This window comes from Cyprinus carpio, chromosome A25 (assembly GCF_018340385.1).
Source record: "Cyprinus carpio isolate SPL01 chromosome A25, ASM1834038v1, whole genome shotgun sequence".
NCBI classification, from domain to species: Eukaryota; Metazoa; Chordata; class Actinopteri; order Cypriniformes; family Cyprinidae; genus Cyprinus; species Cyprinus carpio.
In genome coordinates, this window is record NC_056596.1 from 6,048,361 (window position 1) to 6,282,894 (window position 234,534).

General features: G+C 36.0%; 10 protein-coding genes and 1 pseudogene across 12 annotated transcripts in view; 7 read left to right on the forward strand and 4 right to left on the reverse strand.

The window, feature by feature from the left end:
- LOC109050602 (low-density lipoprotein receptor-related protein 5-like) overlaps positions 1-10,678 on the reverse strand; it is a 59,825-nt gene extending 49,147 nt beyond the window's left edge. Inside the window, exons 1-3 of the mRNA XM_042715154.1 lie at positions 10,425-10,678; positions 1,976-2,176; positions 86-302 (exon numbers count right to left, since the gene is read on the reverse strand). Coding sequence (XP_042571088.1) covers positions 86-302; positions 1,976-2,176; positions 10,425-10,506 — 500 coding nt within the window. The 5' untranslated portion in view covers positions 10,507-10,678. The remainder of the gene's footprint in view (positions 1-85; positions 303-1,975; positions 2,177-10,424) is intronic.
- Positions 10,679-14,813: 4,135 nt separating this feature from the next.
- LOC122135561 (uncharacterized protein C11orf24-like) lies at positions 14,814-21,128 on the reverse strand. Of its 2 annotated transcripts, XM_042715155.1 has the most exons (5): positions 20,876-21,128; positions 20,259-20,299; positions 19,442-19,636; positions 16,546-16,698; positions 14,814-16,296 (listed from the first exon to the last, which is right to left on the reverse strand). In XM_042715155.1, exons 3-5 carry the CDS (start codon positions 19,605-19,607, stop codon positions 15,488-15,490), a joined length of 1,128 nt encoding a protein of 375 aa, XP_042571089.1. In that variant the 5' UTR covers positions 19,608-19,636; positions 20,259-20,299; positions 20,876-21,128; the 3' UTR covers positions 14,814-15,487. The 2 variants fall into 2 exon arrangements, with proteins under 2 accessions (XP_042571089.1, XP_042571090.1); XM_042715156.1 differs by lacking the exons at positions 20,259-20,299; positions 20,876-21,128 and adding an exon at positions 20,126-20,231.
- Positions 21,129-21,465: 337 nt separating this feature from the next.
- On the forward strand, positions 21,466-26,701 carry LOC109050916 (AP-3 complex subunit sigma-2). The gene is made up of 6 exons (XM_042715157.1): positions 21,466-21,640; positions 22,057-22,148; positions 22,297-22,408; positions 22,784-22,855; positions 25,207-25,314; positions 26,220-26,701. Exons 1-6 carry the CDS (start codon positions 21,572-21,574, stop codon positions 26,343-26,345), a joined length of 579 nt encoding a protein of 192 aa, XP_042571091.1. The 5' UTR covers positions 21,466-21,571; the 3' UTR covers positions 26,346-26,701.
- Positions 26,702-28,697: 1,996 nt separating this feature from the next.
- Positions 28,698-35,388, forward strand: LOC109059428 (aminopeptidase N-like). The gene is made up of 20 exons (XM_042715158.1): positions 28,698-29,311; positions 29,396-29,538; positions 30,085-30,221; positions 30,370-30,496; positions 30,642-30,796; positions 30,926-31,039; positions 31,143-31,286; positions 31,376-31,441; positions 31,539-31,604; positions 31,693-31,865; positions 32,348-32,424; positions 32,930-33,063; positions 33,180-33,235; positions 33,319-33,466; positions 33,546-33,634; positions 33,721-33,831; positions 33,922-34,089; positions 34,176-34,316; positions 34,419-34,500; positions 34,608-35,388. The coding sequence occupies exons 1-20, from the start codon at positions 28,731-28,733 to the stop codon at positions 34,755-34,757; spliced, it is 2,862 nt and encodes a 953-aa protein (XP_042571092.1). The 5' UTR covers positions 28,698-28,730; the 3' UTR covers positions 34,758-35,388.
- Positions 35,389-36,067: 679 nt separating this feature from the next.
- LOC109059436 (aminopeptidase N) lies at positions 36,068-42,081 on the forward strand. The gene is made up of 20 exons (XM_042715910.1): positions 36,068-36,680; positions 37,107-37,249; positions 37,480-37,613; positions 37,751-37,877; positions 37,965-38,119; positions 38,223-38,336; positions 38,657-38,800; positions 38,891-38,956; positions 39,041-39,106; positions 39,260-39,432; positions 39,518-39,594; positions 39,716-39,849; positions 39,953-40,008; positions 40,105-40,252; positions 40,469-40,560; positions 40,689-40,793; positions 40,854-41,075; positions 41,160-41,300; positions 41,418-41,499; positions 41,659-42,081. Exons 1-20 carry the CDS (start codon positions 36,151-36,153, stop codon positions 41,809-41,811), a joined length of 2,862 nt encoding a protein of 953 aa, XP_042571844.1. The 5' UTR covers positions 36,068-36,150; the 3' UTR covers positions 41,812-42,081.
- Positions 42,082-47,898: 5,817 nt separating this feature from the next.
- LOC109059435 (class I histocompatibility antigen, B alpha chain-like) lies at positions 47,899-51,651 on the forward strand. 2 transcript variants are annotated; one of them, XR_006153596.1, is made up of 7 exons: positions 47,899-48,345; positions 48,937-49,212; positions 49,314-49,583; positions 49,822-49,938; positions 50,027-50,059; positions 50,196-50,729; positions 50,817-51,651. XR_006153596.1 is itself a non-coding variant. In XM_042715159.1 (6 exons), the coding sequence occupies exons 1-6, from the start codon at positions 48,165-48,167 to the stop codon at positions 50,246-50,248; spliced, it is 930 nt and encodes a 309-aa protein (XP_042571093.1). In that variant the 5' UTR covers positions 47,899-48,164; the 3' UTR covers positions 50,249-51,651. The 2 variants fall into 2 exon arrangements, 1 of the variants encoding a protein (XP_042571093.1); XM_042715159.1 differs by having other exon boundaries at positions 50,196-51,651.
- Positions 51,652-52,963: 1,312 nt separating this feature from the next.
- On the forward strand, positions 52,964-63,855 carry LOC109059427 (zinc-alpha-2-glycoprotein-like). Its single transcript, XM_042715911.1, has 7 exons — positions 52,964-53,369; positions 53,706-53,954; positions 54,642-54,926; positions 56,126-56,336; positions 63,047-63,258; positions 63,492-63,590; positions 63,725-63,855. Exons 1-7 carry the CDS (start codon positions 53,255-53,257, stop codon positions 63,781-63,783), a joined length of 1,230 nt encoding a protein of 409 aa, XP_042571845.1. The 5' UTR covers positions 52,964-53,254; the 3' UTR covers positions 63,784-63,855.
- A 6,851-nt stretch (positions 63,856-70,706) lies between these two features.
- On the forward strand, positions 70,707-72,383 carry LOC122135562 (annotated as a pseudogene).
- Positions 72,384-79,945: 7,562 nt separating this feature from the next.
- On the reverse strand, positions 79,946-81,108 carry LOC109059422. Its single transcript, XM_042715954.1, has 2 exons — positions 80,150-81,108; positions 79,946-80,010 (listed from the first exon to the last, which is right to left on the reverse strand). Exons 1-2 carry the CDS (start codon positions 80,879-80,881, stop codon positions 79,960-79,962), a joined length of 783 nt encoding a protein of 260 aa, XP_042571888.1. The 5' UTR covers positions 80,882-81,108; the 3' UTR covers positions 79,946-79,959.
- A 4,932-nt stretch (positions 81,109-86,040) lies between these two features.
- Positions 86,041-114,221, reverse strand: LOC109059432 (synaptic vesicle glycoprotein 2B-like). Its single transcript, XM_042715160.1, is given in 13 exon segments — positions 86,041-86,321; positions 86,637-86,796; positions 86,935-87,135; positions 87,206-87,339; positions 87,439-87,603; positions 87,847-87,935; positions 88,015-88,128; positions 88,265-88,354; positions 88,833-89,208; positions 89,628-89,808; positions 93,339-94,028; positions 113,066-113,177; positions 114,016-114,221. Coding segments are annotated over 11 exon segments (2,154 nt in total). The 5' UTR covers positions 93,799-94,028; positions 113,066-113,177; positions 114,016-114,221; the 3' UTR covers positions 86,041-86,137.
- Positions 114,222-117,092: 2,871 nt separating this feature from the next.
- Positions 117,093-214,997, forward strand: LOC109084237 (A-kinase anchor protein 13-like). The gene is made up of 39 exons (XM_042715912.1): positions 117,093-117,507; positions 142,919-142,962; positions 149,071-149,224; positions 151,027-151,335; positions 156,634-156,817; positions 159,354-159,540; positions 159,867-162,210; positions 163,188-163,261; positions 177,107-177,194; positions 177,835-177,968; positions 179,725-180,053; positions 182,414-182,461; positions 182,827-182,886; positions 186,610-186,745; positions 189,863-189,959; positions 190,451-190,573; positions 192,090-192,132; positions 193,631-193,745; positions 196,406-196,568; positions 200,010-200,077; positions 200,339-200,393; positions 200,488-200,638; positions 200,869-200,978; positions 201,412-201,558; positions 201,700-201,944; positions 202,077-202,202; positions 202,364-202,481; positions 202,567-202,818; positions 204,254-204,330; positions 204,533-204,714; positions 205,128-205,210; positions 205,531-205,713; positions 207,291-207,437; positions 207,558-207,628; positions 208,578-208,622; positions 209,310-209,360; positions 209,699-210,172; positions 210,936-211,248; positions 212,617-214,997. Exons 2-39 carry the CDS (start codon positions 142,930-142,932, stop codon positions 212,673-212,675), a joined length of 7,578 nt encoding a protein of 2,525 aa, XP_042571846.1. The 5' UTR covers positions 117,093-117,507; positions 142,919-142,929; the 3' UTR covers positions 212,676-214,997.
- Positions 214,998-234,534: the final 19,537 nt, after the last annotated feature.

A 234,534-nucleotide genomic window follows, 5' to 3' on the forward strand; every position in this document is an offset into this window, starting at 1 on the left:
GGAAGGACACATGCAAAGACCACCCACTGAATGGAGGATGGGGACGAGAGAAAGAGGAAATGAGAGCAGAGTTGAAGGGACTCACCTATGAGCAGGGTTTAACGCTATCGCCCTGGGTTGGTCGAGATCTTGCCAGAAGAGCACCTTGCGAGAGGTGCCGTCCAAGTTGGCCACTTCGATGCGGTTCGTCTCAGAGTCGGTCCAGTAGAGTTTGCGCCCGAGCCAGTCGCAGGCTAAGCCATCAGGAGAATCCAGACCTGATACCACCACCATCTGCCCTCTGCCCAGTGTGGCCTGTGTAGCTGAAAAACAAGGCCTCCATTCAGTTCCACAACAGTATTATCAGTTTAAACATTCCTCAAATGTTTCATTCTGCCTCCAGATAATGATATTTTTGCTGTGCTACAGTTGGGTTGCTGCCTGCAAAAATTAATGAATATTAAAATACAGTCCAACATGACTGAGAAATGATGCGAAATGGCATTGATTCTTAGCTGTCTCGTAACCAATCACATGCAAAGTCTGAATATGTAGAAGCGCTGTGGTTATTTGCCGATATTATTTATTTTTTGTTCATTATCCATCAGTGTCTGTCAACATTAAATATTTATCAGGGCCGATTATACCGATTATTTAAGCTCAAGGCTGATATTTAGTGTCTATATGAAAATTAATGTCAAAATTGGCCTCTGACAAAGACTTTTTAAATTTATTTTAACACATCTTTAATTCTGCACTGTTCCATAATAACAACATTAATTTTAATAATAATAACAAACATAAAAAAGTTAATTAAAAACTTGCATCCATTATTAAATATAGCACAAAAACAAATGAAAAATAATGGAAAATCATGTAATCTCTCTCTCTCTCTCTTCTCTCTCTCTCTCTCTCTCTCTATATATATTATTATTAATGGATATATGTGTGTGGGTGTGTGTGTGTGTGTGTTACATTGAGCAATTTATTTGCATTATTGCATTAAAACCACACATTATGTTGTAATAGTGTTTTTTTTTTATTTTTGATGTGTAAAATGTTTGTTTGACTTTTCTACACGGCGATACAAACTAGGGAAGTATAACATTTTCCATAGCATTATTGATTTTACTTTATTAGCATTTTTGAGCAGGGTTGCATTTTGACATACAAAAATTAAATAAACGTTTTTAATACGACGGAAAAGATGATCTCAGTTTAATAAAAACATTGTAAGATCAGGCCCATTAATGTGATTCATGGCAACGTGAGCTTTTTTGAAACAGCTGCTGTTTCGAATCGCGTATTCAGCTTTTGCATGATGTTTTTAAATCCCAACCGGGGCGATAACAAGAGAGCGCGCGGCCGCGGAGATAACTAAATCAGGAATACATTTCAATGCCCTTTTCAGCTCTTCAAAATTGCATAATGGTAATCCTGAATTAAAACACGCTGTTCAGTGAAAGCTATGCAGCAGGCGTTGAATAAAGAGGGTTGATAAAGAGCTTGCAAAAAAAAATCTGGGAGAGAAGTTTAATAGTTTTTTTTGTAATATTATATCACTGCACAGTATTACTGTTTTTCACTGTATGTTTGATCAAATAAATGCATGCTTTGGTGAGCATACTGAAGTCCTTTGGTAACACTTTAGCAATAGGGGCCAAATTCTCACAATTATCTAGTTGCTTATTAGGCCATGCCTATTATTAACATATTGGCTTTTTAAATTAGTACTTATAAAGTACATTATCTGCATGACCATATTCCTACCCTAATCCCTACAATTAACCCAATACCTTTTTATAGTACTTAACTTACACAATATTCTACAACCTTAAAATAAAGTGTGACCAAGACTTAATTTCATTAATAAGCAGCAAATTACAAGTCTGAGGCGAAAGTTGTAGTTAATTGCAAGAACTGGACCTTAAAATAAAGTGTGACCAAGACTTAATTTCCTTGACAGTAATTCCAAACCACAACACAATGATCTTACAGATAGTAGAGAGGTTGTAGTAGGTCTGTTTGATGGCCTCTTCACTGACGTCTGTCCAGAATATCAGGCCCTCTGAGAAGAGAAAGTCCACTGCGGCCGCATCCTCAAGACTGCTGACCACCACGTTGGACTCCGTCCGGCCCGCCTCAGCGTCCACCAGCCGAACATCCCGCCGGTTGGCGAAGAGCAGCAAGGGAGAACCTAGTGGCAAAAATTTGGATGTGACCAAAAATATGGGCAAAATTTCATTTTACTGGGTTAAATCATTATTAAAAATGAGGAACAGACAATAACATTTTCTTTACAAATTATGACTCCGCATTTCTGCTACCAAGGAATCTGCCATTTCAAAAACGTGCTTCGTAATCCACTCCATCTGTCTGCTGCAACCCAGGCTCCCGTCTCTAAATAATCAGTGTTTTTCATGAACTCATCGTGCTAAATGAGAGGCACATGTGACGCTCTCTAGGGAATGAATAGCAGACGAAACAACGGAAATGTCTGCCCTTCATTTTGGCACCCAGACATCTCCACGGGGACCGCCAGTTGGCACCTCACACCCGTCCGCATGTGCCACTCACATCGCAGTCAATAACTTCCTGGGGCTGAGGGGGGAGAGGACATATGATGTCATTAGATGCAGACACAAGGACTATAGTGACAGTGCTGAGGGCTGGGACGTCCTGCTGTGGTTTACCAGCATGCCACTTACTAAAAACCATGTCATCAACGATAAGCAACTGCGGGTTTCTGTTTTTTGGGGTGATGCTATTAATAATAAAATGTAAAACTCCTCATAGGTAAATATTACCTATATAAGGATTACTGTTGCATATTTGGTAGGCAAATTTCAAAGGCCTCTAAATGATCAACATCATCAAAAACTGCAAAACCAGTAGTACACAATTTACTACACACCTTCTGTCATCTGATTGACTGATTTATACTGTTTTTTACATTTTGGTATCATTCAAAAACTATATATATATATATATATTTTTTTTTTTGAAAAGTCATGTTCAATTGTTATTTTCAAATATGGTATCATCAGACTTTATGTTATAGAATGTTTATTTGTCTCTCAATCATCATTGCATTGCATTGCATTATATATTTCACCATATATTTAAAAAAAAAAAAAAAAAAAAAAAAACTACAGAGCTTTGAGCCTAAAACTGAGGATTAAATATCATTTTACGAGGACATATTACTGGGAGATGCAGAGTGACAACTGCTTTTAATGCATTATACTGTTAAAATGTTTTCATGGATTTACAATACAAGCTGTCAATTTTATCTTCCAACTTTTTTGCATATAAATGCAGCAGCTGCATAAAACTGCATATTTTGCTCAGTTTGGGCCTTTGAATAAAACTGAGGTGTTTTTCCTCTATTATGAGATCGATATTCTCCAACATCATACTATATAAGTCATAAAAGCCTGGATGTATCAAAACAAAACTGACTTTTATTTCAAAGAAAGTGGTTAAAATCTCTGAGAAGTAGAAGTTAATAACATCTGAGCCATGCACTGCAAGTCTGCAGTATTTTTTCCTCACCCATTTTATCAGATGTCCTGTTTAAATCGTAAGTCTGATCATTTAGAAAAGTAACAGCACACCTCTCCTAAACAAACCACGCGATTTCAGATATCCTTCATGTCTGTGGCACAAACTTTGCAGAATGAGTTACGCACCACAGTTTAATACCTGTGATTAGAGGTTTGCTTAGAGGCCAACCTAAAGCATGACCAAAAGTAACAGTAAGTCTTGCCTTATTTTGAGATTTCAACGGTCCTAAAGTGGCATTTTCCATCACGTGATCGCAGCTTTCTGGCCAGAATGGTATCCACTAAGCAAGCAGTCTTACAAGACTAAACAGTGCACGATATGTGATTTGGTGTTATCTTAAAGCAAACACCGCAGCAATTTTTGGCTTGAGGGTTATTTTATCAGCAAACACCAGTAAGGAAAACCAGCATGCAAGTGTCCTGTAAAGCTCCTCTGTGGAGAAAAAAAAAAGATGCTAGAGAACCACCAAAGATCTCCTACATTTCATAACATTTAAAGGGATACTCCACCCCAAAATGAAAATTGTGACATTAAACACTTACCCCCATGTCGCTCCAAACCCGTAAAAGATTTGTTCATCTTCAGAACATAATTTAAAATATTTTGGATGAAAACCGGGAGGCCTGTGACTGTCCCATAGACTGCCAAGTAAATAACAGTGTCAAGGTCTATAAAAGGTATGAAAGTCATCGTCAGACAATCAACAGTCTCCTCTGTGTCTCTCCATATGCTGCGTATGCTCTTCTGTATCATCTGTGCCACAAGGATGCGCTGTTTTCTTTCAAATCAAAGCTAAATACATGTAAAAAAAAGCGCATCCTTGTGGCACGGCTGATACAGAAGAGCATACACAGCATACAGTGATATGGAGAGACACAGAGGAGACTGTTGACAAAGGAATTGTTGAATAAAGTCGTTATGTTTGTTTTCTTCGTTTTACAAAAAGTGTTCCCGTCGCTTCATATAACCCAGATTGCAAGTCTGATGGCAGATGGAGTATTCTGACGATGACTTTTTTATACCTTTTATAGACCTTGACACTGTTATTTACTTGGCAGTCTATGGGACAGTCACAGGCCTCCAGGTTTTCATCCAAAATATCTTGAATTGTGTTCCGAAGACGAACTGAGCTTTTACGGGTTTGGAACGATTTTTATCTGCTATTTGGACTCTTTAATTTTAACAATTGATTTGAGTATCCCTTTAACTTAATGAATTACTGGACAGCTGGGATAACATAATGCCTTTCAGCTATAGGCAACTATAAATAAACCATTATCAGATGTGGATTCAGAAGACAATATAGTTTGTTTTATAGCCATATAATTAAAATTCTAAAATTAATTTTATCAAAAAATTATAACATTTTATGAAAATAAAAAAAATTGCCAGCCCCAATTGAAATAGTTTACAAGGTTGAACCTAAATAACAAACTACAGACTCATGTATACACACTTTATTGAGCTAATGGAAGAAATAGAACTGAAGGAAAAGGAGATTTAAGCCAGATGTTCAGTATAGTCATGTCATTTAACCATCAGTAGCTTCCTGCTAAGAACATGCATATGCATATTTTGTAATTGCCACATACAACACTCTGAGAAGTCAGATTTTAGAAATACTTCCCTCTATCCTGGGCCATTTAAAACTATTAAAGACCATCAGTTCCATTACAAATTTACCAAGTCCAAAACAACACCTTTAAGCTTGACTTTCTGTTCTGTTATCACAAACTAAATACCCAACTATGACCACAGGAAGTGTCAATTACGTGGCAAGTGTAAACACAACTTTAGCATGATTTATAGCTGTATACACTTCATACAAACACAGCACTCCGTCTACTAAACACTGACAGAGGCGTGAAGCACACATGCTGTAAGCAACAGCAGACCCCAGACATCAAACAACAATCGGCTGTCCTCATTCCGCCTGGCCCACAGATTGTTTCTTCAATCTTTTTGTCCACCTCTTTCACTCCTTTCTTCCAGCTTTCCAACTACATCAAATAAAGAGGTATACTCAAACCACTGTGAAAATGATATGCAGGTCTATTATTTCTTCTTAACAGCTAGTTTCTTCAAGCATATACATATTACACAGTTTGCTGGGACTATTGGCAATGTACATGTCATTTAAGCGGCATAATTGCATATGCTTCCATCTGCACAGAAAAGCCTTTGGAATGATCCACCAGAGCTTGGGAGGACTCGGACACCTCCTTCCCCGGCGAGCACAGAGCAGTGGGGATTAAAAAGATAACCTCGTCCCAACAGCTGCACTGTTTTATGAGATCACACAGACCTCTGCGGCCCAAATGTGCAAGAAAAAACACCACCACCACCAGCATGATGCATAAGAACCACAACCAGCCCCCCACCACAATCTCCTATCCAAACAGACGAGATTACTCACTACAGGTCATTCCAGTTAGTTAAACCAAACACATTAGCCGATGAATAGCTAGGCTATAGTTCAAGAAAAGATTCTCAGTCTTAGGGGTTTACTTTAGTTGCTATAAATATATAACACATACATTTAAAAGTAAAAGCTTGTCAATGGTTCCTATAGATTCAGCAAAGAAGACTTCTTATGAAGAAATTTTCACTCTCTCTCACTCTATGGTTATTTGGAGACAGATAACATTCTTAATGTTTTTCAAATGTATTGACCTGGGTCTTTGAAAAATAAGTTTTGTGATATCTATAACAGACAAATCATATTAATCTCCAAAGAATGAACAGACATAAATTTATATACAGACAAAAAATTACCTATAGACAGACAGACAGACAGACAGATAGATAGACAGATAAACAGGTAGACAGATTCAGAAATACAGACACACAAACAGGTAGACCTCAGACAGACAGACAGACAGACAGACAGGAAATTATAAACAGACAGACAGGAAATTATAGACAAGACAGACAGACAGACAGACAGACAGACAGACAGACAGATAGATAGACAGACAGATAGATAGATAGATAGATAGATAGATAGATAGATAGATAGATAGGAAATTATAGACAAGACAGACAGACAGATAGATAGATAGGAAATTATAGACAGACAGACAGAAAGATAGACAGATGATAGACAGACAGACAGGTAGATAGACAGACAAACAGGTAGACAGATTCAGAAATACAGACACACAAACAGGTAGACCTCAGACAGACAGACAGACAGACAGGAAATTATAAACAGACAGACAGACAGACAGGAAATTATAGACAAGACAGACAGACAGACAGACAGACAGACAGACAGAGGGACAGATAGATAGATAGATAGATAGATAGATAGATAGATAGATAGATAGATAGATAGATAGATAGATAGATAGATAGATAGATAGATAGATAGATAGATAGATAGATAGATAGGAAATTATAGACAAGACAGACAGACAGATAGATAGATAGGAAATTATAGACAGACAGACAGAAAGATAGACAGATGATAGACAGACAGACAGGCAGATAGATAGATAGGAAATTATAGACAAGACAGACAGACAGATAGACAGATAGATAGATAGGAAATTATAGACAGACAGACAGACAGGCAGATAGATAGATAGGAAATTACAGACAGATAGACAGATAAAGCTGTTTTGAGAAACTTTATTTTTCTAATTCACCCAGGTTTTACTGTATAGAAACATAATTAGAAGCCACTCAAATGAGTTTCTGCAAGTTTACAGCTTCTGTGAACACAAATCTTTCCCACAGAGCACATCTGAGCTCCCTATGAGAAAGAAAAGGGAACACAGATCCAGAACCCCAGCAACTCTGTAATGGTTTTAGAGGCAACATGCCAGAGATCTAGAGGACAAAAGCAAAGCGAGCCTTGTTTCAATGGACATTTAAACACTGTGCCTTACTAGAGGAAACAAAATCAGTCAAAGTCTAGCAATTAATTTCAACCACAGCGTGTAGATCACTAATCTGAGTAATCTCCCTAAACAGACGTCCCTAGGAGAACTCATTTCCAGTCTATAACTGAGCACCCATATGACTTAGGAACTTCCGCTCTTCTCTGACTTTTGTAGTGCCAGGAGGGGGAGTTGAGAGCACCTGGGCCCACCGGGCTCCTCCTTTGTAGAGAAAGAGCACAAAGAAACAGCTGAAGGAGTCTGAGCTTGTCACCAGAATTAACCGTCTTCAGAAGGGAGGAGCACAAAAGAGGCTAGAGGTCTACGAACACGTGAAGACTCCTGGAAAGTGGGGAAAAGAGCTTCAAATGAAAAGCTGCTCAGCTCATTCACTATCTCTGTTTTCTTTCTCTTCCTCTGTCCTCAATCTCCTTTTACCTACCTGATTACAATCAAAACCGGTCGCTCACTTCCTCCAACCCTTATCAGCAAGAGACAATACAGTAAAGTGAGAGACTGCGTTAAAGAAAACATACAAGAATGCAAAGTTTAAAAAAAAAAAAAAAAAACTGAACTCTGTGACACCTTCTTATGATTCTAACAAAATAATTCACACCTAAAGATCGATCTAGCTATCTGGTCTAAATGGCCTACAAACGTTTAAAATAATTTCAAACTGAAACTGTTACATTTCCTCCACTTTCCTCCGAAAAAATCCTTTAATTCAAATGCAAACTTGCTTAATTAGCTTAAGGAATAATTGACATCGGCAGTAGGAGCTTGACAATTGCATCAAAAGTTTTGAGGTTTTTGTTATGCTAAAATTCAACAAGGCCTTTTGTTGTTCACTTATGTTAAATTAGCATTACATGCAACAGATTTTACTCCATCACTTTTGTCTTTTAATACACAAAAACGGGTTTAAACTTATTACATTTGTATTAATACTACTAGAAAAACTCCAGAGACGAGGCTCTGACATTTGCAGTGATGCTTGCTGGCAGACATTTCCAAACGTACATAGTGACATGTCAACAAATGAACCGCTCGCTTATTGACGTGACCTGAATAAATACGTTTTTTCTCTAAAAGCATTTAAAAACAACAAGCCCAAACTCCACCGAAAAACAACATGACAGTCTGTTCTCAAAATTGCAATATAATAGCTTGTAATAATAACGCAACAGCAGCTGCATACAAACAATGGAGCCCTGCAATAATTTAAGTACTTCATAATGCCAAAATCTAAACATTTCAGCCAAGAAGAAGTAGGTTTTGTTCCTCACTCTTAAAAATAAAGGTTTTTCATTTTGTCCTGCACCACCAAGTTCTTTTTATTACAGCTTTTTAGATTTTCAGCTTGGTTTATGAGTTCTCTAAAGCACCCGTATATGAATGGTTTCCTACAGTACAAGATAATTAAATTGTTTGTTGTGGAACTTATTAAAGATTTTCCAACAGAATCAGGCAGTTAAACCTTTTGGATCTAATTGGAACCTTTATTTTATTTTATTTTTTTTACAGGATTGGTTTAGATTCATGTTGTTCTGACAACTCGGTAACACTATATTAAAACTTTTTGAAATGGGTTAGAAGACTAGTCTAAAAGAAACTAATCATCTTAAGGATTATTTATGCAATACAGTTAGTTGGAATGAGTTAGAAGACTAGTCTAATACAAAAAAGGACTATGTAGTTGTTGGTAAATGTTAGGAATAAAGTTATGAATAGAGGCTAAACAGATATGAGTGGAGGCACTTAATATGACCCAATCCATCTGAATTAAACTATTCACACGGTTCAACTTCCTTGCCCCAGAAATAACACCAAACCGCAGTTCAATCTCTCTCTCTAGGCGTGAATACAAAAATCCCAGCAAACCAATAATGAGTACATGGTGCTAAAACTATAAATATTTAAGCACAGGCATGTTTGAACGTCAATTTCTCATCAGCAACTGTCTACAGTGATGCCTCTCTATAACACTATGAAATCTGATATTAATCATTTATCTATCTATCTATCTATAAATAAAATTATACATAAAAACATCTCTCTCTATCCCTCTCAATAAGTAAATATATATATATATATATATCGTTTTTTTAATAAGTTGATATACTACATACAAAATTAAAAACCATTTAGATTTTACTTTTGTAATTTTTATGCATATATGACCTTAAGATATTGCAAGACTATAATTTTAAGAATTAATTTATTAGTAAAAAAAAAAATGAACACAAACTACCCATTTAGACGTTTAATCAATTTCAAACTAAGTACCTGTTAAGCACTAGTAATGTTTGTTTAGGTTATATATGTTATTATGAAGTGGTACCAAGAAAATCTAGCTCTTTATACTGGGAGTCTTTGAACTGGCTTACAGGGTTTTTTTTTTTTTGTTTGTTTGTTTGTTTGTTTTTTTTGCACTCCTAATAAACTTCAGTAATACTATTCGGATGAAGGCCAGGTAAAATAGATCGTCTTTAAAATAGTTTTAAAAGTCAATTTAATAACTTTGCACTCTTTTTCACGCTGTTTGACATCCGACACCACCGAGGCCTCCATAACACACAACCAGAGCAGTTTACAAGACCTGTGATCTTAAAAACTCCGACCAAACATGTCAAATGCTTCCAGCAGGCATCCCAAAAAGTTGGTTTTAGTTTTAAAGCGTCGACTCAACTTCCAGAAGTGCACATTTCGGTTAACAAACCCACCGCAGACTATCATTTAGTTCAAGTCAGCTCGACTTTCCGCAGATTTAACTTTGCTTTCAAAACTACAGTTGCATTTCTAAATATGTAAACGATCAAAATACACGCCCGTGCGAAACAAAACAAAACAAAGCACGTAAAAGTAACGCGAAACCGACCGTGCGCAAGTTTGTCTCGCGCTCTTGCGTTTTACTATGTATCACATTGTTCGCGGTGATGTGAGTTCTACACCTCAGAGCCGCAGGAAAAACTCCACAGAAACTCTGTTACTCACCACGAATCACCGTCAGACTACAACAAAGCAGCAGTTCCAGCAGTAAAATCTCCATCGCAAGCGCTCCTGGCTTTAATTCCATAATCCCAGCTCCATTTCTTCGAGGTATTGGTGTTAGGAGAAAGTTTGTAGTCCGTAGGTCAGTCAGTCGGACTTTTTTTTTCTCGCTCGAGCGACTCTTCTAGCGATAGTAGAAGGAGGCACGAGGAGGGGAATGACTGACAGCGGAAACCGATCGACGTCATCAAGTGGGATTGTGCGGCGCTGTGGCGCGTTCGCTTCTCCAGACCAGTGGAATAGTTTTTTTTTTTTTTTTTTTTTTTTTTAATTAATGCCATAACCAAGAACAATACAATTAAAATTATCCATTGCAAAAATAAATAAATAAATACATACATACAAATAATAAACCAGTGCCAGGGCATAATACAACAATAACAAAATGATATATTAATAATATTAAAAGGTTTTTTTTTTTTTTTTTTTTTTTTTTTGCTACAATGTCATATTTACATACAACGTTATATGCTCTAATTGAGTTTTTACTTGTGCAGTTTTGTAAAGCATTTTAATAAAGTTCCATTGGTTAATGTTAATGTATTAACTAACACGAACAACACATTTATTACAGTATTTATTAATCTTTGTTAATGTTAGTTAATGAAAATACAGTTGATAAGTGTTAGCTCATGTTAATTAACAGTGCATTAACTAATGTTAACAAGCACAACTTTTGATTTTAATAATGCATTTGTAAATGCTGAAATTAACATTAACTAAGATTAATAAATGCTGTAGAAGTATTGTTCATGCTTAACTAAAGTAGTTAACTAATGTTAACTAATGAACCTTATTGTAAAGTGTTACCAGCATTACAATAAAGCTTGAAATCATTTGTGAGAAAAATGCAGTATTAAACAATGCAGTATGAATGTACATTTAAGGCAAAATATTGATAAATATTTTTTTTAATTCAAGAGTGTATTATTATTATTTAATCTATTTGAATTTTCTATAGGAGTTTTTATGTTGTATTTAGTTTTTTTAGGTAATGTTACTGCTTTATTATGGTGTTATGTGTGTTACCATGGTGGTGTATTGTGTTTATGTGTGTATCACTGTACTCTTTCGTTGTGTTATTATTGGCTACAGTTGCTGGAAAGGCCAATCTTGATGGACTTGTAGTCATCATGTGGGCAGCCAGAGTTGATATCAGTCCATCTTACAGTAACAAACAGATTTAATCACTCAAACAGGCTGATTTCTTGACACAAAATCAGTGCATTTTATTTTTTATTATTTAGATTTGATAATAAATATGTACTATATATATATATATATATATATATATATATATATATATATATATATATATATATATACACACACACACACACACACACACACACACACACACACACACACACACACACACACACACACACACACACCATGGCCTGAGTTGGACAATGGTATCTTTTGTACTGGGTCCTGATGAAGGGGGCCCACTATAGGTTCACTATGGTATAGCGTACAAACTCATCAACTCCAATGGAAGGTGAGGGGCATGGCATGACCATTCTAAAAGTTTCATTTCTGTTTTTTGTTTAAAAAAAAATAAGGGGAAAATTCAAAGTTGTGTCATTTCAGTGGAATGAAAGTGATGTTATGTTCTATATGTTATTAATGGACTTCCACTTTTATGTACTCAGAACTTTTGTGGCTTTATATTCTTATCCTTCAGGGGATTTTCAGTAAAGCAACCATCATTGTTTCATAATAATACAAATCCTTCAGAAAAGTAAAAAGAGACCAACATGATTCAATTGTTAATATGCAGTAATAGTACAGAGATTTAAAATTCAGTATTGGGAGAACTTCATGAGACACATTTGAGTTCTTTGGTTAGAGATTGTCAAACAGGAGTTCTGAAATACAAAGAGACAAATGTGAGTTTAGTGTCTTCTAGGGTCTTTTTCTCAGGAAAAACGTTTGAAAAGAAGGAGAAAACAATGACAGATTGTCAAATTTGAGATCTGAAACATGATACATATTCACATTAGTGTCTTCTGGAGACTTTTTCTCTGGGGAGAACAATCTGAGAAACAACTGAGACATTAAAGAAATCTCATTTTGCATTCCTTAGGGAGAGACAGAAGCTTTAAAATGCATAAACCCTGCTTTTTAAGTGAATGACAGATCAATTCTTCTTTGTACTTCAGAAAACATCAGCTTAAACATGTCATGTTTTGCACAGTTTCTCCTGTTTGTTGCTAGCCTGTTATGTTTCTTCGTGCTCGTATGAAAGCTCATGTTATAAAAGAGTAAAATACAATGATGCAAATTTTTTCTCGGGCTCTTTCATGAGTCCTGAGGTGTTGTAAACATCAAGGATCAAACCGAACCCCTGGCGGACTGAAAGCGCTCATTGGGCTGAATGGTAAAGTTCTGCAACCAACTCCAAATCCAAAGTGAAAGCATATGTGCACGGTAGTGCGTGTGAGCAAGCAGGCAGTAATTCCCGGGCCTAGAGAAACATGCTGTAATGAAACCTGCCTTTACAGTCACCTGTGCAATATAGCTCTTGGCGTTCTCTTTGATCCGCCGAGTACTGCGCACAAATAAAAAAATCACTTTCTCCACTGCCCGTTGTTACTTTTGAATATTATACTTTGTATTAATGCATCCAAAACTTAATGCGAGACATATTTTGTGCATAACAGATGCCATCTGGAACAAGTCCTCTTAAAACGGAGGGTTTATAGAGGCATCATGTCAATGTGCTTCACACTAACCCTGTTGCTTGCTACTTCTCACTGGAAATTCATAGTCAGGATTTAGACAGCCTGAAGCCGTGCTGAAATATGGGTCTGCCACTTAGTTACACAACCAAGGAAAACAAGGATATTCTGCTGAAAATTGTAGCAAATAAAAGGCTAATAAAAGCTAGTATCAATATCAAACCATCAAAACAAATGAGAGGCCCACTGTTTTGTTTGAAGAGCGAGGTGAACGTTTTTATTGGAAATTTGTCTGCATTGTTTCTCTTTTGGCATGAAGTAAAAATCTAGGATGTGAAATGCCAAAAGAAAGTGAGAGATTGGGAAATTTTGAGGCCTGAGACAATTCCTTTGGAAATTACAGAAATGCAGTGCTCAACAAGAAATGTGGTAATCATAGGTTATGACATTTTTTTTTTTTAGGCCAGATCAGGTCAGCAACTAGTTCAACTAGCACAAACCATCTGCAGAAGATAACAATGGACTCCATCCTGTGCTTCTCTAATAAACTCCCCATTTCACATGACTCTAGTTGTGTTTCCCTCCAAAACAAAACCGTCCCCTGGTGAGATTGTTGTAAAGGTGTCGGCCCACCTTCTTTCCAACTCATTATTTTCCTCCCTGCCAATTAAACTTCCAGACCTTTAAAATTAGACAATGTGCACCGCACGTTTCCAAGGTGCAATTATTGGTCGACAGATGTGGCTTGTTTATGTGTGGCATCTTGTTTACTCCAAAGGCTGATTGATATGTACTACTCATAAAACACTTTGAAACCATGGGAAACCTGGGGCCCAATGGCTCCAAAAGCAAGGCGATGGGCCCCTTGAACTTACGCATCATTTTTTTTTTTTTTTACATTTTCTGTTCTGATTTGGAATAACCATTGTAAACAAGGTAAAATGTTTTAAAAAGAGCTTAAGAGGACCAGCTGAAAGTATGAATTTAGCCAAAATATTTAATAGCAAATAGAAATTACTCACACGACTCCAAACTGTGACTAAAATGGTCGAAAATACAACAAAAAAAGTGGATGACCATTTAAAATGTATCCAGGGAAGCCTTGTGTGTGTCCATATGTGATTTCAAACATCATCGAGACAACGAACGGACAAAATATAAGCTGTGATGTCTGATTCACGAACAAATGACTCTTTTGTCAGTTATGTCCAATTCAAAATGAGATGTAAATGCGATGTCCTGTATAATCCATACTGTATAATTTGCTTGTTCATGACAACGTATAAAGATACATATTATTGTTTTGATGCAGACCATTAATAATGGTATTCTAAAAAATATTGAAATGTTTTACAAATACATAGGTTATTGTTTATATCTTATAATTGTCATTGCTCCTAAACGTTCTATTTTAGTTTTCTCAGAGCAACGTCACATTCCTTAACATGCTAGTTAAATGCTGACCAACTTATTTTAGGGGGTGAACTATATCTTTATTAAATTAAGGGAAGTGAAACACATGACGAAAATTCAAGTTTTTGTGGAAACCAGATGCACAGATTTGGCGTCAGCCTACTCATGGATCAAAGTTAATGTAACATCAAGTACAGACAGACAGACACTTCACACATAATAAAATAACTCAGAGTGCAAAGTAAGTTTTTTCTTTATTATATATCTTTTTAACAGTGCAGCTATTAAGACTTACAAAATCAATTTGGCACATATCAAATCAAACTATCATACTTCATCCCTTCCTCTAATCTGATCTTTGTTCCAGACACTAAATACACAATGGCTGAGTTATTCCCTTGGCTTTACAATAATGTGCTTCTGTGCCACAATTCCTGGTTTGGCATTTATTTCTCACATACATACAAAAAAAAAAAAAAAAAAAAAAAAAAGGCATTAATACATAATTCTTTGAATGTTCCTGAACCGTTCTGACAAACATAAAAAGGCAATTATTGCAGCCAACTCAGCAGCCGCAGATGAAACACTGGACATGACAGATTAGACAACATTTCCATGTATTGCACTATGAATCCCTTAATAATGACATTCGTTGAATGAAGGTTGAGGGCTAAGTTAATACTAAGGCTTCAGCCCCATATGCCAAGAATTACATGGAAGCTAAATCTGCATAGAAACAAAAGATACACATCAAACCAACTCACTCGAGCACCAGCTGGATTCTCGTATCTAGAAGTCGTAAGGGGCTTTCAAGTGTTTGAGTGCTACCAAGAGGTCTCAAACCAAAGTCAATCTGCTACCACCCGTTGAAAAAGGAAATATACTGAAATGTAAACCGCACAATCCTGGTCAGACCCCTGAATCGGAGTACATTCCATTGATGAGATAGTCGACCTGAGTGTAGTCCTTCCGCTTGTAACTCTCGTACGCTTGTTTGAGAAACAGCGCCACCGTGACCACGAAGAAGAGGAGGCCAAACAGAAGAACGGCCAACAAGGAGCTTGTGTTCAACAGGTGGCTGGTCAAAGGGTCTCCGGCCACCTCAATCATGGCTTGGTCCCTTTTGGGAATGTCCTTGGGCAGTGTAGATGCATCAATGGTTTTTGGTGTGGTTGGTGATGGCTTCTTCTCATCTGATGATGCTGGAGAAGTTTGGATTGGTTTTGCGGAAGGAGTGGATGAAGTTGTTGTAGGCACTGATGGTGAGATGCTGGCAGATGTTTTGGTCCCTGATGGCGATGGTGAAGAAGGCTGTTTTGAGGTTATGGTTTGTGCAACTGTTGTGGAGGTGGTGGTTGTTCTGGTAGTTGTTGGAGAGGGTTTAGGGCTGGTTGTAGTTGGTTTAGGTGTAGTTGTGGTGGTGGATGTCGTGGCTGGTGTTGTCAGAGTGGTTATGTTGATTGTTGGTTTTGGCACTGCAACGGTTGTGGCGATTATTTCTGTTGGAGTTGTCTGAAGGTTGGTGGTCGCTATAGTCATAAAGTTGTTTGTTAAAGTGGCCGGGTTTGTGGTAGTGGAAGTCCTGGAGATCAAGTCGTCAGCATTAAGTGTGACATTAGTTGAAGAACCATCTGGAGAAGACTGGGAAGAGTTGGTATCAGAAGAATGATTGGTCAGCACAGATTCACCAGTCTGATTTTTGCCCAGATGGATAGCGTCTGCAAAAATAAAGTTTGGGTTGGTAAAGGTGACATCTGGCTGATATTCTGGACCATGTTATTGCACTGTCACAATTAATTTCTAGATTTTGATAACCTTGCACGTTCTGTTTTGTATCAGTGTGATAAAACATTCCAAATTAAGTAAAGTTAGTGAACAAAACAAATACAAACATTCTTACAAGAGATGTAAAATTCTATCACTGAAAGCACAAAAAAAAATGCAGGTAAACAAAGGAAAGATATTACCATTTGTGTTCACATCTGGTTCCGCAAACAGGTCGTTGAAATCTGTGACATTTTCACAAGAAAAATTCTGGGTATTATTCGGGCAGCTGATCAGAAAACACAAAGATTGTTTTGAATTAGGAATAGCCTTCGAACAGAATTCACCGGCAGGACCTGTAAAAGGAAGAACAAAGAAATCAACAGGACTTCATTACTTGAAATAAACCTTGTTTACAGTCAATTACGATGGACTTCAAAACTAAATATGACTGCTGAATAGACACAGTTGCTAATGAATCAGTACCATGGCAAAATAAACTTTATTTTAAAAGGATCTTGAATGTGAGTTGCAGACCGAATTGAATGTGCTAAGCTAAAAAGACAACCAGTGTAATCGGATTCACAATTAAATGACTCTTATGAGCCAGTTCTGAATGAATCATTTAAAAAGTAAACAGGTTAAGGGTTTAAATCAGTCTGAATCTGAAGTCACTGAACAAAACAAATATAACAAATATATTCACAAGAGATTCAAAGGTACAAACATATATTACGCCAATATTACGTCAATTTGGACATACAATACAAAAAGATTCGGAGCCATCATCAAAATCTCCAAGCCATAAATCATCAAATAGCAAAAATGGACACTTTGTACAACCATAACCCAAATTCAAACCCATAACCCAAATTCAAAGGCTGTTTTTAGAGTGTCATGGCCAAATATTTTTTACAACTTTTAAATATATAATATTTTTTAAAGCTCTAAAGTATGAAATAAAACGAACAGTGCAACCTGCGACTCATCAACCACAGGTTGTTTACACTGGGACAGAGATGTTCCCCGAATGCTCATTACTGGATGTCAAACTGCGTATCCTGAGCTCTGCAGTCTTCGGGAACGAGCCACGTCTGGGAGGAAAAACAGGCCTTGCCGAACCTCTCTTTGATCCCCTCCCAGCAGCCATGTGTGCATTAGGTACAGCACACCTCAACCTCCACATCCGTCTCCACTTTTTCCCTTATTCCCACTTCCCCTGATTACTTAACCAGGTGGCTGCAGCACAGCAGGACCAATGGGGCTATAAAGAATTTGCTTGCGCTGGCACTGCAGAATTCTCCAAAATGCCCCCATTTCCCTTTTCGGATCTTGCCAATGGACTATCATCCAAAGTTTAAAAGCTCCAGGTGAATCAATAATCAACCTCGGTGAAGTGAAAACTGCCAGTTGAATCATCTCTTGGTCAGCGTCGACACTAAATTGAGAGGCCAGCTGCATCGTGTGAATTTTTTTCCTTTTAAACGCTTCTCCAGCTGTTTGAAGCAGAAAACGCACAAAACCAAAGGCAGAAGGAGAGCACTGTGAAACAGTAGAGGACCTGGCCTGATTTTTGCAGTCGCCACAGGTTGCCCTGTAGTACGTTTGGTCTTTGACGTGTCCAAAACACACCGTTCCCTTCAGTGGAATGTGGAATGCTTATGTATTTATAGCTTGCCATCATTCCAAACATTTCAGACTTCCAGATGGCGGTGGTGATTCTGACCTTGCTTTCGATCTCCGTACAGTTAACGTGATGGAAACTCAATACCGACAATGTATGTGTGTGTTATCAGGCGGGGGCTGGGCCTGTCGCACACACAGCCAGCATTTACAGAGGTGGCGAGATAGTCAAGAGCAACGTGTGTGGTCAAAGCGAGATGGGGGAAAAAGAAAGTGATTTAATTAGAAAAAGAGCATGTCTTGACGAAGACTGTAGAAGGGTATGGCCCGCTGAAGCAGTGCCTGGCGCATAAGCAGAACAGCCAGACCAGGCCTCCCTTTCATCTTAAATGCAAAACACATGGTCTTCTTTGAAAGTGCACGTCCTTCAAGGGAGAAACGTGATGTATAAAAGTCAAAGCACAACATATGGCTTTACTTTTGTAAAAAAATATTATATTCCGCAGGTACCTCGTTTTATCTCTGAAGGTAGCATGCAGATTGCATTTCATTCTCAAGCCCTCAAAGAAACAAAGAAAAAGTTCTGGTTTAACTCTTAGGAATAGTGGAAAGGAATCAAACAAATCTGTTCATTTTCCTTTTCGTCTTATGTATGTGCAGGGATCAACAATAAGGATGGCCCGTGTGAGAGAGTGTCGGGCCGGTTGCCGGAACTGTCACGACAGAACTTAGTTGATCATGCACATGCTGCAAACTTAAAGCATCAAAAATAATGGCTTATTTTGCAAACTTAAAGGGATGGTTATTAAAAAAATATAAAAAAATTGTCACCATTTACCCAGACATGTATAACACTTTTTTTTTTTGTCCATTCAATTAAAGTCAATGGGGTCTAATGTGGTTTAGTTCTTCAAAATATTTTCTTTTGTGTTCCACAGAAGAAATGGTGCATTCAAGTCCTCCTGGGAAGTTCAGATTTATGTGTTTACAAATTGTAATTATGACGTCAGGTGTGTTCAAGTCACTTTGGTCAGAACAAGATGGCGATTTAACTTTTCTACATAAAATTAACATTTACCCATGTAATATTATATATTTATTGCATTATATATTATATGAATATAATTAATGATTTTGAAATAGTTTCTGTGTGTTAAAAATCCTTGACATTAAACAACAAATCTAAATAAAGAAAAATCCAATTAGATAATATAAAAAAAATCATGTTCTTCACACACACACACAAAACATTTTTATATTTTGGCATGGCATACTTCTATCAGAGTAGTAGCCTTAACCTCATGATCCTTTGTAGTTACCTTAATCTCAATATTTTATTAAAATCCAAGAACATTTATTCAGAAACTTTAAATTGATAAAACAAAATACAAATACAAATAATAATAATAATTATTGAAATGCAATTTAAAGAAATCAATCAAAAGCATATCTGAGGTGCACAAGAGACAGACTTACAAAGACTCAGGGAACAATTCTCCGGTTTCTCCACAGTCACATTAGACACTATCCGGAGGCCATTTACCAAATGCATGGGTGTATATGGAAACACAAGGAGCCCCAGAATGGGCAGCAGGACCAGGAAAGGATGGACAGTCATGATCACATGAGTGGCTGAGACCATAACGTGAGAGAGGATCACATCCCCAACATCTGTGAGATACACAAAAGCAACAATTTATAAAGCTGTAACTCAACTCAAATCAAATATATTCATTTTTAAATACGATAGATAGATAGATAGATAGATAGATAGATAGATATCAGGGAAGCTAGGTGAGAATGCCCATAAATATGATTCAATTGCGCCATCTAGTACAAATTCCAAAACACTACAAGGAAAATGTTTAAAATTTCATCTGGTCTACCTGCGGTTTCACAAACCTGTTCAACTTATACTTAACAATAAGTGCTATGAAACATGTAGGAACATGTAGGTATATTATAAAGCTACCTTTTATATTCTTTTTCACATTAGAAGCTCCCATTTTAAAGTAACATACGCCCTAACCTCTTCTAAGTGTTAGAAATGTGCTTTGAACTTGAGCTGAACCTTCAGTTTTAATGGCTTTGTTGGTTATAAGGAAGTTTCAAAAGTGAATAAATAGGTCTTGGGGCGAAGCACATAAATGTCTGCCACACCCCTCAGAACGCCTGATTACAGCCGTCACAGCAAACAGCACTGAAGGGCTCGCTAAACTCGTTCCAGGATGTACAGATCATATGACTTCCATCTAGGCTTGAACCATGGCTTGAACAAAGGAATGAAACTCACGAAGAGATGAAGCAGATTATTCACGGATGGGCCGTCCTGAGCTGGAATTAAAGACAGAGAAGAAATAAAGCTGTTTGTAGCTATAGAAAAAAGCAGGATTAAATAACTTCCATAGAACTATCAGCAAAAAATCATATTGCATTAATGCATCTATTTTTTTTTAAACTATAAAGGGGTATTTAAGACACACATGATTCTAATTGTCATTATTAGTTGTTTATAATTTTAAATTAATTAATATACAAATGAATGCCATTACAAATAAAAAAATACAAACCAAAATTCTTATCGGAGAGTATTATTATGATTAATAAGTTATTAAGGGTCGTTACTATGGTAATGTGGGTCACTTAAGAGGCGTGTGATCACAAACTCCACCAGTGTTTGTCGTTTACAATGGAACACGTTTTTTACTAACTAACAACTGGATCTAATTTTTCTTAGATACACACCCTACAATATAAATAATATAAAATATAAACATTAATTACAAAATGACTTAATTAATCATGCAATTGGATGACCACAAAAATAATTATGATACAAACGGTGTTAACTATTAAAGCAATAAAGCATTGTCAAAGCAAAGATAAAAAAGCTCACGAGGATGCACTTACCAACAAATACAACGCGTTCTTTCACAACAAAAACAGTTTGTATAAATGTAAACAGCAGCGTTTCCAAAACACTTTTCTTTACTGCAGTTTACAAACGTAAGCGAATGAACAGCGTCTCATTCCTCGTGCAGCGCGTGTTTATTATCACTCTCCTGTCAAATGTTTCATATTTTAATTTGGGTTGTTTAAATAAGTAGCAGCTACCTAACAGACACGACACACAAGTGATGCGACGAGAGGAAATGCAGGACTTCCGGGTCACGCAATGGGCCGTGAACGCGTCAGAATAAAAGTCCTCCGCTCACAAATTCGTCATTCAAAATGGGTTATTGAACAGAAAAGGAAATTGATTAATAATGGAGAATTAAATTATATAAAATAATTCCGAGAATTACCACGGTAGTCACAGTTTGCAAAGTATAATGGGATTATATGTAAAATTGTTTTTATATAAATATATAAACAAATATTCGTACACACACACACACACACACACACACACACACACACACACACACACACACACACACACAGTTTCTTCTCTTTAGTCGTTTTTTCCCGTCTGTACATTTATTTCCAGTGACTTTTATCATAGAGAAGTCACGTGACACGGAAGTACTTAGAGTCGTTTTTTATTGACAAGCTGAAGCTTATCTTAAAAACGAGTTAACGCATAAAAATAATCAAACGACAAGGATGATCAAGGCTATTCTCATTTTTAACAACCATGGGAAGCCCAGGCTCATCAGATTCTATCAATATTTTGTAAGATAAGCGCATAAAAGACACTGAAACTGTCTTTTCAATATTGAGACACTACCAGCGGATTAATTGAATTATTTGTTTTTTACTCAATATTGCATTCGCTTCAGATAAATTATTTGTGTATAATATAATGTTTTGTGATATGGAATATTGTTGTTTTCGTCTAAATGTTTTCTCTTCTTACTGGAAACACAGTATTTTGTTTATTGCTTATTATATGTGTATAAACACATCTACATACGCGTAATAATCTGTATCATATTTTCATAATAGTCATTTTAATATAATGTTTAATCCACTGTTTGTGTTTCGTTTGCTCCACTGTATATTTTAATATGAGTTTATGTGAAAATCCAAGGTAAAACTGATTTACATCAACTGATGATGTTTTTTCTTCTTCTTCTTCTTCTTCACAGGCAGAAGACATGCAACAACAGATCATTAGGGAGACCTTTCACCTGGTGTCCAAAAGAGACGACAATGTCTGCAATTTTCTGGAGGGTGGAAGGTGACAGAAGGGTTTCTGCATAATAATGTTACACATAAGGGCTTACTGTTATGATTGTCAAATGCATCTCTATATCAAGGACGGTATAAAGATGGATGCTCAGTATATCTCAGAAGTTGTTTACTCTAGTTTTGCTCTTCACTTTTAGTTTGATCGGAGGCTCTGACTACAAGCTGATCTACAGACACTATGCCACCCTGTACTTTGTGTTTTGTGTGGACTCATCAGAGAGCGAGCTGGGGATTCTAGATCTCATACAGGTGAACTTACTGCAATTCACATGCTGTAGTTCTGGCCTATAGACATAAGGGGGCAGTTAATGTTTCTCCTATTGCATTCAGGCATTAACGATTTTTGAAGATGTACATAAAGACAAGGCAGAGTTTAAAACACTTTTTTTAGTGCAATGGTTGTTTGACATATCAGGATACTTTAGTCCTCACTGGACCATACTAATTCCATATCACCTGTAGTATTGCCGTTTGATACAATGATAATGCCAAAGTACTTTTTTGCATGAGTTAATTTGCTTCTTTTAGTGTGTGTGTGTAACCTGAAACATTACACAAGTCTTTTGAAAATGTCGCTGAAAGAACATGTTGTTGTTCACAACTGTGTGTAATTTTGTCATGCAGGTCTTTGTGGAAACCCTGGACAAATGCTTTGAGAATGTGTGTGAACTGGACTTAATTTTTCACATGGATAAGGTCAGTTTTCAGCAGTTATTACCGTTAACTAAAACTAAAATGAAAACTAAAACCATAAAAAAAAATTACTTGAAATAAAATAAATGTTAACTGAAAAAAAAAAAAAATATATATATATATATTTATATACATATATACAGTATATATATATATATATATATATATATATACGTAACGTAAACTTATTTCAGCAAGGCATAATTTCCAAGTATTTAATTAGAAAAAAAAAAAAATAAATGAAAAAGAACTATATAGTAACAAAACAAAACAAAAAAGGTCAAAAACACAACAAAATGACTAAACCGTTAACTACTTTAAAACAGAAATAAAAATAAAGAACTAATACAAAACACTAATATAAACTAGGGCTGTGCGATTAATCGCATTCGATTGTCATGCACATCTCGTCAGTAAAGCCGCTCCGTGTAGTGAAAGCTGCTCAATCTGAAAGCAGGTGATGGTGATTCACTACTAATCACTGGAGCAGCTTTACTGACGAGATGCGCGCGACAATCGGATGCTATTAATTGCACAGCCCTAATATAAACCATAACAGTATATCGTGATACTAAAATAACACTAGTTCATGATGTTCCTTTCATAATGACGCATATAACTTCTTAGTTACCAAAAAGTGCTCTTTGGTGCTGTTAAATGTTCATCAGGGCATGAATAATTAGGGGTGATCATAATTCAATCCAGCATATAAGGGAAAGTTTATATGTAAGTCAGTATACTCTTTCTGATAATTGCCTGTTGGATTATGGGACCACTGTAAAATAAGTTCATGACAGAAGTGTGCACTACAATGCTTTTGTTAGTTATCTAATCAGTAATAATGTTTTATGAGTGGAAGGAATTACTTGTAAATGGCAATGTATGGCTTTATGGTAACTTCTCGTTTGTTCTTGTTTCTGAGTAAGCCATGTGTAACATGTTTAGTAATGTGCATCAGTAATGTGCATCAGTAGTCTTGTGCTTGTGTGTATTTTGTCTCAGTTTAATGCTTTGATTTATCAGCTGAGCTGTTTGTGTAAAAGTAATGATTTTCCAGTGAATCGCATTTTCCATCCGATTCACAAACAAATGATTCCTATGAAGCAGTTCTTTTAGTACATTAAAGGGATACTCCACACCAAAAATAAAATTTTATCATTAATCACTTACCCCCATGTCGTTTCAAACCCGTAAAGCTTCGTTCGTCTTTGGAACACAATTATGATATTTTGAATGAAAACCGGGAGGCCTGTGACTGTCCCATAGACTGCCAAGTAAATACTGTAACAGTGTCAATGTTCATAAAAGGTATGAAAGTCGTCGTCAGAATACTCCATCTGCCAGCAGGCGTGCAATCTGGGTTATATGAAGCGACAGGAACACTTTTTGTAAGAGAAGAAAACAAAAATAACAACTTTATTCAACAATTCCTTTGTCAACAGTCTCCTCTGTGTCTCTCCATATCACCGTAGGCTGTGTATGCTCTTCTGTATCATCAGCGCCACAAGGATGCACTGTTTCTTCGTGTATTTAGGTTTGATTTGAAATAAAACAGCACATTCTTGTGGCGCGGATGATACAGAAGAGCATACACAGTATACGGTGATATGGAGAGACACAGAGGAAACTGTTGACAAAGGAATTGTTGAATAAAGTCGTTATTTTTGTTTTCTTCACTTACAAAAAAGTGTTCCCGTCGCTTCATATAACCCAGATTGCACATCTGATGGCAGATGGAGTATTCTGACGACGACTTTCATACCTTTTATGGACCTTGACACTGTTATTTACTTTGCAGTCTATGCGACAGTCACAAGCCTCCCGGTTTTCAGCCAAAATATCTTAAATTGTGTTCTGAAGATGAACAAAGATTTTACGGGTTTGGAACGACATGGGGGTAAGTGATTAATGACAAAATTTTAATTTTGGGGTGGAGTATCCCTTTAAATCATACAGTTAAATAAGTAAAACTGGATTCCCGAACAAGTGTCTCTTATGAACTGGTTCTTTTTAATGAATCAAAACATACAGTGTAACCAGAATACTCAGATTCACAAATAAATGACTTTTTTTTGAGAATCAAAGAGATTATGCAAAACAAGTGTGATCCGATTCAGGACCAAATGATTTTCTGAACTGATACTTTTCATTTAAGACAAAGCCAGTGATAAAATGTTTTTAAATATTTACTAATAAAATACCTTAATGAAAACAGAATCAAATCAATATCAGAATCAAATTGGGAAATGTGTTTTGTTACTCATGCCTAGCTGTTTATTCGTAAATCATTATTGTATTAAGTTACTAATGAAAAACAAGGGTTTGAAGGTTGAAGTTTTTGTTGTTTATTCCAGGTTCATTACATTCTCCAGGAAGTTGTCATGGGTGGGATGGTTCTGGAAACTAACATGAATGAAATAGTCGCCCAAGTCGAGCTGCAGAACAGAATGGAGAAATCAGAGGTGTGTTCACATTAACAGAGTAACCGGTAGTCACTCCAGTTTATTCAGACATCTTATACATTCATTGTTGTGGTTCAATCCAAACAGGAAGGGGCATAGTTTTCTGTGATGCATACATGCTAATTTATTATTATTTTTTTTTTTTTAAGGAATCAGGTTATATAGTATTGTACACATTAACAGGGCCTTGGGAATGTTTATAAAAAAACTCGAACAATTTCTCAAAAGACATTTTACATTAGTCTTGTTCAGCATCACTTTCTTTTTCCTGCAAATCGTTTGGATGTAGATGAAAGGCTTAAAATGACATCATATACTGTAATGGTGAAGGGTATCTGGGCCGATATCAGTGATTCACAGTCACTGTGTTCCTGATATTACACACACTCCTGATATAACACTAGACTCACTCTTACATATACATGGAAGGGGTTAAAATAAGGAAATGTTACATAAGATGATACAACACACATTACAGAGAATCAAAGCAACATCCATCCACAACATTTGGTTAAAGACTGTAGAAACGGGATGGTGGTGGTTAATAAACTCTACCATACTTTGTACTTTGACACCAAAATGCAGTGTTTAACTGGTCACAAGTAGGTTTTCTTATATAACTTTCAAAAAAATAAAATAGATGACTTTTCTAAATAATATATAATATTATGTATATTAATAAAAATAATATTTGTTTATTTTATTTGTATCATATCTTGTTTTGGGCTGGGTTTACCCTTACAATTTTCACTGGACTTATTAGATTGGGTTACAGAATATTGTTCATGAGCCAAGTTTGGGCTTTAATTTAATGCTGAATAAATCCAGTATGATAGTTCATGGAAAAAAACTAGAATGTTGAGGGTAATAATAGTGCTCAAATATCTTTTGTGTGTTTTCCGCAGGGAGGTCTGTCTGCAGCACCAGCACGAGCCGTTTCTGCTGTGAAAAATATGAACCTTCCTGAAATACCCCGTAACATTAATATCGGGGACATCAATATAAAAGTGCCCAGCCTCTCCCCGTTTTGAGTTTGCATTACTAATTATTGTGGTTTTTTGTGTTATTGTGTTGTTGACATTTATTGCCATAGATACTGTAGATATTGCCATTTATGGACTTACGACTGACCATCACCTGAGGACTCTTTAAAGTCTGACGCACACTACAGGGTCCAATCATTTGCAATGTACCTTTTTAATTTCAGACTTTGGTTTGTAGACAAACCGTTTCCAATTTCGATTATAATGTTGTTTTGTCTGTGATGTAGCAAAATTCCACAATACTGTACTAACATGTCATTTATGCCAACAGACCAACTACTAATGTTACGCATTAATAATTTATATTAAATGTTACTCTGTCATTAAAAATGTTTTTGTCCAAATTCAAGTCTTACTTTTTTTTAATTACTATTAATTAAAACAGATCTGACCATGAATAAAAGGTTCTTCAAGGTTGTAAGTATGAGCTTGATTCCTGAACTTCACGTTTCCAAAACACAAAACGTGATATTTGATCTTATCATTTACTCCTCAACATTTCATGTTAAATGTTCCACATTTTATTGTCATAAAAAATCTGCAGTGTCACCAGTTCTTAATGAAGAATATAATTTTGTGCTCTTATTGCCTCTAAAAAATTTCAGCAATCACAGGGCAAGGTCTGTTTCATATGACAGTACGTCGGCAAATGTTTGACAAATCTTGGTTGCACTGATGGATTCACCATGAGTTTGCAGTGTTATAAAATAAACTTTATTGCATTTTTAGGAGGTCCTCAAAGGTGTGGTCAACAAAAATGAGTAACACACAACTGAAAAAAATGATAGCATATCTAGAAGTCTCAGATACTATATGTCATCTTTTTAAGATAGCGGTCTTATCAAAGGTCAAGAGCCATCAGATGACATCTGAAGTCATCAACTCCATCTATTGTGACTTCTGAATGTTTAGCAAGACTTCATTTTAATCAATTTATAAAACAAGATGATTTTCATAGAAAGGGGAAATCACTGCTGAGGTAATGGGAGCCTTTTGATTTAATGATGAGATAAATATTGCACAAATAAATAAAATATGAATGTAATATAATAAATGAAATATTTATTGCATTTAGGAAATTAAAATTATAACTTGGCCTGTTAAAAATCATTCATGACATGGCGAATAAAAATTGATAATAATATAAAAGCTTTGAGATTGCTAAGGTGAGTTTTATGGAGTCTGGTGACTTTGTTGAACACCTCATTTATAGTTGATACGGGTTAATATGATGAGGGTGGGATACCGTAAAGACTGATAATCATTACATCTATGCATTTCCAAATGAACGGTCCAACTTGTGTTACTGGCTATATTTTCTGAGTTATTAATCTAAATAATAAATGTCATCCCTGGTACAATGTTCCACCATAAAAAAATGCCAAATCTTTGTATTACTTTCATCTTTTATTTTACAGTTTTTAGAACGTCCAACTTCAAAGTTCTGCTTGACGACCACAGAGAGAGGCATACAAGTTCATTTGTTACTAATCCCGTCCTTTGCTCCTGGTAAACAGCTCAAACAGCACAGTTAAATGGCAGTGACATTTAGTTATCCTTTAACAGTTATGCCACTAATTAAGTGTCTGTACCAGCAGTTACACAAACTGATGCTTCTGAGGACATTGTTCTTCTTTGTAAAGTGCAGGTTTATGTCAGTGCACTTCTCTTTCAGAATGACCTTCCATAGTGTGTGATTCTGTGTGGGACATCTAATTGAAAAATCAAATGAAAAAGAATAGATCCCACGGTTGATCTGCACTAATATTTTGTTTAAATCTACATGATTGACATTTCTTTATTCATGTTTTAATATGCAAAAATGGCTATATATCCAGAAAATTTGTTTGTACAAATGTATTATGCATATGCACTAATCAGCCACAACATTAAAACGAGGTGGGGCCAGCACATCCCATAGATGCTCGATCGGATTGAGCCAAGGCGCAACACCTTGAAAATTTTGTTATTTTATGTTATGCAATCAGAGACACCATAGCCAATAGAGTGTATGTGGAATGCGACAATCTTTAGATAGGTGATGTGTGTCAAAATAACATCCACATGAATGCCAGGACCCAAGGTTTCCCAACAGAACATTGCCCAGATCATAACACTGTCTCTGCCAACCTGCCTTCTTCCCATAATGCCTTAATTGTAATTTCAAAAAAGAATATGTGGCCTTACCACATTCTGATAACCCTGGTATCAATGACCCTCTGAAACCCTGAGGTTCTAGATGCCCTCTTGTACACTGGAGCTGTGCTGTGTTAATGGATGAACCATTCATGTGGGAGGAGAATCTTCCCATGCCTTAAATAAAAAGTTGAGCAGATGTCAGTTTCACTCCTCTCATCCTGTCATTGCTGAAGCATGGGAAAGGGTTTCTACATCAGTAAAACTGTCGGGGTAGTAGGGATTGTGTTAGGCGCTGGAGCTCTAGTCACAATCATTGCTCTCTCTGTGGTCTACTCCCAAGAGAAGTCCAAGAACAACGAGAATGAGGTTAAACCCACAGATGCTGTAACATCAGCTCCAACAACTGCACCATCCAACGAACCATGGGACCAGTGGCGCCTTCCTCAGACTCTCAGTCCACAAACCTACAATGTCACTCTGTGGCCACGGCTCGAGCCAGATCCAACCGGACTCTACATCTTCACAGGGATGTCCAGCGTGGTCTTCAGATGTGTGGAAAAGACAAACCTCATCCTCATTCACTCCAATAAGTTGAACATGACAAAGCAACCCACCTTGATGGCACTTGGAAGCAAGCCAGCTCCTATCATTGAATCAATTGTGATGCACACAAAAACGCAGTATATGGCAATTCATCTGAAAGATGAATTAACTGCTGGGGAAAGCTACGAGCTCTACACAGAATTTGTAGGTGAGCTTGCAGATGACCTGGGAGGCTTCTACCGAAGTGAATATAATGAGAATGGAGTGAAAAAGTAAGAAGTTGATTCATCTTGTCAATTCCTCCTTTTCTACAAAAGGTCTTTCATATATAGTTAAATCTCCTTGTTGTTTTTTAGAGTGGTCGCCACAACCCAGATGCAGGCAACAGATGCCAGGAAGGCTTTTCCTTGCTTTGATGAACCTGCAATGAAAGCGGTATTCCACATCACTCTTTACCATGATCCAGCAACCGTAGCACTCTCCAATGGTGTTGTGATAGGTAAATGAACACTTTATTCTGTACAGGAGCAGTGTTGGGGAAGCTATTTTGAAAGTGTAGCTTGCTAAGTTAATCATAATATATAAAAAAGTTAAACTACAGTGAAGTTACTGCTTTGAAAAAGTAGTTAACAATACTAACAACTACAAACAAAAAGTAGCTACACTGAAGTTACTTAAGGGGACCATATATCTTTATAATTATAAAATATAAGGGTTATACATTCATCATTTAATCAGAGCCATATTTTGCTCATTCAAAAACAATGAGAGATTTTGCATGAACAAACTCTATCTTAGTTAGTGTGACATGAAATTCAATTTGAATGGGTAAATTATATTATATAATAAATTATCTGCAAGTTAAAAAGTTGGATTATTCATTTAGCTTAAAAACAGCAATGTCCTGTTTGGTTGCCCTACACTGCTACTCGTTTGATACTGTAGTTTACTTCTAATGAATAAGTTTGCTTTATTACTTCAAACTGACTTCAAGAAAATTCAATGCTCAGTGGTTCATCATTCAGTGTCTCTTTTTGACTTTCAGATGAGGTTAACATCACAGTGGATAGCACTCTGGTAACCAGAACAACATTTGCGGCCACAAAAGTCATGTCGACATATCTGTTGGCATTTATTGTCAGCGATTTCGGTTTCATTGAACAAAACATTGATAAACTGCAGGTAACTTATCTTTTCAGAGGATCTTCAGACACAATTTCACCAATTTAATAATTAAACCTACTGCCCTAAGCCCTACCTAATTTAGCAAAGATTAGAAAACAACATGTTCGTCTACTAAAACACAACATTCTATAATTGATACAAACAGATTCGAATTTTTGCCCGTCAAGAAGCCATAAATGCAGGACAAGGGGAGTATGCACTCATTGTGACTGGACCGATTCTCAAATTCTTTGAGAGATATTACAATGTCTCCTATCCGCTGCCCAAATCAGGTAAGAACCAATGATATGACCTATATTTTATGAGGCAAATAAATCGTTTTATTATCGAAATGACAATTTAAGTAAGATTAGGTTAATACTTAAAACTTTTAGGCCATTGTTAGAAGTTTAACTCATTCCTCAAAATATTGCACAGATCAAATCGCTCTGCCAGACTTCAACGCTGGTGCAATGGAAAACTGGGGCTTAATCACATACAGAGAGACAGCCCTGCTGTACGACAAAGAAATATCCTCAAATGGAAACAAAGAGAGAATCGTTACTGTTATTGCCCATGAACTTGCCCATCAGGTATAATCAGGAGTCCCTTTTTCCAATCTGAACCCTAAATGGGAAATGCTTTACAGAAGTTACTTTTAACAACTTCTCTACTATAAAGTTTATAACCCCTGCAAATTGCCATCTTCCTCTTTCTTTTTGTGGTTTGGAAACCTTGTGACTCTCAGGTGGTGGAATGACCTATGGCTCAATGAAGGTTTTGCATCTTATGTAGAATATCTTGGAGCAGCTGAAGCTGAGCCGGATTGGAACGTTGTGAGTGTCTGAAGCAAAAGACACAGCGATAAACTGTAAATGCTACAAGCTATCACAAAGAGCAGATGAAATCATAACTGACTCTTCTATGTCTATCCCCCAGAAAGATTTGATCGTTCTTAATGACGTGCACAGAGTTTTCGCCATAGATGCATTGGCCTCATCTCACCCCTTGTCGTCTAAAGAAGAGGAGATCCAAAAACCAGAGCAAATCAGCGAAGTGTTTGATACCATTTCCTACAGTAAGGTAGTGTGGGAACTGTTTGTTACGGTTACTATAAAGTCTTATAATGAAGAACATACAGAACAGACTACATGCAGAGTCTCTTCCTCTAGGGGGCGTCAGTACTTAGGATGTTATCAGATTTTCTAACTGAGGCAGTGTTTACCCAAGGCCTCCAGGTAAAAACCCTTCCTAGTTGTGCTGTACAATAAAAATGTAATATTATTTTGCGATGGAGAATGCTTTTGTACATTCACAACCATTTTTTCTAAACAGACTTACCTGAATTATTTTGAATTCAACAACACAGTTTATACAGACCTTTGGCACCATCTTCAACTGGTATGTTGCAATTAAACAATGCTGTTCAGCCATATCATTATCAAAAAAAATTCCCACAGAAAACATGCTCATATATGAAATGTTATAGGCTGTGGACCGCAACAACAACAGTCTTCCCAAAACTGTGCAAGAGATTATGGACCGCTGGGTTCTTCAAATGGGCTTCCCTGTGGTTACTATTGACACTACAACTGGCCAGATCACACAGGAGCACTTCCTCCTGGACCCTGAAACTAAACCAGACAGGCCATCAGAATTTAAGTATGTCAAAAAGTATTTTGAAAGAATTTACAGTTTACTAGATACTTTAAAGTCTACTTCATATGAAACTGAAGTAGCGAGAGATCTTTTCTTGGCAATATATTCAAACAAACATTAGTGAAAAAAAAAAAAACATAGGATGGTAGGATGGGGACTTGATTCTATCAATCAGTTGTTGATTGGATGGAGCAGATTAGCTGAATGTGAGGTTGCAGTCGATTATAAGAAATAGGAGGGGTTAAAACAGACTAAATTATTGGAGAACTCTGTAGTCTCACCAGAAGACTGAACTGACATTCTGACTAAAAATGACAAGATTTTATTTAATGAAATATATGCACTAATGAATTATAATAATATACTTTATTTTATGACGAATTCTCTTTACATACCAACTTATTAAATATATCCTACTTAAGAATGAATCACAAAGTTCTGCTGAAATGGGGAATTACTATATCACAATATGCTATATTTTTCAGTTATGAGTGGTTTGTTCCAATTTCATGGACAAAGAACGAAACAACACAACCCCTTTATTGGCTGCTAAACAAAAATGGTGAGTTGACAGTGACAATAACGATCACAGTTATATTTACTGTGGAAGAGATGGATCATCCAAAAATGATAATTCTGTCATTACATATCCATGTTATTCCAAATCCTTATGACTTTGTTTCTTATGTTGAACACCAAAGTAGAAGTCTAGCAGAATGCTCAAACTATTCTATTCCATACAATTACAGTGAATGGAGACTTAGGGCTGTTAAGCTCCAAAAAAGCTAAATAAAAGCAGTCTATACTATTTGTATACTATATTACAAATATTCGGAGAGCATATGATAAATAACAACGACATAACTATTTTTTAAATATATGAACATTCTACTAAATTTCTTCATGTTCCACAGAGAAAAGTAAGCCATGATGATGAGTAAATAATGACAGATTTTTCATGTTTTAGTTAACTTTGCATGTGATTATGATCATCCATTGTTAATACAGGACAATACTGTACTTGCTTTAACAAATTCATTTATTTCTGCTCTACATTTCTAATTTAGACCAATCGAATGACATGAAAATAAGTGCTGATGAGTGGGTTCTGGCCAATATCAATGTGACAGGATACTACAGGGTTAACTATGATAATGATAACTGGCAACGCCTACTTAATGTACTCCAGGCTTCAAGACAGGTAAAAAGAATTACATTTATGAAATTAGAAGGTAATACTGTTGAAGATAATAAGAGCAAGATTTGGATTGTTTTTTTGTTCAGCAATGATAATCTTTTTAATTTGATTTCATTTAGAGCATTCCAGTTATTAACCGGGCGCAGTTAATTGATGATGCTTTTAACTTGGCCAAGTAAGATCTGAACTTTTTTCTTTAAAGTTATTAGTGTAATTTCAACCAGTCCAAATGCTAAATAGCATCTTTTCCCTTTACAGAGCAGGAATTATTGAAACGACATTGGCTCTAAGAACCACACTGTTCCTAAACTCTGAAACGGAGTACATGCCGTGGGAGGCTGCTCTCGATAACTTGGACTACTTTTACCTCATGTTTGATCGCACAGAGGTGTACGGCCACATGCAGGTAAGTTTGTCTCTGAATATTTCATAATGTCAACCCAACTCAGCTTAAATTCTAACATCACATTTTTTCATACATGCAGAAATACGTTGGAAGACAGGTGAAAGATTTGTTTGATTACTTCACAAGGCTTACAAATTGGCAGGATGTGCCTCAAGGACATACTGACCAGTAAGTCATATATAGAGTAGCGACAATAAATGCTCAGATTTGCTCTCAAACATCTATTTATTGTATTCATGTCTTTGTATCTGCAGATACAATCAGATAAATGCACTCAGAGTTGCCTGCAGCACTGGCAATGAAGACTGTAAGACTCTAATCACAAATTGGTTCAAACAGTGGATGGACAATCCAAATGTCAACCCGTGAGTTCCACTTAGTAGAAATCTTAGAGAGTATGTGATTATGTTTCCATGAGTTAAAATGTATAACTATGTATAACTGATCTGCTTCAGTATTAAGGCCAACTTGAGGTCCACAGTGTACTGCAGTGCTATTGCAGCAGGTGGTGAGGAGGAGTGGAACTTCGCTTGGGAGCAGTTTCAAAATGCTACTATTGCTTCAGAGAAAGACAAACTGAGAGCTGCAATGGCATGTGCCACTGAGCCCTGGTTACTGAACAGGTGAGCTCACTGCAGGTTAATGCTGACAAATGCATACTGGTCTCATTGTATTTAGCTAATGACAAGTGCTTCGATTTATGTTGTAGGTATCTCAAATACACTTTGGATCCGGAAAAAATTCGGAAACAAGATGCCACCTCTACCATCATCAACATTGCAAGCAATGTGGTCGGCCAACCGTTGGCCTGGGATTTTGTTAGAGCCAACTGGGAGTACATTTTCAAACAGTAAGAATTTTTTTTTTTTTTGTGGGTTATGATTTTATTTGCTTAAAAATACAGATAGCAGGTTTCTATAACTGCACATCCACTTCTTTTATTCTCCATTAGGTATGGAGGTGGATCTTTCTCTTTCTCCAATCTGATCAATGGCGTCACAAAGAGATTCTCAACTCAGTTCGAATTGCAACAGGTATGCGATCTTTCCCAGGATTGCTGAATTTATTTGACTGTCATCTTGTACAGCAGATACTTACATTTAAATGTTTCTTAATCTACTGTCCTGTTTTACAAACACAGCTGATACAGTTCAAAGATGACAACGCTCACATAGGTTTCGGTTCAGGATCCCTTGCCATTCAACAATCCATCGAGAGGACTAATGCCAACATCAAATGGATCGAAAAGAACCAAAAAGCAGTCTTAGATTGGTTCAAAAATCCATCATAACTCTGAAAAATGCACATACTGTAGTTTGTTGTTGTTGAACACTGGGACATTCTTTTGCTTGGCTTAGAAGAGCATTAAAGGAAATTATTATTTATAATGGATGATGTTCTAAATCCCAATATATTCCAGAGCAACTGTCTTCCTATGATGATGTACAGTAAATATCTTTCTTTAAGGCAGCGGTTCTCAGTTCCAGTCCTTGCGCCCCCCAGTGTGACATCATATACCTCTGTAAATAAATTATATTTAAATTCACGTCTCGCACACTTCAATGCACTTTGAATGGAACATATACATTTGCTTTTGAACTGTAATGATGGTGGAATATCCTGTGATGTCCACTTCGCAGGTCACTTACATTCGAATAGAACAAACGTCTTAAGTGATAAGAGACACATACAAAATGTGCAGAGCAGGGGGGAGCGAGGACTGGAATTGAGAACCACTGCTTTAAGGCGTGCTTTATAATTGTCTGTTTTCCCTTTTCTTTTTTTGTAAAAAAAATAAATTGTATAATGATAAAATAACTTTGTAGAATAAAACAGAACAGAATATGCAAATAGTACAGAACTCTTCTGTATTTTTCATTTTGATATTTTGTCTAATGAAAATAAAAACCTCAATCCATGAACTAAATTGTATTTTTCTATGCAGTCTTCAACTTTTGTACATAGTACTTTATATGTTAGTTTAAAAAGAACTCCATATTAGACAAAAAAATTATAATAATAATTAACTCGTAGTTCAGTGAGGAAGTCAGTTAAATCTGTAACAGCTCTAAATGATTGCCAGACGAACTGATAACTTTAAAGTGAATTCAAAGCTGCTTCGTTAATCTTTCAGACTAGCTCATTAAAAGGAACCAGCTCATGAGAGTCATTTGTTAGTGAGTCATAATGTTATGATGTCTGATAATACCTCACACAGTGTTCCAGTGTTTTTTGTCAATATTTATTTATTTATTTTTTATCATTTCAATCTTGGTCTGGAGCCCTGTTTATTAGGTGTAATTTCAGAATATGGCCTAATAAAACTAATAAAAACATCTAATAAAAACATAAACAGTTACACTGACTGAAAACATTTTGGTTTGCATTAGATCATTTCATTGCTGTGATGCTGCTGTGCTTGTTTTTCTGAGCTTTTTCCCACGAGTCTCAGTGTCACATTCTACTAAAGAGTAATGGCTGCATAAACATGTCAGGGAAGACACATGCCATAATGTATTATCTTAATGCACCTCAACTTATCAGGTTACCAGATTCTTTCACTGGCTAGTCTCAGTGTTAATGGATGAGCCATTATACACTTTGGGAGGAGAAAAGGTGGGAAGAATAAATAAAATGCCATTACAGTTTGGTCTGATCTTTGCTGACCTGTGGTGAAAGGGAACATGGTGAGAATCCATTTTAGTGCAATGTGTGTTGGATGCACTTTCCTGGGGATGGCATCACTGGCCACCATTGTTGGGTTGTGGACCGTTCAACTCCTTCCTTCTACGGGAACTCCCGCTGAGCCCTGGAACGAGCATCGTCTACCAGACACTCTGGTTCCAGACTACTACAACATCACGCTCTGGCCTCGACTCCAGCCGAACATTCACGGCCTCTTTGTATTCACTGGTAATTCCAGCTTGGTCTTCAAATGTCTGAGGGAGACCGATCTCATCCTCATTCACGCCAATAAGCTGAACCTGACCTCGACAGATGGATATGTGGCCAAACTCTTCGCGCTTGGTATCTCAGTAGCGCCCTCAATTCAGAAAACCTGGATGCAGGAGACGACACAGTACCTTGTTATACAGTTGAAGGGGAAGCTGAAAGCTGGAGAGCTCTATGAGCTTTACACAGAGTTCGTGGGAGAACTTGCAGATGACCTGGCAGGGTTCTACCGAAGCGAATATGAGGAGAATGGAGAGAAAAAGTAAGTCCAACTATCATTTTTAAGATATGAACACAGATCTTCAATAAAACCAGTCGGGAACTCTTATGGATGAAAAATCGGAGTTATCAAGATCAGCATCAAGGCTATTGCAGTTGGCAGGTTACATGTTTGTCTGATAAGTCTCTTGGCAGCTTTATGCCTGTTTAACCTTTGTACCATCATATAATGGAAGATTACTTGCTGGATCCATAAAGCACTTTTTTATGTGTGTGTTTGGCCATTACATAATATCCACAAGATTTTTCAGGTTTTTCAATCATCATGTTAACATTGTTTGGACAGAGAAAATACATACTGTTCCCAAAACAGCATACTAATAACCCAGTGCTTGTTTTATGGTCTGTACCTACCGTTGGTGTTACGAGCACTATATCTTTGTGATACAACAATAATTACTTCCTCCAGGATAGTAGCCACCAGCCAGATGCATCCCACACATGCTCGCAAGACCTTTCCATGTTTCGATGAACCTGCAATGAGAGCGGTTTTCTACATCACTCTCATCCATGACAGAGGAACCGTGGCCCTGTCGAATGGAATGGAAATCGGTCAGTTCTACCAATAACAGTTTCTTCTCACACATGTTGACTATTTTCAGTAAAGTAATGTGAACTAGAAAATGGATTCCTATAAATCAGGGTCCCTAGAGCATCTGTAAAAAATTTCAGATAAAAAAGACAAGTTGGAAATCATCAGATAGATACTGTAGATAGATAGATAGATAGATAGATAGATAGATAATATAGAATCTAATTTACTGCTTGTTTTCCTCATTCAGAGAAAGCTGACACTGTTCTTGATGGACAACCTGTTACGGTGACAACATTTGAACCCACAAAGAACATGTCCTCCTATCTATTGGCACTGGTTGTCAGTGACTATACAAATGTTACATCAGCAAATGACACCTTGGTACGACCATTATTCGTCTTTCATGAGCTGTACGGCTGTTTTAAAAGATAAAAATCTCACATTTATTGACCACAAAGTGTGCCTTACAGCATATTTACTCATGGTGCATATGACTAAATGATGTTTGCTTTGAACAGATACGAATATGGGCCCGTAAGAAAGCCATCGAGGACGGTCACGGTGATTATGCCCTGAATATAACTGGGCCAATCCTCAAGTTTTTTGAAAACTATTACAGTGTACCATATCCTCTCTCAAAATCAGGTATGTTTACACATCTAAATCATCTCTTTAAGAGTATTGCTTGGGGTAAAAAATAATATGCAAAATTATTAATTCTCTACTTTGAAGACCAGATTGCCCTGCCTGATTTTTACTTTGGGGCGATGGAGAATTGGGGTCTGGTGACGTACAGGGAGACAAACCTTCTATATGATCCAGTCATCTCCTCCAATGCAAACAAAGAGAGAACGGCCACCATTATAGCCCATGAACTGGCACACATGGTAGGCCTACTCGCTTTTACAAAAATATATAACTATAATAGTTTTAAATAACTATAAGATGTGTAAAGTAATACTATTATGACTTGTTTGTGTTCTTGGTCAGTGGTTTGGCAACCTTGTGACTCTAAAATGGTGGAATGAAGTTTGGTTAAATGAAGGTTTCGCGTCTTATGTGTCATATCTTGGTGCAGACTTTGCTGAACCGTCTTGGAACGTGGTGAGTGTTTACAAACTAATGAACTTTTAATGGACTTACTGCACAATGGTTGGTCAACTAAAACAACATTTACCAGTCATGAACTTTTATTTACATGTTTTAAAGTGTACTTCGTGTTATTCCATTAAACTAATTTCATGTTCATATGACAAAGCGGCCAATGGTGAATAAAACAACAAAATTGTACACGTACCCTAAAATATAATAAAAACTTCCAAATTTGAACAACACCACAACAATTTACAGCCGAAAATATACTTCGAAAAAAATTATTTGCACTCTATCATATTTATTGTCTTTCTCCATTATCGCTCTCTCAGAAAGACTTGATCATCCTTAAAGACGTACACCGTGCTTTTGCTGTGGATGCTTTGGCCTCCTCCCATCCCCTGTCTTCGAAAGAGGAAGATATTATTAAACCAGAGCAGATCACTGAGCAGTTTGATACAGTCTCCTACAGCAAGGTGCTGTAGGTTTGATAACCTTCACTTTAAAATACACTGATTATTACTACTACCAAACTAGTATCAAACTCTTTTCTCTGGTACCTGCAGGGGGCGTCGGTTTTGAGAATGCTGTCAGACTTCCTTACCGAGCCTGTGTTCGTGCAAGGACTAAATGTGAGCAAATTACAACACAGTTACTTTACACCATATAAATACATGTTTTGTTTTGTTTTTAATCTGCTATATTTCTCCCTAAAAACTTATCTCACCACGTTCGCCTATCAAAATACAGTCGGTGAGGACCTGTGGAATCACCTTCAAACTGTGAGTTGCATCAGAAATCAAAACCTGTAATCTCATACTAATAATTAACAGGTTAATTATTTGATTAATATTTACCACAAATTACCAAATCAAAAAGTTTGTCAGTACTGCTATCTAGTGGTCGATTAAATCACTCTCATTTACCACCTCTAGGCTGTTGATAAGACTGGAACAGTTCTTCCCTTAAGTGTCAAAGAAATCATGGACCGCTGGGTTCTTCAAATGGGCTTCCCGGTGGTCATAATCAACACCACGACAGGCCAGGTCTCTCAGATGCACTTCCTGCTGGATCCTGAGACTACATTAGAGAGGCTCTCTCCATTCAAGTAGGTCTAAATGCATCCCTGAAGCTACCTGAGCAGACTGTGATCTGTTTTCTTTAGTGTTATGTCTATTTTTCTGATTTTATAGTTATGAATGGATTGTACCCATCAATTGGATGAAGGCAGAGGTGGAACAGCCACGCTTTTGGCTCACAGAAAAAACTGGTATGAACACAAAATAAGTTTTACGATGTCATTTGTTTCTATGACTGAGACAAGCTCATCATTTTGATGCATACATTTTTAAGTAATAAATAGGTTAACGTGATTGTCTTTTCATATGCAGCTTTTCACTCTGATATGAAGGCAACTGGAAACGAATGGGTGCTGGTGAATCTGAACATCACTGGATATTACAGAGTGAACTATGACACTGAGAACTGGGAGCGTCTCCTGAATCAACTGACAGAGAACCATGAGGTAAAGACACAGACGTGTGATTGAAATCACAGACCCAGTTTTAATTAATAAGGAAAAAAAATGACACCACAATTATGGCTTTTTTTGTTTATTTTTTTTAAAGGTCATTCCAGTCATCAACAGAGCTCAGATAGTGGATGATGCATTTAACCTTGCTAGGTAAAAAGACATATAAAATATAATTGTAAAATTTTTATTTGTACAAGCACATTTGAATTAAATCAGTTGCATACTTAATTATAATTCTTTTTCAAGGGCAAAGATAATTCCTGTCACTTTAGCTCTAAAAACTACAAAGTACTTATCTAAAGAAAGAGATTACATGCCATGGCAGTCTGCGCTCAACAACCTGGATTATTTTTACCTCATGTTTACACAAACTGAAGTCTATGAATTTTTACAGGTCTGTTCTAATACTTCTTATATATTAGCATTTGAAGCCTATAATCTTATTTTTCCTTGAATATATATATATATATATATATGTTGATTTCAGAATAGTAGTAATATGAATTTAGCAGCTTTTGTTGTTGTTGTTGTATATATATATATATATATATATGTTGATTTCAGAATAGTAGTAATATGAATTTAGCAGCTTTTGTTGTTGTTGTTGTAGAACTACACCAGGAAGCAGGTGACCCCCCTTTTTGAACATTTTAAGACTATTACTGAAGATTGGTCACATGTGCCCACTGGCCATACAGACCAGTAAGTGATCCATAACTATTTTTGTAATCAATAATGACATCTCAAAATTTTGTTCCAATGGACTTATCTTCTTTATTGGGGTAAGTCATAAATAATTGGCTTGTATTCATATATTTTTCCTTGTGTAGGTACAATCAAGTTAATGCCATTAGATTTGCCTGTAGCACGGGTGTAGATGAGTGTCAAAATCTCACTACAAGCTGGTACAGACAGTGGATGGACCAAACATTTTGGTCTTCTACAAAAAAAACCAAACACATTACTACATAAATCTAATTCGGATCACTTTGCAGGAACAAAAAAATCTATCCACATTATTACATATATCTAATTCGGATCTCTTTTTCCAGAATTCACCCCAATTTAAGGTCTACAGTGTACTGCAGTGCTATTGCCTCAGGTGGCGCTGACGAGTGGGACTTTGGCTGGCTGATGTTTAAGAACGCCATCGGAATAGAAGCTGATAAACTCATGTCAGCCCTGGCTTGTGCAAAAGATACCAAACTTTTAGAAAGGTTTGAAATATATTGTTCTTTGGGAATATATAGCATCTTTTCAAAGGAATAACATTAGATGTTTTTTTATTGTCATAAATATAGGTACCTTGGATACACGCTTGACGCATCAATGATCCGTAAACAGGACGCTTCCTCTGTCATTGTGTATATTGCCAGCAACCCAGATGGACAGACATTGGCTTGGGATTTTGTCAGAAGGAACTGGGTGTATATGTTCACAGAGTGAGCTTTATGAACAGCACAAATGCTCATATACAAGACAACTGCAAATTTTTAATGAATTAAAATAAATGTTGAATGCAGTAATGTGATGAACAGGATTAATTTGTGTCCCTATAGGTACGGTGTGGGGTCTTTTAACTTTGCCAGCCTTATAAGTGGCATAACAAAAACATTTTCAACTGAATCAGAACTTGAGCAGGTGCGTATTTTCTATACGTACACAGTTAATACAGTAACATTGTAAGAATTTAATTAATCACCTGAACTCATGTGAAACTGCTAAACAGGTTGAACAGGTTACTTGTCTAATTAATTTGTTTTGTTTTTTGTCCCCTCGTATCTTTCAACATGTGAAAAGCTTCTGCAGTTTAAGAGTGACAATTCAGAGATTGGCTTTGGATCAGGGACAGCAGCTCTGGAACAGGCCATCGAGAAGACAAAAGCCAATATAAAATGGGTGGCTGAAAACCAGAAAGAAATCACAGACTGGCTGATGGCTGAATCTGCTTAAAAACCACAAAGACAAAACAAATGATGTTAGTCTCCTTTGTGTATATGTGTAATGATAAAGAAAAACATTTTTGCATAGCATAACCAGGTGAGCAGTGTATATAAAGTATAAAAAAAAAACTTTTGAAATATTTGAATGTTTATCAATTTAATTTTGATTGTTAAATTTTGATTTGTTCTGTAATCAGATAAATACTCTGATGAACCACAAAAAAATGGTAAAACTGTTCTCTTGTATCATGATATGAAAATAAACTTCTAATAGAAGAAATCTGAAATATTTCTATCAAAAACTGAAACATATTGTCAAGTTGCTGACATCAGACTGCATACATTTGTATATATACTGTACACTAAAGGTTTTTTTTTCTGCTTAAATGTAGAACGTTATATTCTCTGTAGTATTTGTAGTCTCTGTAGAAAGTTTTACAGTATTGTAAAATAATAGTAGCATATTGTCTGTCGTTACTGTGTTAACAGTTTGTACAGTAGAATAATGACAGAGGCACAGAGCATAAGCAAATTAAAATGAATGGAACATGGAAAACAATGCATGCTGACAATTTAAGAGAAAAAATTCAAGATTCTTTTCTTTCGAAATCGGATACTAGATGAATAATAGAAAGTACAGGTGCTGGTCATATATTTAGAATATCATCAAAAAATGTATTTATTTCACTAATTCCATTGAAAAAGTGAAACTTGTATATTATATTTATTCATTACACACAGACTGATATATTTCAAATGTTTATTTCTTTTAAATTTTGATGTTTATAACTGACAACTAAGGAAAATCCCAAATTCAGTATCTCAGAAAATTAGAATATTGTGAAAAGGTTCAAAATCGAAGACACCTGGGGCCACACTCTAATCAGTTATTTAACTCAAAACACCTGCAAAGCCTTTAAATGGTCTCTCAGTCTAGTTCTGTAGGCTACACAATCATGGGCAAGACTGCTGACTTGACAGTTGTCCAAAAGATTCATGAATAGAATATACAAGTTTCACTTTTTGAATGGAAAAAGTTTGAAAGCATTTGTAGCATTTTAAAGAAAAATTTTAAAAAAACTGGTAGAATTTAAATAATCAAGGCAAAAGATACTAGATGAATAATGTGCAGATAATTTTCAATAATACGAGGGGACTGAAAGAATGCAGGGCAAATGGAGAGAAGCATCGTGTTATTTGCACTTTTAGTTCTAACATCTGCTTAAAATGGTAAGTTTCAAAAAGATCAGATCCCCAAAATTTTTTGAGAATATAATGATTGTTGCATGTTATCTTCTTTCTGATCTTCATGAAACTGAATTTCATGTCAAACTGAGGTCTTGAATTTTTAAAAGATCATTTTGTGTATAATGGCATATGCTTTGTTTGTATTAGTCACATATGCTAAATGTCTGCATGTAGTTTCTTGGAGCGTGATAAAATGAAAATACACCAGTTTGATACAAATTAATTCTATACCATTACTACTATCCTCATAATGGAATAACAGCCATGCAGATTAGTATCTTAAATATATATAACATACTAGTCGTGGCCTAGTGGTTAGAGAGTTTGACTCCTAACCCTAAGGTTGTGGGTTCGAGTCTCGGGCCGGCAATACCACGACTAAGATGCCCTTGAGCAAGGCACTGAACCCCCAACTGCTCCCCGGGCGCCGCAGCATAAATGGCTGCCCACTGCTCTGGGTGTGTGTTCACGGTGTGTGTGTGTGTGTGTGCACTTTGGATGGGTTAAATGCAGAGCACGAATTCTGAGTATGGGTCACCATACTTGGCTGTATGTCACGTCACTTTCGTCACTTTACTTTCACGTCACTAAATAACATTTATGTCCGTGTACAGATGCTGAAGGTGTTTTGTAATCTTCTGAAGACATCCATTCTATTTGCAAAGAGATCAAACCATCACATTTTCTGTTTGATCAAATGGAGATGTCACATACGATGGAATAATAATCTGAGATTTGTTAAAATACATCTGAGCTGTTGCAATATTTTCTGTTTGTAAGCTGAGATTTCCAGTTGAGATTTACTTACATTCTCATGTAGTATAAGATGGGAAAATAACAGTGAATTAACAGCTTACTCTGTTTATCCCTTAAAGTCAAAATGTGTAATGTTTTTACAAGAAATTCAAATGAATTTATTTATAGACAGGAGTGCTGTCAAGAGGGTTCATTTTAGTTTTTTTTTTCAGGTAGCAGTTTATGGTGTATGTGTGGTACTTTTTTGTTACTGTATTGCTGGGTCTGACTTTGTTTTTATGCATTCTGCCATTAATCCTGCTTTCTGTTTTGCATTGGAGTTTTCTTTTTTTGGGGGGTTTTGAGGGATGGGGTATCACCAAAGTCTGTCTGGCTTAACAGTATGTGTGACTGTGTCATATGCTTATTGTATTTTTTATGCTCCTTTAACTTTTTATCAGTTGCTTGTAAAAACACCATTGATAAGAGGGGTACTGAGAGAACAAATAAAGATATTGGTATTTTGTTTAAAGTTTTGTTTAGTTATTATAACTGTTTGCACATTTATCCATCTGAATTGAAAGTATGTGGTGACATACAATAGTTGCCTGATTGAGGATTACAAGTCAACATTAGGAATTACAATTTGTGGTTTACTGATGTTCATGTTAGTGTAGTATAGAACACTTCACAAAACATTAACAAAAAAGTAATAGTTGTACTTCTATAGTTTATAAAAAGAGGGTCTGTATATTTTATAAAAAGCATCATATGGTGGATATTTGGTATTATTATTATGTTTGAAGTGACAGAGACGTTGCTGATGTTGAGTAATCCATGTGGCTATCTGAACTGAATGCATGTAGTGGCATCTAGTGGCCTGATTCAGTAAATCTAAAGAATGTTTGGTTTATTTAGGAAATAAGCATTCAAATGTAAATGTGCACTTATTTGTGTTGTATTGAGCACTTCACTGTTTTTATTTTTATTTTTTCAAAGAAGTGATTCCAGTGACCCCATGGATGCCAGAGGGCCCCATGGAATAAAATTTAGGAGCTAAAGGGGTGTTGACTTTCATTGCATTCACGTATCAGTTCATGTGTTATCTGACAATCCCACCAATGATCTTGGCTCTGCTTCTTCAAAGTTATAATAAGGACACTGTGTTATAGTTTGAACCATTTATATGTTCACCATTAGAAATACATTTTGTATTGCAGCTAGTAGTGACGATTAAAATAATCGAAAAACAATATAAATGAAAATAATAATAATGAAGAATATTATGAAAACCTGAATGTCACAAATATTGCAATAGGCTATTTTAAGGAGTAAATAAAATGTTAGAAATGAAGAGTCTTTTAAAATGAAAAGTAATCTGCAAATTATTTTAAACTGTCACATTGCCTGAATACATTTCTCACTTAAAATCTAGCTTATAGCTGTCTCTACCTGAAATTATGGTGTCAATACTGTGCAATGTACTCTGCAATATCAAGACATCTTTAATTCTACAAAACAATGATTCTGATGTCGGGTGTGACAATTGATGACGAACTTCCATGGGCAGTTTAAAGGTATCTATACAGGGTGTGAAACGTAGTGCAATAACTTCTCCCCAGTGAATATAAAGTGGTTCGGCTACACACAAACGAGTTGGAGAAATGATTCTGAACCATGAATAAATCCAGCGATCCCAAAACTTCCATAATGTATTTGTTTATATTATGTAACAACAATATTATCACATGACAGAGAAATTTAAAAGAAAATGCATTCCAAACTAATTAAAGAACATGTTTTGTTGACATTAAATTTGATGAAATCTGAATATCAGAATATTCAGAAATCAGAATATTGATAAAAATGAACTCTACAATATATTAAAAACGTGACTAACACAAGCAAGAACAAATAGGCAAAAAAATAATAAGAGGAACATTTAAAATGGTAACCATATGTCTATGTTCTCTAAACACTTTAAAAGCACTTTAATTGTGTTCATATTTTAAGCTTTATATTCTGCATCTACATTTTGCTCCTCTCATCCTTTCTTCACTCCACAGATTAAACTTCATGCCTCGACTTCCTTTCTATTCTCTCTTTCCTTTCTTTCATTTCCTGACTGCAGTCTCATTTCTGTTTTCTAAAAAGTGAATTATACATTTTATTATAACCAGTGAATGTCAATTTATTTAATGCATTTCAGTATAATTACTGAAGATTAAAGGTCAACCCACTTTACCTGAATCCCATTGGCTCACTTTATCTAACACATTCAGCCAAAGTGGGCCAGCAATATTTAAAAACCTTACAAGGAAACTAACATTTTAAAAAAAATATATATATATTCTTTGCATCTTATTCCCTGTTAAATGTAGTAACAAACATAGCAGGAACTGACCCAGTAATATTTGTTTCTATTTAATTACAAAACTTATAATACATAATCACCATAAAGTAGTGCTCCTTTAAGGTGTGGCCACACCCACCAATGTCATATTGCATCAACCAAAACTATTTTATCATTTAGAGAAATAAAAAAAAAAAAAAAAAAAAAAAAAAATGTAGGCCAAAACTATTTTATCATTTAGAGAAATAATTAAGAACCATTGTTTTGTTCTGGAAATGTATATTCATTGAGCAAAGTACAATCAAACTTAAGACTCTCTATATTCCTTAGTAAAAGTTTGTCTCAGCAGCTTTGTGAATAACTTTTAAGAGAAATATCTTAGCTAAAAACTTTTACTGCTATTTAGGAGAAGTCTTAGTGGTAAGATAAAATGTTTTGAGAATACGGGCCCAGGTGTGTTAACAAAGAGAGACATGCAAAATATGCAGAGCCGGGGGGCCCGAGGAAGTCCAACACATAACCACATAGCGATCTATTACTAAACCCTGTCACATATCATCTTTTAATAAGTCACACACATAAACGCAGCATAAATACTCTCTTACACCCATCAGAAACAGCGCCCTCCCCACACAATCAAATACTACCCCCACAAAAATTCACCAGCTGATTCTCAAAGCTGGTGTTCCTGTCAAAATTCTGCTGTGATTATAAAACACATTCCCAGATGTATGCCTACTAGGTAATATTATCCTAGGACTTTGGGGTCACAAACAAAATCTCCTGCGTAATGCGCCCGTGTAGTTGGCCTTTTGCTTTCGGGCACTGTTTCAGCTCAGGTATGAGTTCAACCTTAAACCTACTCGATAATCTCATTTCTTATTTGTGCATCCCCTCTTCTCATACAATATCAATTTCCATTTAAACTAAAACAATAAACCCACTAATTTTACATCGCCAGCTAAACTAAAACTACTACTCATTCCCAATTCTTACATCCTCATCCCCTTTCCTCGTGTCTTCGTCAAAGTTCCACTCCAAAAAAAAAAGGACAGGGTATCGATCTGTATTTTGGAAGGTGTTTGATCACTCGAGCAACTTCAAATGCGTCATCAGTCGTGCGCTCAAGTGATCTGCCCTTGTGCTGTCGGTGTTTGGTTAGCAAGAAAATTCATTATATCCTACTCGATAAAGAAGATGCCCTTAATTTGTTATATGTGAGATTTGTATTATAGCATTTAAACGGAAAAGGTAACCCACTAATTTTAAATTATGCTAGCGCCAGGTAGATTCGAAGTGCTTCTCATTTCTTAATTTTTTCATTGGTATTTCAATGAAGACTTCTTACGAATTAGAAACCTGTTGCCAAGGGTCTTGGCCTGTTGCTGTTTTGGAATCTGAAGATCACTAATTCGCCTACGATTACTGTTACCATTATTATTTATCATATTGTTCTAATGAAATGCATGACAACACAAAATAACATTTGCTAGTAATTAATGAATAATTTAAACGTTAAAATTGTTTTTATATATATATATTTCCATGGATCTGGCTGGGTGGGAAAGCTGTCACTGAATTTATAGCTCCACTTGCCTATTACCCAAATTTAATTGATTGCACAGGTATGATTTGCAAGATGTTAAAGATCTCTGTATTCATCTGGAAAGCATCTGCTGTGTGCAAACATCTGATAGTCGTCTTAGATACTAATTCGCATATTACGTCTATTTGACACCCCATAATATACGTGTTTATTACGTCTATTTGACATCTGATAGGAAACGTCCTATAGACAGTGCAGAAGACCAAACACTATAAACAACACGTCTTGCAGATGTAAATGCAGATATCAAATAGACGTCTCCATGATGTACCTGTGCTATCAGGGTTGTATGCACTGACACTAGAACCTCCCACTGATGAATTACTAATTAACAGATGTTTTGTCTGTTGTTTCAGGTTCTCACACTTTGACGGGGCTTGCAACTTACATTAGAGGAGAAAAAGCATTTAGTGCTTCAATTATGTTGGATGACATCACTGTAGGATATTATGATTCAGAAACAAAGATCTATGTTGCAAGAGGAAATACTACAAATGAAGATGATGTCATAGATCCAAATACCGTCAGGACTGTAAGTGAAAATGTGCTTAATCATTTTACAGAAAGATCACATCGCCTGAGACCTGTCAACGACACAGAAAGTAAGTTTAGTTGGCTATAGTGATTTGGCTCAGATATTGCATGAATGGTTTATATCACTGCATGACTGTGTTTGATGTTTATGAATAAAAGATATGTAAATACATGAAGATACATGAAAATTATGTTGAGTAAAAAAGGGTTTGGTTTTGTAACAAATACACTGTTAGTTTACAATAGATGTTAAAAATAATTCAGCTGTGATTCACACTCAAATTAACTATTTATTTATTTATTGCTGTATTAGTTTGCATATGGAGAAAATAAAAAACATACATTTTTGCTCACAGGCCTTCTTCAGTGTGCTTCAATCCAATATCTCCACCCACTATTTAAACAATTAAATATATTTTAAGATTTATACAACATTAACTACCATAATAAAAAAAAAAAAAACAACAAACCACTCTAATAATCCAAAACAAACAAACATGTAAATACATAAACCATGCCAAATCTGTTGTGTGGATTATTCTGCTGTGGTGATTCCTGATGGGAGCTAGCTGAAAGAGAGACAGAGAGAGTTTATTGCAAGACTTTTTAAAGGGCTTATGAGGCCAAATGTGTTGAAATATCACTTTATTTCCTAACAGGTCATGTAGTTTATCAGGTGGTGAGTTTTTGTGAACAGAGTGACAATAAACTTGGAAAAATAACCACCAAAACCGCTTATCAAGGCTCTACAATCGACGAGCTGCATATTTTTGATGGCAAATTCGGATATAAGCTATTTTCAAATTGGACGGAACCAGAAAAAATACGCAATCTTGAACAGTCCAAGTCACGTCTTGAAAAGGTATATTACCCAACCTGTACAAAAATGCTGAAGAATTACCTTAAAAAGAGAGAAACTCAACTAAACAGAAAAGGTATAATGCTATCTACAATCAATAGCCTTTTTTTTTTTTTTAATTTATAAGTTAATATTCCCTTATTACTCAGTTTTCTCTGCCGTTCTTTCCTTTTGCAGTGAAACCTCAAGTCAGACTCATTCAGAAAGCAAACTCAGATTCTGGAGGGTCTCGTTTGAGTTGTTTGGCAACAGGATTTTACCCTCGTCACATCAACCTGACCCTGTTCAGAGATGGGCAGCCTGTATCTGATCATGAGATCACTGGAGGAGAGCTGCTGCCCAATGCTGACGGGACGTACCAGATGAGGAAGAGTCTGGAGATCAGTGCTGCAGATAAACACAAATACACCTGCTCTGTCACACACCTCAGCCTGGACGTCACTTTGGGTAATGAGCTCTTACAGAAAACACAATCTAACAGTCAAAACAAAAACATTTAAAGTCACTCTCTCAGTCTGTGGTTGATGTTTCAGAGTTTGATCACAGGGAATCATTTAAATCAGTGATTAATCCAGTTCTGACAGTTTTGGCTCTGATGTTAGTAATTGGTAATAATTAGCAGCTGCGGTAATTAGATGTGAAGACATAAAAAATGTCATTCATCTTGTAAACTTTTTTTTTTTAGGATTTGATTTAAGTGAACCATTTAAAACAGCGATTCTCTCAGTGCTGATAGTTTTGGCTCTGGTATTGGTGTTTGGGACTGGAGTTGTCTTATATAAATGGAGGAAGGGACAAGCAGGTAGGATAAAAACTTTAATTAATGATAACTACTATTTTTTTTTAGAAAATACTTGGCTTTTATGAATAACATCCTTTTGATTTTGTAGATTCCTCCAGAAGTGGTTATTCTGCTGCTTCTAGTAAGTACATTCTTTAAACCTGTTTTTTTTAATGAATTAAAAAAAGTTAAAAAGCTAAAAAAGCTAAGTTTATGAATTAAATGATTTTATTATCTTTTTGCATATTCAGATCATTCATTAAACATTTTTTTTTCAGAATCTAATGAACATGTCGAAACAACAACAATCAAATTAAATACCATGACTTGATGCTAAATGGATCAACATCTTCAAACAATGAAAAAATGAGTTTCGACCGTTGCTTGGGTTTATTATGAAATAACAACATTAACAATATTATTAGTTTTTATGTATTCCGTTTTAACAATTGTCCTTAAAACACATTGTGATCCGTACACATCACAAATGACGTGTGCAAGATGGTGCCTGAGTGTTTGTCGGCATGCCATTTGTCTCGTCAGTTTTAAATATCCATTCAGTACTCTGCCTTTATGTGCTTTCTCAGCTGTTATTAATGCATTGTGCTGATACTATCATCACCTATAATCACCAAGTGTTGCTACACATCAAAAGTTTGTTAGAGAATCAACCCAGAGACTGTCCCATTGTACAAGATTATTGTTACTCCTCGTTCTCTCTTCCCTCGGCCGAGTTTGTTTGCCGGCTTCCTAGCTGTATTATCCATGAGCGGAAACGATGCAGAAGGAGAGGAAATCGCGGAGGTGTCTGGGTGAGGATTAGGAGAGAAGTTTACATCCCTTTGACTCAACTTTCTATTTGTGCTGTCACACTTTCCAATGGTCACTGTGGTTTATAGGCCTACCTGGCTCGGTGTTCGTGTGATGTGAGATATGCCTGTCATCTGCCCATCATACCGGACCAGCGGCAGTCGGCTGATTTCTGCACTCCTCCTCGATTGCACGTCCGAAGAAGGGATGTGAATCTTCGAAATATTAAATCATTGAAGTATGGCCGTCAATCACAAGCACAAACTTCCGTCTCCCACGTTAAGATGGCCTTCGTTAATCTGTGTCTAATAAGACTTTTATTTTGAATGACTTTTTTACTATCCACAAATTGGATTTCTTATTTTTAACTAAGACCTGGACTGGAGCAGGTGAGTTGTTCGTTTTTGGAAAAGCTGGAAGTGGCTTGGAAAACTTGTAAAAGGTGTGGAGTGGCTATGGTTTTCAGGAACTGGTTTAAATCTCAGATCGTCTGGGATCTGTTGGGAACTTTTCTACTTTTGATTCTCTGTGTTTTCTGATAGATTCTGCTACCACTCCGTTATTTTGTGTTTTGGTCTACAGGCCCCCAAAGCCAGATAAAGGTTTTATAGTTTTCTGAATTATCTCATATTATCACATCATATGATCGTCTGTCAATTTGAGGTGTTTTTAATATTCATGTTTGCTGTCCTGGAAACCCCATGGTTGCTGAGTTTATCCATGTTTTAGATTATTTTGGTTTTATTCAGAATGTTGATAAGGCTACACATGTACTTGGCCACAACCTGGACCTTATCATGTCTTATGGGTTTTCCAATGATAACAAACATTGAAGATGCTTGCTTTTCAGATCTTAAGCACACTGTATTTAATGTCACTCTATGTAGCTTTTTAAGTACTATTAAAAACTACAGTTTTTTTTATTCTCGTTGCATTAACTCTCACACTGCTAATCAGTTTTCAGATATGTATCATAGTAATGAAGTGTCCACAGCAATTTCAGATGCTGCTGAACATTCCTCAAGTCCAGATGATCTAATTTCTCTCTTTAACTCTTCCTGTTCAGATATCCTGGATTCTATAGCTCCCCTGAAATATAAATGTCCAAAATTTAAATCACAACCATGGCTGGATGACTCCACTCGTTCACTTAGAGTTTTCAAAAAGCAGAGTGGCAATGGAAAAAAAGACCATCTTGTTGTCTCTGCTGACATTTTTAAAGAATCCCTGGAGAACTTTCAGAAGGCAGCAAAAATAGCTAGAGCTAAAAACTTTTCTGATATTATCAATAAACATTCTCATACTCCTAAAGTCTTTTTTTAGCACTATAAAATCAATAATTAATCCTTGCCTCTCGTATGAAGTTGAACAATCACCAGGTATTAGAGTTTTTTTTTTTTTTTTTTTTTTTTACTGAAAAGATTGCTGGCATTCGATCTTCATTTGTTCTTCTTTGTTCTAGCTCTTTGGTTGACTGTTCAGTTTCTTCAGCTACCTTGTGCAGCTTTCAGCCGGTGTCTCTCTCGGAGTTAAGGGAATTAGTGATGCAGACAAAATCTTCATATTCAACTTCTGATGCTGTTTTTTCAAGTCGTTTTTGTTACAATAGGTCCTAGTATTCAAGTAATTATTAATTCTTGCTTAGTTTCTGGCACTGTCCCTGCGTTTTTGAAGCATTTAGTTGTCCAGCCATTGCTTAAAAACCCAATGCCGATGTTAATTGCTTGAATAACTATAGTCCCATTTCAAAACTCCCATTTCTTTCAAAAGTTCTGGAAAGAGTTGTCCTGTCACAGTTACTTCATTTTTTAAAATCAACTCATACTTGAACCATTTCAGTCAGGTTTCACTACCCACCACAGTACTGAAACAGCTTTGTTAAAAGTGATGAATGATTTGCTGTCGATTGATTCTGGCGATAATTCAGTTTTGGTTTTATTGGATCTTTGCGCTGCATTTGATATAGTTGATCATAATATCCTTCTGTCACACTTTGAACATTGGGTGGGCATAAAGGCTACAGCACTTAGCTGGTTTGAGTCGTATCTTACAATAAAACTAACAATTTTTTAAAGATTTTATTCTTTGCATTTGATTCCCTGTTAGTAACAAACAAAGCAGGAACTGTCCCAATATCTGTTTCTATTTAGTGAGCAAACTTATAATTTAGAAACAAATCTTATCTCAAAAGGCTTTTCTACCTTTCACTATAAAGCAGTGTTCTTTTAAGGTGCGGCCACACCCACCAGTGTCATATTGCATCAACCAAAACTATTTTATAATTTCGAGAAATAGTGTCTCTTTAATTAAAAACCATTGTTATGTTCTGAAAGTGTATATGCATTGAGCAAAGTACAATCAAACTTAAATGGCCCACTTTACTTGAATTCACCCTACGTGTCTGTGCGTGTCTATACACTGCTACTTTCTTTCAATAAATCTGCTGAGGAAAATGAAACGTGAAACGAAGTGTGAGAGACACCGCCCCTAGCCTGTAGGCTAACATGTTGAAGGCACACGTTTAAAAATGTGCAGGTACATTTTTGCAACACATTTTAAGACTAAAAGCATGCAGTGCAAATGGACAAGATCTCCTGTCCTCGACTTTTTACTTGTACTTTCATTTCCATCTGCGTCTTATGGTAAGTAGTTTATGTTTTTAAATGTTCGAATTTTAAGACCTAATCCTGTCTAATGAATTAAATTCAAGATTAATGAAGATTGTCACATATCATGTCCTCTCTGGCCTCAATAGAGTGTTACTCTTATCACTTTCATGCTAAATGAAAGTGCTAACCCTATGCTATTTCCCATTTCATGCTAAACCTAAAACTAAAGACTGACGTTTTAAATCAAAAATAAATATTGGATATAGTTTAAAAGTTTTATTGTAACCTAGTCGTAGGCTACTGTCTCGCATGGTAGAAATACATATAAAGTATTTGTTCATAATAAAAAAAAAAAAAATTGTGTTTCAGGTTCTCACTCTTTGTCGTTGCTTTCAACTTATATTCAAGAAGAAACACAGTTTCCTAAATTTAGTTGCACAACAACTCTGGATGACATCACAGTTGGATACTATAATTCAGAAATTTATATTCCAAAAGGGAATATGACGAATGAGGATGATGTGATTGATTCAGATTACATAAAGGGTATAAGTGACTACATGTATAACTCATTTTTGAGACGATCTGCACTGCTGAGAGACTTCAGTCAAAATGAGAGTAAGTATGGGTTTCTCAATGATTTTTATATCTATTATTCTATTTAAAAATGCATAAAATGCAATTCATAGATATTCAATTACTTAAATACATCTTTATGATGATCATGCCATTAAAGTCTGATTTTAAATTAATTGAGTTTTTTTGAGGTCAAATTTTGATATCAGAATTAAAAGAAAACCTTTCATAGAAATTTCAGCTTAATATTGTTTCTTTATTAAAAATAACAAAAATACTATTGTGCTTATAATATTTGAAATGCATTTGTCTGCTAAATCAAAAGTCATGTGGTCCAATCACCATGCCGAAAAACACATAAAACAGGAAATGATATCATAGAGATGCCCCCTGCAGACCCTCATGACTGTTTCAAGATCAATAAACTCCTTAAAACAATGAATTATAATAAAATATCAGTTGATTGCATACAGATATATATATATATATATATATATATATATATATATATATATATATATATATATATATATATATATATATATATATATACATACACAGTATAAAGGAATAAAGAAATGTATTTTTATATGTATTATGTACTAATATATTTATTAATTTATTTTTATTACAAAGACTTTTTTTATTAATTTTTTTTTTTTTTTTTTTTTTGATGATGATGATGAAGGGGGCTGATCCATGACAATCTCTGCCTTATTTTCCTCACAGGTCTTAATGTTTACCAGACACTAGTTGTCTGTGAGCTGCTGGAACTAGACAAGGCTGGAAAGATGATTATCAAAGATGCCGCTGGTGGCTACACCACAGATGAGCTGTGTTACTTTAACAACATCTTTACTTACACTGTAAATGTGACTGCAAATATTACACAAGAAGTGCTCAAACCTCATCTGGAAGAATTTAAGCAGGAATTTGCAAAGTTCTTTTACCCAATTTGCATAACAACTCTCAGGAATTACCTCAAAAAGAGAGGAGGTCAAGTGAATAGAAGGAGTAAGTCCTTGAGGACACACCTACATTTGTATTATGAATCTGCCATTCCAGATGTTTAAAAACAATCTTCAGGCTCATAAATAAACTTAAAGGGGTCCTATTATGCTCTTTTACAAGGTTTTGATTTTGTTTTGGGGGTGTACTAGAACAGGCTCTCATACTAGGTTGTTCGAAAAACACATTATTTTTCACATATTTTACATTATTACAACACCTCGCTCCCCAGTCTGGCATGAACGGCTGGAATAGCTTCAGAAACAAATTAAGTCACGACTTCCTAAAAACCAAAAGCGCTTTAATTAATTAGCTTGTCCAGTGTGAATCACTCAGCGCTCGGCGCGTAAACATCAAACACCATACAACATAACACAGCAGCCAGCTTCAATCTAAATATTAAATAAAAATCAAAAATCAAATCAATTTGATTTAAACCCGGATAACTGTAATCACTCTAAACTCGTCTGCCTTGGGAAAACTACTGTTTCTGCGACATAGTGATAACACTCATTGCCTTTGCTAGTGCAGCTCAAGCAGGTCTCGTCCCATTCGTCAATCTTTGTGATATCACAAATCACGGAAATTATGCATTGTAGTCCAAACGAGTCGTTTGTGATTTCCTTTTGAATTGGACTTTGAGCTTTGTAACGTTTTCCTTTTGAATTGGACTTTGAGCTTTGTAACGTTGCAGATCTTTTTTTATGCTCAAACAGCAACATTACAGTTGAAAAAGTGAAAAAAGCATAATAGCACCCCTTTAATTGTGACACATTGTTATATAACTCTGGCTCTGAAACTTTTCCTTGGTGTTACTTGGTGTTTCCTGTTTTCTTTGCCTTTTGTAGTCTGTTTCTAGTTTATTTTTTTTATTTTTTTAGTTTGTTTTTCGATTAATCAGCCCATCTGTTTTCTCTTGTACTTTTTCAGTTACCCTTGTAACTTTTGATCTGGTTCTGTTCTGTGGTCCTGTTTCTGCCCATTCTCTTGGTTTTGGTTTATGTTTCATGTGTTTTGTTCTTCTTGGTTCCCTGTTCCCCACCCTTTTATTTGACCTTTTTAATTGAATGAAAACCTAGTAGCCTACTGAGTCACTACCCTCTGTTTACCTGCCTGTTTCTTGGCTGCCCTGGTGTTACACCCATGCATTTATAGATGTGAAAAGTTCTTTGAAATGACTTTTTTTGTTGTTGTTGTTGTTACAGTAACACCCAATATCAGGCTCATCCAGAAAGCAAACTCAGATTCTGGAGGGTCTCGTGTGAGTTGTTTGGCATCAGGATTTTACCCACGTCACATCAACCTGACCCTGTTCAGAGATGGGCTGCCTGTATCTGATCATGAGATCACTGGAGGAGAGCTGCTGCCCAATGCTGACGGGACGTACCAGATGAGGAAGAGATCGTCTGGAGATCAGTAATGCTGCAGACAAACACATGAACAATATTGTTAAATTATATTCAACACTTTCTAACAATACATCTTCAAACAATGAAAAAATTAGTTTCGACAGTTGCTTGGCTTTATTATGAAATAACAATATGAACAATATTGTTAGTTTTTATGTATGTCGTTTTAACAATAGTCCTTAAAACACATTGTGATCTGCACATATCATGTTCGTTCAACACGATCTGTCCATGTTGGCATCTTTGTGACATGAATTTGTGTCAAAATACCATAGAGTTTGATTGGTCGCACTGCCTTTGACATTGCATTATAGAAAGCTCACATAATTTGAACTCTTAACCTTATCAGTGATTTACTGATGAACTGTGAGCCATTTAACTCTTAGATGTTTTGCTATTGAAGAGCAAATTATCAGTTGTATATTAAAGAACCGGAATAAAATGAAAAGTTAAATAAGTTTAACTTATTTTATATATATAATATTTAACAATGATATCTTTCAAGACATTTTAACATTTAGTTATTTTGGCTACTTTAGTGCATTGAAGATGAGTGTTACAATTTTAGTATTGTACTGTCTCAACTGTACCTGACATTGGTACCATTGGAACAAAAGTACTTCTTGTAATTTAAAGCTAAATGTGGAAAATACTATGTATTGGTATTATTGATAATTATTTATTTAGCAGGCAATTAAAATAAATTTCACAAGAAAAAAATGACAAGATCTTAATTTTTAGTTTTTGTGTGGTACTACTGACTAAAAACTTCCAGCTTTATTTTGTAGTTACAATAAAATTCACATAATGAGCTGTAACTTGTCTTTAAGATTAAACATTAAATTACAAGCATCTGAAGAAAATGTGGAAACATTATGTGAATGTCATGTCACAAAACAACATGATCAGAGAAATATCTTTAACCCTCTGAGGTATAAGGGTATTTTTGGGGCCTGGAGAAGTTTTGTCATGTCCTGACATTTGTGCTTTTTTTAGTTACTTATAAACATCTAAATGGCTAAAGTCTAAAATCACTGTAATCAGCACAAACTGGACTATAATAATATGTGAGCAGCATGTATGTACATGATTGTGTTTTTGAGAAAAAAATGTTTATGAGTGGTTAGTGAAAAACTAAAAATTGTAAATCACTTGAATAAGGCAATAAAACACATACAGAACATCTTGAAAATCATCTCTGAAAATCATCTTGTTTGCTCACTCACAGAAAACAATATATTCATTTAAATTTTCTAAGACACTTTTTGTGTAGAAAGGGTCTATGCGAGAGGGCGTGAACTATCAGCATTATGTTGTGATTTACACCTGAGAAGACAAAGGCCTGCATAATGAGCTGCATAATGAGCCTTTCAGCCAGGTGTGTGACTGAGAGAGAAGAGTTACAAGAAAAGATCTAAGGACAAAATAAATGTATATAATTTTATGTTTGTAGTTTATTTAGAATATATTTAATTATGCCAAAAAATAATTTAATATTCACTTGTGAGTGCAGATAAACAGTTTATCAGGAACAATCAAAGCTGAATTTTTAGCATCATTACTCCAGTCACACGATCCTTCAGAAATCCTTTTAAAAATCTGATTTTCTACAAAAAAAAAAACAAAAAAAAAAAAACATTTATTGTTGTTGTTGTTGTTATTATTATTATTAATGTGGAAAAGAGCTGAGAATATTTTTTTCATGTTTTTTTTTTTTTGGATAAATTGAAAGAACAGCATTGTTTGTTACATTTACATTTATTTGTTACATTTATATTATTTGCATCAAGCTTTTGTATGGTATAGTGCAGGGTTATTCAAATCTTACCCTCAAGGGCCAGTGCACTGCAGAGTTTAGCTCCAACCCTGATCAAACACACCTGAGCATGCTAATCAGTGTCTTCAGGATCATTAGAAAATCACAGGTAGGTGAGTTTGATCAGGGTTGGAGTTAAACTCTGCAGTGCACTGGCCCTGGAGGGTAAGATTTGAATAACCCTGGCATAGTGTATATTGTTATTAAAACTTCATAATGTTTCACTTGATTATACATTTAGCCAGGAATTATAGTTTGGAAAAAGTCTAACTAGTAAAATGTTTACACATTATGTGAAACCTAATACAAGTATATAAATAAAAAGAGACTTACTCATGTTTATGATCTCTGTTGAATAAAGCGCTTCATTCTTTTTTTCTGAGGAAATCTCAAATCCTGAGGTAATCCTCATCACATCTTCTTGGGGTGAATTATGTCTTATTCCTCTCAGCGCGAAGCAAACAGTAAAATAAAAAAAAAAATTAAAAAAACGCGCTGCTTTGTTTTCTGTATGGGCGTTTACAAGCCGCGAGCTTCAAGTGAAACATTATAATCTCAATACCGCGTTCAGCGCGGGGGCGTGGTCGCATTAGATATAATGAAGGGAGACGTGAAAAACGGACATCGCATTGTTTTCATATGTACGGAGCCCCGCATATGACATGCAAGAAAAAATACATAAATTGTGCGCACGATTTACTAATTCGTTCCCTCAATCTACTAAAACGTGCACACGATTACTATTGCGTTCCCTCCATTTACTATTGCGTTCCCTCGATTTGCTAAGTCGTGCGCACAATTTATAAATCGAGTGAACGAAATAGTAAATCAAGGGGATAGTAATCATGTGCACGTTTTAGTACATTGAGGGAACGAATTAGTAAATCGTGCGCACGATTTACCTACTATTTTTTTCCTGCATGCCATGTGCGGGGCTCCTACATATGGATTACTTTATCACAGAATATTTGTTTTCAGCAGCACTTGTTTAGTTTAAAAGTAGACATGTCAGGCTTTCTATAGATATCTCTCTCATGTCTCTGTGTTGAGTGTTCACTGAGTTACAGTTAATTTTAATGAATTTGTAAATGAAGATCAGCGCAGACAAAGGCTGCAGACAACACACCTTGTTTGTTATCTTTATTTTATAAATGCACAAAGTTTTGTTGTTATGTCTGTGTACAAAAAAAGTAGACCCTTTACAGATTCGATTGATGTGTTGCTCTTATCTGTACGATCAAAACTGAAAGTGTAATTTAAGTTCTTTTCGGGCTTATCAGGAGAAAACAAAAATAACGACTTTATTCAATAATTCATTTATCAGTGGTCTCCCCTGTGTCTCTCCATATCACCATATGCTGCGTATGCTCTTCTGTGTCAACTGTGCCACAAAGATGCGCTGTTTCTACGTATTTTGTATTTAGCTTTGATTCTAAATAAAACAGCACATCCTTGTGGCACGGATGATACAGAAGATCATAATCATCATACTCTTATATTAAAAAAAACAGAGGAGACACTAAACAAATAAATAAAATAAAATTTTTCTTCATCACAAAAACAAAAAGTATTCCCGTCGCTTCATATAACACAGATTGCACGTTTGATGGGTAGATGGAGTATTCTGAAGACAACTTTTATACCTTTTATGGACCGGACAGCACTACAAAATGGCTGACACCCCATATAGTGAACTATATGGTGGATATGGAGCAGTTTCGGACACAGCAAAGTGTGGAATGTTGTGGACACTACATGCATTTGACTGTTGCAGCTTTAATTACGTAGAGAAGGGGAAGGGGCTACCAGATTCTGATGCTGAGTGGCAGAATAACCTTATATAATTCATACACTACATGGTTGTGTACATAGCGTGCAAACTATTGTGCGTCATTTGAGACGCAGCTTAAGTCTTACTACCTACACAAGGCTATATTTAATAGTCTTGATTTCTATCCCAACTAGATATTGGTGGGTGAAGTTACTGTAAATAGCTTCTGCCAACAATGGCAGATTTTTATTAGTAAATTTAATGTGTCTAGCTTCCGGTGTAGTCAGCTTCCAGATATTTTTTGCTCGTTTTGCTGATATAGCAAACTGTTGTATCTTAACATATTATTTTAATTTATTATCTTAATTATGAACACACTTGTAAGGCAAACGGTTTTACTGTTTACTGCAGTTTGCTATTATTCACATTATTTGTCTTCAGATAGTTGCCTCATTGGCAAAAAAAATTCCAAACGTTGTACATTAATATTAAATGAAATTAATGACATTAAAATTCAAAGTAATCACTTTGGTTATCTAAAATACATAAATGTAACTATAACGAAGTTACTCATATTTTGTATTTTAAATAGCCTACATAACAACGTTACATGTATTTCGTTACTCCCCAACCCTGTGCAGTCGCCTATAACTAACTATGTTTCAGCTTAATATTTGCCTCTTGTGTAACAACTTCAAGTTGTTCACTCAAGCTAATGTCTGTTTTTAGAAGAAGATTAAAGTCATTATTACACGCTGACACTGTCTGGAATATTTAATTCTGAACTGAAAGTTTAAGTCTGAAACTGGCACTACATTCTCTCCTATCATACCATCTTGTTTCATACAAATGCAACTGGCACCATCTTGTGTATCAGTTACCATGTGTTGCAAAATCATAAATGAGGTCTTCAGTGTTTTCTTACATATAGGTTGTTAGACAGCACAGTTATTATTTAGCTTAGAAATCATCTTGTTGAGGATGTTCGTTTTTTGGGGGATTGTTCAAAAATGAAAGTGATAGTCACAAACTCATGTAGGGTTACTTTTGAAAACAAAGCAAAGTTGTTATTAATTTACACTAATATTAAAGAGTCCATACAGAGTAATAGCTACATATGGAACTTTAGGGCCCAGTTTCACAGACGGGGAAGTCGTGGCCTAATTGTTAGAGAGTTTGACTCCTAACCCTAAGGTTGTAGGTTTGAGGTTTGAGCAAGGCACAGAACCCCTAACTGCTCCTCGGGAGCCGCAGCATAAATGGCTGCCCACTGCTCCGGGTGTGTGTGTGTGTGCACTGCAAGTTTTTTTTTTTCAGTTGAAACAGCTCAGACTTACATTTTAGTCAGGGACTAGGCTTAAGCCTTGTCTGTGAAACCAAGGCTAGATGTTTTTTTTTCTTAACCTCAATTTTTGACATTTAGAGATTTATTGTTTATCTTCACATAATTTTGTTTAGTTTTTGTTTTGCTGACTTACAAATCATTAACTGCAATTTGAAATTATTCTAACCTCTCATAATTTCACTGTTGTTGTTTTCTTTTTTTTCTTTTTTACTTATGGACTTTTAGTTTGCATTCTCTCTCTTCTCTTGTTTTATCCTGTTAATCTTTTCCCTTTGTTACTCATGATTTTCACCCATTTCTTGTTTTGATCTGAAAACTCTGAAGGCTAACCTTAAAATGAGAAGAACTCAAGTCAATAGGAAAGGTAACTCAAAAGCATATTTTTATCCACATTCTTGTTAAATATGGGCAGAAAATATGAGTTGACAGCAGGGGGAAGACCAATGGGGGGACAATTATCTACAGACTAAAGACAGAATGAACAATGGCTTTTGAAGTATCAGAGAGTCAAAAATACAAATAATTAGTGAAAATATATTTAAATATATATAAATGATAATATTTTAATAAAAAAAAAGTGGACTGATGGCCTCAACAGAAGTACATACCATTGATGTACAATTTGAAGCTTACAGAAGGTGTTTTTAAAGGACTGTTTTTTTTTTTTTTTTTTTTTTTTAATCTATCACCCTGTGGTGAAAACGAATAGGCCTACGTTTTTTTTTTTTTTTTTTTTTTGAAAAAAGGGTATATTTTTTTCCCCATCAAACCAGTGGTCATGTCACAAACAGTGCTGCCTGCATATATACAACACAATTTCTTTTTTCTTTTATATATATATTAACTTCTATCCCTATCCTAAACACTAACCTTAAACTTATTATAGCATAATAGCAGGCATGCTCAAATGTATGGATCACAGAAACATTTACACAACAAGTAAATATTGTAAATTAAACACTTTTTAAGCAAATTTTTTATTTTCATAAAAAAATACATTTATAACACTGTACTCTGTGTTATATTACCCTGGCATTACAAAAAAAAAAAAAAAAAAAAAAAAAAAGAGGTTTTAGTCAATACAATGATTTATATTTATAAAGGTATGCATTTAACTCAACAGTGAAACCGTGAGTCAGACTCATCCAGAAAGCAAACTCTGATTCTGGAGGGTCTCGTGTGAGTTGTTTGGCAACAGGATTTTAGAGCCTGTCCTCCAACAAAAAACGACCATATAGGTCGTTTGTGCAAGCGCCTTACCCCCCCCCCTATTTTTACGTTTCAGTAAAGTTAAGCGGCCTCCCCTAGCCAGGCGTAAAAATAATGACAGTATCGCGTTGCATCTGGTGGTCCATGAAATGCGTATAACGTCATTACCAATCAAAATGCAACGTGTGGACTTTTTACACCGTCTCACAGGTATATTCGTACATATTTTACTAGGTGGCTTATCGTTCGAATGACCACACCTAACCCTGTATCCTACACCTAACCCTCACAGAAATCATGCTAAAATTATTATGTATTGAGCATATACATTTTACGTGCACGTCCATTCTCTGGGATTGAACCCATGATAGCATTGATTGCATATCAAGGTTATAACGCAATATTACCACTGAGCTACACGAAACGCAAACTCACAGTGCAAATAAAAGAGTACAAAACATTAATATGAAAACGACCTTTTGCCGATAGGGGCGCAAATTGTAGTATACGCTCTGATGGGTCGTATTTCAGGGATTTGGACAAACGACCTATACGAGCGTATTAGTTGGAGGGCAGGTTGGGATTTTACCCTCGTCACATCAACCTGACTCTGTTCAGAGATGGGCAGCCTGTATCTGATCATGAGATCACTGGAGGAGATCTGCTGCCCAATGCTGACGGGACGTACCAGATGAGGAAGAGTCTGGAGATCAGTGCTGCAGACAAACACAAATACACCTGCTCTGTCACACACCTCAGTCTGGACGACAAACTGGACATTGATTTGGGTAAGTATCATTATAATTTGTTTAGTTTTGGTCCTCAAACTTGCCTGGCTTCATTCTTTTGTGGCTGAGTTTGGAACCATTTTAATGAACAGACAAAATAATAGCCAAAATTGTGTCTAAAATGTAAGTTATTTAGTATTAACTTCTTATTTATTGAACTGTTGTATAAATATAAATCTAGCAGTCAAGTTTCATATCTCATAAACAATGTTTTGAGAATTGTCATACTTCAGAGTATCCAGGGGAAACATTTGTGGTGGTGGTTTTGGCATTGGGATTGGTGTTTTTGACTGTGGTTGCCATTTTTATATCGAGGAGAAGGTATCGTTCAGGTAATACGTGAGATAGACAAAACTAGCCAAAACATGCTAGATTCTTTCAGACTATAAAGATCTATCAATACAACAATACTGTGCAGTTTTTTTTAAAATAATTTCCTTTTCTTATTTTGTGTGTTTTGTTGTAGTTTCCTCTTCAAGTAACTACTCTTCTGCTTCTAGTGGGTATTTTCTGTCCAGGTTGTGATTTAATTAATTTGCACGAAGAATAACAAAATATAAATTAATCTGAATATTTTCTAACACATTCTTTTTTTTACCATCATTTTCAGCAAGTGAAGATGGCATGAATAAAACCTAATTTGGTTTCTTGGTGAAGTAAATTAAGATTTATTTGCACAATAGAAAGTACAGATAATATTATTTATTATATTATTTATCAGCAATATTATTATCTTCAGCAAAAACGTATCAGGGAATTGGTCTTTGTGAACTGCGGGACAACAACAAACCTGGACAAATTATTGCCAAGACTGTTTTTGATGGCTCCACAACAGAAGACAGTGGGATTTTTGGTGGCAAGTAAAGGTCCTTTAAAATACTCAGATGAGAACACAAATCCTTATCTCCAGCTGTTTATGTGGTATCATGAGATGTTATGCTTTCCAAACTGTATAAAAACTCTCAAGACTTTGACAACAAACTGGACTGTCACTTTGGGTAATGAGCTCTTACAATTACAGAAAGGATCTCATAAAGTTTTAATGATCTTAATCAAAATTCTTCCTTTTTTAGAAGATGCACTTTCCCAGTATCACACAGGTGTTCTGCTATCTGGTGCTGCTGTCCTGCTGTTTTTTATGTGTGATTTTGTCAATACGCAAGTAGCCATTTTGCATGACAACCCCCCGTCAAGCAAAAAAAAAAAGAAGTACTAATAAAATAATCTTTCTCCATAAAAACAACAAAACACCGTTCCGGTCTTGGCAACTTGAGAGTTACAGTGTTGCTCACTTCTTGGTTCGCACTCCAAGTGCCAAGACTGCAAGTGTGTTGTTATTTGGACAAAGCATGCAACTTGTCCTCTGCTGGAGAGACAGCATCACATTATGTTAAGGGGCAGTAACATTTCCGTTACACGCTTGAGGCATTTGGGCCAAATCACAACACACTGGATAGCTGGCCAATCAGAGCACATCTCGCTTTTTTTAGAACGATGAGCTTTGTTAAAAGCGATGTGTTTCACAGAAAAGGAGGAAAAACAATACTAATGTAACAATATATATGGAAAATAATGTTATTTTGTTGAACTTTAAACCACATAAACACATTGTGCATTACATCAAATTACACAAAATAAATTTCCTTTTAGCAACGTCATATGACCCTTTAAAGCTCCGGGCAGGTGGAAAACAGTTCCAAAACAGCTATTACACTGGCCAATAGAGCACAGAAGCACCCTTTGTACAAGCTTTCAAAACATGCCGAACGAAATGGTGAGACAATGGTATTGGGGTCCTGCTAGGTGTAATTTTACAATGGATGAAAAGTTCTTGAGCAACAATACTCCTGCATTTATGATGAGGGACTACCGCGAAACAGTGAAAAAAGGTCAAATAAAAACTATTAACTCTTTGACAGTTCATACAATCCTCTTCATGCCATCCAGATTTGTGTCCATTGTCCAGGTTTTCTTTCTTTTTTTGGCTTTTTTTGGCTTTCTTTTTTTTGGCTGTTTGCTAGCCATTGTTTGTTTTTAGTGATAGGAAGTAAGTTCGGATCATTTTACAGACTCGGACCTTTAGTCTTGTTCAGCAAACTGAACAAATCTTTTTCGAGTCATTTCATTAATTTTAGCAAAATGTAATTAAAATGTTACATGTTACATGTTACTTCCTTAATACATCTAGTACTTGCAAAACGTTGTAGATCAACACTACAAACAATACAAAACTATAATGCTATAAGAACACAAAATCAGATGAATTAATTATTTACCTGTGGTCTCTAACCCATGATTAGCTCACCTTAACTTCTTATCTGACAAGTCTTCGGGGATTGAGTCGTTTGTTCATCATGTGTACAGCATCATAAAACTAACCAATGCAGTCCTGGAGCCGGAAAGAGATTTTTTTTTTATACACGTGAAAGAGAGAGAGGACAGAGAGAGGGAGAAAAAAACAACCTTGAAATAAGGGCTAGGGTTTTTTCTTGTAGATCATAATTCATTTTACGGGCTTTTGAATACAAAACAAATTCAATTTTTCATCATTTTAAGGGCTTTTGAATACAAAACAAACTCATTATGAAATGCATAAAAGGCTGGTTTTACTTTCAAAAACCTAGATTTGTGAATATAAAATTTTCCCAGCATAAAGATGCTATTGACCAGAAAATCATTTTTGTTATTGTTTTTCATTATAAGTCCATAGATATGTCTTTCAGGGTGAAAGCTTGTCAAGGTAACGTACCTTTGGGTAAAAGCCAGTCATGAATATCAGACCCATAAAGCATCCACAATACATGCAATGAAAAAACAGATGAATCCGTAGTTTTCAAAGTCATCAACAAAATATACATTTATTAGAATCAAATCCAAAATCTAAGTCTTAAGCTACTCACTAGGATGGATATATCCTTTTTTAAATGAATTTTCTTAATTTTGGGAGATAAGTAAATTTTACCATATTTAGTTCTAAGAACATGAAATGGTATCTTTTTGGATTATTTGTAAGAAATTGAATTTCTGTAGACTACGATATGATAAGAAATGGTGTTAAAACATATTTCTAAGTTGACCTTTAAATTTTAAATTTCAAAGCCTTCAGGTTAAACACAAGGTCATGGGTTTTGAAAAAAGTAAGAGTTTCTTTTAATCAGACAAAATAATAGAGTTAGGGATAGCTTTAATAACAGATTAAATTTAGCCCGATTGCAACTTAAATATTTAGCACAGAAATTCTCATATGAGATCATACCACTATCTTCCATAACAGTGGAACACTGCAAAGTACCTTTTTCAATCCAATCCTTGTCATACAAATTTTTTTTTTTTAACTGTAATGTATCTATTATTCCATAATGGTGTATGGTGTGAGGTGTGCACTGATGGTTATATTAAAATCTTCCAGTTATAATGAGGACCCTGTGTGGTGAAAACTGGGTTAATTTAACTGGGCCGACGTTGTAGCAGTGAAATCACATTCAGTAGATAGAAAACTCTAGTCTGTCCTAATTTCTTGAAGATAACTTCTCTGGGAATATGAAACCAAAAATTTTGTTAATGGTTTAAAAGGGATTTTTGTTTTCAACCAATTCATTTAAGGGTCCCGTTTAATATGAACTCAAAATCAAATAGCTTGTAAACCTCCCTATTTATATTGTTTTCATCATACTCTACTTTTTTTCATATAATGGGTCTCTTTTTCAGCATGGAACCAAAGTTAACCTTTGTTTTTGTAATTTAAAAGCTCTATTTGAAATAGCAGTTGTGTATGCTGGATAGATTTATCTTGAAAGCTTTCCATCTTAAGTCAAAAGATTCTACCTTAATAAAGAATATCTTGCACTAAACCAAGAGTTGAGTTTTAATTTGACATTTATCTATCGTACTTCACACATTCATAAAGTTCGTTTTCAGTGGAATCCTTTGAGATAAGGGATACAGAAATATTTAACTTTAGATTTTATAGGGATGTTTATAAGCCTCAGTTAAATTGACATTGATGGATTGTCATTAATTTCACACTTGTTTAAATTATTTGTTAAACCAGAGGCTTTTGGAAAACGTGTGGTTAGCATTTTGGGCGACTTCTTAATGCGATTCATAAAGAATTGGCAGTATCATCTGCAAAATTGACTGATGATTACTGTCCTAGGCCAAGTCACCCTAATGGGTTATTGGTTGAGTTTTTGGATAAAGATGGAAAAGGCAGTGGCTGTGGTTTACTAAAAAGAAAATGGGGGAGAATAGGACAACCTGCTTCATACCATGACTGATGGAAAATCTGAGTGATGATACCTCCTGAGCAATGAACAGAACTATTAGAATTTTCTTACAGAGGATTGTCAAATATTTAATTTATCTCCAAAACCAAACAATCTTAAACAATCAAAAATAAAGGGATGTTCAGTTGAATCAAATGAGAAAATGTATTTTCGCTGATGGTCGGGTATGCCAATATTTTCTGCTTAATGATGCATTTAAAAGTTAACGAACAAATGAGTGTTTATAAAAGTTTACATTGCTGTTACTGATGAAATATAACAGATAACATTAAATATTTTTTTTTTTTTTACCAGGTTAAATGTTGATTATCAGTAACTCATACCGCTTTTTCTAAAACTCCACTTAACCGACGGTCGTGCTCATCCGCCACGTTTGTAATTTTTTAAAGCTTTTTATTCGTGTTTGTAGTTCTCAACCGAATCATTCATCAAGGCGCAATGGGACTTTTGGCATACACTTTTCAACATACTATGCTTTGGGACACACTTTTTATTTAGGATGGATAGTATAAACAAGCAGGGCTTCGTTTTTCGCGTATCTAGGACTTCATATTAGATACCTGTTGCCAAGGCTGCATTCCAGTTCATTTCATGTTCATTTTTATGTATGCCGTTTTAACAATTGCCCTTAAAACTCAATATGGTCTCAACAAATCATGTTCATTTAACACAATCTTAGTATTTGTGTTATTTGTAAAAGCAAAAAGTGTTCCATCAATACGCGTTCTACCCTACTGATTAAAAACAGCCTGCTTTATATTGTAGTTACATTAAAATTCAATGAACTGTTACTTGTCATGGAGTTTTAAACGAAATTAAATTACAATTTCAGCATCTGAAGAAAACGTGGAAACATTATAACATTTATGTGAATGTCATGCCACAAAACAACATGATTAACATCATTTAACAACGTGATTCCTGAGTTCAAGGGTTTTCTTTTTTCCAAGAGTATTTTTGCCTAGATGTTGTGCACACTCCCATACCCTGGTCAAGACCTAAAAGTTGTGGTACGGTATGGTCTCCTGGAAGTTGGCCACTGTTAGTTTTGTTGCATCCATTTTAGACAAATGCAAAAGTAAAAGAAAAAAACCTGTTTGTGGTGCAAAGGCTAACATACACAAACATCCATTTCCTTTAAAGTTATCTACCTAAATATTAAAAGCTGTAAAGCTCAGTCAAAACACTCATTAACTACACCCACACAGGCCGAACAAGTTTATTTCAAAGCTGATCATTTGCAAGCGAGTGTTGACTGAAAGCATACAGGAGGGCTATACATCAGTAATATGGACAGTATCTTTTTTGTTTTTTTTTTTTCTACCTTTTGCTTCCAGTAGCTGCCTCCAAAAGGTAAGATTTTAAAACGAATTCTACAAAAGCATTTTTTTAAAAACTTTGTTTTTATTTGTTTTACAGTTTTGTAATTTTTGTTAGTGAGTCTTATAATCTGCTTTTAGATATATCTTCTCAAACAAATTCACTACTACTATTTTTACATGTAACTTGCATGCTGAGTTGGTGATTAATATCTAAATAGAACAACAACGTGCTTCCAGCAGCTAAATTATCATCGTAAGCCTGAAAAGAACATACAAACCGAAATGTAAATGAAACGAAACAAAATGATTAGTATAGAAGTTTTTTTCGTTGAAATAATTGTCAACCAAAAATTTCAACTAATTAAAAATGCACGTTATGAAACTTCAAAAAACAACAACATTCTTCTTTTCACGTTGACTAATCTTCGTATTACGCCTTAAAATTCCGTTTTTCACAGAAACTGCTGAGGTTATGAAGAACTTCACGAGTTAGCTTGTTTAGAAAATCTTGAGATAATGAAAGAAATATCTAAAGCTATTTGTCTTGCTGCCCACATTAGAAAGTTTTGTGAGCAATGAGACACACCTCTGTTCGGAAGACACCATCACTGGCAGGAGCCGTGCAGAGACCTTTGGAAGGGCAGGTGCTCACAATATAAATTGAACACAGCTTTTTAATAGCGCTGTGCTCCTTGCTGCTACGGGTAATCAAAACAGATGCTTTTCTGTACTATATAGCAGCAAATGGCTGTGTTTCTTTACGCAGTTCTGAAAAACAAACACAGAACAGAAAAGACCATTTTAAGTTTAAAAGTTACATTTTTTTTCTTTGTACCTTTTAATTACTCTGGAATTAGAAACTGAATTATTATTGTTATTATAATTATTATTGAGTTTACAGGGTATAGTGGTTTTGCTGTTGTAAACGATACTGTTGTTGTTTCTGTCTAATTTAAAATAGAATTCTATTCTAGGCTAATCCTGTTCTGAATTTTTTTCTTTTCTTTTTTTCATTTTTGGAATGATGATAATAAAAAACAAGATTGATAAGTATAATTTGGAGGATGAGAAAATCAGTATAAGCCTGCTTTGTAAGTGTTGGGATAATTATTTTAATGCGCTCTATGTTTTTTAAAATAAATACTGTAATAATGTTCAAAGTATTAATAGTTTTTAGTCAGATAACATAAAAAGACAAGATCCCTCGACGACCTGTCGAACTTTTCTCAATCAAACAGCAAAAACAAATGAGAACAGGCACCTTTGGTTTATATTGTTTGTAGAACAGAGTAGAAATATTTAATAAATATTGAATTTGAATATTTATTCGGGCAGGTATGTTCACATAGAAGTTTCTAGATTTAAATCTAAATTCAAATTCAAAGAGACAGCATCAATAGTCTTTTCATGACTTGGCGTTTTATTCGTATCCAAAACGAGGAGATGATGTGATATCGGGCTCAGGGGTATTTGGAAGTTCTGCGAGGAGAGTTGGCCTGGCTGCCTCAAAAACCGCAACTGACACGAGTGAAGTTGGCGGCTGACAAAAATCTATTTTTGATTATAAGAAACCGCAACTGACACGAAGGAGAGTGGGCTCGTGATGGCAAGCAAAAGACTTTGGGCATCAAGGGGAAAGGGGCAGGTGCTCAAGCACCCACCGCACCCTCCTCTGAAAACGCCCCTTCACACTAGAGAACATTTATGATCATCCTTTATATATTCTTTAGAGATTAGATAAGCATGCTCATCTCTAACGTTATTATAATTATAAAATTCAAACTTTAATTGTAAACACAGTTAAAAATTTTAAGTTTTGTTTTTGTTGTTACAATTACAATCTCCTGTTATTGTATCACAGGCTCTCATTCTTTGTGGGTGCTAGCAACGTACATTAAAGGACAAACGCCATTTCCTGAATTTAGCTATGTAGCGATGCTGGATGATGTCAGAATGTTGTATTATAACGGTGAGACGAAAACTCTCCATCCAAGAGGAAATACAACAGCTGAAGACGATGTGTTTGATTCAGATGTTCTCCTCACAATAAGTGACTACATGCGGTCCTCTTTTATTAACAAATGGGAAGTCGCAACAAAGAATTTAAACAAAACTGATGGTAAGCATTATACAAGACTGTATGCTTTAATAAAAATATTAAATACTATAAATTATTATTATTGTTATTAAAAAAACAAACAAAGATTAAATAACAAAAAAAGATTTGTGCATGTAATGGTGTAAACACTACCTTAAAACTAAATCTCTCTATTAAAGGTGTTCTTGCCCTTCAGAGACTGGTCTTGTGTGAGCTGAGAGACAATGGTGAACCGGGACAAATGATCACACGGGATGCTGTCAGAGGATCCACCACTGATGAGCTGCTATATGTTGACAAGAATTTTACATATCAGGGTACTTTAAATGTCTCGGCCCCAGTGCTAAATATGCATCTTGAATTCAGCATGAGGCGTCATGAAGTTTTATACCAACCATTTTGCATCAAAACACTCAAGGGTTACCTTAAAAAAAGGAGGACCCAAATCTATAGAAAAGGTACGATTAATGACTTCTAGCCAAACTAGTCAAGAACAAGTGTTCTCATTTAAATTGAGCATTTTTTGGACCAATATATGTTGAAATAATAATATCTTTTTCTTACCTTTTTCCACAGTGAACCCCAAAGTCCGGCTCATCCAGAAAGAACTGTCTTCTGGGTTTCATGTGAGTTGTTTGGCAACAGGATTCCCTCGTCACATCAACCTGACCCTGTTCAGAGATGGGCAGCCTGTATCTGATCAAGAGATCACTGGAGGAGATCGCTGCCCCAATGCTGACGGGACGTACCAGATGAGGAAGAGTCTGGAGATCAGTGCTGCAGACAAACACAAATACACCTGCTCTGTCACACACCTCAGTCTGGACAACAAACTGGATATTTATTTAGGTAATGAGCTCTTACAAAAAAATAAAAATAAAAAATAAATAAATTCTAACAATCAAAACAAAAATAAAGTCAGTCTCTCAGTCTGTGGTTTATGTTTCAGAGTTTGATCACGGGGAACCCATTTAAATCAGTGATTGCTTCAGTTCTGACAGTCTTGGCTCTGATGTTGGTAATTGGAGCTGCAGTTGCTATAACTGCATGGAAAGACGACGTGCAGGTATGACACAAAACTGAAAAAGGTCAAAAAAAAGGAAAGGAAAAAAAAGCATGAAGAAGTTACATTTTGAAAACAAATCAAAACCAATAATTCCTTTTGTCTTTCTTTTGTTAGATTCAATTAAAAATGAGTATTCTACTGCTTCTAGTAAGTACTTCTAGTTATTCTGAGCTATTTGTTAATTTACAAAAGAAAGAAAACACAGTACATTCATTAAACAATACATTTCATTTTCAGCGTCTGAAGAAAGCCTGGGCACATATTCAGCACTGATGTGAATCCCAGGACATAAATTTATTTGACCTACACAATTTCTGTGGCCTAATGGTTAGAAATTTAAACCCTAACCCCAAAGGTCACAAGTCCCAGTCCCAGCAGCAGTCATAAGTTTTAGGAGTGAATAAACAGCGCTCTCTCAAAATCCAAAAATCCATCGTGCCCTTGTGCAAGGCACTGAACCCCCAATTGCTCCCCGGGCGTTGGAGCAAAAATGGCTGCCCACTGCTCCGGGTGTGTGTTCACGGTGTGTGTGTGTGTGTGTGCACTTGGATGGGTTAAATGCAGAGCACCTATTCCGAGTATGGGTTACCATACTTGGCAAATGTCACGACTTTCACTTTATAATTCACTGGTTGAGTCCTTAAAGATAACATTTCTAATTCTGTGTCAGCCACTGTCATACAATTGATTGATTGTCACATTGTCATACCTTTCTATTCATTGACTTAAAAGTGGAGGAGGAGATTTAGAGAAATGTAGATATTTACTTATATATCATGCTTAAATATCATACTTTTTTATTGTAATATAAAATGTAAATTTTCTTAAGAAGTAGGATAATCTATTCTTTAGAACTTTATGCTTATATTGTTCGCAGCAACAATTATTTTTGTTTGGTTTTAGGTAGACGAAACTAAAGCATATGTAATCTGTCTGAACAATGTTTGATTGATCTCTGGTGAAAGAGGTCATTTGTATTACCCAGTTTTTCCTTTTTCAGAGTGTTCAAAGTTCTATAGAAAATAAAAACACGTAAGACTGCCAGTGATCTGAGGTTCATTTTTTCCCCCCCGATTTGACTTATTGACTGTTTTTACTTTCAATAGCTGCATCCAGGTAACAACGTTATTTCAAAAGACTTTCAAAAAACATTCAGCAAACTTTAATTTAATACATATTTCTTGTACTTAGAATTTGCACTGTAGCTATCTCCTCAAACCAGTGACTTACTTCTGCTTCTTGTCTTGTACCTAATACTATAGAGCATTAGCAATGAAAGAAGCAAAAAGAAACAAATGTAATGGAAGATCACAGATTACCTACTGTATAAACAGGAGTGATTAATAGCTGAACAGAACAATGTGCTTTCAGTAGGATAATCTATTAGCTTATACAAGTAGAATTGAAATTGCTTAGATTCGATAATAGCAGTATTTTCAAGCTTATACAAGTAGAATTGAAATTGCTTAGATTCGATAATAGCAGTATTTTCAAATCAATATTTCAATTCTAATTTCAGTTTTCAGCAACTAAAGACAAAGTGGATAAAACATAATTAGATTTCTTTTTCTATTACAAGGATTTTCATCAACAAGCTCAGATGAGTCAGATTTAGTGATGGTGTTATATATCAGAAAAGTATGTCTTTTTATTGCAAAGTTTTGCTATTTGACATCTCTTTCTTTGCATTAAAGACAAAAACTTTGATATTTTATGCAATCTGAATGCCAGATTAGGTAGAAATTTTAACTCATTTAAAAATTCTCTCATTTGAAAATAGTGGAAAAGACTGACAATTAATAATTAACTGAAACTACAACATCTTGTTTTGGTATTTTCCAAAGTTTGTAACCTTAAACAGCCTGACATAACTCAGATGTTCACTGATCATATTCCGGGAAATAAAACTTGTAAGACTTGCTTCATACTTTGTTATCTGACTACTGTACACTCAATGCTGCTTTAGATAACATCATTTTCATCATAGACTGAACAGTGGCATTGTGACAGCATTTGAGTTTTGTTAGTCAGACTGGTAATGACGGATCATAAGGGACAAGTGAAGCACAAAATTATGATATTATCACTGGATCAGTCAATATTGGTTGCAGTATCTTTATGCTACATACACTAATTGAATGAACAAAAAACACATTTCTTTTTCGTTCAAAAAAAAAAAAATATATTTTATAAAAATTCAAAAAACTGAATGACATTTACATTAACATCTACGAGGATGAAAAAAGCTGAGAAACTGCAACAAAAAAGTAGTAATATCTCAAAGTATTTATTAAAAAAGGACAATAAATATACAACATACAAACTTTTTCAATAGAAGAATAATTTATTTCATAAATAATTACAAATAATTAAATTCACAATGCAACAAACAAAAAAGTCTAAGTTTATAGAAGAATAATCTGTTTTTGGCATAAAGTGACATCATAATCTCTCCTTGTGTTTTTCACTGAAAACCATGGCTGTAGTATGTAGCATCATGTGTTGTTGAGCAGGGAAACTGTTAAAGGAAAAAAAGATACAGAAATTCAGAACAAGATATATGTAATGCGACAATTGCAACAAATCATCATGTCATTTTGTCAATAACAAACATAACTGAAAGGCTCCTTACCATACAGGACTGTGCATCTCTGAAGTTTGAAGTAGAGGGAAAGTTGTTTTCCATCTGTTGTGTTGAATCACTGAAGGTCGTGAATGCTGGACAATACTGGACATTGTCTTGCACAAGTCCCTGTGGCTCATCCAGACACCAAGTTTCTGAAAGCAGACCATTCTGAAACCTATCTGAAGTATCTTGTGAGTTGCATCTTGGTGTTGTTTCATGGTTGGAGGTCTCCTCAGACTGTTCCAGCCCACAAGCACTCCCAAGAAAGATACGCTAGGATGTAGCTGATATGAGGAGGCGAAGGGTCTCAATCTTGGTCAGGGTTTGTCCAGCAGGAGCCACAGAAGGAGGTTAAAGTAGATGTTTTGAGATGATGGAGAGCCTTGGTGCAGATCCCTCATCCCTGAGCTTCTCTCTTTCACTTCACTGGCCGTCTGACGCAACGTCTCTTTCCATCAGCAGGTATAGCTAATCTGGGTTTTTTAGTTGGTACGCAGTCAATGTCGTTTTTCCCAGTGGCCTCTGGCTGTCTTCCATTTTTGGGCCTCCCAGGCGCGCTCGTGGCTGTCTTCCAGCTTCCCCAGATGCTCTGCACAGGAGGAAAAACATCCTGAATCAATTGTAGGAACTTGGAGAAAGCTGCCTACAGGCACTGGAAGTACCTCAGGATGTGGGTGGGTAGATGAGCGCTCATATTGCCAAACTGGGCATTTGGCTCCCTGAAGCATAGTAAGGAGAAAAGTGTCAACGTGCGAGTGTTTGTGTTAGGTGTGGTGTTGTCAAATTTTGATGAGATGTTCTTTCCTTCTGCAGGTGTTGTCTAGCACCTTGAGTGAGTGGATGCTTAAGAGCTGGAGGCAGCAGCCCCAATCGTATCCTGGATGAAGAGGTTTCGAGTGTTTGCACAAAGTAATTTCCAGAAGCATGCTTATGTAATTTCAAAGCGGGACAGATGAGACATGCACACCAGCGTGCATGGGGAGGTCTGTCATGCGTTGAAAACCACATCACTACACTTCAAGTCACAGGGCGTGAGGTGGTGACTGCAGCGGTAAACATATATATGGAAATAATTTCAGGACAAGTTCAAGACAGATTTAGATTTGAAGTCTGGAGATTTTATATATGGAAATAATTTTGATGTGTTTGCTAGGTGTACTTTTGGGCACTGTGTACTACTGTTTTGAGTTCAGTACTACCTAACACATAAATAAAAAATCAGTCGATTTCCATTTCAGACAGATGAGTCAAAAATGTAATTTTTAGTTATTATTTAGTTTTAATCAACAATGCAAAGCCAGTCAATCAAAACTGGGCCATGCAATTTCATTTTACGCTTGATGTATTTTATTGCTTTTTTTTTTTTTTTTTTTTTTTTTTTTTTCGCGGTTTAAAAGAATTAAAACCTACAATTTTATTGGTTGGAATGTATCTGGTTTAATTCATTTACTTATTGTAGAATTATTTATTTAGCAGTTTTTAGTGATTTTTTTATTGTTAGGTATTATGATACATGCTAATCTTTATCTATTGTACATATTACTGACTCTATGTATGATAGAAATGCTTTGCAGAACTGTATTTAAATGTCTTTATCGAGAGCACTAAAGTTATGACTTTATTCATAAATTCATTAAAAATACATATAAATATACTTTCATTCTCCCTACCAAATAATATTGTATAACTAAAAAAAAAAAAAAATCTTTTTATTTATTAATATTTTTTGATTCTCCCTACCATATAGTATTGTGCATCTGAAGTATGAGGTAGAAGGAAAAATTTTTAGAATCACAAAAAAAAAAAAAAAAAACCATGAATGTTGGACAGTAATTTTTTTTTAAATTAATTTATTAAAAGTACACATATTTATACATACATGAAAATTAATTTATTAAAAATACAAAATGAAAAAAAAAAAAAAAAAAAAAAAATTTCAAAGCTTCTTATTATTAAACTCTTTCTTATTAAATGCTTGCTCTCTCAGAGTAACACCTCTTTTTGTGAAGTGTGTCGCTTGTAATGTGTCAGTTATTCACAGGTTTTTGTTTAGACAACTGTCTTTTAGCATTTTTGGCCTCATGGGAACTCAGGAAGACAGTTATTTTTAATCAACAATTTTTTTGGGTTCAAAACTGTGGTTTGATTCACGTGCTTTTAGATTTGAAGTAAGATAAAATATTGATGATTGTATATCCAGTTGTTGTTTTCTTCTCTGAGGTGTAAGGCCTTGTCTTGTGGATTACGGCTTCAGTGTGAGTAGCTCTGAGGAAATGGCTCCCAGACCACAACGTGTCACTTTTTGCTCCTTCCTGCCCAGTGCTGACCTGAAATAATTAGATTTAGACTGCTCCCAGACAACACATGCATTTCAGACAAGATCAGAAGAAGTGACTTTGCTGATGAAATAAAGAATGAGAAAGTTCTAAACTAAGAATTAATGGGATGTCAAAAGTCATTGACTGACATAAAGGTCATGATTTTTGCATTTAACCCGAACTACTAAAAAATACAGCAAACTCACACAATACAAAACCAAAACAAACAAAAACATAAAAAACCCAAAGTGTGCGGTTAACTAATTAAACATGTCACTGGTCACTGTTAATTCACTGAAATGTGGATTTAAAGTCTCAGACCTCCCTGTAAATGAGTTCACTTCTTCCTTTTCGAAGCGTTCTTAGTTTTTCCGAAAGCATCAATGGTTGATTAGCACATCAATGTGAAGTGTTTTTCTTGTCCTGCTCGGTTAAATGTTGATTTGAGGTAAACAACTAAATTGTCTAAATCCTTTCCTCCCAGTGCTCTGTAAACTGTGTATTGAGCTCCACATTAGCATATCAGTCACAGGGTCAAGGGTATCTAAAGCAGAGTCCTAGTTCTAATTAGCTCAGTATCTAACACCTCGGCACGGTCCTGAAACGCATGCAGCATGCCGACCCCTCACGCATTAGAGGATTATGAAGATAAGGATGCATGAAGTTCAGGCTTTTGAAGGGATCATCCACCCCAGACTTTGAGGTGCGAGATGCTCTTTTTTGTTGACCTGTAGTTCATTAAGAAAGAGCTTATTTGCGCAGGCCTGATTAGTACTTGGATGATGGTAAGGCCTTTGTGCCATGGCACAGCTTGAAAAAACTGTAATCTGTATTCTTTTTTTTTTTAGATAAAAAAAGATAATGTAAATATAATATATTCATAAACTAAAACTAAATAATAATAATGATATATTTTTCTTCTCTTCTCCTTATTATTATTATTATTATTATTATTATTATATAAATATTTATTCAATTATAATATACATATATATTTTTTAAATCGAGTCAAAATCAGGGGCCAAATATATCAATGCAATTTACATTTAATTATGTAAATGAGACATTAAACATGCTGAAATTGAACAAATATTTATTTAGCATTTGCTAAATAGATGAAATTATATATAAATAATTAAAATAGATGAAAGCAAGGCAGAACAACCACATTTGTTAATAAGAATATTCATATATATAATACAAACTCATACTCATATACAAATTATATATATATATATATATATATATTGTATATATACTGTATATGGCCAATGATTTAGCCAATTATTACTGCCTATTTTAGCATGCTTGGAGAGAAAAAAATAAGTAATTCATTATAACTGTTATGTCTCAAATAGTTAGTTCGACCACCAGAGGGCCTCAAGGGGAAAATTAACCACCAGAGGGCCTCAAAAAGATTAAATATTTTACAAATGAATTTTTTTCTTGTAAGTAAAATTATAAAAATGAAAATCAAATGTAAATTAATTGCATGTGAATGAAAGGAATTTTGTGAATGAAAATGGTAAATATTCTTTGCAATGTACACACAGTTTATTCAAGAATACTTGAATCTGTTTTTTTTTTCGCCTTTAGCTTACTCATGTCTCTTATATTGTAATATTGGGAAGACAAAAAATATATTGTTTACAATAAAAAAGTATTTTCCAGTATTTTCTCACAATATATATAGCTGCCTTTATATTTTAGAAGGCACAACCCTCAAAGAAGGCATGATACTATTTTAACTCCATTTTATCTTCTTGCAATTGTTAGTGCTGGTCAATTGTTTTGCTCCATATTAAATTTACTTTATCTACTGGAATCCCGCTGTTCCTGTATGTGAAAACTGATGTAATGTGAGTGTAATTTACATGTAAATCACTGACAGAGACTCAAAGCCTCCACTAATGGTGTAACTGCCTGTCTTTGCAATTTTTGCATATTCCATCTGATCTTATAATTTTTTTTTCTGTCAGGGGTAATGTAATCGGTCAACAGTATGGGTAGAATTGCATTGTATTATCAAAGAATGAATGAAACTGCATCTAGAAGAAATGCAATGAAAGCAGCCAATCTTTTTGAGTGTAACTCACATTGCTGTAACATCAAGTATAAAGTATACAAAAAAAGATAAAGGCAGAACTATAAGAGAATTAAGTTGAGGACAGTGACAGTGTGTCAAGAGTGACATAAAGAGGAAGAGTCGTGCGATAAAATCATTGCCTTGAAGCTGCATGTGGCTGTAAAATATTAATGCCCTCTAACGGAGACAATAGACATTGCCTTACAGCAAAAGCAAATGGATTCATTTAGTGACTCATCTCAGAAAGCCATAATATTATATTGCCATAACTGAGAAACTATTACAGTCTTTATTCATATTTTGAATTAGTTTTTATTTTTATGTTTTCTGTTCTCCATTAAATGTTAGCCAGTGTTTTAGTTGTGTATTTTTGTCATTTTTATAATTTATGTTTTAAATTTAGTTTAGTTTAATACATTAAGTTAGACTAAATGAAAATGAGAAAATATATATATATATATATATATTATAGCTATATATACACAAATATTGAACAAATTTGATAATTGAGCAAATATTAAAATAAACTGCAAAAAATATGATTTTAAACAGTGAAGAACTTTTTATTGTTATTTAATGATAAATAAACAACATCTTAAAGGTAATGCACAAAATCAAAACTTAAGCATTTAGATGTTTTTATTATAAATATCAATAAATTAGTATAACTTTTGTACAAAAACGATAAGATACAAAATATATAATATTAAAATAGAAATCTTAAAAAAAGAAAAAACAATATATTAAAATACATTAAATACTGTACAGTGGTGTCCACTATATATATATATATATATATATATATATATATATATATATATATATAATATATATATATATATATATATATTTATATATATATATAATGTTTTAAATATATGAAAAGTCAGATGGGCGTTTCATCCCCAGAATTCCGGTGCAATTGGACAGTGGACAGCTTTGTTGTAGTTCTAAAAAGAGAGAGGAAAATGTATGTTTATTTTATTTTGAAACCAAAATATTCATCTTTAAAAAAAGCTAACACAATATGCATCATACATATTCAGAATTCTTCATTTAAAATATATATGTGTTAAACAAAGTACACACCTGGTATGTTGGGGCTGTATCTGCATGCAAAGGGCCTTCCAGAAGAGATTCGGAGCTGGAGTTGAAGGAATCATCATAAGCAGGTGTTTCCATGTTCATGCAGACCTGATGAGTGTCCATCTCTGTCTTCCTCAACACATGCTCTGAAGGTCTGAAGGTGCTTTGAGACAGTTCTTGATGTGATGTGCTGAGTCCCCAGTACTCTGGAGTTGAATAGCCCTGACTTTGAGGTGATTCTTGGTATCTAGGAGCTCTCAGGTCCCTCATCTGGCAGAGAGACTCCTCACTGAGGCCTAGTTGAGCAGACAGATAGGAGATGTAGCGGATGGTGAGGCGAAGGGTCTCGATCTTCGTCAAGGTTTGGCCGACAGGAGCTACGGAAGGAGGTAAGTAAGTCCTGAGGTGGTGGAGAGCTTTGGTCAAATCCCTCATTCTGAGCTTCTCCTTCTCGCTGGCGCTCTGTCTTTGCTTGCTCGGGTTTTTGGAGCGCCTTCTTCTAGTCCCAACATGAGAACGTGAGCCGTCCTGATTTAGGGAGCCCGTCATGGGAGTCTTTGCACCTTCGGGAGGTGGAGAAGAATTGTTTTGAAGCTGAGCTGAAGGAGAGAAGTCCATGTAGGAAGTAGGAGAAACTGCTTCAGGAGACGAGATGTTGTAGAATTCAGAGTCTGAACTCGGGCAGCTCCAGGAGTTTTGTGTGAAGTAGCTGAAGAAAGGAGAAGAGACGTCCATTCTGTGTTGTTTGAGAGAGTCAGTGATGCTGGAGGGTTTGCTGGAGGGAGGCTTTATAGTAGGCTCGGGCCTCAGAGGTGTGAAGTGACACCTCTGCAGGCCTCTCCAGCCCACCGCTGTCTGTCCCAGACCAGACTTCAGTGAGAGAGAGAAGTCCAGCCCTGATGTGGGAACCTATACAGATATGAGTCAGCAGGTAATGTGTGATTTTTCACTCCTACCCAACATGAACTTTTTCTCCCCTTCACTACTGTTTTTAACATCAAGCCCTCCAGTGTTATTTGGATTATTTTCAATCCATAAATAGAAACACAATAAACTGATGCTTTCAAAAAAAAAATATGCTAAACTTGGCAAATAAAAAAAAGCAGATTTATTGCTTAATAATCATAATTTATTGTAATGCTGTATATATAATATATAATAATATAATATATAAATATACAGATTTATTGCATATTAATTAGAATTTCTCATGAAGTAAAAAAATAAAGCAGCCAATAAACATGATGGCATATAATACTGTATGTAATACAGAATAATATAAAATTGTAAATATAATATAATATAAAAAATAAGAATAATAAAAAAAGTAGATTTTTTTAAATTATATTATTATATGAAATTGTATTTTATTGAATTCAAACATATTAAGTAAAATAAAAATGTGTTGTATATACATTAAATATTATATATAAATATATAATATTGTGCATTATATAAATATTATATGAGAATAATACAAAAAATATAAATTTGATTTGAAACATTTTATCATTAATCCAAATTTCCAATTAACATAATAAATTACTTAAATTATGTATTATTATTTATTATATTGCAATAATTTTTATTATATTAAATTATATCAAAATAAATGTTTTTTTTTTAATTTTATATAATATTTATAAAACAAATTGATAATAAATATCTAAAAATTATATATATAAAAAATATAAACCAATATTTCTGTCCTACAGTCAACTTTGAAAAACATGTAAACTTCGAATAATTAGTCACATAATTTTATCGAACAAATTATCACCTATTTTTGAAAACTAAAAATGACATAATAAAATACTTTTTTTTAAATGTCAAATAAACATGGCAAAAATGATTCAAAGAAAGTACACAAATGCAAAGTTGGATAGACACTGATAAACAAATAAAGGATAAATCTATACCCTGCTTCTAAGAAACCCAGCTCCAGATGATGAAATGCGGTCAATAGGTCACAGTTGTATGGGGATAGCGACTCAGGTCATTCTCTCACAGCCAAGGTGTTAGGTGACACCTCTAATGGGTCACATTAAAGGCAAAAGCACTGCTCTGTTGTCTGTGTGAACCTTTAATGGAATTTCACACCACACATGTAAGTGAGCTAATGAGGCTAGCTAAACAATATTAAGAGCCAGCCATCACACTAATATACTGTCATTGAAAAGATATTTGAAAAAATCAAGCCTATTGATATGTAAACTGTAAAATTCTTACATTATTCCTTTTTAAAAAAAAAAAAGAAAACCTTTGATTAGCATTAGCATGGCATTGACTAGCATAGTGCATTAGGCTACAAAATCACTAAAATGATTAGAAAATGTCTTTCTTCACTACACTACACTTTTTCAATCCATTTTTAGTCTTTTTGAAGGTGAGTGTGGGAACTTTGAAATGCCACTGTTTAGACTGGCACCTTAACGTGGCACCTTGAGAACTACAAGGTGCTAAACTTGTGAGACCCAGTTCATGAGAGTCTCTGTGACCTCGCCGAGCTCAAGTCAAGGGTTCATCTTCTCAGAATCATTCAAGTGCACTTTTATCCACCATATTCAACAATAACCATCAACACAATTAAAAGATTTTCAGAAGCATCTATTTCAGTAGGGGACCGAAAGATAATATGTGTATACAAATTTTGATATTAAAACATTTCTAATGGTTATTTTACATAGAATGTTTTTATTTTTATGCTTTAGATTTATAATTTTGTTCAATATGTTTATCTAATATTTATAAAAATATCAACAAAGCATCTGGTGTTATGAATGCAATATTTGCCTTTGTGTATTTTTAGTTTAATTTTGTGTGGTTAAATAAGTTATAAACTTAACTGACTTTTCCAGGAAGGCTTTAGACTAAAACAAACAAACAAACAGCATAGAATCATTTCTGAAGGATCATGTGACACTAAAGACTGGAGTAATGGCTGCTGAAAATTTACAGGAATAAATTGCATTTAGAAAACCGTTATTTTAAATTGTAATAATATTTCACAATATTACTGTTTTTACTTTATTTTTGATCCATAGGCTTCATGAGCATAAGAGACTCCTTTAAAAACATTTAAAAAAATATTACTTCAAATTTATATAGTTTGATATTTGTGATATTTGAAGCAGGTTTTTGAAACATCTCTGCTACTATGATTCTTGCACTATGACTTGTCCTTTCAAGGCCTTGGTATGACCTTTGTGATGTGAACTGACTGAACCCTGATCTCACGCTCTGGGAGCTGAGAGGTGCCAGGACTGTGGTGGTCTTTGGCACCTTAGAGTCCCGGTGGGCGAGACTGTTAGCATCTATTAGTTCACAGTCTTATAAGACCAAAGTGTTCACCATCTTAAAAGGATAAAAAAAAAAACTTTATTCTATGAAGGCACATGTATCTATTCAGTCCTAACATTTAAAGCAATAACTTTTATCCAAATTGTCCTCTTAACATTCCCATGGGAACGACGATGTTCTCTCTTTTTTTCCCTCCTCTCGTGGCTTGCAGCCTTTTTTTGCACCCTGAGTGTGAATCATAACAAAATATCTTGAGACAGAGGTGCTGCAAATCAGGAGAAACATGACATTGCATTGTGAGAACGACACCAGTATGTTGTGCCCAGTTTTTTTAAAAAAAGGACAAGAGGTACACTACATACTGTAAGTACAGCATCATCATATAAATCTTATTGTTATTCACACATTTTTGATCCAGAATCTGCATGTAAAATGATCTTTGCACTCATATTCCCACCCACTTCCACAGCTTCAGTGACCGTGAGGAATAGCTTGTCTGCAAACTAAAACCTCTCAACCAAGCGAAAAAAGGGACTCCAGCTCTGTTTCCCGGGTCTTGCTGTTACATCTTTCACACAGTAGCTCAAACCCCAAGACAGAATGAACTGGCAGGCAGAAGAAAGTATTCAGCCAAAAAATAAAAAAAAAATAAAAGCCCAACACAAACTGTGCGAATCACATGAATGTTTATTTTTTTTGTAATTCATAATGTACGGTCACAAAACAAAAACATCAGAATGGAAAACATAAAATGAATTATTTCTGTGACAGCCAGAAAATATTTCCAAATAAATATACGATAAAAATGAAGAAGCAAGTGTTCACAAACAAACTTAGAATCAATTACACAGAGTTTATCATTAATTATGCATAATGAGAAAGTTTTCATTCCATCTCCAACAAATGGATCTGTCCAATATTACAGGAATGCCACAAAAAAAAAGCCAATTGCGAGTTTTTAATCTCACAGTTCTACATTTTTTTCCTCACAGTTGCAAGTTTATCTCCCAATTCCAACTTTTCTTCTTAGAATCTCACATTTCTGAGTTTATATCTCAATCTTGCAATTCCAATTTTATATCTTGCAAGTCAGAATTTTATATCTCAGAATAGTGAGATAAAATTCAGAATTGTGAGATATAAACTCAAGAAAAAGATTTCAAGAAAAAGACAGAATTGTGAGATAATTCACATTTACATTATTTATTTTTTCATTCCATGGCAGAAACTGGCATCCATATTCAGATGTACAGATTTCATTTTGGTGCATGTACTGTTCATAATTTGGTTTTCAAAGCAAAACAGTAATATAGTGTGCATGCACGTCTTTGTTCATTGGTTACACAGGTGACAGCTTCAAATACTTTAAGGGATAGTTCAACAAAAAATCATGTCATTATTTACTCACTTTCATGTCATTCCAAACCTGTATGGCTTTATTGCTTCTGTAAAACACAAAATACTGTTTTTTTGGACATACAATGGAAGTCAAAGGGGTCTAAAAATAATATTGTATAGACATTTTTCTAAATATCATCCTATCTTGTGTTAGGAAAGTCATGCAGGTTTGGAACGACATGAACTGAGATTTCATTTTTTGTGTACCGTTCCCTTAAAAGGGCCTATAACCAGCTCATGAAAACTAAAATGATACAGGTTACCAAATGACTAGTATGGTCTAACCAGTTTTATTTGCAGTGAGACATACATTACATCATCATCCAGACAACACATTGAGAAAAGACACAACATTACTTGGTAAATTACACACATGCAACTCAGTCAACAGCATGTACAGATATGTGGCTCTGTGAAGCTCAAATCCAAAGTGACCAAACCCTCCCACTTTTTCAGAATTCACAGAATGAAAAAAATTAATAAAATAACAGGGTGATAGAGAAAGAGAGTGAGAGAGCACTAAGAAACAACACATTTAGTGAAAGGCAAGGTAAAGTGAGGTGATCTTTGTCCAGTGCTCCACCAGTTTGGGCAATTTACAGGTAATAAAGCAAAACTAGAAAACGGAGGAAGCACACATAATGGTTTCTGCAGTGACCCAACAAACACAAGCGCACATTCTGCACCAAGCATCCGAATGCACAGCGACACATTGAGATTGATCTCTTGACATATAGTAGGACACTTGCAAACACCAGGACAAAAATACACCTTTTATCAGTGGAGGTTACATTATAAGCAAAGGCAGAGGGTGAGACGATAGCAAATTACAAGCTATAGAATAAGATAAAAAGAAAATCTTCAACAGTACCTGAATTTTTTGACCAAGAAATGGCACAGGATTGAGACTTCCATGACTCTGATAACCCCATCCAAGCAAGATGGAACAAACTGTATTTTTCACTGGAGGTTTTTGCTCTATAATAATCACTGTAGATTTTTCTGAAACTATATAACTAGTGCAGATATTTTTTGAGGCTCCATTTGACCCAACAGGCCTTTAACTTACTGTATATGAAATATCAGGCATATTTATACATTAATATCTGACTAGGGGTAGCTCCATCATTTGATCCTTCTAGTTTTTGAATATTAGAGTTTAATATCATATATTATGAGTTTAAGTTTTTTTTTCCCTCTTGAATAAGCCCAATTTTACACATGCCAGCAGTTGTTTTCTCCACACTAATGGTTAAATATAATGGCTTGGACCAAACCTTCAGCTTCAAATTTTCACAGCAAGACCTTCTCTCTGGTCTCAGGCAGTTTCAGGGCCAACACTCCACCACCGACCAGAGCACCGAAGGACAGCAGAATGGGGATGACTTTGGTAATGCCTACGAATGAGGCAAAGATTGAGCTTCCCAATATAGCCGCGAACTTACAAATGGCATTTAAGACTCCAAACGCTGTGGCTCTGTAAGAGAAGTCGAAACCAGGCAATGAAAAGACAGTATGTGTTTTTACATGTAGGCCATTTTTTTGTGAAATCAGACTGATAATGTGATTGTAACTCGGCTTAGTTTAGCATGTATGTTAATCAGACTACAATTGGCCTGGACATTGTATCTATGCTCCAATACACAAAGGTTATAAGCAACATGTATTTAATTGCTTAAATATGCAATTACATACCAGTGTTGTTATTAACTAAAACTATTGACTTGAAATAAAGCTAAAATAACTAAACATTAAAATATGAAAATTTCTCAAAATTGTATATTAGTTATACCTTTTTGAAGCTGGGTAGAGTTCCACGGTGATGACTTGAATGCCGTTCCACGCTGCTACGCTAACGCCACAAAACAGACACTGCCAGGCTATGATGGCTGCCTGACTAAAGCTCAAGAAAAGAAAAAAGGTGCAGCCAGCAGAAATAAGCATTGAACCCCCTGCAGAGAGAGAGAAACAAAGTTTTCACAGGCTCTTCTTAGTTAGAAACAACATTAGCCACTTAGATTGCAAGCTACTAGATCTAAAACTTAAGCTAAGCTAAGGTTTGTAGCCATCTAGGTAGCAGTTCAGCTCACCTATAATCTTGATTCGTCCAATCTTGTCCATGAAGAGTGCTGAGATGATATTTCCAGGCAGCACAGCTAAGCTGCCTAAGAAGCTGACCAAGTAGATGAGGACATCGTTCTCCTCCTCATAGTCTAAATGGCATCCTTTCTTGTTGTGCAGGAAAGTGACGTTCTCTAATGTACAGTCAATGAACTTTTCCTCATATAAATCTGTGGAAATTAAGAAACTATGAGGCCCAATGCATTAAAACATCTCTGGATTGTAGGTAAGATCTCTTACCTGTGTCGTAAAACACAGTACTGCGGATGGTACAGTTCTCAAAGATGGTGTCTGTGGATCGGATGTTCTCAAAGTAGCAGTCCTCAAATAAGGAGTCTTCAAACTTCACAGACTTCATCTCAATGTTGATGAACCTGCATGAAAGCACACGTTGAGATACTACTACAGCCTGACCATTAAGAGAAGAATATTGTTGATATTGGATGTCGCAGATGGCGTTTTTGTCAGCGTACTTATCATTGATGTATTCTCCCTCTTTATGGACTTGGTTCTCCAAAGAGAAGTTGAAATGAAATTGCTCCACCTTTTCCCGATTAAATACTTTGACCTTGGATTCATACTCCTCATGCTGGAGGTGTTTGATCATGTCAGGAAACCACACTGATAGCCCGTAAAAACTGAAATATACCACAAGAAAGAGAAGCAATGAAATGTTTAGTTTTCTAAGTGTGAAAACTCCACCAGTGGGGCAAGTTTGGAGGTGGAACTATCTGTTTTTCCAACCAATGTGTTGCAATTCTATTTGCTGACACTAGAGGCACTAAAGTCACACACTTTAACTTAAGAAGTGTTTAATAAAATAGTCAATGCACCAGTGTTTCAGGACACAAGAATTATTAGTAATTAGCAAAGGGGTTTACCTAAATGCCATTGTGAACCATATGATGGCCATTAGCAGAGTAGCGAGTCTTAGATCACGACCGAAGAGGGACAAAACATTTTTCATGACCTGCACACAAAAACAGCTTATATTAATATTAAGTATTGAAGAACATTAAGTTAATTGAACTGTTAGCTTTATGGTTTACCAGCTTGGTTAGTGTCAAAGTTCGAACCACCCATCTCTGGAAAGCAGTTCCAGTTGCAGTCTGAATCTCAATGAACTCATCTTCCTGTGTCTTTGGAGTCTTGATATGAGTTACCTGGATAAAAGGATTCATTATCCATGAGGCATTATGATAAAAAAAAGACTTAGGTCTACATGATGTAGACCTAAGACAACATTTATTACATATTACTCCAAACATCAAATCAGCTCTTGAAAAACATTAAACTTACAGTAAACACTCTCTCAGGTTCTCCTTTGGCTCTCCAGTTGGTGTCATGAACCTGTTTTAGGATCATCCAGGCCTCATCATGTTTAGCATTCTGGAAGAGATGGATATTGTTTTCTCATCGCTGTGTGAATATTACTCAAAGACATTTGCAACCTTACAAAATGTATTTCAAATGAAAGCTTTTATTTTGAATTTGATTTATTTGTTTAAATAATTTAATACTTTTATTCTGCAAAAATGCATTTAATTGATCGTGCTTATTAGTAAAGACATTTGCAACCTTACAAAATGTATTTCAAATGAAAGCTTTTATTTTGAATTAATATTTGTGTGTGCTGTGTAGTTTCGTGCTTATTAGAGTGTCACTTGGTTAGCTTAGCAACATGCTGACGTCAAACTCAGGTGGCAATCAGATTTGTGTGGTGCAAGTCGCTCTCCATGAAGAACCTTATAAGGTACCACAACATGTTATGATGCTATCTTAGAAAGCAGCTATTTGTGTAGGCAGTAGACAGCAAGTCAGCTCACTAGGTGTTGGAACAGCGCTATTGTATATTTCAGATATGTACCTCCAGTAGGAAGCGTGGGCTCTCAGGCATGAACATTAGCCCAAGAAAAGCTGCTATAGCTGGGAGAGCACACAACAAAAAAAACACTCCACATCTGTAAAACTAAAACTCTGCCCACACACAAAAACCACACCAAAAAAATATCAAAAAACAACAAACAACAAAAAAAAAGGGGCTGGCTTTATCCATAAACCGCTTTACATATAGAAGGTATATGCATGTACCATATCGAGGGATGATGCCCCAGGCGGTGAAGGAGGCGTAGATGCCCCCCATCATCCAGAACATGCAGAGCCAGCTGAGATGTTCTCCTCTTTTATCCATCTGCAGGAACTCAGAGAAGTACGCATACACGATTGGGACGGAGCCCCCGATCCTGCAAGACAACAAATGGCCGCAGTTCTTTTACAATGCATTTATTCCTATCTGCATTCCTATTCATTAGCTCGTTCTTGTCCACAAAACCTGTAAATGGCCACGAGAGCATACTGACGAGACCTTTAATGTCATGATGTAGTCTTAAGGGTATTATAGTTTGAAAATATGACCAGAGGCAGCTAGATTGAGAGTTCCCCATGAATCAGTCCTGTAATTACCACCCAGCATTGATAGGTTTAAATTACAAGTTGAGCTGAGGGAGAAGGGCTTGAGCCTGGACATGCCTGATTTACACAAGGGCTTGACCTCTAATGGAAAGCAATGACTTATTGTCAAGCAATTATATGGCTTCCAAGGTGGAGGGCAGATTTTATTTTTGATATACCACTCCTTCTCTTCTTTTTCTCTCCAGCTTACCCAATTCCAGAGACCAGCCTGAAAAACAGGAAGAAGCCGTATCCCTGTGCGAATGAGGAGAAGAAGGCAGAGATGCAGTTCATGGCCAGAACGATAATCAAACATTTCCGTCGACCGACTTTATCAGCCAGGCCACCCCAAATAAATGCACCGAACATCATTCCCAGGAAAACTATCAAACCTGTAGAAGAAAAGATAAACCACGTGAGACAGACTGACACACAGTAGTTATATTTATATAATATTTTAATTTTATAATATATAAAATATTATAAAACATTTTAAGTACACATATTTTACCTCTCCTCTATTTTACAGCGCCTCTAGGGGGCATTCTCTACCTCTTTCCCTCTTTGTAAGTATGCATTAAGTTTCTCATCACCCCAAAATAAATTTACTTTGCATTGTTTACTTTCAATCACTCTTCTCTAATGAGATTCAATAGTATCTACATGTGTTTTTAAATGACATAGAAATATGTAAGTTCAGAACTCAAGCAACCACAATCAATTTAAGCTAATGTATCTCGGAAATGGAGGGAAAGGAGCGTCAAATGAGCAGTCACAAGGTTAAGTGATTGCAATAGAAGATTTTGCACTCCTGGTCAGTCTTAATGAGTGCGAGTTGGTGTTCAGAAACTATAGCAGGGCTCACAGGTGTGCAATTTGGCTGACGTGACAGGTTTAGTGAATGTACCTGTCAGTGGGGTGCTCACTTAAGAGCGCAGTGAAAGAGCGGGCATTCAATTTGAACCTTTGTGTAAATGTTGTACAATGACAGTGGAAGCATGTTATTATTATGCCAGTAGATTTATTCCTTTTTGAAGGGCAAGATTATTACCATAGGAATACAATAGAAGTTTTAAAGGTTTAATTGTACTCACAATTTAACATTAAAGCTATTTTTCTAGCTCAAACGTTAGCAAATGGCTGTAGGGTTCACTCCCCAGGGAAACTATGACTTTTTCACACAAGTTGCTTTGGATAAAAGTGTTCACCAATTGAACAAACATTACAGTTATACTTCAGACTTATTACATCCAGAAATCACAGAATCCCTGTCATTGTTAATATCTGTAAGACTTTGCACAAATACTGGACTCATATTCTGGTATTTTATTTAATTTATTAAATATTTAATATTGTTAAATATTTAACAGTTAAATATCAGGTATAAATATTAAGCATTTATTAAATTAAATCATTTAATATAAATATTTTTATCTAATTCTATTATGCTTTCAGACAACATTAAGAGTAATGTAGTACTTTTAACTCATTTTATCAAACCAATTCTGCATAATTCTGCAGATTTCCCCCTCAAAATTATAGTGTTGCACAGGCATGAAGCACGAAGGTCTGGCGTGGAGTACATATGGTCATGTGGTGAAGGGAGTTTGGTGTAAGACTAGTGTGAGAGTGACAGCACCGTCCTCTATGAGCAGATCAACATATGGAGCTGAGTTGCCATTATCCCCCACCGCTCAGCATGAGGATCCTCCCAGCATCCCATTTTTCAGCCTTAATCCGCAGAGTCACGCAATCGTGACAATGTTTCAGAGCCAAAATGAGGGCCCAAGGCTAAGCCGATGTGGTGATTTCATTCTTTTATTGTCATATAGATTTACATGCCAACTTCAGTTTACATTTCCAGAGTTAAAGGTGAGGTGTGGCATTTTTTCAATGCTAAAATACTTTCACCTGTCTCAGTTTAATATGCAGAGACTATAAATAGGCTTTATAATTTACAAGATAATTTTGTCTATCAACAGTGTAGCGATGTATGAAACTCAGCTTACACAGAAGTCACTTTCAAATAAAGCAGCTTTCTGTTGGCAATCATGGCAAATTCACACGACTAACTAACTGAACCTGATGCTAAATTTTTGCCCTCATTTGCCCTCATGCCAAATTCCCAATCGCATATATTCCTATTGAAATGATTGGATTTTGCAAGTGAAAATTCGCCAAACAACAGTAAATGTGACTGCACTTTAATAGTCAGTTGACAAGCAACCCAACATAAAATCTGGTGCAGTGTTGAGCCAAAAATGAAAACAACTACAAAAACCTGTAAAAGTGGCTGACCAGATGCTATGCTCAGTTCTAGACCTGCAAGAAGCTAAAATGTCTCTGCAAAGATGTCATATCAGAACCAACCCCAATAGTAATGTGAAATACATGAAAAAGTGAGTGATGAATGTAACCTGATGGTGACTGCAGGGGGAGGTGGGCACAATTTATCTATCAAAGCAAGGTCAGGAGAAGCTATCGATCTGTCGGGCTACTGCTGACACAGTTATTCTCCACGACGGGTGTGCAAGATGGAAAGTGCTTGCTCATTCTGGCTCCCTGACGCTCACAGACAGTCTTTACTCTCATACACGCTACTTCTGCACACACATCAATATAACTTATCCACTCTGTCACTACTGGTGCCTTGAAAAATTCAGTCCAATAGACAGATTTGTAGATTGCCTTTATTCTTAAAATTTTTCTTCCTGTTGGAATAATAATAATAAAAAATCTATGGATTATCAAGCATCTCTTGACTAATGTTTCTCTGAAGTGAGATCAAACTAATAATAAATGTTAATTCAGGTCCTGCATTACAAATGAATTTTTAGTATGGACAAATCAAATCAAATCGAAAATAAATAAATATTTTTTTCCACTAGTACTACAAAGTGTCTGTCTCAAATATAAGGACAATCAGTTTGGGGCACATTAAGCACAACTACCCCTTTCTACAATTTCTATGCTTGCTTGGTCTTGCTTAATTGTTCTTTCTGAGGTGTTAGTCTGCCTGAAAACCAACGAGTCAGGTCCCCCAACTGCTTTACTAAGCAAGAGTGGATTGATGTAAAACCGAGCATGAAATCCAGCCGCATGAATCTCAGCCGTCGAGTGCCCCATTAGCTAATTTGAGAACATTCTTAATTTGATGGTCTCCTTAAGAACCAGCTGGCTAAAATTGACTGTATACCATCATTCAGGTCTGTCTCAATTCACAAAATCACTAGGATTAATTACACAAAAACTTTTCGTCAGCATGTGCATATGGAACAGCATTCAGGACTCCATAATCAGCTAAATTTAATTCATGCGGTTTTGCTTTTTTAGAAAAAAATATTCAGAAAAAAGGATATCAGCACATGACCTCCAACCATAAAAATCAATATATACACTAAGAAAATTCTCCACAATGGATATGTACACAATGGAATGCTAGCACAATGCTAACTACATACCACTACTGCATAGTGTACATTGTATACGGGCTGCTTTGTTACAAAATGATGTGAAATCGTACACATTATGCAGCGCTAAATATTTCAAACACTAGTAAACTACATTTTTTTGGCATAATGATTACCATTTGTATAACCACAGTTTTACTACAAATACCTATGGTTAGTGTAGCAAAACCATGGCTAATTTGTGGTTTCAGTGGTTTAACTAGTAGCAATGTTTTTTTTTTTTTTTTCTTTTATTTTTTTTTTTTGCTTTTATTTGTAGTAAAACCATGGTTAATTTTCATAAGGGTTAGTACTGGAGATGTAAGATTGAGTGCAATGCATCATGGGAAACCAGTACCTATAGCCTAAGTGCACTATACTTCCCATTTTGGCTAATTTAGTGGATCATTCAGGTGTTTACTGCAGAAATACTATGTAAGTATGCTATTCTGAACACTAAAACAGTGACTTACCCAGCATTCCCTTCTCAGCGTGGGACAAACACATGTCTTTCTCTGCACTGGGTAGCACCAAGGCTACTACAAAGCACTCCACGCTGTCCGCCATAAGAGCCAGACCCAACACCACAAACAGGGTCCACTGGAACCTCCCATGTCCACAGTCCTCCATGATGTCCTCGTATTGTTCAGCAAGCTCCTCCTGATCTGACACGACGTCCGCTACGGTCCTCGCTTTCGCTCTTGCCGCCCTCCTGGCAGCCTTGACCTCATCCGGGTGGGGGATGCCCTGGTACTCCCCTTCATACATTTGATCTTCTTCATCGTGTCCCTCGGTGACGTCACTGGCGGCGTCTTCCTCCTGTGGAGGGTAGTCAGTCTGATATCCATAGCCATCCTGTCCTCCCTGTCCATACGTCCCATAGCTGTCTCCATCTCCTTGGTGGTAAATGTTGTTGTGATAGGGGTCTGCCATGGTTTCAGAGATATTCTTATCTACACTGCACGTCGGAGCCTATAGGCATAATCTGTAGCTGTGTTGGTTTGTGTTGGTGTTCTTTTGATCTGCTTGAGTGTTTAAAGAAATCTTGAGAGGTCCTCAAGGCACCAATCAAACGGGTCCCTTGAGTTTGACGGTAAGGATGACAGTCGGTCACTTCTAATCACCTTTGATTTTCAGAGCTCTCATTGGGCCACATGCTGAGCCTGCAAATGGAAATCAAAACTGAATCAGTTACACGGAACCTTGGATAAATGCTTCAACATCAAGCATATAAATTAAGGATACATTTGAATTCTGTACTCACTAATGACACTGGTCTAAAAAACTTAATGCTTTATAAAGCCAAGGACATTGTGGGGAGTTATTGTCAAAACTGTTATTTACCACACTGGTATGAAAATATATGATTTGGGGTACAAAACAATACTTTGAGTAGCGCCCAGACTTCCTTATCAACCGTTTGGTAAATTGGTCTATTTTTTATGATGAATAGCACCTATCAAAGAGCTCTGTCCCATTACAGCTGCTGGTTTCACAATTGGTTTTACTGGTTCAACAAGATTTGATGAGATTTTATTTTACAGAAAGAAAGGAAATTTTTTTTAAAATTTATATCTACAATGTTGCTTGAGTGTATTGGCAGTAAAAATAAACACAATAAATCCAAACCATATAAAGAACTATATTGACTGCAAAAAATAAATACGTATCAACTGCAGATGCTGTAGATAGATAGATAGATAGATAGATAGATAGATAGATAGATAGATAGATAGATAGATAGTTATTACCTATAAGACCTGTGGACTCATTACAGGAAATGGTGCTAGCTGAGACATTCATGAATTTGGTGTGCGGGTTATTAGTTTAGTTTAACAGGAACCTTAATTTAAATTTCTTTGGTTGGAGCGAGAGGGTACAAGTGGGATCATCCTTTGAATTGCGAATTTGAATAATCGTATAATGAATGGCGAGGTCACATGAGCCTGTTCCATATTAATTAATGCTGATGAAGAAGACATGAAGATGATGTATGTATAGTCAGACTCTTTCAATCACTGATTTGTCTAAATTAATTACATTTATGGGATTTTATGGCTTTAATCAGACAGAACAGCAGAGAGAAGAAAGAGAGCAGGAAAGTAATATGAAACATTGCCAGGAGGCACGTGTGCTAATCATGGTGGTCTGCAATAACAACAGAGAGCTAGCCATTAACATTTCTATTTGTGAGTCCTAAAACCTCCACTAACTATCCTGAGCTGTGATGTCAAAGGTAAAAAGTCCATTTTATGTTTATAAGTGTGGTCAACAAGCAAAAAATCTACTGTAATTTAATGACTTAGGCCTTAGTTCCTGATCCAAAAAAACTTTGTGTTGTATGTTGTGCTAACTGTGTAAACACAACAATGAATGACTTTTAAATTATCTGTCACACATTATATTATTAAAAAGAAGCTATAAATTGTTAAATTTAACATGTTTGGTTTGGTTAGCCAACTAGCTTTACATACCACTAGTCTATTAAACTCCAAAGCATATGGGTAGCTGATTAGCAAGCCATCTAAGCATGCCACTAGCATATTAGTCTGCAAGTTAGCATGTCAATTTAAACATTTTTGGTTTGGTTAGTTGTAACTTTGCATACTATTATTCTATTAGCCTGCAAAGCATGGGACTAGCAAGCCATCTAAGCATGCAGCTAGCCTAGTAGTCTGCAAGTTAGTATGTTGTTTGCTGATAGCCTGCAAGATTAGTTACCAGTGTCACAAAAGGATAACTGGAAATGCTATGTTGATGATCTATGAGGAGATATTGTGAAATGTTATATGTTTTTGAATAGGCATTTCACATGGCTACATCTTGGAGATAGAATCTTACAACAGCATCTAGCAACAGGTGCAAACTGGACCATGCTATAACAGCCAAATCTCTGTGTTTACCTCTGCACAACGGCTCTAACATGCAGGTAGGCATTTCATTATTGCTGAATTTGTGCATTTTGCAGCGCAAATCCGACAAATTGCAACACATTAACACCTGCTAAGTTTAAGGAGAGATTAAATTAATCATGATGGGAGATACACAACAAAGGTTTAAGAGTAAAACACATTCAGTCTGTGTGAATATTCTTCAGGGTCATCAACAATACAGAGAATGTGATTTCCCTCAGGAATTGATCCAAACAAGGCCTATTAGAAAACTGTTGTTAGGGCAAAAATCAATCTGCAATTATTTGAGGCAGCGCACTCCCCTCCAAATTCCCATGTCTTGTTAAACATTACTTTCCATCTGTGCATTATATGAGAGGGGCAATATGGCACAGCGCTGTGCAAAACTGCTAGAGCTTATTAAATGGGTTTTTATTCAAGATTGATTCACTTCGGGGGGTTTTTTTTTGTGTGTTCTGTGTGGATAACAATGAATTTGTTTATTGTCCAGAAGAGGACTCCACTGAGGTAAATGTGCAATTTGGCATTTTCTCAGCCCACCAGCATCTGCGACAAAGTGGCTCATTCCCTTTTGACTAAGACAACTGAAGGTCAGTCTTTCCAGATGGGCTTTTCTCAAAAAGAATCAGTTGCAGGTTCATCTGATACCTTTTTCATTAAGCCTGCGGGAGACATTTGGCTCTTTGCAAACTGATACAAGAGAACATTTCTAGCTGTACTTTCTGAGCAGTAGTTACTATGACAATGGCAATAGTTTCTATGACAATCAGGCGGACTTGAGAGTTAAGGCAATGACTGCTTTGTTATTCAGGCTAAATATAAATGTGACCCTGGACCACAAAACCAGTCTTAAGTCGCTGGGGTATATTTGTAGCAATAGCCCAAAAAAACCAAACAAAAAAAAAACAAACAAAAAAACTATTGTATGTGTCAAAATTATCGATTTTTCTTTTATTCCAAAAATCATTAGGATATTAAGTAAAGATCATGTTCCATGAAGATATTTTGTAAATTTCCTACTGTAAATATATCAAAACTTAATTTTTGATTAGTAATATGCATTGCTGAGAATTCATTTGGACAACTTTATAACTTTTTAATTTTCTCAGTATTTTGATTTTTTTTTGCACCCTCAGATTCCAGATATTCAAATAGTTGTATCTCGGCCAAATATTGTTCGACTTTAATAAACCATACATCAATGGAAAGCTTATTTATACAGCTTTCAGATGATTTATAAATCCCTAATTTTCACAAATACAGTAAAACATCTACCAGATATTAATTTAAAAAGGTAATAATTAAATCCATCCAATTAGAGTAAAAAATAAATAAATAAATGAATAAATAAAATAAATTGTATCTAATTTAATAAAACATAAATAAAATTAATTGTATTTAATTTAATATATATGTGAAGTATTCCTTTAAGTGTGAAGTGTGTCAATCTCTGTACTCATATATTTTTCTATATGTAGACTATTTCAGTCTTTCTACTTAAAATGTCATGTTTAATTCAGTGTTTTACTTGCTGTCTCTTTGTATTTAAGGTGAAATTTAGTTTTTTATACCATTAATTATTTTTCAGTGTGTGTTACAAGTGAATAACTGAATAACCAAAAATAACTGTACATAAACTGACAACATATAGAAAGATTAGAGCTACTAACTCAAAAATAGCATTGCAATCCGTGCCATCTCAGGTGAATGATGTGTGTATAACAAAAGAGCTGATTTGTGCATGGCAGGGCCTTGAGAGCTTTCCCTGAGAGAGAACACACTGCAGCAAGAAGACAGCCATGGTAAAAGACTCTTCAAGTGCACTGCACCCACATCAAGCCAAATATACAACACATGCGTCAAATCATAGAAGCCTGGCCATGAAAGATTCAGTAGGCTAACACTCTGTTACGTGGAGCCCGTCATTCATTATCCATGGGGATAACAAGATTCATGTTAGTTGGTGGATTCAGATGGTGATATTCACAGCTTGAGCACAGAGATGGTGAACTGTCCAGTGGGAAAGCAAGGAACTGTAATTAGGTCTATGCTCAAATATTTGGAGGATGACAAATTACCTGTTAGTAAGGGGTTGGATGAAGGTCTCCCAACAGGAAAGGTTTTCAACACTGTTGAGATATTGGTAGTTCAATGTGATGAAGCGTGACATGCTATGACCATCTGAAACATTTTGCTGATTCTTTTTAATTATTATCCATGCTGTTATGACCTTATTTTAATTGAGGAATATTAACAGTAATTTAATTGGAATGACCAATTAAATAAACTTGTGGACAACAAAATATGACTAATAACATAATCAAAACATAAAATCTATAAAAATAAAATGTAAAAGTTGTTCCTGTCTACCTCTTCTTTATCTATGAACAGCATATTCTTGACATTATGTATGAAATGGAATATTACAGAATATTTCAAGATGGCAGAATAAAGCAAAAGGCACCAAAAAAGAGAGAAAAGATCGGAACAAATAAACAAAGTAATAGGGAGGCTGCTGTGAAAGAACTGATGTGATATCTTTCCCTCTCATCATATTTTATAGCTCATTATCGCAGGCGTGGCACAGCGTGAGAAATGACAGGCTCTTCAAACAGCCCTCATATCATACTCTTCCCCAAAATGGGAAAAAAAAAATGTCACCAAAAATGGCAAGATTGTGGATGGTTAGGTGTGTGTGTGCAGCTATCAGGAACATGAGCTAAAACTAAAGCCTATTACATCTCAGTATTCATCTGATCATTACAGCCCTGACTATTTACTATCCTACCCATCCAAAATAATAATGTTCACACACCCATTTCATAACTATATATTATACCATCCATGCAATGTGTCCCACAATCTCCTATGTATAGTGTTAAGTGGTGTACAATGTCAGTTACATTGTTTTTACAAACCAAGCATAAAATCCTGAGAAATCACACTCAAACTGGCCTCTTTTAAACATCAAACAGCAAATGAGAATCTCTCTGTATTTTAAATATTACATTACATTTTAGACACAATATTCCCAGATACTTTATGTCTGTTTTTGTTCATTCAACAAAAATAGATCCAAACAACACCACAGCTCAACCACTTCAAGCTGCAAAACATTGGCTTCTATCAATTCCTGAATCTATCAGCGTTTTTGAATCTCTTGTATGAATGATTCAATCACTCATAAAGACAAAACGTGTTTCACTTCTGAAAGAATTGGCTGAATGTGAATGAATCAGTGAATCACTCAATAAGACAGTTGCCACATTTTAGGCAATGCAGCCATTCAACAGCAATCAAACTGCTCATAATCAAATATACAGATGGTCTTGCTGAATCTAATGAGGTTAATCATATTTGCAGATCATTTGAAATCTGTCCTGATAATATTCACGCTTGCTACTCATTCAGATCAATTAGTAAGTGTCTTGTTCTCATGGGATCTCTGAAAAACATACTGGCATGGACTGGGATTTCTTTATCTTGCGTTACACTGTTTCTTTTGAACTACAAAGCTGTATGGCTTCCCTAAACATTATGCATGTATCTAGGGTGTGAGCAGTGAACTTTTCTAACCCGTGCATGCCTCTGTGGAAACATATTGTTGTATTTCCACAGATAAGCAGAATAACTTGACAAACACCCACTGACAACAAAACCACAGTCAAAATCCCATGTGGTTGACACTCATGTCACATCTTTCAAAGCCACCGTGACCATCGCTCTCATGACAGTGACATCTTCATTATCAGAGATGTTATTTCTAACCCAGTGAAAGATGATCTAATTTAGCCCTCCCTTGAAAGCATTGATTGACTAAAACTCATGAGTTAAGCTGAGAGAGGTAAAGTGTTAACTCATCATGATCTGACCATGTGTTGCCCCAGGCAGCTTCTTTAAAAGCTTAATATAAAATATGAATCACAGCTCCAGAAACACAGATTTAGACATCTTTTTCATTCATTTTCATGGTTCCTAAAACATGCTAGTCTCCAGGAACCATTTACGGACAGCAGGATAATGTCTGCACCTCTTTGGCAGGACTAATGCAAATCATGACACAGCCACTTCATTTCAGCTGTCCATTTAAAATACAAAGATTCAAACGATCTGAAACACATATATTTAAATAATACAGAACGTAATTATTTAAATGACCTAAATACAAATGTTTAAATTATATGAAATACAAATGTTTAAATTACGTAAAATTCAGACATTTGAATGATTTATACTTGTTATATAAAATTAAAATGATTTAATTTATATAAATATTTAAATTTAATTTAATATTATCTATAAAACTATCAAATATATAAAACATATTTAAAATAGAATGTAATTATTTTTAAGTTACATAAAATGTAAATAATTGAAATGTCCTAAATTATGTAAATATTTAAATTAAATTAAATACAATTATTTATAAGACGATAGTGCATGTTTAAATTATAAAAACCCAATTACCTAAATGATCTAGAATTCACACATTTAAATTATCTAAACTGCAAGTATTTAAGTTATATAAAATAAAACATTTTAAAATTACCTAAATGATGTCAGTATTTAAATTGATTCCCAAATGCACATTTAAATTATATAAAATGCAAATATTTAATTTATTGAAATGATCTAAATTATTTAAATATTTAAATTAATTTTTTTAAATGATTTAATACACACCTATAAATTTTATAAAATTAAATATTTTAAAATATTTAAATATAAATATTTCAATGATATCCTATTATTTAAATGATCTTAAATACACTTTTAATATTAAAAATATTTGTATATGTGAATTAAAATGTTGCTTTAATTTTTTTTTATTATATGCATTAAAAATAGCTCTTGATATGCTGAATTAAATTACTTTGGATGTTAGAATATCTTTTGAGTTGAACTAGAGAAAAAGATTTGTGAAGGAATCATTCTTGTTATTGTGAACTACATCAACTGATTCATTGAAAAGAGCTGACTCAATAGAAGTCAAATTTGGAAAGACATGACGGTGAGTAAATGATAAAGGCATTTTTCATTTAGGTAGAATAAACTTTAAAATTTTAAGAATCTGTCAGTGTCTATAGTGGCTAAGGCCCTTGAAACAAGACCTGAATGTCTACAAATCAGTAAATGAACTTCATTATCACTGACCTGACCTATCTCTGAGATGTTAGTGTGTGTGAGGGGAACATAACAGAGAGAATCAGTTTGTGAGATCAGTTGTCGTCATGACAGATGAGAGCTGCAATTTAATCCTGCTTAATACTGTGGAAATTGTATTCTGTCCACTGGCCACGGATGGCTTTGGATTACTCTCTCTCTCTCTGATCCAGATTTATCTGTTCCGTATCTCTTCGTTGTCTCATTGCACTTTATTTTCGTAGACAGCTGATAGCAGCTAGCATCTCTCATCAGTGATAAAGTCTGGAATGGAGACTTTCTTTGCTCACTTGGAGGAGGAAATGACAGCCTGCCTCTGCGAAACAAAGCCATTCCTGTTTGGTTTGTTTAACAGACTGGTTTTATGAACTGCTCACATAGACAATGAGGTCAACAGAGATCAAAATGGAACATATTTGCTTTCCTAATGCAAGTTTGTGATCTCATGGTAAACAATTCATTGGTTGTTACTGCAGAAAAATATAGTTTAGCGTTGCAATTTTTCAAAATATAACTTATTTCTCTGAAACAAATCTTTTTACTTTACGGAATATAATAGCCCCTATCATATAATGAAAAATAATACATAAAACAAATAATATAATATAATATAAAGAATGTTTTTTTTTTCTTTTTTATTGTATTATTTTTATATTACAAAAATATTTATTTATTTACCATTTGTCTAAAATGTAAACATAAAAAATAACAAAAGATAAATAAACATTTTAGAAAAAAATAATGATTTATTATGAGAATATTATGAATTTACCCCTCCCAATTACAAATCATATTAAGTATAATAAAAATTATAAATAAATTAAACAAATTATAATATAATATAATAATCAGTTTTTAAGGTATCTTTATTTTTTTCTTTACATTTAATTGTATTACTCTTATATTACATACAAAAAGATTTTATTCATTTATTTGTATTTATTTTAAAAATCTTTGTCTAAAATTTAAATGTAAAAAAAAAAGAAAAAAAAAAAAGTCTAAATTAAATGCAATTTGTCATATACATCTATAACTTGGTGAAAAGCTTTCCTCCTTGTTATAAGCAGCTGCATACAGAGCACAGTGCATGCTGATATATATTTCTACACAACCCCACCCAGCACTTTCCTCTCCAGCTCTCCCTTGATGAAACAGCCAGCTGGGTGTTATATAACCGCTGCTTTCTGAGTTCACGTATGCACCTATTTCCCTGCTCCCGTGTGCAGTTTCTCTCCCTTTAATCATGTGCTGTAATGAACACAAATGCATGCAAAACAATGAGCTTCATGAAGAAAGATATTTACATAATTTACTAAGGATAAACAACGCTCTATGAAACATGCATATAAAACAGTCAATCTAGCATTATAATTGCAGGTATGAGGGTTCATTATAATATTCAGTAATTAATCACAGTAAAGACCCAGGTCATTTCAGACATCTGGAGAACCAAATTAAGATGCTTGACTGGGATTTGCTTCTCAGGTGTGCCATGGTTTAATAAACTGTGCTCACTTCAGACAGGCCTAAGTCCCAATTTGTATGTATGTATGTGTGTGTGTGTGTGTGTGTGTGTGTATGTAGAAGTCTAAGATCATCACCCTTGGTGGTTTGGATGTAAGATCACATAAATGGTTAAAAATAGCTTTGAAACATTGAAAGATCTATACTGGGCGTCATGCATCAAAGGGTTAAATCTAATACCTTACAATGAAAGCAATGAAATGAACTACATGCACGTGCATTTTCAAATCTACAGTATCCTCCATTTTTAATCTTGTGGTAGCCACATATTCGATAACACGCTTTTAATACTATCACGCACACACACACAGACAGATCAGGAGAGATAAATACAATCTGAGAGGTCCATTAAGCTGAAGAGGAGACGCGTGTCTAGACCCACGTCTATTTCTGAGCATGCAGGTGCACATATTACTATAACAAATTCAACACAAGTTATTGATTGATTTCCATGCTTTGCAATTCAGCAGCGCACACATAAAACATTCTGCGTGATGTGTTATCAAGATCTCCAACAGCTGACAAGACTCCATTTGTAGCATGGCATGTGTTAAGTTAAACAACTTGTGTTTATACGCTTTCAGCACTACAGTGTTAACTGTAGATGATGAGATTTAGTACAGATAAGCAGCTGTGGATCACCCAGTGTATCGTGAATAGCATCCTAGTGCTAATGACAACCAGAGGTCTGTATTAGCGAGACCCATTAGGAACACACTGAGTGTTATTGATTTCCTTGACATGACGGGGGTCATAAATGTCCTCGTATCCATTAACCAAATGTTACCCTTTGGAAGACTAAATTATCTTTAAATGGTAGGTTTATGAGAGCAAGTATATAGATAACATGTGGTATTTTATCATCTCTGATTACAGCTATAGTATATAATTAAAATTTAAACAAATAACCAGTAGTCTCTGAATCAGGTGCGTTTGGACCGCAAAATTAGCATTGTGTTTGAAAATGCATGAGCAGGGTTAAGAAATAAGTGAACAGAAAAGCTTTAATGAAATATAATTTTTTTTCCCATTGCAACTTGTATTACATACAAGATTATATAAGTTATTTCTGTCCCACCAATTAATAATAACTGTTTTCCAAATCCTCTGCCCTCTCCATCTCTCAGTGGCAAATTAGTTTGAAATGAAATATTATGACTTCTTACGAATTTGCCAAAATGTAAAATAGTTACAAATTGCCATGAAAGAGTGTTGTACAGTCTTAAGATATTAAACTATGATATGAGAACTTTCTGAGTTAAATGTGATATTTTATTGAAAATATCCTGATAATATAATTGGACAGGTTTTATTTTAGAAATTGGCAATTGATTGGACATTGAAAAGTGGGCATCATGTACCAGAATGAAGTTAGACTGACTGCAAAATTGCTAAAACAGAGGTTATATCCATGCAGCCTCAGTGATGTCAGCAGAAAAAGCAAAGCCGTTTCATGAAGATCAAGTTTTAATTAATAAATGATGAATATGATTTGATTTCATATTGACTTATACAGTAAATATCTGAAAATTGACGCACACTACCCAATCAAATGTGAACCGTAACACATGCTTAATATAAAACAAGGTGGCTCATCCTCTTCGAATGGATTTGCATAGTTAAAACCACCAATGCACATAAAATGTCTTTGTCCGAATGCATAATTATTCAATTAAAAAGCAGCACAAATGGAGTAAATCAGAGAGGCTCAGGATGAAAAGCTGTCATGTCGATCTATTAGGGAGAACCCTGCTGTGAGCGGAGCTCTAGTAAAATATTAAAGAGTCTGCAGACACTCATGCACTTGCTAAATTCAGCAACATTTTCTTCTATAGCTGACCATTAATACCTGTATATGTTTTATTTATTTATTTATTTTAATTCAGTTTGTTATTTGAAGAAAGCTCCACACCTGTCATGCTCTTCACACATAAAAAAGATTTAAAAATAGCACTAAATTGTGGTGATGTTGACTGTGACACCTGTCATGCTCTTGACAGATAAAACAGATTTAAAAAAAGGTTAATCCTCATGGTTTTAGGAAGCAGGTTCAAACAAAAGCAAAGAGGAGTGGGAGAAAAAGAAAGCTCTTTTTGCAGTACATTAAAGCGTGAGTTTCAGTTTTTTCTGCTCTCTCCTGAGACTCACTGTCTGGAAAAATGCTTCTCTCGCAAACATAAAACACAAGCCAACTGTAGGACTGCAGAACTGGCATTACATTAAAGCTATGTTGAAAAAACAGAGCTCTTTTGCACAAGCTCACATTCACTTTTGTCCTTGTAGCTTAGTTACAGATGACTAAATACATGAGCAGTCGATAAAGACAGGCTAAAAGTTTAGGCAGAAAGTACAAACATAACTCTTTGTATAACAAGATCTCAACATTAAATGCTATTAGATTTGACATCTTTGCTCTATATTTGGATCACCATAGAAAAATAAGGTGGATTGAAATATATTTTTACTCAGAAATTGCTATAAATTTCACAATTAATTACAAAGACATGTCTGTTAAAACATTTTATTAAATGTGAAATTTAGAATTTTGAAGTGTGTGCATATACATACATACCAGAAACATTTAATATATTAACATATCATATCAACATCAATATATTAATATATCAGTATCTGCAGAATTCACCCATCTTTAATAACTTTTATAACATACATCTAAGGATCTAAGGGAATCTGTGAGATTGGATATGTATGAATGCAGTTATCATGAAAATTATTCAAAATACAGTTAAATGTTTTTAGTTTTTACTTACAATAGTGACACAGGGTAAGGTTTGATTTGACCCATTGACCCATTGCTAAGCCCTGTCTCAAATAATACTTTTCTAAAGTATGTCTAAGGAGGAAATCTGTGTATTTTGATATCTATACATGCATTTTTGTTCCTTAAAATTTATTTAGAATACAGTAAAATGTTGTTACTTTTCACTTTGAATAGTGACATAAGGTAAAGTCTGAGTAAACAACAGTAACCAGTTTAGCACAAATTAAATTCCGTGCAACGAATTCAAACATGGCTGAAAATGAATTTAGACTCATATTTTTTTTAATAATAGCCAAAATATTCATTAAAAAAGCAAAATTTTTTTTGCTTTTTAAAAATGACATGCATTCCAAATGAGCAGATTCCATGTGGGCCTGGATGTATCCATTTATCCTTGTGGGAATTGTATGCTATTTTGAAAAGTCTGAGTATATGCCAGCTCTACTTTGGAGCTTTAGCCTCATATCTGACTGTGAAACATTTCACATTTTAGTGCAAAAATTGGTCCGAATTTGATGCCGTGTTTGAGCTTCGCTTCTGCTAACTCAAAGCAGTCTCCAAGATTTGTTTTCGCCCTGCATTCCCTTGCCGCGAGGTGCCTCTAATAAGTCATATTTCTAAAACATGTTTTCTGCCTTTGATCACCAGGAATACACAGAGGAGCAGTGTGAAAGCCACAGAAGACAGCTAATGATCCAACAAAATCTGGGATGGGGAGTTAGAAACGCTTTTTCTAGGTTTGCTTGACAGGTTAAGTTGCCAGTATGAATAAGTTCACCTGCAGTTGTACGTAGCATACAGAAGAGAAGCATTTATTACACAACTAGCTTCATCATGAGCGATTAATGAACAGTTTTTGTATCTGAGAAAGGCTATAATGGCTCTTCTGGTGCCTGTGAGACATTTAGAGGATATAAATAATGCATATGTTTTCATTCATTGCAAGTAGATCCCCCAGCCTTCGGTACACAACTAGCACGCACACTATAAACACACAACTTGCATTCAACCACACATTTCTGAACACACATGCTGGAGTGAACTGAAAGTGATAAATATCAATTTTATAGTTAAATCAGTTCACACTCTTGCATCATCTCATTTTCATAAATTTGATGCTTTTTACGTCAGAAGGAGTAAGCCAACAGATTTCTCTTCTATTCTGTGAGTATCTATCTAAATACTAAATTAGCAAAAGTAAGTTTAATAATGCTTCCAGCAAAACCTCCCTCTGTGATTGATGAGTGTTCTGCTTTCCGAAAGTGGTGACGATCGTGCACTTTATCTTATTAAATTATTGCATCACTTAGTCACTGCAGGAGAAATATTTTCACTGTGTATCGATTATCTAACTGCTTCCAAAATCTACTAAGCAGCAACCAGATGCTCATTGATTCATTCTATAAACGGAAGCATCATCTAAACACCTAAATGTCTTTATTTTAAAGAGAAACTCCCTTTGGCTGAGTTTTCTGTGCACTGAAAGCCTCTGTGAGCTTCAAACATGGTTCTTCCCTTTAATATTTCATAAAGTTTTAATCTGCAGAGAGCCTCACTGTACATTGCAACCCTTAAGTATGGACTTTCAAGGCAAAACAAAGCAAAATAAACCATGTAATACACTATATCACTATATTTATATACACAAAACATAAACTTTCTTACCGTCAAATTATGCTGATTATGCAACAAAAAAAGTCCTTTGATTTTTTAAAATGTCAAATTTACAATCCCCCAAAAAGCTGAGCATCCGGTAATGACGGCCTGTGTTCAAACATGAGAGAGAGGCATCATCCAGAGAGCCAGCGGAGATGCTGAACAGGAAGATTAGGATGCGAGCGCTCCCATTCGCACTCTCCATCCCTCCTCCCGATCCGTTCATTATAGGAGGAGCTCCCTGAACACGCCCAAGCAACTCACAATGGTAGCATCCATCCCTACCTCTGCTCCTCGCTCACTCCCACATGTGCCAAAGCTGGCGGGAGGGAGCAGCTTCTGTTTGTGATAGAGAGAGAGATGGAGGGCGAGATACTGTAGAGAAAACAAGAATGCAGGGAGGAGGAATTGGGCTTGGCAGATGGATAGTTGCTGATGGAAGGGGGAGGGGGTCTCGGCTTTATAAATGATGGATGGGTTTGGTTAAGTGGACTGGGATGAATATGCAAAACACTTTACTATAGCTAACCCTAAATCTATCTATCTATCTATCTATCTATCTATCTATCTATCTATCTATCTATCTATCTATCTATCTATCTATCTATCTATCTATCTATCTATCTATCTATCTATCTATCTATCTATCTATCTATCTATCATAAATCGGTCCTACATTCAGCTCATAAAAGAAAAATGCATCACTATTCTTACCGACTGTAGTGCTCTCACCTGGCAAGGTGTGTGTGTGCCAAAGTGCTTCAGGGTTTGCCATATGGAAGTGCTGCATAGTCTGTACTTAAGAACAATGAATTGCGTAGAGCCTGATGCAAAACCCTCCAACAACTCAGATGTGAATAAAGCAGATGCCGTAAACACTGTTATTGGCTCACCTACCCGAGGCTTTCTGCTTGACCCGACTTGCACCAGATGTATTTATTAAAATATTTAAACAGTTTGAGTCATTTGTGTTGACAGACATATGTGACTTTTTAACAACATTCTGATTTGAAATGCTTTTCTAGTGTTCCCGTGTATTGTGTTCTGTTGACTCATTATGTTTTTGAAAGCAGTCTCTTATGCCCACTAAGGCTGCATTTATTTGATTTAAAAGTGAAACAGTAAAAATGGTATTGTGAAATAATATTGCGATTTAAAACATCTGTTTTCTATCACTATATATATATATATATATATATATATATATATATATATATATATATATATATATATATATATATATATATATATATATAATGTGATGGAATTTTAGAAGCTGATTTTTAGTGTATCACATCTTCCACAAAAAAAATATTATACAGCAGTTTTCAAATAAGAAATGTTTCTTGAGCAGGAAATCACCATATTAGAATGATTTCTGAAGGATCATGTGATACTGAAGACTGGAGTAATGGCTACTGATGTACATTGCCATTACAGGAATAAATAACAGAAAACAATTAAATCAGTAGTAGTGTTACCTCTTTTAGTTACAGTAGTTAGTCTCCAAAATGTGTTTGCATCAGAGAAGATTATTATAGCACAAAAAGAGAAACGAATAAGGCAATAGATCAGATTTGTCTGAATCATGCTCATATTGATAATCAACCATGTTCTTGCAGTATTTCTGCACCAACCTACTGCATAATAGATTTGGAACCTGCTATGATGAATACAGTCATGCAGCATTTATATGATGCAGGGGGAGAGACTTTCTGCCTAATATAATATGGACCTCAAGCAAGTTCAGTGTGAATCGAATGCTTCCTCTATGTGTTCTTCCCCTGCACTGCCCTGTGGTCCACCCTGCTGGGCCGTCATTATAAAGAGTGGATGTCTCGCACAGGAAAAGGGAAAAGCTCACTAATCCCACACCACATAATTCTGCTTGCAAGAGGATTAGGGTCAGACGTGGACACAGCCCGTGACCAGATTTAAATCATACACCCTTGCCCACCCCTCATCTGCCATCATCATCTTCATCATCTTCATCATAATCACTGCCCTGTACTCTGGAATTAACCAAAACAAGAGACTCTCTGAGGTTGGGAAAACACGCTATATATTGTCAGTCAATCGAGTAATTGTGTTGTTTCTGAGCCAAAGCTTTGTCTATTTCTGCTTGGGTGGAAATGAACAATTTCTTCATCCATGTGAGGAAGACAGGAACATCACAGGTTGAGATGCAACTTGAGACATTTTTGGCAATATGAGAGTTTTAAACAATCTTCACATTTATAAAGTCAAACAACAGTTAAAAAAATGGTAACACTTTACAATAAAGTTTTATTAGTTAACAATAACTATCTATGAAAAATACTAATCTCAGTTAATTTCAACATTTACTAATACATTTTTAAAATCAAAAGTTGTATCTGTTAATATTATTTAATGGACCTTAGCTCATGTGAATTAATGAACATTTGTATTTTTATTAGCTACTGTTAACAAAGACAAAAAAAAAACTGTAACAAATGTGTTGCATATCGTTAGTTAATGCAGCAACTAATGTTAAAAGGATATTTTACCTAAAAATGAAAATTCTGTCATTATTTACTCTGAGAATGTGGGTCATAGGTCTAAAAATGTTTATATAGTGTCAAAAAAAAAAAAGCCATTACAACATATAATGTAGAGTATTAAAAATGGATATTCAGTTTTAGATTTGATACTTAACACTTAATTGAACTGAGCCATTACAACATATAATGTAGAGTATTAAAAATGGATATTCAGTTTTAGATTTGATACTTAACACTTAACAGTGTTATTAAATTAGAGTTTTTAAAACTTTAGGTGTAAAAATAGGTGAAATGAGCATACATTATGAAATATCCAATTTGGACTGATACAATAAGTTTAAAAAATCTATAATATTGCCAGATAACTGATGTGAAACTGATATGATGCATCCCTTAATGCACTAACTGCTGTGTAACATATAAGCAAAATGCCATAATGACTTGATAAACACCTATCCATTCTAAGACCCAAAGCAAAGCAAATTTTCCTTGCAGCACCACAGAATTACCTTTGGTTCAAACATTTAATTTTTGAAAAAGCTACTTAGAGGAAACTTGGTCTGTATAGTGCAGAATCATTGTACTTATATTTCAACACTGCTTAAGTACTGTTCTGGCTCGGAAACAACATTCCTTGTCCATCACTTAGGAACGATGGGCCAAGGACTGACTGAATGCAGTATATAAGCATTGGCTTGAATTTAACTAGAATTAGATTTTTTGGGACACACAAATCAGTCTACGGCACATAGTTTCACTAGTGTATCAATAAACGTGAAACCTCAGATGCTGATTACAACTTCCAACAGCTCTGCCTTAGAAAGCCAGTGACTGGCTGCTGCTCAAACTATAGTCCCACCCTCTCTGAGAAAAAAAAAAAAACTGGGGCTGCTGAGATTTTTATTGTTGGTATTTGGTGGCTTGAGTGCAGATGAACGTTTGGTATCCCTCATCAGCAGATTAGATGACTTTACATTAATCAAACCAGGCCAGCCATCAGTGAGCTCTGGAGTAGCTCATCATTAAAGTCTAAAAAGGACTAGGAAGAGACCCCCCAGTCCCCCATTAGATATAAATCAGAATGAAACTAGCAGTGAGTGCTTTGCCGAAGCTCTCATCTGCTCTGGACGATCCACCAATAAAAACCAGTGATAAACTGCATGAGCGAGAACAAGGTCCTGAGATTCACTGCAGCGAGGGGCCTCAGAGCAATTAGCCATTGCAGTTTCTTAATAGAACAATTCATTATGAAGTCGAACACATTAAGTGATGTAGATTAGAACGTCTATATCTTCATCTATGTATATATATATATATATATATATATATATATATATATATATATATATATATATATATATATATATATATATATATTTAATAAGTCATGTGGCTGAACAATAAAGGAAATATAATGGTATATATATCGTTACTTATCAAATGTTGCTCTCTATAACTCTGAACTGCTGGATTCACAGCCTGTCATCACATTTCTGCCTATAATTATTTCCTAGAACTGTCTGACACATGTCTCCATGAAAGAAGATTTGGAGTTTTGTGGTTTTTAGTCCATATCTGTCAGCTTTGAGGTCATTTATATGCTAGTGTACACCTAAAAGTTGGCTAAATGTACATTTAGCATATATGTGACCCTGGACCACAAAACCAGTCTTAAGTCACTGGGGTATATTTGTAGCAATATAGCCAAAAATACACTGTATGGGCCAAAAAAATTTTATTTTTAGGATATTAAGTAAAGATCATGTTCCATGAAGATATTTTTTACATTTCCCATTGTAAATATATATATAAAAATTTTTTTATTAATATATATATATATATATATATATATATATATATATATATCAGATTCCAGATTTTCAAATAATTGTATCTTATTAGTAATATGCATTGCTAAGAACTTCATTTAGACAACTTTAAAGGCGATTTTCTCAATATTTTGATTTTTTTTTTTTTTGCAACCTCAGATTCCAGATTTTCAAATAATTGTATCTCGGCCAAATATTGTCCTATCCTAACAAACCATACATCAATGGAAATCTCAATTTTGAAAAATTTACACTTAAGACTGGTTTTGTGGTCCAGGGTCACAAATGCTAATTTGAAATGTACAGCGTTTACCTGTAATGTCTGAAAATAAAAATGTGGTTTTTTTTTTTAAATATGCATTTATTTGATCAAAATACAGCAAAAACACTAATATTGGGAAATATGATTACAATTTTAAAGAACCATTTTCTATTTTAATATATTTTAAAATGTAATTTATTCCTGCGATGCAAAGCTGAATTTTCAGCATCATTTCTCCAGTCTTCAGGGTCACATGATCTTTCAGAAATCATTCTAATATGCTGATTTGCAGCTCAAGATTTTTTATTTTTATTTGTTTGTTTGTTTTACAATTATTAATGATCAAAACAGTTGTGCAGCTTATAAATTTTGTGGAAACTGTAGTACATTTTGTTTTTCCAGATTCTTTAATGAACAAAAAGTTCAAAAGAACAGTTTTTATTTGAAATAGAAACATTTTCTAACATTGTACATGTCTCTATTGTCACTTTTGATCAATTTAATGAATCCGTTCTGAATAAAAGTGTTCATTTAAAAAAAAAAAAAAATCTTGTTTACAGTGGCATATACAAATTTTTATACAATAATACTAACCATATTCCCTCTTCCCATAATACGACGTGTCAAAGGCAAGCAAATCATAGTTTTGCTAAGCTGTCACCTAAACTGTTTTTTAAGTCTATTTGCTAATTAAAAATCTGTTTCAATGTCAATACAGACATTTGACTAACCATTTCATAAGGTGTGACTTACATAATGTCTTTCTGTTGAAAAATACTTTATACTACTATCAATATCACCAAGCCTGTTACCCTTTAAATGCACAATTGATTGAAAACACAAATGGTACCTGGCAACCCACAGAGAGGCCAGGTGCACCCGGTCTGCATGTGTGGGTGGATTATCTTTTCAAACAACTGAGTAGAGACAGGGCTGCTGAATAAATAAACCACAGAGGTGATGTCTCGGCTACTTTTGCTCTCTTGATGCAAGCAGCAGATAAGCACGTCATTCTGGATGTCCAATTATCATATACTTCCATGTGCATTCAGATAAATTTCTTGCTAAGAACTTGTTTAACCAGTGAAACAAAATTTGCATCCAGCTTTCATTGCTTAAATTCTGTTTCCATGAATGCCACTTATGGTCAAAACAACATCTCCATACACGCCCACATGACTTTTATTCACAATACAGTCATTATGTTGACCATATGTCCAGTGCACTTTGTCTAAAACTCAGTTTTAGCATTGTTGCAGCTAATGGTTTCCGATGTTTGTTCACATTCACCAGTGATTTAATCATCAGTCTTGGTAATTATAGACATCACTTACTGGGATTTAACCTGCTCAAGTCTGGTAAATTCTACTAATGAGATATCTGACATTTAGTAAACTCTCAAGTCTTGTATCACTTCTGCCTTTGGTGTCTCAGTTGGAGCCCCTTTCAGAAAGGTCAGGCTCATCTATTTGAGCGATTGCCTGGCTGAGTGACTGTGACTCAGATTGGAGGAAAGGTGTTGATGATGTATGAAACAGATTCGGACTTACCTGGTCCACGTCTGGACTGACTTGGGAGGTTACGTTCATCACATGGGCTCATCAGTCAGACTTAAACTGTCTTTATTTAGCTGCTTTCCAATGGCCTTATACAATAATACATCTGACACAAAGGCAAAAAAGAATGTCAGTGCAATAAATGATAAAAAATAAAGTAGTTTAGACAATCATACTGACATTATAAACCAAAGAGAGATTAATAAGATTAAGATTTTAGTACTTATTATGTATTTTTTAAATGTACTGTACACTTTGATCTACAGTACATATTCAAAGGTTTTAGAAAAACATTTACACTTTTATTCAGAAAGGTTACATTAAATTGCAAAAACAAAGAGACATTTATAATGCAACAAAAGTTTTTATTTTATTTTAAATAAATACTCCTATAATAAAATTTCTATTCAACAAATAATCCTGAAAAACAAAATGTATCACAGTTTTCACAAAACTATTAAGCAGCAGAACTGTTTTCAACATTCATAATAATAACAGTTAATCACCACATAAATAAATTTTTTTTTTTTTTACTCTAATTTTAACAAATAAATGCAGATTTGGTAAGCATAAGAGAATTAAAAAAATCAAAAGCATAAAAAAATTATCTTTATAAAACAAACACACACAGTTTGTATATAATCAAATGCATTAAAAATAACCTTTGTGCAACAATCTATCCTTGAAATCATGCCACAGGTGTGTCCACACATTAAAAACTAATTTCTTGGAGAAAAAAAATTGCACTAACTAGGATGCCAAAGAAAATATTCTTTAACAGATATTGTTTAAATATTCTTCAAATGATACTCAAAACACCTGTATATCTAAAATTCCTTCAAACACATTTATTCTTTAGTTGCTTGAATTTCTTTGCACTAGTAACTTGATCTGACAACTTAGAAAATCCAAAAAACTGAAAACTCTAAAAAACAAAAAATTACCTGTTGCCGAAATCTTTATCACACAAGATGTTTCTTTTGTTTTGTACTGAGGGGTTCTGGTCCAGCAGAATGATGCAGAAAGAGGGGGGAGAGAGTGAGAACGTGAAGGAGAGAGGAGGGGGGCTGGCCATGGAGTTCCTTGATGCAGTCTGTGCAAGGACTGAATGCTAATCAGACAGAGGCCTTTCCCCATGCTTACAGCAATGCACATGCATCTTGTCAGCCCCTGCAATGATACACACAGACATACAGCCACATACACACACATTACAGATCCAGATCCAAGGACCCTCCTTTACAGCATTAATAACTCCAATTGGTTATTTCTTTATTTTGCTTTATTCATGATGTGAAAACACACTAAATAACACATGCCTACATGCACATATTAACATTTTATAGACAAACAAATGCATATGTAATGATTCCCCCTGGGGACTGGATTGATTGTCTGTCATCGCCGCTGCAGCAGCTCTGGAGGCAGATCTTTTAAATGATCATTTAAAGGGTAAATCACACTTGCCTGAGTAAAATCTTTTCTGAATGGTGAAGGCGTAGGCTGCTGCTAGCAGCTAAATAATTTAGCAATATTGATGTAACAGTACATAAGCTTTGCCTGGCATTTGTCATTCAAAATGAGAGCATGCAACAAGAGATGGAGATTATGATGCTTTTTTTTAGCAACAGTCTGCACACTTTTCTGTTAAAGAATCATGATACATAAATAAATAAACATTTATGTGTCTTTAGAAAACCTATATAACTGTGTTTTTGTTTTGTTATGATCACTATAAAATGTACATTGTTTTAGAAGGCAAACCAGTGTAATATTTTTTTTTTTTTGCTTTGAAAAACCCCCAGAAGTTATTATTATTACTACTACTACTATTCTAATAGTATATTCTACATAAATAAGTAATTTAACATTTTTCTAACAAACAAAACAGATTGTTGTGGGAGATGTGTGGGCAGGAAAGACTATATTAAAACAGTCTATCACATTCTGAGGTAAATAAATACCACAATTGCTCATATAAAATAATACATTTACTCATATATTTATTTATTTATTTATTTATTTATTTATTTATTTATTTATTTTTAACTAATTTTTAACGCATTTTTGGGACAGCTCTCCCAAACATTATTAAAATAACGAATCCACATGAGAAATCTGAAATAGTGTTCAAAACCATGGAAATTAGAACAATGGAGAACAACTATGAATAATTTATAAGTTTTCTCATCCTGTTTAACATTATGGCTTAAGTCTTATGTCAGCATAATTCAACAAGATGATAATTTTTAACACTTTGTATGCTAAACAATTTTTTTCATAACTCTAACCATATCTAAAGAATCCCATTTCCTTTTGGGAGAATCATTTATTCACCCATTGCCCTATTGAAGTGGGTAAGCTCAAATGTTGCACTGTAATGGTTTCAATGGATGAAAGAATAAAATTCACCAATTCATTTTACATGGCTGCTCACCAAATAAATTAACACGTGGACATTAGATATTTATTTGAGTTGAAATTATTTTTGAAATGACTTTTTCTTGAAGAAACAGTACCTTACAATGTACAAGACGATATTGGGCTTATAGTAATACTGAAGTCCTGGTCATTTTTTACTACTAACCATAACTGAGACATAAGAAGGATGCAGCTGCGTCGATAGACATGAAAACTGCACCCGTTTCAGTTACCCGAAAAAGTGTTGCCATGACGATGACAAATATTAAGAAATGTCTGACTTCTGAATGCTATAACTGACCAATCAGAATCAAGCATTTCTTGTGGAATTCATGAACATTTGCCTTACTTAGCAAACTCCCATATTATATCCACCATTAAAATGTATTAAAACATCTCAAAAAGGACTTTAATTTATAATGTTATTATAAATAATTATTTAAGCTATTATACATAAAACAATATATACATTCTAAAATATATATATATATATATAGTTATTTTTATTTTATACCATATTGGCAACACCAGAATACAAACATGTCATATTGTGAGTCTGTGCTTTTTTTTATATGATCTTACCGAGATCAGAAGTTCTGGAGCAGCCCAGCATGAGAGGAACTGGAGCCAGTGTTCCTCGTGCGCTCTTATTTATTTAACCCAAGACAAACCCGAGAGAGAGAGCAAGGAGAGCAGAGACAGCAGAGAGAGAGAAGGGAGAGAGTGAGAGAGTGCGAGAGATGAGAGAGAGGAGACCAAGAGAGAGAGAGATTGAGAGAGAGAGAGAGAGAGAGAGAGACAGACAGACAGAGAGAGAGAGAGAGAGAGAGAGCAAGCAGCACAGCCCTTGATAGACAACAGGCACGTGGTAGCAGTGAAACCAGAGAAGACTCTTGGGCCTTTCTCCATCTTTAATCTTGGCTGCAGCACAGAGAGAGAAAAAAAGTGTAAAGATAGAGAGGGGAATGCCCATATACTTTAATTACAGTAGGTGGTTTTGGTATACAGAATGCTTATTTCACCTTACCTTCATTTATTTATTTATCCTTAATTTAGCCAGGAGAATCCCACTGAGACATCACAGTCTCTTCTTCCAGGGAGACCTGTCAAAAATGGCAGCACATAGTGTTTCACACAAAAATAAAACTAAACAAAAATAAAACAGATGTATATCTATTTCACATGTAAAGACACATAATTTAGATTTAGACAGATAGATACCTTGTATAGAATTAGAAACTACACCAGTTGAAATATGTTGACTGTCCACACGAGGTCAGTCTTATTCATTTTATAACTTTACATTGGGCACTGGATATGTTTCAATATGAAACATAAGTCAAAAATCTTACTGCCTGCATGGCTTCTTAGACAGTCATCGCTTATAAATATCCATTAATCTAACAGATAAAATCATTAAAATGACACTGGACCTACACTACAGCCTAAAACTAATTTGAAAAACATCCCAATATCAGCATCCATGCACCCTAATACCTCCTTCAAGAGCAAGAATTGGGTTTGAACAAATGTTCTATTCAAGCTCGTTGAATGAATAAACAGTCAAGCATGCGCCAGACACGGTCAGGATTTGTAAGAGACACCTCACTGCTCCCATTAACTGCTGCTGGTCCCGCCCTATGAGACACGCGGACTAGAATACAAGTTGCTACAGTGTAATAAGTGATTTGTGTCTCTCCATTCTGAGACCGTTTTACATTCGTCTAAAACCCGCAGCGAAGCATAAAAGTTCCAAAACTGTAACGCGCGGTTTGTTTTGATACATTTCAGAACGTTTTTGCTCCAGTCAAACGCCATAGCGCAACACTGTAACAAAGTAGTTTGTCTCGCGACGTTCATTGTGCAACCAGTGGAATAGAAGGACAACTCGGCGTGTTTGCGGTAACCAGTCTCACAGTCCCGAGGAGGAGACAATGTTGGATGGTGTTTTGTGAGCGTTTAAAGGGAATGAGAGTGAACGAGGAAAGCACGCTTTGAGCACTGCAGCGTTTGAGGTAAGAGAGCCTTGAATTTCTACCAGAAGTCATTGTAACGCGATGAAACCGGCTCGCCTGGTGTCGAAGATTTTTGCTTTGGGTGCAGATCATGTTTTAGATGTTTTATTTGAGTCATTTATAACTTAACTGCAGCTAGATGTTAACCCCCTGCTGGTAGATCCACACTGTGTGGAACATGGGTGCTGGTTTCTGGTTGACCCGGGCTGGTCTTTAACTGGATCCCGCATGTCATTTTTACGTAAACGCTTTTTTATGATTGGGTGAAAAAAGGTCTAGATGCTTAACAAGTAGTCTGTTATTGTATTTACAGTGTGTTTCTAAATAAACGAAGATACTTTTGCTCGTCGGTATATTGATTTTGTTCACTTATAACCATTGTTATTATTATTATTATTATTTGTAAATCAAATTCTGAAAAATTCATTAATATATTTCGAGAAGTTAGTATATTGTTTAGTCTTCTTACGGCAATAAATATTCAAAATATGAAATATGTCACAATAGTCACACTATTTTTATTAATCATAACATTGTACTGCATGTAAATGCAGTTATTGTCTAGTCTACCATCTGCCATGTCCCAAAAACTAGCTTGACTTAAGATGGTATGACCAGCTGATGGTTTTAGTCCAACTAGAAAACTATCATGTTCCAAAACATTGATCAGCTTGCAATCAGTGAAATGTATATTTTAATTGCAATATTTTTTATTTACATATTTTTATATTTATATATTTACTACTTTTTATTTCATATTTAGTTGTTCAATTATTTATGTGAACTTTTATGCATTTTGTTTTGTTCTTTAGTCAGTTACCTTATTTTGTCTCTTTTCTGATCTTGAAAGAAAGATGGTTTTATAATTAGACTAAATAAACTAGTTAAACAAAACTGTTTGAATTATACACTACTGGGTGGCAGGTGTTGTTGAGACAAACATGTATTTGATGTTGAGCTGAAGTCACCTCAGGAGTATGTTTATATCAATAGTCTGGTTTGAACTTCTGCTGTTAGTCTAATCACTCTGTGGCCTGATATAGAAGGTGTTCACATTTAACCTGAGCCTTTCCTCTTCAAAGTTGTCAAATTCAAAGAAGTTATCTCATCAGATTACAGGACTTGACTATCTGTCTATCTGTCATTTGTTGTTAGTGTGTCTGAGTTGAAGAAAACCATAGCGACAGAATCAAAGTCAAAGACAGAGTAGACTGTTAGTAAACATAAGATTTTGCCCTGCATTTTGTTATTAGAAATATGCTTTTTTTGTGTGTGTTTCCCAGACTCCACAGCCCTAGATTGTTGTTCTTGCGTCTAGAAGCTTTGGAATTCCCAGGATGTGTTTTGTATTTGGTTGTCTGGCATTCTTGGCCTTCCTCTATTATTAATTTAAAGCAGTGATTCTCAATTGGTTTAACTTCAGGATTTGTATTAGACATCAAGTACTAACATAGATTATTGCATAAAAGTTAACAAAAAATCCTTAAAGGGTTAGTTCACACAAAAATGAAAATTAGCTTGTGTTTTACTCACCCGCGAGGCATCCTAGGTGTATATGACTTCTTTCAGACGAATCCAGTTTTACATACAAAAAAAATAAAAGCCATATTAAAAAAATGCATTGTTCCAAGGCTGTTCCAAGCTCTATCATTGCAGTTGAACAGTCCACAAGTCATCAAATAAAGCACGCGTATTCATAATAAAACGTGCCGCACACGGGGGTGAATAAAGGCCTTCTGTAGAGAATGCATGTATTTTCATAAGAATATTTCAAACTTAATAAACACTTTTCTCTCACTTCCATATCTGTCATAAATGGATGGCGTTCTGGCGGATGTCGTAGTAGGCTGGCGTTGCATGATTAGTGACGAATGCGGAGAGAGAACAAAACAAAATGCCGCAGTCATGAATTAGAAGTACAAACCGAGGATTTGTAAAGAAAAATGTCGGAGGATTTTGATTTAAACCAAGAGGAGACTGGTTTTCCTTTGCTAAAGTAAGGAAACTATGCTTCCTTTGCTCCTATACACAAACTCGCGAGACTAGCATATCTCAAATGCACGTGCGCTGCACATAAGTGCTGCATTATCTGCCGGAACGGCTTCTGCGTATGACAGATAACGGAGGTGGGAGAAAAGTGTTTATTACATTTGATTTGTTTATTATTTGCATTTAGCATTGTCAGTGACTCACCAGTTGAGAACTGATATAAAGGTTTCTGTATGCTGCACTTTTTCTCCTTTTGGAATTGCTTGTGGAAATCTTGCTTTCACTGGCCAGATCTAAAATCTAATAACCTTGCAGATTTTTTTAATTTCCTCAGTACTCTCAAGGTATTTGCCACCTTAATGAACCACACATGAAAACTGGAATACAGAAAATAATAATAATAGTAATGGGAGTTAAAGTTTTTATTGTGGTAATCCAAATTTGAGGCTTGTGACTTTCTCGAAATGCTGTTTCAAAACAGTGAAAGTGTCCGCTAGCGATTATGGAGATGGAACTACTGCCAGAAGAAATCCAAGAGGGCTCATCTGTATCCCATTACAGAGAATGCAGTTTTAGCTTCTTTCTGGTAGATGTTTTCTGTCGAGATCAGTAATGAGTTGACTGATTAGAATTCTTGGGATATTGATCATTTAGGAAAGATTGCACCACAGTATCACTCATAATCTAATCTATGTTGGTGGTCATCATTGACCAGAAAAGGCATGATTAGCTTTGCATAATGGTTCCACTTCCAACTTGGCTCATTTTAATTTTTTTTTATTTTTTTGGTATGTGCATGTGCTTTATTTTGAAGTTAATTTTTATTCACTTTCAGATTCTGCATATCAGAACTGAATATTTTAAAAGCCTCTAGCAGGTCTCACTGTACTTTGCCCTCCGGTCAGCAGTGGCATATGGAATGACAAAAAATATCCACACTTGTATTGTATGTTGTTGCAGCAGCTGCTTATGCTATGTATTCTATGTTCAAATGTTTAGTGTAATTTTGTCTGTGTGTATGTTTTTAAAACAAATCTCTTACGCTTACCAAGGCATTTTTTATTTGAATAAAACAGTAACATTGTGAAATTTTATTACAATTTAAAATAACTGTTTTCTATTTCAGTATATTTTAAAAAGTTATTCCTGTTATGCAAAGCTTAATTTTCAGCATCATCACTCCAGTCTTCAGTGTCACATCATTCTAATATGCTGATTTGGTGCGCAAGAAGCATTTATTATTATCAATGTGGAAAATAGTTGCGATGCTTCATAAAAATGGTGAAAATGGTTGTGCTGTTGTTCAGGATTCTTTGATGAATAGAAAGTTCAAACAAGCAGCATTTATTTATTCACTTTGGATCAATTTAATGCATCCTTGCTGAATAAAATATTAATTACTTAGCCTAATCTTATTGACTCCAAACTTTTGAACGGTAGTGTGAAGGAATATTACATAATATAATTCAATATAAGTTAAGCTCTATCTATTATGATGTTGATCACCACAGAAAATAGTTTCAACACTTCCCCTCAGGTGTTTTTTTTTTTTTAAAAATTGTGGTTTTTAAAAGTCACGTACAATAGTAGCGCACAGGCAGTAAAACATTAATACACACTATATTTACAGTATAGCCACAAAACTTAGACATAATGCATTTCAACTTGAAACAAATATAAAAGAATCACACTAAAGTATCTAATGTATATCCAATCTTTCAGCTTTGTTGTCATGATAGTTTAATTTGTATTGAACCTGGAACACTTGGAAAAAAGCTACGTCTAGGCAAATGGAATGATCTGTACTCTGACACAATACGGTTTCTCCGAATTGTATTTGGAGAAACAGGTCAAGAGAGTCCCTTTCACCACATTTTAGTAATCAAAGAGCTCCATGGTTACACACAGATCCCAGGAAGCCCAATTCTCCCAACGGAGGCTGTAGGTTTCAATGTTTTCCAGACGTGCGAAGGATTGTGCTGATGTGGAATCAATAGAAATCTAATATAAACCCAGTCTTTCCGAATGTAGTCTGCCTGCTAATCTTTCAGTTAACTCTTAGCTTTTGAGCACTTGCAGACTATAGAAGTGTTTTTCCAGTTCTATTGAGTGTCTCTGTCAGCGACTGATATCACATAAGTCTCCTGGGCCTCCTGGTTTTTAATAAAAGCGGCCAGGCATACAGAAACTGTGGCCGTGTTCTCTGATTCAGCATACTTGAGGAAAGTCCAGCCTTTTAGACTCAACTAGTAGTTTTTAAACAACAACACTGTTCTCATGAACATCCATGATTGCCTAGAAATGCCAGATATTTTGTTTGCTAAAGGAAGCAGAAGTATCCTATGTTCTAGTAGTTTGTTTATGGAAAGAAACACTCACATTTAATAAGTGTTTTGTCCGCTGTGGAAAACCATACAAATGTTTAAGAGGGTTTTGCCTCCTGTTGGCCCCCAAATTTTGCTCCGCAATGCTTTTTATGTGTATTGAACAAAACATCAAGATTCGGTTTTGACTCCACAAATGTAACATGATTAAATATAGCTTTAGAAAGACACTTGTGACGTGACTTTTCCAGTAAAGTCCTTGCCACAGTTCACCGTGCCTGAAAGAATCTAAACAAGAGACTTGTTGTTGTTCTACAGTAAAGGCATTATGTAATTTCTCAGCAAAGAAGAACTAGTCGGTCTCTCAGCTGTAACCAAAGATTGAAAGTGCCTCATTAGTGTAAATCTGAGGATGCCTGAAATGCATGTGTGTGTACGTGCTTTCAAGACTATTAGCAAGGCTCTTCTCTTTGTTGTCGTACACCTGCCAAGTGACCTGACTCTCCCCTTTCTGTGTGACATCATTTTGTTTATCTTATACCTACCCTGAGATCCTCAGTGCACGTTGAGTTTTGTGGAATTGGGTTACTTAATAGCACCAGACACACACATATTTAGCTTATTTGCTAAATTTTCAATACATCTTCCCATATTATTCCAAAGAAAAGGCCTTTGTATCATAACTTAAATCTAATAACTTGCTCTGACTTTAAAAATTTTTTTTCTTTGGCTTGCATCACCTTGAATGCAATATAATCATTAGTTAACATTATATTCCATCCAAGGTGATGCCAGCCAAAGAAAGCAAGTTATTAGATCAAATTAGAGGTCGACTGATATGGGTTTTTCACTGGCCAATGCCGATATTTAGAAATCAGGGCTGCCGATGGCCGATATATGATGCTGATTTTTTTGGGCCGATATGTTTGGCCGATTTTTTTTTTTTTTTTTTTTTTTTTTTTTTTTTTTTTTTTTTTATTCATCTCATAAAAGTGAGTTTGAGCAAATTATTATTGCAGGGTACAAGATAGTAATAGTAGTAGTAGCCCAATTTAGAGTAATAATACATGGCTCAAAACTTAAGCACTTCCTCAAAATAGGTCTGAAACATGCTTTTTGTTTATGTTTACTGACAGACACCAGTGTTTCCCACAGACTGCAAATTAATTCTCTGCCAGCAGGAGGCGCTGCTGGAGCGGCGATATAGCAGTTTCTCTGGTAACGGCTGAAATCAAATAAGCACTGCTCACAAATTCTACTTTATCAGGCATTGCAGGAAAGACAAAGTGAAAATGACATCAAAGTTTTTCTGAAGACAGCCGGTTCTTTTCAAAGAAACATTCATATAAAAACACTCGCACTGCATTTTAATGATAATGAACGTGGATTTGCGCAGCTTGTCAGTTAACAACGGCTCTGTGTAGTAACAGCTGCTCTACACACCTGATGGAATTTACCGCTGATTAGAGAACCGGCTTTACTGACGAGATGCACATTAATTATCGGCCGATATTTATCGTGCACCCCTATCTGAAACGTGAAGCGCTCATTTTATTCAACGAAGTATAAGCCTTTTGGAAAATATATTTGTGGCGGTTTTGATATAGTGATGAGCCGTCACAAATAACTCAATATATAGGAAATACTGGACACTGCTATTAGTCAAATGACCATATAATAACAAAAATAAAATATTTCACACATATTACACAGCCTGCTGCTCCTAACTGCTTAAGAGTGTGCTAGCTACGAGCGATGAAATCGTGGAGGATATTGTCAGACCTACACACACATTTCATGAGCAAAGTTAATGTGCCCGTTATAATCAGCGCAGAAATTTGTTGAACGTGTTTCTACTTTCACATGCAAATGATTTATTGCACTTGTGAATATGATAACTTTCCGGCATCAATTCTAGTCGGGTAAAACGTAATTCGGAAACGGGCTGTTAGCTGAAGCTGTGTGTTAACAAGCCGCTGCTGCAGAGTGTGAGCTGCTCTGTCTCTCACGCAGCCTCAGAGGGAGTCCTGCATCAGCGCTTAGCTGGCCGCCGGTGCGCCTGCCTATAAATCGGCCTCATTTGCAGCACAATCAGCCAATTCCGATTAATTAAAAAATGCCAAAATTTGGTCTGCCGATCAATCGGTTGTCCTCTAGATCAAATAGTCAAATAACCATTTAGGCATTGTAATTTATTTTTTGGGGCACTTTTCAGAATATACATTGTTCCAAAGCAGCTTTACATAAAATATATTTCCTTAATATCTTAATGCCTTATAGTGGCATTTAGCAGATTAGAGTGGGCCAATAACATATTTTACATTATGCAATGATACAAGCAATCAAGCAGTTGAGATTTGCTACACTGTTTATTCACCCCCCCCCCCATGTGATTTATATTGTATGTATATGGATCAAGTCAGACATACTTATATCCAACTTTTTATAAAGAGCTGGGTGATAATATAGTTACATATGTGATATTAACAATCAAGCAGTTGAGAATCTAAATTGTAGGCTACTGCTACAGGCAATGCAGTCCTTCATAAACCTTGCCAACATTTAACTTGTAATTTAAAGACAGGTAATGCAATTTTACGGCAAATGATAAATTTGAAAAAAAATTTACATCAAGATGGTCTTGAGTGGAAACTTGAACTGCAGCAACTAAATCACAGTCAAAAGTCTCTTCAAAAGCATCCCAGAAATGTGTCACAGTATGGAATTTAAATTGTTTGCAAATGCGTTTTTTTTTTTTTTTTTTTGAATAAAGTTCTGTAATTTCTGCCAAATCTCTGTGAAATGGTGCACAGTGTAGGGTTTCCCATGGATCAGTCCAGTGCTGTAGAAATATCTCAGCTGTGCTTCATTCCCTCTGTTTGTTGTTGACAGCCAGCTATATGCATTGGAACAATAGTCCTAGGTGTCTGCAGTGAAACTGGGTCATCAGCTGTGCGGCTGGATATGAACGTCTGTAACCTCTTGTGCAGGATTGGCCTAGTGTTCTTCATGCAAACATACATCTCTTTGTAAGAGCACACATCTGCAGTTTTAATGATGATGTGCGTCTGGACGGTTTCCTGTGAGGGCTCGAGCACTTTGCAGGCTGTTGCTGCCGTTCCTGTTACTTTCTGGTTCATTTATACAGTCGGTTATGGTGACTGGAGAGATTATTGCAAATTTGAAAGGCAGCGCCTACTGGGAACGTTGATGGTTATTGCGGTTGTGATACATAAATCCACGCCTTAGGTTTTTCTCATTTCATTATCAAGTAGCTTTCAGTTTACATTGTAGATGTTGAATTTGTTAAATAGAAAAGAAGGCCTTTTAGCCAGTTATTCCATCTGACATCAAGGTTCAGATTCTGGATAAGGAATGAGATTGTAAACAATAGGTTTTTTTTATTGCCTTTTTTTGTGAGTGTCCATTTGTCGCTTTATTTCTTTGTTCATTGTTATTAGTCAAAATATCCATGTTTGAGTCTAAAGTATTTTAATTAAGAAATGATTGAACATTTTTATCATTTTTCATCCTCTTAATCGCCTCAAGATTTTCAACATTGTCCTCAGCTGACTGGAATGTACTCAGCACCAAATGTTTGTAGAATTCTTACAGTAATATATCTATATTTAGTCTTTGGGTGTGGGTTTGGATCTGGGAAGATTTTATCTTCTTTATCTTGCTGAATATGTGTTGAAAATTGCCTTTAATAAGGCTTGTTTTATGGTCCCCTTGACTCACAATACAGCAGGTCACTTCCTTCTGGGAAGCCAAAATATTAATTCAAATGACCTTTAATCAGTCTGCCATGCTGTAAATTTATGAAACTTTAGTTTTTCAACTCTAGATGTTCACGTATTAGAATTTAGGATACTGGGCTATATTTACACTATGAAAGGGGTTATACTCTATTGTGAAAACACTTAAACTTTCATGAAATCCTTATTCTGCTCTGTAATAATTTTGGGGTAGGGAATTACAGCACTTCTACAATTTAAAATTGTGCAAATGCCACAATTTTTGGTTTTGACCACCTCAAATACTGGCTTTTACACATCTGGACTGCATTTCAAACATTGTAAGAAACAATTTTACAGTACTTTTGTGAAATGCAGCCCTGGTCATTTAATGCAGGTGTATGAAAACAGGATTCACTAAAATGACTTTATATGTAGAATAGTATACTTGCACATACATAATGCACCTTATGCTTGGAAATGTGCCTCTACAAATATTGACGTATGGTGGACTTTGCTTTGCTTAGCTTGATATTGCAGTGTATATTACCCTGATGTCACCAAAGTTTATATGACCCATCATGCCTTGGAATTCAGATGCTTTAACTTGAGTCACTTTCAGAATTAGTTAGAAAAATGAAAAGAATATTTGGTCATGCAGGACCCTGTAGCTTGTCCTGGATGTGTGTATCCATTTTAGTGTTTTTAGGTCACAAAGTGCACGTTAAGCAGTATGGGAAACCAATGATTATATAATTGAATCAGTGCTTCAGTCAGGTTAGATTGATAAAGCAGGCCTCTGCACTTTGTCTTCCTCTGGGTACGGCATGGAAGCGGAAGGCACAGCTTAGTTTTGCATTTTAACAGCCTGTCTGGGATCTTCTGTGGGTCACATCCCCCTTGTTGAATCATCCTGTCAGAGGTTTGTCAAATGAAGCTCTCTGCGGCCTTGAACCGAGTCTGTCTAAAGTTAAAGCAAGATGACGAATCAATGTCTGCTACTTATAGATAATGATTCTTTCAACCTACCATTAAGTTGGAAATTCCCACCAGCGGTCAGGATAGTTACCCATGTTTTTAAAACTCTTAAATTCTCAATATGTGACTTTTTCTTTCTCCGAAAAATTAAAGTTGTCTATTTTTACTCACCCTTAACTCAACCTGTATGACTTTCTTTTATTCTTTTGTAGAACACAAAAGGAGAATTTCCAAAGACTTGTGCTGGTCACTCTTTTCCATGCACATACAGTAGATGTGGACCGAAGCTTTTAAGCTTTAAAAAGTATCTAAAAGCACCATTAAAAGAATTAATAACGTGATCAAAATAATTAGTGCACTATATTTCACATCTTTATTCACCGAAAATCTTAACATCTGCCCAAGCTCACAAGTTTATTAGAGACTTTTATGATTTGTTTGAATCTGATCTGTTCATCCAGTTCGGTTCACAAATCAGATTGATTCTCTGACTCAGTCTGGTTGTGCTATTTAACATTTCAGTGGAGGGGAAGATTTTCAAATTTCAGTCTGTTTCACACCCAAAAAAATCTGTATGACTTAAGAAGACTTGAAATATAGTGTATAACTGAAACTTAAAAGCATTAGTCTTCATTCATTTTGCATAAACAAAAATGGTCTATACCTTTAAGATCTCTTTCTGCTATTTCAGCAGATGGCACATTTGCCTTCCCTCAGGATCTTGACAGTGTACACTTCTATCTAGGGAACGTTCTCGTCTTAATGTAGACACCAGTGGGAAACTAGCAGGAAGCAGTGGAATGCTCTCTTTAAAAGCCACGAACACCAGACAAGAATGCTGTGGTAGTTTGATATAATTGTTTGCAGCTCCGTCCTTAAAAGTTGCCAGATTGCATACAAACATGCAGCATGAAACTTCACTGGGCATGTGCCATCAAGAGTTGCAGAACTTTTTAAACTCATGCAACTCTGTGTTTTTGTCTGTTTGCAAATGTTAATTAAATTATGGTACAAGTGATGATAATAAAATTAAGACCGTAAGTTCAGTGTGAGTTCTGTTTTTGAATGTCAAGGCTTGCGTATTATTGAAGTTCATTGACCCTGTGAATTTTGGGTGGTGCTAGTGTGGTTATTGTGCGTTCAGACGGGGCCTGTTTACTAACAATGGTGTACTAAGCCCTATGTCTAAACGCTCACCTCGTGGACTTGGTACAAAGCATTGTTGGGTTTTAATTGGCTGATCGTTGCTACACAAAGGCCCTTTCTTAATCATACAAGGGCCCCACCTTTCAGTTTCAACTTACTGTGATACAATAGATTTTTCTGGGTTGTTTACTTCCTCACATGTTAACAAAAGTTATAGAGTTATGGATGGCACTGACATTTTCTGTCTCGTAAGAGACGTGAACCCACAGTAAACGTATTCCTTTTAAAGTTTTCCTATTTGTCACAGAGGCTGCTAAGTGAAATCTTGTGCTAGAATGGAGGATGTCAAAAAGCCAGTTGCTAGCAGCGATGGTTGAATGTGTTCAGATAGAAAGAGTTTGTCAGGCCCGCTGTATATCAAGCTAATGAGAGCTGCCCTTGGAGAGGTGGAAGCATGCCCTTAGTCTGAGCTTTGGCTTTCACTGTTCAAAGATGGATGATGGTTAAACAGTCACCCAGTCTAACCTCTAAAGGGAATGGAAAAGTTCAACTTTTGCTTCAAGCTGCAGGAGGGACCATCATTTGAGTTATACTAACAGCTTTCTTAGGAAGCTTGGCTGCTGCTTCTTCGAGCAACTGATTGATTGCTCTGTGTTTTTTATTTGGATACCAAGAGTTTGAAGGATATAGTTCTTGCTTGCTCACTAGTGTTTGGAAGGTTTTTGAAGTTTTAATATTTGTACTGCAAAAATCTGACTGAGTTCTGGCAATTCAGCCAGACTTTTTTGCACCCCCCCACCCCATATTCAGCTGCAATGGAGTCTACATCAGACCATTGTTGTGTCTAGATGTCTTGCTTTTCACAATTGATACAAAACATTATATTTAATGTTTAAAAAAAATATTTTTAAGTTGTAGCCAATAACTGATATATGTTTATATGTTTTACGAATATTATTACTTATGCCATTATTAATTTAAAGTTGTTTTGCCGGCTAAATAGCTGCAAGTGTTTTCATATCTAAATGTCTTTAATTGGTTAACTTTATATTAAGGAGCCAGTTTATTTCTTTTTTTGCATTTAATAGTTCTGCAATGTAGCACATACAAAGTAAAAATGTCTTAATATGAGGGCATGCATAATAATTAGAAAAAAATAGCAAGATGTTGTTTAAAAATAGTTTTAGATTAAGTATTTCAAGTTGCACCACAGGATGTAAATTTTTCCAAAATATTTGATGTCAACTACCTATTTATCTGGAGTCTTGGAGCAACATTTTTATAGTAATAAATGCAAATCTCTCAAGTTTTGCAGAAACTTGTTGTCAGTTGACTATTTTGACTGAATGATTTCCAACTCGTCTCTTTGGTGCGGCTTTGTGTTTAGTGGGAGGCCAGTCGCTCTTTCACTGACCCGTGCAGGGGGGCCGTAAAACAATCTACTAGTTAAACTTCAGATTCCATGAAAATCCTCCTCCCCCTGATTCTGTCCACATGCGCGTGCACACAAGCCAAAGCCAATGATCTTTTGTTTTAACTAAACCTGAGAGGCCATGCATAACCTCTGACAGAATCTTAAATATGTTGTCATTTTCAAAAGCTTTTATTTTGTATTCATTCGGCTCTTATCTATCGCTGTCAGCAGTTGTGTTCGTTAGAAATCTTTGCTGGAAACCATAATATTTTCTCTTGTGTTTTGCTAATTCTTGGGAACGTCTCGTTCTCTGGTTACACAGAAGTGTGGTGATAGCTTGCGGCCTGTCTCACTCTCACTGATGTGCCTGAGCTGGTTTGGTTTGTTCGTTGGCATGGAGACTTCTGCTGTACAACAACTGTCTGCTGCGGGATGTGCGATTCTTATAATGTGAATTCTAAAATTGTTATATAATATATTACATAATAATCATCTAAAGGTTCATTACACAAAGTGGCATGTTTTTTTTTTAATCTACAAAAATAATCAGTGCCGGTAACACCCTATTTAATTTAAAGACATTTTAGTTTAAATTTGTAGTTTTGCATCCACCCTTTCTATTAACTTTTACAAAATGTAAGTGTAGAGCTCTGAATATGCCGTCTTTATTAAAATGTTTTCTACTACTAGCAATTACGAATAAATATCCTTCTTGTTTCTTGCTTGAAATAGCAACATGGCATTTCTTTATTTTTTAAGAAGTCATGTCTGGTTCATAGTAGTGTAAATCCATCTGCTTAAAGCCTTATTTTTGTGCTTGTTTGATAATGCTGACCACCATGAGCTTGGTAAACAGTGACATCAAACCCTTAAACAGTCGCTCTCTTGGTACATTGTGTGCTCTGTGTTGCGGTGTGTGTTCTGCAAAGACTAAATATCCTCTTAAATAGGGGTTAGAGTTATTTTAGCACCACAAGTATTTGTAATGGTAGATACAAGGCTTCACTATGGCAACGCATGCGGGTCATGAGCCTCTTTATTATAAAACATTATGGTGCTTTTTTCATAATGCCTCTGGAGCGAAAATCTTATTGGAAAAGGTAAAGGTTACATAAACCATGTTTCTTTCAGTACGCGAGTCAGATAGTTAGTTCATGTTCTTTTTTTGTTATTTTCTGTGAGTTGTGTCTTTCTCTTTAAATGGAGAAAAGCTTGACTTGTTTGCACTACAAAGCCTGTCCAAATTTCCCAAGGGGATGTTCCACAGGGAGAGCAACGCATGCTACATCCTGTTCATGTCACAGGGGCAAGAGGGCCCTCTCAACCCTTCAACACACATGCGGTACAACTCTGGCATCTTCCACAGGCCTTGAGAGTGACGCCCCTGCCATTTCGGCAGGCTCCCGCAAATTAACGCAAGGCCCTGTTGTGTGGATTGTTCATGCATTCCTCCAGCATGACTCTGGCATGCAAGTTCTCTGTGTCTGTTGTAGCCATTCAAATTCAAACCCTTGGCTATGTTTGGAATGAAGTGCTAGGCTTACTGCATAACGAGTATTATATATTGAATACAGGCCACATTTTTTTTTAAAATGCCATTTGAAGTTGTATGCATTATGCAGTACACATTTCATTCAATAGTGCACACTTTATAATTGCTCCTTGTCACCTCAGAAATTAAAAATGTGTGTGTGTTTTTTCTTTTTTTTATGTTTGTGTAGATTTTGGTGGTCAGATCACAAAATGAGTAAAACAGATTTTTACCTTTATCACACCTGAAATGAAAGGTAAATTTGAGCACACTGCATTGTGAGATACTTACTTCTTCTGTGTGTGCACTATGCTACACAATTTGGCAAATGCAGTAGGTAATTTTAAGTTGTTTTTGCTTGAAAATTTGATTAAAACCAGTATTGTGCACATGCAACATACTTGCCGTACTTAGTGTCCCTTCTCCTGGAGGGCCACCTTCCAGTGAAGTTTAGCTCTGGCCCTAATAAACACATCTGAAACAGCTATTCAAGGTGTTCAGGATTACTGGAAGCTTCCAGGTAGTTGCGTTTGAGCTAAACTCTGCAGGTAGGTTGCCCTTCAGAAGCAGGATTGGACACCCCTGCCATAAAGTACTGTAGGAATGGTATGATAGTCTGCTGTTCTGAACATACCCACTGGGTTGAGTGGCTCCTGCTGTTTCTATTGGGAGAAAAAAATTATGTAAATGGAAATAACCCAATATTTGCCCTATGTTTCACACTTTAGGCGCTGATGTTAACTAGATATGATGAATGAGATGCTGGCTAAATCGCCTTATCCTGTAATCCTATTGATTCGAGATTCAAGTAGCTTTATTGGCATGGTAAAAAAGTATCTTTACATTGCCAAAGCATAGAAACATTTTAAAAGACATTTAACACAAATATACATACGAATAGAAGTAGCCTATAGCATATAAAGTCTATATATCTGTATTCAGTAAAAATTCTAATACAAATTCAAATAAAGAGACAGGAGAAGGACTGGATCCTGTCATGTCAGTTTGTGTGTGTTGTACAGTGTTTTCTTACGGCGGCGACTTTTGCTTCTGTTCTGCTGCTTGTCCTTTTATCATGGCAGGACTTGATGTACCTTGCAGCCAGGTTTGAGCTTGTTGAGGTTTCTCCCAGAATGTATGGCAGTTTGTCCTTTTGTTGTATCTGGTTGAAGTCTTTGTGCTGGTTTGTGAATTGGGGGAAGAAGGTTTCCCTAATTTGTGTATAATTAGGACATGTTGTTAAAAAGTGCAGTTCTGTTTCCACTTCATGTTGTGTGCAGTGTGGACACAATCTGTCTTCTTTTGGCAGCCAGGTCTGTCTGTGTCTGCCTGTCTCTATAGTAAGGTTATGGTGAGTTATGGCGAGTCTGTACATGGTCAGGACTTTTCTTAGTTTAGGGTCTGCCACTGTGTGGTATTCTGCCAATTTATATTCTTTATATTCTTTGTTTAGAGACAGATAGCATTCTAACTTTGTTGAGCTGTTGCTTCTGTCCAGTGTTTCAGATATTTATCTTTCTGTGTTTTAATGATTTGATTTAGTCTAGCTGGGGTTTTGGATTGTAAAGTCAGTTCTGAGAGCAGCTGGCTGAGGGGGCTTTTCTCTGGGTTCAGTTCTTGGTAGTTTAAGGCTTTATAGTGGAGGGTCTTAGTATGACTGCTTTTTAGGTGCGCATGGAATTTAATGGCTTTTTTTGGATTTTAATTATTAGTGGGTACAGTCCTAATTCTGCTCTGCAGACATTGTGTGGAGTTTTTCATTGTACACAAAGAACATTTTTACAGAATTCTGCCTGCAGAGTCTCTATTGGGTGTTTGTCGCATTTGTTGAAGTCTTGGTTTGTGAGTGGACCCCAGACCTCACATCCATAGTGCAATTGGTTCTATAACTGATTGGATTATTTTTAGCCAGATTCCAATTTGGATGTCAAGCTTTATATTTTTCTTGATTGAGTAAAAAGCTCTTCGTTACTGATGTTTATTCCGAGGTATGTGTAATTTTTAGTGGGTTTTAAGGGCATGTTGTTTAATTTGAAACTGTGATGTTGGTTTTCGTTAATGGCCCTTTTTTGGAATATCATAATTTTAGTCTTTTTAAGGTAATCCTATTGAAACCTCTCACTTGCTTCCAGACGTCTATGCTTATCATAGCACAGATAGATCAAGAAAGAGCCTTTTGTTGTGGCTGTCTATATGCTATTTACTTGTTGTCTTTTGCGACTGAATCATTCAGGAAGTGAATGTAAAGCAGTATTGTAAGTGAATGTAAAGCTGAAGTGTGTAAGCTGTATTGATTTTCTGTCCCACTCTGGATAATATCTAGTTAAGAATTCTAGAATTATAGAGAAGTGTAGAAAAAACACTGCTTGGCATTCCATAACAAATGTGTAAACCTGTTATTTTCAGTGATATTGATTGAATTCTGCAGCTGAATACAGTGTTTTAGTTGGACTTTTGAGAGCATATAGCTATGAGATGAAGGGGACACAGGATTCTGAGAGGCCGGGCTGTGTTGACTCAGACTAAACAAACAGGTGTCTGTCCCTGGCTGCCGGGTGAGCCCAACTTGTCTCCTACTGGGGTTTGACAGAGAAAATTTAATTTCTCATGCCCCTTAGAGCATATAAGCTCAAACCAGAGGTGAACAAGGTCTGATATGCAAGTTTATATTTGTTGATATGAAATGTTGAGTGTTAGAGAGATTCCGAAATCCAAACAAAGTATTACATTAAGTTATACCCTAGGTTTATGAAGAAATCAGAATCAGAATAAGCTTTATTCGCCAAGTGCAAACACACAAGGAATTATTATTTTTATTATCTTGGTACATTCATAAATACATACATACATACACGGCATGGAAACAGAAAGAACATTTAAATAATACTAAGGAAAAAACACAAAATAAATGATAATAATAATAATAATAGGTTATACATCTGGAACATAGATTTATGTACAGATTTGTGCGTTATTTACTATATAAATAAAAATATGTATGTATTTATATTATATGCTAGATGTACAGTTTTTGTCTTGTTAATGTGCCAAGAGTGTATTTGTTAAAAGAAGGAGACACTTGGCACAATTTTTTCATATGCTTTATATTAGTCTTTTCAGATTTTGTGCATGTGGTGCTGCCATTATTCAAATTCAACATGTGATTATTGACTTTGGTTTGTTTTATCAGGCCTTTTGTTCCATATAATCACATGGACCTGTTCTCATCCCCCACCATGACTTTGCTGTGTTGAAGTCAAAGCAGTGACTCAGAACATTGCCCCTCTCTTGGTTTGACCTTGATGACCCTTTGTTGGGAATGCTCTCGTTTACTCCATGTCTTTCTAAAATGACAAAACCACATTTTCACCACTGCTCATAAAACAAATGCAGACCATGGTTTCAGCCTAGAACGACTGTGGTCTCCGATCAACCCTGTGCATCCCCCTCAACATTCCCACTCAAATGTACATCATTGTGCACCAACAGTTTCTACTCTTAACTGAATCTGAGCTAGCTTTTACTGAGCAGTGTTTCCGTGCAGTTCCTCTTCTCCTTTGGGAGCATTCTAATCCAAAACTACAATATATAATTATGATGTTTACAAAAATATAGCTTGTGTAACTAGAGATGTTTGTTTTTTGCATTGTGATATATGAACAAGAAGAGTCGCCCATGTCTACCTCCGTTCCGGTACCACAGAGATGTTTAGGAGCCCTTGTGTGTAGGAGAGGTCTTGATCAATGGGACTGGGTCTTGGCTTGAGTCTTGACAAGACTGCAGTCTTGGACTCACACTGGATCTTGCATCATTTAGTTAGTAAGATCACAGGCAAGGCAAGGCAAGTTTATTTATATAGCACATTTCGTACACAACGGTAATTCAAAGTGCTTTACATAAAAGAAGGTAAAATAATCATGAAGAAAAATAATAACAAAAATAAAACAAGCAATTTTAAAAACATAAAACAAGCAATTTTAAAACATTGGAAATGATTTAAAAATTGACTTATTTAAAATGAATTTAAAACAGTTAAAAAAAGAAAATGATTTTACATAGAATACAGTGAATACGTAAAATACAGTGCAATCAATTCGGACATCGCACAGTGCTCATTCAACAAATGCACAGCTAAACAGATGAGTTTTGAGTCTAGATTTAAATGTGACTAATGTTTTAGCACATCTGATCTCTTCTGGGAGCTGATACCAACTGCGGGCGGCATAGTAACTAAAGGCGGACTCCCCTTGTTTTGTGTGAACCCTTGGTATTTCTAACTGACTCGATCCTAATGATCTGAGTGGTCTGTTAGGTTTATATTCAGTGAGCATATCTGCAATGTATTTAAGTATACATTGTATATCAAAGGTGCTTCTGAAACCCAATAACTTAAAGGGTAAACAGTGTCCACCTTCAGATGTACTCATAATTCCTCAAGCATAAATCCTCCTAACAGTCAAATTCGTTCTGGTTTGGGCCACGGCCTAATTGTTGATTCAAGCTTTGGACCAGAGTGGGAATCAAGACCAGACCCTGCAAGACCCAGCCTGAGAGTACCAAACCCTCTAAGCAGCAAGTTAAGACACTTAGTGATATTTTAGCCTCTATGCCATAGGCTAATTGTCGTTTTTTTTATTTATTCTTCTGCGTCTGCATACAGTTACACATGCAGACCGCTAATATGCAGTGTCCACGGGCATGTTGCTGGTGTAACCAAAAGTATCAAGGCAAAAGTCGAAGCAGCAGCAGCTTTTGATGCTGGCAAATAAATATCCAAGAACAGATAATTTATACTACAAAAAAGGAGATGACAACGGAACAGGAGAAGATGGCACTCTTTTAATCTCCACAAGGACTTGTACCATGGCAGAACAACATTGTTTGTCACGGACAACTAAGTGATGTATGCCACAGCCATATCACCCTGCATCCCAAGACTGGTTGCCCACTGAAGCTAAGCAGGGTTGAGCCTGGTCAGTACCTGGATGGGAGACCTCCTGGGAAAACAAGGTTGCTGTTGGAAGAGGTGTTAGTGACGTGACATACAGCCAAGTATGGTGACCCATACTCAGAATTCATGCTCTGCATTTAACCCATCCAAAGTGCACAAACACAGCAGTGAACACACACACCGTGAACACACACCCAGAGCAGTGGGCAGCCATTTATGCTGCGGCGCCCGGGGAGCAGTTGGGGGTTTGGTGCCTTGCTTAAGGGCACCTCAGTCCTGGTATTGCCAGCCCGAGACTCGAACCCTTAACCTTAGGGTTAGGAGTCAAACTCTCTAACCATTAGGCCACAACTTCCCTAGTGAGACCAGCAGGGGGTGCTTACCCTGCAGTCTGTGTGGGTCCTAACGCCCCAGTATAGTGACGTGGACACCATACTGTCAAAAAGCACAGTCTTTTGGATGAGACATTAAACCGAGGTCCTGACTCTCTGTGGTCAATCATGGCCCCCTAATAATCACCAACCACTTGATTGGCTCTATGACTTTCTCTCCTCTCCACCTGTAGCTGGTGTGTGGTGAGCGCACTGGCGCCATTGTCCAGTGGCTGCCGTCGCATCATACAAGTGTATGCTGCACACTAGTGGTGGTTGAGGAGAGACCCCCTCCACATAATTGTAAAGCGCTTTGGGTGTACAACAATAAATAACATCATTCATTCATTCATTCATGTATAATGCTATGTTGTATAATAAATAAGTCACTTGTTCTTTGCTTTGTTCATTTTAAATAAGACGGTGTAACATTAAAGTGCAAAAAATACACACAAAACTCAAATACATATGGAGGGAAGGGTTCTAGCAGGTCAATCACAGTGCTTGCGGTCTACGTAGAATTGACGTCAAGACCGAGACTTCGACTTTGCCTTGGATGCACTGAGCTGGTGTCATGTTCGTGTTTGGTATCTTTTTGCCAGTTTCTCCTTACTTTGTATATCTTTTATAATAGTTGTGATGTAAGGTAAATGAACATCTGAGATCATGTAAATGAACATCTGAGATAATCTTTTTACATATTTATTTTAAGTGTAAGTGTAGTGTTTAGTCTTGTGTGCATGCATTGTGCTAGATATAGTTATGGGGCTTAGCTCGAGAGGATGAAATCAGTGGTTATATTTAGAACCAGCTGATTATCCCTGTACCCCATCCTGTTGAGTTTCAACAGTAGCCCTTTTATTAAGCTTAAAGAACAAGAGAAATCGCCTGAAGTAAGAGGCTGTGACCCCTCTCATAATGTCCAGCCCTGTCCCCACCCAACCCTCTACATTGTGAGTAAATCACTCGCATATGCGACTAAATCTTCACTCTGGCGACTAAATTATGTCTAATATTAGCCAATGGCTAATAAATTCTCAGATTTTACTCGCCAGTGTGTGAGTTTGAGGCTAAGTATAAGCTTAACACAGATATATTTACACTTGCCGAACACTCTGATTGAGCGCTTCAGAGTTTCTCTCTTCGTCAAGCAATCTGTGATATTTTTCAGTTCATCTCAATGGATGCACAGTCTACCTGTGTTTGTGTATTTGGCATACCACCAGACTCTAGTGTGAAGGCGCACAACTCACGTCGCTTTCTCTCACATGTGCGAATATATATATATATATATATATATATATATATATATATCCAAGGTGTCCATAGAGGGTTGATATTGCTCTCCTGAAAAAATTCTTCATAAACAATGGCGATACAATTCCCAACTTATACGTATAGGGATACCACCCTGCCACCCACTCCTAACTTGCTGTCAATATGTTGTCCTTGTATTAGATTCCTACTTCCTGTCCATTACAGCCTGTCTCGCATGTGTAGGATAGTGGGGCTTTTGTCGGGGGTTTATGGGTTCTCAAAAAGCCCAAATGTGGTGTTTGAGTTTCAGCGGTGCAAGAATGCAGGCCAAGGCACACAAACTACAGTCCTCTCTCTAGCCTCTAGACATGAATCTGTTGAGGGTAACCACTGGCTTGCTGACTCTGCAGTGTTCTGGCTCAATAGGTCCATCCAGGAGGCCTCATATCAAAGCTAAGTTCAGGTTTTATGCAACTCAATCTTTGTAACAGCATGCCCCCTCCATGAGCGCCATGTTCTCTGATCTGTCTGGTTGACGCTTAGCCAGCTTCTCAACATCCACAGTGCCGTCTGGCATAGGATGGGTCATCACCTCTCTCTCTCCACCGTAGATCTAGCTGATTAGTTGAGATTTGGAAGTAAATCAGCTGGCTAAATCATTGGTGTTGGAATTGGGGCAGGGGTACTTGGTGAATCAGCATGAGTGGAAAAAGCAGCAGGTGGGATGTCTGATCTCTTCCTGCAGACTAGGGAGGCAAAAGGTATTCTGGGAATTCCGCCGGCACAGGAGGCATAGAGGCGTTCAAGTAAAGTGTCCTGGCATCATATTAGCAGAAGAGATTAGTCAGTTGTCCAGTTTATAACACCTAAGCTCTGTTCCAAAACCACCTCACTGTCTACTCTCTGCAAACTGCATACTGTCTGAGTTAACACTCACTTGTGTATAGCACTTCTCGTAAAGTGCAGAAGATGCTTCATTAATACTGGTAAAGGTGTTACCATGTTGCTAAGCTAATGGCTCTTATCCAAGCACAAAAACAGAATACACAACTATTGGGTGGGATTTCAATCTTCAGTTCTGAAGTTAGCATGTGACAAAGCTAATACTTAGGTAATATTAGCTATAGTAAAACAAATGTTGAGCAATACTTGATTATAGTCTCAGTGCTGAATAAGATACACTAATTCAACTTGTACGCTATGTTGGTTGTACAGTTTTGCTAAGTTTATTGCAGTCCATTCTAAGATTTGCCTCTATTAAAAATATAAGAAGATGCTTTTATGTTGTAATCTTTAAAGCTTCCTCAAAAACAGTACTCTTATTCTGTTAGTGGGTTTGAGTCAGGTTTCTGCTTTTTAAGGAGAACTGAAATTCTGCACATGTTCTAAAACCTACTGAGCTTACAGAAACAGTATTTTAAGGCATCATAGCCACATTCACAACATAAAGGCTGTTTTTCAAGATAGGCAACTTTAATTGTGCTAGGATACAGTGGTGTGAAAAAGTTGAAAAAGTGTTGGCCCCCTTCTTGATTTCTTATTTTTTTGCATGTTTGTCACACCTTAATGTTTCAGATCATGAAACAAATTTAGATATTAGTCAAAAGATAACACAAGTAAACACAACATGCAGTTTTTTATTATTACGGGAAAACAAAATCCAAAACTACATGGCCCTGTGTGAAGAAGTGTTTGCCCCCCTGTTAAAACTGTGGTTTATCACACCTGAGTTCAATTTCTCTAGCCACACCCAGGCCTGATTACTGCCACACCTGTTTACAATCAAGAAATCTCTTAAATAGGACCTACCTGACAAAGTGAAGTAGACCAAAAGATCCTACAAAGCTAGACATCAAGCCGAGATCCAAAGAAATTCAGAAACAAATGAGAAAGAAAGTAATTGAGATCTATCAGTCTGGAAAAGGTTGTAAAGCCATTTCTAAAGCTTTCTAATTTTTAATTGAAAACTCCACCCCAATCATTCAAAGTGAATGCAAAGGTAAACCAAAAGATGTGGTGGGCCAAAGTTTTTCAGTGCCATTATTTTCAAATGGCAAAAACAGTGCAGAACCTTCCCAGGAGTGGCCGACCAACCAAAATTACCCCGAGATCACAACGACGACTCATCCAAGAGGTCACAAAAGACCCCACACCAACATCCAAAGAACTGCAGGGCTCACTTGCCTCCGTTAAGGTCAGTGTTCATGACTCCACCATAAGAAAAAGACTGAGCAAAAATGGTCTGCATGGCAGAGTTCCAAGGTGAGAGCAAAAAGAACATAAAGGCTCGTTTCAGTTTTGCCAGAAAACATCTTGATGATCCCCAAGACTTTTGGGAAAATACTCTGTGGACTGATGAGACAAAAGTTGAACTTTTTGGAAGGTGTGTGTGTCCCATTACGTCTGGCGTAAAAGTAACAACGCATTTCAGAAATAGAACATCATACCAACAGTAAAATATGGTGGTGGTAGTATGATGGTCTGAGGCTGTTTTGCTGCTTCAGGACATGGAAGACTTGCTGTGATAAATGGGACCATGAATTCTGCTGTTTACCAAAAAATCCTGAAGGAGAATGTCCGGCCATCTGTTCGTGTCCTCAAGCTGAAGTGAACTTGAGTTCTGCAGCAGGACAATGCTCCAAAACACACCAGCAAGTCCACCTCTGAATGGCTGAAGAAAAACAAAATGAAGACTTTGGAGTGGCCTAGTCAAAGTCCTGAACTGAATCCTATTGAGATGCTGTGGCATGACCTTAAAAAGACGGTTCATGCTCGAAAACCCTCCAATGTAGCTGAATTACAACAATTCTGCATAGATGAGTGGATCAAAATTACTCCACAGCACTGTAACAGACTCACTGCAAGTTATCACAAACGCTTGATTGCAGTTGTTGCTGCTAAAAGTGGCCCAACCAGTTATTAGGTTTGGGGGCAAACACTTTTTCACACAGGGCCATGTAGTTTTGGATTTTGTTTTCCTTTAATAATAAAAACCTTCATTTAAAAACTGCATGTTGTGTTCACTTGTGTTATCTTTTACTTATTTAAATTTGTTTGATGATCTGAAACATTAAAGTGTGACAAACATGCAAAAAATAAGAAATCAGGAAGGGGGCCAACAATTTTTCACACCACTGTATGTAATTTTATTTATGTTTTAGACATCATTGCATGTATCCTTCACAAAAAATGTCTCATAATGCATTGTGATGAGTTTAATAAAAAATTGAAAATAATATAGTGGATAAAGCAGAAAAATGAAATAGCCTATTCATATGACAGGAGAAACAGTATGGCATTATTACTTTAGCAACATATTAACATCAAACTCCATTGAAATCTATTGCAGTTCAACTTTAGAAGGTTAGAAGGAAAACTAATATTTTTGAAAATGGGTTTCAAATTGCAAGTTTTTGAAAATGCCACCATTATCATTTCTGTGTAAGTACTAGGGCTGTGCAATTAATCGCATTCGATTGTAATGCGCATCTCGTCAGTAAAGCCGGTCCCGTAATTAGTAGTAAATCACCATCCCCTGCTTTCAGATTGAGCGGCAAACAATCGAATGCGATTAATTGCACAGACAAGCTAGGTGATATCGCGTTCGAAATCGAATGTGATTAATCTGCGATTACGTACGCGATATAGTAAATTGTTAGTGAACTACTGATCTGTGTAGTAAATGCCGCTCAATCTGAAAGCAGGTGATAGTGATTTACTACTAATTACGGGACCGACTTTACTGACAAGATGCGCATAACAATCGAATGCGATTAACTGCACAGCCGTAGTAAATACCCAAAAAGAGAATCTTTGAAAATGGTGCATAGTACGTGTTAGGTATGTAGACATGTGCAGTATGTGTCGATTTTAAAGGCAAGTGCGAACAAACATACACAAAGAAGGCGGAGTACATGGTACTGCTGTTGCTGCTCAAGAGTTTGCTAACTCTTCTTCAGCAAAGTGTGGATTTACTTCACCAATATTGCAACCAACATCAGAGACGCATTATATACAACATATAATCGTCAGTTCCCTACAGGTACTGTTTACTAACAAGGTGACAGCACCAGCTACTGGCTTGGCATATGTAATACAGCGTTTTTGGCTATTCTTGCAGATGTGTGTAAACGTGAATCATTTTAAAAACGTTGCGTGTATATGTGAAACTTTTTTAAAACCTTTTTTTTTTAAATGTTGTGTAAACATAGCCTTCGGTAGTGTGTGCTTGTAAATGTCTGTGTGTTGGTAGTGTGTGTATTGGCTGTTTCTGTGTGTCCTGGTTAGGAGTGGGGCCTCAGATAACCACAAGGACCTCCTAAAGGCTAATACCTCACCCGGGGCAGATAACGGAACAATAGCTGGGGGCGGTTTATCATTCTTAGTGAATAGAAGGTGGAGGCAGTGTTAACACTCCAATGTCACTTGTTTCCCAGCCCTCTGTATTAGGGGCTGCTCCTAGCCATCACGTTAAAAGAGTTGATTTGTGTCTTACTGTGTTGCCTAATGTTTTTTTTTTTTTTTTTAATCAGCTGAGATTTGGATGTTGTCCGAATCTCTGTGTGATAGTGGTTGGGGTTGCCGTTTGTTGTGGGTTAAGGGCTGTAGTTTTGCCTCCCATGCGTGAAGTGTTACACCCTCTTGCAGCTTGCAGGTGGGCATTGTGCTTTGTGGCCAGCCACAAGATCCACCGAGGAGCATGTTCTCTTGCATCAGAGCCTCTATTTCTACTAGAGCAAGTTTGTGTAGAGGAAAAATGAATGGAGTGAGAAAGAAACTGCTCTCTTTGATTTTCCTTATAGAAAATGATGACATCCTGTGCTGATCAAAATTAGGGATGCACGTTAAATATTGCACGATATTTAATGTGCATCTCGTCAGTAAAGCCAGTTCTGTAATCAGCGGTAAATCTTTACACGTGCGTACTTTCACGTGGAGCAGCATTTACTACACAGAGCCGTTGTTCGCTTACAAGCTGCGCAAAACAGCTCATATTTTGTGCATGTTTTGCGCAGCTTGTCAGTGAACAACGACTCTGTGTAGTAAATGCTGCTCCATGTGAAAGCACGCACGTGTAGAGATTTACAGCTGATTACAGAACCGGCTTTACTGATGAGATGCATATTAAATATCATACTGATATTTATCGTGCATCCCTAATCAAATTTTTCAACCCATTCTAACTGATTCTTCTAATCATTGGTCTTTCTTGCAATTGCAGTAAATTCTCGAATGTTATTCAGCTAAATAACAAAACCTTTGTGAGATTTAAATCCTCTCAATTCCACAGCATTGTGCAGCATACCACAAAAATCTGTTTTAGTTTGCTAGGCATATAAAGACACATGTATGTGATCAGTGAACACCTGAGGCTATCTCTATTGTTGAGTCCTGAAAACAGATGCAAATAATGGATTTCCTGTTATTTATTAGCTGGGGTTAAATTTTTACTGAAGGTTTTTAATGGAAGGACCCGGAAGGGGTGACCATTGTGAATGGAGGCAAGCTAATGTACTCCTAATAGTTATTAGGGTCACAGTTTTGTTTGTTAAAAGCCCCAGCTCATCTGCATCGTGTGGCCTGATGTTCAGAGGCTAGTTTGTACTTGTACATGAACAGTGTAATAAAAAAATAATAGTGAGTGCTGATTGAACATCCTGCATTTTTAGAAATGTCATGTTTCTAAATCTCTCACTTTCTTTCTTTTCCACAGTGGCCAGTGCCATGAAACTGAATCCACAGCAAGCACCGTTATATGTAAGTATTGTGTATTTTTTTTATGTTTGTTTCATTCAGTTAGCAGGCTAAACCATCTTTGAGAGGTTGTGTCTCTAAATTACTCCAAAAAAGATGTATATGAAGTAGTCAGCCTTGGATTTTGGACGACTAGTTGACCATCCTGACCGATATGATGATGAAAACTTCTTATGAGAACTTGTTGCTCCAAGGCCTGCTCTCATTCTTCATGTTAGGATGCATCAGCCTGTCTTCGATCAGGGGGAAGGGTGCTGGGTAATTATGTTTTTCTTTTGTTTGGTGCTGACTTTTTAATTAGATTTGCTAAAGACATAAGAAGCCCACATGTCAGCAGGATGCCTAACCGAAGACACCACAGTACTTTCAAATCAAAAGTGAGCACCGGAACAGTTAAAAACAAACCACACTACTTGAACAAATTAGGCCATGTAGATTACTCTGGTTGTTGTGCATGGTTGTTGACTGATGATCTTATTCAGATACAAGTAAACAGACACACGGGTCTAAAATGTAAAATAGTGGCACCCCATACCCCCCCCCACAGACAATTAAATTATTTAGCTGTTTTTTTTTTTATATCAGTGGTTTGAATGTAGTAAAATTAATTTTATTTGAACTGACATAAATTGGACTTAATATTCTTATCATTCTTACAATTCAATTTAAAACATAAGTAGTAGTAGTAGTTCGTAATAATGTTTCCAGCCAAGTAATGTGTTTTATTTCGAGCCAATATTTACTCTCATTTGGCGTTTTTTTTTTTTTTTTTTTTTTTTTTTACCTTTTTAACCCTGCCTGCAAACCCCATGAAGAGGGCCATCTTAATTTTTTCTTCTGGAAAAAAGATAGTATAACATGATATTTATTATGTTCGATGCAAGCAGTTGAGGTATAACGGTACAGTTCCTCTTATACGTCCTTTAGCATGAGCTATGAATCGTGTCAATGATTCGGTGTGTTTGAAGCACACAGCTGTGACTTGGTGCATTTGCTGTGTCCGTGTGTATTAGCATGTGTGGTTAGAGCTGCGCGTGTGGTTTTTCCATCTTTAGCAGTTGCAGGTGGCTTGCTTGATGAGGCATAGTACCGTTTATTCTCAGGATATCTTGATGAACTCACAGAAGTCACACATGTTCTCTTCACTAATGTTTTTTCATTTCATATTTTTATACAGCCTATATTTTAAGCTTGAAAATTAGGTCAAATGGAAAGAAAAAGTGTATATTGCAAAGTGGATATCGTACTCCTATCAAGACTCAACACATTTGAATTTCACCCCTCATGAACTCTAGAAATTCTAATTGCAGCATCTGTTGTAGTTCTATCTGTGCAAACTAGCAACAATGGTTTGCTCTGGTTGTAGCGCTACTGCTTAGCTAGCCTCTTTTTGTAGCAGTTTCTTTTTGGAATATTTTAAGGCCATGTCCACACGTACATGGGTATTTTTATAAACTGAGTTTTTCCTTCTGCTGTTTTTAAAAAAAAAAATCTCTGTCCACATGCCAAGCCAACAGGTGGCGATATAGTCTCAACCGTAAAGCCATGTTGGCCAATCAGAAACCTGAAAAAGTTTCCAGTAGGCGGAGATGACCGTGCATGCTTTGACGTCACAAGCCAAAAACGCCGGTTTTGCTGTCTACACGATAAAACAGCAACCGTTTTATTTTTGTAAATCTTCACCCTGGCAGGAGTTTTCAAAAATGTTCAGTTTCAGTGACCTAATGCTGCGTTTGCGTGTGGACGAATGGCCAAAAAAAAAGCTGCGGTTTTGAAAATAACTGCATTCGTGTGGACAGGGCCTAAGATTTTTGCTACATGACTTAACTATTAAACAAACAAATCTAGATTCATTTTAAAATTAATATGTCTTCCAAAGTTTCTGAGTTTAAGCTACATAATAGCTACAAAATCAAAAGCTGGATTAATTTTTGTAGTTAATTTTTATTAGTAAGTTTCTACGTTTTAGCTACATTACCGCTACAAAAACAAACAAAACTAGGTTCATTTTCAAGTTTAGTTTTATCGGTAAGTTTTAAATTTTAGCTACATGACGACGACGACAACAACAACAACAACAACAAAAGACGAAAAAGAAAACTAGATTAATTTTCTAGTGCAGTTTTATTGGTAAATTTCTAAATTTGAGCTACTGTACATGACAACTACAAAAACAAACAAAAGTTTTATTAATTTCAAGTTCAATTTTATTGGTAAGTTTAAGTTTTAACTACATAACAGCTAAAAAAAAAAAAAAAAAAAAAAAAATGGTGGCTTGGTCACTTTCACTTTTGAACTTTTTTAATTACTTTCTTGGTTGTTGTAGAAGGTAATGTGAAGGAAACACTCTCTGTTTAACACGACACAGGTTAATTTGCTCTCCTTAATTATAAACTGAGGAATGGTGGTTTTGGGTTTCCAAAGAAGCAAAGACATGTCATGAAACTTTGAAATTGGTCTGAACTTGTTCTGCTCAATTTGAGCTAAACGCAAGTAGCTAAAAGACTCACGTTGGTCTCTCACTCTCACAGTTCTCTCAGACAAGGCAGCGTACCGAGAGTTGTTTTAAGCACAGGGTGAAAAGGCCAGGCACTCCTCCTTTGGCACATTGACTTGCGAGATCCTGAAATAGACCAATGACCAACCAAAGTATCAACAGTACTTTGAGAACCCCCGTGAGCCCGCTTCAGGTGCCAAAAATGCTTCCTGAAAAGATGGATCCTATATTGAACTGAGCCAAAAGATTCTGAGCATGATAAATTGAATTCTGGGTATTTTAGATCTTCTGCATAGAAAATCTACCAAGGATTAACACACATCAGCCTTAAAATATCTCCAGGCCTGCATGCGGCGTTAATGATTCGAAGGATTTAATAAATCAACCATGAATCCTGAAAACTAAAATCCTGTGTTTGCTTATAAGACAAAGTGACCTGATAAACCCAAAGATGCAGGATCACACAAAGACTGGTATTTTCGAATCTGAATCTCCGTGTCTTATGGACACAGTTGACACAGTCACCAGGGTGGTCTTTGTTTCATTTGTTTATGCTCTCGCCTTTGGCACTTTTCCTGGTCCAGCACCTGCTATCCATATTGGGCTGCCGTAGTCTAAAAGTGGCCCGTGGCTTACTTGTGCATGTTAGCAGTAAAAATAAAAGATATTTGCAATCAAAGAATGTTTCTGGCTTCTAATATGAAGATAGTTTCCATCAGTAACATATTTCTAGAGGCCTATGTATGCATCATCAACAAACTGTGGGCTTGGTTACCCTTAAACAGCCTTTGGACATAGCAGTCAGATTCCTAAACTTTATGCATGTCGCTCAGATCAAAGGGTCAGCATAACTGCTTCTCATGCAAGTTAGTCAAGTTAGTCATATGACCTTGGCCATAACACCCAGGGATTCAACCAGCAGGGAAGCAAAGTCGGAAGCAAAGTCGGTCTACTCAGTCGGTGACTGATTTCTTGTGATGTAATTTGTGGCCTTGCTTTACACCTTCACCTACTTCTCTAGTTGTCACTGACTACAGCATCAGGACTAGGACATGGTTTGTGTGTTAACAAGTTTAGAATGTGTCATAGAATAAGGTCATTTTGTTGGCAAGAATGTTTGTAATTTATTTAACTTTTAACAACTCTAACATTTGTCAGTAGTTGATATGCAGATGTATATTGTTGAGGTCCTGGGGTACTATTCAAAGCACATTTTGAGTGATATAAAAGAAAAGAAAATCTCCTGTAATTCAATTTAATTAGTGGTATTATCTCTCTCTCTCTCTCTCTCTCTCTCTCTCTCTCTCTCTCTCTCTCTCTCTCTCGCTCTCTCTCTCTCTCTCTCTCTCTCTCTCTCTCTCTCTCTCTCTCTCTCTCTCTCTCTCTCTCTCTCTCTCTCTCTCTCTCTCTCTCTAAGATATCTCTAAAAAAAAAACTCACTCTCTCTCTCTCTCTCTCTCTCTATTTATATAATATGTATTTTTTTGGTCAAAATAAGAAATATAAAAAAAAAACAATACCAGAAAATTGAATTAGAGTGTTGTTTCATTTATTTATATTTGTCAATAATAATAATAATAATAATAATAACAATAACAACAGTGACAACCCCAGAATATTAAATTAAATTACAGGCTTTTATTTTTTATTTGTAATAATAATAATAATAATAATAATAATAATAACAATAATAGTAATAATAATAACAGTGACCATAGTAACCCCAGAATATTAAATTAAATTACAGGTTTTTATTTTTTATTTGTCGTCATAATAATAATAAATAATAATAATAATAATAATAATAATAATAATAATAATAATAATAATAATGACCCCAGTAAATGAAATTTAATGTGTTATTTTATTTTATTTTATTTTATTGTTTATTTTATATTTATATTTGTTTTTTAATGATAACAATAACAACAGCTATTATTATTTTTGTTGTTGTTATTCTTGGATGTTATGTCTTGTATTCTTGTAATCCTATTGAAATAATTATTATTCAGTATTTTAATGAAGCTCAAACTTTCGTTTACAGAATAAATTAATGTAAAATAATTAAATTAGTCAACTGTTGAATGCCAAGACATTAGAATTTAAAGTTACTCTGTGTACCTTTTAATTATAGAAATATGAGCTAAAATTTTGCAGACTCTACTCCAGACTTAGAGCGCACAGGAGTTAATCTCACGATGTGGATTCAGTCGTGTCTCCGAATCACTCCACGGCTGTGATCATCGTCAGCCATAAAAAGCAGCTGACTGGCATTTGGCAAGGGCACCATGTGGCTTTTGCAGTCTGGCCAATGAAAACATCTCTCACTAGGATGTCCCACTGCTTGCGTCACACTCTGAAGGCCCTGTGTGTCAGACAAAACTTTGTGGTCTAGTATAGTAGCGAGGTAAATGCAGTGTGGGAATGCTAGCTCGTTACTTTGGTTTTAGATGGTATAAACAGTCATTCTGCTTAGACAGCCCTGTCAAACTTATGTCAAGCCACTCTCTCCCTCTCTTGTTTTAATATATATTTTTTAAAATCTTATGGTTCTTCCTTCACTCTTACTCTCACTCTCATAGTCTCATTCTCATTCACAAACCACCTATAAATAAGTGAAGCTATCTAAGACGGAGGGTAGACTTTCTTCTTGTCACGCCTTGCAATTTGTTGCTGGTGTCAAGTGTCAGGTGACAGTTTATTATAAATAGCTTGTACAGGCAGGGTGGGAGTGATATACCAACCCAAATTGATGTTTTTGTTGTATTTTGTTTGTTTTTCTGGTTTATTTACTTGTTGCTACTTGGTTTGAGGCTGCACACCTGAATGTAGTATATAAATAAATAAATATAGAAATAAATCATTTATATTATTTGCAAATAAACATTTTGGTCAAAACTGTAATTTAATTAAATACAACGTCCAAGGGCTCTTAGAAATTGTTTATTATTTACTAAATTTATGTTTTTGTTTTTTTTGTATGTTTTTGTTTTGTTTTGCTTTGCTTTATTTTATTGTTTGTTCACCTTCCAGCAAAAACAAGAATTAATAACAACCACAATTCTTTCAAAAGCTATATTATAGTAGCTGTCAATATCATAAATTAGAAGTGACATTTGAAGTATCTGAAGAGTAAAAAAGCTCTATCACACACATACAGATCCACATGTTGAACTTTTATGACAGTAGAGTTATAATTATGAGGGTGGGGAAAAGCTAATGACAGGTTTTTTTCCTCAGTATTTGTTGATATGTATATAGGCTGCTGTTCTGTTACCGTGTACTTTGTAATGAAATGCGTCTCTCTAAATGGACAGGTGTTGAAGCCTCCCTGTTGTTTGTGGATCCAGTAATGATGATTTATAGGAGTTGATGCATCGCGTTATGTAATTTTCTGCACCCACAGGCGATTAAACGCTTTTCCAGTACTGCTTTTAGTCTTTTGAGAGAACATGAGAAGGAATTCTGTCCTTGATTGTCGCACTTCCACTGTAATTTCAAATGCAATTGGATTATTTTTCAGCCTAATAGTGACAGATAGAGATAGGATTCTTGATATTTAAACGATAGTTCTTTAAATGCTGTATATAATCTATTTTCTCTCTCTTGTTCAGGGCGAGTGTCTGTTGACTGTCCAGCTCTGTGAGGAAGAGTGTGTCGAGGATGAGGAGGATGTAGAGTTTTACCTACTATTCGCCGGCACCACCCAGAGGCACATTTCCAGCACTTTGAAAGTCAGCCATGTCACGCTGCAAGCCGTGTGCCCAGGTCAGTATTTAAAACACCAGCGGTCACACAACACATTCCACGTCCATGTCCATGTACAGTATTTTATCATTGCTTGATGATTGTTAGCTCTTCCTGGAAGTAGACGCTCATTACCTGCAGAGATCGACTCATTTACATTCCAGTCATGCCGGACCTGGTCCAGGCATTGCTTGGCATGTTGTCGCTTTGCTCAGTTATTCACCCACAAAATCGTCCCAGTTACCACAGGCCAACCTCTGTATTACTGCACTGATCACATGCTTGAGCTGATTCAGATGTCCCAGTGCTGCTTCTGAAGATTCATGCACCAGTAGTGGCTATTAATGAACAGACACATTCTTGCCAAATGTAGTAATATGTCCAAAGAGGTGGAAGAAACATATGCACATTTTTTTTATTGGTACAAAAAAAGACTTGTTATGGGTCTTGAGGGAGGGTTTGTTTTTCTCTTTCTGTTTAGACTTCATAATATTTATTTATTTATTTAATCCTTTATTTTATTTATGTTTTTATAGTTATTTATAAATGTTTTTGTTTGTCCTTTTTTATTGTATTTATTTATAAAAGAAACAAGACATATATATATATATATATATATATATATATATATATATATACACACACACATATATATAGAAATATATATATATATATATATATAATATATATATATATATATATATATATATATATATATATATATATATATATATATATATATATATATATATATATATATATATATATATATATATATATATAAAATAAAAATGTGTAACTTTCAAAAGTAGGGACCTGAAAAATATGTAAGCACTAGTAAGCATTTACCTAACAACAACCTAGAACATATTACCAGCCTTAGCGATGCCCTAGCAACCAACTACAACAATATATCAACCACTCAAAACACCCTGGGCAACCGTCCATTAACAGGCACAATGCATTACTGTAATTAACTAAAGATTTATTTTGTAACCACTGATGTTATTGAGGCACTTTTGCTTTACGGGGGAACTGGTAGCATTGCTATCTTTTCTTGTTTCACAAAGAAATAAAAACGCAATAAAATAAAAATAAAACACAATAGCCCCCACATCTGCAATTTAGGCAGTATTTAGAGTCAAAGAAGGAATACATTTCCACCGTATCCCCGGAGCACTTCCACAGAGGGTCACAGTAGATACAGTGTTATGGAATCCAGCGCAGACTTTTGGCACCGGTTTTGTAATCACTACTCTGACTGAGCACTTGAAAGCTTTTCAGCAATGCATTAAGAGAGCATGAAGAATGGCCCTACTATCATCCGCCTCAGGTGCGCCGCTGTCAGCCCTCCAGGGTACACTTTCAACCCTTTGTCTCTCTGCTGGAGGTCCATACTTTTGGTGGATTCCAAATGTTTGGCTTCTAAGAGGTCTTTATCGGCAAATCGTCTTTGTCGCAATGACAACTCATAACTGTAATGAAACAAGACAGGCCTCCTGGCAGCCCTCATAGTGAAGTTCTTATTGTTTATGAATGTTGTTTTATAGTGTATGTCACCTCTGTCTCTGGCTGTTTCCCTCTTGGAAATGGAAATGAGTTGTGTTATATCCATCTCCGCTCAACCATAGGCACTTAAGTCTCCTTTTTTCTGTTGATGTGTGACTGCCAAAATAAGATCCTTTTTTTGATGTTGTTGTTGGTGTATTTTAAATCAGTGTGAAGATGATTTAAACGAGACCTCCCTGTTTGATATGAGATAAATAGCTGTTTATTTTCATACTGTTCATAAAATGTTTATTATTTTTTTTGTCTCGTAACAGCTCATGATCGGAGTGAAACTGTGCGGGTCACGCTGTGCCAGGCCCGGCCTGGGGGCTCAGTGGACCCTGTGGCTGAGGAACACTTCCAGTTTGTGCAGGACCTCGCCCTGGACATGGCCCAGTTCCTAGTGAACGCGGTTGGGAAGACAGAGGGAGCGTTACTTCTAGACGAGTGTCAGATCCCCCTGAAGGAGTGTGAGAGGTTGGATGATACTCTGGCTCTTGCTCTTAGACATCTGCCTCTGCCGGCGGGCTGGAGCGTCCTGGGCACAGACTGGGACACGGGCACTTGCACAGGCTTGAGAATTGGTGAGTAGGTGCTGTTTTTGAGGTTTTCAAACTAGACTGTCGGACAAACTCCAACACACATGAAGTTTTTACACTCTCGAAAAAAAAAGGTACAAAAGCTGTCACTGGGGCGTTACCTTTTCAAAAGGCACACCTTTGTACCTAAAGAGTCCATATTGGTACCTTAAAGATACATATAAGTACCTAAAGTGTATATATTAGTACCTAAAAACTACAAAAGTGTCCCTTTTGAAAAGGTACCGCCCCAGTGACAGCTTTTGTACCTTTTTTTTCTTAGAGTGTATTGAGTCAGAAGACCTTGATTAGCTGGTTCAGGTGTGTTTAATTAGGGTTGGAGCTAAACTTTGTAGGACAGCGGCCCTCCAGAAGCAGGTCTGGACACCTGGACTAAAACAAGAAATATTGCTCATTTATATTTATAGTTTTTTTTTGTAGCTGCTACTATTTTGCTAAGCTAAAACATACTTAAAGTTCTTTTCAGCACTGAATACAATACAAGTTCATTGATAATTTACAGTTTTCTCAACCCTTTCACCATCGTGGTTTAATTTTCTCAACAAGGTTGTCTCATTGCATTCTGGGATTTTCTCTCCAAAGTCTTTTTGCCATAAAATTTTGCAAAAGAATGCATTTTAGAAGCCAGCACAATTATGCCGGTGTCGCTTTGAAAGTGTCTTGTAAATGACTATGATTATGACTTGAGCTGCTTTTGCAACCAGTGAGTGCTACCCGAAAGAATCTTTTTTTTTTCTTTTCTTTTAAATACTTAACATGTTTTGTAAGGGTGGGTTGTACCAAGGATTTTAGAATATGTTGTTAACATCTGTACAGTGAAGTTACAGTGCTTAGACCATGGGCACTGTGCCTTCATGGAAGGACAGTATAACCTTGTTTTATTTTTTGTGTTTTTATTTTTAAGTTGTGGGTTGGTTTAGACTGTTAGTCTATTCTAGACTTATTTTCCTCCTACTTGTACTCATATCATGTCAGGAACACTATGTCAGATAATCTTAAAGCAAACATTCCCACCCTAATAAAGTGCTCTTTTTGGCATGGAGCATTTAAACAGACTATTAAGTCAGATTGTGGACTAGTTTCGGGCCTGACAGAAGATGCATGTGATAAATGGCAGGAACTCTGGTTGTCAATGACTTTGATTTGTGTTTCAAGTGGATTCGGCAGAAAAGTTCTTGTTAAAAGAGTTTCCTGTGTTCTTCGTGCTCTCTGATATCCATAGAATTTTGACTGGTATACAGCCGAGGATCTGCAAACCCCTTGAAGAATTGGCCCATGTTTCCATTGACTTAAGAGCACAGTTTTAGAAACTTGGCCAAAAGCAAAAAATGTACATCACAATCTCCTATTATGACTCATATTTTTTGTTTACACTACCATTTGAATTATTTGGGAGTCAGTATTATATATATATATATATATATATATATATATATATATATATATATATATATATATATATATATATATATATATATATATATTATATGTATATATGTATGTGTGTGTATATATATATATATATATATATATATATATATATATATATATATATATATATATATATATATATATATATATAAAAGTGGTCGACCGATATTGTTTTTTTTGACTGCCGATATCTTGGAAAGCAGGGGGGCCGATATAAAGCCGATATCATTTTTTTTTATTATTATTTTAATTAATATTTAAGAAATTTGAAATCATTTGACAATGGATTAAAAAATAAATGTGTAAAATAAACATACTTATACTTTAGATGACAAAGTAGTTTTCACAAATAAATAAATAAATATTTATAAAAAATAAAATATAATTAAAAAGGAATTAAACACTGTAACCAACAGGGCACTAAGTATTATGGAAAGTTTGTGTGCATTGGGAATCATATTTTTCAAATAAAGCCAGGGTAACACTCATTTTACATACAGAACCCAGTGAAAATGACATGAATATGACAGTGGGCAAATACATGAAGTGTAGCATAATTTGAAATCACAAGTTTGAAGTTTAAAGCATTCAATTAACACAGACCGACCGTCACACAGATAACACGCGATCATACAGGGTCAAAATGCACACGTCACAAGATCTCACAGGTGGATTCGACTAAGTTTGCAAGGTTTGTGAAATTAAATGTTAATTAGCCATTCAAATATTTTTTAAATGATATAAATGCGTATTTCTTTAATGCTGACAGCAAACGAGAAAGTATTATAATGTTTGCCTTTCTATTACTAATAATATAAAAGCAATCGTTGTAATACTTTTCGTATACATTAATTCCTTCGTTTATACATTCTGTCTGATTATTAGATAGACTTCTATCCATATTAGACTGAACTGTTAACGACGACAGCGGGAACAAGAGGGAGAATGTGAGCTGTATGCACTTTGAATATTCTATTCTAGGATTATTTTAAGTTGTTAATATTTTACAAAATTATTTTTGAATAAATAAATGTCTCGGTGAGACCTTTTAAAAAAATATATAAAATATTATTAAGGGTTTATTATTTATTTATTTATTTATTTATTTTTTATTTATTTATTTGTTTGCTTATTTTTTATTGTTAGAAATATTTATCATTACAATATTATTATTTGTAAGAAAATTATTCAAATACTTATGATTAGTTTTTTATGAAAGTGAATAAGTGTTTTCAGAGGATTTGTACACAACAAATGTGCCAGCAGAAGTACAGTTGTATTGTATTTGTTTTATTGTGTCACTTGCTTTCAACCATGCAGGAACTGAAAGGGGAACTGAAAATAAACTTTTGGTTTATGATTATAATTTGCAACCTGAACAAAGCCAAACAAAAGATTGAAAAGATATCAGACAAATGCTTAAAGCTGATTGCAGTCATAAAAAACAAATGCTTTGGGAAGCCCCTTTTCCCTGTCCCACCATTTTTGTGTATCCTTCCTAGCTGTGATCTTCTGGGCAGAAATATAAGCTTGTGTATATTAAGTGTGCTAGAATGAGTGTGTGGATCCGGCCGATGTGTGGATCTAAACAATTGCACAGTGAGGAATCATTCATCAGTGCAGCTGACTCGACAACAGATTCCCGGCTCTCATGTGACTTGTCCTTGTCCTCTAAATTAGACACAATCTGGGTCCATGTAGGAGGTGTGGTGAGAGCTGGACCATAGGCAGCGAGTGATAACGGCCAACAAAGGCCAAACAGGCCCGGTGACATCATAATAAGCACAGGCTTATCTCTTATAAACAGCCTTGGTCTTAAATAACTCATTCAATAAAACAACCGAAAGCTCTGATACCTATTAATGCAAAGTTCAGCACCTTGAGTAAAGAGAGAAAAGACAATAGCAGGTTTTATCTGGTACCTGGTCACATGTTGGTAACGTTTTGGATTTCCTGCAGTTTTGATCAAGTTGCTGTAGATTTCCTTGAAATCTTGTTTTTAGTAAGTTCTCAGTGGTCATTATGCTGAATAAATGTATCAGAAAAACAAATTCCTAGAGTTGACCTGTCTGTTGAGGGAGAGGCGAGCTGTGTAATGACTCCCCAAGCTCTGGCATGTGTGGCAGCTGGCGCTGGGCACCTGGACCAGCCCTGAAACCAGAGCTGCACGCGGGCATCTCGCCCAGTGCATCAGTGGGCCTGCACTGCCAGCCTTCATAAGTGAAATTAAGCACATTTTATAAAAAAAAATGTCTAGAAGGCTAATAATGTCTGTCTCCAGTGTGTAAGATGCCAACTGAATTTGCTGCTATTCAGACACGTTGCATGGCACATAGTAGATGTTAATAATGAAAAATGAGGCATTTGGATTCTTCCTTGGGATAGTGCTCCCAGAAGGCATTTTTCATGTTGTTTCAAACCCATATGATGTCCTTTTTTTCCTGTGTAACACAACAGAAGATATTTTGAGGAATGTTTGACTGTTTTTCTCCATACAGTGAAAGTTGATGGGGACCAAAACAACATTGAAAAAAATAAATAAATTAAAAAACACTGGGACATTTTTCAAAATTGTATGTTTATTTGTGTTCTGCAGAAGAAATAAATGCAGGCAGATTTTTTTCCCCCAAATATATTTACATTTTTTTTTATTTATTTATTTGTTTAGTTCTTTTTGTTTTAAATGTTCATATTTATTTTTTGTTTAGTTTTATTTATTTGTTTCAGTGATGTTTTTAATGCTAATTTGTGGGTGTCAGAAAAATTGATTTATTTTTAGTGTTTTATTAATGAAATGTGTTTCCAGTCCACTGTGTAAGATACACACATGAAATAAAAATCATTCACGTTTAGAATGACCTCAGGTTTCAGTTTGTTCTTATTTTTAGGCTTTTATTCGTTTCTTGTTTGTTTTTGTTTATTTGTTAATTTGTGGATGTGGAGCATGTTCACAGTGTAAGAAATAAAAATCATACAGGTTTGGAACATAAGGTTGAGTAAGTGATGACAAAACTGTTTAAGACGGGGAGGTTAAACTCCTATTACATTTCTGAACTCCATTTGCTGAATTTTCCGTAAACATTCAGAAACCTTGTGATACCACTGTTTAAAATAAATACTATAGTAACAGCAGTGTTTTGTGGCTTGAGTACGACAATTCTAACATGGCCTTGGGATACAAGTTACATGACACCAGTGTTTTCAATATAGTGTCATGTCCACTCTTGTGTCTCCAATCAGACTGTGTAGTGATCCTGATCTGCTGTTCTTTCCAGTGCCAGATCGCTTCACCACAGCTTTTTTTTTTCTTTTTTCTGTAATTGGTTGTTGGATTCTCAGTGGGCCGATTAAATGAGGGCAGTCTCATTTTCAGCTTCTCATTAACCAGCAAGAACAATTCTGCCTCTGTCTCTGTTGCGTTCACAGAGAGCCTCATTCAAGCTTCCTGAACTTTCTGAAACAACACTCTGTAATCTGTCTTTGATAAAGGCCTTCAAATGCGATCACTTCTTTCTCTCAGGAAACCTCTCTGCCGGAGTTTTCTGTCCTCATTGTAAATCATCTATCGGAATTATGTTTACACAAGTTTGTCAGGAGATTCTGTTGACAGAGGTCGAGGGAATTGTGTGGGTGGGTCTAGTTTGAAGGCTTTGCCGGCTCTCATTGGTTCTAAAGTTTCAGGGGGCGGGGCTTACAGCTTCAGAGCCTCTAAGAAGCAGTGAGTGTGACACTTTCCTGAAGCAACATTATCAGAAATATGCATTAGATAATAGTGAGTTGTTTAAAAGGACAATGAGAGAGATTGAGCTGAGATTGCAACCTTAACTGGATTTTTGTTTGCTTTTCCTATAGAACCTGGACCGCAAGACACACTTTTGCACTTTGCTGCAAAGCGCGGGCTACGCAAGGTAGCACTGTTTCTCCTGCAGCAACCTGGAGGAAGAGAGGCCCTCCGACTTCGTAACAAACAGGGTCGTACGCCGGCCAGGGTCGCCCAGAAGAAAGGCCACACGCAGCTCCAGAAACTGCTGACGGAGTAAGTGTGCAAGAAAATTATATCATTAACCAGTATATTTGACTAGTTTTTAAGTAACCTTTTAGTATACAAGGCCTTCCATTGTCGAGGACAATATCTGAAGGCTCCCCAAAATATTTCTGATACTTCAGCTATAATGACAAAGAGGATTATTTTGAGAGTTTTTATTTACAGAAACAGAGCGGCAATGTATGTTAAAATACATAATTAGAAAAATGTTCAAATTCAGGTCCATAATCCCAATAACTGAATGTTCTTCATGGTTTACCTTTTTTATTACTGGTGAATTACTTCAAGTTTGTAATTCCATGGGTTTAATTTAACATATCTATATTATATATAATATTTATTATTATTGTAACACCTTAAATGAGTCCTGAGAATTGCCTGAGAAATATATGTAATGATTATTTTTGCCTTGTTCTTTTGTAAAACTAATACAAACATGGATTTGAGACTAATTCATACAGCCACTGTTGATTGTTATTATTGTCCCCCTTGATCTATGAAATCTGATCAGATTAATGCCAAGAAAAGGCCACAGACTTTATCAAACAGAACGGACGCTGTAACCTTTGAAATGCCTTAAACAAATACAGCTTTATCAAATGTGTTGCTCTCAAACATAAAAAGTTAAGTCACACTCGTAAAGGTAAAGTTTTTATTTTTCAAATGTCCTAAACACCCCTGGGGTCAGCCAAACAGATCTGTTGATGCAATGCTTGTATTGCACTGGTTTAGATTCTCAAAAAGAACGATGTTAGACTGAGTTAAAGCTATTAAAGCAATGACTTTTATCATGTAAATGAGGCAAGATATAGTGTTGTGTTCTGAAGAAAGGAGGATGTTGAAATGTGGGGGAGATAAGAGCAAAGCACAAGGACAGGCCATGTGGCTCTGAGCTCTTTGTAAACAGTTAAAGCCACATAAGCTTTTTAAAGCAAGCCTTTGTGATCTGCAGCAGAAGCCTTTTTTAAACCAGCATGATCCTGTCTATAGATTTACTCAGTAAAATGGCATTACCTGTACCTGTGTAACACAAACGTTTACCTTTATTAGTTTCCTCCAGTCAGTGCTCTTCACAGTCTATGGCTAGCAAACCTGCTTGGGACTGGTTCCATATGTTTCCCTACTTGACTACAGGTCTCACCTTTAAAGCTTTGCTCATATATTTATGATATATGAGTGGGAGAACTGGTAGACATATGCTCGATTTGACCCCCCCCCCCTTTTTTTTTTCTCAAAGTTAATCAGATGTATACCCATGACTTTATGTCTATTAAATTAGATTTGAATCCAAGCCTATACATGTGACAGTCAGGCTAAATAATTATATTAATACTAGAGAGATGCGACACACTAGGAACCATTTCGTGTTAGCTGCGTCACCCAGACTGATGTCTACTGGGTCACTGGCTGCCCAGCTTTGGTAAAGCCAGTGAAATGTGATCACAGACAGAAGGATAGAGGAGAGACCAGAGCTAGCGTGTGATCTGTGCTCTCTGGATTCAAGGGTCTGTTATAGAAGGCCGTTAAGTGCTTTGGTTTAGTGCCTCATTTAAAGCAAGTGTACTGAACCACAGCACACCCTTAGATGTTGCCTCAAATCTTTCCATCAAAGCTCATGGTATTTTGTTGGTGGTTTCAATTATACATGAGTTTGAACATATCTAAATATCGTTACCATTTTATGTCATTATGTTGTATTTATAGATTAATCGGTTCAGTTAGTGATAGAAGACAATCAGCAGTTATACAGGATGAATTGTTCAGCTCTCCAATCCTTAAGAGTTCAGCCTTTCATCACATCTGTCATTTGGCTAATGCTCAGGCTGCTTAAAATATTCCTCTCAGGTCTGCATGTCCTTAAGAGCTTCTCCTTTTCACTTTGCACTCTTTAGTTTCCAATGAATGATGTCACAGTGTTGCCATGGATACCATTTTGGACCTTTGATACACAGCAGGTGAAAACAGTTCCTGTTGTTACCCATGTGTCAGGGCTCTGGGGACAAGCTGAGCTACTTACAAACACAAAAAGACAAACAGTTGCACATTTTCTCTTTTGAAAGCTTGTAGCGTTTTCGGTCTGATGATTGATTGCTACGATACATAATGTTCAGTCGTGTGTCCGCCTTAAATCTATTTACTGCTTGTTTGACATGTTGACACTGCCACCAGGAACTTAAATTTCACCTTTAATGTAATCACACTGTTTCTCTCTCCCTACACAAGAAAAAAGCAGAACAGGTTTTTACACTAGTGAGAATGAGTTTTTCGTGTCTTTGTCTAAAGAAACAATGAAATTCTTGTTGTTCGAGCTCATTGTGGCATTGTACAGGATTCAGACCTGTTTTAAATTTGGCTACGATGTTTAAACGAGTAATTTTTCACACTTGAGATTCTCTGTTCTCCACGGTAACCTCAATCAGTATTGTGCATTACTTCACAACCTCTGTAGGTGTGCTGGGTGTGGCCTTGCTGATTCAGTGCCTCGAGACTGGGTGTTCTCAAAGTTTGCTGTGTTTGTGTTGGGCAGGGTTGACAAGCTGCCTGAGTTGGAGACGAAAACATCCAAGTGGCGTTACCCAGAAGGCAGAGTTCTGCGACACCACCCCAAGCTAAACACTTACACCCTGACGTTAGAGGATTTGCCAGGGAGTCCCCCACCTAGCCTTCAGTGTGATGTGGAGGAGCTCCAATGCCTCATTCAGTCACATCAGAAGGTGAGTCAGTGATTTTAAAGCGCTCTATGGCAGTAGGTGGGTCCTATTTTCTTGCTCTGCCACTTTAAGATTGTCACAGTGATATTTCCAGCTGGGTACGATCAGCAGGGATGTTTGGTTTTGTGGTAGAACACTGCAGGAGGGGTAGCTATCTGTGACTAAAGGAAATGACTAAATGCAGATCACAAACTAGACTGTCTCTTTTTATCTCTGTGCACGCACTCTCGCTCTGTTTCTCTGGGTGAATGTTTAATGTCAGTTTTAATGAGGGCTGTATAGGGCATGATGCTTTATTTAATAGCTGTTTTTGAACTTTGTTTATTCAGGAAGATCCTCCGCCACAGCATAAGCCAGCACTGCTGATTCTTAACCCGAACTCCACTGATAGAACAGAGCCTGTTGACTGCCTACCGGTCAATTCACTGGAACCTGAGCATCAGGAACCCAACTCTGAAAAAGAAGAAACCTGTGAATCGAACAGCTTTGCTGTTGAGGATGGACTGTGTATTCATCAAAACGGCACAGGAGATCATGTCCAATCACAGGATGGGGAGGTGGAGCTTGACCCGCCAGCTGTAGGAGACATTGGGAAGGCGTCAGATAAGGCTGACTGTTCGCAGAAGCGGGTAGAAGGCGATTCTGTGACTTTCAGTGCCCCTTCCTGTGGAAACCAGCGGGAGGAAGCTGATATAGAACTCTGCGTAATCAGTGCCAAACAGGGGGCTGCTTCACAGCCTGATAAAGGGAACCAAGAAGAGCAGGAGGCTTGCCAGAGGAGTTTACAGACTGAAAAAGACGCTAAATCTGGCAACCTTGAGTCCCAAGACATGGGCCAAGCACAATCTCAGGGTCTCCTCCCCACGGAAACTAGTCAACCTTCACAAAGAGAGGAGGAGAGCGAGGGGAGTGCTGATCTTAGTTGGCGAGGGGACTTACCAGAGGAAAGGGAAGGGGAGATGAGTAGCAGCCAGGAAATAGGCTTAAACTCTAAAGCACTTTCTTCCCATGATCCAGAGGAAAACGGTCAGCATGACGAAAAGTTTGAGCCCAAGCTGCCTACGGAATGCTCGGTGGGAACAGATGAAGCTAAATTGACTTTAATTCAGGTAAATTCTGAGGTTACCTCGTCCGTACGAAACGATGAAGCTCTTATTTCTGATGGTGTTGACAAGCCACATGGTAGCCTAGAGACAGAGACAGGAAATCTTAGCGAGCACACCAACGTCAAGGCTGAGTCAGTTTCTGGTTTGGTAACGGATGAGGTTAGCATAAAGCAGAACTCTGGATTAAGCATTTCAGAAGGTGGTCCTTTGGAATTGTTAAGTCTCCAGCCAAACATGGCACCAGGACCAGTGCATAAGGTTCGACGAGGGCTCTCACCCGTTCCTGAGACTTCTCACGAAGGTCCTGCTGTGGAGCCCTTGTCTGAGACTACAGAAGTTTTTCAACAGCCACACCAAGTCTCACAATCTTCAGAAACCGCATTAGAATGTCAGGAGATTTTGAATGACTCAGACTGTGACATCAGTGCTGTAGCAGGGGTTTCTGTTGGCATCATTGCGGAGGTTGCATCTTGCCAGATTGCTGGGTCTCTACCTGATGGAAGCAAGGAGGAGGAAACCCCTAATGAGAGGATAAACCACCCTAAGGAGATCTTTGAAGAGCAGGAATCAATTAATGACACTGTTGTCTCACCGTTGGATGACAAATCAAAATCTTCTGATGAATCTTCTCTGCCTGTTGACTCTGAAGCCTTTATTGTAAGTGATTTACAACAGGATGCGTCTACGATACTGTCTTCTGAACATTGCGGAGTTGATATAATCAAAGGAACTACTTTTGGGGGAAAAGATGGATCTGAAACATTTGTTCAGCCAGACTCTACATCCAACCTGGTTGAGCAGATTCCTGAGGGAGATTCTGGTGATACCACAAATGAAAATCAAATTTGTGAGCCAGGGGAACCATTGGTTCTAGTTTCCACTTTACAAGGTGAACCGGGATTTAAGGATGTTGCTCCAGATGACACTCTACAGGAAAGGGAAATTGACTCCACTTCACAGGACACAATCAACAAGCTCCTTGATCTGCCGGAAATCACACACAATGATTGTCCTGAATCCAATAAACAGGTCCAACTCCCAGAATCCTCCAAAGAGAGTGCAAACACACCATCAGAACCTACTGCTGAATGTGTGAATGACCTTGACCTGTCTTGTGGATCACCCCTAACAGAAAGTCAAGGCAGCAGACCTTCTGAGACCCCCTTCACTGATGGAGTAAAGATCTCTGCTGTAATTCCTGGTGGGGATGAATGTGTTGACATGGCTACCGATATGTGCGAGACGACTGTCTCCGGGGACAGCCCATGCTCTCCCATGGTAACCAGCAGTGGTTCAGCTCTGAAAAGCTCCTCCATGTCTGACCCACTCAATGCCTCATCCTCAACAGCTGAGCTCACTTCCCCTTTGGATATTAATAGTGGATCGCACCAGGATTTGGAACACACTTCCCCAGTGGATATAGACAATGGTTTGTCTGAGGAACTGCAGCCTTCAGAAACACCTGAGAGCCTGAATGGATTACATCAAGATACACCTGATTGTTTGATGAATCACAGTGAAACTCTTCAGCAGTGTGCAGAGGAACCACATGTCGAAAAAATGACGGGTAATGTATTTTTATTTATCATTCTGTCAGTGCTGGCTGTGTAAACAATTATTTTAGGGAATCTGATGCTATTAGATAAAGCTACTTTTTACTGTCATCCTGTGTAAAAAGTCTGAAACTTTGTGCTGCTTCAAAATGAAGTATGTTTGTCATGTAATTCCAATTAGATTGTTTACAGCTTAAGCTAATTTGTCATTGGCTTCATTGTCTTCTGATACATGCTTGTGTGTGTGTGTGTATGTGAATACAATGGTGTTTGCCTTATAAAAATAGTTCTGTCATTTGAAACAAAGCTCGATCAGCGGTTTAGGATTCCATCCGGAAGGGAAAAACCTTCCTTGTCATTCAGGTAACAGTGTTAATAGGGAGTGTTTGCAAATGATAATGTGTATTTACAGCACATTGTATCATGGCAACCTGGTGATGTCAGCTCTGCCTCACATCATTGAATGAAAACAGTTGAAAGATTGTATTGTGGACATTTTTTTTTTACAATGTAGACGCCCAGCTCTTTTCCACATGGATGAGAATTCAGCATTGTTCTACTAATAGCTGCTTACTGTATGTGTTATTTATATCACATCCATGGAGGTGCTGATCTCAGTTGGAATGGAGGAATAAGTCACTTCCTTTTATCAAAACATGGGGTTAAAAACATATCTAAATGGCCTTATCACGATTTGTTATTTTCTGAGTAAACACAGAAATGTTCGCTCTTCGGGCATGAATCAGCAGATGAGTTAATGAATTATGTATTGATTTTTTAGAAGTGCCCATTAAAATTCACACATGAATTTCCTTGAAACTGTGAGTTTCACTTATTTACCTGAAGCGTTTTGTTGTTTATGCATGCACAAAAAACTAGCCTCATCATCTACAGTAAGTTTGACAGAATGGCAAAGCAATTACTTTTAAAATGTAAAAGTCTAATTTCAGTTAAAATTATAAATGTCCTCTTTCTTGATTGCATCTCACAGATGACAGTGCTTTAGCAGAGGATGCGGTGGACGGACACCAAGACTCCTCAGTAGACATAGCGAATTCTGAAGTGGTGAGTATTCTTTGGCTATTTTCCTCAACCTGCCATCCACTAAATAAATCATTAACATTTAGACCTCTTGGTATGATTCACTCAGAGTTTGCGTCCAGCCACCCTGAATTCTCAGTAGTTAGGAAAGTAGTAGTTTCCTGAAAGTCTCCACTGAGCAGAAAGTCAGCGATGTTTTGAACCTGACCTTCTGTCATAAATCTGATTTCTCCGCCTGGTTGCTGAAAGTGCCTCAGCGTTCTGACGCAGGTTTTAGTTGGAACTGCTGAACTGTGTCTCATAAGGTCAAACTAGCAGATATGGGAACACTGCCACCCTACAGCTCACACTGTGGTTGTGTGTGTGTGTGCGCTGCCCTTTTCTCATGGAGGAAGGATGACCTCACCCTGAACACCTTTTTTTTCCCAGTTGTGTGTCAGAGGGATGATATCAGTGGCGAGAAAACAGAGAGAGGAAGGGAAGATGTGATAGCTTGGGTGTTTATGTGGGCCAGCAAGAGTGATAAAGTGAGATGACTATCTAAAGTCTTTGGAAGTTTCCGATTAGAAGGAAGTAACTCCAGTCCTTTATTTTGTCATCTTCCTGTCCTGGAATCCCTATTGTTTTGACTGTTTCCTGTGTCTCCCAGTTTTGTTTTGGAGTACCTGATATGATCTAAAATTATTGCTGAGGATTTGAAAGATAAAGTTAAAACTTTTGGTACAGTATCTAAAGGCCCATTCATGCCAAAAAATATGTACTGTAATGATAACTGCAGCTATAAAGTTCTTCTAATCATTCTAATTCTTGAGAACTGGAAATGAGAATAGGGAAGTCCGCACCACAGCTATAACCATATCATTAAAATCACTTTCAGATTTTTTTTCTAGCTAATGAATGATTAAAAACATTGACAATGGGACAGAATTCACCTGACTTTAAAGAGCTCGGCATACAACACAACAGAATGCCATCATCTGATGGTGTGGATGCTATCGCTACAGTTATCATTTTTGGTGTGAATGGGCCATAAAGCGATGCAAGCTGACACGTGTTTGCTAGCATGTTGCAGCTAGCATCTTTGTTTTGATTGTAGTGCTCTCAAGCATGAGAGGTGAAATGATCTTTTTCTCGTAAGTGATATTACTGAGTGTCATAATGGGTTTTCATTTATTCTGAGGAGACACTTGCAGAGACACCTTTCGTCTTCAAACAAATTAGCAGAGAATGCTAAGTCTCATTTTTTTTTTTAAAACCATTAGCTGCATTCTTCCAGTTTTATTTGAATCTAAACCCAAATAAAAAAAAAAAAAAAACCAACACAAAATAAATTACTATCTTATTTAAACAAACCCTTTTCTGGCTTCTATTGTCAAGGTAGCTTCTGGGTTGCCTCTGAAATCAAGTTACATTTACACTTATCTGCAGTCTGGCATGCAGACTTGGAACGCATCATGAGGTTGTATAGCTACATTGTCAGCATTTGAAAGAAATTACACTCTGGAACATTCTATCTTAAGAGACTCTTAAGATAAGAGCAGAGGCCACATTTAAAGAGCATCCCAACTTTGACTAGCATGCTAACTTTATCATTGCTTGTCCAATACAAAGCACAAGAAAGCCGGGGTTCTTAATAGCGGTGCTTGCTAAAGCAGTATTATAATTTCCATGTTTTTAAAATGAATGTATAAAACAATTTTGTAGTGTTTTTTTTTTGTACATTTTCACTTTTGTTGTCATTCTGTCATATTTCTGATGAATAAATAAAAAATAGGTCAGTACACTTAAATCAAATCACAATATAGACTAGTGTCTGTGAATCCATTACATAGGCCTATGTTTGTCAAATCAATATAAGTGTTTGATCACCACATTTGAGTTTATATTCTATATACAGTACCAGACAAAAGTTTGGAGACAGGAATGGGAAGGGTGTCTAAACTTTTGACTATACTGTACTGTAATATAGCCTACACATAAAGAATATCAGGCGATATATCGATATCGGTCTTTTTTACTTCCTAATATCGGTATCGGCATCGGCCCCCAAAAAAACCCATATCGGTCAGCCTCTAATTATTATGCAGTTTTTTGTAATTGTTTTTTTTTTTTTTTTAAACAAAGACGAATTAATCATTCACATAAGACCAGAAACATGCTTTCTGAACATAAATGGAATCATTTTTGAATGCATTTCATCCTGCACTCCTGATGGGTAATGGGTGGTTTGGCTGTTTTTAGCTTATTATCCTGTGGTGTCTAGAGCGCTGTGGCTCCCTCTTGTGTTAGGATGCGATATAACTCCATCCAGATGTGCACTGAGCTGTCTAGTAGTCTACATATGTGTTAGAAAGAGGGACAAGGGCAAAAAAAACACAGACTGTAGCCTCAATATGCCACCAGCAGCATGAGGGTTTCTTTGTCTCTCTTTATCTGTCCTCATGCAGCAGGCAAGATGCACTGTGGGAACCCCTTTAAAGGAGTTGCTTTTTCACTAAACATCCAACCAATAAACCACACAAGCCAACCCTGGGAAACGCCTTAGCGCACACTCACAAACACACACGCAAACACAATTCCAGCATCTAGTGTCTTGGAAAAAGGGACAAGGCTGCTTTTCAAGCACTGGAATGTGAAGTGTAAGAATGGCGTGATGTTGAAGAAAAGCGAAGGGCTGGTGTTGGTGTAGTGGGAGGGTTGAAGACACCGCTGAGGCTGGTCTAGATCCACACACACTCCTTCCATTCATGCATCTGTTTGTTGGCTCCGCCAATGATGGAAATATCCTTTGTTTTGTTCTCACTCAACTTCTAGGCTTCTGCGCGCCCCTTTCAAGTCATCCTCTTTTTTTCCCTCAGTCCATTATCCTTTGTTGTTCTCTCATTTCCAGCATTAGTTCTTCCAAAAAGTCATTTGCTCACCCTCATGTTGATTCAAACCCATATGGCTTTCTTCTGTGGAATGCAAAAGCAGCATATTTTAGTGCTTGACACTCTTTTCAATGCATTTAAAAGTTACACAAAAGCACCTTAACTATAATAGTGGGCTTTATAACTATATTTGAACTATATTTACGTCTCCTGAAATCGTAAGATACCTTTTTATGGCTGACTGATTTAAAAGGTCAAACAAACCTCAGAAGCATATGTATGGATTAATCATTTACTAAAAGATCTATACATTTGGAAAACAGATGAACAGATGAATTTCTCTTTAATGCCAACTTGTTATTCATAGCTAACCTTTTTTTTTCATTGAGCATTTATTGATTATGCCCGGACCACTGAGTTAGCGAGTGCGAGAATTCAAAAACCGGATCAGTCAGATTTGAGAATGAATCATTCAGACTAGTTTAGTGAATTGGATCAACTGATTCATTTAGAGACTTGATTTAAAAGAATTATTTATGATTATTTATGAATCATTCATGATTCGGATATCACTGCTTCTCTCTTGAACGTCAGTATTAACTTACAATATTGCACTCAACTCATATGGACCACTTTTAGGATGCTTTTATAACGTGTTTTTGTCATTTGCTTGTGTTCATTATATTGAAAAGAGCATCCAGGATATTATTGTATTTCACAAAACAGACATGAGGGAGAGTAAAAAAAACCAAAAAGACAATAAATTTTTTTTTTCATCGGATTGTTCATTTAAATCATAGATTGTGTTGGATTAGTGGTCTTGAGTGAAACGTAGGGAAAACATGCGCCAGGATCCCCACAAAGAGCCCTTGTTTCTCCTATCCCCTCCTCCACGGGATAATCACACGCATGCATGCAAACACACAGTAAAGATCAAATTGACTACGTCAGGACAACCTACACAGTTATCTGAATATCTGTTTATACTAAGTACAAGTAAGGATCTTAATGCTAAATGTGGAAAAGTGTATGAGACTTTAATTGAAGGTGTTTTTTGTGCTCAAGGTGTGTCTGTGTGACTATTTTGTGTGTTTACGTATAAAATTAATATTCCCACACTGTGACACTCTCATTATACTGTATGTTGGATGGAAACTCCCAAGCACATGTGGAAAAACAGTGCAGTTCGGCATGCATTGGTTCAACAACAGGCTTGTCATAATGCTACCACAGTTGTTGTAATCCACAGTTTTAAGTAATGCAATATTTTAATTTCTCATCGTTTCCAAATTAATTATATAATATGCAATAGTTTAGTAGCAGCCATGGCAATGTTATAAGTATTATAGTAGTTATTAATATTTTGAATTGGCTTTTAGTTTCCATTTTTATTTTAATTTTAGTAATTTTGTTATGTTTTTGTCATTTTTATTATCTATCATATCTATTTAGCTTTCAATTTAGTAATTTTAGTACTTTTAAACTTATTTGTGTTTGTTTTTTCATCTAATATTTATATTTTTATTTCAACTTTATTTCATTTAACAGATCAATTTAAGTAGTTTTAGTTAACAACAACACTGAACCGGTATTTTCACATGAACCCTTATCTCCTGAGTGTTTGTGTAAAATGAACCCAAGATAATTTATTTCTGATTGTTTTCCAGAAGTTCAATTTAAGTTCCTCGCTCCGCCTCAATTGCATTAAAGGGATAGTTCACCCAAAAATGAAAATTCTGTCATTATTTACTCACCCTCATGTCGTTCCAAACTTGTATGAGTTGCTTTCTTATGTTGAACATAAAAGAAGATATTTTGAAGATTGCTAGTAATCAAACAGTTGGTGGTTACCATTGACATCCATAGTAGCAAAAGAAATACTATGGAAGTCAATTGGAACCACCAACTGTTTGATTACCAGCAATCTTCAAAATATCTTCTTTTATGTTCAACATAAGAAAGCAACTCATACATTTCTCTTATCAGAGATTGGGTGTGATGACCTTGTCCTCTTCGGTCGCAGCTAACCAATCAGAGTTCAACCACACAGTGATGCATATTGGGAATGACTTAAAGCTTGTGAAAACTGAAAAGGATGGAAACGGTGGGATGAGAGGAAAAGAGAGAGAGCAAAGAGGGAAAAGAAATGATCAGCTGCGATAGGTTGAGTCTGTTAAAAAACAGTGAGAGCAGAAAGAAAGCCAGAGACAGAAAAAGAGAGGGAGTGTGCAGAAGGAAAAAAGAGAGAGGGAAGGAGGGGAGAAATAAGTGTGTGAAGAAGGAAGGGAGGGAGAGTGAGTACGGGGCTGGTTCATGGTGCAGATGTTCAGAGAGTTGCTCATTTTTCCCAAAGTTTGACTGGGAACTCTACAAGACTCGGGCTTCATGTTGGACTACAACAGCACTTTCTTCTTCTCCTTGACATTTCACTCCTGGAAAAGATGTATGAGCGACACCGGCGAAGGTACAGCCTGTGCGCAAAGGGCGAGAGATCCGTGGACGTGGTTTTGATAAAGGTATGAAACTAAAAACCAGCAGTAGTTGTGTTCTTTGTTGAGTTTGTTTCAAAAGTTTGTTAAAAATCATTGTTTGCGGGGCTTGTCCATAAATTTTGCAGATTGTCTTGTTGACAGTTGCATGTGCCATCACATTGCATTGATTAGTGTTGGCCGGGAGCGTTGTTGAGATGCCAGAGATCTCACTCGCGTTGAATCGAAGGGGTGTGTGTATGTGTGTGAGAGAGAGAGAGAGCTGTGGAGCTTTGCTGCTTGGGTTGGGTGGAGTTCAGTTTTGGATGTGGAACGATGAGCCCTGCTTTTCAGTTTTTGGCCACTGTTGTCCGCCGACTCTTGGGTTTGACATTTTGTTCAGACATGCTGGAGTTTGAAGACTGGAGTAATTTCATAACCGTTTTTTTTTTTATCCTCAAGTGTTTGTTGTCAAACAAATGTTGAAACCTGAGACTTCTCAGTCCAGGTTTCATATTCAAAATAGATTTAGATTCATTCTTTAGTGTCAAAGCAATGTGGATGTTTCATAGCAACACAAAAGTGTCCCAAGAAGTTATCAAAATTTGAGACAACGTCCTTTTTGAGGACATTAATGTATAAGTAAGGAAAAAATTATTTACAAATAAAGTAATTGTCAAACAAATGTTCTCTGTCCATATTTTCTTCTAAAGCTTTAAAGCAATGTTTATATTTCATATCGACACTAGGGACAAAAGTGCACCTTAAAATTAGCAAAATTGTGACACACTTTCTTTTTGGGGACTAAAAGGATCTATAAATAGGGTATTTTTTGTTCTAAAAATACAGAAGCTTTAAAGCTTAGTCTAAAAATGCAAAAGCTTTGTAAAAACAATAGTAGTGTACTGTGTCCTAATTTAGATATTATGTGTGTGGGAACAGTAGGGACGCTGGCTGGAATGCTGTCAGTATGTTGGAGGTTGTATATTTAGTGGCTGGTCTGGTACTGTATCAGTGAAGGTCACAGCCAGACATGTAAAGGGCCCTTCCACAGTCTGACCCCTCGATTACAGGCTCTTGATAAGTGCATTGGTGCAGGCTTGCTTCACTGCCTGTTTATCTCCATTCACTTCTCCTGCTTCCTTCTGCTCTCCATCATCTGATGTGAGGTGGCAGCAGGTCTGAGAATCATTATGTGGGAAGGAGAGTTAATTAAAAAAATCTAACTATAGTAGGTATAAAATGTGTTAAGTTATAAATGGAGAAATGCCATGCGTAATTATTCCTTCATAGAAGCTGCTTAAATTAAAGGATTTTTGTTATGGTACTGTTTTACTTTAACATTTCTGTTTTTTAAATTACATTTTATTTTATATTATTATTATTATTTACAGTTTATTCACATTCCTGATGCAAACTTACCTGTTAGGCTTCTGTTATAGCTGTGTGATTCCTGTTCATTTTTACAGAGTGAGGGACGAGACGTAATTTGATATAGGATTCTCAGGGGGACATATGATGAATTATTAATTTGATGACATGAATGCTTTAATTATGTAGAATTAGATGTTTAGAACTTGATGAAGTTCTCATTTACTCAGTTATTTAAAAAATAACTTTGTCCACTGGCCAAACCAATTACTGTCCAATGCAGATTTTTTTAAATTACATTATCAGCTAATGTAATGGTCTGTCGCTAATTTATTGAAATAACTCTGAATTTAATTAATACCAATACTTTTTAATACTGACTTAGTATTATAATACAGTATAGGCTCTATATATTATATATTTCATGTCAGCACTTTTGCTTAGCAAATGTACATACAAGAATCCATGATTAGTTTAATTGCATTTTAAACTTCATTTAAATTCAAGTGATTTGTTATTTAAAATTAATGTTTAATTTAAAATGAAAGTTATTTATTACACTTTTTGTGGTTTGATTAAATAGTCTGTGGTTCATTTTTAAAGTGTGTGTGTAAATACTATAGACTGCATGTGAATTTTACCATCAGCTTGATGGTCTCAGCAGCAAAAGAACTGAAGAGAGGCTGTTAAACAGTTTTTTTTTTTTTTTTTTTTTTAAAGGTAAAAAACTGGGCAGCAGGTGCCGGTTTGGTGCTAAGTGAGGTTTGAGAAAGACAGGTTGTCCACCGTTCGTCTGAAAGCACCCAAGGGAGCACTTTTCAATTGACGCAAACCTTTGTTGTAGAATATTCCTTTCAACTGGGACCTCCTTGATATTGATTGAGAAGCCAAATGGCTACTTAACACCTCGTTTAAGTCATTTCACAGATGTTTTACCCAGAACCATCTGCAAGAAACAGGTAGGAGAACCATGCTAAATCAAAGTTGGTAGCTGTTGAGCGTTTTTGCAGTATGAAAATGCCATGTGATTGTTTTGAGACTGTATATGTGAGACTGTTTTAAAATCCTCTGGTGCCCACTGCCATGACATAGGATTTCCTGTCTCACAGCTCGTCATATCTGTGGAATGTGTCCAGAATGAGCAGCTCAGACCACAGTCTGTGTACAGTCTCACTCCACACTCTGGATTACTGCTCTGTTTCATAAGCCATTCGGAAGTTCTGTCATCTCTAAATATAGCCCATCTCAACAGTCTCCTTTTCCATGATTAGACCATGGATGTGTTTGGATTTTTCAGCTGCATCTCTCAGAGCCAGAGGACTCAAAAGATACTTTGCAACAAATTTCATCTGTCTTTCCTTAGATACATACACTACCATTCAGAAGTTTGGGGTTGGTAAGATTTGTGTTTTGAAAGAAGTCTGCATTTATTTAATCAAAAATACAGTAAAAATTGTAATATTGTGTAATGATATTACAATTTTAAATAACTACTTTAACTAAAATTGATTTGATGTTATGTAAACAGTAAATGACCTGTTAAAACATAGCCTTATACTTTTTTCCAAAATCCTTAAATTTAACCCTAATTGCAACTTTAATCAGGTTTTTCATTAGGCAGATGATAAAACTGATACTGTAAAAAAAAAAATCAGCTTATAAAAACCTCCTACTGCAAGAAAAGACTAACAGATTAAAAACTCCATTTGCAACCACCAATTTCACTTTACCATTGTGTCATGGAAGTTTGCATAGGCTACGAACCCTTATTGTTCCTTAAGAAAATTTAAAAATCTAGTTTTAAAGTTCTTCTGGCCAATGCTGACCTGTTCTAGGTGTCTGTAATTCATCATGGGGAGGAGATTGTTTGAAAAAAGCTATTCTATTATAATTTCTTGTTCTTGTGACATGAAGTCCCCAAAGGAAGTCAGTACCATTAGAAAGGGGTGGTTTGTCAGGAGAGGTCATGTTTTACTAAGTACATCTTTCTGTTTTCTCTTTTTCGGGATCTCAGTCTTTTGAGGTGTTGGATTTGGCAGTCAATAGAGTGTTGTGTTGTTCTGTGTGTAAAACCCCATTATGGCCCCATTTACTCACCACCAGTGGTGTACAGACAAATAAGCCACACACCTGGGGAAATACATGGTGGCTTTTTACAGCCTACATCATGCGCTTGCGCACAACATTCCTTTGTCGTAATTCCTTTCCTTACCAAACACACGCATGGTTTCAAAGATTGTGTTCATTAATTCCGCATGTCTTCTCATTCTCATTCTTAATTTCCAGTCGTGCATGTAGAAGCCCAATGTCACAACTGCATTGTTGTTCCATAAATCATCCCCTGCAATAGGCTCTATGTCCCAGCGCCTGTTCAAAGCCCCATCGTGTCCAGCTGCATCCCGAGGTTCCCAATGCATGTAAACACACTCTGAAAGATTGTTTGCTGTTGAGTTGTGTTATACAGGAAGTCTTTAGAGATACAATTTGTGAGTCATATTGTGACAGGGCTAATATTGATTTAGATCTTTTTATGAGCAGGCAGAACACTTGTTACAGGCAGAATCCCAGTGGAGAGTCCTGGGCTGCCTTGAGTTGCGATAACACAAGAGCGTCTATTAGGGTTGTAAATTGTAAATAAATTTTCCCATCGGCTAATCGACGTGTGACAACACCGGTTATACCAGTATCACCATGGGTGGGAGTTGGGGGGGGGGTAGGTTTCCTTCTGTTTTTTAATAGTTTGTAAAAGCTTTTAAAATTTTACTTTCACTTTCAAATTAGTGACAATTCGGCATCAAACAATTGTTTGTTTTTAGTTTGTTTGAGTTTTCCCTCTTTTCCTCACTTTACTTCGCTTTTAAATTAGCAGCAATTCGGCGTCAATTGTTTGAATTCAATTCAAGCAACGAAATACAATGTAGAACATAGAACTTTTATTAACAAAATGAATAAAATACACCATGCTATATGCCTAATATAAAATAAAAAATAACTTACACAAAGTTTAAGTATACAAAACTGAAGATCAGTAAACACTGAAACCAAATAAATAACGAAATAAACGTATGTTATTAGCAAAACGAATAAGAAAGCTGGGAGACATGGCATGTTTGGTGGAAAAAAACAAAAATACACTGTTGAAATAAAAATCAGCAAACACTGTGGAACCAAATAAATAAGAAATGAATGTTTCAAAAATACTTATAATATCACCGTAAATGGCAGAAGTCAACAGGCTTTTAAATCCAAAATATTTTTAAAACAGGCACATTTGCATGTCTTGTCAGCTTCTCCTCCTGTGACTTTTGGCACGCTGCATTGAGCAGCCGCATTCAGTTTTAATTGTAGTATCTTTTCTCTAACTGAACTAAATGATTTTTATTACTATAAATCGAAAACAACGGTGGGGGCGGTGCCACAGTGGGCAAGTGACATAACCGGTGTTGATGCTTCACACCGGTAAAACCATCAACACCGTCTATCCCAGCAACCCTAGCATCTATCTTTTTTCAGTAGGCCCCACCAAACATAAATACATGTGCTATAATAGTATGCTTTGTGCTTTATTTTTGTGTGTGTTTTCACACACATGCCAGTCAAAAAAGTCTTGTTTTCTGAATGTGGGTTGACAATTAAGTTTCAGAATAACAAACTGTTGTTCAAAAAGTTGAGGTTGGTAAGATTTCATGAAGTCTTAATATGCCCACAAAGGCTGCATTAATTTGATTAAAAATACAGTAAAAACTAGTGATGCACCGATCATGATTTTTCATGAATAGAAATGTCTTAAAAAAAATATTTTCACTGATATGTATAAACCTATATAACTCAAATCTGTCAAATATAGCCTGTCAGTGATAGTTATAGAATGAAAAACATATCGATCAGGCTGATTTTTGGCCAGCAGAATGTAAAACACACACATATAACAAAAATAATAATAAAAATCAAATAAAAAATTTATGTTTGGCCTTACCATAAGATGATATTATATGTACTGCATAGATCTGCCTTGTCAATGAATAATGCACAGCTTTTCTACTTATTTTTGAGAAAATATTACACAATTGTTAACTATTGTGTACAATGTTTAAAGAAGTTTAAATTTAACATTGGATGTTTTTTTCTTCTTAAAAATTAAAACATTAATAGTACTAATAGTGAAATTGTCACATGAGAAGATAAAATCAGTGGTTTATTAGTAGCCTTATGGCGGCTGACATATTGACCACATGACCAGTCAACTACTAATTACTTTTTCTTAATAACCAGTGTATTATTGGACACTTTTGCTTATGGGATAAATAATAATGGCTGAAATACTGATATACTGGCATTATATCAGCCACCTTGTTTTTGAGATGAGCATTGATCATTATAAACAAATCCATATTGATCAATCAATCAGGTATGTTGCTTTGTTAACATAGCTAGCCTGACAGACCTTTATGCTTGGTTTATTTCTTTGCAAGTTATCCTTAAAACTTGTATCCATAAAATTCTTCAAACCATTCATGATCAAAGAACAGGACTCTGGCTGACTGTTTCCTCTCTATGACATGTTTACATGTAAGTGCTCTCAGTGGAGCATTCGGTCAGTATGAAGCATTACATCTTTCCATTACTGCACATTGGCTCAATATGCCACACTTGTGGAGTGATTTTCACGACTCTTTCAGTAATTGGTTTAAACGGTGTCTGGCTGGAAGTGTTTCTGTGTGTGTCTGCTACATCCATTACCATTATTACCAAGCCGTGAAACTAACACAAAATATCTGAGCAGTATCCCAGCTAGCCTTCTGGTTCTCTGGAAATCTGTTCGTATAAACACATTTTTGAGCATTTGGTAATATACATCCAGATACACACATCCACAAGTGTTGATAACTAGTGCTTAATTGGCTGAGACTGAGTGCTCTGTACTTGAGGCTTTTCATTTGCTTTCCCAAGTTTATCATTCATAATATAGATTGAAGGATTGGGGACAGTGTGTGTTCTGTGTTTGTATGATTTTATTTGAGTTTGTTTGTCAGATTGAGGTTGATGTCTGTTCTGGGATAAGTAAACATGACATGCATGTCTAAGTTCCAGCTGGTGTGAGTCTCTTCGGTGCTGTTTGGATCCTGTCAGATCCTACTGTGGTTGGGAATGACATGTTGTCATGAACAGCATTGAAACATTACAGACCTGAATCACTATTTATGATGCCATGATGGCATGTGGTGGCACTTTTGCACCTGACCAGTGTTTAAATCCAGTTGGTGTCATTTGCTGATCCCATTCCCTTTGTTGTTTGTTTTAGTTTGTTTATGTTTATTTGCTGTTTTTTGTTAGACAACTAAATAGTTGTCTATTTATTTTTTTATTTTTATTTTTTGTTTTGAGCTTTTCGGTTTGTTTGATTTGTTTATTTTGTTTTCATTCAGTTGTCTGTTTAGTTCTTGTTTGTTTTTTGTTGTCTTTTTTTTGGGGGGGGGGTTATTTTAAACTTATTTTAGTTTGTTCTTTACAGTCAACTTAGTTTTTATTTACTTTTTTGTTTCTTTGATCTGTTGCAGTCTTTTTCATTTAGTTGTGGGTTTAGTTTTAGTTTTTGTTTGTTTTAGATTAATTTTATGTAGTTATTTTTTTTCTGCTCTGTTTATTTTTTAGTTTATTTATTTATTTATTTTATTTGTTTTCTAGGGCCTTTGATACTTTTTTCTAGGGGCTGAAAATGAATATTGAGTAATGGAGTTGGGGCATGTTGAAGGCTGGATTTAAACCTGCTGCTCTGAAATAAAGATCACAGCTCAGAGAACCAATTCAACCAGCTATTCCCCCCATTTTATTCCTTTTTTCAGTATTTATTTCTCATTCTCTCCATTCCTGTCTCTCTCTGTGAGTTAAATGGCCACAGCTGTTGACGGCTCTATTGAAAAAAGCCCACGCCTTTCTTGCTGGCCACACTAGACCAGTGTCCGTCCACCAATGACCAAACAAAGGAGGCCTATGACCAGCAGCCACACAGACACATGTGCATGCACACAGTTGGTACACACTAAGCGTGGGAGTCGAGCATGTGTTACATGCTCATGATGGGCGGTGGGTGGGTATAATCATTCATGAACGGAGCTGATGATGGTCATACAGATGAGCTGCACAGGAAGGTTCCTAAGCTTCTGTTTCCGCAACAGGATGTTCTTCTTTTTCATGGTCTTTTGATCTTGTACGCTACGCTTTTATATATATATATATATATATATAATATATATATATATATATATATATATATATATATATAGGATATATAAATCTCAAATTTGACAATTATTTTATTTTATTTATTTTATGATATTTTATATATATAGTGTTATAAATGTACATACATTTAAAAAAAAATCTAAATATAAAAAAGTTTTGAGGATTTATGATGCTGATGACTGTTAAACGAGTCATCACAGTCTTGTGAAAAGGGTCCATATGATGTTCATAGGCCTTTGAGTTTGATAAATGAAAAGTACATAGTGACCAATTCGTCCTTGCAGTAGCCTTAAGCTAGCCCTCTACGGCCCATTCACAGCTGCTCTGTGTTGAATGTTAGTGGGCTGTGATGTTTATATATGGGTCACATTCCTCTCTAGGTCTGTTCTGAACACCCCACACATGCCCCCAGAAACCCTTCCTGCCCCAAATCACAGCCTTGAGTGTTTCCAACCACATGTTACTCTCAGTAGGTAGATAGATGCTCTTACCACTGCTAATATTTATGTTTATGAGCACCTTTCTTCATCCAAGACGGTTACTTGTCCTGAGTTTAGGTAGCAGAGGAAACCATCTTTCACCTCATGCGTCAGTATGTCCTGCTAGATTTTAGCAGTCTTTAGCAGATGAGAGTGGATAGCTAAAATGCTATATAAGTATACATGCATAAGAAACAGCTTTATTTGCTGTGATGCAGAATAATAATAATAAAAATGTTGGCAACAGTATGTATATTTATTTGTTTTCTTCTTTCTTCTTGGTTTTAAACATGTAACAAGCATTTTTATGTGATAGATATATAAATACTTTAAGATCAGAACATACAGAATCAAATTGAAAATTGTCTGATTTGTATATGAAATGGTTATTTTGTGCTTTAAATGAAACTCTAAACTAGACTGATTTTGGAATTGCAGATCCACAGAGAGACGGAGAAGTTTTATTCAGTTGATGCCAGTCAAGATGTTGGACTCCAGGAGAAGAAATCCACTTCAGTGATTTCAGGTAACCAACATGACGCTTAAATCAGTACTTCTAAACCAGTTTGGCTTCAAAACCCTGACTTTGCATTGGATATCAAGTGGAAACCCAAATGTTGATGGTTTTTGAGGATGTCCATGTTGGCATCTACATAGTTTGTCTAGCTTCTTCTAACTGATGCATGAATTTACAGTGAAATACCACAGATGTACGGCATTTGACGTCAACAACACAAATTTGCGTCACATAGGTCTAGTTGATTGCTAGAAGTTACATCCAGAACAAAACACAAAACCTCTTTTATACATCTTCCAGCACACTACAAAGAAAGGATGCCCTCTTTGCTCAGACTGTGTGTCTGTGTGTGTCCAATCTAAATAGTGCCCACATTGTGCTGCATGGGAAGCGGCATACACATCCTCCAAAGACTAAATGAATGTCTTCCTGTCAATACAAAAGACTCCACTAGTCAAATAAGATCATCTATTTAAGTAGATGACATCAACATCCTGTCTGCCATGATTGCGAGCAGAAATGCAACACAATGGACTGAAATTAGTCACTTTCAGATTCAATTTGCTGAAGTCTGGTGTGTTTTCTTTTCTATTTACTGTTCTTCAGTTGCTCTTCAACTTTCTCATGTTTTTCTGATTCTTTTTTCCAGAATTCCCCCCTTCGACCCCTTCACCCGAGACCACACATCACAAAGAGTCAGCGAGCACCATGCGAGGGTCCGCCAGCGATGACGACTCTCTGTTTAGCCAGGATTTGAGCGAGGACAGCGTTTTTAATAATAAGGTGCGTCCGGGCTTGTGTTGCGTATCCAATCCTGTTTGTTTTTTCTATTTGCTTTGTTTCTATGTCTCTTTACCATGTGAAGAACCCCTTGCTTGTGCCTCGGCCAGATAAAGCGGTTATGTAATATGTCTCATTTTCAGCGGTGCTCCTCTACACACAATCTCTTGCTCCACTGACATCACGTCATGTGACGTGAGCAGATCAGTGAGCCAAGGCCACAATTATGACCTCATCCTCAGACTTCATGCTTCATCCTAATTTCTCAACTCCTCTAAGTTTCCCTGTGGATTCCTCCACCCCTTAAACTCCTTGCTTTGATTTAAAGATGTTTAACACAGACATTGACACGCAAGTGTTGCTCTTAGCAAGTCGCAAAGGATGACAGAGTTTTTCGTGAACTGTAATGTTTTGTTTCCTTGATGATAGGTACATAGATCCCACCATATTTCATTAAAATCCTATTTTGAAATGCAGAATAGTCTTATAGTCACTATTTCATGATGTTTTGTAGTATTAATAGTGTGAGTACAGCATTTACAGTTACATTGAAAATTCCAAAAAGAAAAAGTGCTCTTTAAAAACTCGGATGATGAACTTAAATAACTGAAAAAATTTAATGTGGAATTTTAGACACTTCATGCACTCAGCTGTCGCAGCTTTAATTACGTAGCGAAGGGGGAGGACTAGACTCTGATTATAAAATGACAAAATAACCTTTATTTTATAATTCATACACTACATGGTTGAGTGCATAAGTATATAGTGTATAAGTGTATAGTGAGTAATTTGGGATGCAGCTTAATTTAAGATACCAGACTAATTAGCTAGGAGTATGTTGAGAGGGCAGGCTAATCAGCTAGCAGTATGCTGAGAAAGCAGGCTAATTGGCTAATGGCGTGCTAAGAGAATAGGCTAATCAACTACCATCATGCTAAGAGAGTAGGCTAATCAGTTAGCATCATGCTAAGAGAGTAGGCTAATCAGTTAGCAGTATGCTGAGAGCAGGCTAATTGGCTAGCTGTATTCTGCAAACGCAGGCTAATTGGTTAGCGGTATACAAAGCTTAATAGCTGACCACTTAGGTTGCACACAAATTAAAGATACAATGATTTTCTTGTAAATACATCTTTTAACATAATGTCATCATTTTTTTTTTTTCGGAAAATAAAAATCTGCAGTAAACTAGAATTAAGGTGATCCCAAAATTAGCCTACTTTTTCTCCTGGAATTGTGGAATTTCATGTAGCATGCTTACATTTTCTCCAAGCTCAGAAACCAGGTAGTCACTTATCCTAAGCTTGACTTGTGTTCTGGAAGTCCCCCCCCCCATAGCTCATAAAGTCATCTATTACGGTTGGTGTAATGTAGCCGCTAGCTCACCGCACCCCTTGCTTGGCTGCGGTCTCAGCATGTGAGGAAACTAATGAGCCGCTGTGAATGGAAATGAATGTCAAAGCTGTGTGTTTCTATGTTATGTAAACTTTACAAGGATGGAAAGAACTCTGAGACTCCATGGGGTTTGCAGAAAAGAAAGCGTCTGCCTGTATGTAAACTGCAGATGTAAAGGTGGTATGTCATCAGCAGTCTTTTGCAGACTTCACATGTGCTAGTCTTAACCAGGTATAATGTGCAATTTTTGCTCCATCAGGTTGGGAAGTTGTTCCAAAACCCCATTCCTCCTAGTTGTCACCAAACATCAAATGTAGTTTTGTTTTTGCAAACTCTATCCAATTCTCCTCTACTTTCTCCATCAAAGGCTGAGGACAGTGTCACAGTCACCAGCGGTGTGTCCATGTCCTACTCGTCCTCCACAGATGACACCTCCAGCCTCGGGACCCCTAGCGCCATCTCTCAGGCCAGCACAGAAGCTCCTTCATCAGACCCCTGCGGGGAAAAACCCACATCTCCTGGAGCTTCACCTGTTTCAGGAGAAACAGAGGAGGAAGAGAAAAAGGACCACTTGACAGAGGTCCTGGAGCGGCCGGCCATTTTACGTACCTCCATACGATCCCTGTCCCCTTTACGCAGGCACAGTTGGGGCCCAGGCAAAAATTCAGCGGGGGAAACAGAGATTAGTCAACGAAGGTAATCTCCACCAATAAAAACAAAAGTTTTAGGGATTAAATACAAAGTATACAAAAAAAAACAACTGAAACAGTTGGATGGTTTTAGCTGGTCTTCAGGCTGGTCTTAGCTGGTTTGCAGGCTGGTCTTAGAGGGTATTTGACCACTTCTTCAGACTGGAAGACCAGCAGACCAACCAGTTAAAACCAGCTGAAGACCAGCTTGGCCAGGCTGGGAGACCACCATGACTAGCTTAAACCAGCTAAGACCAGTCAACCTGAATAGGCAAGTTTTAGCTCTCCTTTTCAGCAGGGAGTCCAGTGAGAGAATCCTAAACCCCTTTAAACACTGAAAGGTAGCCTTTAGATTGACTGTACAAAAACATTAATTGACAAGGTATGCTTAAGCTACCAGGCTTATTGTTTAGCTATTGAGATAGCAGGCTAATCTTGTTCAAAAAATGTCCCACTATATTTTTCTAAATAACTGAAATATATAGTGTCAATGGGAGCTAAGATAACATGCTAATGGATTAGCGTTATGCTAAGCTACCAGACTAATCATTGAACAGTATGCTGAGATAATAGGCTAATCAGTTATTTATAATCTGTTATAAATAAGAGAAATACTACATAAAAAGAATCCAAAATATATTTGGTAAAAGTTTATTTTCCACTGCTCGAGTGTGTGTGTGTGTGTGTGTGTGTTCGTGTTCACTGCTCTCTGCTGTGTGCGGTCATTTGGAGGGGGGAAATGCAGTAGATAAATTTAGAGTATGGCCTACATGTCTCAACACTTTTCTGTCATTCTGTTGTCATTTTCTGTAAATCATCTGATAATAGGATCAAAGTATTATTATCAATATACTCCCCACTTGTGTTATAATGCAATCATATACATGCATAGTATTCATTTTAGATTTGAGTTTACGCTTGCAGTTGCTTAGTATTGGTTTTTGTCTCATCAGCTTGTCATTATTTCAGCTTTGTATACAACTCTGAATCATTTAGGGTCTGTATGTGACTGTGTTTGTGAAGGGAAATCCCAATAGTGTTAGGGCCCTTTCCTCTGTGGGCTTTGTCAGCAGGCAGCTGTTCTGTTAGGAAGAGCTGTATTTAGGTCACACAGGACTGTATTCCTGCTGATAATAAACACTCAGATGACATCTAATACTCTAAAAACACAAAAAAGGAACATCATGGTTTACATCAAGGTTGTGCTTTTTTAAATGTAAACTTACTAATTTATGTGGACGAATTGTGGAGTTTTTGTGCATTTGTTTCATTTTATATATATATATATTATATATATAATATATATGCATATATTATATATATATATATATATATATATATATATTATATATATATATATATATATATATGATATATATATAGACTGTATATATTATATATGTATGTATGTGGTATGTGTATATGTGGTGCATAGTATATATATATATATATATATATCTATATTATATATATATATATATATATATATGTATATGTATATATGTATATGTATATGTTATATATATTCTATATATGTATTATATATATATGTATATGTATGTATATGTAATGTATATATGTATGTATAATATTTATATATATTCTATATATAGATATATATATATATATATATATATATATATATATATATATATATATATATATAATATATAATATATAGATTATATATATATATATATATAGGTATACATTTCTTTCTTTTTTTTATTTATTATTTATTTTATACCAAAAAGGAAACCAAACCAGAATCTACTGATAATTATAATAAACAATTCTATGAAAAAATTAATTATCAAATAAATATTTAAATTGAATAATTATCAGTCATTGGTATCATCAAAAACCAGACTTCATGTTCTATTAATCATTCTAGTAAACATTATTAAAGGGATACTCCATCCCATTAATCACTTACCCCCATGTCGTTCCAAACCCGTAAAAGCTTCGTTCGTCTTCGGAACACAATTTAAGATATTTTGAATGAAAAAAGGGTAGGCTTGAGACTGTCCCATAGACTGCCAAATAAATAAGTGTCAAGGTCCAGAAAAGTATGAAAAGCATCGTCGAATATTCTGACGATGCTTTTCATACTTTCCTGGACCTTGACAATGTTATCTATTTGGCAGTCTATGGGACAGTCTCAAGCCCCTCCCTGTTTTCATCCAAAATATCTTAAATTGTGTTCCGAAGACGAACAAACGACATGGGGGTAAGTGATTAATGACAAAAGTTTGATTTTGCGGTGGAGTAACCCTTTAAGGCTGTCAATCATCTTCATATTAATTTTGGTTCATTATTTCTGTTCATTCATCTTCTCCTCATCATTTTCATCCATCACTTTTCCAGTACGACACGTGGGGAAGTGGAACACAGGTCTGCGGGCCATAGGAGAAGGTACTACCATTCATTTTCATTTTTTCCACTCAGGGGTCCCACCAAATCCTTCCTGAATGGCCCATGTAAAAAAAAATTGGGAAAAACAGATCCCATCAAATCCCTTTGAGATACTTTTGTAGTTTTTACTAATATTTTGAATTAGTTTTTATATTTTTGCATCTTAATTTTATTGTTTTTGACTTTTAGTTTTTTTAGTTAACTCTAATAAGCTTGGGTGGTGTTGCATACAAGAAAGATACGTAATGGTGAAATATTCAAGGGCCTCTTTTAGACCTTGTTTACTAACAAGTTCCTGTTTTGTCTTTTTATGCATCCCTTCTTCTATCTATCCATCCATCCTGCATCTTATGCACTTCATGAAGCATGAGCTGGTGTCCTTCGGTTGTCCTGCGCTCAGAAAATGACGAAATAAATGAAAGGAGGTAAAGAAAGTCAAAGAGGAAGTGTCTAAAATCATTAAACATCTTGTTGTTGTATGACACAGCATTAATTGCGTTATAAGAGCACAAAAAGTGTGTTGTGAAGATAGTGGTGTACATGTGTTCATAGTGCATTGTGTGTTTGTGTAGTAGTCTACTTCCTCTCTATGGTTTAGTCTTCTCGTCTCTCCGGACAAACATGTGAGACCACAAGCACTCTTGCAGTCATTTCCGTTGATTTCTTTGTTTTTCAGTTTTTCAGACAGAGACTAATCGGCAACTTAAATGAATTTGTTTAGCTAGAGATGTAGACTAAACTACAGTATCACAACAGTTAATAATTAATGTGAACTATGACTAACATACTGATCTGGATCTCAAAACCTGATGAGAGGTGAGATGTTTTTATTATTATCTTTTAAAATATATATTATCACATTAGAATGAATTTCCAGAACACATCACACTTAAGTTGAGCTGCTTCTCAACAATTAGGTTCAAGTTAAAATCTTACATATATAGCATGTAGTTTATCAAATCATATATATATAGCATGTATATAGCATGTAGTAGTCATATATATATATATATATATATATATATATATATATATATATAGCATATAGTATACTTGTATTAATATATATATAGCATATAATTTGTACATACTCATCCCAAAATGTATATGAATACTTGCAATTTAAATTACATTCAATGAGAGTGATGGCATCTGCAAACAAATTATGCTTTTTCAGAACCGACTCACTTTTCTGAGTAATTTTTGTAATTAATTTTAACCAAGTGATCTCTTGAATCACTTGCCTTTAAGTTCATAATGTGATTGACAATAATAATGTTGGAAAACCAGGAAGTGTCCTAATATATGTAGTGTGAATTAAAACTATATATCTTTATATTATAACATAAAAAACAAAAAAAAAAACCTATAAAAAATATATTCTTCTTCTACAATATCCCAAAAAATATATGCGATTTGTTTTGATACTTAACATTCAGACTTTTTTTAGTGTTCAAATACTTGTTTAGGCTGCTGTACGAGGTTTTGCTGTCGTTTTCACCACATGGAAAATGGCTAACCATTTCAGTGGCAGATCTTGAATGATTTTGCTTTGAGGAAATGTCAAGGGCTGGTTGTATAGCATGAGTCAATGGTTTGATTCATCATCGGTAACTTTTCACAGACTGTGGTCAAGCCCGTATTATTATTATTTGCTAGTAGACTTGTGCTCATTGTCATTTGATTCTTTGTGCATGTAAATCTGAATTAATTTGTGTATAGCTTTATCTTGCATGTGTTTGAATGATCTTTTGCAATTCTGTGTGCAACTGTGTGTGAAACTCTGAACCACAGTAGAATTCAAACATAATCAAATATGCTTATTTTCACAGTTACAGCCTGGAAGGACTTGCAGCAGAGAAGGAAGGACGGAAAAGCCTTAACCAGTGCATGGGGTGGTAGGCCCAGCCAGGAACCAAACTGTTCGTCAAGCTGGACAGAAGGAGACGAGGCTTCCACTTGTGTCTCTGACAGGAATATTCTGACGATGCGTTTCCCTACTTTCCTGGATCCTTGACAATGTTATCTATTTGGCAGTCTAATGGGACAGTCTCAAGCTCCCTCCTGTTTTCATCCAAAATATCTTAAAAATTGTGTTCCGAAAGACGAACAAACGAGCATGGGGTAAGTGATTAATGACAAAAGTTTTGATTTTTTGCGGTGGAGTACCTTTAAGGCTGTCAATCATCTTAATATTTAATTTTGGTTCATTATTTCTGGTCATTTCATCTTCTCCTCATCATTTTCACATCATCACTTTCCAGTACCGACACGTGGGGAAGTGGAACACAGGTCTGCGGGCCATAGGAGAAGGTACTACCATTCATTTTCATTTTTTCCACTCAGGGGTCCCACCAAATCCTTCCTGAATGGCCCATGTAAAAATTGGGAAAACAGATCCCATCAAATCCCTTTGAGATACTTTTGTAGTTTTTACTAATATTTTGAATTAGTTTTTATATTTTTGCATCTTAATTTTATTGTTTTTGACTTTTAGTTTTTTTTTTGTTAACTCTAATAAGCTGGGTGGTGTTGCATACAAGAAAGATACGTAATGGTGAAATATTCAAGGGCCTCTTTTAGACCTTGTTTACTAACAAGTTCCTGTTTTGTCTTTTTATGCATCCCTTCTTCTATCTATCCATCCATCCTGCATCTTATGCACTTCATGAAGATGAGCTGGTGTCCTTCGGTTGTCCTGCGCTCAGAAAATGACGAAATAAATGAAAGGAGGTAAAGAAAGTCAAAGAGGAAGTGTCTAAAAATCATTAAACATCTTGTTGTTGTATGACACAGCATTAATTGCGTTATAGGAGCACAAAAAGTCGTGTTGTGGAAGATAGGTGGTGTACATGTGTTCATAGTGCATTGTGTGTTTGTGTAGTAGTCTACTTCCTCTCTATGGTTTAGTCTTCTCGTCTCTCCGGACAAACATGTGAGACCACAAGCACTCTTGCAGTCATTTCCGTTGATTTCTTTGTTTTTCAGTTTGTCAGACAGAGACTAATCGGCAACTTAAATGAATTTGTTTAGCTAGAAATGTAGACTAAACTACAGTATCACAACAGGCGAATAATTTAATGTGAACTATGACTAACATACTGATTCTGTATCTCAAAACCTGATGAGAGGTGAGATGTTTTTATTATTATCTTTTAAAATATATATTATCACATTAGAATGAATTTCAGAACACATCACACTTAAGTTGAGCTGCTCTCAACAATTAGGTTCAAGTTAAAATCTTACATATATAGCATGTAGTTTATCAAATCATATATATATAGCATGTATATAGCATGTAGTAGTCATATATATATATATATATGATATATTATATAGTATAGTAATATAGATATTAGTATACTTGTATTTTATATATAGCATAGAAATTTGTACATACTTCATCCCAAAATGTTATTTGAATACTTGCAATTTAAATTACATTCAATGAGAGTGATGGCATCTGCAAACAAATTATGCTTTTTTCAGAACCGACTCACTTTTTCTGAGTATTTTTGTAATTAATTTTAACCAAGTGATCTCTTGAATCACTTGCCTTTAAGTTCATAATGTGATTGACAATAATAATGTTGGAAAACCAGGAAGTGTCCTAATATATGTAGTGTGAATTTTAACTGTATATCTGTTGATTTGATCATTTAAAACCCAACAAATAACCTTTATTAAATTGATTGGCTTTTGCTATATTCTCTCAAATATATGCGATTTGTTTTGATACTTAACATTCAGACTTTTTTTAGTGTTCAAATACTTGTTTAGGCTGCTGTACGAGGTTTTGCTGTCGTTTTCACCACATGGAAAATGGCTAACCATTTCAGTGGCAGATCTTGACTGATTTTGCTTTGAGGAAATGTCAAGGGCTGGTTGTATAGCATGAGTCAATGGTTTGATTCATCATCGGTAACTTTTCACAGACTGTGGTCAAGCCCGTATTGATTATTATTTGCTAGTAGACTTGTGCTCATTGTCATTTGATTCTTTGTGCATGTAAATCTGAATTTAATTTGTGTATAGCTTTATCTTGCATGTGTTTGAATGATCTTTTGCAATTCTGTGTGCAACTGTGTGTGAAACTCTGAACCACAGTAGAATTCAAACATAATCAAATATGCTTATTTTCACAGTTACAGCCTGGAAGGACTTGCAGCAGAGAAGGAAGGACGGAAAAGCCTTAACCAGTGCATGAGGGAGGCCAGCCAGGAACCAAACTGTTCGTCAAAGCTGGACAGAGAAGAGAGAGGCACACCTGCATCTCGGACAGTCAGGTGAAGTATTATTTATAAATGGATAGATCCAGCACTGAAATCTGTTGAACCTTGAACCATTTAAACTATATTGCACTGGAAGACGTTGCAAACGCCTATACGTAAATGCACCTGTCACCACACATCACTGAAATCATAACACAAAAGCTCATAACAAAACTATATTATAGTTGAACCTTGAACCATTTAAACTATATTGATTTTTTTATTTTAAAATTGCATTATTTGTATATCATGATGTCATTAAAATTAATATATTATTTTAATTTATAGTTTTAGAAGGTTTATTTTAAACTATTTAAACTAAATTTGTAGATTCAAAAAAAATATTTTAATGTTATAATTTCATTGATATTAAAGCGATAGAGACTATTTTCACTAAGTGAAAATAGCATATTTGCTTAGCGGTAGATGCTATTTACACTAAGTATTTTTTTTGGTGATATGCTATTAGCTAGATTCTATTTATACTAGAATAGCAGGATGTTCTGCTAATTACTTGTTGCAAATAGTGACAATTATCTGCACCTCAGCATTGTAATACATTATAAAACAGTATGCAATAATAACTTATTGATTTATTTCAAATAAATATATTGATTTAATTCAAAAGAGTAAATGGATGCCACCTTATTGGGACAAAAGCACTAGACCTACCCGAACACTACCCGATACTTTATTTTCAACTTTTTGATTATCTCCTTAATTTTTATTTAAAAAAAAAAATGCTTTTCTGATGTGATTTGAAATTTGAAAAGGGAGAAAAAAGTTTGACGTAAGGCAGATTCGAACCCGGGTCGGTCGCGTCAAAAGGAATGACACATGCTTTATCATCTAGGCTACTGAATCTGACATCTGATGACCGTCTTTTGTAATGTTGACTAGCCCAATCACACGTTGGTGGGTGAAGCTGGTGTCTCTGCCAACAAGGCGACCCATGGGGAAGTCGTGGCCTAGTGGTTAGAGATTTTGACTCCTAACCCTAAGGTTGTGGGTTCGAGTCTCGGGCCGGCAATACCACGACTGAGGTTGCCCTTGAGCAAGGCACCGAACCCCCAACTGCTCCCCAGGCACCGCAGCATAAATGGCTGCCCACTGCTCCAGTTTTTTTCGTTCACGGTGTGTGTGTGTTCACTGCTGTGTGTGTGCACTTTGGATGGGTTAAATGCAGAGCACAAATTCTGAGTATGGGTCACCATACTTGGCTGTATGTCACGTCACTTTCACTTTTTATTTGCGCTTAGTGTAAATAAACACTATTTTTATTTATTCCCAACAGTTCACAGACATTGCAAAAAGCCTATACTGTATGCACCTGTCACCACACATCAGCTGAAGTGTATATCAACAAAGTAACAAAATCTATTAAAGCTAACTATATAACTTGAACCATTTAAACTATATTGAATTTTTTTATTTTAAAATTGTATTATTTGTATATCACAATGTCATTAAAATTTATATATTATTTTAATTTATAGTTTTAGTAGGTTTATTTTAAACCATTTAAACTAAATTTGTAGATTTAAAAAAAATATATTTTAATGTTATAATTTCATTGATATTAAAGCGATAGAGACTATTTTCACTAAGTGAAAATAGCATATTTGCTTAGCGGTAGATGCTATTTACACTAAGTATTTTTTTTGGTGATATGCGGGGTGATGCTATTAGCTAGATTCTATTTATACTAGAATAGCAGGATGTTCTGCTAATTACTTGTTGCAAATAGTGACAATTATCTGCACCTCAGCAGCACCCCCAGCACCCCCACTTTCCGCACCTATGAACACACCTGATTTAGATAATCAGCCCGTTAGAAGTGAGCTCCGTGTATGAACTGTGTTCCCATTGACATGGTCCCTAAACAGTGTTGATTGCTCCCTACTCCCTGAGCAGGGGAAATCTGTTGAAGTTTACCTCACTTCGAAACATTCATTCATGGATTTGCGCTGCGCAACATCTTAAAACAACAACAATTACATCATATACCTCTGTAAAAAAAAAAAACAAAAAAAAACAACACCCACAACACTAAAATGAAAAAAAAACTTCCCCTCGGAATTGGAATCATGGCGGAATCATGGCACTTACATTTGAATAGAACCAACGTCTGAAGCCATAAGAGAAACATACAAAATGTGCAGAGCAGACGGGAGCGAGGACTGGAATTGAGAACCACTGCTCTACACTGCTCAAATCCTTTACATATGTAAACGTACTTACAGACTGTGAGTCAGAACAGCCGGCATTGTAGTCTTCTCTCCCAGGATCAGGAAACAGTCCTCCATAAAATGTGCTGCACACATCTGAATATTTGGGTTGAACTGTTCTGTTACAGTGTTGTAAATACAACTTAACCACTGATTTCTAGTTGTGTCCTCTTTTGGAAGGCCAATCAAAGTATTTTCACTTTCACAACGAAACAGCATCTCCACGTCATGTTGACGGTGGCAACAGCATGAATCAAAGTTATGCCTTCTTTCTTTGCGTGAACATTTGGGTGCCGTAATGCATTTCTAGCAACTTTAGGGATCTTATCTATTCACGAACTTAATGCTAACACCACAAATAAAAATTAAACAAACCCTTATTATGTTTTTTTTCCAGAAAAATATAATTTTACCTTTTAATTGTTTTGTAAGTATATTATTCAAACCATTTAAATTAACAATATATTCTATATTATTTTATTTTTAATTTTTTCAGTATTTTATCATATAATTTTTTTATTTGTATGTATTTATTGTGGTTATTTTTATGACTATTAAAAATATTTTTTGTTTAACATTGTTTTATAACAACACTGTTTAAATATTTAATTCACCCAAAAAGACAACAATTTTTAATACTTTTGAATCTCTTTTGCATCCAAGGAGCACAAAAACACCATAAATGACTGTATGACATGTATGTTAGTCATGTGATAATGACAGCTGGAAAGATTATATTATTTATTGACAGTCTTTCTTTCTGCCAAAGAAAGAAGGCTAAAAACACTTCAATGTGTTGTAATAGGCTGAATCAGATATAAGAGTTGCATCTGCAGTAGTAGTTTTAATTTCATTGCATTTAATTACCTAAACTGGTTTGTCATGTTTGCTGCTTTCAGAAGTCCATCCACTCTGGACAAAGATGTGTCCCACATTCACAATCCTTTCTCACCAAGTCTGTCTCCATGTTGGCCATCAGTCACAAAGACCTAGATGGTGAGTTTAAACACCTCTTTAATTTTCACTCCTTTGTCTCATTGTGCCACTCTGAGCTCTGCAGCACTGCTCTATGTCCTGTGCAAATGCAAACAATATTTGAGAAGTTTCAAAAGTGCTTTTAGATCAGATGTTGCAGAGTTCAGAGGATTTATTTTTGTTTTCCTCTGCTGGTCTCTTTTCAGTGCTCTTGTGGTAAGATAAGTAGTGGAAATATTCGGTCATATATAACCACACACTGACCACTCACTTCCTGTCAGTCATATCTAACACCCGATTTCTCGTCCTGGGATCTGTATACTACAAAAATGTCCTGTATCGACTGGGGTTGTTGGTATTCTTCAACTCGTCAGATGTGGACCTCCTGTGGTTCCCTTTCACTGTGGTGTCACTTTAAGGGAGTGGACATTTACTGTCAGTTTATTAGCACCCAGTTTTATTATAATGCCTGCTTTGATCTTTTTTGCTCATGTGATCATGGAATCCTCCAGCGATCGGACGGCCGCGACCCAAGCGACGAATCTCCTTCTCCTTCAGCATCTCGCCCATGCTCCCCAAATCTAAAAATCTCTTTTCTATTGGCTCTTCATCCAGTGATGAGGAGGAGGCAGTCAGTAAGTAGAAGAATATCCCACAATGCCTGGCGTGGCCCCTGTCCGACCCCTACTTGAAGTGTGTCCCCCTACCTCCCTTGTGTTACTAAATTATTGATCAGACCGGCTCATTGAAATAATTTCTAAAGTACCTATTCAATAATTGTACTTATTATTTTTTTTATTTAATATATTTTATAGAGTTTTATGACAAAGTTAAGAATGATTGATCTGCATCCTATTATTTTATCTAGTTGGATTTATCTAATTTATGGGTTAATACAAAATTATAGAAAATTAATACTAAATGACTGAAGTACCAAAATAATGCAACAGTTTTTTAAAATTCTCTATGCAATAACTCAATGGACTTGTATGCATGTAATCTTTCTGAGAAAGTTAAGACTAGTTGAATTAATAAGTTTATAATAGCTTCCTAAATCATAATACATTTGGTTTAATGGCACAGATATTTCAAAGTACATTGCACCCTTGAGTGCTGAGGTTTGTTATAGCTGCAGTAACACAATAGCACTTAAGTATGTACAGCAGAAGTGTGTGTTTGTAATGTTTTGATTAAAATTATTCTCAGCTCTTCATCTGACAGAAAAATTGTATTTTACACATAGCTTTGTTCAAGTCATTCCTGTGGGTTATTGGACGAATGGATAGCTGGTCTCCCAAATGAGACATTGCCACAGCTGTATAGTTTCCTTCCACTGGCTCCATCTCTTTCCATGTCTTTCAGAGTCATTCAGATCCACATAAACACTTTTCATATCACTGCTTATAGATTATAGATTTCACAGCTGCTTAGAGTTCCTTGTGAAAAGAAATGCCTAGATAGTGTAAAAAAAAAAGTGTGTGTGTGTATATATATATGTGTGTGTGTGTGTGTGTGTGTGTGTGTGTGTGTGTGTGTGTATATATTTGTATATTTGTATGCAATGTTAATATACTTTCTCCTATTCAAGCTTATTAAATTATACTGCCCCTAGAGGCTAAATACAGTAACTATCCCAACAATGGAACTTAGAAAAATGTTTTACAATTTGTTGAATTTTATTGATTTAATATAATTGTTCACACTTTTTTTTTTCTTTAACTGAATACATATCTAAGCCAAACTCATCTGTCACAGGTATCATAAAAATGTTGTACAAACACAGCATAGTCATTAATTAATTAATTAATAATAAGCCTGTTTCTCCAGTCCTTGCAAAACATTATCAATCGTTTCATCTTTCACAGTTAAGCTTTTGTGGTTGCAGTACAATGCCTAAGTTTTTTTTTGTTTTTTTTTTAAAGCTTTTTTTTTAAGCTTTTTTTGAGTTTTGTACAAATGTGGCATTTTGCTTTTGTTCTCTGCAGGGCTGTGCCTTAGAGTCTGTTCATGCCATAAAACTTCTTGTGTCAGAAGGCTCATGGAAAAGTGTATAATAATGCCATTTGTTGTTCTGTGGTCTCGTTTATGTTGTTTAGTTTGTCATAGTCCTGTCTCCACAGTACTTAATCAATGGTTTTTCTCTCGTTTCAGGACTGGGCTCATTCACAGCCACATCAGGATCTTTAGAGAACTGGTACGACCCCTGCATCACATGTTTGAACTGGCTACATACTAACATGTTAATTTCCAGATTTTATGCTTCATCCCAATTCACCTCACCTACTTTTACTGTGCCCTAAAAGTAGGTACTCTATTTGTGAAGAAATGTTACGTACTTTTGAGTGTGTAGCAGAATAATAAGCAAGCTGTTCTTGTTGTTGTTGTTTATTGTCATTCCGCTACATGTGTGAACATACAGTGGAACGAAATGCCATGCCTCACAGTACCACGGTGTTACATAAATACAGACATACAACAATGAAGTAAAACCTTTACACAACTAACCTACTGTCAGATTTTGACTATTAATATACTATACATAAATGTTTACCTATACATAAGCTAAAAAATACAGAATATATAAATGCTTCACATGATACTATACCTATACACAACTAACCTACTGACAGATTTTGACTTTAAATACTATATATAAATGTTTACCTATAAATAAACTAAAAGAAACTAAATACAAACTATACAAATGCTACACATAAACACTGTACCTATACACAACTAACCTACTGACAGATTTTTAATATGAATATACTATATATAAATGTTTACCTATACATAGACTGAACGGGGAAAAAAATTATATATAGACTGTACGAATGCTTCACATAATACTGTACATGTGCAAAGAGAAATATCGTAAGTCAAGCAGCTGGCTGGGGAACAGTGCAAGATGATTAGTAGTGCACAAGCATGTAAACATATTTGAGTCTTTGTGTGATTATGTGAACACAGCAGTGTGTGTGAAAAGTGTCTAGTGTGCTTTGGGACATACTACTTCATCATAATTACATCTTTAAAGGCCCGCTGTTGCTTAGTGTGATATGCATCCTGTGACTGTTTAAACTGGCCTGTCAATCATCTTGTCACAGTTAACATCATCCATATTTATTTTCAGTTAATTTCCTGGAGAGAAATGAAGTAGCACGGTGATCTGCCATTTGCGGGTCTTTTGTGCCGAGAACTGACCTCATGTGTTTCCATTATAATGCATTTAAAAGTTAATGACCAAACATATCTTTATAAAAGTTCAAAATGTTATTGCAGATGAAATAGAATGTGGATAATATTAAATTATTATTTTTTTTACATCAGGTTATATATTGAATATTAATCACTCAAACCCCTTTCTCTACTTAACTGTTGGTCTAGCATATATTCCATTTGTAGTAGGTTTTTTTTTTACACTTTTTATTTGTGTTTGTAATTCTAATCAAAACCTCATCCAATGCATAATGGGTCATGGGCTATATTAGCCATTAGAGTGTGCAATTAATTGCACTTTGAATTTTCTCCGGAAATAGTAAACCACCCGGGTACCTTTGGGACGCTCATTCCAACAAATTGGGAGATACTAATTCTAATTTTGAATACTGTTTAGGATGGATAGTATTATGCAAATTGGGATGCAGCACCAGTTTTACATTTTCCCATTTATCTTCTTTTGACTCATTCAGTATATCAGAGGAGGACCCCGGGCCATTGCGGAGTGACAGTGAAGGCAAAGTTGGAGGAACGAAAGTGAGCAGGACATTCAGTTACCTCAAGAGCAAAATGAGCAAGAAGAACAAGGTTGGTAAATAATGAAACAATTTAGATTAGGATTTCATATTTCTAATTTAATCTTTAAATATATAGATATATATATATATATATATATCTAGATATATATATATATATATATGTATGTATGTATGTATGTATTTAATTAAGTACTTAATGTATGAAGGAATTAATATGTATATATATATATATATATTATATATGTATGTATATGTGTGTTTGTGTTTCAGCTGTAGTCGAACTAAGATTCTTCCGATCAAAAACCAATACATTTCCTTCACGTGGGCCTATCTGAAGCATCTCAAACCTTATTAGTGGAAGCAAATGTAATCGTTTTTGTTTGTCCCATATCATGCTGAGCTAGTGGTGTTCTTTGATGCAGCAGCATGCAGAGGTTTTCTCGCTGTGGTTCCTGTAGATGATGAGGTCGCTGATGGTGTGAAAGCTCTCCGCTCCTCTGCACTATCTGTTGCGCAGGCAACTCTCTGTGTACTGTCTGTCGTACAAGGGCTCGCAGTAGGGAAGTTCAACAGGATGTTGAATCAAGCTGTGGTCTCTCTATGGCTCTGTTTAACACCCGCTCACACTAAAGCTTTAGAGCATATGCAGTTCTGTGAAAACAAATGCATGTTAAAATCTATGACTTCACAATTTCAGAGAACCTTTTTAATGTTCACATGAATCAGCTGGGCCACCATATATGGTTTATATCCTCAAATGTGGTTATTTAGGAATTCATACACATTATTTTACCTCAGAAACCCACATACCTTAATTTTCCACATCCTTTTTTTTTTAAATATTGTGCATGGAATAGTGTCATATTGACTGTCATATTGACATTAACTAGGCCAGTGATGAAGACAGATCTTAATTGTTTAATGTAACAAGGTCACTCCGGGTTTGAATTAACTGCAGTGTCAATTAGAATTTGATTTATATTGAATTGGCTAAATGACAGAATGCAAACAAAAAGCTGCCTTTTTTACTAAGGGAGGGTCCATGGTAAAAGGAAGTGCACTGTATCTTTAAGCTGAGCCCCAAAGTGAAAGACGACAGAAAGAAACTGCAGTCACTTCCTCTGGCTGGCTCGTCTGCTTTCCGTCATGGGAACTTGTGTGTTTGTTTAGACAGACTCTCAACCTCATCTGCCGTACCTTCAGGCCAGTGCGCTCACTGGCTACCTTGCATCTGAGATGTCTACTCTCTGTCGTAGGTTTTTACCGCAGGGTCGCTCACTGAAGATCAAGAATACTGGTGGTCTGGTTGAGGTAGGATTGTGATACCAAAGAGAAGATGTTCGGGGTTTTTTCGTCATGTATAGTTAAAAGATTTTTTTTTTTTTTTTTGATGTTCTGATGTGTTAGTGATTATGATTTTTAGAGGTTTGTTGTGCAATGTGTTAATTTATTGCCTTGGCAACTTATTTAAACTTTTTTTGTGCTTCCAGAGAGCATTGTTTCACTTCAGTTGAGAATTGCGTAAATTAGTTGAATCACTTGTGTTGTTCAAATAGTTTTTCTTTATTCTTGATTTTTCTATACATTTAAGGCATGTTTAAACTCTTTGAGAATGCACTTTGGCCCTCTTCCTTCTTAAACCATTAGTAGCCAAATAATTTTCTCCTGGTGCTATTATATTAAGCCACCCATCCATAATCACTGGAATACTAGTTCATTAAATGTGCAGCAACATTTTAATTATTATTAGCAGGTATTGGATATTAAGAATTAATCAGACAATCCTTTTAGTTGAATTCTGCCAATGATTTTTTGTTGTGGTTTTCATATTGTGGTTTGCACGTGGTCGCAATCTTGGTATGTGACAGTTGGAGCAGATCAGACATGGTTTTGTAATCAGGGTGGTCTGTGAAAATGGCCATAATCTGCAGTTTCTGCATGGCTCCACTAGAGCTATCTTTTCTCAAACACATTGTAATGGAGTGAGCATACTGTGATTTTAACACTTCACGTAAGGTGTTAAAGAAACAAGGAAAAGGGATTTGGAATGTATTTGATGGATGGAAGGCTTCATGGATGGGTAGATTGTTGGATGATAGGTAGTTGGGTGGATAGATGGATGGTTGGATTGATGGGTAGATATTTTTATAGATCGGTAAATGGAGGGTTAGGGGATTGGTAGATGGGTAGATTGATGGAAGATGGGTAGATGGATGGATAGGTAGATGGGTAGATTATGGAAGGATGGATGGATGGGTACGTAGGTGAAAGTTGGTAGATAGGCCTAAATTTACAGATAGGTATATGGCTGGATAGATGTGATATGATATACAGGATGGATGGATGGATGTGGATGATTAGGGAGAGATGATGTTGAGAACATGCAGATGTTGAAAATGTGATATTGAGGATAGATAGATGTTGAGAATGTATGAAAGTGTTTCATCTCTGCAGCTGAAAATGAATGATGAATATGAATGGAAGTATTGATTGTGCAGCTGATGAGGCTTCTCCTGTGATGGATGCAGCAATGCTCTGCTGACACTGTGAGTTTTATGATGGATGTGCTCCGCTCCCATTTAATCTCTCATCTGGGCCAGGACCTCGCTGTAACTGAGTCTAATGCACAGCTCGCACTGTCTGAAAGCACTGTACATCACACATCTATCCTCTGATTTATTCATTCACATTTTGGCTTGTATTTTGCAGGAGAAGGAGAAAGACAAGAATAAGGAGCGCGAGCGAGATGCCAAAGACAAGGAGAGGAGAACCTCAAATGGGCATCTCTTCACTGCAATCATGACAGTACCCACAATCCCCTGCCATCAGTGCAACAAACCCATCAACACTAGAGAAGCTTTCCTCTGCACCAGTAAGAGCACATTACTTATTATAGAGTACAGAACTCTATTCTACTCTCTATAATCTTCTTTACTATTCTGTACTATATTCTCTACTCTATTGTGCTTTACTCTTAATTATTTTAAACTCTTTTCAGATCTGTTCTCCACATTCTGCTCATCTGTTTTTTTAATTGTCTTTACTTTTCTTTTTCTATTCTTTTTATATTCTGCTCTCTTCTACTCTTTACTGTTCTATACTTTGTATTCTAACTTTTTTCTAAACTTTATTCTTTACTCTTCTCCTCTCTGTGTGCAATTTGTTATGATATTAATAGCAAAATATATACGCTACTTCTGTTTGATTCAAATATTTTTGGATTGGTATCAGTTGTGTATTTATTCAATTAAACACAAGTTTGTAAAATACTGCTCTATTCTATTCTGTGCAGTCATTCCGCTTGCTTCTTTTGTTTTGCCATAGGCTGGTGTCTTTTTTTGGCACTTCCTCCTTTACTGTCATCTGCAGTGCAGTCATGCACAGAGTTTAATTTACTGCTGCGAAAGTGTTTTTTGCAGAAGCTTGCTTCGCAAGAGATTCACACAGGAAGTTGATTAAATCAATTTTATTCCATAGAGAAAATGCCTACAGATTGTTTCTGGAAATAAAGAAGCTATTTTAATTAGCTAGTCAGCGACAGCCTCTAGGATAGTATTTGTGATTTAAAGCTGCGTATGAGCAGGTTTCTGGAGAGACACCGTTTTGCACAATTAGTGTGGAGAATTGGGTTAATATGCATCTCAGAGTATGCAGAGTCTTAAGGAAAGCAAGAAAAAAAATCAAGGAGTAATCATGGCTATCTGCCCAGTCAGGACTTACACAGTGTTTCATCACTCTGTGGCTCCACCCGCACACAGCTGGCAGGGCTCAGTGCTGTACTGAGGAACATCCTGTCAGCGCACCGATACTGCTATTGCTGTCTCTGCTTATTGTTCTCAGAGGATGTGCTGGTAGACTCATCACCGTTTCCATTCGTTTCCCAAAAGTGACTGATGCTCCAGACACACACACGTCTTGTGTGATAACGTTGTTGTTGTTGTTATTATTTAAAAATGTAATGCTCTGTAAAACTAATAAATACACTACTGTTTTTGCTGCATTCATTTGATCAGAAATACAATAAAACAGCAATATCGTGAAATATTAATATGATTTTAAAATTTACTTTTTACCTGTGCCGTCAAAGCTAAGTTTTCATCATCATTACTCCAGTCTTCAGTGTCACAGGAACTTTCAGAAATCATTCTAATATGCTGATTTGAACTATTCATCAAAGAATGCTGAAACCAGAAAAACAGCACTTATTTTATCACTTTTTTTTTTTTTTTTTTTTTTTTTGCAGAATAAAAATGTGAATAAAAACATTTTTTTTTAAATTAAATGAATTAAAATAAACATCTTATTGACCCCAAAGATTTGAATGGTAGTTATGAAGGACCAAACCTGCAGAAAAAAAATAAATAAATACATAAAAAAAAATTACAAACAAACAAATAAATAAATAATTTAATAGTAATAATAGGAAATAAACAAATAAATGATTTGATAAAACAAATACAATTAATTTGTATTATTCCTTAATTTCTATTATCTTTTTTCTTTATTTTGTGTATTTATTTTTTTTATTTATTTTTATTTACTTATTCTTTCATTTATTGTTATATTTATGCATTTATTCATTTTTATATTTATTTAGTCCTTTTCTTATTTATTTATTAATTTATTTCTTTTTACTTTTCCATGTGGAACATGGAAATGAGGGAGGCGGTCCTTCCAATAACTCTAGCGCATCATTGGTTAAAAGCTCACTTATATAAGCTTCAATAGTCAGCTCTAACTAAACGAGAGAAATTTATATAAGAGTTTATACGAGATGAGGCAGATCAACTGGAGAGTTATTTTTATCGATTCTCATTATGATGTTAAATTATTTTATAGCGACCACAATTTTCCAGAAATAGAGGCACAAAGCTGAATCCAGCTACTTGTGTGATCCTTCCTCACACAGCATTGTCATCAAGCCCAGAATCATTACGTTGTCAGATTCTAGGTTGAAGACACCCAGTGGATGGAAGGTTTCCACACTAATGGCAGTTTATTTTGCAATCACAAAGAAAATCTTGACTCTGCAACAGGTGAAATGATCGGGGTTGTTTCCCAACCAACCAACGGCTTCTATGAAGAACAAAACAGTCCAGTTGAGTAGACCGTAGAGACCTTTGGTGCAATTGGTTTATGATAAACTTAGGCTTGCAATGCTTTTGGAAGTCAGTATTTTCTTTGTGATTACAAAATAAACAAGCCTTAGAAACCTTCACTGGGTGTATCTAGATGCATCATCAACCTAGAAACTCATCGGAGATGTTGATGGTTTCCGGATTAATGAAAAAACTGAGGATAAGTAGCAGAATTCAGTCGCTATAAAATAATTTGACATCATAATATGAATCAGGGAAAATATGAGCTCTTTAAATTTTATTGCAAATGAATTGTTTGTTTTATCAAATCATTTATTCCTTTATTTATTTTCCTGTTGTTACATTTATTTATTAATTTTTTTGCAGGTTTGGTCTTCTATATGTTGAGTAGTGTATGTTGAGTTCCTTGTAAAATGGGGTTTGCTGGGAAGTTGTGAACTTGCAGGGAAATTTTCACCTTCAAACATGAAGGTTGTTTAAGGTCTAGCAGCCCTTGATACCATCATGCACACGATCTGAGATTGTTGTGCGTGGTTTTGTTTTTGTAAAGCTTTCTTTTGGGTGTGTCTAACTATGCTGTAATTTTGTGGTCATGAGGTGCAAAGTACGCCGACAGAGAAAGGCAAAAGCACCATCTGAGCAGGTATGTTTTCACTGAGAATTAGCATTAAAGTTAGCGGTTTTGGTTATTATATTGACAGCAAATCTGCATAACATCAAATTGGATGTACATTTGAAATATCGCTTATGACATACGTTTATAAATAAAATGTCTGAATTTTAATTTCAACCCATCTATTTTTTCAGTGTAACTTCTGAAATTCACAATTTTAGCTTGTTTTCATTGAGAAAACAAATAGAAACACTGAGTTGGCACATATACATGAAATCTTAAAATGTTCAAGACTAGTAATGATTCAACCAAAGTGTTTGTATTTAAGTTTGTGGTAAACATCAGCTGTGTAGCAGAGGTGGAGTCAGGCAGGAAAAGGCTAATCTCACTCTCTCCTACACAAACGGAGAAGCAGGAAACGGCACAGTGTTTGTTCAGTGCTGCTTTTCTTCTAGATTTCTATTTTGTTTGCTGCTGTTTTTTCCAGCTTCAGGTTTATTCTATCTGCTTTTGGATGAGAACAAGTGGAATATCACGCTAAACTGATGGATAAAGGCCTGTGCATTTTTTACTGACCCTACGGTTTGATTGTTTTTTTTAGATTGCAATGCACAAGTCCACAAAGGCTGCAGAGAGAGTCTTCCTGTTTGTGCCAAGGTCAAAATGAAGGTAATCCACTGTCTTTTATACTGGTTCTCATATGACTGTCATAAACGGTACTTTAGCGCATTTCATGTTTCTTGCTAATTATTGTCAGTTTTATGACCAGAACTGTAGTAATAATTTGAGTAAAAGGAAAGTTTACCCCAAATTGAAGATTCTGTTAGTATTTACATTTTTTCAAACCTGTTTGCTGCAATTGAACTCCTCTTTTAATATCATAATATGGATCTATAAAGATTAAAGACTCCATTCAAATATTTCTTTCAGCAGCAGACTGTTCCAGATTCTGCCTCGATGCCTGGTGTCACGCTTAGAAGTAAAAGTAAAGTCCTCATAGAATCATGTATTTCTTCATGTTTTATGTATTTTTGCTTTATTTCAAAAATCTGACCATGTAAACTTGTTAATATGTTTAGCCCTCCCAGCACGGGATCGTCCGTGGTCCACCATCTCTGTTACCGATGATCAACCCGCTCCTCTCGCCCCTCCTCGGAAAAGCCCCAGCAGTATCATGTCTTTCAACAGCAACCCGCTGTCCAAGAGCATGTCCATTAATAACATCGCAGGGTCAGTGCCAATGCTAGCTGAGAACATACAGATTTAATATTGTAATTGCTCTTAAAATCACAGTTTTGCACCATTGCATGTCTTTTAGTTTATTATTTACTGTTGCATTTAATTCAAACAGATGAGAATTGTGCTCTTGATATTTTGATTTTGAAGTCACTGTTTTATAAAATCATTAAGGTATTAAACCACAGAGTATATAACAGATCTTCTGCTCTTTGCACATTCAGACAAATGGAAGACCCTCCTCTAAAGAATCTGAAGTTTCTGTCCCAGTCGACCGACTCTCTTCACAAGACCAGTAAAGTCAGCGAGTCCACAGAATCTCTTACCGATGAGGGTACGTCTCTTCATCTCGTAATTGAAGCATTACCAACAAAATACAAGTCCAAACATGTTATAAAGATTTTATTAATTATTTACAGTGTGGCTATTCATTATAATGAAATTATGAAATCGTTTGCAATTGTAAATATATTATTATTACTGTTTTCAACATTGCAACTTTGCCATCACAGGAATGAAGTAGTTTCAATGAAAAGGCTATTTTAAATTGCAATAGTATTTTACAGTTTAACTGTTTTTACTGTATTTTTATCAAATAAATGCAGCCATGTTAAGCATAATAGTCTTCTTCCAAAACATTACAAAAATTTTACCACAGGTAATGTAGATGATTTTTACGATCAATTGGCATTCACTGTATATAAACAGAAATAAGTGTACATAGTCTAGAAAACAGCATCATTTTAATTGGTTTATGTGGACGGCAGGTACAGAGATGATGGATAGTCAGCTGATGGGAGAATTTGAAGCTGATGCCAAAGAGCTGGAAGCAGATTCTTGGATCTTTACGGTGGACAAGAAATTCCTGAAACAGCTTAAAAAGGATGTTATCAAGAGGCAAGATGTCATTTACGGTAAGAGTCACACCAGACATTCCAAAGAAGCTTCTGCTTTCATTTTTAGACTTTGTGAAAAAAGTATTGAAACTGTTTAGTGAGGTCATTGACACACTTGTAGGGTCATGTGATAAAGCTCCTGCCTTCTTTCATTATTAGAACTCATCCAGACCGAAATGCACCACGTGAGGACCTTGAAGATTATGGCTGATGTTTACAGTAAAGGGCTACTGAGAGAGGTTCAACTGGAGGTTCAGACTGTGGAGAAGATGTTCCCCATGTTAGATGACGTTCTGGACTTGCACACACAGTTCTTCTCACAGCTGCTCGAAAGGAAGAAAGAGTCGGGGAGCCAGGAAGAAGGTTTTGTCATCCGAAAGATTGGGGACGTGCTGGTCTCTCAGGTAAGTTCAGGTTAAACTTGTAATGGAACATCGACAGAATGCCTCTGGACCTGTAGAAATGCATTGCTTTGTAATGTCTGGAGCATTTATTATGAGTAAAATAAAATGTTTCCACTATTTATTCCTTCCTAGTTCTCAGGTTCCAGTGCCGAGAGAATGAAGAAGGTCTATGGGAAGTTCTGCAGCAGACACAATGAAGCTGTGAACTTCTACAAGGAGTTTCAAACCAAAGACAAACGTTTTCAAGCTTTCGTCAAGGTAGCCATCTCAAATTATTTTGCCTTCACAAATTTCACACAGTAAAAAATGTTAGTTTGTAAAAGAAACCTAGAGGGTTTATTTTTTTCCTCGTTTTGTTTCCTGCTCAAGACTCTAAAATGGAACCAGTCCCATGTTTCACATCTGTTTCTGTTTTCCAGAAAAAGATGAGCAGCTCTGTTGTCCGACGGCTAAGCATTCCTGAGTGTATATTGTTAGTCACACAACGAATAACAAAGTATCCCGTTTTACTACAGAGAATACTGCAGCACACGAAAGGTACAACTAGTTACTATTCTAGTCAGGTTATGCCTTGAATTTATCTGTGGTGCTCCAGGTAATATTCTGAAGTATTTCATGACAGAAAATGAGGAAGACTATGCAGATGTAACCCAAGGTCTGAAGTTGGTGAAGGAGGTGATTGCCGCCGTGGACAATAAAGTAAATGAGCATGAGAAGAAAAAGAGGCTAAAGGAAGTGTACAGCCGGACAGACAGCAAGTCCATCATGAGGATGAAAAGCGGGCAGATGTTTGCCAGAGAGGATCTGTTACGTGGGCAGAAGTTAATTCACGATGGACCGCTACAGCTCAAGAACTCAGCGGGCAGACTCAAGGGTGAGAACAAGTGCAATGGGTTCATTGGTGAATGAATATATCAACAGATAAAAAAATCTAAGAACCCCTAATCAATCGCATAACAGCAACAACATAATAAAACCCACTCAGAACACCTTAGCAACAGCATAGCACCAGTCTGGCAATCATCTGCAACACCCTAGTAACCATGTGACAACATGGGGAAAAAAACTCTCAGAACTCACAGAATACCTTAACAACCTTATAGCAACCGCATAGTAACACACTGACAACCACATAACAAAAATTATGTGTAAAAGTCACTCAGAATACCTTAACCTAATAGGAAATGCATAGCAACCACCTGCAACACCCTAGCAACTACATAACAACATGTAAAAAAGACATTCAGAACACATTCCCAACTGCATAGCAACACCCTACCAACCACATGAAAACAATGTGTAAAAAACACTCAGAACACCTTAATAACCTTATAGCAACTGCATAGCAACACCCTAGCAACCATGTAACAACAACATGCAAAAAAGACTCTCAGAATACATTCACTACCGCATAGCAACACCCTACCAACCACTTAAAAACAATGTGTAAAAAACACTCAGCACACCTTAATAACCTTATAGCAACTGCATAGCAACACCCTGGTGACCACGTAACAACAAACCACTCACAACACCTTGGCACTCGCATATCAAAGGCAACACGCCTAAAAAACTACTGAAGTGAGTGACATGACATACAGCCAAGTATGGTGACCCATACTCAGAATTCGTGCTCTGCATTTAACCAATCCAAAGTGCACACACACAGCAGTGAACACACACACACCGTGAACACACACCCGGAGCAGTGGGCAGCCATTTATGCTGCGGTGCCTGGGGAGCAGTTGGGGGTTTGGTGCCTTGCTCAAGGGCACCTCAGTCGTGGTATTGCCGGCCTGAGACTCGAACCCACAACCTTAGGGTTAGGAGTCAAACTCTCTAACCATTAGGCCACGACTTCCCCAATAAATGTATGCATTTAACAGACGCTTTTATCCAAAGCGACTAACGCGATGCTCTACCACTGAGCCACAGAAACACTATAAAGAACACCATGAACACCTTACCAACCACACAGCAACATCCAAGCCCTCACTAGCCACATCAGAGCAATCACTTAACAGCAACAACATGCTAAACATTATTCAGAACATCCTTACCCACAAGAAGCCACCCTAGCAACCACCCACACCACTTTAGCAACAGTTAAACAAAAACAAGATGCTAAACAGATTAGCATCTGCAGAACAACGCCATGGAAGCCACCCACAACACCTTAAAATTGTGGTGCGAGGTTTGCCTCTGACATGGATGAACAGCGTTAACATTTCGCTGACAGAACGAAGTATACACCCATACTAACACAAACAGGGCCTGTATTTTAATCTGTCTGATGTGTTCTTCTCCAGATGTCCAGGCTCTGCTGCTGAGGGATGTGATTGTGTTCCTACAGGAGAAAGATCAGAAGTACATATTCGCATCCTTGGTATGTTTATCATTACAGCTCTAACTATGATTCCCAGAACAGTGTTCCTCAATAATACATGTTTACACCATCTTGTTTGGATTCTGGAATCTAGTATTGTGTCATGTCTCTGGCACTCTATCAGTCTTTGAACCTTTCTAATCGTGTGACCTCACCCAATCATTTCCTAGTCCCATCTCATCTTCTTGTTCTCCACTCTCAGGACCAGCGCTCCACCGTCATCTCTCTGCAGAAACTCATTGTGAGGGAAGTAGCCAATGAGGAGAAAGGACTGTTCCTGATCACGGCCGGCATTGAGAAGCCTGAGATGGTAGAAGTGTACACCAGCTCTAAGGAAGAGAGAAACACATGGATGCAGCTCATTCAGGAGGCCATGCAGTCAATGTGAGTCTCTGAATCTGGTTCTCATTTTATATACAAGGAGGAGGGATGCACAATATATCAGTCAAGAACCGATAACTATGTTTTTTTATCGGCCAAAATTGAATATTTAAATTTGAATATCTATTTTTTCCTATTTTAACATTTAGATTACCTTTCCGTCATCTTTCACTCACTTAAATTAAATTGTTAAAAAATTTTAATCTTTAGCAAATGTTTAAACAAATACACAGTATGTATTTTAATAATATACATTCCACTGTTTTTCAGTGTTTTTATTTTTAATTTATAAAAATAGTATAAATAATAAGTAAAAATAATTGTCAGCTTAACATTATTGAAAATCAAAAGTACTTTAATCGTCACAATTTGTGAGAGCTGGTAGTCTTTCTTTACAGACTCTCGATTTCCTCCAGGGAGGGAGATGATGATGAAGGTGTGCCTAGTGAAAACGAAGAGGACAGAAGACTTCAAGAAATCAAAGTCAAGGAGTTAAGAGGTGCAGAATTCCAGCTTTCATTTTCTGGCTTAAAATGACGTTAATTTTTTGTGTTGATATGGTTTGATTGGGTTTAGAGAAAAAGTAAACACAGAATTTAAAGTCTTAAAAGTTCATGAATGTTTAGTGATTAGTGAGTAGTGTTTCACTGACTAGAAATTAATGAGTACAGTCTGTTTAAAAAGATTTTTAAAAACTCTAGTGGCTAGAATGACTGAAAAACCCATGAAAATTAGTGGTCAAAGGGTGTATAAATACTGCTAAAATGAATGAAGTGAATCTTAGGTTGCCTGTTATGAAATGAACTTCTGTCTTCACAGATCAGCTGCAGAAGAGGGATGAGCAGATCTTGACTTTACTGGAGGAGAAAGTGAAGTTGTTCAGGGACATGTGTGACTGTGGCCTACCAGACGAGACCAGCCTTCGCAACAAAATGCTCTTCAGGGCCACGCCCGATGACATCACCAAAGGGCAGCCAATCATGAAAGAGGCTCTAAAGGAAGGTGAGATGACTAGTACGGTTATATAATGCTTATTATATAAGTTGGAAAAACACTGTGGTCGTCTTGCAAACACATGGCAGCTAGTAAACTTGATACATGGGAAATATGTTTTTATGAATATTGCAGTCTTAGAGGGCTGAAATGTAGAACATAATTTGGTTTTAAAATGAATCTGTGAAGTGGAGGGCGTTAGCAACTTGTTGCATTGGATCGTATGGTCCCTGGCCAGTTAGACTTCCTTAATCGGAAACGCATTAAATATGTGACTCACACAGTCTCAGAAAGGCCTCAGTACTGGCTGTGCTTGTAGCTGGTACTAGTTAAATGAATAATGAAAATAATAAAACGCAACAAGTGTTTGCAAATAATATGATTTATTATTTTAAGCTCAAATATTTAATAATGCAATTTAATAATGCCAATTGGTCAAATTAATAGAAATAAAAATAGAAGCATTTTCAGTATGCACTTAGACGTTTTAATATAAAAATAATAAAATGCAATAAATGATTGCAAAAATTATTATTTATTATTTGTAGCAACTTGTTAACATTAAAATTATTTTTGACATTAAAATACAGATGGATGCTGCATACTGGTAGTGGCTGAGACTGAGTATGGGAAAAATCACTATAAAAGAGTAGCAAATAATTTATTTTTGTTATTTTTTATCTTTATTTAATTTTAAATCAATGTGCAGAGGCACCTATAAGTAAGCCATTCTAAGTTTATGTCCCCAAATATTGTAAACAATTTAGCTATCAAAACTGTTTGTTTTGCACATCTGACCATCCTAGCATAGCGACAGTGGCACAGCCAATGGCATGAGTTTGAGGGTGGGGCTATGTGTTTACTGACCAATAGCAGCTGGGGAAGTGTATGTGGAAACCTGTTTGAAAACAAAATTGCTGTTAGTGACAGAAATTACAAGCTTCACCCATAAGAAAGAATTCATGTACGTGCTTTAACAAAAAATACAAACTTCACATTTCTGCTTTAAAACTACTCTAAAAACTTACTTCCACTGAAAGTGACAGAACACCAATGAAAATTGGGTAAATGATATTCCAGAATGGCATTTTAGTGTACTTGGTGAGAAAGATCTTGAAAGTGCTGAGAAGACACTTTGACTTTGAATGTGGGAGTGATAGATAGTGCTTGTCACAGTTCATGCAGTACACTACATGGGCAGAATCGATAGGTAAAGCTGATCTGAATGCGCAAGGCAGGAACAGATAATGGATTGCTTTAACGTTGCAGGTCAAGAACAGGAAAGAGTATTGATTACTGTCCCCTTTTAGCCTCCTGTGAGCTGTTGGATTGTGTTTGATGTTTCTGTAACCATCAGTTGTTCCTTATTGGGCGAAATCTCACAAAAACTCAATAGAAAAGCTATTTTTAAATCAAAAGGGTTTTTTAAATATTTTTTTTAAAATAATTTTATTTTATTAAAAATATGATTGTTTCTGTTTCTTGGTTTTGGAGTGAAATATGGCCCAGACATGTGATCTACCATTTAGTGTTTACTTGCATTAATTACCATATCCCATGTTTAATTTCTGTGTGATTGTGTGTAGTTGAGACATTACAGGTTCTGGTTAACCACAGTCTTGGAGGAGCAGTGCAGGATGGTGTATGTGCGATGGGGCCCGTGACTTTGCCACGACGGGCGGAAACCTTCGGAGGCTTTGATAGTCACCAGATGAACATCTCAAAGAGTAAAGGTGGGCGTGTTTTCCACATGAGTGTGAACGTGGGAGTGTGTGTGAGAGGGTTTTTGTGATGCCACACGTGTGCGTGGGTGATTGTTCCAGGTGAGTCTGATTGTGTTTGATCTCCTGCAGATGGAGACAGAGAGGAGACGGAAGACTCTGCAGAGCTCCGCAGGACTGAGTCAGACAGCGTTCTAAAGAAGGTACAAACGGGTCAAATTATTGTGTTTATCAGAAAGATCATGAAGGGAAAAAATATTTTTTTTGGCAGAGAAAATTGCTGCATGAAAAAAGGAAGCATTTGAAGTGAAAATAACATGGTTTCACCATGAGCTGAACAAATGAAAAACAAATAATGAATTTTAATTACTTTTTAAGTGGAAAAAAAAATAAAAATAAATTATATATATATAATATATATATATATATATATATTATATATATATCTATATATATATATATATATATATATATATAAATTAAATAAATTCATATTTTTTATATAAAAATCATCATGTTAAACTCATAGTATTTTTAATTTTCAATTATTTATTTTTATTTTGTGTATATGTTAAAAAAAATTATTTGATATGCTATATAAAGATAAAGTTTGTTACTATTATTGAAGCAGTCTAATTTTAATCTCTAAATTTAACAGTGCAGATGGCGTAACTGGTAAAATTAATAAAAATACATTTTTGGATTTTTGGAATCTGTTTAATATTTTATCTAATACATTTGTTGTATATGCATATTTTATAAGTACATTATTAAAAAGCTTTTGTTCACTCTTATTACAAGTGCTGTTCTAAGATGTGTTCCCATTACCATCTAATTCATTAGTCATCAATGTATCACCATATGCTCAAACCATTAAGTGCTGAGCATCAGGATATATGTCTGCTGTAGCAATCATTACCTGAAGTGAACTGGAAGTTTACACACACTCTCATCACAGAACATAACTGTATAGTAACTTGATAATGAGGACACATTAAGCAGCAGAGTAATGCGACCTGTCATCACAGCTTCTTATTTCCGGCAGGTCCTGCAGTACCCTGTCGAAGAGCACATGGATTGCTAATTATTGATTTATGTATGGTAGCCTCTTACCCAGTGCACTGACCATGTGACTGCCTCTCTCTCCCACAGGCAAGCAACGCCAACCCCCTGCTCCTACTCAAGAGGAACAACGAGGTAAGTTGTTCTGTTTAGACACAGCTCAGAACAGATTTCAGGATCAGGTCAAAGGGGAATTGGTTTCAGTAGCATGAACAGACACCCTAACCATATTTACACTTTATAATTGGGAAGATTTCCTTTCCAAGCTGTGGTTTAGTGGTTAACACATGTGCAACATGAGACTGAGTTAGGGTTGTATTATTTTCTGAATCTATCTATATCAGTAACACAAACACACACACACACACACACACACACACACACACTTAACTGCATTTATTAAAACAATTGTAAAATCAATAAAATTCTTTATTGATTTAATTTTGGATTTTCAGTGTGTACTAAAATGGTTCTGCATGTTATATTTTCCATGTAATTATTTTAATTAATTTATAAAATATTAGTATATTAAAATATAAAATATTTAAATATAAATGGTTTAATGTGTTAAATTATATAATTATTCTATGTATTTTATATTGTATTAATGAAAATAAAAATTTTTTTTTTTTTCTATAATTATGTAAATGCATATGCATATAACACAAATGTGTTTGTATAATACTGTAATAAATATTTTAGAGATGTAATTATTTACAGATTATATTATTTATAAAAGGTTAAAATATAAAGTGACAAAAAAGTAATCTCAGCTTATAGAGATGTGGCCGATTTCATTTTTTCTTTTTTATCCTCCCACAGCAGGTTCTTCAGAGCGTCGCTCAGCTCCATGACCTGCTGAACACATTACAGGTGAGTCATTCTCTTTTTGTCTCGTTATTTCTTCGGGCCAGCAGCTCTCATCTGCAGCACATTTCCAGATGCAGGGGTTTATTTTGCAGGCTTGTAATCAAGCAGAGTGCACGGTGGTGTATTAAGATGCACTCTGATAAATTTGTACCACTATTAGTGGGTTATTGTCTGTCTTTCCCAGGATAGGTGCTTTATGGCCACCAGATGGGCCTGTTTCACCTGAAATGTAGTTTCGCACATTAATATTCTCATTTCAAGGCCTTTGCGGTTTAGCAGCTTTACCTCTTTCCCGTTTGCATGCCAATTAAAACCGCTTTCTTTGCTCACCCTCAACATAGGCTGTTGTTATCCAGCAAGACACCTTCATCGAGGACCAGCGGCATGCCCTCAACGAACGCCCCCAGCCCTCTTCACGCTACCCATCCATCTCGTCCCTCAACTCCTCCTCTTCCTCCTCCTCATCACGGCCCAGCTCACTAATCGAGCAGGAGAAACAGCGGAGCCTGGAGAAGCAGCGGCAAGAAGTTGCCAGCCTCCAAAAACAGCAGGCTGCCCACGCCGAGGAGAGGAGGCGCAGGGAAAAAGAGTGGGAAGCGCGGGAGCGGGAACTGGCCCAGAGGGAGTTGCAGCTGCAGACCCAAGAGGAAGAGGTGCAGAGAAGATGGAAAGAGCTGGAAGAGGAGAAGCAAGACCTGCAGAGTAAAAAAGAAGAGTATCAGAGAGACCTGGCGCGGCTCAGAGACAGCCAGAAGAGACTGGAGAGAGAACGAGAGCAAGTTCAGAGAGAGACAGAGCTGATCAGACAAACAGAGGTGAGGATAATGCATCAAAAAATATATATTCCAAGTCTTCTGAATAGCTTATGAGGAACAAATTAAATTTATAATCATTATTCACTGGAGATCCGCCCTAATGTTGCTTTAGCATGTTCATGAAAGAAAGTGATATTTGATGCATAACTGAATCCTTTCCTTTGATTCAGAAGAGTTTGAAGCTTTAAAGCTTTGGTCTTTATTCATTATATGGAAAAGAGTGGCTCACACCATCTTAATTTGTCCTTTTGCATTCCACGAAAGAAAGTCACAAGGATCTGGAATGACATGAGAGCGAGGACTGAAAACTAATCTTTTGCCCAATGTTTCATCAGAGTTTCAGTTTTCTATATAATCTCAAAGGAAAATATGTTGAAGATGCGTTTACATGTCATTATTCTGTGATGGTACAGTACTCTCGCACTATGTGATGTTGATTATTTGAGAAAATCACTGATCTTTTCCATTCCTCCCCCCAAAATTACATAACTGTCCTGTAACAATGTGAAAACAAAAGGCCTGCACATTCGATTATGTAATTATATTCATCTTGTTTTTGACACATGATCTGCATCCTTAATATAGTTCCTTCTTCCTGAACCCTCAGAATGATTTGAAACTTAATAGCACTCGCAGTAACAACTACTTTGGCTAAAAAAGAGCTTGTGTTTTTCATTTTGCGTTTTGATGTCATGTCTAAACAAACACCATTTTTAAGAGAATGTTTGCACATTTATTTGAATTTCCGCACCATCATCTGCAGGAATTAAAGAAGAACCGGACCCCTTCCACAACGTCTGAGGACTCCTCAAAGTTCCAGAGCACTGGTTCATTGGACCGCGACCCCTCAGAGGTGGAGCTCTCCTCGTCTCCGTCTGCCAGAGACGTCCTGTCCCGCATGGACTCCAAACGCAAAGGGAAGAACCTCAGTCTGTTCTCCTCCAATTCAAGCCAGAAGGGCCAGAACAGCGAGGCGCAGAGCCAGATGCCCAGCCGCCTGCTACAGCTGGCCAAACCCAAGGAGAAGAAGGACAAGAAGAAGAAGAAGGGAAAAGGGCAGCAGAGCCAGACTGCAGGTAGAGTGTAGATCATCATCACAGTACATCTGCTTGAGTATTCAACGTGAAATTCAAACAGACACCTTTTACTTTCTCAGTTACTCTCTGCTCTTATTGTGCACAAGTCATCTGTGCATGTTATTCGATTACATGTTTGATTTCAGTGACCGGTTCTGAAACTACTTTTCTGATGATTTAATGCCACATGGGTGGCAAGAAATAATAGAATTATTACTCCGTTCTCTGTAGTACTTGATTCTAATTGGTCAACTGCATAATTATGTGGACCAGTATTTTCATATAAATTACCACTAAAACCAAATTCATTGGTTAATTAAATTAATATTTATGAATTTATTTAGTTTTTGTATGAAGATTGGTTTATCATTTGGAATACTTTGTTTTAATAGATTTTATTTTATTTATTGTATTATTTTTCTTTCTTTTTGTATTTATAGATTTAATCAGTTTTTTTTTAATGGAGATAATTTGTTTAATTTCTCCTTTTAACATTTTCTTATTTAACTTTACATAGTTTTTCGTTTTCTTGTATAAAAGTTAATTATTTTATTTATATGTAGATTTATATAGATTTTTTATTTTTTTGCATGAAGATTATATGATTCGTTTTTTACCTTTATTTCATTTTATATCTTTTTTTTTTATTATTATGAAGATTTTTTCTTATTTATGTTTACATTTTTTACATGGAGACTAGTTGTTTGGTTGTTTGATTTTTTTTTTTTTTTTATATATTTGCTTATTTAATTTTACATGGAGTTTAATGTTTTTGTATGATTATTATATATTATATTATTGTTATATCCTTTATTCTATATAGAATTATTTTTTGTATAGAAATTATTTGATGTAATGTTTTACAATGTTGTTGTTTTTTGTTATTTTTTGGATGAAGGTTGTTTGTTTGGTTTATCTTTCTATATATATATATATATATATATATATATTTTATATATATATATTATATTTTAATTTATTTTAAATGATAGATTTAATTTGATAGTTAATCATTTTTATTTATTTTTTTAGAGACTGTAGCAATGAAAGTAGTCTTCAGTGCTAATATGCCATTAGTCAATTACTCCAGTTATATATTTGAAACAGTCATAAATTAAGTACAGTCAGTCGTTTCGTGGTAATGACTGGCTGACTATACATTTTCCCATAAGTATCAGCTTTTTACAGTCCGTTCAGATACTGACAGATGAAACAAACTCTCACACTGTAATTATACCACTGAATATTGTTTTCACTTAGAAATATGACTCATCATGTAAGTTCAGTGTGTTGTAAATGCCATTTCATGTTGTTATTGCAGTTACTTATGAAAGCTCAAATGTCAAATAAGTTTTTCTCTCTTTGCAGATTCTCAGAGCGCTGTGGTTCCAGGCTCTACCCCGGACGGAGAGATCTTTTTCTGCTGATTCGGCCCCCTCTTCATCATCCACTCTCACACAATGCCTCCAAGCAGGGCTGCTGGTCTCTGGTTGTGGACTTGTAAACCGGAGTTAGAAGCACATACCTGTGGTCTCGAAGGGTGTCAGGCCTGGACAGGAAGTTTAAACTGATTGTTTCCTGTGACCTGATTTTCAGCGGTGCCTTCCGTCCCTCACGTACACTTATGAACGCGAGCAGGGGCCTGGAGCACAAGTTTGGGGAACAGTACATCAGATAAACCTACCGCGGGCACTTTTTCACACACAGACTTCCTGTGAAGATCAAAAAGAGATTTATAACAGCAAGCGGCATCACGCTGAGAGACAGCTGGCTTTCCAGTGACCAGAAAAGTCACTTTCTGAAGGACATTTGACTAATGAAGATACTAATAATCAAAGTGAGTGAACTCAAAGTGCAGTGGGCAATGCAGTGATTAAGTTTCTATATATTTCCATCCTTTTTCTTTCATCCCTGCCACGTTACAATGTCTTTTGCAGTCTTTTGGACCAGACTTGGTTTATATACAGTCCCAAGGTTTTATTTCTTTTAAAAAGGTCACAAAATACTTTTTATGAATAGAAGGGATGCTTTTTGAAAACATTTTAGTGAGAACCACAGAAATGGAAGTGCAAAAGAGTCTAATTAATTGTTTGTTAATCACTTTTCCATCCCTAAATGACTGAAAGGGAGAATGAAAATTAATGATTCACCCCACAGAAGTTTTTTTTTTTTTTTTTTTTTTCTAAACCTCAATGCAATTTGAATCCTTAGCACTTTATAAGCACACGTTGAGTGGGAAAAACCAGCTGGCTTTAAAACGAGACAATCGATCAGCTCCACTTAACTGGTAAACGGCCTCCTTTGTATGTGCGAGGTTTTATTTGATAATCTTTTACTGTACAATATGAATGTTATGTAAATTTGTTCAGCCAAACACAAAGCTAGCTTTCTTGTTAAGCTACCAAAAGAGCGGGTGTTTTAACTGCAGTGTTTTTGAAGGTTATTAAACACAAATTGAGCGAGATGAGGGATTCGGCTTTATGTAGGCTAACAAATTCAAGTTGTATTAGTCACAAAGCAGTTCTACGCTCAAGCCAGAAATATTGATTTGACAGGCCAATGTGGTAAAAGTATGAATATACATTGTGTTTGTGTATTAAACGCCTGGTTTGTACCCTCTAATCACTAGATTTTTAACCAGACAAAAGCCCTTGCCTGCTGGCCAGGCTAACCGTTCTGTTGAACACAAGGAAATATTTTAAGAAAGGGGAAATTGTGCAGATAAAAAGTGTTAATTTAAGCTTACTGCTCTGTTTTTATTTTCTTGCCATTAAACTTCTACCTAACACCCCTCTCTTATACATTAGAGTGATGAATGCCTCACGATTCATTTATTGATCATTTCCCTCTGACCTCTTGGGATCTAATTCATACGTCCGAGAGATTTTTATTATCCATCAGCATATTCCCACAGCTGCTGACGCCGGCATTCTGCATGCAGTTCTGTTATGCCACTAAACTGAGAATTGAAATGCCTTGACCAATAGAGGGCGGTCCGCTCTCATGTCCTTTGTCCCTCCTGAAGCTCCACAAAACACTTCAGACTCCCCAAACACATTGTGAGCACAGAAATCTGATGCTTACGTTCTTTAACTAGCCTTAAATATTTCCCAAATCCTGCAGTGTTTTTCAGTTCCTTTTTATCGCCAAATCTTCCTTTAGGGAAACATATGATTCAAGATTAATTATTTCTAGCACAATTAAAGCTAGTCGGAAGTATTTTTGCTCATTTAACTCATACTGGCTAGCATAAGAAATGCACTAAAGAAGAATCCAAATCATCCCGTTAATGCAAACGTCTGCTTCATGCAATGGACCTTATGTAGACACTATATTTAATAATAATAATTAAAAAAAAAATCACAAGTTATATTGATTGTTCTGCTGACACAACATTTAAAATACATATTTAAAAAAAAAAATATCCTGGTGTCAAAATGTTTTGTGAAAATTACACTGGGCTTTTATCCCTTACAGCCTCGTTTTCATTCACGAAAAATTAAACATGGCGTCTACCATCGTTGAGGTCCGTGGTTAGCAAACTCTTGTCAAACTTTGTGTAAAAAAATGAGCAAAATACCACAAATACTGTAAATATCTGTAATGTAAAAAAAAAAAGATTTTTTTTGTGTGTGTGTGTGCTTTGATTTAAAGCTTTTTATAACTAGCTTTATTTATCAGCATTCTCTGTGTTGGAGACATGATAAGTGTACATTAAACAAATCTTAATAAATAACTATTGTACATCAGCACGTGTTCACGTTTTTTTCCTCAGGTTATATATAGAGAGTGTGAGAGATACAATAGATGGATACAAATAATTTATATTTAAATCACATACTGGTATATTTCACATAGTACAATTTGTTGATGATGAACAAGAACTCAACACAAGCAGCTTTTCCACAAGATGAGAACAAATATACTTATATGGAAGGTGTGCTGTGTCATTCACACAAATACTAAACACCATTTTACAGTCTTTTTACCATTAAAATCTGAATTATTTTTCACAGTAAGATTAAGAGTTAATTGTCAGACTGAAGCCAGCTGCTGTTCAGAAGCCATGCTTGATTTAAGCACCTGTTGCTACTTTCTCTTCCTCCTGTCTGGTCTAGCTCAAGGTTTCCCAGCGGCAGACACCAACATGACTCCATTTGTCCTGCTTTGAGTGAAGCGAGAGCCTCTTTAAATGTGTTTTTTTGTCTCACGAGGTTGGTTGGATGTGTTTAAAGGGGGGCCATGGTATCTTTCCCCTTTAGACTCCTTTGACTTTGTCTTTGTTCCTGTTGCCAAGCTACCCTGCTCTTTTGGCAAGCACAAAGGTAGGAAACAGTGCTTGAAGGTAATGCTAAGCTGAAAAGAACTAGTTCCTTGTCAGATTAAAGACTGGATGTTCATTTTTCTGCTTGTTTACAAGGTGTTTTTATCCAGCCCTGGAGGAATGTTCTCATCTTTATCCAAATAACTTAAATCCAAGTCCTGGTGGCTTTAACTAGTGATACACTCGTGTTTGTCCTTGTTCCTGAAGAATTAAGCATTTTTTTTCTTTTGGGAGTTGCTATTAAAACAGTAAAGAAGCTCAGATATCTAGCTTAAAGTGCATCTCATTGGTTTTTCCACTTTTGTCTCCTGCATTGTGACCTTTCCCAGGACTTACCATCCGTCAACTCCCTGTAATGTTTTTTTTTCTTATTTGTGAATGATCCCTCAGTATCTGTCATTGTTGTCCCGTTTTGTCTATCTGTTGATTGGGTTTTGCTGTACCATCTCTCTTTCTCTCGCTTTCCAAAGAGAACAAAGGATCCACATGCAACCTAGAGAAACCTGAGTCTTTGTTACGCGCTGACAGTCCGTGTATAAATATCAGTTGTATGTCAGGGAGAACAATAGCTCTGTGCTGCTGGTGTTTTCTGATACATGAGGGACTGTGGCCTTTTATGTGCCTAGAAGAACTGCGCTCATGAAATTGTTGTTGGTTTTCCTTGGGATAAGGTTGTGCTTCTATCTGAAGATTTCCATTCACATGTGACATCTCACTTTGTATTTGGGTGGATGCTAGAATCTCTAGAAAGAGTTTAATAAAGCTGTTAGAGAAAGCAACGGGACATTTCATTAGGTCCACTCGAGACTGCAATTCAATGAGCAAGAAAGTGTTGAGTAGTATTTCTGTAAATCTGCTTAGTGATGCTATTAAAGCACTTGAGATGGTTGTTCTTGAGGTCATGTAGAGGTTTAATGGTCTGACTCATCGTGGCATGTATTTATTATTGCTAAAGTCCACAGAAACATGTCCAGTGTAATTTAATGTAATGCTCAAAAATTAGATCAAGGATACTCTTAAGCAGTGTTGCCAAGTCTGCGGTATTCCCGTGGAATATGGCTACTTTAACACCATTGCCACAGGTTGAAGCAACCCCAATAATGTGTATTTTATCCCCAGAACACAACTTTTAACGGGGGACCCCTTTCGAAATGTGATTGGGCTAGTTTTGAGTAGCGACTGGGCAGGTTTTGTTGTATGAACCTGGCAACCCTGTTCTTATGTATGCATGGATGCATGATATATTGGTTACCAACCAATAGATAGATGGATGGATGGATTAGTTAATTGTTTATTTATCATCTAGCCCTCAGGTAATTTTAAAAATGAAATGTTTTCTTATATGAACCGTAATGTATTAACTCAATGCATCTAATAACTACAATGAATGAACAATGTTAAATGTAATGTATAACGTTATGTGAAATGTAATTTTAACGTTAATTTACTCTATTGTTATGCCTAAATTCACATGTAGCAATTATTAATATCAGCTTTTAGAGTTTTAACAAATTTAATATTAATACAATATACTATTATAATTATTTTACATTTAATTATATTTAATAAATTTAGCTTAAATTAACGAACAATGTTAAATGTTATCTTTAGCGAATCTAAAAATTCTACTGTACATTATAATATTATGATACATTCACTGGTAGTAGTATTTATTTAGTTTTAATTGATACAAATTCGTAAATTATTTTAATACTGGCGATTTATCAATTATCTATAAAAATGAAAATGATTACTGGCTTCTCAATATTGGCCATAATTTTAATTTTAATAATAGTTCTACAGTGTAAAAAAGAAAAAAAAATATTTCAGTCTTGCTCAGAGTTTCAATGTGTTACTTGCATTTTCTTTAGTAAATAGTAAATTCAGTGTAATATACAATGTTAATTAAATATATTAATAATTTTAACATTTTTATTTACTTAATTGTCTTCTAAGAATCAACCCAAGCTATCGTGTTTGATTTAGAGTTTGTTTTACGATGAGAGTCGTTTAACTAGCCAGACAGGCCTTGTAAAACCACCATCTCATGCCAGCCCATAAATCAGCGCGATCCTTCGCTCTCGGTTCTGTTTATCTTTCTTATGGAACCCCACACGTGCCCATCTATCTCTCCATCTGTAGTTGTGATATCGTGGCACTCCATCACTGTCTGCGGTGCTGCAGTGAGGGAGGATGCGTCTCATTCATCTGTCTCCCCTCCCCCGGCCAGCGGTCCTGAGGAGAGAGACTGTGGTGTTTGCTCTTCATCATTCGGTTTCCTGCCGCCTCTTGGCTCTCATCAGCTGTAATCGTATTTCACCTGCTACTTTAAATCAGGAAGCCTCTCCTGTTGGGTTTTGTTGCAGCTCTTCACTCTATTTGTGGTCATTGTTCTTGGAGCAGGACAGACAAGAACAAAGAAATCCATCTTTTACTTTACACATTTATCAAATTTATAATTCTCGGATGCACTGAAACTTTTTTTTAACTTGTCACACAGCACATTAACACATTTACAGCACGGTAACATTTTGGCAAATTGCTGGATAATTCGTATTGATTTGCACAATCTCATACTGCATGTAGCCTGCGTTTTTGTATGATCTGCTCACACCCCAGTGACGGGGTAGGGTGGGCCTTTTTCTAAAAATCTTAAACCCCGTTCACCCCGCCAACAACACACAGCGACAGAGCGACATAATCCCATTTATTTTCAATGGAGATCTGATGACTTCCGGTGACATGAGCGACAGTGACAGTTGGCGAAGGAATGTGGGCGTGTCAAGCGACAAAAGTTCAGAATTCTTCAACTTTATGCAAATTAGCAGGGAATTTCGGGAGTGACAACCAATGGGAGTGAAGTCAGTGGAGAGCACGTGATTCATCTGCTGTAGTGAAGTGTTACAGGCTAACTATGCAACCAGTAGTGGGATAACTAGTGCGACCAATTGCCAGCCACAAGCGATAAGCAGCGAAAAAGTCGCTGGCGGTGTGAACGGGCTTTTTGTATGATTCGCATCATACACAGAGATGCCAGGTTTTCACAACACAACCAGCCCAATTGCTACTCAAAACTAGTCCAAACCTAGCCCAATGCATTTTGAGGGGGGTTCCCCGGTAAAAATCGCATTCTGTAGGTAAAATACGCATTTTTCGGTGGGGATCCTCCAATAAAATTTGTATTCCAGGGGCTAAGTATCACATTATTGGGGTCGCTTCAACCCGCGGACATGAAAAACAACCTACGGCAACAGTGTTAAAGTAGCCCAATTCCGCGGGAAAACAACAGACTTGGCAACACTGATTGTACACCTTGTAAAATAGCTACATTTCCTTAGAGATCAGGTTGATGAGATGATGATAACTGGCAAAAATGTGACAGTGACTAAAGACGTCAGTCTGCACGTGTATACTAACAAATAAAACAATCGTGGGAGTAACTTTGCAATTCTCTCTTGATTAATTTTGTTATCTTTTAAAATAGCAATACAGTATATTAAATGATCTTTAGTAGATTCACAGTACTTAATTATTAGTCTACCTTCCGTAGAGTGGAACTGTTAAAAATCAAATGGCTGCCCTATAAATGCTTTCCACAGCTTTGGAAAATCTCTTGATAACTTATTATCTTGTGCTCTATATAACAAGATGTATTATTCTTTTCCATTTAAAGAAAACCTTGAATATCGCAACACCCACATAACTTGAAGAGTCCGAGCGACTGCCTCCAACTCCCTGACCCATCCTGACTGGCGTTCCCAAAACCGAGCCAAAAACTAGCGAGAATAAAGAGGTGGAGTGATGAGTGACGAGAAATCTCTCTCTTCTCTAACAGGAAAGGAAGCTATTATACAAAAATCTTCTCCCAGCCAGGGCCACAATAAGACCCAACACTAAGACGTGCGGTGGATGGGGCAGTATTGTTCCCTGGCCCCCTCTCTCTATTATGGCTGTCAACCACTCTCTTTTAACGTGCCTGTTTTGAGGGAGATTAGAGCTGGGTAATGGGGCCGTTTGGCCAGTTGTTCTGGGTTCTTTGAGGAGCTTCTGTAAGGTGATTGTGAGCGCTGGGCTATTCCATTAGTGTCTGGATGACTGAGTCCTCGCTGGAACAGTCACACAGAGGTCGGCTTCTCTAGTCAGCAAGCAGGAAATTTCAATTGGACCGGCGGCCCCGTCACAAAGGATCAAATGGCGAGTCCGCTCTGGCATTAATGCAGGGGAAGAATGCATTGGCCCAGTCTGTGCTCATCTCGAGGCTAGAGTGGAGGACTTCACTGCATTCTTCCAGTCTATAATGGGGAATAAATGAAACAATTATATCTCTGTAGAGGGTAGTGTTTCAGAATGATTCAAACAGGTAACTATTCACAGTGGTTCCCAACCTGGGGGTCAATTTAATAAAGGTTGCATAGCTCACTTTAGTTTGTGGGTTATAAATAGGGATGAAGTCTTGTCCGACTGGAACGATGTTTTATAGTCTCTGGTGTTTCTTGTTAAATTAACATATTTTCTGAGCCGATAATATAATGTTAAACCTATGAAAATGTCACTAAAAAGCAAACAACAACAAACTTTCAAAACACCACATTGTTGCAGTGACTGTCTTTTAGCAGTAACTCACCTGTTAAGTTTAATGAGTAGAAAGATGACATGAAGTGACATGAGGTTAGCTGCATTGAAAACAGATGAGGGCATATTTACAGCTGGCAATCAGGGCAAAGTTCATGGGATTTTGTCCACAAAATGAGCACACAGTATTTTAACTTAACCGCTGAAAGCCATGCTGGTTTTCTTTTGTCATCGTTTCTGCAAGGCATACAGCGCCGGACACGAACAGATTTACTTTACAGGAATTCCTTAAGCTTATTGCTGTTACACTGGCAGCCAACAACAGCACAGCTTTACCCTGTGCACATTATTAGATTTAGTTAGATTGAAAAAGTTTCAGCTTAATTAACTGTCACTTTTTTTTAACCTAATTTTAACATTTGTTTCTGGAAACTGGAACATGAGAAGTGAAGGTGCGTTCACACCATATCGTAATACCGTGATTACGAGATTACAACAAAAGCGTTCATTTCCTCATAGAACTCGTAATTACAACTTGTGAACTGAGAGTTTTTCTGAGGGCTACAACTTGTACCACCTGACCACCTCAGAGTCATTAGGCATTGATAGAGTTCGAGTCCAAGCGTGTGAACAGCTCCAAGTAGAACGTCACTTATTGCATTTGAATCCATCATGGTGGTCCTCATCGATTACTCAGGAAAAAGGCTAAGGCTGCTTTGTTTACAGAGGTTATTGGGAAAACGGCTTTATTTCTTCTGTTCCATAAGTGCCACCTGCTGTCAGACAGTGGATTTACTTTTTCATTCAGTCTGTCTGCAATTTTAGTTCAAACCAATGCAAAAATCAGACCGAATTTTTATGCACTGTTGTAAATTTTAACCGGTTGATGGTAAATAAGCTAATGTGATTATTTTTTTTTTTATTCCCATTTAAAATCTGCCCATCATTGTTAATGTCATTATTTGAGTGTTTCTGCTGTTGTTGCATTTATTAAAAACTTTTTTTTTCTTTTTAAATGGGTGTCATTAAATAATAAAAAAAAATAATATTAAAATAGAGGTCCTCAGGAAAAAAGGCTGGGAACAGCTGCATTAAAAGAACCGTTTGTGAATCGGAGTACACTTTTGAGTTAAAATTGTTTAGGAAGTTTAACCTATACAGGTCATTTGTTTTGGAACTCAAACTGTACTAGTTGCTCTGTCTGTATGGCAAAATGATACCGTTTACACCTATATTTTTATGTAGACCTCCAAAATACATGTTTTATAGCTTATCATAGCCGCTAGTTGCCCATTTTGTTTACAAGAAAACAAATTACACTCCCAAATGAATTTTGATAGACATTTCAGTGAACCCTGTATTTTATGGCAATCCATTAATAAATATAGTGTGAACATTGTGACCATTTAATGTTAATGTCATTATTTTCAGTGATAAATGTATACTCACCGGCCACTTTATTAGGTACACCTGTTCAATTGCTTGGTAACACAAATTGCTAATCAGCCAGTCACATGGCAGCAACTCAATGCATTTAGGCATCTAGATGTGGTAAAGATGATTTGCTGAAGTTCAAACCGAGCAACAGAATGGGGAATAACAGGGGATTTAAGTGACTTTGAACGTGGCATGGTTGTTGGTGCTAGATGGGCTGGTCTGAGTATTTCAGAAACTGCTGATCTACTGGGATTTTCATGCACAACCATCTCTAGGGTTTACAGAGAGTGGTCTGAAAAAGAGAAAAAATCCAATGAGAAGCAGTTGTGTGGATGAAAATGCCTTGTTGATGTCAGAGGTCAGAGGAGGGGCAGACTGGTTAGAGATGATAGAAAGGCAACAGTAACTCAAATAACCGCTTGTTACAACCAAGGTATGCAGAATACCATCTCTGAATGCACAACATGTCGAACCATGAAGCAGATGGGCTACAGCAGCAGAAGACCACACCAGGTGCCGCTCCTGTCAGCTAAGAACAGGAAACGGAGGCTACAATTTGCACAGGCTCACCAAAATCAGACAATAGAAGATTGGAAAAACGTTGCTTGGTCTGATGAGTCTTGATTTCTGCTGCGACATTCAGATGGTAGGGTCAGAATTTGGCGTAAAGAACATGAAAGCATGGATCCATCCTGCTTGTCTCAACGGTTGAGGCTGGTGGTATAATGGTGTGGGGGATATTTTCTTGTCACACTTTGGGCCCCTTAGTACCATTTGAGCATTGTTTAAATGCCACAGCCTACCTAAGTATTGTTGCTAACCATGTCCATCCCTTTATGACTACAGTGTACCCATCTTCTGATGGCTACTTCCAGCAGGATAATGCACCATGTCACAAAGCTCAAATCATCTCAGACTGGTTTCTTGAACATGACAATGAGTTCACTTTAATCAAAGCCTCCACAGTCACCAGATTTCAATCCAATAGAGCAGCTTTGGGATGTGGTGGAACGGGAGATTCGATCATGGATGTGCAGCCGACAAATCTGCAGCAACTGCATGATGTGTCAATAAAAAAGTGGCTAGTGAGTGAATTTCTGAGGAATGTTTCCAACACCTTGTTGAATCTATGCCACGAAGAATTAAGGCAGTTCTGAAGGCAAAAGGGGGTCCAACCCGGTACTAGCAAGGTGTACCTAATAAAGTGGCCAGTGAGTGTATTTATCTGGGTCAGATCTGAATTTGTCTTGCCCACTTGGTGAAGCACCTGTAGGCAAACAAACTTTTGAGAATGGAGAATATGAAATGTTTTGCTAGGCGTGATTTAAGTGCTTCCTGTTAGGAGAGGCTCCATGTCTGTGAGTCGGGAATCTTCTCGCTGACAGCTGCTTGGCAAATTCCACTACATAGTGAGAAATGGGACAGGAAGAGTGGCATAAAAGGTGCTGAGAAAATGTAGTTTTTGAAACTAGGATCAGTAAACTGAGGCACTTTAGGTACGAGGCTTGGACAAAGTGTGTAGCCTTATGTACAACACTTTTTGCGATTGAGATTTACAATTGGACATTTATTCACCATCACCTGCATGACTTGCTTGCTTTTCCTCGGATCACAAAAGGTGAATTTTTGAAGAATATCCCAGCCACTCTTTATAAAATGAGGGCTGAAACTTTCAAACATTAAAAAGGATACAAAAGCTCAATAAAAGTGCTTCAAAAGACTTACATTTTTTAAAAGATATTTTAAGATATATTTACTGATAATCTTCCTCCAGTTAGTTGTTAACTGGATAATTGAGCCCATCAAGTTGAAACCGAATCAAATCATTCTGACTTGTGAACAAATCATTCACACTGATATTAACTGATTTATCCAAACCTCTAAACTTAAAATAATTTGTTCATGAATCAGACTTCACTAGTTCTCTACTAGATCTATGGTGGATTTCAAGCTTTTCAGTGATTCTTCACGACTTTTATTATGCTGTTTTGTTATTTTGGAGTTTGACAGCCCTAGTCCTCCACTTTTAATACAGTGTATTAAATATTGCAAGGATATTTTTCTAAAAATTTACCTTTTCCACGTGTTTCCATGAAAAAAAAAAAACTGGTTTGGAACAATGTCAGGATGAATAAATGATTCATCAACAAATGAATATTTGAGGCAAGCCATTTCTTTAAGACTTTGAATATGAAGAGCTCAGTGTCTGAAGATTTGATGACCAGTTCCTCAAGGAGGAGAATGTAATAATGAGGATCCATTAGGAAAACGAAATACCGACACATGCACACTTGACAAAGGGTTTTTTTTTTTTACAAGACCCTCAAAGCTAGCAGAAGAATAAGGGTTTGACTGTGAGGGGAACCGCTGCGCTTTACTATTGTTATTCTCTGTCTTTCCCTTCCCTTCAACAGTCTATGCCTCCACAAGTTAGGGCTGCCCTCGACTAAGAATTTTTCTGGTCGACTAGTAGTCGTTCATTTTTAAGCATTAGTCGACTTATCGCACGTTTATTGATAAACCATTTAAATCATTATAATGAGCCTTTAATTGCCTACATAGCCTAATAAGAGCTCACGCACACACATAAAACTTGCCACAGCACACGGGCAGAAGTAATGATTATGAATGAATCAGGGAAAAACAGTAAGGAGGCTGCATTAACATTTTAATAATTTGATAAACCCATGCTTTCTTTGTTTTCGATTTAGTTTTTGTTGAAGAGATGAACTCTGCAACACCGACTCGTCATCTCCGCACTGGGCATTTCACACACAATAAATATATATAAAACAAATATAAAAAAAAAAAAAAAAAACAAATTTTGAATTAGCTCATTTCCAAGAAGACATTTCACTCTCTATAGATATATATTTAATGTCTGTAAGGCAAAGAGAAAAAAAGACAAAAAACTCCAAATATACATGGAGTTTCATGCTCAAGTTCAGAGAGACCGAGATGGCAGAAAGTGCATCATGTTTGTTTTTTTTTATTGTGAGTGCACACAAATAAACAGAACCTTTACAGATTTGAAAGATGTATTACCTGTATGACCAAAAATGACAAAATATTTTAGGAGCAAATGGGCGCACCTGCGCCTCCATCTTGTCCTGCTGTGAGCGCTGTTCAGCTTCCACACTCAACACAGACACTTGAACAGTGCACATTTCTTTAGGTTAACATTACATTGAGTGGCCATTATGATAAGCCATATTTATGGTGGATGAATGATAGGTGAGCGTTTGGATGTCCTGCCCAATGTACTAAATTAACAACTTCGCCTGTGGATTCTTTTCTTCTTCTGCGACTAATAAAATTTTGGTTGACCAAGCCTCATATAGATGACAAAAATTTCTTCCTCTGCGCCTAATAAAATTTTGGTTGACCAAGCCTCTTCTGGTCGACTAACGATTAGTCGACTATTAGGGGGCAGCCCTACTACAAGTCCTTTCAAATGCTAATTTATATAGAGGACAGGAATGAGGGGGCTAACGTCCAAGCCCAAACTCTCGTTGTAGATCCTTTCTTTCAGAGGCCCTTTTTGGGGCCTAGACAGCGATGCCAGAAGGCCAGAGAGCTCTTTCCTGGGCTTGACAGGAAATGATCTGCATAGAACTGTAACCTTCAGATACACAGGAGAAAGGAAAGGTGAGAAAGTTATAGCTGATGACTACAAGCACACGCTCGCGTCTCGGCTTGGCTCTGCCTGACTGCCCCTGTAGACCCTGAAGAGTACAGCTTGTCTTGTGACAGGTGCTGTTCCCCACGGGAACCGGGCCAAGACGGGCTGCACGGTCTGTAATGCAGTGTGGAAAGTGCTCATTAATGGTAAAGGATTTCTTAAACTTGAGCATGAATTCTTCAGAAGATTATTCATGCACCATAAGCAGCGTGTTAAATGTTAATTGTGTTGAACTTTTAGAGGATATCGAGTGTTTTGACATGAGGCCAGAGGGTTCACGTCCATGGCACAGGGCGGCTGAGAGGCAGCTTAGCTCCGGGATGGCTGCTGTTTTGTACAGTGCAGTCTGAAAATAGCACTTTGTGTTTTTAATCCCTTCCACTTGACTGGACCTCTTCTGCCTGGCTCTAGCTAAAGAAAGGCTTTTACAACATTTTAAGTGCTTCTGAAGCCATGCATTTATAGATTCTTTGCAAAAAGCAAGCTCCGTTTTGACTTTGTTTATAGATTTTCACATCCTACCACTGGGTTATTGACTGTTTAATTTATATGCAGGTGGTGAGGCCAGTTGTTATTGCTTCTATTCCTCCAATATTGGACAATGTTGCCTCAGGGCAACAAACCTCTTTTCTTCACTTCACAATCATTAGATTGCTCAAAAAAGAAAAAGAATAATAAAAAAGGAAAGATAATTTTTTTTTAAATATTTTTGTCAACACTACATGTTGATGGCCATTTTATTTGTATTTTTGTGTGGTATACTGCGCGAAGGACATTTCAGATTTGCCAGAAAGTGATGCATATTAATACATTACAAATACATAAGTTCATTTGGAAAGTGTGCCGCCCCAGTGACAGTTTCGTGCCTTGTTTCCTGAGAGTATACTGCATGCATCGTGTTTTTCAATTCAGCTCCTGCAGGACCCCCAGCACTGCACATTTTCAATGTTTGGCTTGGATAGGCACTGACATGATGAGATTAAAAACCCAGATAATGTTCATCTGATGCCGCGGAAACGTTTGCCCGGAGAGACCCGGAGTTACACAATCTCTCCGTCTCCTGATCACAGTCTTGCACAGCATGTTACTCTGATTGTGAACGAGACGCTTAACAAATTGCTGCCATTGGCTGTTTTGTTAATTAGGTTCAAACTGACAAAACTGGAGGAGATCACATTTAAAAATCAAGCATGCCAGCTGCATCTTCCTTGTCGACCTCATCAAAGTCAGATAAGAGACGCCCATTTTCTCTACAATGCAGAGCGTCTGATCATTCCAGAGAGGCTTGTGGCTTCAGGGCTCTGGGTAATTAAGCTAGCTAATAGTGTGTGACTAATTAGGATGATAGTTCATTCTTGCAACCTCTTTTCACAAAACAAACAATGGCACAGTGTCTGCGACGAGCTCGTCTTTTCATGTCAGGTCTGCTTTTGTCTTTGCAGTGGATTTGTTGCTGTCTCTTCAACAGCTTCCAGTACAGAACATCCTCACTCTTGTAAAGACACTCAACCCAAGATGTGGTCCGCTGGTTTTTGAGAGCCCGTTGGCAGGGAAAACACTACTAGCGTTCACATTTTCGACGTGGATTATATATTACACTTTGTTTTGAGCGGTTTACATTTTTGTTTGTCATGTCCCTGCCAACTGACTGACAAATGTTAATGTACCTTCACACGAGGCTGGCTGCAGTCTTCCCTCTCTCGTTCCCCATCATCCCATCTAGAGAGGAGGTGACGGGGAGGTAATTGAAGCGGGAAGAGTTATTCTGCTAACCGCTGAAGTGTGGCGAGGACTTTCAGAGGCTGCCACAAGAGGCCATTATGTCATGCCGTGTTTCTGTGGCTCTCATGCTGACAGCTTCAAAAATGAAAGAAGCTGCCTCAGTCGCACTGACCTTCATATGTAGGAAGTCAACTTAATTATACATTTGGAATCATTTTGAGTTAGTTAAAATTCTTTGGCTTCCAAATTAATTAGTTGATTTTTTTTCTTACTTATGCTTTTTGATTGCTTGCTGAAATTTCAGCTCTTTGGTGAAAAAAAAGTTGTAACAATAAGAAGTGAGGTCATCAGGTTCAATTAATGCCAAGTGCACAGAAGGTTGTTGCCTACCCTTTTTTAAACCATCTAGTCATGTCTTAAATTCATTTGTTTACTTATAATTCTAGTTTTATTTATTCTTATTTGGCTAAGTTTGTGTTTCATTTTTTTATTCACTTATTCATATTTATCTAATTATTTTACACTTATTTAGTTCTTATTGTATTTATTAGTTACTTATTAATGTGGATTATTTATTCACTAATTTTATCCATTATATTTAGAATTTATTTTATTTTATTCTTATTTGTAATTATTCAGTACTAATTATTATTTACTTAATTTACTAAGTTTTATTTTTTTTTTTTCATTTTTCATTTTGGCCAAATTTTGTTTATTTTTTCTATTTATATACAATTTACTTATTTATTCTTACTGATATTAATTATTTATTTTTATATATATTTTATTTTCGATTTATTATTTTTTTTAGTCAGTTATCAGTGAATGTGCTTGAAAACTACATTAATACATTACCAGAAGGCCTTGTGGGTAATTCTCTCAGTCAGTCTGTTTTGTTAAAACAGTAAGTTAGTTGAGTTTGGTTTTGTGTTTTGGATGGTCACTAAGACCTCTATGGTGTGTACTTTTGAGTTAGTTAAAATTCTTTGGCTTCGCTTCTTTCCAAATTAAATTAGTTGATTTTAAAATTACATAACAGTAAATTTTTTTTTAATTAATGGAAAATAAAACAATTTGCTGTGCAGAGACAGAACAGTCTTGCTATTAGGTAAACTCTTTTTTTCTCTCTCTAAAAGAAACCAACAAAAGTAACTAGTATTGTTTAAACTTTAGATATTTGTAAGACATTTTTGAATGTTTTGAGCATTGTAGACTGTGTCATTAATTCTGTAGCTAATGATCAGTCAGGGATCAGATATCGTCTGAAAATCCAGGCATCAAAGGGAGAGGGAAACTGAGCTGTGTGTTCAAACAGATTCAGCACTGGAATGTCCTTTACTGCAGTTGAGTCATGCAGAAGCGCATCCCAGACAAAAGAACAAATGTGATGCGTCCTTTTATTAGCCGCGTGCCACAGGCCGTCTGCTAGTGCTTAATGATGGGAGCAGATACTAATCAGCAGGAATGTTTCTGTGAGCGCAGGGATCATTGCTTCATTGATCAGCCACATAACACAGACTCAAAGCTCTCCTCTCATTTACCAATACACCAGTGATCTGTTTGTGCCTGCAGCCTTTGAAAACCAATAAGAGGGTCAATGGCGGATGAGATCGCCTTCCAGCCATTCACATGATACACCTCATTAGCCATGTTATGTCATGCAGAAGCAGTCAGTCGCACTGCTAACAGAGCTAGCATGAGGTTGGCTAGTACATACAGTAGTGAATTTGTACTTGTTTTAGTGCATATCTTTTTTTTTTTTTTGATATTCTTGATTTCTTTTTTTTTTATTTAAAAAAGAATGCAGAATGTTTGAAAGAATGCAATCTCAGCCATTCACTGATCAGGAAAATAAAATCAGGAGTAGTGTACACGCATCCCGACATCAAACAGTGCGGGCCGGGCAAGTCTCTTTAATAATTCAGATGTGCACAGAGGCAGAGCTGAATAATACGCTTCAACTATAAAGAAATGACTTCTTTGAAGTAGTGAATGTACCGTGACAGTCAATTTCAGATCTCTCTGAGTTTCTTTGTCTGTCTTGAAAGGAAAAGTTCACCTCAAAATGAAAACTGTCATGCATTTACGCACACTCTTTCAAACCTGTATGTCTTTTTTTTTTTTTTTTTTTTTTAATGTGCCAAGAAATACAAAAAAGGAGGCAAGTAAGAGATGATGATCACAATGATTATTACTATTTGGAAACCTTTTATAATAATAATAATATTAATAATAATAATAACATTTATATTTATGAAGGTTTTTTTTTATTACTATCTATCACCATCATTATCATATTATTGCTATCATACATATCATACTATTTATTATTATTATTATTATACTATTATTATATTATTAATAATAAATGTATTATAATACAATTTTGAAATAATTATACTAATAAAGAATAATAATTATAACACTAATAATTTTCATCATATTATTGCTATTATACTTAAAATAATATTACTTAATGTTATAACGTTTTCTTTATTATTTATAAATATAATTACAAATATATTATTATTATTAAATGACATTATTATAATTGTTTATAATTATTACTGTTAAAATGTTTTGCCATCTATCGTCTAATTGATAATTATTGCCTCTATAATCATACTTTTTTATATTTAACCTAACAACTATTATTATTATTATTATTATTATTATTATTATTATTATTAACTAATAAAATAACTTTTAACTATGTTTATGAATTTTATTAATATCATTATATTATTGATATTATACTTAATGTAATTACATGCTATTTAATTACAAATGCTGTTATTATTAACAAATGAAAATCTAAATAATATAAAATTTAATATTTAAAATATAAATAATAAAAAATAAAACTTTAAAAATTTTATAAAATGTTAACAAAAATTATTTATTAAAATTATTATTATTAACTATTATTATTATTATGAGCTATAATTGTGTATGCAGTCTGTTACCAGGCGCGGTTTTGCTCTTGATATCACCTTACTGTCATGAAGTGACTGGTCTCCAGCAGACTGGATGCTGTGAGGTCAGGCTGAACTCCAGCCGTCTGCTACATGAAGCTGCAGAACATAAGCTGTTTCAGGGTCCATTTCACCTCCTAAATTAAAATGATGCAAATCAGTCTGGGCAGGTTAGGAGAGCCTGATCCTGGATCAGTACCCCTGCAATGAGATTAATGTGTGATACGGATCCAGGTCCTCAAGGGAGGCTGTCCTGATAGCTGCATCAAGTTGGCTCGGGGCTCCGCAGATGAGTCATAATGCAGCAAACAGCAGCATGGATCTCTGATTCTCCCTCTTGGCTCATTCAAGGCAAAAATCACTCAAATCTCCTTAAGTCCGTTTGAATTGCATTAGGGATTGCTGACTCAGTGGGATTTGGTTTCAGATCTGTCCCACTCATTCAGTCGGGTAGCCTTAATTTATAAATGACACCATGATTGGTAATGGACTACAGATTCCGATCTCGATCAACAGGGCTTCCCAGGTGACCACCACTGCAGTTGCCGTGGAGGTTTGAAAGTCCCCTATGCTCTGAGAGAGAGAGAGAAAAGTTATTTTTCCAAACTTTTGCCTGGGTGTGTATTTTTCTATTGGTAAAATTTCTTGAGCATCATTATCTGTCTCCCAGTATTGGTTTTGAATCCAGTGCTCAGAAGCATGCGTCTCATTGTTTTGTTTTTAAACTGCGTCTTTAAAAATGCATGAATGAGAGCAGATATTGGCAAATCTACCTGCCGGATTTGTGGTGAAAGCCCTTGGAGAGTCATTCTGTCAGGCGAATGCTCATTTCCTGCATGTCTCCCTGATGACTTTATTTCAGTTCAACAGCAGAGAGGTGTGAAGACCACAGCGGCCCCTCTGGCCCCTCAAACCAAACGCATCACAATTACAGCACCTGCACACGTGTGACAGGCTCAAAGTACCCGCTGGCTCCTCAACACTATTATGACTCTGCCCTATAATTACAACACAATACACCAGGATAGAAATGTCTGCATCGCATATGTGGGTTTTAGAGTGGTGTAATGTAAAAGATGGATTTCAGTGTGAGTGCAAGAAATTAAAAAATAAAAATATGTAAACTGTAGATAGAGGAAGCTGAAATGGGGGCCGGAAGCACAAACAAATGCAAGAGATGCAAAGTCCACACAAAACATACTGTACATTACTGTACATACAGTATGTTTGTGTGATGGTTATGTGTGTGTGTTTGTATGAGCATGTATTATTATTATGATACCAATGTATTCATGACTTTTAATATTATGCCATTTTATTTTGTTCATTTAAATTAATTAATTTATATATATTTAGGAATTATTATTATTATTATTATTATTATTATATGTATTTTATTACTGTTTGTTGACAAAAAAATTTTGTGCATTATTATTATTATTATTACTATTGTTATTATTATATAGCAGCTTTATAGCAATATCAGCTTTGACATGTTCATAATGCATTTTAATGGGAATATAGACCAGTGACAGACTAGTTGAATGATCTGGAAATAAACTAAACATTGACTTCTAAAGCCACTTTTTGTGAAGCAGCTTTGGAGAAAAGTATTTGCTGAATGACTTCACAAAAGAAATGTCATCCATAATTAAAGACAATAAGGCTTTGTCCCTTTTTTGTTCCCTCTGGTTTCTTTTTCTGTGTCACTGCAGGCCCACCTGCCCCTCGCCATGTCGTCTTCTCACGCTGAGTCTAAGTGTGCTTCACGAGCCACCAAAATTGCTTTCTTTCATATGGTGTGAGGGTTTGAAACCCTCATCTGCTGGCGACCTGGCTTACATAACTCTCCCATGCTCCCAAGTCATTGGGAAAGATGTCGCAAACAATGCAAGTAAACAAACGCCTGTCCTACTTTAAGAGAGCAGCGCGGCAGTGTGAACGCGGCTCCCTCTCATCCCCTCGTCTCACTGTCCCTGCAGCCCAATTTGCATATTCATCCTAAATAATATGCTAGATTAGAATTAGCGCATCTCAGTTGAGGGGATGTTGAATGAATTTTAAAGTAATAAATCCAGTTGAAATACTTTAGAATACAAATAAAATACATATTTGAAATACAATCAGACTTATGCATTGCATATTGACATTTTTTTTTGTTGTTGTTGTATTTTATTTTTTTGTTGCATTTTAAAATGTTTTAGAGCATAAGCAATCACACTGTATAATATGATTATATATATATATAGCTGTTTTGCCTAATCCTTTCAAACATCAAAACGGTTCAAAATCCTCAAAACCTGCTATCCAGCTGATGCGAGTCAAGACTTAATAATATCTGAATTAATAATAATAATTATTAATAATAATTTAATTTATTTTAGAATAAAAATGTCAAAAAGGGCAATGCATTTTGATTGTTTTTTAACCACAAAATACATTACCTACAGTATTGACAGATACTTTGAAATAAAAACGAAAAATACATTTCAGAATTGTTTAATTGCCCTAATGTATTGCACTGACTGCTATTTTTTATTTGTTTTAAGTAAAAAATATTTGAAACATACTTTCTTGCTGTACTTGTGTACTTATTACAGCTATTTTATTTGTTTTATTTTAATGTAAAATAAATAAAGCATTGTAAAGCATAAAGGGTTTTTTAACCTCAGATATTAATCAAGTTAGAAAACACATATTTCCAAATATTATATTGGGAAATATCATATTTTTAGTGAAATAGCTGTCTGAACAAATAATTTTGGACAATATTGTTGATTTGTGAGCTCCCAGAATGCACTTGTGTTTTTTTACAATGAGCAACAGAGAGAGAAAAAAATAAAATAAAAATCTCTAAATAGTAGCAAACTTGGTAAATTTACCATCACATACTTGTTTGGGGTCCAATTTCGAAAACCTCCAAAAACACGAGATTTGAAATGAACACCTAGTCTTCCCAAAGACAGGGATTTAGATTGACGACATCCAGAGGAATGCTCCTGACAGTGTTTACTCATAGCTCCATTTTCGTACAAGCATAAGCACATGATTTATGTTGTTTGGTTTTCTCATTTGACTCCAAAGTCCACATTTGTTGACAGAACATTGACCCGCAGAGTATCCTGTTTAAAGCATTTTTCGCTGTCCACCTTGACCTGAAACCATTTTGAGTCTTTACTTCACCCCATTTGGTGAAAAAAAAAAAAAAAAAAAAAAAAAAAAAAAAAACCCACATAAAAATGCCTTTTTTTTAATTGGCATTTACATTCTCACAAACTGAGTCAATGTGCTTATAACATGCATGTGCCAACTAATTGTTAAAAACCTTTGAATACAGTTGGATTTTTGCCCTAAGAAGTAACTGAACAGCCCTGTCTAGTCATAAACGATGAAACGAGAGACACATACACTTCTAAACATCTTTCATGAAGCCAGTCCAAAGACTAATTCATGACCTTTGTTTGCCCCAGCAATTCTTTCAGAGTGTGTGTGTGTGTGTGTGTGAAATCCTCAAACCATGGAGCTTCACGCCATATACAGGCCTTTAAAGGCAGGAAAACAGGCTGCCGTCGATGGCATCGCTGGGGAAATTAGCGGCTGATGTCTTTGGCTTATTCTGTCACAGACATATTGTAGCTAATGGAACATATTGATCTGGCATGTCCACTTTAATTGAATGTAAATGGGTGATGAGCTTGCGGCATCCATGACAACTCGGATCACAGAGAGGGAGAATCCAATGAAAAGTCTATGAATGCTGCTTTGTTCCTGTTTTATCTCTGAGCTCTCATACTGTACGTGTAAATGAGCTGGGCTGCTGCCAGCGCTTCTAGGATATGTGTGGGTGGCTGTAATTATAATTGATATTATATAATTAAAGTTGTCTTATGGAAGGGAAAGTCTTGCAACATGCTGCAGTCGCTTTCTCTCTCATTTTATAAAGTCCAAGAGATTAAAAATACTGGGCAAGACATTCTGTCACAGGAAATAACGGGCAGTGATAACTGAATTCAGTGATGAATTGAATTAATTGTAGTTTAATAATAGTAATTATTATTATTATTTTATGTATTATTATTATTATTATTATTATTATTATTAGGTGCATTTGTATAGTTAAGTATTGACTTGATATTTATGATAATGTCTATTCATATGTGTATTGGCAAAAATATTTGATTAATTTTAGCGATATTGACCAGTTTTTCCAATATAAATGAGAGCAGAGTATTTAGTAAAAACCTAAACAAATTCAAAATAACAACCCACCCCGGACATCAGCTGTGAAAGCATGATAAAGGAAGTGTGATGGCAGCTGATTACTTTGATATGAAAGTGAGAACAAGATCTCATTCACACTGATCACCCAAGAGATGTCCAAAAATTAAGATTTACCAGAATCGTTCATTTAAACAAATGATCATATTAGCACAAATTGCTTTGACCCAATAATATTCAAAAGCATTAACATGCACAAACTGGGAATGTACCTTTATGTTCCCTAAATGTTTGCTGAATGTATCCGTAATAATCTGATGGTTTTGTGTTCTTGACAGTCAACTCAAAACAAACTT

Excerpts from the sequence above, each read along its gene's own strand:
- LOC109059435 (XM_042715159.1), top strand. The coding sequence starts at position 48,165 with ATGTTGGATGACATCACTGTAGGATATTATGATTCAGAAACAAAGATC. Across the intron at positions 49,939-50,026 it reads ATGGAGGAAGGGACAAGCAG|ATTCCTCCAGAAGTGGTTAT; the intron begins GTAGGATAAAAA and ends TTGATTTTGTAG. Across the intron at positions 50,060-50,195 it reads TGGTTATTCTGCTGCTTCTA|AATCTAATGAACATGTCGAA; the intron begins GTAAGTACATTC and ends TTTTTTTTTCAG.
- LOC109059427 (XM_042715911.1), top strand. The coding sequence starts at position 53,255 with ATGTGCAGGTACATTTTTGCAACACATTTTAAGACTAAAAGCATGCAG. Across the intron at positions 53,955-54,641 it reads AGACTTCAGTCAAAATGAGA|GTCTTAATGTTTACCAGACA; the intron begins GTAAGTATGGGT and ends TTTTCCTCACAG. Across the intron at positions 63,591-63,724 it reads GAGGAGAAGGTATCGTTCAG|TTTCCTCTTCAAGTAACTAC; the intron begins GTAATACGTGAG and ends GTTTTGTTGTAG.
- LOC109059436 (XM_042715910.1), top strand. The coding sequence starts at position 36,151 with ATGGTGAGAATCCATTTTAGTGCAATGTGTGTTGGATGCACTTTCCTG. Across the intron at positions 40,794-40,853 it reads TGGATGGACCAAACATTTTG|GAACAAAAAAATCTATCCAC; the intron begins GTCTTCTACAAA and ends ATCACTTTGCAG. Across the intron at positions 41,301-41,417 it reads TGGGTGTATATGTTCACAGA|GTACGGTGTGGGGTCTTTTA; the intron begins GTGAGCTTTATG and ends GTGTCCCTATAG.
- LOC109050916 (XM_042715157.1), top strand. The coding sequence starts at position 21,572 with ATGATCAAGGCTATTCTCATTTTTAACAACCATGGGAAGCCCAGGCTC. Across the intron at positions 22,149-22,296 it reads AATTTTCTGGAGGGTGGAAG|TTTGATCGGAGGCTCTGACT; the intron begins GTGACAGAAGGG and ends CTTCACTTTTAG. Across the intron at positions 22,856-25,206 it reads TAATTTTTCACATGGATAAG|GTTCATTACATTCTCCAGGA; the intron begins GTCAGTTTTCAG and ends TGTTTATTCCAG.
- LOC122135561 (XM_042715155.1), bottom strand. The coding sequence starts at position 19,607 with ATGGTCTCAGCCACTCATGTGATCATGACTGTCCATCCTTTCCTGGTC. Across the intron at positions 16,699-19,441 it reads GAATTGTTCCCTGAGTCTTT|GTCCTGCCGGTGAATTCTGT; the intron begins GTAAGTCTGTCT and ends TTCCTTTTACAG. Across the intron at positions 16,297-16,545 it reads ACCAGATGTGAACACAAATG|ACGCTATCCATCTGGGCAAA; the intron begins GTAATATCTTTC and ends TTATTTTTGCAG.
- LOC109059422 (XM_042715954.1), bottom strand. The coding sequence starts at position 80,881 with ATGGACGTCTCTTCTCCTTTCTTCAGCTACTTCACACAAAACTCCTGG. Across the intron at positions 80,011-80,149 it reads ATACAGCCCCAACATACCAG|AACTACAACAAAGCTGTCCA; the intron begins GTGTGTACTTTG and ends CTCTCTTTTTAG.
- LOC109084237 (XM_042715912.1), top strand. The coding sequence starts at position 142,930 with ATGAAACTGAATCCACAGCAAGCACCGTTATAT. Across the intron at positions 162,211-163,187 it reads ACATGTCGAAAAAATGACGG|ATGACAGTGCTTTAGCAGAG; the intron begins GTAATGTATTTT and ends TGCATCTCACAG. Across the intron at positions 205,211-205,530 it reads CAAAGTCAAGGAGTTAAGAG|ATCAGCTGCAGAAGAGGGAT; the intron begins GTGCAGAATTCC and ends CTGTCTTCACAG.
- LOC109059428 (XM_042715158.1), top strand. The coding sequence starts at position 28,731 with ATGGGAAAGGGTTTCTACATCAGTAAAACTGTCGGGGTAGTAGGGATT. Across the intron at positions 29,539-30,084 it reads CTCCAATGGTGTTGTGATAG|ATGAGGTTAACATCACAGTG; the intron begins GTAAATGAACAC and ends TTTGACTTTCAG. Across the intron at positions 31,287-31,375 it reads ATACCATTTCCTACAGTAAG|GGGGCGTCAGTACTTAGGAT; the intron begins GTAGTGTGGGAA and ends CTCTTCCTCTAG.